Source organism: Chroicocephalus ridibundus, chromosome Z (assembly GCF_963924245.1).
Source record: "Chroicocephalus ridibundus chromosome Z, bChrRid1.1, whole genome shotgun sequence".
NCBI lineage: Eukaryota > Metazoa > Chordata > Aves > Charadriiformes > Laridae > Chroicocephalus > Chroicocephalus ridibundus.
Window position 1 is genome coordinate 43,398,331 of NC_086316.1, and position 288,358 is coordinate 43,686,688.

At 39.5% G+C, this 288,358-nt stretch overlaps 2 protein-coding genes across 2 annotated transcripts; both read left to right on the top strand.

The window, feature by feature from the left end:
* Positions 1 to 15,818: 15,818 nt before the first annotated feature.
* FRMD3 (FERM domain containing 3) lies at positions 15,819 to 157,357 on the top strand. The gene is made up of 14 exons (XM_063320805.1): positions 15,819 to 15,995; positions 77,071 to 77,175; positions 91,206 to 91,248; positions 100,189 to 100,267; positions 111,648 to 111,745; positions 113,001 to 113,124; positions 125,170 to 125,257; positions 127,040 to 127,128; positions 129,251 to 129,314; positions 130,347 to 130,435; positions 133,760 to 133,834; positions 134,415 to 134,483; positions 137,702 to 137,823; positions 153,959 to 157,357. Exons 1-14 carry the CDS (start codon positions 15,897 to 15,899, stop codon positions 154,552 to 154,554), a joined length of 1,740 nt encoding a protein of 579 aa, XP_063176875.1. The 5' UTR covers positions 15,819 to 15,896; the 3' UTR covers positions 154,555 to 157,357.
* A 65,247-nt stretch (positions 157,358 to 222,604) lies between these two features.
* RASEF (RAS and EF-hand domain containing) lies at positions 222,605 to 256,704 on the top strand. Its single transcript, XM_063321022.1, has 17 exons — positions 222,605 to 222,986; positions 234,226 to 234,372; positions 235,163 to 235,253; positions 238,038 to 238,133; positions 239,240 to 239,317; positions 239,777 to 239,892; positions 240,674 to 240,742; positions 241,651 to 241,735; positions 243,114 to 243,205; positions 246,042 to 246,276; positions 247,502 to 247,639; positions 247,736 to 247,883; positions 248,855 to 248,936; positions 250,166 to 250,280; positions 251,134 to 251,253; positions 252,285 to 252,361; positions 254,282 to 256,704. Exons 1-17 carry the CDS (start codon positions 222,622 to 222,624, stop codon positions 254,388 to 254,390), a joined length of 2,163 nt encoding a protein of 720 aa, XP_063177092.1. The 5' UTR covers positions 222,605 to 222,621; the 3' UTR covers positions 254,391 to 256,704.
* Positions 256,705 to 288,358: the final 31,654 nt, after the last annotated feature.

The window sequence follows — 288,358 nt, forward strand, 5'->3', positions numbered from 1 at the left end:
GACAGCAGGTACCCTCGCTGTTAGCGTGTCTGCACCTCCCACCCAGCCGCGCTTCTCCTCCGCGCCGTTCCCACGCGCTGGTGCTGCCGTCCAGCGGCGGCACCGCTCTGCTCACCGTGACGGTGCCGGTGCCGGTGCCGGTGCCGGTGCCGGCGCCGGGGCGAGCGGCTCCCCGCGGTGGCCCCAGGGGAGCGCGCTGGGTGTCCTGCCCGCCCGCCCCCGCCCCGCCGGCGTTAACAGGGGAAAGACGGGGCTGCGGTTCTTAGGCCGCAGTGTTTTGTTCTGAAATACAACCAAGAAAATTCGCGGCGTGCCTGTTGTGTGTTTCGCCTGCTTTCTGCTGCCCCGCTTGGTGAGCTCTGCAGGATCGCATCGTGTGCCGGGTGGAGAGCTGCCGCCTATAGCTAATGCTGCCGAGAGGGCTGCAGCACGGTGGTAGCTGGGAATAACAGAGATCCCGGCGTGTACAAAAGACTCGTGTGACAGCCGCTTCATGGGGGGAAAGGTTGCGGTCTACCTAGAGAATATGGATGACAAAAATGTGCAAGTGGAGCAATGTGGTTTGTTTTTTTTTTTCTTTTTTCCTTTTTGCAAGTGATGGGGTTGGTCTGTGTCTCAGGTGAGGGGAAGAGTACTTCTTGACAGAGACAAGGTAGAGAGAGGCAGGGTAATAGGCACACCTGATGGGTGTGGGATGTCCCAGACCTGCAGCTCAGGCTCCTGACTGATGGCCTGTGCGTGCACAGCAAGTTACGTACTGTAGACACTGTGGTTGTCGCTCTTGCACGGGCCATATATGCCATACATGAGTGGCAAGGTTGCTTTGCCCATGCATAAGTGAGTCCAGAGAAGGGCAACGAAGCTGGTGAGGGGTCTGGAGAACAAGTCTTACGAGCGGCTGAGGGAACTGGGGTCGTTCAGCCTGGAGAAAAGGACGCTGAGGGGAGACATTATCACTCTTTACAACTACCAGAAAGGAGGTTGTGGAGCGGTGGGGGTCAGTCTCTTCTCCCAAGTAACAGGCGGTAGGACAAGAGGAAATGGCCTCAAGTTGTGCCAGGGGAGGTTTAGACTGGATATTAGGAAAAACATCTTCACCAAAAGGGTTATCGAACATTGGAACAGGCTGCCCAGAGAAGTGGTGGAATTGCCATCCCTGGAGATAGATAGTTAAAAGATGGGTAGACATGGTGCCTGGTGACATGGTTTAGTGGTGGTTGTGGCAGTGCTAGTTAATGGTTGGACAAAATGATCTTAAAGGTCCGTTCCAACCTAGACAATTCTGTGATTCTTTGATTCTGTGATGGACATGGCAGGGATTTATGGAGTTTGGGAGATTGGTCTTAACCGGCACTTCAACTAAATAATCAAATGTCTGGAAATCCCAGTCCAATGTCTGTATATTCTACTTACACACAATTAGCAGGCGGAAAAAGAGGTAACGGCTAATTGAGCTCAGACCTCTCATAATCCTACCAGAGGGAATGGCTAGCAGATACCTAGAAGGCCTGACACCAGGGCGTTGAGAAAGGAAGAAGTATCCATGAAAAAATGCCAACGCTGTTTGGACACCAAGGATGATTATATCATATTGAGTGTTCCACTGTAGCTGTGGGAGTCAGCTGCTACTGCCTTGGAGGCTGCAATTACCAACGTGGACTAGTACATACTAATCATGTTCTCACAAGTGCTGAGTTATTCCACAGTACGCAATAATGCTAATTCTAAATATATTGAGGTAATGTTTCTTGTGCAGTCATGATTATTTGACATCGTAAGGTAGATTTATCCGTGTTTAAAAACCCCCAGGTTTTAAAAATCTTGGTGTTTTTATAATATATGCTGTCATATGGATTTTGAAATGGTATACCTTGCTTATTTGACTTCATGCTTCTGCATGAGAAATTGTAGTTTAAAATAAAAGAGGTCTTAAATGAACACGTTATTAACAATACTGATCCATTCAGTTAGTTTTAACTCTTTCCTTCCACAATTCATCTTCTGGTTTCTCTGCTAGCATAGGGATAAACAGAATCACAGAATGGCAGGGGTTGGAAGGGACCTTCAGAGGTCATCTAGTCCAACACACCCCCCCACATCAAAGAGGTTCACTAGAGCAGGTTGGGCAGGAATGCACCCAGGCATGTTTTTAATATCTCCAGAGGTGGAGACTCCACAACCTCTCTGGGCAGCCTGTGCCAGTGCTCTGCCACCCTCAAAGTAAAGACGTTTTTCCTCATATTCAGATGGAATTTCCTGTGTTCCAGTTGGTGCCTGTTGCCCCTTGTCCTGTCGCTGGGCATCACTGAGAAGAGTGTGGCCCCATCCTCTTGACACCTGCCCTTTAGACATTTATCAGCATTGATGAGGTCCCCTCTCAGTCTTCTCTTCTCCAGGCTAAACAGACCCAGGTCTCTCAGCCTTTCCTCATAAGAGAGGTGATCCATTCACTTCATCATCTTTGTAGCCCTCTGCTGGACTCTCTCCAGCAGTTTCCTGTCCTTCTTGAACTGGGGACCCCAGAACTGAACACAATACTCCAGATGTGGCCTCACCGGGGCAGAGTAGAGGAGGACATCCCTTGACCTGCTGGCCACACTCTTTTTAATGCCGGGATACCACTGGCCTTCTTGGCCACAAGGGCACATGGGTGGCTCATGATCAACTTGTTGTCCACCAGGACTCCCAGGTCTCTTTCCACCAAGCTGCCCTCGAGCAGGTCAGCCCCCAACCTGTGCTGGTGCATGGGGTTATTCCTCCCCAGGTGCAGCACCCTACGCTTGCCCTTGTTGAACTTCATTAAGTTCCTCTCTGTCCAACTCTCCAGCCTGTCCAGGTCTTGCTGAATGGCAGCACAGCCTTCCAGTGTGTCAGCCATCCTTCCCAGTTTTGTGCAAATTTGTTGAGGGTATACTCTGTCTCCTCCTCCAGGTAATTTTTTATCTCCCTTAAATTAAAAAAAAAGTTTAATGGGCGCTGCCATGATAAAAGACATGTATTGAAATGTGAAGATTTGATTTTATGGGAAAAGATATTCCTGTTTTCATTATTAACATTGGATTTCCTCTTTTTTTCTTCCCATAAGGAAAGGCTATGTAAGTGACTGCAAAATTAACAAGTCCATTACACTGGACAAAAACAAAAACCCAAAAAACCCAAACACAAAACTTTATTCAGACGAGAGATCTGATAGTGTTGGTGATTCTGAATGAAATACATTAAATTTGTTTCTTCTTTACTAGTATTTTAAATAAATCTCCTCTTTTGAAGGAGTAAACTTATTAAATGTGTATCAGTTAAGTAGATTATATCACTAGTTTCTCAAATGGAACTCCTTCTCCAAAATGAAAAAGATTGAATAAATCCTAGTTTCTGGAGCTAAAAGGGGTAATATGACCTTATATAAATCAAGCCTCGGAAGAAATTATCAGAAAGTACATTAAGTCTCCCAGTCTGCATGAAATTTTATTTCCTTTGCAGAGCACTTCAAATAATGTTATGTATGATGGATGCCTTGTATTTTTTTTACTGTTATCTGTCTCTGACCATTTAATTGAGGTTGGTACTGCCTGTATTTCACATACCTATTAAGAGTTTCTTAACAAAGACCAGAACCTTCCAAGTTATTAGGCTACCACCCCAACAGCCCAGTCCTCAAATTACTAACAGACCATAAAGATTCCTTTAAGGCGCTCAGTGACTGAATACAAATTATGCTGTAATAACAGTATGATTTCACTAAAGTAATTGAATTTGCCTGCATCTTTTCAATTTCTTGGCTGATTAATTGTGAGGCGGGGAAAACGTTTCATTCCGATGAGAGTTCTTGGGAGATCCAAATGAACAAACCCGAAAAAACCTGTGGTCACTTTGACCCTGGGAGCTTTATCACAATTGCTATCCCCATTTCCCAGAACCATCCCCAGACCTTAATTGCTCTGTCACAACAACCCTTGAGATGTTGTTAATGTGAAGAGCAACTGCCCACCCCACCTGCAATGCACACCCAACCGCTTTTGTAAACAGATTATTGCAATTCTATCTGGCTTGATCACTACAAAGTGGAGAAAACATCGGTTTCTCTATTTGACTGCCTTTTTTTTCATAAAGCTTAACTTTGCATTTTATAAAAAGCTCCACCAGACTGGTGTGATGCCACCTAACAGCTATTTCATACCAGTGTGTTCGCAGGAATTCTTGCTGAGAGTCCTCTTTTACTCAAGCCCACGGTAGCAAACCATGAGGACGCGTTGGTGGAGCCATGCAGGCAGCAGCACGCTCTGGAGATGCTGCAGGGAGGGGAAGAGGGGAGGGAGAAAACTAATCGAATTGTGCAAACACAGGAGCCTATAGGCAATGCGAAGAAGGCAGTTATATTCAGACTTCCTGCCGGTGTGGTTCATTTGATTTGTGCAGATATAATTCATATCAGTAGTCAACTGGAGAGAGGACTGGATAAAGCTCAGCCAAATGGCTGACTTAACAGGATCACATTGTGCGCGCTTCAGTATCCACTTAAGGGGTGTTTAATTAAGCTGCAGATCCAATAAGATACGTGTATCCTTTTTGGTTTGAGTTGAACGAGGATTTCCCTTCCAGTCTCCCCTAATCCCAGACAAAATAAATATTTTTTTTCCCATATATTGTTTCTTCAATAACATGGAGGAGTTTCATATTGGTCTTTGTCATTTAATGATATATATACACATCTTAGGAAATTGATTCTGATGCTGTTGTTCCATTGAAGACCATTTGCCATAATTGTCATGGGTGCCTTCTCTCTAATGTTTACATTTCTTGTTATTTCCAATGTTGGCAGAATGTATAACTTGATTTTGAAGCTCTGATGTAGTTACATAAAAAAGCTGTGTGGTTTTATGAATTCCACAGTATATTCACATAGCTGAAATAGGAGACAATGGAATATAAATGTCTTCCCACGTTTTATTTATTGTATTTAATAACAGGTGAAATTAAAATATAATGGTGAAGGATAAACAGTCAAGAATTAGAAGGCAAAACCCCTCAAGAATACCTTCCAGAAAACTCATCATGTGCTTCTAGCCCCTAAAGAATTTTACAGATACTGTATTTTTAAATACTTTTTAAAATGGTATTTAGTCTACTTTTCGGAGTATTTTCAATATCTTTCTGAGCTTCTGTGGTTTGACTAATTGACCGATATTGAATTTGTGGAATTCAGTGAAGCTTTATCATCTACTTAAATTAGCTGGCTAATTTTAGAGAAGAGTAACATAAAATATGAATGAAAGGATTTTTCTTTCCTGGAGTTATTTCTGTTTGCCTCTACTGCATTCTGCCTCCTTTCCCAAAGATACTAGGAAAGGTCTGTTGTATTCAGAATATTGCCAAATTCAAAGCAGAAGAAAGCGTTCCCACCCTAATTACTAATTGAAACTTATCACAGCATACTGGAGAACTACGATAAGAGTGCACAGACCTCTTAAAGCTTGCCAGCAACATCCAGCATCACAGACGCCTGTTTATTATGAAAGCGAGGGCTCAGATACATTGGCTAATCTCAACTTCCTGAATCCTGAGGGAAGAAAGACTGTCTTTCAAGCAGCTAAGGCCCAAAGCTATGTAGAACTTCAGGTGTTATAATTAAATCCTGGATATTTACTGACAGTAAACACAAGTTAGTAAGAGGTGTTCACTGTGAGGAGCGTCGCCAAAGTATCCTATACTGCAGCATGTCTGTTAGACACAGTTAGTCCTCATTATGAAGTAAATCAGCTTCAAAGTACGGCTATGTTAACCAAAACTGTACCAACAATTTTCAGAAAGTGTTCTCTGCAATGCCAAGTCACTCAGTGCACTGAAATCCCTTTCCTTTTGAACATACAGTAGATATCTGGGGAATCGAGGAGAAGTTGGTACAAACTGGCTCTCTGCACCCAACAGGATTTCCCCGTACTGGGAAAAAAATGGTCAGCTTGTTGAATCTGTCAAGCTTTTAGACATATGGGATCAGTAAATCAAACTAAAGCTGTTACAGGTTTTAAAAGTCACATCAAGTATTTATACATGCTACCTCATCCCATATTTTCATGCTGAAGTGCAGGGCTGTAGGGTATGATGTTGCAAATAATTTTTCTAGTTCACAGTACAAAACTGCCCAGGTAAGAGGCAATGGGAGTGACCTCACTTTATTGCTTCTAAGTGACATAAGGACATTCTCAGCTTGATTGTGACGCTGCAGGAGTGACAAAATTAACTGAACCTAGCTGTAGATAAAAGAAGAATGCAATACTTCATACCACATTATAACCTGTGCATGTCCTAGCTCACTAATTTCTGTATAGAGAAGTCTAAGAAAACATCGATCTAAAAGTTAAATACACATAACAGTAAACACAGAAGCTATTGTTAATTCATTTTAATTTTTCTATTTCATTTTTATTTTTCTATTCAAAGGAAGTACTATAATATGCTTATGCAATAGCTAGTTGACTCATTTTCAAGAAAATGAATGTAGATAAGCACTGGAAGATCAGTTGTCTTTTTACATGATTGTTCCTCAGGTTCTGAAAACACATTCATTTTATGGCACATCGGCGTAATCTGGAGTAAATCTTTTGATGCCAACTCCAGGTTTCCACAAGAACCTTACCAAATTGAATTGTGTATAAGAAACCAAATTCTGCTTTCCCACATGAAAATTTCTCCACGGGATATGATCAAAGTCAATGCATTAACATAAAGACTCTTGAGAAATGATCAATAAATCAAAATCTATCTGAAACCTTGAGGCCATAAAATAAGATTTTACTTATCTGCCACATCGAGAGTGTAAAAAAAAATGGGAAAACTACAGTGTTTTCAGTCCAGAGTAACAACCAGAGCTGCAGCACTGTCATTCAAAAGTGACTGTCTGAAAGTCTGACGCTCGGAGCAGAGTCAGGAAAATACATGGATCTTTCTGCCTGGCTGTGGGAGGCTGCCAGCATACATAGCGCCCAGGCGAGTGTACAGCTACTGCTCACAGTCCGCAGTCACATGTGATGTAGGGTAATTTCAGTGTTACTGCAGGGGCAGACCGGACATAAAGAAGACCACAGACTTATGCGAAGATGATTTTCTTTTCTTTATCCTCTTCAAAAAGAAAACAGGCATAGCTAAGGCGGACATCATGAGAGCTCTACTGTTTTTATTCCAGTCTAAGTGAGAGGAAAAGCAGCTTCTCCAGGATTACTTCGTCACTTTGAGAGATTCTGGCCTCCGTTGGCAGTACAGGTTCTGCAACAGATTTATTATTTTATCTTCTCATATTATATTTGTCTCCTAACAGCCGGTGTGTAAAAGCTACGTACTCTATATTTCAACACTGCTTACAAAAGCAGCAGCACACGCCCATGTAGAACCATTAATTGTGAAAGCACTCGAAGTGTTAGCAGGATGTAGCCACCTGCTGGCTTTGGGAAGTAGCAAGGAGAAAATATATGTATCTTAAAATGCTCCTCCTACAAGTAAATCATAAGGTTGCTATTACTGAGCAGTTACTAATGAATGCTTTTGAAGTGTGCCTTGTTAGTGTCTCTGATGTTTTTTGCATTTGGTTAGTCCGCATCTCTTCCCTAGATTGCTGAGCCTTCATTCTGCAATCACTTACCAGCGCACTTAGCTCTCACCCCATTGAGCCTCTCATGTGCAAGGAAGTTCACCAACAAAGGTAATTACAACCTTCAATCCAGTTCTTATTCGCTCTTACACAATTAAAAGAGCCAGATCAATAAAGAGCAATAGTCCTTACAGTAATTTGGAATTAATGACAGAAATCAGAAGCTATAAAGAGAGCTGTATCAGAAACTGAATATTATTGCATGTTATTATTTAAAAATCACAGTGATAATTACTTTAATAACAGACTCTGGATTGAGATTAGATGTTGGCAAGATTAAAAAACTTGAAATACCTGTTGTATGCGATACATGTTTTTCCTGTCCTACCTAATTTGTTCACAAAGTGTACTGGGAACCTGATTTACCTCATGTGCAAAGCAGAAGTTTTATTAGCTGGACTTCACCTTGATTTATGCATCGTGTAAAATCTGATTCCTCATACAGACCTCAGCTTCAAGGATCGTTACTGGTTGGAAAAGAGCTTTAAACACATTGGGAGTTAGACAGCTACCAACGCAGACAAAGGATGTAAAATTCAAATTGTATGACAGGAGTATTAAAAATCAGAATAACCCTAAAAGAAGAAAAGGAACTATAAAACCAGCCCAAACTGGTCTAAGCACTTTCAGCTGTTTGAAAGTGCATGTGCAGCAGCCATGGAAATGGGACATTACTGCAAGCGAGTTCTGCCCATCAGCGTCCAAATTCTACCCAGTAACGAGTAAAAAACCACACCCAAATAAGTGTGTGGTGGGGATTATTTCCCTGTGCACTCAGTAAGCAAGGCTTTTGGGATGCAGAGAGCTCTTCAAAGCCTGCCTCTGAAGAGTTTGCTTGACTGGCCACCTGGCAACTGATGCTAATGTAGTTATTGTATACTTTATGACCACTGTTACAGTAATGATCAACTTTTACTCTTGTTTTTATCCTCTCTGCAATGATTAGCTTGAAAATAAGTGACAACTTGTAACATTGGACTGTATTTTGAATTGGAGCCTTACTAAACATTCATTTAGATAAATACTATTAAAAAGAGGATCTGTTCAAACTGTTGTAGTAAAACTGATACTAACTAGAAAAACGAAATGTAACATGTAACCAAAGCAACCAAGGAATCTCCTGCTGCTGCTAAAAGTCATCTGTACAGACCCAACCATATTTCATTAATTATAGAGAAATAGTAACTAGACATGATTAATCTAAGACTGAACTAAGGAACTAACCACTACACAATGTAGCTTTGTTAATAAGCAGGATATTTCTGTCATGAGAATGATGAACTGTAGGTCTGGTCAGCAAACCGAGAAAACCCCCGGGAACTGCCAAGATTAGAGAAGTAGGTAAAAGGTAATTTCGGCAGGGGGAGATCATGACCACCAACTCATTGACCACCTACCCAAATGATACCACCTACTCAAAAGAGAACAGTGGACAAAGAAGACAAGAGTCTGCGCACTGATTTACATAGAAAGTGAAGAAATCTCGACAAATCATTAAAGAGAATAATAATGAACATGTATTAATTTTTAGAATATGTAACCATCAGTGTATAAAAAGGGAAATTTTTGAAACTGAGGTGTGCTCCCTTGGGACAAGCACCCCATTTCTGTGCATTAATGGAATAAACTTGGAAATACCTTTGCTCTGAATGTTATTGGCTTGCCCACCAGGTAAAGAACCCAGATTTGGGACAACAAAGGCAATACCTCTTTTCTCTGCCTGCCATCACTGTCTCTGCAAATATACCTCTACCTACTTAAAAAGAACTTTTTTGATGGGCAGATGTACATTGCTATATTATTTATCTATGCACAAATACAGCCAGGAGAGCAGACCTCTGATTTTCAGCTTGATCAGGAGATGCAGAGTACCGTTATTTGGACTACTAAGTCACTGGTGCTGGCATGTTTTTTTAATTCATTGTAGACTGGGGAGATAAATGGATGTGGCAGCCACCCTGCACTCAGCAAGAGACAATCAGGTTCCTGTAGGTTCTGAATTAGCTGTAGACATCTGAAACCACCAGTTGTGCTGCATGCAAGACCTGTTAGTCTTTCAGCGGTGTGAGCGGCAGGGTTTCTCCGGGGCTGTTAGCAAGCCTGGAAGCTTCCTGCATGGATTGTGTGAAAGCAGCTAGAGAGAACCAGTAGTCAAAGAAGCATTTAGTAACAAAACTTCGTCCTCAGGGGAGAGAGACTCCTTGGAGAGGCAGCATGGGAAACTCTGAGAGAGTACACTACCTGCTGTAGTTTTCCTGACAATAGTATTAGAAAAACATGACTGCCTATACCTTCCCTGAAAAAAGAAGAGTGTACCAAAGAAATGTTTCAATTCCTACTGGCAAAAACATGTTGGCAAGTCCCATGACTTAGTGAACAGTGATAATCATCTCACTGACTTTGTATGCTCCAAACCAAAGGCTGACAGCTAACATGTGCCTTCACGGTAGTTGTCTTGTGTGGACTAAAATCAATATAAAGTTTGCTCCAGTAAGAAACTTTTAAGGGTGGCATTGCGCAATACGGTTTAACTCAGACAAATGCTGATAGATATTTGCACTTACAGGTGAATATCTGCAGGAAATTTGCTAAGAAGTTTGTACAGTGAATTCAACCCATCATTCCCTGCTGGAAGGGAGTGTCGCAATGTTCTTCCCAGACTTCTGAAAGTTTGCAGAGATTGCTGAACTTCAGCAGTGGAAGAAAATATGTGCTTGACTCGCCCCTGCTCCCCCTGTGAGCCATGGTGGTGACTGAAATCACAACACCACCCAAGGAATTTGGAGGCCAGCAGGACCACCCGTGCCATGCAAGCTGTGAAACACCCCTGCGGATCTCAATAGGACTTCAGGTCTTTTTGCTGGGGTAATTGTGGACAAATATATCACTGCTGTCTCTGCATTTTTTAGTGGATTTGGAGTTGAGGGCATGTTTGGCTCACAATAGAAATTCCCTTTGAAGTACTAACATGAAAATCCTGAGTACTTTGGTACTGCTGTTGAGTAATGTCGTATTTTACAGATCTTGTTGCCTTCTCATTCATGCAACAAATACATGATGTTTTTGTAATGTAAAAGAAAGTAGAAACCTTATGTGAATTAAAGTTTCATCTTCTGGCTCAACCCTGCCCTCATTGCAATCAGTAGAACTTTTGCTATTTAAATATTTTTTCTTTGTAAATGATGTGCCTTTAAATACTCTTAGGGTTTGTTAGTACAGTAATAAGCATTATAGAAATATGCATTAATATTTTATACACAGTTTTCAAATTACTGGTGTAATATTCAGATGTGAGAGACCTTTTATTTCAAGATGTGAAACCCTCAATTTTCTAATTTTTGCTATAAAGTGAAATTGATTCTTTTTCTCTTCCAAAAGTTTACTTAAGATTGAAACAAAAGCATCCCCTAGGGGTGGGATCTCTCCATAAACATAACATTTTATGAACTCGTTTGTCTTCATTTGTTGAGTGCTGCCCGGTATGCCCAGGTCTATTCAATTAGCTCATTGCTAATTTCAGATTGGCTTCTGGATACATTTTACGCAAATATAGCCTGTGTCTCAAAGGCAAGTCCGTTGGAGAAAAAAAAGTATATGCACAAAACTTTGGGGCCTTGGTATGAACTAGTTGTTTGCCTGGTGAACTGAGTCCTTCAGAAGTCATCCAAACCTTCTCCTGTGTGACGGGACCTCTAGGACACCCAGGAAGCTGGCTTTCCTGTGAACCTTGTGACTTTGAAAGCAAAAAATCACACTTCCCTGACTGTAGTAGACTTCTCCCTGAAGTACTGGTTCTTTGCTAGCTCAACCCCCACCCTCCGCTCCTTAGGATATGTTCCGGAGAAGCCTGATGTCCAGATCATCTGTCTTCAGCTGAAGTATTTTAGAGTTGGAGATCATAATCCTATTGTGGAAGGGAACGGATTGAAACCTAAACTGTCCTAGACTTCATTCATTTTAATGAGGTTGCTGTTGCTTGCCTGTGGCAGCGTGGTCTCAGAGTCCCACCCATAGCGAATGGCTATATGTGCTGCATGGCCTGGCTGAGAGCGACAACCTCGCAAGGGGACCAAGCCCAAGGTAGTGGGTAGTTGTGGGCCTGGCAGTAGGTTAGTGGGTCATGCAGGGCACCCCTGTGGGGACAGTGAATTGTGTATCTGCTCTACCTGTGCTGGAGACCAAGGTCTGGCCCAAGGCCAGCGTGTTTACAGCTGTGGCAGTTGCATTTATGGATTAACCTTTGAGTATTTGGAAAAATATATATAAGTATGAGTGTGTATATGCTTGTTTAAATTGTAAACATTAACTTAAAGTACTAAAATTGCTGTGATGACCAGTCACTGAAGGGAAAAGAAGGACATGGACCTGTTGGAACGGGTCCAGCAGAGCACCACGAAGATAATCAAAGGGCTGGAGCACCTTCCTATGAGGACAGGCTGAGAGAATTGGGGTTGTTCAGCTTGGAGAAGAGAAGGCTCGGGCGAGGCCTTATAGCAGCCTTCCAGTACCTGAAGGGGGCCTATAGGAGAGATGGGGAGGGATTCTTTATCAGGGAGTATAGTGATAGAATGAGGGGTAATCATTTCAAACTGAAAGAGGGGAGATTTAGATTAGATATTAGGAAGAAATTCTTTACTGTGAGGGTGGTGAGACACTGTAACAGGTTGCCCAGGGAAGCTGTGTATGCCCCATCCCTGGAAGTGTTCAAGGCCAGGCTGGATGGGGCTTTGAGCAGCCTGGTCTAGTGGGAGGTGTCCCTGCCCACAGCAGGGGTTTGGAACTAGGTGATCTTTAAGGTCCCTTCCAACCCAAACCATTCTGTGATTCTATGATTCTATGATTCTATGACTACTATATTCTCTAATTTTGCCCCATGCAGAATTGTCCAGAAATCAAAGTACTATTCAAGCTCATTAGCGCTTCCTGCTATCCCTGAATGTAACTTCATATCTGTCAGCAATTCCTAGGTGAATAGGAAGTATAGGCTGCTGTCCCTTACACCATCCAGATGTACTTAGCCCAAAGCAAATCCATTCATTGACCAGTGAGATGAACAAAGACTGAGAACGTGGCTGTTGCATTGAGTGGTGACAGTCCTGAGACTGGTGAACCTCAAACACATTTCAAGCATGTGCCTGCCCACCAGCATTTGTTCTTGCAGCCATAATTACCTGGTATTGAGATCGCCCCATCAGATCTCCCAAGCTCTGCAGTATGAAGCCAGGTCAGTGCTTGGACAGACATTTCCACACCATTACTCGGTGTCGGCAGCAATAGCAGTACCCAATAACCTTCCACTGAGACAGTAGACAGGTGTACAAACGGTGTACAAACAGTGTACTTTTTTATATTCCATCAGTTCAGCATCTACTGGTAACTGAACTGAGTTTATGCATTGCTTTGTGTTTTCTAATTTGGCCATACTATTTAATGCTAGTTCCTGAACCTTTCAGGTGATCTTTCCAAATGCTGGCTGCATAAGGACTATTTGACCTCCAAGATATGTCAAAAAGGAGTGCACTTAGTCAGGCTTTTGAAATGGCTTTTGAAATACATTTGTGGGTTTTTCTGTATAATTCATAATTGTATGAGACATTTAAGAGCCTCCTATTTGTAGGGAAAAAAAAGGCCTATAATGCTTTTTGAATAAGGAAGGAATGGCAGTCTTAATATCTCATGCAAAACCCATCTGATGGATTTACATCCTGCTGTTCCAACTGGGAAGAGTGTTTGCTTTCATTGTCTGTTTACTTTTTTTTTCCTATGGGGTGGAGTATTTGCTTTTGATCATTTCATTTATTTTGTGACTTCCTGCTAGGTGTCCGCTGTATTCTGTGCTAGTGATGACTGTATTTCTGTGGTAACTGAAACATAGAAACCTGTTACTTGTCTCACAGAGCTCTCAGGCACCTCCAGCCTAGGTGGTACAGGGTATCACAGAAGCAAATAAAGTGTCAAAAAGACATGAGTGACCTGTCTTTAAAGCAGGCAAGTAAAATTCTGCTGAGGGCTGTGCTCCTGCAGGTGCGCTGCTGTTGGTACACAACGGTTCACGCTTGCTGTGTAACAGTTTGGAGACGCGAATTTCACGCTTCAGTCATCACCCTGAGAACTCCTGGGAAGCTCATCTGTCTCCACGTGGTCCTGAAAGTAAAGCAAAAACCCCTCTGGCAGCAGCTGAGCAGACATTGATCTGCTCCCTAAAGCTCCATCATTGGCTCAGCTCCCTCTTCCAGCTCCTCTCTCGGATGGAGAAAGGCATGCTGCAGAGACTGAAGGCAAAAGTAAGATATCCGGCTTAGGAAAAAAAAAGATTCTTTCTCTACTGTAGGCAGGAAAATCTGTGTCGCCTGAGTCAATCCACACGTGGGCTGAAATCCTGCCTCTACTGAGCTCCCATGCTGCAGGACAAAACCTGTTATTTTACTATTAATGAGTGGGTGTCTACAACTGGTGTCTCTGCTGATAAGGACCTTCTTCCATACTTTGTGGGCTGACTGGCTATTGAGGTGAATAATCTGTTTTAAGTACTTGCTGGTTTGCTTCACTATTCACCATGCAACTGGAAGCATTTATCATTTACAAGAAGCATATACTTATAGTTTTTCTTTTATGTTCCACATTAAAGGGCTTTGTATATTTATTAGCTGACGGCAGTGAGCATTATATACTTCTCATTTGTTTGTGGTTGTCTGTATTTCCTGCTGTTAGCAGCCCAGCAGAAAGCCAAAGGAAGGGTTTCCAGGAGTAGCGGCGCACAGGCTTTTCCATTGCATTTTCAAAAGAACATTGCATTCACACAGAACTATTTTCAAAATATGGGTGTTTTTAGGGGATCAAAGACAACTAGGCAAAATGATTGAAATACACCTTGTGCACGGCTGCCAGTATTTTTTTTTCTCTATGTAGACTTTCGGTCACATCCCATTTTGCGCTGGCTGTTTTTCATTTCACACCGTCAAAGGAAGTGCTCCTTTTTCAACACAGTGCTGATCCCTGTTTCAAGGCTGGCCAACTTTACTGCTTGCTTCCTGGAAGGTTTTGCACAAATGTGTATAGCCTTCTGGGCTGGAGAAAGTAACAGTGAAGCCACTATTTTCTACATTTTCCATACTATTTGCTGTATTTTCTTTCCCACGTGCACAACAAAGGGGTTGAGACTGCTCCTCCGGAATGGACCACTCTTTTTCCCTGAGGAAACAAGTTTCCAAGACTTGCACTCTTACATGAAGTTGCGTTATATTTTCTGCTGTTTCCTTAGAGCGCGCTCATCTTCTTTGGTAATTTTTATTTTTTCTATATATAGATATAAACCCCCACATTTATTTATTTATTTATTTATTTATTTCACAGAGTGTCCCTCCTGCGTCGGGCCGTGTTGGGACACCCCGGAGACCCACGTTTGGGCGGGCAGGCAGCCTGGGGACCTCCCTCCCGCCGGCACCGAGGGGATGTCCGTGTGTCTGTCCCGTCCACCCCATCTCCCCCCCGCCCCACTTTGCGGGACAGCGGGGGCACTCCCACGCGAGTACCAGCGGCTCGGGAGCACCCAACAGCAGCCAGAGCCCGCCTGCGTCGGGGCAGGCAAACAAGGCGCCCTGACCATTTCCCTCGGGGGGCTGCCTTTGCCCCCTCCCCATCCCGGCGCAGCGGAAGGGCGCAGGGAGCGGGCCGGCGGGAGGGGTGGTGGTGCAGGTGGGGGCGGCCATGCCGCGCCGTGCCGGGGGCGGGCGCAGGAGGATGCTGATGCCGGCGAGCGGGGCGCAGCCTGACGCAGCGGCGGCCCCAGCCGCGGAGGGCGGGCGGGCGGGCGGATGGCGGGCGGCGGCGGCAGCGGGGCGCCGCGGGGCTGAGGGGCGGCGCCGCCGCCGTGCCGCGCCGCGCCGTGCCGTGCCGTGCGGCGGTCGGCCGGGCGCCGCTGCAGGCTGGCCCCCTGCGGCTGCCTGCGGGGCGGCGGCGGCGGCGGGCGGGCTGCGGGGATGATCCGGTTCCGGAGCTCCAGCATCAGGTCGCTGAGCCCGGAGATGAAATGCACCGTGCGGCTGCTGGACGACTCCGAGATCTCCTGCCACATCCAGGTGCCGGCGGGGAGAGGGGCGGCGGCGGCAGCGGGGCGCCGCGGGGCTGAGGGGCGGCGCCGCCGCCGTGCCGCGCCGCGCCGTGCCGTGCCGTGCGGCGGTCGGCCGGGCGCCGCTGCAGGCTGGCCCCCTGCGGCTGCCTGCGGGGCGGCGGCGGCGGCGGGCGGGCTGCGGGGATGATCCGGTTCCGGAGCTCCAGCATCAGGTCGCTGAGCCCGGAGATGAAATGCACCGTGCGGCTGCTGGACGACTCCGAGATCTCCTGCCACATCCAGGTGCCGGCGGGGAGAGGGGCGGCGGCGGCGGCGGGGCGGGCAGCGGTACCCCCGCTCCGGGGCTCGGGCGGCGGCGGAGCCGGTGGCAGGGCCCGGGGCGGCGGCGGCGGGTTCCCGCACGCCCCCCCCGCTCCTCTGCGCGGGGCTCCGCGCACCTGCGGCGCGGGCAGCCGCGGCTTCTCCGCCGCCTCCCGGCGCTGCGCCACATCGGCCACGGCCACAGCGCGGCGCGGAGCCCGCCCGGCCGCCGCCGGAGCCGCGGGGTGCGCCGTGCTCCGGCAGCCCCGGCACGGCATCCCTCGCTGCGGCCGGACGCCCCCGGGGAGCGGTGGCCCGACCGGGCGACGGGGGAGACTCCGGCGGCGCCTTCCCCCGTCCCCGCGGGGCGGTAAGGGAGCGCCCCGGTGGGCACTTGGTGCCGGGGAGGGGGCGTCGGGAGGAGACCGGCCGGCTCTGCGGGGCCGGGAAAGCCCTGGCTTGGGAGGCGGGCCCGCGGCGTGCGGTGCCGGGAAGCAGAGCTAGCGGGCAGAGTTCGCAATAAAACGCTGCTCCCCCTTCCTCCTAATTTAAGGCGAGAGATAACTTAACGGAAGGATTTTCAGCAATAGTAGTCGTGCAGTTGGAAAGACTGCAACTTTGCTGTGGTCCCCGTTCCTAATTACATGCAGCCTTTTCATTCCTTCAAGTAATCAAGTAATAGGGATAAGGAGGTAAAGAGTAAGGAATCCGTGAATTTCTGGTGGGAGCAGCAATGTTTGTAGTGGGTGCAAGCAGGGCTATTTTAGGTCCCCTAACAAGACCCAAACTCTGATGCATTATGGAAGTCTTATAGATTCTTAAACTGCAAGCATTACAAATCAAATTACTCTGTTTGAAATTTCCGTGGCACTCATAGAATCACTGAGATGATCTTGGCATCCAGGTCCGAAGATGCGAGTGGTCTTTTAGGAAGTTGTTTGTCACTCACAGTTGGTCTTTCTGTCTCTCTGGCAGTATGAAATATCCACAGCTTTAAATCAAGTCGGTGGTCTTGTACGTACAACTGTGGCTGAAAAAAATCAAGTGCCGTAAGGTGCAAGCTGTGTTTTTGCTTGGACCAAATTCTGTTTTTTATTAGTTCCAAAGGAGCCATTTAATACTAGAATAGAATAGAATAGAATAGAATAGAATAGAATAGAATAGAATAGAATAGTTCAAGTTGGAAGAGAACTACAGCAGTTATCTCATCCAACTGCCTGACCAATCCAGGGCTGACCAAAAGTTAAAGAATATTATGAAGGTCATTGTCCAAATGCCTCTTTTCAAGACAATGGCACGCTTGGGGCATCGACCAACTCTCTGGGAAGCCTATTCCAGTGTTTGACCACTGTCTCAGTAAAGAAATACTTCCTGATGTCTAGTCTAAACCTCCCCTGGTGCAGCCTTGAACCATTCCCATGCATCCTATCACTGGATACTGGGGAGAAAAGATACCTCGCTCTCCATGTCCCCCCCTCAGGAAGCTGTAGAGAGCAAGGAGGTCACCCCTCAGCCTCCTTCTCTCCAAACTAGACAAACCCAGAGTCCACAGCCACTCCTCACAGGACATGCCTTCCAGCCCTTCCACCAGCTTTATTGCCATCCTCTGGACACATTCAAATACCTTCACATCCTTCTTAAATTGTGGGGCCCAGAACTGCACATAGTATTCAACTTGAGGCTGCACCAAGGCTGAATACAGTGGGACAATCCCCTCTTTTGACCTCCTGGTTATGCCGTATTTGATGCTCCCCAGGATGCGGTTGCCCCTCTTGGCTGCCAGGTCACCCTGCTGACTCACATTGAGCCTGATGTCCACCAGCAGCCCCAGATCCCTTTCTGCAGGGCTGCTCTCCAGCCACTCCTCTCCCAGTCTGTATTTATGTACTAGTTACACTCAAACAGCATGTAGCCTGGACGTAATAGGAAATTACTGAAATGCCTTGTACCTATATCATTGTAGTGTTCTTGTTAATGAATAGCGTGGTTATGAGATCATAGCTTTAATAGATAAGCAGCAGAATGGCCTTCAGATTCTTTTCTTGGAGCTGAATGCAAGCTTTGCATAACTTATTTGGCATCCTTCAACATTAGTCTCTTTAAACAATGATGAATTTGAGGTCAGAACCTGAGATGGTGTCATTATAGCTCTGTAGATTTATAGTGCTCAACAGATTTACATGTGCTAAGAGTATGCCCTTTGATGCCCACAGGGTAGAAAAAAACAGTCATTACTTTAGGTGTGACATTGTGCAAGGTGCAGTAATGAGCTCAGAACCAGTTGAATCGTATCGCGTTGTTGTGGCTCATTCCACTTGTAATGCATGCGGGGGAAAAGTGGTTTACACCACAGTTGAAAATTTAACTATTAAAATTTAACTATTACAGTTCTACAGGTAATCCTCAAAAATGGATTCTTTTTTAAACTCATCTAGAACTTGTTTTCCTGAGTCCGCACACTTGACTAAAAATATTTAAAATGTAGGAATAGGTGCTGTTTTTTTTTTTTTCCATAGGGTATTAGGTGCTGAAATTCTAAACATGTAAATGCAGATCCAAGTGTGAGGAACTACTTTGCTCTTGGTCACTTCAGCAGAAACACGCAATTAATGATGACATTTCATGGTTCTGACTTAACCTGTCACTCTTTTCTGTGCCACGTGCTTCGAACTGCTTAATCCTATCTATAGATAGCTACCCTTTACCTATCACTGCATATGCAGAGGAGATATAATTTAGCTGTATAATTTGTTTATCCTCTTGTATGTGCATAGCTGTTAAGACATGAGACTAACAAATCCCAACCCATTTAACTTTTTGCCTTCAGCCTCTCGATCAGATCTGTATTTGAACTTCATAATGTGGACAAAACTTGCAAGGAGCTTTCACAATGCTACAATTTTATTTTTGAATGGGAAAAACCCCCAAGTTGTGAATTAGTTGTATATATGCATATAGATGCGTATTCAGCGGGACAGAACAGCCCAGATGATGTGCTGCTGGGTTAACAGCAGAGATGCCAGGGTTGTGCCAGCTGGAACATGTTGGACAGCTGTGTTTTGGTCATTAAGAGGATAAGAAAGCCTAATTCTACAGCACTGAGAAATGCCAACAGAGTCTCTTAAGGACAAGGGATGCAGCGGAGAACGGTGACGACTGAAATTCTAGCTGTGCATTTTCATGGGGAGAGGAGAGGAGATATGCAGCTAGTCTGCAGGTATTGTATGTGTAGCTGATGATTTGCTGCATTTTGGTGCGCTAAGTTTTGCCAGATCCTACTTTTTCAAGTATATCTTTCTAGCAGTTGGCTTGCCCACATGGGCTAGTATTGGCAGGCCCCAGTACCTCTTCAGTGCAGAGATGTCCGCTAGCTAAAATCTTTGTGGGTGCTCTGTAGATCTTTGGTGCTACAAAATCTGCAACCAGAATTGTGTGTTACTCAGCTAGAACATTGGGAGGTAGTGTTAGGAAAGGTAAGCAGGAGCAGATGTATTTAGATACGTATGTGTAAATTTTTTTTTCCTCCCTGTGTCAATTTTGTAGTGTTTATGTAGGAAAATAAAATAAATTTTTACTGTTAGAGTTCTTTCAAGGCAGTGTTTCAGCAAGCCAACAGGCTAATAGAGCCCGCTTTTGGAAATTACATTTTATAGCAAACAGACTAGTGACAGCATATGGGGTGGTGTGGGGAGAATCAGAGATGAATCATGCATTTGCAGACTCCAGCCAACTAGTTATCGAGCCGTGCAGCTGCCATGTAGGTCACCAAGTCGCTCAAGGCTAGGTTTGCAGCTCAAAGGTCGGGATTCAGCATGTCGTCCTCCTCATCTGAGAGACTTCGTGACTGCAAATTGGCTGAAGTGGTGACAGACAACAGGACAGGGCTGGGGCCCAAGGGATGCGCAACTAATTCTTGTGATGACATTTATTTTCCCATGTTTTTTTTGTTTGTGGAGCCTCTCTGGGACCCGTATGTCGGGCAGTCTTGCAGCCAACAGTAGGGTGAAGTTGTAATGGCACAGCTAAAACGGAGAGGTTACAAAAAACAGCCTGAAGGGCCAGTGGGCACTGTCCGCTCCCACGTGCGCGGCAGAGAGGTGACCTGCTTGTGCACGCTGCCCGACAAAGCACGAAATCAAGGCTTGAAAGAGGGCAGTGGGGGAAGTAGGTCTTCAAAACTATTGGAAATGCGTCTGGAGCAGCAGGAAGACCTCCTTTCTGGAGGTGCTAATGAGATACTTATTTTCTAAGTCATTGACATAACGAGCACTTTACTCCTGTTTCTGCAGGCTTCATGTGAAAACTTCACGCATCTAATTAACCTTTTAGTAACAATAGCCTAAACATCTTAAATAATAAGGATTTTTTTTTCCTGGCTTGTTCTGTAAGATTACTTGTGCTTATTGCAGTTGTGAGCAGAGTTAATCATCAAGGTCTTGTTGTCATAGAGTTTTTGTTATTAAATACGTAAGTACACCTTGGGTTCAGTGGTGCCACTGGCATGCTTTAAATTAGGCATGGGCTTCAGTATACCTTGTTTAACTGAAGTGACTCTTGAGCACGCTACTGTTCCTTTAATTTTTAAAAAATATGAGTAAATATGCGTTAGTAACCATTATAACTCTAGAATTATTTGTCTATATGAGGTTAATACAAAATCAGAAGCTCACTCTCAAAACCGCTACATTTAATGTATTACTTTATTTTCAAATTAATAAAAGTTTTACTTTGCTCTTTGAGCTTGTTCAGGTCCAGCTGTGCAAAACTGGGGGTAAGGTTGGCATGAATGAGGCTTTTCTCTCAGCTGGAGCTTATTGACAGTGGTAGTGAACTTTGCTATCTGTCTGTTTTTCTGTAAAAATATTGTATGACTGGATCTTCTTGTTCCTCAGCCCATATGTACAATTGTGTAGTAACGGGGCCTTTAAAATGACACAGGTTTTGCTTTGTATGAGCTTTCCCAAACAAAAATATGTATAGGTATCCCCCAAAATATCACCTGGCTACGCTACTGATTTTTTTTTTTTGTGTATCTAAGTGATTATTTGATTGTCATTTAAAAGAACAAACTTGAATTTCAGTGTGTGTCCAGCTTTTGAGTAAGGAGAAGACATAATTTCTAAAAACTGGCTTAGGAATCAGGAAGAAAACAAGCAGAGCAAAGCTTTGGTTTACTCGTGATCTGTTCTTAGACTTTTTACCTTCTTTTGCATGAATAAAAATAAGGGTGACAAAATCCAAGAAGTCTCATTTCTTTCTGCTGCTGATTGTCAAATAGTGTAAGAAGGATGCCCTTGTGTCTTTTAAATCTTAATTCAGGAGCAGTTTTTGTGCAGTTTGAGTACTACTATCTGTAGTTTGGCTAATACTTTGCTAGCTTGACTTTTTTTTTTTTCCTTTTAAATGTGACATACACTGTCCTGTCTAGTTGTTTTTGTAGCACATCATTGATGACTGGAAACCTACCTTGTTGCTTAATATTTTCTGCTTGGTCTGTGTCTTGCAGGCAGATGCTAAATTTAATAGAAATCTGTTAACCAAAGAGCTCTCTTTAAAATTCCCATCCCTCACTAAAGTGTAAAAAACAAAACAACATGCTGAAGCAGGCTGTGAGGTAAAAGAGCAGTGTCCGTGAATCTCACTGTGAAGATATGCTGAACATTGGCAATTTGGAGAAAAAATAAGTGGGGAAAGGGAAGGCAGCATGAGAAATGGAAAGAGCAGAGAGGCCAGAGATGAGAAGGCAACGGAGAACCATAGCTGTGGAAAGGGAAAGGTTAAGGGATTATGTAGGCAGCAGGCAGGAGATTTAGTGAATTTATATTTATCCTGTAAGCGATGTCAGAACCATAACCAGCGAGCGCCTTGAGCTGCTGCGATGGTGCTGTAACGGTTCAAAATAGTAAGATGAGATAAGGAAGGGGAGGCAAGTTAGGGTGGGTTCTGTGCCGTGCTCTGTTGACACATTTTAGAAACCGTATATAAGGGCTTGTATTCCTAGCTTTGTGCTTGAGCCTCGAATTGTACAGTTACACCAGGTACTCTTGGCGAGAGATGAGAAGCCTCTCTAATTAAGCTAAGCCTATGGGTTAAAGCTACCTCTGTTGGCATTTCATGTGCTTGATTAAATTCGCAGTAACGTGTTTTCTTTTTCATAGCATTTATGGGTGTGCTCTTAGCTCCTTCCAGGGCTGAAAAGGAAACAAGGAATAGAAAGTGCTACTAGAAAGTTACTAGGGTGTTCTAGGTGTACTAGGGTGTTCTCATTTACAAATTAAGAAATTAATTGTCTTGACAGGTTTTGGTAAGTGTTTGTGAAGCTCAGTGTTTGCTTCACATTGGTTTCTATATCTGCGGTAGGGGAAAGGCATATATCTATATGTAAAACTCATGTGTTGCTACCAATTCACAAATTCTGTTGTTCTTTCTTGTTATTCTTAAGTGCAAATGCTTACAAAGTTGGCTTACGCAGGATTTTATCCAGTATCTACTAAACTGCAGCTGAACTGCTTTTGTGTTGGACAAATCTTATTAATGATGTTGAATTAGTTTTTTCCACACTTGCATGTTGTCCGATTAATGTACAAAATCTGTAAATTCTCTACCGTAAAGACGATGCTCTTGCCTTTCATTTTAACTCTGTATTTCCTGTGTGTTGCAATTGGCATCGTAATTTATGTTTCGATTGTTAGTAAACAAAGGCAAGCGAACTTAGATGTGTGCCTAAGGACTTGCCTGATCCGGGGTTGAAGATGAACATGTATTTGAGTAAATACCGACAGTGTAGATGATAAGTATTTCAATATACTGGTGAGGCCTGGTGCTGCAGTGTAGAGAAAAAAAATATGAAAAATGCAGGTATCCTTAGATAAAGTTAGCTAGTTAATGAGGACAAGCTGAAAGGATAGTTACTGATTTAAAATATGAGTATAATCTTTTCACTTATACCCAGCTTTCATTTTTCTTACAGCTTTGAATAAAATTTTTTACATTCTTTATTGTCGTGCATGTTTGGACACTGGCTGAACAGTAGGGGTGGAGCTGTAGTAACAATAAAAGGCAACTGGAGAATCGATAATACAATGCAGCACAGCTTAGATCTCCAAACTGCAGATCGCCGGTTTGATCCCATGAGGTGGGCGGTGGCTCCTGTGAGATACAGGGTGCTTTCGGCTTGCAGGAACTTCATACACCCTTCCGTTTGGAAAGGGCTTCTGGCACCCCATGAGGATTCGTCTTCTTGCGCTGGAGATGTGGCCCCTGGTCTAGGCATCTTCAGTGCATTGATACAAATCTAATATAGGAGGCAGCTGAGAAGCAATTATTTGGCAGATTTAATTGGGCTAAGATTAGAGCCAAAATGGATCATTGGTGAGGAAGTACTCTTTTTTCACTTTTTGGTTGTATTTGCCTCGATCGACTTTTCTGTATAGGTCAGGAATGATTTAATGATGTATATCAGTGCTCCTGAAATTACCTTTAACAAAAGAAGAGATTAGTGCCTTTTCTATGGGAAGGTGAAATGGGGAGTCTGGATTTTGCCTGTATGGTTGTTGCTGATGCCCTTAAACTGGCAATATATTGAAAACTCAAGATTTAAACACTTCGGTTAAAGAATGGGAGAAATGGCAGCTGATTTTTCTCTTCTCCCTCAAAAAAAGCAGGTGGGTTGGGAGGACTGGAGAGTAATTCTTTCGTTGGTAAAGTGCTTGTTTTCTGTAGCACAGGTCTCTGTCCTTCTGAGTATTTTGGCTCATTAAATCAAACGTCCTGAAAACGGCTTTCTGCGTGTTCTTATTCTTGCCCTCTTCTTGCGCTCTCCCTCCACTGCCCGGTGCGGATAACGTCAACCTGTTGGCAAGGTTCGTAATATCCAGACAATCTTTCTCTCCTTTTCCTGTTACAGTCAAGCTGTCACCAGATGACTTCTGCTGTGTCTTTCCCTGCTGCATGTGGAAAATATCTCCTCATAGCTCTTCCTTCAGCTGAGGCTGCTTGTCTGTTCCTTCGTTCTTTGTTTGTTTAAATACAGCCTCATTTCCCTCCCTAGCCTTCCTGTCTCAGAGACCCTTTCTAGACCTTACAAATCATCTTTTTTTTCCTATCGGATTATCTTGTTCTCACTCTGTTTTAATTCCTTGTCTGACAGTGAAAACACAACTGTAATAATTCAGCAGTAATTAAAGTACTACTAAATCTTTTTCTTTCTGGCATTAAACTAAAAAAAAATAAAGAGAAAGCTCTAACCACTCTTTTTTTTTCCTTCGCTCCTCTGCTGTCAGTTTATTTTATCCTTTCCAGCTACAGGCATACAGTTCATAAAAGCGTTCACGTTTTTCTCCTTTCGGGGTTTAACACAATGCTTTTGATGGAGGTGTGTTGATAATCTGCTCTTGCCATTTGAATATGCTGTCAAGATAGATGCTGTTCTCCAGCTCACGGTTAGTTACGGCAGTAGTAGGCCAAGTGTGAACAGTAACCATCCTATTCGTGGTCACTGTTCATGGAAGTTACTGAGAAACTCGATTAAGGAGGACCCAGGGATGAAGCATGAACATTGATACTCTAGTATACTGTTACATTTAGAGGAAGAATTTTCCCTGACTGAAGGTAATGCTGGAAACTTGAGTTAAAATGGACCATACCAATCTGTGTAAGGTCGAGTATACGTATAACATTTCTCAGCCGAAACGAGAAGCTATGGGCTATATACCGTGAGCCCTTTTTCACCAGAAAGGTTCGCAAACAGAAATAACTCCTGCAATAATTGGAAATCTGGCCATTCCAGATAGTTACAGTAAGAAATGTAGGTATTAAGTGGCTGCAAAATGATTGCTCTTTAAAGGCTTCCTTTGTTAAATGAGTCAACATCTTCATTAAAAACACTTGTTATTTTTCCCTTGTTTGCTTAAACCCCAGGAAGAAGTAAACAATCTGGGTTGAAGACATGCTTTGCTCCCTGCAAACATTATTATCTCAGAATGAAATCTTACCCAAAAGCTACCCTCTTTGGAAGAGAATTGTGCTTTAAAAAAAAAACGAAACAAATCAAGATTTGCACCAGGCCATTTTTTGTCCTGATGTTGTAATACGTAAATTTACCATAATAGGGCACATATTGCAAAGGTAACTTGGGGTATTTCTGAAAACAGTCTGTAAAACTTTCTTCATACAGTCAGTCTGTATGCCCGCTTCTTTTGATCTTGCACGTAACTGCAATAGAAGCAAAAAAAGAAGTGGGATTGCAAAGCGAAAACAAACAAACAATCCCCTCTTCCCCCCAAACCCAAACAGTATCAGGAGAATGTACAACAGGACTTAATAATTTATTAAATATACAGAGACAAAAAATCAGTTTCAAGTTAATGGTGAAATCCTGTGGAAATTGATGCATAAAAGTTCAGACTGTAATGGTGTATTTGTATTGTCTCCGGGCACGGAGGCTAGTGAACCCTTTTTGTCTCCAAAACAGAGTGTCTGCGTGTGAAATGCCTTTTGGGAATGGTTCCTGGACCCCTTCTATCTGCCAGGCGATGCCTGGGAACTGGTCGGCAAGAATGCTAATTGGCACAGACCGGATGTTTGTCAGGCAATGCCCTAACAGTTTGCTAGCATGGGTGGTGGATTTCAACAACCCAAAATACTTGGAGGCTTTTAGTAGTTTTAGTATTTATTATTTAGTTTTAGTATTGATGCAAATAAAAATAAATAAATAAATATGCACGCAATCTATACTAAGGATGTATTTTATAGTTCTGATACCAAAACATGTGAAATGGTAACTGTTCATAACACTGTCCTCCTTAAACGGAAAATCTGAAGTATTGTGTGGAGCATCTTAAACAGTTGGTGGTAGTTAAACTAGGAGTAGCATGGATTTTAGTACGTGCTTACAAAATAGCTGTGTTTAGGATCTGTGGCTGTAATCTTGGATTTGAACCTGTAATCTCTTCTGGGATGACAGAGTCTTCATTTTTTTTTTTTTTTGAATGCTCTTAGCATCAGAGTCTAATGCATAAGTACGCTGCGGCATCAGGACATCAGTTGGTGGTGTGTTTTTGTTTTTATTTTTAGAGACACAAACTCCAAGCCCTGTAGTGGAGTGAGAAATTAGATGTCATTATTTCTTTGAACACTAATTGCAAAAATGTAGGTGAGATGCTCTATGGAGTGCTGTGCACGCCACCAAGATGCTACAGAACATACTTTTAATCCTATTTCTTTAGGGTTTTCAGAGTAAAAGACAACCGATTCTTCACTTTCACTCCCTTACTTTAAAATTGGGTAACAAAGATAATCCTTTACAGTCAGAGTGGTGATTGCTCTTGGTTAGATGGGACAGTTACCCGGGGTGCGAGGTGAACGCTGAAGCTATGCCGTGCCAGCCTGAATTTAGGTGACTTGAAGGATTTATCCTTCAACTGAACTGAGACGTTCAGTGTGCCAATAGGTGGAGTGCAGCAAGCACACGGGCCCCGCTTGCCCCTGCTCTGTGTGAATTTCCTTTAGCTCCATCCTGGGAAAAGGAAGGAAACAGCAGAGGCTTTTACAGACGGTGCCGTGAGTGATTCAGCGTGCAGACTCAGCTGTTCACATGAAAATCGCTCCAGCAGCTTGCGGTGCCCTTGCCAGTTGCTAGGTGCAGATCTAGGGAGGCTTTTTCTGTTTTGACTGGAGAATCCACTCGCGTTGCCAGGATTTCCGGATTAGTTTTCTCGTACAGTCTGGCAGTTGGTACTTTACAGCCACCAGAATGGAGAAGACTTGAGCAGGAATCGTCAGTCCCCAAGCTGCACGATGCTGCTGGCTTGTGGGCATTAAAGCAAAAAGAGCGGCACATCTAAGTGGAAAATGAAAAATACACAGGTTCAGGACAATTTTGGTTATTTTTTTCTGTGTGGGCTACACGCACCAAATGAGTAGCAATTTTCATCCTGACCCTTTCTTTAGCGTCAGAGGCTGGTTTGTAACTTGCACAGAGGAGTTTGTGGTGTAATTTCTGGGAAAACATAGTAAGGGAATGCTTAATTCATGTTGTGATGATGAGACCGCGTGAAGTAATTCGTGTAGTTGGCCTGAGTTTTAATGGAGGTAAAGGGGGGAAAAATACAACTGTAGAAGAAGAAATTCCAGGAGCTAGATGCTGATATGTGTGGGGAAGAGAGCAAGACTCCGGTTGTGTAGAGATTTCAGCAGTTACGTGGTACATTACAGAGAAGATGGCAGCATTGATCACACCCTTCCAGTGTTTGCACCCATTTTTTATTCTGTTTTGTTTTTCTGTTATTTAGAAACTCTTTTCCAGGGAAAGAATTCATAGTTCATAAAACTATGATCCCAACCACTAAGGTAATATTCACTTCTTTAATCTCTTTCCCTCCTTATTTTTCACTTCACATTTGCTTTAAGGTGTCAAGAGGTGAGCTCTGTTGCAGTTTGGTTTGTGTAAATAACTTGTCATCTACATGCTCTATTAGAGGCATGTACCAAGAACCACAAGGGATTGTGTTGGATTGGGTCAGGAGGGGAAATAGAGTTGTAATTCTCTCTGCAGACCCCTTGAGTTTGATTTCTGCTCCTGCTTTTCAGCAGCCCTTAGCTTACTTCCTTCTTCATCGTGGATGAATATTTCAATACCGTACCTAAACTCAGACTCCTACAATACCCTTCTGAGGCCATCGTCTGACTCTCCAGTTGCATCTATTTTTCATTAACCTTTTCTTCACACCTCCAGTTTCTAGTCCTTTTCACAGTGCTTGTATTCCTGGCACCTCTAAGTTAGGATTTCTAAGGGTTTTTTTGGAAGTGGGGCAACACACTGTTGGATACACAACAGAAATCTAGGTCTATTGATAAACATAATTCCCTGGTTTGCTGATTCCTGTAATTATTTCACAGAGAATGTTCAAAGAATTGTTACAGATTCATGCTAATCATTGCTTACTTTTGTCTCATTGGCTTTTTTTCCCACTCAAGGTGCTTTTTTTGATCATGATTTTGATGATGATCTGGAGTTAGTCTTTGGACAGTGATTACTAGAAGTACTGGTTTTTGAAGTTGCATGCTATATTTTTCTTTTTTTTGGTAATCTTTTGCAGTTTACTGGCTCAGCGAAATATCTTGACTCACTTGTTACATTTTTGTTTTTCTTGGTAATATACTGACTGCACAGGGTAATGTGTATATCTGTGTGTTTGTATACAGCCTGTAACTTACCTGTAACGGTCTGTATAGTTGGAAGGCTTTTACAGTATCCGAATTGTTTGTATGTCTTTGTTTTGCTAACTGCAATTTATAGTGATCAGATTTTATAACAACCAGGTTGTACCTTAGTAACTTCAGTTTCTTCACCTTCTTGCTCATTAACTAATTTATTCTTACCAATTTAATTTTCTTTCATCGATTTTAAAATCAGAAAAATCTTTATTTTCATGGTCTGCTAGGCTGACCCCTCTCAACTCATATTACATTTTTTTCTCTCCTTCTCAAAACCTTAATGGAATTTACGTATTTTTAAATTGAGATCCAGCATTTTCAGTCTTTATAGTGTAGACTTTTGCCCATTCTTTACAGTTGCACTGTTATGTGAAATCCTCCATGATACTGGGGTGGTTCAGGAATAATGGAAATGTTTCTGTGTCCTGCAAGGGTTTTCATATAGCATGAGGAAACAAATAATTTTTGAAAACTAAACCTCCCTTCCTCCCTAGTTGAATTTCCTGTTAAACCTCTTAGCACCGCTAACATACTCTTCTGTATGAATATTCACATCTTTTAATTTTTTGTTGTGCTAGAATTTATTTAGACATCCTGTCTTGTTTACAGGACATGATACATAGTTTTTTGTCATGAGGTGATAAATAGTTCAGTGGATATCTTGTGTCCTGGAAAAAAAGACACAAACTGAATGTTTTTGTATTCATAGCGGCAACATCTGTCTTTTTATAGTTCTTTTTGACTCTGTGAATATTTATGCTCTTGTTGCTTTGTGATCAGAGCTATCATTGTAATCCAAAACCAGCAAGAGAGTTGTATTTCTTTTTCAGTTTTTCCATATATAGCTGGTATTCTGAGGATGGAAAAGCTTCCGTTGCATTTAATGCGTTTCCATTAACTTGCTTTTAAGAGCTCTGGCTAGCTGTATCTTTTATTGATTAGGAAATAAAAGGGAAGATGCAGATGTGGATTTAGGTGGCTTCCCTTCTTTCTTCTTCTCCCCACCATCCACAGGTGGAGTTTGGTCATTTTGAGGTCACTGGTTTCTAGTAGTGATTTTGGTGCCCTCCTTTGGCTTTGCCAGGCTGAACTTTGGTGGTACTCCAGGAAGGGTGAAAACTCTGCCAGGTGTTGGCAGGTGTGGCCCAAGAGGTAATATATTTTTTTCTGATGTCCAGGTTGCTAGTTACACCTGTGAAGTCCTCGCTCCTCTCCCACCCCAAACTGACCTCTGTGGTTCTCTTACTTGCTGCCTGTCTCAGTATTACTCGTGTTATTTGTATTACCCTTTTTCTCTATGAAGCAAACCTCTTTGCTTTCAGGCTTGGCCGCACAGGTAATCTCTTGAAGAGGGAACTTCTTTTTTTTCTGTTCCCTGCATCAAAGTGGGTTTCCCCCCAACCCGCCCCGCTCGCCCTCCCCTCTCCCCCCTGCCTCAGGTTCTGTTTTTTTAAAGAACAAGCAGGTAGGCACAGTGACATGTAAATCCTTTTTGAAATTCCTAATTCGCTGGCTTGACAGTACTCAGAGAAGACAAGAAGCGCTATGTTTATGGTGAACCTGCAGAGCTGGTTTGTGCCCTACATAATGTTTGGCACTTCTCTGAGAGATACAGAAAGAATTGCATTTTCCAGCCTTTCTCTGCCTCCTCTCTCTCCAGAGGATTCACTGCTTACGCAGAAACCAAAACGTGTGCTGGAGGAGGATTCTGAGTGTTTTATTCTGCAGGCTGAATGGTGAAGAAAGGTTATGAATCCAGGGGGGAGCCGGTTTAACAAATTCTGTTTTCCTGTTGTGTCGATACAGATTTGATATTGCTTTGTAATTAAAATTGGATCTGCTTCTACAGAATGTTGTTTTTCTCATTTTGAACTATGTAGCCTTTCCCATGCATTCCTGAAATAGAACAGCTAAATGTATGCTTAAAAAAGGAGGGAAATAAAAGGGAAAGCGCTGGCCTCCCAAAGGTGCACTGGGATTCCTGTAGCAGTATTTCTTTGCAGAAATATCATGAGTGGAGTTTTCTTGCCGAGAGGGGGCTTTCTGCTTTATGAACAAGACAATTGTATATTTCTGTTCAAAGTAAACATCATTCTGACACGTTTCATAACCGCGAGATATTTTATGCACTCACTGGAATAAACAGCACACAGGGCTGTCTCAGGCACTTAGTCAGTGGTTAATGTTGTGCCTGCTTTTACACATCTTTCAGCTAAATCAGAGATCAAAACCAAACTCCAGCACTTGAGGGCATGTGGGGAGGATTTTTGACACTCTGGAGGAAAGTGAGTCTGTAAAGCCTTAATGATTACTCCTTCATCTATGCAGATTAGCTTTAACTGGTGCCAGAGCTGCTGTAATATTGATGACATCCCTCACCTTTTTAATGGCCCAAATGTAACAGAGCATATGCTGGTAGTCTAATTTTGTTCTTTATGTAAGGACACCACAAATGGTGAAGACTGCATACAAGGATGTGAACTATGACTACAAATTTGGCATGTAACGTGTTTTCCGTTAAGTGAATGAAACATGTTTAAAAGCCGGATTTTTGTGCACTGGGTACGTCCCAGGGCTTAGCTGGCATGAGAAATTTTATTATGCGAATTCTGGAACACTTCCCTGATCATGAGGCAATTAATAAAATGTTGCAAGATGTAATGATAAAGTCATATGTTGAGCAACTGCCTTTATCCCCAAGAAAGTATGAGGGTGCATGGAGGTAAAAATCGCCTGTCGCTTTCCATCCCTCTTGGTCTGTGTGGTTTGGGTTTTGGGTGAAGTGTTTGGCAGTTAGAGCACAGCAGTAGTTGGTGAAAAATTAAACAGAGGTAATACGAATGTTTTACAGCCAGATTGAGGAGTAGTGGAGTTCAGGTTTACTGGTTTACAGTATGGGATCAAAAATGCCTGAAGTGGGGCTGCGATGACCCACGGTTAGTCGGGGCTGGCTGATGTGGTCCAGTCCCTCAGAGAAGCAGGAGATGCTTTCCATGGCTTTTTGTGGTCGTAGTGGGACCATTCATCCTCAAATGCCTATTTATAGTGTTCCTATGGGGCACACTGAGAGGTGTATATCTGGATTTTAAGGATAAAAGATGCTCTTGGGAGAGAGGCTGTAATGGAAGCTGTTTAATTCGGAGCACTTTATGAGTTCTACAGGAGTGACTGCAAAATTCCCAAATCTGGGATAGAAACAGCAAGGCTTTGCCCTTTGTACGTGTAAATACATTAATGTGGGAATATTTTCCGTGAGATTCATAAGAAGTACTGAGTTCCTCAGGTGACTGCGTGGGATGGAGTGTCTTGCACTGAACTGGAGCCTGCCTGCTGCAGAGCTTGTGAATGAGAATGTGCTCTGCTACATGTAGTGTGGAAAAACGAATTATCATTCATATTCATTTTCTGCTTCCTGAGCCTCTCTCGCTTTAAAGAGAGAGGAGATGGAGCTTGTGTTGATCACGGCGTCGCTGTGACACTCTTCCCAGGTTTGCAGGGTCACGCTGTCCCCCCAAAGTGCTCAGGAGAAAAGAAGCCATCCAGGCTGTCTCTACGCTGTTGCTACGCCAGAGCTGGAGGGGATTAATTGACAAATGTCTCTTTCTGCGAGGTGGGATGGATACTGTGTCCCGGAGGGATGTTAAGCACTAAGCTTTCCCATGCCTTGTGATTCTCATAAGCAGAGCTATGACCCGGTGCACGGCAGGGTTACTGCCAGACCTCAAGTACTCCAGGTCAGCTGAAGCATTATGTTTTTCTGTATTATTTACAAGGTAGCCATTCAGGAGTACAAATAGAGAGCACAGCAGAGGAAGCATTCAGAATTTCCAAAAATTACACCATATGCCTTTCACATGCTTATAATTTGGCGAAGGCAGAATCATGTTCCTTTCAGAGCTCATTGTTCCTCAGTGCAAGTATTGTCACAGTGTGCCCTTTTTTGCTTTCTTGCAAAAGGGACTGATAATAATTTTCTTCTGTGCTAGTAATTTGTTTTTCTCTACCATATTACCATTTTATTTTTGCAGGATTTTCTGTTTTTAAATGATAAATATGTGTCTTACAAGTTTGGGAGACTTTAATGAAGAACGACTGCTATTTAATTTCTGTAGTCTAAAAAAAAAACACGCCAAACAACCAAAACTCAGATGCTTCTGTTGTCACAGTATGTCTAATGAATGCAAAGGAGCTTAAAGCCAACATGCAAATGGTGGCTTGACACAGGGAACGAAGCATGTGGCGTGCATTTCCATGAGCAGCGATAGCAGTGTTTACCACAGTAGCGTCTCAGAGCCTAACGCATGGATAAGGACCCCATTTTACTATGCAAACACAAAGTAAGACACACTTCTAGTCATGACTGAGGACACGGACACCCAGTGGAATAGTATGCTGTCTAAACAAAACAGCTTGCTGCCATTTAGATGAGAAGTCGTACTGGAATCTGCATGTGCTCTTGGTTCGTGGCAACCAGGAGTGAAAACAGTCTGAAGCCTTTTTGCCAATACATTTTAATATATAATCTATAATCAATCATCAATAATCTATTAAAACTTCAAATGCAGCTGAGTTACATTCTGTGCCCACGTTCTTAAAACAAGACTAAGTGGGCAGGGGCAGACAGAGAAACGACACTGGGCAGCGTGATACAGTGGTGTCTGCACTTTGTCATCTTTGCCGAGAAAAGAGGGGTTTGGAATATAAAAATGGAGTGTATTTTGTGGTTCCTCCTTCCTGCCTGAGAGAAGGGCTGACCTGGAAGGGAATGCAGAGTTGCTTGTTTTGGAAGTTTAGGAAGTGGAGCGTGGGAGCTGAGAAGGGTGGGTGAAGGCTCTCCACTCTCACTCAGCAAGAAGGAGACAAGGAGGCATAAAGCGAGAGGGTCCTGATTGATAGACAGAGGGAAATTACAACTGCGAACAGAGGGATAAAGAGTAGCTGGTGGAAATGGCGAAATTGCTGGGGGGATGCACAAAGGGATATGCTGAAACAGCAGACCAGGGAAAAGATCTTTGCACCACTATTTGGGAAGATACCAGTGGAGCAAAATGGCATTTGGCAGGCCAGAGGATATGGTATTGGGACAATCCTGTCACGAAATGATGGTATCGAAATAATGTCTTGTTTTATTATACCTTTGTCTATGTAGGTGTGTCATGGTTTTGGCCAAATTGGCGAATGGCCAGTGACAGATGCTCCCCCCCAGCCTCTCGTGCACAGAGAGGAGGAGGAGAGACAAAGAGATTTACAAGTTTAGAAGGAACTAAACTACTTTAATGAAATATTAATAATAAGATAAAAAGGAAAATAATGAAATAGATACAGTATATACAAAATCGTACTAAGCTCCCAGGATGATGTCACCGGCAGGCACCGGGGAAGTCCCAGAGTGGACTCAGTGATGGGTGGGAACTGGATTCCACAGACAGAGTCAGGAACACATGGATCGGGATCAGAGGCAGATGAACAGGCAGGGTCCTCCTCGGACATCTGCCATTGAAGGAAGAGAGCTGACCCTTTGATCCCTCAGCTTTTATACTGAGCTTGGGGCAGATGGGATGGAATACCCCTGTCGGTCAGTTCTGGGTCCCTTGTCCTGTCCGCTCCTCCCCGCAGGTGGGACCCCTCTGTGCTTTTCCGCTTCCACGGGGGCAAGTGACGAAATTAGCTGCCCTTGGTTGTTATAGCAATAAGTATAAGCAAGAGCCTCTCTGCGTACCATTCCTTGGCACAAACTGTCCTATCACTCCGAACGAACCGTTTTCGACACAACGTGCTGTAAACTTCAGAGAGTTAGAAGAGGCCTAGCTAAGAAACAAAATTACTGAACAGAAAGTTGGTTTTGTTTTACCTCAAACCAGGACAAGGGGTTAGAAGACGTAATGATTATTCGTAGAGAGAATATGATTTTAGGAAACAAAGTAGGTGTGTGTTAGGAGAACATCGGCTTTGTCACACTTCAAAATTAATTGAGCAAGTAACAGCTTTTTAAAAGCCTTCTTTGACAGACCAAGGATGCATTGGCTGTGAAGCTGGTTGTACTGTGTGCTTCCAAGAAGGTAATAAATCTCCAGACACCTAGCAGTAGAACTCCATTTTCAGATAATAAATGATATTTTAATACTTCTTGTTTTGAATTTGGCATGGAGAATCCTGAATGACCTGCTAGTGCCCAGTTCTGTGCTGGCAGGGTCACAGTCTTCTGGATGATTCATCTAGATTTAGACTTGCCCTGTTTTGGGATTGTATGAAATGTTATCTGCAGACCTGAAAGGTGAGTATCAACTCTATTGAGCTCTTCAACTTCTACAAAATTTTTGTACTTTTATCCAGCAATTTATGTGCACTCTGACCTTGAATGGTATGATTTTCGATATGATAAGCAGCTTTTAATGCTTCAAAGAATACTACACTCTTTAGCAATAAAAAATGGCTGGCATCTCTAACATGAAAGTTTTAGTGTAAAAAACTCAGAGGTTTTAACAAGGTTCTACGGAACGTTGGGTAAAAGTGCCGGTGAGATGCTTATTGTCTTCTGTGTAGTTTGCTGCTTTGGAGAAAAAGGTTGAGTCACTAGGGAAAATGAAAATCCATTTAGAAAAAATAATGCAAATGTTTCTGTTGATTTGTATCAGGTATTTGACTAGATTAAGTTGAATTAGGCTAGATTAGTTTACTAAACTAGAACAGTTAAAATTAGACTAGGTAACAGACTTTTGGCGTGAGGCAACCAGCTGAAATGTTACTGCTGGAAGACTGCAATATAGGGGATGTCTGTTAGAAAATTAGTAAGTTAAATTACTTAAATAGTTTTAATGAACATTTCACAGTTGGCTTTTAAAGGATTGTTTAATGTGATTAAGGATTGTGTGGTGAAGAATGCCAACCGACTGTGACTGTTTTCAATTCCTGACCAAAAAATGTGAAGGAAAACCGGTTGCGTGCTTACTCCATTATTCATGAAATACTCGGGGATATTATGTGTAAGGTTTAATATGGCACACCTGAGTTATGAAAGTGTTTTTCTTATTTGCAACAGATTTCCCTGTGCCTTTATTGAATAATCGGTGTATGCAAGCGTACATAGTGCTTTCCTTACTGCTGACACTAGAGGTGTAGGAGTGGGATATGCAAATACACATACCTTTCATTACATATAAATTATAGAGTATTTAAATGTTTTTTTTTCATCAGTTACAACCAGTATAATCTGTATACAACAGATTACATGTTTGTTAACTGCAAAATGTGCATTGAACCAATGCCTTCAAATATGATGGGACAGAAGTTCAGGTACGTTAAAACGCACTGATGCTGGTTACGTTAGCAAGTAACTGACTGTGTGGATCCGTGTTTGTTCAGCTCCTGGCAGAGTGGATTTGGAGTGAAGTTAGAAGTTATGTGTACTGCTTTACAGATAATCTGTGTTACTGTGGGAACAGGGTTATAATTTACATCAGCTTTAGGCAAAACTGTACAATACACAAAGCTTACACTTTTTTTTTTTTTAATTTAGATTAAGATGTGTACAACTCTTATTTGTTTAACCATTTAGTGACATCAGTTAGAAACAAATTTTTAATGCAAAACATCCTGCAGGAAATGGGTCCGTTTTCAGCTGTAAAGCACTTCAAAATCTCAGGGTGGGAAACAAAACCAGCAGTTTATAAACAGCAACTTTAGTTTGGAAAAATGGTTGGCTCTTTCTCAAGAAATCGTCCAAAGTGCATTAAGGGGAGTGGAACCACCTGAAGGGTCCCAGTGCAGTCAGTGGAATCAATATGGTTGCGGATGTAAGTAAGGTACATGGGGTATATGTGAGTCACCTTTATTTCCTGAATCATGCTTGGAGTCTGGAACTGCACGTGCACAGTACATAAAAGCAGTTGCTCTCAAGTGCGTTCTTACAGTGTTATGCTTACACTGATCAGGGCCATTTTCTTGCAGGCATGACTTCATCTTGTTTTTTAAATATACTGTAAGCGGTTTCGTAGCTTGCTCTTTGAAGTTAATAGAGAAGAGGTTTGGAATATTGTATCCGGCTCTGTTGGTGTAGACAGACTGACAGTCTTGGATTTTGGGCAAGAACGGTAGCTTCTGGATTAAACGTTACAGCTATTACCTTCAGTACTGTTTTTCTGAGAGACTAAGCATGCACCACCAAAGTCACATGAGCATCACAATTAGCTTTGAAACTTAATTTTATGTAATGACTCAGGTCTTGTCAGACCAAATAAATAATTTGTATGAGGCTACATAGTTCTCATGAAGACAATCTTTTGCAGCCACTCAGAACGCTGAGGTTGTTTGCTTTACGTACTATAATAAAGCTGATTTTATGCCTGATGCAAACAGATAATGAACTGGAGTTCCCTGTGGTGATGTTGCTAGGTCTATCTGTGATTTTTGAGTTGCAATCAAGGAAAAAGGGAAAGTTACAAACCCATCCCATTGTCATAAGAAGCCACTAATCCATGTTTGACTTTGTTTTATCTGCACAATACATTAAGGATTAGATAAAGCAATACACAGTCGTATCTAAAATTTGACATGTTTAATGGTACCAAATAAAATAAAAATTCCAAAATGACAAACCTTATAAAACTTGACTACTTTTTTATTATTTCCTTATCCATTATTTACAACAATAGCTTTTCCTTGAACAGTCATACGGATTGTTCCCCTCAATGACTTGTACAAACTTCTGAAACTGATAAGGAGGACTGAAGAAAGAAGGCTTTTTTCCTCTTCAGCACTGTGAATGAAATGATAACAAAAAGATACAAGTTCATACAGACGTGAAAGTAGTACCATAAACAGACCATATCTCCAACTGTACGTATTGCTTTCCTTTTTTTGGTAAGTTGTTTTTACATCTAAAACATTTAAGTAACTTGCTGGATTCCCTTCCAGTCCGTAGTTTGGTTTTAATTAGTAACATTTATTTTGCTTATTTTTCAGTTGAATTTGAGTGTCCTTCCCATTAGAACAGAACACAAATGGAAAGGAACTGTTGAACTTAGCTTGGCAATACTTACTTCCTTACAAAATTATATATTATACATACTCAGTACAATGGCATGGTTATGTTAGTTAACTTCTTCAAGGATTGTCAACTAAGGGCAATTAATTGAAAGAAAACAAGTGTAAATAGTAAATGGAATTGTTTATTTTGCATGTCAGTAGTTTCCTGGCTGCTATTGTAAATCCAGCCTGCTAGTGCAGGAGTTTTCAACGCGCATAATGGCTGCAGTGGCAGTTTTGATTTGGGTTTTAAAAAAAACAAAAATAAATAAAGCAAGCAAAAATCCCAGCTAGTTTAGAGCTGAAGATCCTTCCCTGCTACCGTAAAGTGTGTCTGATGAGGGATTTTGGTAAGCATTTCCACCTCTGCCATTTATATTTGTGGGCTAAATCCTGCCTCTCAGTGTGAAGCTGTGCTTGTCACTGGTTGCACAGCCTGGAGTAAATCAGGGATGCCAACTGCTGGGCTGGGCGACTGATACTGACCGTGTGGCTCTATTGCTTTGGTCTGTAAAACACAGCGAATTATCAGTTTAAGGGGAACCTGCAAGGCTGTGTGTTGTTTTTTTAAAATTGTTGTGCTTAGGAGGAGACAAAAATAAAGGTCTCATAGATTCACATTTACTGAAATAGATTTTTCAGCATAGGTAATTTTTCCTTGCAGAAGGGTCATGAAAAGTGTGACAGTCCTGTCTTTGTATTGTTTTGTTTTTATCACAGCAAAGTGATGTTTCAAAGCATTTTGAAGGAAAGAGACAGCATTAGGTTGGAAATTCCTCTTAACAGTAAATAATGTTCTGAGACTGGGACATCAGTGTTTCTGGAAATACAAGTCTTACCCTGCTTATAAACTAGCTGGAAAGAATCAAGCCCATTAAGGATATGAATTTTTGTAATTATTTTAAGAGCAGATACATAGCTTTTGCCATTTTCAGTCACATAAGCCTGATTTATCCTGTGTAAAACAGATACGTAAAGCGTATTATTTAAGTGGGAGACTGTAAACACCCATATTTCAATTGAAGAGAGGGAAATCTGGGGGCACACGATCTGTGATGAAACATTTATAGAAGGGATTATTATGAAGGTTTTTCTGATTCCTGCTGAGTGCTTCACTGAATGCTACATAATGCTACTAAAGATTGAATTACTGGTCACAGAGGATGTCCTTGTGTCAGTAAAGGTTTCTAGGTAAGTGGGAATGAGTGCATTTTATTACTAAGCTGTAAAAACATTTATTTATATATTTGTGTATTTATTTATTTTATTACTATTTATTTATTTATTTTAAAGAAGGCACGTGTGCCTGAGGGGAGAAAAGCAAAAGCAGCATCTGCATCACTTCTTGCGAATTTTTTATTCTTAATGGAACTCACTTTACTTTAGGGAAGAAGTCCATCAGCAAGCAGTTTTACACAGCATTACCCACATCCCAGGTGCATGGCAGTTTTGCGCTGAGGTCTGCCTTGACCATATGTGGGAAGGACCTGTATTTTTTTTAATCTTTAAGATATTTATTTTTTTAAGACCATGCTTTCATTTATTTTTTTTTTAATTTAGAGGAGCTGTATTCAGAGTGTCCTGAAAATCCCTGAAGGCTAGAAGCTGCTGTCATCACCATCAGAAATTTTCAGCTCAATTACTCGACTCCAGAACGAGCTGGTAGCTTAAAAAGAAAACCTTCCCTGCCCATTATTATCTTTTGATGTGTGACTAAAGTCTCAGGCATTTGACATCTCTGGTCTTGAACTGGTGCTCCCTATCTGTGGTATCGTTGGGCAGTGTTTCAGAGGGTATTCTGCTCTGTTTATGCACACCCACTCGTTATATGGAGGTCTTGCCTACTGGGATGGCAGGCAGGACCCAGCTTCTGCCCTGGCTGAAGTTTTCAGCAGTGTAGTGTTAAGACCAGGAGCCTTGGCATTGCTGCAAGTGCTTTGCATGTCCTCTCTTAAGCCAGTCCCTTTGTGCCCCGCTGCAGCGAGGTGTCTCAAAGCTGCCAGTTGGGAGATGCTGCCGTTGGCACAGGCAGCAAGTGGGCAACTAGCAGGGACTCCTCCGCTTGCCCAGCCCTCTGCAAGTGAGCAGGGGGTGAGGAGTTAGCATCTTCTGCTGGAGGGGTGACAGTGGTGGCCTAGCACTGTGCTGCCAGGAGTACTGGCCACCCTTTGGTGGTCTCTGCTGTGGCTGCTTCATTGGCTTGAGGCAGGGGAGTGTGCTGCGTCTGTAGCTCAGCGAACAAGGGGATTGACTGGGAAAGGTGCTGAGGGTTTACATGGGATAGGGATAATTGGCTGCACACCTGTAGTAGGCAATGGGCGGGGAGTCCACGGGGAGAGATTCATGTGTGGCTGGGGCTCCCCTGTCCTGGTGGGTATAGGGCCGTGGGGTGAGCAGCTGGGACCACAAGGACTTGCTTTGTTGCTGCTGCGCGTGGAGGCGACAAGGACAAGGTGATATTCTTTACGTAGAAACCTTTGAGCTGTCGCTGACTCCTTCCTCTTTATGCGTTTCCTTATCAGCTTCATTGTATGGGTATTCATTCTTCGGGACTACAAAATGCCGTGCATGAAGGTTTTAGTCCTATTTATGCTCCTTCTGACATTTCAAGCTAGCAGCAGTCCAGTTACAAATACTTGATGTATTTCCATTCCAATCACAATAGTGTGTCTCAAGCTGTAGCTGTAGCTTGAATACTACGAGCTGTTTACATTTTTATTGTACAGTAGTAAGTTCGGCCAAAAAAATTATCCATAGAACAGTTTTTTCAATGTGAGATTCATATTATTCTTCTTATTTCAGTTAAACAGTGTATCTTGGAAGTTTTTCCATTCCGGTATCGGTACTGTGTCTGGGCGTTATATTTAAACGGGTCTTTAGGAATGGGACAGGCCCATTGGTTTAAACCATACTGAATGCTTGAAAATTGAGTAACATGGTGCAGGTGAAATTCATCAAGTCTGAATTGGGCCTTTGCCTGTTTACTTCATGGATAATTCTTAGTCCAGATCTTACGGACTCATGTTATATTAATCTCAGTTCTCTAATTTATTCCTAACTTGCATCATTTAGTTATCCAGAGGCATTTGCTTCTAGGCTTTTCCATTTTTTGGATGCTCTCAATTATTAGTCTTTTTTTCAATTGTGTACTGAATGTATCTTCACAAAAGGCAAAACACTCCCATTAATATGTAATATTGAAAGATCTGTATTTTCCATTATGGTCAATCTGTGGATAAAGAATCAAATCTTCCAGAATGCTTCCTGGGATGCTTTGGTTTGTGGCTGTTCAAGGCTTCATTTGTTCGTTTGGTTTGGTTTGGTTCTTTTTCTTTTGCCTTTGATTCAGTTTCAGAGTGCCATGGAGACTTTGCATACCTTTGTGGCCTTAAACATAATTGAGCCTAGTAGTCTTAACGTACATGTTTCTGAAAATCAGCAAATAAGTAAGTCAATAGTATTCAACAGTATAATGAAAAGGACTGATAAAATCTGTTGTGGTCTCTTTCCTTAATAGATTTTTACTGTTTGCCATCAGAAATTGAAAGGATCTTGAGTATTCATGGTTATAGTACATTGAGAGACCAGAGGGAAGCTACAGTGGCTTTTTTCTGTCATCCCAGCTGTGGGTGAACGATATATTTAACTACTTCTCTAGAACCAAGCTCAAAAGCTTGTTTCATTATTCTGTGAGAGAATTTTATTTGTAGTATGTGGTATTTGTTAATTAAGATAGAATTTGAATAAATGATCAAAATGCTGATTTTTTTGTGCTTGAAGCTGTGCTATTTTTGAAGGTGAGGGTAATAATCCGCTGTGACTAATGTTTTTGATTTAAAAAAAATCTTTTAAAAATATTTATATATTTGCTTTTATTTAAGATTTAACCAGATCTGCCCTCTTTTCTGTGAGCTTACCAGAGAGGAATGATCAGGACTCCAGGTATACATTTATTATGAGGAGACAGTATGTCTGAGTGGAAGGATGAATGATGGTTTATACTTAACCATCTCTGATGTTAACTTTAGTGGAGTTTATTCTGTAACAGATTTTTTTCACTGATAGCTGACATTCCTCAGCTCTTTCAATTTATAATTATTTCAATTTATATAGGCGCTTACAAAAAGTGTTTGGTCTCTTGAGTTTTGAAGTGTGAAAACTTTGTTTTGAATATATTTTCTTCTATGATCCAGCTATGTCAAAATATTAAGTTGTAACTGCTGCATGATAACAATGACCTTTCTATATTGGATACAATACTATTAATTTATCATTATATGTGTGTGTGTATAGTATTGGTTTATTGTTATGATTATTGATTTATGTATAGGAGGACAGGTTCCAGATAGATGGACCAGGTTGAGTAGAAACGTGGAGCTATTGGGTGCTAACTTTGATGCATACCATGCATTTCGCACCGCTTGTGGAGCTTAGGTCAGAATGTCCACTGGTAACGTTCTTTCTTCCGTCCTTCTTGTTATCTAATTTAAATAATGTGGTCCATGCTTACGTAATCCTAGTTCTATATGAAATGTAAATATATTATTACCTAAAGGACTGAGAATCCCCCATGGACAATTCTGTAACCTGTGCTACTTTATTCCTCCCTTACCACATCTGCGAAATGGTGCCTGCGGTGAGGATTTTCACTTAAATTTGTGTTTCCTGTGTTCTGCATTACCCTTCAGCGCACCCCTCTCCACAGCACCTGCTTTTCAAAGGACTTGCACGGGGTGACATAATACCTGGCTCAGTTCGGGAAACTAATGACATCTCTGGCTCAGTTTCAGAACCTGGTCTGAGCCTGACTTTGCTTTTTGCAATTGCAAATGTGTCTTCTTTCAGTTGCTGCTGCCTCATTCCGCATGTTACGGTGGCTTTTCAAGTTGGAGCTGTCACGAGTTGAGCTTTTTTAACCTGTCCCACTCTTGCTTTTCATCCAGCCCATCTCTCCTCCTCCCCGCATACAAATTTATTTGTAAAGCCTATGTGCACTTCCCTAAAAAAACTGAGACATTTATTTTGACGCAAGTTCTCCCCATAGGCGATGTGTTGAGAGATTACACAGGTTCCTTGCACGAGGACTGGATGCAGCACCTGAACTGCTTGCAAGGACCACCTTCCCGAACAAGCACCATTCACAGGCTTTTGGTGAAAATTCTGTGTCCTTTTGATGATCCGTAATTATTTTTTGAATTACACTCACTTGGTCATTGAGATGTTTACTCCGTGAATATCATAGTTAACGAAGGAGTAAATAATTAATTTGAGTCTGCTGAAAGTAGACCTTGATTAATTCACCGTCGGCGAGGCCAGGCATCAGGGAGCAGTTGCCGTGTGCTGACTCCAGCTCTGCGATGCCAAAAGGCACCGCGCGTTTTCTGAGCAATGGGGAACTGGGGCAGCACGTTGCAGCTACTTCCCAAAGCCCTGGGAGCGCAGGGGAAGGATTCCTGTCAGAACGTAAGAGGCACTGCATATCTGGGCCACTGGTGGAGCTTTGACAAAGTACAGAGCTGGCTGTGGACCAGAATCTGCCATTTAAAATCATTTTATGCCTGGTTTAACATGTTAGAAACCCATAAGCAGTGGCAACTAGTGAGCAAATAGAATTGTCCAACATCAGATGCTGTTTTGAAAACACCGAAGAATTTGTTTGAAAAAAATCTCAAAATATATGTAAGAACTTGTGTGTGTAGCAGGTTTAGATTTGTGTTTGCACTGCTTGGCAGATGCTGCTGTCATTTTACAACATATTACAGCATTCTAGTTAAAAAATAAACTACAGTCTACTCTTACTGATGGTCACGTTCACTTCTCTTTTCTTTCCTTCTGAATTTTTTCTGCTTCCTTTGTAGTACCCCATTTTAGTAATTTGCAATGACGCTTACTGATAAATCTTATTTGGACAAGGGAAGATGAATGAGATAAAGCGAGAAAAGTAAGAAATAAAGGAGAATGGAGAAGAAAATGCTGTGGTCAAAGACTGGATTTAAAAAAAAATGGACTGCTTTTAAAGCTTTAAAGAAGCATGGGAGGTGGTCAGTTGCAACTTTTTATTGTTTTCCTCTCTAACTTCTGCCAGCCTATTCAGGATCTTTTCAAAGGGTCATAATTAAGTCTACTAGATAAAAATAGTTTTACAAATATGTAAATTGTGTGGTAAACCTGAGTGGATTAACAGCTTTTTTTTCTTTGCCCTTTTTTTTTTTTTAAGTTAGTGTGGAGGACAGCATATTTCAGCCTTGGGCTTAATAGCACCAATACGTTTTCCTGATGCTTGGTCTGGGACTGGTTTTGGGGTTAGGTTGAGTTTCTCGCTTGCCAAATGGGACCTCTTCCTATTTTCTAATTAGGAAATATTTGTGATAAATTTGGATATATTGGCATATAAGGATGTATTAATACTGTTGCTTTTGTTATATTTAATTTCTGTCACTTGCACACATTTGTGATAAATTTGGATATATTGGCATATAACGATGTATTAATGCTGTTGCTCTTGTTATATTTAATTTCTGTCAATTGCACACATGCGTGCACACACATGCATGTTCATGTATGTATGAGTTTATTTAAAAAACTAGGTAAAATTTCAGCAGAGGTGAGATAAATCACTTCTTCATAATGAGATGTATCCTAGATGAACAAATAAAGAGAGAATTAGGGTCTTGTTTTCTTGGGAAACAGTCTGATTCAGGTAAATGTGGACTTCCCCTGGGTCTTGTGTGTTCTCAGTGGATGTCCTGATGTGATGAGATGTCAGGATTTGTTCTGTGTTTTTGACACACACCCTGTCACTTCTTAACACTTTCCTCAAAGCTTCATATTTGATGAATTGACATTTTTTGTGAAAACTTGGTCTGTGCAACTTACTTTGTGCAATTAAGAAAGAAATGGACCACCTTTTTTCATTAGAGAACTTTACATTTAACCAGTTTCCATGGCACGTTCGTAAAAGTGCAGATAGATATTACAGAAATTATTTTAGTAATCTTGGAATTTTTTTAAAATAGCTGGACTGTTGAGGTTTTCTGTTACCCTTTTGCATAGTAGGTGCTTTCTATGTTATGAATTTATTGTATGAACAATTATGAGAGGACAGCATTAGTGGCATTTTCTGCATTCAATCATAGACTCATAGAAACATTTGGTCTGGAAAAGACCTTTAAGGTCATTGAGACCAACTGTAAACCTAGCACTGCCACGTCCACCACTAAACTATGTCCCTAAGTGCCACGTCTACATATCTTTTAAATAGCTCCAGTGGTGGCGACTCAACCACTTTCCTGGGCAGCCTGTTCCAATGCTTGATAACACTTTCAGTGAAGATATTTTTCATAATATCCAAGCTAAACTAATGTTTTAGTTTTGGTTAGATGACTTGTAAGAAAGTTTCTTGTTTCCTATTCTTGGTGAGAATATAATTCTGTCTAGTATAATTTCCTATTGCTTCTTTTAATTAGTTGTCTGTTGGCAATGTTTCTCTTTGTGCCACCTCAAGCCATCGAGTGTGGGATTCGAAAGGGACACATTGATGCTCATTTGCTAATTTGCAAGAGCTGCATTCTCCTTGGGATGGATTTTTCTTGCTTCACCTGTTCAGTTTCAGTTAGCTGTTAGTGTAGGTGTCAAAATGTACTACAGGCCAGTTAGCTCTGAAGTATTTTGTTGATGTGCTTCAAAGGCTGTGAGGTCTATGCAAGTTGCAAGACAATGTATACCTGCCTGGGATCATACACAGTTGGGAAACTGCAATTATCTTGCTGCTTCATGAGCAGAGCTAGTAAGTCTTAAAATAGTTCATTTTTTGAATGGGCTGTGGCCTTATAGACAAGTCATCCATCTGAACAAGGAGGGGCTTGAAACTGAAACTACCAGCTCACCCTGATGTGCCTGGTGCATGGCACTTCCACCACCTTTGAGGATGAGTTCTTACAAAATGGTGTGGTGTGCTATCACTTGTTTTCTGTAAGTGGTTTCATGGAAGGGTGGGATACAGTTGCTGCAATTTATTGCAATGTTTTCTTGTGTGGTCCCTTGAGTTGAAATGTATGGTATGAGCATGGGGGGAAGGTCAATGGTTTTGTGATATGCTAGTCCTCAACTTTTTTTTAAGGAGGTAATTCACTTAGCTTCGTTCATACATGTTCCTCTCTGTGTCATCTGATCTACTACAGAGACAGCACATGACTAGAAGTTGCATCTGCAAGCGGGGCGAGCTGTGAAAATGCCTGGCTGCAATTCAGCTCCTACCTTCAGGGCAATTTTCAGAGGCCCGTTTTCCCAGAATCAACTTGACTCCTCTCTCTGATGTGAATGGGATCTCCCTTTGTCACAGTGGGGAGTAAGGGGTGATGGAAAGAGCCATTGGAGGGGTCAGATCTGCTGTCGTGCAGGTCGAGTCTCTGTATTAGTCAGGCTCTCTCTTTAACAAAATCATAAAATAAAATGCAGCATATGGGGAGCCATAGACATGACCAGCTGAACTGTAGCCAAGTTGCAAAAGAGAGCATCTGCTGTGTAATTCTTGTCAAAGAACAACACTAATCTCATTGAGTCATTTTTTCTCATGAAATAATTTTCTCCTTTTGCTTAGCTCAGTCAGCGTGGTTAATACTGTTTGCTAGGCAAGATACGTACTGCTAGGATTGACTGAAAGGCCTTGGTGTGGTGACCAGTTAAATCTGTGCAGAAGATGGTACCAGGTTAACAGTGGAGTCGTAACACAATGATGCATAAACTCACTCTTCAGGGTATTTTAAATGACGTACTGTAGCCCCAAAGAAAATGGAATAAGTTGAGTCACGTAAAATGTGATAAGGGGAAGAAAATAATTTGAATATTGAATGTCAGTTAAGCCTGTGTTATAAAGATGCAGAAATTTGATACAAACTAAAATGACAGAAGTGTGTTTAGCATTTCCAGTTGCAAAGTCCACCTCACACTTTTTTTAAAGTTTTTATACTGCAAAAATGGCACTCTGTTTAGTTCAGTATTTGCTGGTACTTGAATCTTCTTTGACAGATGAGCAGTATAGTTAATTTTAAGCCAGCGGTAGAAACTTGGATTTGATCCAAGCAGTCCTTTGATTTCTGCCAGAAGAGTCCCATTCCGGAGTTGCTGGGATATCTTTACCTGGCACTGCATTGTGCTACTTTAACGTACGCCAAATGTTGAGTCCCGTGCTGTGACTGCTAACGTGGCATGTGCTTTCCTTTCTCTGCATCTAAGAAAAGGAGAAGCTGCAGCTGCTAATAGGAGATGTTAGCAGAAAACAAATTTCATTATCTTCCTTCTTGGCTCCAGTAATTTCCCTTTATACCTCCCCTTGACTGGAGAAACAGGAAACGTTGCTGATAAAGTATCACGGGCTCAAGTAGCTATTGCATGTTTTCTGAGAAATGGCATTGCGTCTGTGACTTACAGCATTCCTAAAAGCAGATGAGAAGATCTTTGAGAAGAATTAAATAATCAAAATATCAGAAAATCAATTATAATCACACTGGAAAATGCTCTTATTTCAAAATTGGTCAGTATGACCACTACCTCATGTTTTCGCCATTGTAATTTGAACATACTTCTATCTGATATTATCATCTGCATCTAGAGTGAGTGGAGATTAACACTGTGTGTCATTTGAAAACTGTGATTATAAGCTTCCAGCTGGAAAGCACATTTGCTTTAGCTCCATCAATTCTGCAAGAACAGCCTCATGAAACTGTGTAAGGGTAGGAGGAAAAGCAAACAGAACTGAAAATAAGAAATCTCCTGTTGTAAACTCAATTGGCTAGCGGATATTGCTAAGACTAATTGTCAACTTAGAATTCCAGGAAACTATTAAAATTTTTACAAATTAGAGAGGTTACAGGTTGGTTTCTGTAGTTAGGATTCTTAAGTCCATGCTGAAGATAAAAATGCTGACACCAAACAGTCCAGCGCCTTTTAAAACAGTGCTGGGTAGGAAGTCTTATACTCTTAGTTTGGATTTTGGCTAGTCAGTTTACAGGCCATGGTCTTGGTAGCTTCAGTTAGAGCTTTACCTCTAACCCTTTCCCTAGAAGCTGTCACTGCACTGGCACTTACCAGGGCTCCGGGCAGCTGAGCAATTTTTAGAGATTATCAGAGAGAGGTATTGAGGAAGGTGGGGTGGCAAGGTAAAACTGACTGTGATGTCTTTACACCAAACTAAGAGCCAAAGAGAGATCTGCTTGGCCGGGAGATCATGATTCCTGAGAGAGAGCATGGCCGGAGGACAGCTAAGATTTCTGAATGCCCTGTATCAGGGTTTCCTCGTCTTGCAGGTCATTGTGAGAATGGTCAATTTGCTGCTTCTCCGTGGAAGAAACACAAGTAAAGATGAATTTGGGTGCTGAGTGGGCTAATTGTCCCAAAAGTACTTTATAAAGTGATGATTTACTCTAGAAGATTGTTGGACTCTAAAATACTGTTGCTGCTAGGGAATTTTTCTCCTTTGTAACTCTGATACATTACATTTAAATTTATGTAATACTGTTAGTCTCATATTTCAAACTGTTGTCCATGCTGAAGATGAACAAGAGAAAGTCGGGGGGAGGGGGTTGGGGGGGACAGACAGAGGCATCTCTGTTGACCTCAAAGAAAGGTCATAGCTACTTGAAGAAGCCATACTAACAACCGAGCCTTGGGAGAAGGCTTATCCTCTGCTAAAGTAAAATTTATAGCATAGCAGCTGGATTGAGCTCCTACTCTGCCTGATTTCTTGGAGATTCTGATGGTTGCGCCCTCTGAGGAGAAGCTGTCCTAAGGCAAGCACCTGTCAGACCATCTTGTTTGAAGCTGTTCAAGGAATCCAGCTGAAGAGCACTCAATGCGTGCACTGGAAGCGTCGGTGGCGCGGTGAAGGCGTGCCTCCTGAGGAGCTGCTTCTACGAGCAGGCTGTCTCCATTTCTGTGAGCAGTTATGATCCGTGCACAACCAGATGACAAGCTGACGTGCAGATCATGCACAAGTAGAAAATCCTGCATGAACATGCAATGTTCTTGTAGCTGCATTTGGACATCACAGCTTGAGGGGTCCCCTGAAGTTCTTCTGCCGTGCGTTCTAACTGGGAATGGGACTTTTGGCCCACTAAGAAAAGCGTTCTCTAGCAAGAAGTAGGCTCTCATTAAACAAACGTGAAAAAAGTATTTTTTGTAGTGGACAATGCTAGGGTGGGGTAAAAATGGAAGGGAGACATAACGACAGTCCAGACCAATGATAGGGTTTTATGATATCAGCATGTTCCTAGACCTAACTATAGATATATAAGGCGACTTTAAAGGTGGACTTCTAAACCAAGTCTATCCAGGATGATAAATTTCAAATAATAAGCATTTGCTGTTAGGATCAGATTTATAAAATTCAGAAGCTCACACTATAATATGAAAATGTGTATGCATTTGTTGCCCTTGTCCTGCCTGAACAGAAGTAAATGGTAGTGGTGGTTTGACCTTGTCTGGATGGCCGGTGCCTACCAAGCAGCTACATCTCTTCTCCTGTTCAGCTGGACAGGGGGAGAAAAAAAATATAAAATGATGAAAGGCTCATGGGTTGAGATAAGGACAGGGAGATTACTCACCACTTACCATCAGGGGCAAAACAGACTCAACTCGGGGAAATTAATTTAATTTATTGCCAATCAAAATCAGAGTAGTGTAATGAGAAATAAAACCAAAATCTTAAAACACCTTTCCCCCACCCCTCCCTTCTTCCTAGGCTCAACATCACTACCAAACACTCGACCTCCACATCGCGAACGGTGCAGGGGGACAGGGAATGGGGGTTGGCATCAGTTCATCACCTGTTGTCTCTGCTGCTCCTTCCTCCTCACGCTCTTCCCCTGCTCCAGCCTGAGGTCCTTCCCATGGGAGACGTGAACTTCTCCAATGTGGGTCCCTTCCACGGGGTACAGTCCATCAGGAACAGAATGCTCCAGCGTAGGTGCCCCATGGGGCCACAAGTCCCGCTGGCAAACCTGTTCCTATGTGGGCTCCTCTCTCCATGGGTCTCCAGGTCCTGCCAGGAGCCTGCTCCAGCGTGAGCTCCCCATGGGGTCACAGCCTCCTTCAGACATCCACCTGCTCCAGCATGTGGTTCTCCATGGACTGCAGGTGGATATGTGCTCCACCGTGGACCTTCATGGGCTGCAGGAGGTGATGGCCTGCCTCAGCATGGTCTTCACCTCGGGTTGCTGGGGAATGTCTGCTTCAGCGCTTGAAGCACCTCCTTCCCCTCCTTCTTCATTGGCCTTGGTGTCTGCAGGGTTGTTTCTCTCACATATTCTCATTCCTCTCTTTCCTCTCCTGTTCTTGCACTGGAATTTTTTCCCCTTCTTAACTATGTTTCGCAGAGGCGTTACCACCTTTGCTGATGGGCTCAGCCTTGGCCAGAGGCAGGTCCGTCTTGGAGCTGGCTGGCATTGGCTTTATTGGATATGGGGGAAGTTTCTAACAGAAGCCACCCCTGTAGCCTCCCCCCCGAACCTTACCATCCAAACCCAATACAACTGTTGAGCTTCTAAGTACCAGGCTCTACTCTTAATAGCCATAGATAAATATCTCTTCCAATGACTTGTGGAAACTTGAATGCATACCTACATGCACTTTTTGTGGATGTCTCTACAATGCTTTTAATCCTGAAAGGTCAGATGAAGGAGATTGTTATGGTTTGAGAAACCCCCAACAATTTATTGTTGTTTAGATAATTATTCTATCACCCGATGACCCCTCTCCACCTGGAAGGGGGAATTGAGAAAAAACAAGGAAACCTGAGGGCTGAAATATAAACAGATCTAATAGAATAAGACTAGATAATTAACATCAATAACACTAAAGAAGCAATATTGATCCCGATACCAATACAAAATATACAAGTATTATACTCAGCCAGTTCTATGAGCGGGAAGCTGTGCAATCCCAGGAGTGGACAGCAAATGTCAGACACTGCGAGCGCTAAGGCTTCGGAAGGAAGGGAAGGGCTCAGGGGCCTGGCACCAGGGCAAGGAGTTCTCAGGATTGCAGCCATCAAGAAAGAGAGAGAACTTCTTGGCAAACTTTCTAATTTATATTGAATTTGACATTCGTGGTATGAAATAATCCTGTTGGCGAGCTTGGGTCAAGTGCCCCGGTCTCGGTCCTCCCCATTCCTGCACCTGGCAAGGCTCGAAAACAGTGAGACCTTGAATCCCACAAAGCCTAGCTGGCTATGAAGTAAATATTTTCCTGAATTCAGACACTAGAGTCTTCTAAAAGTGCAGTTTTGCCAGGCATTAGAAGAGAAATTACTCCTGGTCACTCAAACTAGGGCAGAGATGTACAGAGCCATCCAGCTTCTTGGATGCAGGTTCAGCAAATACGGAGCTGAAGTCCTGTAAAAATACCTTAACAAGGGTAAGGTGCGTTGTGAATTTCTTCTACAAATCTCCACTCTGCAGTGGAGTCATCTAATAATGATGCTTTAACGAAGTGGCTAGGGTTGTCTTAGTGCTATTTCTGTCTGTAGTGTGTATTGTGTCCTTCAGAAGCACCCTCAGAGGAGGTCATTGCATTCCTGTGGTAGACGGCTTTCCAAATAATTGGGGTGTTACAGTAAGAGAGAGTCCTGGATTGCTGAACAGGATCTCCTCAGAGAAGGTCAGGACATTTATGGACTAGGGTAACTTCATGAATGAAAAGGAAATGTCACCTATTTTGTATGTTCAGGCGTTGCCATTATTATCTCATACTTAATTTTAGCCTTCTCCACTTGTTACCTGTCTGTCTGTAATTCTTCTAAGCAGCTTGTTGAGGACAATAACCTGCATAATAGTCTTTGCAGAAGCAATGTAGTGGGTCTCTTCACTATTAGTAAAGAGGAAATCAACGTTTTTTTGAGCTTTTCTGGTCATGCTGCATGCTGAACAAATGAAACGTTCCCCGAATAAAGCTCTGTAGCAAAGGCCCAACTACTTTAAGCTGCTAGGAGGCTTAAACAGTACTAAGAGCAAAGCTCTCTCTGTGGTATTATTTTATTAAAGTAAGAATCTTTACCTGAAGTGGTGATACTTATTTTTCTCAGGTAAATGCTTTTGAGGGCCAAGGAGAGAAAGCTTCCAGAGGCTTTAAATGTAGAAATATAAATGCAACAAAGAATCTGAAGCTAAACTGCAAGCACTTGTATTTCCCTGGTGTTTCAAGTATGTGCTCAGCTATTTGACCTTGGATGATTCCAATTCCTAAGGATCCCAGCTTCCAAGGATGTGATCCCTCTGTTTAATGATTTGAGGACACTGTGGTGTCTGTTAATACTGATACCATGGTGATAACATGTGGAGCTGGTGAGATTTTTCTGTTAGCTTTGTGGTGTATCCAGTAACTGCTGTTCTTAGGAAAGCAAGTGAAATATTTAACTTCTAGTTTCTTCCATTGAGAAGGAAAAAGGGGGAGGAAGAGGGAAGAGGAAAACCAAACATAATTGAGGCTGATTGTGAGAATGGGTGTAGTGATATCGTTATGCACTGCATGTCCTAGAAAATGCAGTACAGAAGGAATATTTAGTGTACTGCATATTCTGTTTTTCTATAATCATTATTAGTGGTGATGTTTAAAAATAATAACTGGAGATGCTGCATACAAACTTCTTTTACTATGGTAGATATCATTCATCCTATAATCAAAATTAGCATGTGTTTTGGATGTATCTTGTGTTAACCAATAAAAGTGTCTCAAAATTTAAGAAGCTGTTCTGCCGGTTTGTTTTTTTTTTTTTCTGGAAATCACCATTGACAGAAGTAAAGTTCTTCTGTCTTTAAATAGGTACTAATTTTTCTCTTTTCATGGCTAGACCTCATCCAGTATTAAGAAAACTATTTTTAGTGTTTGTAGGAGGAGTGTGCTACAACCTTTCATCCTCTTGGCTCTGTCAGTTCTTAAACGTGCAAGTCCAGGGAACCATGCTGCTCAGAGAATTTGTTTATGCCTTAGGGTTTGTATACATGTGGGCTTCATCACATGTTTGCAAGGGATAAATATTTCCTGCATCCATACTTACAAAGAGCTTTTTTGCATATAGAGTCATTTGTGACAGCTCCTGAGAATACAAGTGGGAGGGCGGGGGGAGAAGATGTGCCTCTTCAGCCTAATTATATTTTGAGTTTCTGTTTTGATGTATTTTTAATCTTGTTACTGGTCGATGTAGATTAGTAGTTTTGATGCAGTATCTGTCTTCAAAGATATTTCGCAGGTTAACGCAGAAGCTGAACAGCTGGTTGCAGTGAGTTGCTGCTGGTGGTGCACAGGAATCAGTTCAGATATGTTAAACTTCTACATTAGAATGAGATGCACTGATGGATATAGATAAAATAAGCATCTGAACGTAAAACACTATGTTATAAAATGCAATTGTACCTTAAAGTGAGACTCAGGATTTAGTAGCTTGTTTAAGGATTCTTGTTTGCTAAACATAGTAGTTTGAAAAAGAGCTATAAACTTCTTGCTGTAGAGTCTGGAGTAGCTTGTAAACCAGAAAGCTGCTGAAAGAATACAGTAGAAACTGGAAATTAAATGGAGGGCAACATCTGGGGTCTTATTAGTTTAGTGGTAGTCAGCTACAGACTAGTTAATGGGGATGTATTTAATGTGGAGGATTTACAGACCCTAACAGATATGAATTTTTCTGAGAGAAAGGCAGGTAGTTTAGACCCATTTTACAAGAGGTAAGGATTCCTTGCATGCTCCCAGAGTGCTTCCTCACATGCACACCCTGATTCTACCCTATGCTTCACATTGATGCCCACTGAGGTAATTTTAAAAGTGTGTGCTTTTTCGAAATTTACAGTAATCCTACTTTTGAAAGTAGTCTTTAAATTCCACAGTAGTGTTCACTGAAAAAAGACCTATTTGTGTGGGGTGAAATGATAACACTGAACGTACCCTCATTAGGCACCCATATTTGTTTACTACAGGTTTATGTGAGGTAAATTTTAGGAATGCAACTAGTTTGCCTTTTTATATCAACATTTATACAAGTTTTCTTTGCGCTAAGGTCCAATGTTACAATATTTAGAATATTTACTTAGAGTAAGTTACCATTTATTTTAAAATAACCTGCAAAACTTGAAGCAGTTGTGAAATTTGCCTTTATCTGGAAGAAAGTTGTTTATCTCCACGAATTGAATGGCATCACTGTAGTACAGGGTCGCAGGGGTTAACTTCTTGTGCTTACACATGAAAATTGGTATGCAAGTGGGAAGTTGAATGAGTGGTGGGAGGCTTTTATCCTTTCTCCCCAAAACAGTTTGGCACAGCTTGTATGAGAGCCTCTATCGTTCTGTCAAAGAACAGTGGGCTTCTGTTGCATTCCTGTTAAACGCAACCTCTGTAGTATTTTTAACAGGGAGTAGATTCCTTGTTCATGCATGTTTCTGAAGAAAAATGACATGCAGATGAGTAACAGTCGTAGGCTGATGCTACATCACATATCTGCTGGCCAGGCTGGTGGGGAAACAAGCAGGATTGTTCACTGGAGACACAAACTGGCATTTCTGCAAAATGTTGCTCTGTTGGAGCTTGTTTTAAGTAGCTTGAACAGCCCTGTGGCACTGAGCTGATAGGGGCCAAAACTGGAGAAGGATGAGAATCAGGGAGTGAGCAGCAAACATAAACCTACACTGCCAAGCAGCAGATACCTGTCTGTGTTGGCATCCTGTTGGAAATGTTTGTGTAGCTCACTGAGAACTGGTTTGTAGTGGAGACAGAAGATGAGAAGGAAGGATTTATGAGTAAAGAGAGGATCTCTGCTAATTTGCTTACATTAAGTTTAGGAGAGTGCTTCAGAGGGGGAAAAAAACAAAACTTAAAGTACTGTGGCTGTGATCTTCAAAACTGGAGAGTCACAAATTCTCGGGCTATAAATACACAGGGGTGAGTTGCAGGCAAAGTACTGAACTTGCCTTCCCCAGGAGCAAGTGAAATTCTCAATCTCAGTTTCTCAAACTCCGTTTCTCAAACTGTGTCAGTCTCAGTTTCTCAAACCAGCCTCTAAGTGTTTTGGTTTCCTGGCTGAAATAGGAAGCATGGTGCTAATTTCCATCACAAAGATGCCACAAGAGAGGTGAATCTATCAATATTTATTGGAAGTGTTAATGATGGGGGCTTGTATTATGCTCTAAAATGAAAGACTGCACAGAACTTTCTGCATGCATTTTTGCAATATTGTGATGTATGGCCAATTTGATAATGAAGTGGAGACCTTGGTTAACCTGGCTTCTGCAGTTCTGATGCATATGGATCCTGCAAAGGACCTACTGCAAAGGATACTACGCTGTCACGCAGATTGCTTTTACCTAGGAAGTTCACAGTTCTCAGTCTGCTGAAACTGAAGGCACATGCTGAACTCTTCATCTCTGAGGAAATGACTTTTAGGTTTAAGAGATGAATTTTCAATGGTGTGTATAAGGGCTGTGTCAACTGTATACTCTTCCCACATTCAAATTTTTAGTACTTGCCCATCAGTTTTATATCTCCATTTATTAAGTAATAATTAAAAAAAAAAGGCAAACCCGTTTTCTGGAACGTTTCATTTCTAGTTATGTTTTTACTAGAGACATTCTGTCAGCAGCAATGACTTCACCTTTTTATTTGTAAATCTGTGAGCTGTAAGGGTGTTGGGAATCTAGTGCACGGCTTCTAAGTAGGAAGATTAGAGAACCTTTTATTTTTATTTTTTGTTGCAGAAAATACTAAATAATCTGTTTGGACAGAAAAGCTTAGTATGGTGAATATACAAGTAGAGAGGAGGAGGGAATGTGGGGAGAGAGGAATACTCCTGCTCAGACAACCTTTGAGTTTCTCTGATGAACCAGAAGGGTGTTTAATTCAGGTTTTCTTTTTTTTCTTCCTCTCTCTTGTTCATCTTACTTCTTTAAGGGAACAGGAACTGAGGACTTTTTCCTGCTTTCATTTTGTGTTGTGTTAGGCTTTCACTCCATTGTGACTGCAATTTTTTGAGAACTGGCCCAGAGCACAGTAAGCTATGATGGTATTTTCATCATATTCTGTACCGCAGTACTGCCACTGGTACAGTGCTTGTCACTGGGCTAAAAAGCCTGATGTAGAGACAAACTAACTAGAGAAGAATTACGTGCGTACCCAAGAGACAGTTCTTTTATGGCTAGGTTAGACAAACAAGTCAACTTGGGAATAGGTAGTTCTCCCCTCTTGTGTGAAATATTTGCTTACATGCCCATAACGTTGCACAAGGCTGAGTTTCTAGAAGTCTGTTGCCTTTTTCTAGGCAGTGAAAGAAGCTCGCTTCAGATGAAGTAATGAAGATTTAAGCTGCGATCAAGTCTTCCAGACTGTTTAGAGGTTTAATAGCCTGAATATTTTAAACCTCTGGCTGTTTGTGAGCCTAATTTTTTTAGGTATTTCCAGAAGACAAGAACTTACTTTACAAGAAGATGTAAAATAAATCGAGGATATCAGCTAATGTATAGACTTGTAGCCCTTGTGTCTTAACCAGAACCAAAAGGAAGAGTGTGGTAAGATAGTGTATATGGTTGTAGTACTACAAATAAATCAAAACTCACCAGTGTACGAATGTGCGTACGTGCATCTGCACAAGTAATGGTGTATGGCCAGTAACGGATGTGTCTTGCTTTCGGATAGAGGTAGTTTCGTTAGCGCTGGAGGCAGGTGCCTGTATTTGTGCACTCCAGGTGGCCATTATCCGTGCAGTGCCTGCCATGCTGAATGGCCACGGAGTGCAGAATAGGTGACTGCTTGAAGTCCTGGGCAGAAGGTGATCTACTTATTTATTTTATTTATTTATTTTGCACCTCAGAAGCATGTTTTTGATGTTCATTCTAGTCAGTTGCCCCCACCCAGATCTCAGCGTGGGGCTTTTATGCTGCTAACCCACCAGCGTGGTGCAGGGAGAGGGTGCGTGGGTATCTCCTGGCTGGCTGTAGGGAGCGGTGCCTCATCCTGCACCTGGGATAGGCTCCAGTGGTTCCCAGGAAGAGAGCCTGAAGCACAGTAGCATGTTGTCATAGGTTTTCTTTCGGTCAAGCTTTATCACTCCTGTAGCCAGTAAAGGAGAAATACGGGGTCAGAGGGAGAATGTTTAATCTTTCTCCTGCTTTCCCTCAGGTTTCTTCATCTTGCTGCTTTCCTAGGTGTCAGAGCCCATTTTTTGTTCAGCCTTAGGCATGTGTGGACCAAGAGGAAGCATCAGGATTTAGGCATCACCATGTGAGACACAAAAGCAACCCAGGCTGAAAAGATGAGAGATTTGTTTAGGTAAATATAAACCCAAAATATACAGAATAGCATGGGGCATGAAGTGTGATCACACATGCTGTCAGCACTTTTCAGTGTTAATAATCAGTTTTTTGGCTCTAATCCATTTCTTTCTTACTGAAAGAATTTCCAACTGACTTCAAATGCAATTGGATTGAAGACTTTGAGAAGTCACTCTAAACCTCCCATATGCTTCTAGTGTATTATGTAGAAAAGGTCAGAATTTTGATTTGAAACTGATGATCACTGAAGAACCTATTGCCCGCGGGATTCCCAAGATTCTTCAGGAGTGGAGATTTATATCTTGTGGAGCCCTTCTGGAGCCAGTAGCATCTCTTACTGGCTTCAGCATTTATTCCTCAAGGTAACTTTGGAAATTCAGGACCTAGTGGTGCGCACTGGATTGAATGCCAGGTTTAATTTAACCCAACTCTGGATGGGGGTGGAAGAGATAAGCGTTTAATCAGGAAGGAAGTATTTTTTGTTGCAGTAAAGAAAATTGCTCCTTTCTCTGAGAAAGAAAATTGCCCTTTCTTTGAGAAGGTAAGTGAAAGCCCTTCACTGAAAAGGCTGATCACTGAATAATTTAAGGGACGGGTCACGATGAACTTCCTTTCTGGTAACCCCAATAACGCATTTTGGTTTTTTATGTTCACTTTCAATATGGATTTAATAAAAGGGTTTTAAAATTTGAAAAATACCTATGATTAGTTTTGCTTGTATAGTTTAGCATCATATTCTTCAGACCTTATTTACAAAATTTTCATTGATAGCTTCCCCTCAGTACTGATGTGATCTGTAAAGATGGTCAGAACTGTCAGTACCTATGAAAGGAACAAGAATTTCCCATCTGCTCTTGTAAATATATATTGTAATTAGGTTTTCCTGTGTTTTTGTAAGTGTAAGTGCTGTCAAGTCATCAGTGTTCAGTGCCAGTGTTCAGTAACAACAGAGCATGAAAATGTGGAAAGAGGCCATGCTGGCAGCAGTGCTGTCCATTACAAGTTTTACCTAAAACAGCAGAGAAGAAAATCTTGCTGTTACAGTTCAGTGAATATGGGAAGAACGTGCTTGATGTTAGCAGCAGGCTCGTTTCTCTTGCCTGCCCATAATGGTCACTTGCGCTATAAAAAGAGGTCCTTTAAAGCAGATCATGATCCAAGTAAAATTCTAGTATCCACTGTATACTTGTGTGGGTTTTTTTATTTGATTGGCGATTTGTTTTAGTTTAAATTTTCCTGGCACCTTTTTCATATCAAGATCCAATTTTTGTTGGGTTTTGTTAGGTTTTTTTGTTGTTGTTGTTGCTTGATTTGTAAAGGTATTTTCAAGGGCCAAGTATCCAGTGAAGGAAATGGGGATCTGCTCTTGAGATCCTGGCGAGGTCTGTTAATTGCCATGAGCTGTGGAGCATATGTTGTTCCCCGTTAGCTCTTCGTGCAATGACAACGCAGAGGAGAAGTGAGGAAGAAGCGGTGGTAAGTGGATCACTGAACTGCGTGAAGCCACGGGGCAGTTCCCATTAGGGGCAGTGCACCGAGGCATGGCTGCAGTACTGGCCAGAATGTTACTCTGAGCTGGGAAAGCATTTCATTTCCTTGTTTACTGCATAAATCATACACGTAAAACCCATTTGCGTCATCTTCGTGTACCAGAGGAAAAGATGGCTCTAAATGCTGGATTTTTTGTTTGCACTATTTTATTTAAATGACTTTATTTTTTGGCTTTAAGCAGCAATTTTTCAATAAATACTTGGTGATAAATTAGTTAAATTTATTTAAGTGCTAACTACAAAGAGTTTTTTTCCCTTTTTAAATTTTTAAATAAAGAAAGTCAGTATCAAGTTCCTGTAGGCTGAGTTTTTTTAGAATGTGCACTTTCTCATTTCAAGTGTCTTTTGTAGCATTAGGTGTGCTAAAACGTAAAGGTGAAAGACTGGCTTTTCCTGGAAAGAAAGAACAAAGGCATAAGGATGGTGCAAAATAGAGATCAGTTGTGTTACTCGGTTTCCTAGGGAATTTCAAAGAAAATTTCAAGCCCTGCTACTTCTGAAATATTTAAGATTTACGCAATTTATTGGTCAGCTTACTTTTGAACTAATGAACATAAAAGCAGAACTAAATAATTAGCTTTTTCATCTCTAGAAAACTTTAAACTTAATCATAATTAATGAAATTAATATGCAGATGTCTTTGGTTTACATGAAAGAAGACTGAAGAACCGAGGCTACCACTTTCTGTTTCGTTGCATAATTTACTCAATCCATTTGCCTTGAAGATGTCATTCCTCTTGTTCTTCTGGTTCAAGTTCATACCTTTGCTGAACAACGCTCTGATGTAATTTCCCACGACTGCACCAATTGACACTGGGAACAAACCTACTTTTTCTAGCTTCCCTTTGGGAATACAGTCAACTTTTCAAAGGCTCTTGCTGCAAGTAGGTTGAAGGGATCCAGCAATCTCCGGTCAGTAGCTGTTTCATCCTTGGTAGTTCCCATGTGTATCTTGGGATGCTTTGAGTGCTGCACCTTCACACTCGTGCATTGTAACACTCCTCTTGGCCGCCGGTTAGCTGCTGGTAAGAAGCTATTCGTGTTTCCCCTGTCTCTTTCAAGTGGATGCCTCTGGGGTATTGCTGAGTCTTGTGACTGCTGACAGTTTTTCTGGTTTTCCCTGCCCTGCATTGGGGACATGCAAGTGGACATGCAAGTGGACAGGGTAATCTAGGCCCGTATCTTCCCCTCTGCAAATCTGCGGCTGGCCATCCTTGTGCTTCTCCTGAGAACACATGGCATACGTCTGTGATATGACCATGATGCTTGCGTGTACTTCAGTGCTGCATCTCGCAATGTTAACACATCGGAACCAGAAAAAATTTAAGTCGAGGGTAAAGAAAAATAGGTGTTGCATGTTAATGCAAAGTGAAACACAGGAAAAGGATGACCCTGGCTTGCTCATGTTACATATGTCTTGAATGTTATTGAGACCAAGATGAGAGAACTTAAGCACTGAATTCTTTATTGCACTTCAGGAGTTGTGTACAAGTTTGAGCTCCATAAATTAGCATGAAGAGGTCCTTTTGTGATGTGCGAATAGCAGCTTGCATTGTAGGCTGAGATGCCAGCCTGAGACTACAAACTGCTGTGCGGTGCCTGCTTCTTTTTCTTTCCCCCCACTCCGAGCTGTTAACTTATTCAGTCTCCGTCAAATGTGAAGTTAGTGGGGCGTTTGACCCTTGCAGAATTAAACTCTGAATTTTTAAAAATAAAACAAGTAAGGTTTGCAGAGTGGGGTCCAGGATGTGTAATAAATAACTTAAAAATACATTCTTTTGCAGGAGGGATCCTGTAAAATCAGCCTTCGAGCTGGTACTCTAAAAACGCAATTTGGAAGTATATTGAACTACATTATTTACTCAGTCGGGAGGGCTCAATAAACTTCTGAAAATTCTTCTCAAAATTGTTTTTGAAAGCAATGAAAAATTTGTCCTGGTAGCCTGAAAGTGTGTGTTGCTAGCCCAGAAGCTGGCGTTGCTGAGGCGGTAGCAGTATCTTATTTTATGCTGATTCTGCTGCCGCTCTCACGGTTACGTGCTTTAGGCGTGGGACACCCTGAAGTGAGTTAGTATTGAGAGTTTGAAGGTTATGCTTGCTTTCCACCATCCCACTGGTAAAGCTGGTGTAGAGCCAGCCTCAATAATCTCTCTCAAGACAAAGCTGAGTCCGTTGCTGTGTGCATCCCATAGTGCCCTTGTAGACTTTCCCTCCTCCTTTATCTGGGGTGGTTCTGCGTTCCTCTGCCCTGTATCATAGTGTCCTGGCAGTGGAGTATTGTGCCTGTCCTGGGCTGTAACCCAAATGACTGCCTGGGGGATGCAAATGTTGTCCCTGTTTCCTTTCTGTGATCTTTAGGATACTTTGGACTGTGACTAATGGCCAGTGTAAGACCTTGAATTTTCTGTGATCTTCTCTGAGAAGCCAGTATAGGCAAGAAAGTTTGCAGCTTGCCTTTTTTATTTGCTCTTTGATGCTTTGGGCGGGGGTGGGGTCAGGGTTTTTCTTAACTTGGGATGAATGCAGGAAAGAGCTAGCGTGCTTCCATGGTTGTGTTTCTGAGGGGAGACATGCTCTGGCATTCAGTGCTGCTGCTCTTGTCTGGTTTATGCTCTTTATGACTAAATAAATTTGCTCTTGAAAAGGAAACAAATACGTAACTTTATTACTTAGATGTCCGTGAATGTACTAGGCAACCGTGAGATGTGTTTGTAAGTAGACAAATTTCCTGGTCCATCCTTAATGTGGCTCTTTTCCAGAGGAATTAGGTTGTATAATACCTATGGGGTTTTTTTTGCATCACAAGGAGACAATCATAACATCCCTTATTAAGATGAAATGTTAATAAGTATTTACCCTCTGCAGAGAGGCCTATTCATTGTTCAGGCTAGTCTGGAGCAAGACTGCCTGCTTGACTGGAATACTGGGTAGTGACTGGAATAGTGGATAGAGTGGATGGGTGATTAGATTATCTAACTGCATAACACAGCTAAGCCCCCAGATGTTTTTGTTGCTGTATTTTAGGGTGTTCAGTGCTAGAAAAACTTAACAAATCACTATACCAAAATAGGCATCAAAACATGAGGAAGTGGAATACAGCTTTTTTTGCACATGGTGAAAAAAAAAATGATAGGAAAGCAATTAGTAAGGCAGAAAACCATCAGAACATAATTCGTTAAATCTAGGCAATTTGTCACTACACTTCCATATTACCAAGCACTAAAATTTATAAAATGGAAAAGATTATCAGGTGTTTATCATAGATTATCAGAATAAAGGCTATTTATACACTTGGTGTAGCATTCAGACAGGAAATACTTTTCTGTATTGTCTTGCTGCAGCAGTTGAAAGCAATGTTGATATTCACAGCAAAACATTTTTTTTTGAGTTTATATTTTATTGTTTGAGCCCACTAAGCCATCTCAATAAAATGTGGCATACTTATTCCTAGATCAGATGTAATGCTGTAATAAATGTATTCATTTTTTCATTTAAAAATTGAAATCTGTGATGCAAATGACCTTTAGATGTTTGCTTTTTCACACTCTAGGCAGAAAAGTATTGCATTAGGAAAGCTGAATCTTTGTCCTTGACATGGATTAATATCTCTGTGTTCAGGAGAAAAGCTGAGTTGAGTCTAATTTATGTAGTCGTGGCAGGATGCTGTTGAAGGCTGATTGTTGATACTGTTTTGGTTGCACTAGTACATTTGCTGCGTGTCATACAGCATATTTGCTATTCTTTTCCAACACTGCCAGTAGCAAGGATATGAAAATCATCCCATAAATGGCAAGATTGGCTTGTAAGAAAAGCAAACTGTATTTACACAATGCAGTTTGCCTCTTTTTTCACTTTCTGGTGTTTTGAGGGGAGTGGGTGGGTTTTCCTTAGCTTGGGACACGTTTTCCTTGTTACTTCTTTAAAGTTTAACCAGAGATTCTTGTCCAGTTTTACAGCAGCTGAAGCTTTCAGGAGTAGATCAAATACCACAACAGTTTTAATTCAATAATCATCGTCAGTCCCCAGGTATTGTCGCTAGCACTGGGTCATGCGCAACAGGAGATAGAGAAAGGTAGGATGGCTGCCACCTGATCGTGCAGTTGAGAGGTTGAGACCTCCTCCTGTTGTATCACTTGCTTTGGAATATCGTGATTTTTCTTTCGGTGATCAGAGATAAAAACTGAACAAAGTGTGTGAATATTTAATTTGTCAGAGTCTGTTTTTCATGTGCACAATGTAGTTATCCAATAATATTTTCACAAGTGGAAGAATCTTTATGTGTTAGCCTTCTGGTAATTTCAAAGCTGTCTTTCAGAGTCCATAGTTCAGAGTAGCAGATGAGGAAAGGTGAAGCAAACTTGGAAATGTTCTGATTGGAACAGATGTGAGCCTCATATGGCCACACGGGATCTTAACTGGGTGGAATTGCCACCCAGTGTAGGCAGGATCTGTTTTCTTTGCCTGCTTCCTTCTTATCTGAGCTTTTTTGGGGAACTTGACAAATACAAAATTCAGCTCAAGTGTTCAGTGCGTGGCTCTGAGGATTTCCCTTGTTTCTGCCAAGAGGGAGGGGCCATGCATATTTCCCCCCTTGGTGTAAGGTACCATTAGAAAGTTGTTGTGCCACCGTGGCTTGGGGACCGTCACCGTCACACAGCCAGGGCTGACATCTGGTCCCCTGTGATTTCAGCGCGCAATTTTGTCCCGCGGCAAGCTGCCTGCCTGCCTTCTGTTTCACTAATCTGTTGCGAATTTACAGGAAAATGGGTGTTTCCAGTGCCAGTACAAAAGGGATATCCATACCCCTCATTCTTTTCTTGGTGCTAGCTCTGCATCAGCTGTTGGAGGGCAGGGCAGCAGGCACCAGTGCAGGAAAATCGCTATGTTTTGGGAACTTTTGTGCAAGTGTGCTTTTTGTTGCCTGAGGTCCATGGCGTGTGTGTGGTCTGCACGAGTCAGTGCAGAGGTGCTTCTGGGGATGGGAAGAGTGCACAAAATGCGGGGGGACAAGATCTGTACTTGAGCCAAGGGGCTGAAAACTCACTGGACTCGGGAGAGCTGTTCGTGCATCATATAATGTCTTTGCCCCACAATTACAAGAAACTGCAAGCCTGGATAGGATGTCTAAACTTCACAGTGGTTGGAAATATCAGAAGCTGTTAGGATGGTGAAGTTTTACGTAATTTTGAAGGATGATGCTGAAAAACAAGCCAGATGTTTGATGAAATAGATTCATATGTATGTATATTGTATCAAGACTGTAGTTTGGTTGGTCTGTAAAAAGTTTCACCCAATATGGTGCTTCAAGTTGGCTGCTCATAGCTGTTTTAAGGACTCGATAAAATGAGGATGAGATTGTATTTTAAAATTTTTCGGGAAAAGCTGTGCTTAAAACTTTGGAATGTGTTCTGATTTATAAGAAAGTTGATATTATTGAACATGACAGCATATATGTTTTTAAAAATAACAGTTTTTGAATGCTGTCAGATAAATCACGGTCCTTCATTAAATCCATTTGATCAAAAGAGATTGTTCTAGATAGACAGCTCTGTTTTTTTAGTATTTTTATTTTAGTAACAATGTTCATAGGGAATTATGGTGCTACATGGTGCTATGCTGACAGTTTAACTGAATCATGATTTTTTCCAAGTTGGTTTTGTAAAGCTTGTAATGCAGTAGAATAAACCAGAAACAGAATCTGCAGATTTTCAACCTCTTTTTTTAAAAAAAAAAAATTTTTTTTTTTAAGCTTTAAATCAAGATTGACTGCCTTGGCTGAAGACACGCTGTAGAAAAAAATGCAATTATTGAGCTTGACAAAAGATAAAGCTGGCTAGTATGAGACGTAAATTGGATAAAATTGTATATTCCAAATTATACAGGCAGCCAAATGATCTAATGGCCTTCTCTAATTTTAGAATCCTTTAGTCCTTTTTCTTGACATCTTTCTTGTATATAAAGTGTGTATGTGTGTGTATGCATAAAAAAGTATGGCATGTGTATATGTGAGAGGTATCAAAGATGCATTATAAGCTAGAAAAGGAAGTGCCTTCTATGAGCTGAATACATGATGACGGTCAGCATTGGCCATTGCTATTATAGGATCTTAATATTTCAAGACTAATATCTGCTGCTTTCTGAGATGGCTATGTATGAGTATGTACTGCAGGGACTCAATGGGGTCACTGTTTAAATAGGTAGTCATGTGTAGAAGTAAATATTGCCATTTAATTACTGAAATGCCACTCAACCACACGGTGAAGCTGTGTCCAGCATATTGGCAGTTGGGTACCTCAGTGTGCTCTTCCCAGCTGTGTGGACTGCGGCTGGCTGCCCGCTGTTGCATGGCAAAGAGGAAGATCAGCAGGATTGGGAAGGGCTAGAGAAGACCAGGTGGTGGGACAGGGCAGTACAACAGCAGGGTGTCACTCCTGTACTAAGGTTTAAACGCCTTTGAAAAAACGAGATCTTCCACCTTATCTAGAAGAATACATCATGTTTCACTGAGTCTCCCGTGTCTTTGATACATTTATACTTCACTCTGGTACTTTCTCATCTGATTTGGGAGAGCAGTCCTTTCCCTAAGGGCTCTTTGGAGATCACATGAAGATGGGTGGGTTTGGGTTACTGACAGAAGTGCACTTGGTGATGGTCTTCCCCTGCTTCTCTGCATTCCTTCTGCTTTCTGCTCACCCTTGTGCTTGGGGCACACGGCTAAGGATGTCTCCTGCATCCCACAGGAAGGGTGCAAGGGCACTGAAATGCCTGCTGGAACTCTTACCATTTCCCATGCTGGCTTGTTTCTTGCTTTATTTTCCCAAAGTCCTTTTTGCTTCACTGTGTCAGGCAGAAAGAGAAATCCAAAAAGTTGCCTTGTGCTGTAAGGTAAAGGTACCTTTTCTTCTTTCGTGTCATCTGCTCGTTTATGTAACTTCTCCAGTTTTGAAAAAGAGGATCATTATAAAATAATTGCATCCTGAGGTTTGCAGTCAGTTTTGGCGCAGCAGGTATGAAGCTGTCAGAGCTTTGCTTGTTATAATCTGCATGTCAGCCTTGTGCTGGCTCTAGCTCTTTCTTAAGAGACTTTTTAAGAGATTTTTTTTCACATAAGCCTGTAGCAGCCATAGATGATCTGGGTGAAGAGAGGGGAAAATGTAGCCTTAGTCTACTCCCAAATTACAAGAGGTTCAGCACAGATCTTTCAGCACTTAGAGGGGAGAAACAGAATCCTTACTTAACTTTTTATCTTGAGATAATATTCAAAGCTGTTCACTCCTTTGTCAAGTTGCTCAGTTTTCATCCTGACATTTGCTGTGGCTCGGCTTTTACTCTAAACGTGACAGGAATGTACAGAGAGACCTTTCTGTTGCAACTGGTGACCTAGGAACCAGCTGTACAATATATTTATGAATGTTACTGTATATTACAATTTTTGACAGGTCTCCCTTAACCACCTGTGTGAGAACAGGACTTTATTTCAAAAAAATTGCTTTGGTGCTTAAATACCTGTAAGCAAGGCACCTTTACTTATTTTTTTCCAAGTTTCCCATGTTAGAATTTGACTTCTCAGAAGAGACTTGCTTGGGCGACCTATACATTGCTAAATTGCCTACAGAATGTAGTTTTCACTGCATGGCCTTCTTATCTATCACCGCACATAGTAAAATGAATACAGGTGATCTCATTCAGTATCTTCCTCTGGTCTTTTTTTGTTTTAATGAGTTTTGTGTTCAATTGCCACAGGCAATGTGGATAGCTGAGAGAAACCCGTTGGTGTGGATAAACATCCTCCGCATCATATGCAATAAACTGAGTGACTTTTAAAAGCTTTCCTTAAATGCCAGCTACTGTGGACCATGGCAGACAACTCCCAATGTTTAAACATATATTCTGAAGCATTTTTTTTTCTTTTTTTTCCTTCAATTTCAGCAGAGAGCTAAAATGTTACAAATACCAAAGGTGGCAAATTGTGCCCCGAATAGATCTACACAGTGTTTCTGTGAGGTCAGGGTTTGCACTGGGAAAAGTCAGTTGTCATTTGGTATGTAACTGAAGGCTTTACTTTCCAGTTACTGGGTGTAAAAAATGTTTGCAGTGTCCTAGGATTTATTTCGGAGGTGGGGATCTTAAAAGAGACACAAGAGTAACCACTGCGGAGAAGAATCAAGTGTGATGGGTTCCCAACTTCGTCAAAAAGGATGCATTTTAATAGTGTGTCAATATGTACCATGACTGAAAAGATGTAGAAAACAGACCAATTACTGAAACAGTAAAAAGCTAGGTCAGTTTGCCTTTGATCTCTGCTGAGTGTGTGGGAACAGGGACAGGACAGAAAGATGAAGATGAATCTGACAGAGTAAGGGAGAAAAGTGGAATCTGGTAAGGGAGAAACAATTCATTTGTTATGGGGCCTGTGAAATTTATTGCTTTGTTATCTTCTTTTTTGCAGCCGAGGCTAATGGAACAAGCCTGTAGAACCCTCTGTTTGGATTTTTGCCAGCCATTATTTAAAATGTGTCCTGTCTTCTGTGGTGATATTTAAAAGAAATTAAGAAAGAATTTTTGTTTTAAATCTGGATTATATTTAGTTGTCCTTAAAAGACTAAAACTTACTGTAGTTGTAGTTTTGTAAGGTGATGGTTTCAAATGCAAGGGGAATTCTGGCTGTGCTATCAAATGGAGGTCTTATTTTAGGTAGTGCTAATGAGGCAGTTTGTGTGGGTTTCAAGGACTGAATGACCTCTAGAAAGAGAGAAAGAAAGAAAAAAAATCAATCCAGCTCCCCCTACTACAAAAAAATTGCGAACTGGGAACTTTTTTTTGGCATAGAGACAGAAGCTTGGGTGACACAGGGAGTGAGTTCTTCCTGTGATGCTGATAGCTTTTATTAAATACCATTGGGGTCCATTGGTGTAGGCACTATGTCCAAGAAATGCTTCTGGAGGACTTCTTTCTCCAGTGTTTTCAATCAATCATAAATTTGCTTTTCTGAAGACTGGATGTTTAATCTTACAGATTTAATGTAGTTTGTTTTCCTTTGCCACAAGCGTTTAACAGCTGGCATTATTAAAAGGGGGGGGGAAGTATTGATGAAAAGTTCTTTTCTGTGTAATTATTTCTGCCAGGAAAATATATTTATGCATGTGTGTCTGTAAAGCACTAGTTGAGCAGTTTGAAAATAGTTTTTCGTGGTAAAATTATTCTTTCAGTTTGCCCCAAAAGAGTAAAGGAATAAAACACTTTGGAGAGTGGGAAATGGCCCAACATGACCCTTGAAGTTACAAAATTTGTGCAGTCAAAACACATGGGAAAAGTGGGAGACCATAGTGCAATATTTATTAAATAAAGACCAAAGAGTTTTCTCAGAACGGAGTGAGTTACTTTGGGCAGGTGAGCAAGATGAGTATTTGAAAAGAAAAAGTGTGTTGATGGACTCTAAATCAGTAACAGGTGGGAGAGCTTTTTGTGCATCCTCACCCTGTTGCAATCCATAGAAACCTTTTTGGATATCCTGAGAAGGTAGTATGACAAGTGTCCTCTGAGGCATTAATGATATGATTATACGGTATGACTGTCGGACAGTTCAAGTGCAGAGCATGGTGAGGATTCCTCAGCCAAAAGTTTTTATCTAGGCCCTTATCACATCAGATTAATGTATGAGTTACACTTTCAGCTGGTGCACTGGGAGCTGTTGACTTCATCACCATGGCTGAGGGTCTTGTCTGTCAGGAGACATTACCTGTGATTTGCAGCACTCGTAGAGATTCAGTGTGTTTCAGAGTTGATCTCGCCAGACCACTGGCTAGACGGCTGCGTTGTGATTCTGGAGTAATCCACATAATGATGGATAAAATTCCCTTAATATCTAGTCATATATTCTGTTCTTTATGTAAGCTCTTAGCCTCGCACGTCACTCTAATAGCCTTTCAAATGGGCATTAATTCAGCAGTTAGGAAATCTCTCCCTCTGGGGATTATGTTCCATGATCTTCCTTTTCTTTCTCTTTCCCTCCCACCCAGTGGGTGCACAGCCCATGTCATGCTTGTGAGCTGTATTTCCCCAAGAGAGAAGAGGTAACTCCAAGCTGGGGGGGGGTGAGGGATATCAACCGAGGTGTCATTGCCCGTGCTTACAGGGGCACCAACTGCCCTACGGCAACAGCGGCTCTCCTGCTCTGCTCATCTCTTCTTCCAACTCGTCCTTCTCTGCTGTGGTCGTACTTTCCCACCTGGTGTGGGAAAAACGGTGTGGCTGTTCCTGTGTGACCCTCACCGTGGCTGGGGTTCAGTGCCTTCAGCTGAGCACCTGAAATGTAGCCGCGAAGGGGCATTCTTGCGTCTCACCAGCTGGTTGTTTTTCTGCAAGCAGCTTGACTAAGCTGTGTCACACCATGCTGATCCTCTCTTCTGCCTGTTGCTCAGGGAAGCGTCTTGTTTGGCCAGAAGTATTTTTGGTTGCTTTTCTTTTTTAAAAGCTTGTATAAAAAGGGCACATGGCTCTGTATCGTTTAGAAAAGGTATAGTTAAATAACGATACTTGGAGCAGAATATGGGGGAGGCCTCATTTTCTGGGTCTGCTCAGCCCACCGAGAAGATTCAGTATTGCACGGGGCCCAGGGAGGATTGTTGAACTGTACCGAGGGACATTAGGCAATTTTGTCAAAATCCTGATTTGGCTTTTAGATTGCTTTGTAAGTGGGGGCTGAGAGCTCATTCTTGAAATCTGCTTTGCTGGATGTGGTATGGAGGTGTGTCCTAGCTGTATCTTCCAGGGTAGTTTTGATGACAAGGATGCAAGAGGGAAAGCCGAGTTAGCTTTGCTGAACCATGCTGGATGTTGGGTAAAATGACAGATTTGTTGAAAGAAGCACTCAGTTCCTTTTAAGAAATCAATAGGGTCTCAGATAGCATCACGAATGCTGTGCTAATGGAAGCTGTTACCAGAAGTGAGCAGTTAATGCTCCAAGCCGTCTGTGAGGCCATCACTCCAGGGACATAAAACCTAAATGGCCAAGTGTTGGCCATATGCAGAGGGACAGGAAACGATGATGAGCCCTGTAAATGAATATTGCATTTGTGGTTTCTTCAGTGCCTGCCTGCCTGGCTGGTGGTGACTTTTGAGAACTGCAGTATGTGAACTATAAATATTTCTTTTTGTCATTTATAATTTACTCATGGGTCAGAGTAATTTACTTGCAGAATAGCACTAAGGTTGAGAGCTGATTGCGTGAAGGCTGTTATCTGTGTTTACTCCTGCTATCCAGGTTTTACTGAGTAGTAGAATACAATTTTCGTTTTCTATATGATTTTGTATTTATGATAGTTTCCATTGCATGGAACTGGCACCGTGTAATTTTTCTATGGTGTAATTGTTTCTTTTTCCTCTTCATCTTTTGTTATTTGACCACTATCATCCTACAATAACCTCTGATTCAAGAGAGGCCAAAAATGTTCTGTTGTGTGGACAAAACTGTCCATCTGTTGCAAATGAATAGTGCAAAACTGAAGAAAAATAAGTAACCTTGAATAACCATCTTCATTTCCCTACCGAGGGAGCACACAAGAGGAATCATCTTTGACAAATATATTTCTGACCTCACTACAGAAGATATTTCTGGGTAGATTTTCAATGCTGTGTACATTTAGCCATGCAGCTTCATTTAAGGTTAATAGAGCTTCCACGGCTGCATCTACACATACAGCTTTGAAATCGCTCTCAACTTACTTCTTTTCTTCTTAGCATAGACATTTTTCTCCTTTTTTCTTTGTTTTCTCCTTTATCTTTGAGATGTATTTGTATATTTTTGCACAAATGGAGGAGTAAGAAGAGGCTGATTTGAGGGTTGTGGTGTTGTTTTTTTTTTTTAATTTAGTTCTATTAATTAATATATAGTGCTTGGGGCTCAACTGATAATTAGGGGCTCAGAAATTTGAGTTTAAAGACTGATATCTTTGTAAAAATAATGTTCTTCAAGACCCATTCCATGTTAGCAAATGAGTTCTAAAACCAGAAGGGTACAGGTAGTACGAGTCTCAGGCACGAAGCATTCTTGTGAGCAAAGGTTATCACTACTGACTGCTAATTCCCTATGAAATAAAAGGGGCCTTAATTCTCTAATGCTTTCACTCACGTATTCACATACTTTTCTTTTTTTCCCTGAAAGTCTTTCCCACTTCAAATGAGGGTAAAATAAGATGGTAATTCAAATGTGAAGTATTAGTTCTGTTAGTTTTGAGCGAGTCGATGTTGTTGCATCACTATGCATTTCTACCATATACATGTCTGGGGAGCTCTGTGCTGAAATTATGTTGTGAAAGCATTGCAACTAAAGAGAAACGTATTCTAGTTGCTTGTCTTATTAGGGGGCTTATTAGTAAGAGATGCATCTTCCACGATTTTTATTCAGGAAGCGAGTAGATAAATAAGAGCAAGTATAGTTCTTCCCCCAGTACACTTTTGTACCATAAGGTCTGTTTCTGGTTTGTGCATTACCATGTTGACTTGTCAGTCTCCTCCCTAGAGGAGGATTTTCCTGTACATCCTTCCATTCTTCCCATTTCGTGAGCCTGTGTCTTGTCAGTCTGCTCGACCTGGATGGCATTTGTAAGTGGATAGTTTTGTGGCTGGATTTCCAACAGCGTAGTAGGGTACCACTTTTCCCCTTCAGTTAAACAAAGATAATGAAAGCTTTGCTACGGAGAGCACATTCTTTGATTTATTTCTGCCGGATTGGATGAGTAATGGAGTTGCTTAGAAAGATCTGGACATACGCAGGTAAAACCTTTCTACAAAAGCTAATTTCATAGCATAGTGAAATAAGTGAATTTATACATAACAAAATGCATTAAGAGACACAGATTAAAAATGCCATGCTCACTGACATTCTAGAGTTAGAAAATTATGATACAAATTATGGTTGGGTAATTGACTATACAGAATGAAGTATATCATGTGCAAGAGGTAATTCATATCAAAAAATGTAAATGACAGCTGCTTTATTGCAATGTCATTTTTTGTGTTTTTCATTAAAAATTATTAGCACTGATTTTTTCCCCGTGTTTCAGGTTTGTAGAAATACAATTAATTCCTCATTCTAAAGAAAATAAAACTCTGTGACAAATACTTTGCTTCTAAAATAACACCTGCCAGTTCCAAGTTGGGTTTTTATCAGCAAAACTTTGTTGTATTTTTTTATTTTGAAATTTTAACAACAACAAAAAAAGTAAATTACAGCTGGCTGTTCTTACAATTGAGAAAATTTTCCACTTAAATGCTGTATAATAGAATTCCGTTGTATTTTGAAGTAGTTTAAAATACCAGAGGGTGCTGATTATAAGCAGGAAGGAAATCCATTTGAAGGGTTATGGCGTTATAGTTGAGGAATGAAACAGACATGTTTTTAATTGTTCTTTATATTTTGAAGGCATTATGCAATGTCTAGTTCTTGTGAAATATCTACAAAAGGATATTCCTATCACTGTTTCCAAAAACAGCAAAGAAGGCAGAAAGGTTGTCTGTGTACCTGTCTTGTGAGTAGTTACTGTCATTTGTAATCTCAGTGAGTCCATAAATCCAAAGAGCTGTAAGAAATTTTCTCAGGGTGTTGGAGGTTGTCTGGGTTAGGGCTGGCCCAATATTGCCAGCTTGGAGCTGAACTGATTCCACCTCACTGCCTTCAGTTGCTGCAGAATGAGGATGCTGTTCTTGATGTTGCTATTCAGTTGGGACTTAAAAATTCACCTAGAAGATAGCTGAAATTCAGGCATGCCAAGTTGCTTTCCTTATCTGTGCCCTCATCCCTCCTCCCTGTTCAGCTCCGAAGGGTTGGTATTCAATCAGTCCCGTTCCCATACCACGTGCCCCGGTCCAACAGTGATGCTCAGTGAACTTTTTTTTGCTGTGCCACTGGAAACAAATGCAAATGTGATGACAACTGTCCCAAAACTGACATGAACAGAAAATTACTCCCAAATGTCCTTTTATAGCCACACTTCTATGTATGAGAGCAGGCCCCACTACTGAACTGTAGAATAATTGTTGATGAAATGGAAGATGTGTGCCTGCTGAGAGTTCAGGTATTTCTTCATGAAAAGCCTAGAAGAAGTATGATCTCATCACTGGAGGAGGATGTCCAAAGAGGAGTCAGAAATGAGATGTGGCAGTTGAGGAGGCATTTTAGCTCTGTAAATCTCTTGGTTTTTATCATTTTTGTCAAGTATTGTTAAGCAGAGCTATATTATTTCAGTTTTCAGTGGGCAAAGCTGCTTTTTCATTAATGTTTTTGTCTTAGAGGAACTTCTTGATTTTGTTCATTTTTCTGACCTCGTTAGGTTTCATTCTATGATGGTGTTATGATTATTCTTGAATTAATGTATTTAATTTTTTTACATCCAGAGAACTTAAAAATATGTTACCAACTAAAGAAAACAAGCATACAAAATCAAGCATTATTCTTGCCTCACCTGGGAGTCTGGACTTTCCATTTATTTAGACATAAATACTGGTTAAATCGTGGTTTTAATTTACTTTTTTTCTTTTTTTTTTTTTCTTTTTTTTGCATGGATTTACACTGAAGTAAGCACTTAAGTATGTGAGCAGCTTTACACAGAGGTTCACTGTTGGGAACTGTTTGCACAAGTAAAGACACTAGTGGGATGAGGATTGAAATCGCCGGTACAAATAAACACTGTGTTTATGACTCTGCACTGCTTCTTAGTAATGTCAGTCACTTCCTGACAGAGATAACCACAGCTGGCAGGACTTCAGCAGTTAGATAACAGAGCAGAAGTGCTGTGTTTAATCTGCTTGTGACTCTTGCTCTTCCCTGTGACGACATTCAGATAAATGGACACAGGACTCCACGGTGAAGCAGATGCAAATAGAGAAGACATTTCACTGAGCGCAAGATCTTAAACTGCTGTAAATGGTTTTCCTCTCACTTTCAGAATTGTGAGGCAGTCACAAATGTTTTGTGGTCTCATTTTACGTCATTGGAGAAGGGCTAAATTGTCAGAACAAGATATACTCTGCCTTGCTTTTTAACTTGCACAAAGAAACTAGGAATAAAAAAAGAAAAGAAATCCCCAAAGCAAGCAAGAGATTGAGATATTGTGTTAGACTGAAACAGCTCAAGAGCCATGGAGATCTTGGTTTGGATTAGTTTCTGCATAATAGAGGAGTTACCAAGGAATTGGGTTACTCACTCATAAATTTGCAGAGTTGCAGAAATGGAAGCCATAATAACAGTGCCTGGTAGTGAAAATGAAGCATCTCTGCAGTGTCTTACTCGGCTCCTAGAGCTAAGGAAGAGACTCAGGTTGTCCTGTGAGCCTGTCAGTGGAGGACTGTATGGTCATGTTTTCATGTTTGTTGGGAGTGGAGAATGTCCCTTGCTTTGCTTAGTTCTTTTCCAATAGCTGCTAGTTTAATTTGGTACATTCTTCTTTCAATAGAAAAGAAAACTTCTGATCCATCTTAAAAAACAGAGTTTAACAGTTATTTGCAAGCTGACCTTCTCTGTTCAGGGATTCTGTCATTTACGTGGCATTACATCTTTTGCACGTGTGTTGGGGTTTGTTGTGGGATTTTAGTGGTATTAAGGTCAGATACTCAAATGCAGCCGTAGGAACAGCGTACCCATCTTGTCTGTGACAATTTATTTAAGCAAATCAGAGAGTCATTCCTCAAATTATTTATAGGAATCTCCAAAAACCTATTTTTGAGTGAGTGTGTGAAACGGTTACATTATAGGAGTTTGTTTAAGGCCATTTAAAAACCAATTTTCATAGAGCACAGGTCACAGAAATCTGAAAGAAAATATATCTCAGTAGAGATAGCCAGATGTTGTATTTGAATTAATGGACTCAGAAAAAAATAGCTTGTTGAGCTTGGTAGTCTTTCATTGAAAAAAATGTATTGTTTTCAGCCCAGGACATTTTGGTTCTCTTGCTGACACATTTTGTGACTCTTGTTTCTGGATGGGTTGTTCTTCTTTACTTGAGGGTGGTTGATGGCTTCTGGGTGAACTGTGGTGTAATTATCAAAGCTTTCAGCTGTGAAGCTTTTGGAAATCTGACTTGATTTTTGCCCTCAGATTCCTCTGGTCTGTTGCTGACATATTTCAGTAGTGTTTCAAATAATGGCTTTTTTTACGATGTCATTTTTTTCATGTTCTGACAAACATGCTCAAATGTAGCATTAAAATATTTTTCTGAAAGAAGTATTTTATGGATATAGCAGGGTTTGAAATTTGTTATTGCTTTGAAATTGGTTATTGGCGTTATTTTTTGTGGGTTTTTGTTAAAGGATCGCTTAATTGGAAAGCGGTATGGCAACTGTCTGAAATTTCAGGCAGTGTTTTATATTCATTATTCTGTGACCCAAATCCATTCTTGTGCTCTGTTGTGGATGACTGGCAGTTCCTAATTTAATTTATCTATATTCTTTCACAAATGAGAATAAGTTTTGGATTTAATATATTCTTTTGTACTATAATATGTAATAAGTGCATCAAAGAACACAGGAGATGAGAGAGATCATCAGATTCTAAAGCTCAGGAGAATCTTTTAGAGAAATGTAGAATATGTTTATGGATGCTGTTTGCAGAAAACAAAATGAAAAACTGTTGCCCATCCTTCTTGCCACAGTATCTATCATGCATTCAGACTTGAGGTGCTCTGTGCCACGTCAAGTATTTTCCTCTGTGTATCAATTATGATCTGATTTTTTTCAAATTTCAGGTATTTAAAAAGCATAATAGTGGAACATTTACAACAGTATTTCTTATGAGAACGCTTATTACATTTTGGATGTGCCTATTTAACCACTTTTACTCATCTTCAGTCTTTTTTAATATCTGATAATGAATCATGTGGAACTTGAAGCCTGACTGAGTAGCACTAGTAACTAAAGTGTATACTAAGCAAGGGTGAGATTATTAACCAGTCCCTTTTATTTATCTATGGAGAGCTTAAGGATTCCTAGAGCATGAATTTAGCTCCGAGGCTTTTTGTTTGTTTGCTCTTTTTTGTTTGGTTTGCTTCCATCATCTATCTTTCAAGCAAGAAAACTAGGGCATCAATTCATTTTAGAAAGGGAGCGTTGTTACTGGGTTGAAAAACACCGTACACGCCCTAGCCTTTTATCAGATTCCTCAAGACCTCAAAAAAATTGTGTGATTATTTAGGTGGGTGAAGCAAAGGGCTTTTTAGATGAACAGATGAGAATGTGAACCTATAGAAGTTAGTAGATTTACTGACTGTTCTTCCAGTAACACCCTTTAATGTTGTCAGATGAAAGTGTGACTAGTCTGGTTCCCTCATTTCCAGTGCTTTAAAAATTGTATTGGTTTTGTACATTGTTGTCAGTAAAATCTGTTTTGATGTTTGACTGTTACTTGAGTCACCTAATAGCTGTTATTCCCCAGCTCTATTTAGTTCATTGTAGATTCATCTTAAAGCTGCGTGCAACTTGAATTTCACATCTCTGTTCAAATTTTTATACTGCCTTTGTATTGAAATGTCACTGTGCAAATTTGTCTTAATATTTTGACGGTCGTGCTTATCACATGATCACAAAAGTTTGCAGACACCTCCAAGATGTTAAGCTAGAAAATACTTCATTGAGGTATGACTGTGTAAGTGTAGACCTTTTTTTGTCAGTCACAGGGAGAGTGGCAGTTTTCATTTTGGACTTTTCAATCTTTGATACTGGCTTTGCCTTTTCGAGAAGAGTTTCCTCTATGCTGTCACTAGCATGCTCATACTCGTCACTGGCTACAGTAGAAAAAAATGTCAGTGTACGTGTTAACCACTTTAAACAGCACACAAGTCGGTTTTTAAATGTCCTGAGGCTGGAAAGAAACAATTACAGAAGGAAACCTCTTGCAGCTGTTACAGGGAAAAAGGAAGCAGTGCAGGGCGCAAAGCATGAGGTTGAGTGAGCATGTACAGAAAACAGACAAATCGCGTTAACACCCTTTGACGCTGTCTGTTTAAAAATAGGAAAACAAAGGACAGAAATACCATGGTGCAGACAAGGTAGTGATATCCTCTAGGCAAGTAGCAGCATATGGAAGAATAAAGGACACATAGTGAGGGGTAAATGCGTAGGAGATAGAAGGTGGAGGAAGAAAGGAGTAGTGGAAGTAGATGGCTTACGCAGTAGGAAGAGAAGCAGAGCCCCCCGCATCTAGGAAAAAGATATCTGTGGAGAAGTTAGCTTGTGGCTGGAAGTGAATTTGGGAGGAGAGAAGGTCCATGTGGCAGGGAAGGGGATGGCTGCAGGTGCCCTGGCGCACTGGGAGGGCCCAGTAGATTATGAAGAAATGAAACAAAGTATTGAGACTGAAGAAAGCAGACATAAAGAATGAGATTGTAAACTAAACACTATGTACACAGTAAGTTCCCTTAAGGCTATAGTTACGCAGTGACAATGCAGAGATGAAAATATCGCTTTCAGTCATTTGAGCGTTTCTTCCTTGTACTGTAGTGCTGTCTGGGAATTTATCCTAAAGTCTCCCTTGCTGTGGGTGTTGTGTAAAGATCATGTAAGGTACTTGCTGCCAAAACTGCTTGCAAACTTGAGGGATACAAAAACCACACACACTGATTTGAAATTCCATATGAAACTGCGTATGTTTTGCTATTGTAGCATCAGGTGGAAATACGGTTACTAGTAATATATTAAGTATTACAAATACGCAGCTATTAGCATAGCATGAGTTTTCCTGAGTCAGGAGTAATGATGGTATTTTCATAATGAATCAATTTGTGAATGTGCAGGGAGTATATTGATCACTAATCTACTGCATCTTTTAGAGGAGATGAATCCTCAAATCCTTGTCCTCATCTGAATAATAACAAATTTCGTATGCTATTTTCCTTGACACTTTAAGTTTTTTTAATATTTATAGACAGCAAGTTCAGAATACACAAAATAATATATCAATTCTTTTTCTTTTTGCAGAGGGAAACTAAAGGTCAGTTTCTCATAGATCACATCTGCAACTATTACAGCTTGCTGGAAAAAGACTATTTTGGCATTCGATACGTTGACCCTGAGAAGCAGAGGGTATGTATATGAACTCTGACTACCTTTGCTTTTAAGTAATGCTAAACTGATTTTTTTTTTTTTGATAAGCAGGGAAGTTCTAATGCAAAGTTATGTATCTCTGAGAGTTTATACTCTGGCCATAACCTATGGAGTTTTCTAAAGTGGCATTATTAAATTATTTTTCCCCTCGGTTCATGTATTTAGTTTCAGATAAATTGATACGTCTGATTTGTATAGTTCTCCTAGGCACTGAAGATAGAAAAGATCTATAGGGCTATCTCGGAGGTTGCACAGGGTAGCTCTAGGCTCTGGCAGTGCACAGGAATTTGGGATGTCTATTTTTCTGTAGAGTATGCTTCTTGGGAGATGTAGGCAGGCTGTTAAACGCAGTCATTCTATTCCGCTTTTCACAGGGCACATGGACTGAGATATCTGAGTCCATACACACCATACACAAAATTAGGTATGATTTGTCAGGTTGTGCGGGGTTCTTCAGGTTAGTTCTCCCTATGAGCATCTTTACATCTGTGCAGTAAAATTCACAGGCTCTAGGCGTTTGTGTGGACAGTGATCAGTCATCTCTCTTAGGTGGAGTGGGGTCCTGCAGGCTGTATTCTGTGTGCGATTTGCTACAGCTACTCCCTCTTTGGTTTCAGATGATTGTTACGTTCTGAGAGTGGGAAAAGGTGGTCAACACAGGAAGCAGAATTCGTCAGACAGTGAAATTCAGAACTGCTTCTTCATTGTATGGTCCCGCTGGTCTCAGGATTAAGACTTAGATATGACTTTAAATATACTGGCATTTCTTACCTGGAAATGATTACCAGTTTGGAGCTGGTGTGGTTCAGGAGGAGAAAAACATTTTGCTGGGCATCTCTTGCTACACCCTAATTAGTTTTGTGAAAAATCACTGGCATTAGGGAATTACCCTCTGCTCAACCTTATAGAATTGCAATAGCTTTGCAAAGCTGCAGTGGGTCATTTCCATTGATCTTCCTTTTAAAATTAAAACAATAAGCAGAATAATTAGCAGTGTTCTGACCAGTGTAGTTAATTCTTCACAATCATTAAAATTATAGAGGTGTTCACCTGGTTGGAATTGATAGGAGAAGTAGGTAGAGTGCTGGATTAGACTATAATTAGGTAGGACTTAACGAATGTGTTTGTTGGGCCTTTCTCTGACAGTAACTCAAAAATTGCTACAGAAAAGTTATTTTACTTAACAGCAATCAAGAGGTTTTTCTAGTAATTTTTTTGGCAGAATACTTTAAAATTGTGATGGTTCAGAAAAAACTCTAAAAACCCACTCCCACTGGGATGCCTGTTTTATCATACCTTATGTGGTCCCCATGTGTCAAAGAGCTGTTAACTCTTGAATATTGACAAATTCACTGCAATATCTTATTCTAGTTGGTTCTACAGTTGTTCTTTTACATCTTGTAATACAGCTAATTCTGTGTTAAGTTTATGGAAGATTATACTGAAGGATAAGTTTTCTCTTGGTTAGTAGTAAATCAGTCTGAGAAAACATTTATGTTCTTACCTAAAAAATCTTAAGTCTCCATTTCCCTTTATATCCAACAAGTAAGAATTCTGTGGCCATCCTGTGTAGTAGGATGGCTTGTATCAACTGGACCACTCTTCAGTTGGATTTTGTTAAGCAAACTTCTCAAGCTTACATTTTACATACATGTATTTTTAAATGCTGATTTATAATTACTCTCACATTTTTAAGAGTATGGATAACTTCTCTAATTGGGTATTAGTTCTTGATTTTAAACTCATGAATTAGGATGAATTACGAGGGAGATTTCTTCATATGTCTTAAATGCTCTGGATAATGAGTTGAAAGTAACATACATTTTTCTCTTAGGTTCATTAGAATTCACCAAAATAAGCTATTTTTACATGCGGTATCTTCTGTTGTCCCTTTGTCCTGTTCTGACTTTTGTTTTGGTTTGTTTTGTTTTGGTTTTGTTTTGGGTTTTTTTCTGCTTTCTCTCAGAGTGGCTCTTTCCTCTGCAATGGACCCTCTCCTAAGGACTAAACTGCAGGCAAATATTATAATAAAGGAATACTGGTTTTATACTATCTGTCTGTTTTGAAACTCTGAACTTGTTGAGGTTCACTTACCTGAGTCTTACTTCTGTATCAGATGCGTGAATGCCTCCCAGTCAAATGCAGGAAGACTGTGAAACTATAATTACAATTCTTCTCCCATCATCGGAAGACTTTTCTGATCTTTTTCTGTTCTTAAAGAAAGATACTAGTCAACAATCTCCTAGTAGTATAGCAATGAATGTAAATAATTATGCTGGGGCCCACGGATTGTAGCTAGATAAAGGTCATCAGTAGATAGCTCAGTAGAGAGCTAGAGGACATCTTGATTTTGAAATTATGAGGTAGGTGATGGCTCTTCCCACAGTTTTGTATTTTAGCAGTTGTGAGCTCAGCTGCCTGAAATTTATGTTAACAAAACCCCCTGAGATTACAGAGGAGTGATTGTCCAGGTATGTGGTTACAGAGATAAGCTGTAGCAAGTAAAAGATGTACTGGCGTCACAGGAAGAATGTCACGTCATTGTAGACACCTTACAGGGAAGAGTACTTAGAGCTCTATAGAAGAGATTTCTGAAGCTCCATGTAATTCCTGCAGGTCCCACCAAGGATAAAAGGAGGGACATTTCCTGCAGCACATTTTTATGGGCTCGTTAGATGTATTACAAAACAGAAGCAGAAGCTCAGTAAAGATCCGCAGGTGGAATTCACCAAGAGCTACTTTCTATAGTTAAATCTGCTGATTTGACTGAGAACAATTGCTTTGAAGGCAAGTGATAATTCATCCTAAACCGGTTCAGCGATGTGTGTGACAATGTACTTCAGTGCCCTGTGGGCAAATAAAGATATGTGGGACAATGAATAAAATGAATATTGCCTGGTCTGGTTTTGGCAATAAGCCACTGGCATGATGTGGCTATGATAAAAGACAGCACTTTCTTTGCCCCTCCCTAGGATTGTATTTTCAGGGAAATTTTAATGTCATTACACCCTAATGAGACCTCATCTATTCTGATCTAGATGCCTGCATTTAAGAAAGACCAATTTAACTGAACAGGGAGAAGGAGTATTAGAAATATAAAGAGAACAGAGTGCTTGTTTTTGAGACGATATTAAGAAGAATGTTAACAATTTAGTGCAGTAAAGGATAAGAGGATACGGTTATATGTGCATCAGAGTGTAATGTAGAAAGAAAAAGAAAGTTTAAGCAAGAGAGATGGTTTCTTAATTAAGCCAATGAGAGCCGCAGCATCCGGAATAGCCATGATGCAGGCAATGGGGCAAGAATTTTAAGACATCTCTGTATAATTTTATGGAAAGGGTTTATGTTAAACATTGACAGAGACGAGGCACCGTCTTCTAAAGTTTATTTCAAAGAATATGGAATCAAAGCTGAAACAAGAAAGCATAACTTTTTTTTTTAGGAGGATTTATTATTGATTCTGATGCAGGTAATGTACAATTCATGTTGCTTTGACCATTTTCTTGGAAGTGTTGAATGCCTCTGTTGTAGTTTATATTCCACTGCATACTCTCTGTCTGCACAGAAAGGGCTATATCTGTGGTTCCAAATGAAACTGCCAAAATCATGCATTTAGTTTTGGCCTTTACTGAATTATTCTTGATTGGCTCTTTGAATAGTTAAGCTATATGACATAATAGTATATCATTATATAGTGCACACACAGACACATACATACATACACACATATATATGTATATAAAAATAAATATTATGCAGAATTACTCCTGCTGGCATTTAGTCTACCAGTGATGCTTGCCTTCCTTTTATTTGTATGTAATTTTTTGTGTGAAGGTTGCAGAGTTGCTCCAAAAGCTAATTTGCAGTCCTTTTGTTTTGTAATCTATTAAGGGAGCTCAAGCAGGCAAAAATACCAGCTTTAATTCATCCTAAATGTCTTCTTTCAGAGTATGCTACCAAAATGTAGCATTTTAACTTAGGAGTGTTGAAACATTTGACCGAGTTTGAAAATTTAAAAAATGAACTGTTTCAATATGTCAGATGTTTTAAATGAAATGTTTCAATATTTGCGTTTAGAGCGTTCAGGACTTCTGACTATGTGAAAAATGTAGATAACTGAGCTAATTGACGTAGGTTAGAACAAAATTTTGAAATGTGGGAAAACTGTGGTGGGAAACAGCTGTTGTTTTTATAGGTTATTTTCCAAACAAGTTATAATGTATACTTCTTCCTCCCTCCAGCCTCCCTTTTATAATAATCCTTTCCTTCTGCATAAGTAAACATGTGTGGATATTTTAGGCATACTTAGACTTTGTAAAATTCTCTGTAGTTCCATTTTTCTATTCCAGACCAAAAATGAAACTCTGGAAGAGTTCTGGGCTCTTTACCAGAAAGCAGCTCAGTAGCCTTTTTTTATATCTTTGCATATAGGAGAGTACCAGTGCCAATGACCTCAAAATGAACTAGCAGTTAAAGACTCTAGGTTCTACAACTGTATCTGCTGCTTTATCTTCTGGCATCACATTTGGATGTTCCTTTGGGGAAACTGCGCCTTAGGGTAGCTTCAGAAGAGCCAGGATTGTACTAAAAGTATGCAGCAAATTCCAATATGCTATTTTATCTCTAATGATATCTGTGCTGTGAACAAATGAGTTCCTGGTGTTCATATGTTAACTGCTGAATTTTTTTGCCTGGAATTCAGGGAAAACTGAGTATATGGGATCACATTGCCTTTCTCCCTGACTCTCAACTGCAGTAATTTTTGAAGCCAGTTTTGGTCAAATTTGGCTGGAGATACAGGTCTCAAACATTAAGTTCCTGTAAGGTTTCATGAAGACAAACTGCCGCACCAGTGGGTAAAACCCTATTATTCTTCTTACTGAGGGCTGTAGGGCAAACCCACTCCATAGGGGATCTAGAGAGACCTGAGAGGGAGACACTGGAAGAACCCAGAAACCATCATTTGGAGCTTGCATTTTTTACAAATAAATAGTTTCAAACAGAAGACATACTTGGAGAAGATGTTACTGATTCTTCTACTCAAGGAACTACCTATTGGTACATTTTCATGTACTAGATATTATTTTGAAGCCAATTCTCACACTCTCACCCTTGAGGAAATGCAGCATGGCTGATTCTGTGCCAGATACCCTGGGTTGACTCAGCACCTTTTTTGTGTTTTTTGGGCTGGTGGGAGAGGGCAATAGGATGATATAACGTAGCTACTGTTCAGCATCTCCCACTAGAGAGGATCCCTTGTTGAGAGAGGCCATTTGGTATTAAGGGCAATGGAGGATTGGGCTGAAGGAAGATGGTAGTGGTGTGGTGAAACTTAATTCTTTAATTCCCTTCAGGATGGCATCTGAGTGGTGATTTAAAGTTGCAAATACATAAGTTTCCTCTTTTTTGCCCCCAATGGGTGGATTTGAGCATGTGCTTGTGATTGTTTTTGAATGTGAAAGTATGAGGTGGTAGTTAGGCAGAAATACCGTGGAGCTACCCATAGGGTAGGCTGGAAGCCTTAGGTGTTATGGAAAGGCTTTGTAGGACCCTGAAGCAACTGCGAAGTCTCACCAGTCACTGTAGAAATGTTTGAGATCATAATCGCCCCGAAGCATTAAGATGCTTTGTCATTTGGATGTGCTGCAGGGTTCTATGGGAGCAGCATAGCAGTGCGGTGGTTTTAGCTCTGTGCATGTGTGCCTGTCAGTATGAAAACGCAGCTTTCAAATCAGTGAAACTGCTGTATGAATACACTCCCACTACGCAGCCGATCTTGAATGGTGGCTGTGAGTACTCTGTGATTTTCTGACTTCCCCAGAGCACAGAGCCCGGCCCTGGGCATCATTAGTAGGACAACATTGTGCACTACGGACTTGCTGGTGCTCTGCCAGTCTCCCCCTAGAGAACTGTCGCAAATACAATTCTCGTTTTGCTTTCAAACTTAGACACAGTGAAAACTGTTAGGCAGCTTTACACACAGGCAGTTTTTTGTTGGACTACATGCATATTTCACTAGTCGGGCAGCTGGGGAGTCCCATTTGTATTCCAGAGTACATCACTTCCAAGGGACCTGGGCAGAGTATTTGTTTAATTCTATAACCTAAGTTGTTAGGCATTGTCCCAGTATTTACTGGGGAAGGAAACTGGAGCCTGGTGTCTGTGAGTAATGAATTTCTTTATCATGAGGTAGCAGTTCTGTTTTAATGAGACACCTTCACAAGATGTACAGCAGTGCCTCATCAGGGAGACCTTCTGAAAGGGTCGTCATGTCTTGGGTGCAGTTGATGTCTGCTTTAGCAACAACGGCTACTTAATACGTGTTCTTAAAAATGTGCATGTAGTCCCATGTGAGGGTGGTGAAGGTTGGCAGAAAGAGACGACAGTTAATTTGCAGCCTCCATTTGACAAAGCTGTGTCTTTGTGTAGTGACTCATGAGGCTCCATACAGCTATGTAAAGAGAACTATGTGGGACCTCTTCGGTCTCTTTGAAGGGGTAGAGCAGAAGTATTATAGGCTGAACACCAGAGTGACTGAGCCATAGGTTAATTAAAACTGTAACGTTTGTCTGTGCATATGAAGTGTCTCCTCCTGGACAGAGTTACCACAAAAATTATGTGCTTTTGCACAAAGTCTTGCTGTGACTCTGCTTGGTGTGTGCAGTCCAGGTCGCACTGTTTCAAAAAATATAGTAGAACTAAAAAAGGAACAAAGAAGGCCATGAGAATGATATCAGGGAGGAATGGATTTAATACAAAGAGAAATGGATTAGACTAGAATAATTCCGCTAGGAAAAGAGGTGAGTGAGAGAGAGCAAGCAAGAGAGAATGAGAGAGAAAGATACGATGTAAAATGGCTTGGAGAAGGCGATCAGGGGAAGATTGCCCTGTAATTCTTACAACAGAACTAAAATGCACTTGGGGAAATTATAAAGCAATTGGTATTGAGAAGTAGTTTTTAAAATACCATACCTAGTCATAAAACTCATTGTTGTAGCTGCCAAAATTATTTTAAAAAGTGTGAAAAAATAAGTGTTTAGACAAATTGGTGAAAGTCTACAAAGACTTACAAACGAATTGTCGTGGAGGCTGATGGAAAAAGCCCAGTGAACACAATGGGAGGTGCTACTCTTGTTCTCTGTAAGTGTTTGCTTCAGGCCATTTTCAGGGACAAAGTGCTGAGTTAAATGGGTACTTGCTTTTACCAGTAGAGGTGCATTTATGTACTAATCAAAATCTTGGCATAAGTGAATAGTAGTGTAAGTATACATATACACTTAATTCAGCAGTAATGCTACTAACTGAAATATCTTGTGTGAAGATTGGTAACCTGGTAAACCAAATTATTCTGCAGCCTATTTTAATACAAATAAAGACGGTTTTCCCATCAACTGTGAACCTGTTGTCTGTGGGCGCATCTGTAGCTTTTGCATACGTCAATATATGCAGATTTTTTAGTGGATGTAGAGGTTATGGATTGGTTGAGCTACTCCAACATACAGCATTTGAGTTCCTCTGAGTATTTTAGTGTAATAGGAGTAAGAGTGAGAATTTGGAAATTTGTTTAATAAATTCCAGCTCAGAATCATGTAAGTGGTGATTCAGTTCCAGTGTATGGTATTATTTCTGGAGCAGATTCATTTTTGTGATAGAGATGTACGTTGTTTCTTCCTGCTTAGGATACCACTAACCAAAGCTGATGGGAACACTACAGAGCAACAGCTCCTTTGCTGCCATAGAACAATAACCATACGCTTGGTATAGAGGTTCTTGAAGCCATGAAAAAATGGTGTCAGCCTCAGGGCATGAAGGAGACATGCAGGGTGCCCTGGGTCATTTGGCATCTGTTGTGCTGATACAGAGCAGACACCCAATTAATTCCCCTGTCTAACTTCCATTAGCTTTGGATACTGTTACTATTTTTTCTGAGTGACTCTTGGCAGGCAGTGACCTCTTGCAAGTCACTGCCTTGCGGCTAAAGCAAATTGATTTTGATTTTGCTTTTCATTCAAGGAAAAGGTTAGGTATTCGTTTTCAAGATTAATATAGGATTGAGGTTTAAATGAAATTAATTTTATTACTTTTCTAGCAGTGTTTCAGGGCATATCTCCATTCTCCTGCTTTCTTCCATCCATTAAACAAAGTCTTCATATCCAGTCCTTGCCTGCCTAGAATATTCTTGTGACATCTGCAGGTTCTTCTGATTGTATTTTACTCTATGTGCATCAAACAGTTGCCTGAGTGTTGGTTGCCGAGGGCGATTTAAATATTCACGGCATTTTGCTGCTTTTGGTTGCCCCTTCATTACTGCTCCTCTTGCAAACACAGAGACTAAATCAAAAGCCTTGTGTGTGGGAGGAGCAGAGAGACTTTTCACTGAATTCATTGGACTTCTGGTTGGTCAGGTCCCAAGCATCTACTTTTGGCTTGGTGTTTTTTCAGGAGGTGAGCTTTGGTTTATGCCAGTCTTATGCAGCAGTCCATAGGAAGAGGAGACTGGAGCACACTTCTTTGCATTGTAGAGTGGCTGTTGCAATGTAGAGGAAGAACAGTGTGGTGAATTTAATGACACCTGACCCCTTCCAAGGGCTGTAAGAATAGATATGGGACATTTTGTCCTCTTTCCTCCCCATTTCTTATTCTAAACCCCTTAACACTGTGCTATACTGAGATCAAGCTCAGCCCTGTCTGAGCTTCCCACTGAATGACTGACTTCAAAACAGGCTGCTGGCTGAAGTGCCTTTACTAAAAGCACATCAGTGTTTGTAGAGTTAAATTGACTTGCTAGAATGGTGCTTTTACCCTTGCATGGTGTCCTTGCTCATCCTGAGCTTTTGCTGTGAAAGCTGGTAGTGCATCAGCTGCTCAGCATTTGTGGGTAAGCAAGAACACACCTGGCCTCGCTAATGACTACTCAGTGCCACTTAAAGGCTGATCAGAGGTGAGGGCTGTATTTACAAAGTAAAAATTGCAGTAGTCTGAAACACAGCATGCAGTCGCAATGAAACCTTAGCCAGAAGGCAATTCTCAGCATATTTTAGGATCCCGGGACCAAAAGTGATATCAATAATAGTTTGCTTACTCACCACTGGCACTTGAAGCACCAAGACTCATTAGCTATCCTGTGGACAACCTTCAAGATCTCTAAGTATCCTTCTTTCTGCTTTTTCTCTAAGGACATCTGCCTGACCATCTAGATACTCAGCTGCTACCCAAACCTCTTTCAGCAGAAGAGATTAGAAATTGGCAGTGCTGAACGTGAATGTCTCCACAGGATCCTTGCTAATAGGTGTTAGCTAGATTAGAATAATAGAATCATCATAGAATGGTTTGGGCTGGGAGAGACCTTAAAGATCATCTAGTTCCAACCCCACCTGCCAGTGGCAGGGACACCTTTCACTAGACCAAGTTACTCAAAGCCCCATCCAACCTGGCCCACTTTGAGGGATGGGGCATCCACAGCTTCCCTGGGCAACCTGTGCCAGTGCCTCACCACCCTCACAGTAAAGAATTTCTTCCTAATATCTAATATAAATCTCCCCTCTTTCAGTTTAAAACGGTTACCCCTCATCCTGTCACTATACTCCCTCATAAAGAGTCCCTCCTCATCTCTCCTGTAGGCCCCCTTTAGGTACTGGAATGTCTCCCTGGAGCCTTCTCTTCTCCAGGCTGAATAACACCAACTCTCTCATCCTGTCTTCATAGGAGAGGTGTTCCGGCCCCCTGATCATCTTTGTAGCCCTCTTCTAGACTCACTCCAGCAGGTCCCCTTCTTATGTTGGGGGCCCCGGAGCTGGACACAGTACTCCAGGTGGAGTCTCACCAGAGTAGAGGGGCAGAATCACCTCCCTTAACTGGCTGGCCACGCTTCTTTTGATGAAGCCCAGGATACGGTTGGCTTTCTGGGCTGCAAGCACACATTGCCAACTTACGTTTAGCTTCTCATCAACCAACACCCCAAGTCCTTCTGCTCAAGGCTGCTCTCAAGCCATTGTCCACCCAGCCTGTAGTTGTGCTAGGGATTGCTGTCACCCAGGTGCAGGACCTTGCACTTGGCCTGGTTGAACTTCATAAGGTTTGCATGGGCCCACCTCTCAAGCCTCTTTAGGTCCCTCTGGATGGCATCCCTTTCCTCCAGCATGTCAACCGGTCCACACAGCTTGGTGTTGCTGGCAAACTTGCTGAGGATGCACTTAATCCCACTGCCCATGTCGCTCACAAAGATTTTAAACAGCACCGCTTCCAGGACTGAACCTTGAGGAACATCACTCATCACTGGTAACAACTTGGACATAGAGCCATTGACCTCCATCCAGCCAGTTCCTTATCCACTGAATGGTGCATCTGTCAAATCCATGTCTCTCCAATTTAGAGACAAGGATGTTGTGCAGGAGAGTGTCAGATGCTTTGCAGAAGTCCAGGTGGATGATGTCGGTTCTCTTCCCTTATCCACAAATGCTGTACTTCCATAGTAGAAGGTCACCAAATTTGTCAGACATGATTTGCGCTTAGTGAAGTCATGTTGGCTGTCGCCAATCATCTCCTTATTTTCCATGTGCCTGAGTGTAGTTTCCAGGAGCATCTGCTCCGTGATCTTACCAGGCAGAGAGGTGAGACTGTAGTTCCCCAGGTCTTCCTTTTTTTCGCTTTTTTAAAAATGGGTGTTAGGTTTCCGCCTTTCTAGTCAGTGGGAACTTCACCGGACTGCCACAGCTTCTCAAATACCATCAAAGTCTTTTCTTTTCCATTGGGGAACAATCATGTTCCTAACATGCCATCAATGAAATGAGAGGCTGGAATGACTTCTGATGATCATTAAGTACTATCACATATAAAGCCAAGCTGTTTTGACAGTGTAGGCCATCATCCAATTAAAGCAATCTTTATGGACAACAGTGTGAATATATGAGGCGAAAATGAAGCTGTGTAAGATTGTTGGGTTTCTTTCTCCACCTAGTTTGCCCATTTTGCTACAAGGAGAGAAAGGTTCTTGTCTCTGCTTCCAAGTTTACGTCGTGACTTTTTTGGTTTGTCTGTTTTATTTGTCTTATGAGCCTTACAAGAAAGAACTGGAAACACCTATGGCCCCTTCCCGTGAGGCAGTATGTAATGAAAATTTTTTGCAGTGGAGGATTTAAAATGCTTTTAAAATCTGTCCTGGCAAGCCAACTCAAAATGTTGTATTTTCCTTTCATCTGAGGATTTTTTTCTTTTTCAGCAAAATTGTTGAAAAAAGATTGATACACTGAAAAAGCATTTTACAAAGCCAGGTACTTTTCAATTGAAAATTCCTGCAGAAACCCTTCAATGAATTTATAGGAACCTTAATCTGGTCCTAGATATAACAGCTAATTAATCTCAGAATAAATATAGCATGAGCACTCTATAATAGAGATGAGGCACAGTTATTAATTATTAATAGTCAATGCTGTAAGGCTGGAAGATAAGTACTCAGGGGAAGATCTTTCCTAAAACTCAAATTGAAATATGCAAACAAATATAGGGTTGGCTATTTTCAGAAGTACTAGCAACGACTAGGTGTTTATCTTCCCCTGACACTCAGAGAGCATTAAGCACCTAATTGCTGTGTCTTTGAAAATCTCCAAAAATTATAAAGTAAAACTGCTCAGTTTTCTGGAAGATTCAGCTGAATAGCCTTCGTGTTTGCAATCTTCCACCAACAGAAGGTCACCACAGAAATATGAGCTTCTAAAATCTGCCTGTCAGTTCCTTGACCTCCAAGTGAATGTCTAGATGGCTTAATTGCTCAGTGTCTTTTCAATCTATTTTTAACCCATGAAAGTCAGGTTGTAGGGAAACATATTTGCTTTTGGACGTGCTAGCTAAATGTGCATTTCTGGGGGTTTGATGCACTGCATGAGGAATTGCACCCATGTTTCCCCTTTTTCTTTATTCATATGGTGAATTATGAGGGTTTCATATTTGCAAATTGGCTTCTTTTACCTCTGACTTTTGGTTAGAATAGGTAATTGACTTTTGCAAACAGCTGTAAATGCTGACCTGGCCTGTGCTAATATTTCAGCCTGACCTTTCAAAAAGAATTATCAAACAAATTGTGTTGTGTTCCTGCTAGATGAAAATAGTGAGATGCCTCTTAACTCTCAGTTCCCTGGGAACAGTACAGCATGTCTCACTGTCCAAGTTCCTCTTGAAACTGAATCTTCAGCTAGGATTGCCGAGATCCCGGTGGAGGTGGCGTGGGTGTGTGAAGAGGTTAAGGAAAATAAACTTGCACATCTGCGTGTCTTGACTGGTTTCCTATCTGAGAATTCATTCTGGGTTATGTATATATCAAGTACTGCAGACTGTATCATATTTCTTAAACGGCCTTACCTTTTTATGAACAACCCTCACCCCCCATTATTCGGAGAAAAATGTATAAATAATGTATCTGTGTGATCTAAAAAAGAATGAAATGAGCTAGATATTTCTGATAAGTTGTTGAATCAGTCATTGCTTTCTCAATTCTGTTTTCTTTCTTCCTTTCCCCCAAAAAAGAGAGATAATAGGGAGCAGGAAGAGGTGAAGAAATGGTGCAGGGTTGCTTGTTGTTGTTTGAAGTTTGGGGTGGTTTTTTTGTTTTGTTTTGTTTGTCTTTTGAGTACCAGGGTTCCATATCAGTCTCTCAGTGATAAGTGAGCTTCAAACAGAAATACATAGTAGTGCTTATCTCCAATATTGCAGTAAACTATATGCAGGAGTTTCTGAGCAGCCATAGCGTATAAGCTGCAGATATTTGAAAATGTTCTTTCCAAGTTATTTGTTTTGTGAGTAGTGCTGTTCCAGGAAACTAATTTACAGTTACCCCTGATTTTGACTGAATTCTTGAGACGTCATGATTTTTAAAATAATAGTTTTCTGTCACCTATTAACAGTTCCTACAAAATATCTTCCCCTTGCCTTTCTCTGTAGTAGAATTACTGTAAGTTATGAGGAAAAATAGTATCTGATGTAGGATATTTTAAATAACACATAGGGTTTAAAAAATGCTAGGTTTTCTTTTTGCAGTAGACTGTAGGGTTTTAGAGCTAGAATCAAAAGGGTTAAAAATGAAACCCCTTAGTGCAAGGTCTTCCAGCATTGATTATGCTCATTAAAACTGAATACTTTGCTTTTTGACCAGCTGCATCTGCAGCACAAATCTCATATTAGTGTGGAGATTTTTTGCTTACAGGAAAAATCCTAGTACAAATGCTGCTGGCTGTGGTCAGAAGTGGCACTTGAATATCAGCATGTTCTTTTGTCAATCAAAACATCCTCCTGAACAGTTCAGCTAGTGTTAGCAGGGGATGCGCTAAGGCTCTTAACTAAAATGTGAGCCCAGCTTTTCGTCGCAGAAGCATCTGAGTTTATTTTTCGTAAGTATAAAAAAATTTTCCTGCCATTGCAGACTTTCCCTGGAAAGTTATACACCAGCTAGTAGGCATCCATACCTCTCTCTCTGTTGTGCAATGGCTGTCTGTAGCGTAAACATTTAATGGAAAAGTACATTATTTTCCCTTCAGATTTTTAGTTCTTGCTAGAAGAGAACAATAGCTTGTGTTCTGAGGGTGCTGACTGAGAACAGAGTCACATATTTACACATGCTTTAGTTATAGGAGACTGCATTAATGAACAGACGGTGTTAGCGTTTCCGAACAGTCTGTGCTACTGTCCAATATGATCACTCTTCTGGAAAAAAATAGCTGAAAGTGTAAGACTGAAATGTCTGCTGCAAACTCATCACTAGAACCTGTTTCCTTTGAATTTGTGTTTGAAATATTTGTCTTATTTTTATCTCAGCTACATCTTACAACCAGTTGTAACATCAAGTATCCTTACACAGGGCAATTCCAGTGTTTAAACAGTATGGAGGTGCTTTTTCCAGTTTATGTATGTCTCAGTGAAACAAAAATCCTACTTCCTATTTTTGTACCACATACATCTACAAGGATGTTGTTGTCTGCTGTGATCCGTATTAACCTCCGCTCTCTGCTTTGCCTTTCCAGCACTGGCTTGAGCCCAACAAGTCCATCTTCAAGCAAATGAAATGTAAGTGTTGATAGCGCATGTTTTTAAACTGCTTTTGAAATGTCCAAAGGTTTTCCTGAGCTTCCATGCAGTAATGTAGAATACGCCTCATTTATTTCCTGGTGCAAATAGGCCCTTCGCATCTTATGTGGACTCATAGAAGCTCCATGCTGCCCTCATTTCACTCTCTCACAGTGCTCTTTGCACATCAAGAGCTTTGCCTTACTGCTCAAGGCTGGAGCCAGAGGCCAGCTGATGTGTGTGGGGTGGCGGATCTGGTGGGAAGACCTGTATGTGCTGCCTTTCGTTTTCCATCAGACACTATCAGCCACTGGGAGATGGCAATAGGCTATGGAGTGTGGCAGTCTTAAGTGGTGAGCTCCTGCCAGAGGCAAGTGGAAAATTACAATTGTTATTTTAAAAGGACTCCTCAAAATAGGAATGTGTTATTTTAATTTTCTTTTTGAAATGTTATGGTCTGGCTCGTCCTTTCCATTACATGGGCCAACTGTGAAGACTTCTTCAGGAAGCAGAACTACTTTGGTACTCAGAAGTTTACATCCAGCAGCGGAACAGAGTGTTTATTTTAAGTTCTGGAGACTTGGTTTAGGCCATTGGGAGTTGTGTCTTGTTTAATAAAAGCTGTTGTCTATCTATCTACTTAGTATATGAAATGAAGGAGAATTTTACTGACATACCCTTTGTATGCAGTTGTTTCCTGTTTTAAGGATAAGTACAAGGTGTCTTTTGTGTGGAAGATAATGTATTTTTTTTTTAAATGTGATGAGTCTTAAGAGATTGTCTAATACGTTAAAACAGTTAATTCTGGGTGTTGGCTGGACTTCACGGAATACTTCAAGAAATTCTTCCATTAATGCAACAATAGTATATATTACAACATGTGTGTACATGTGTATATAAGCATGCACACATATACCTAGCATATCCAGTGTGAACTGTTTATAGCTAGTGTTTAGGCAGCTGGAGTGTTTTCCGGTAAAAAATAAGTTCAAGAATGTCTAGCTAAAACTAGGTTGTGCTCCTCTGCAGTGCTAGTGGAGGAAGAAAAGAGGGACTGTAATAATGAGTTATCTTTATCTCTTTCTTCCTTCCAGTGCACCGAAAGTAGAAGAGTTTCCTCAAAGTATCCTCTAATTTGCATTTGTATCACTGCTTGTGCCCAACAAAGTGTAAGGGCTCATGCTTCTTTTTGCACTTTGCATAGCAACATATTCAGGAACCATGCCAACAGATGCACTCACTGAGAGTGTTTTGATTTATTCAAAACAACTCTATCTGCATATAGATGTTGCCTAGATGTGATCGATGGTACTCCATAAATTCCATAGATGTAGCAACGTGATAGTCTCATCAGAGGACTTGTGTGGCTTTTGGGATAGAATCCTAATCAAAACTCTGAAGACTGAAAAATGAATGCATAGGAAAAAAGCAAAATAAAATGCAACTAATATGAGGTTATTTATCACAGTGAAAAGGTCTCAACAACAACAGCAAAAGAGAATGAGATGCAAGCAAAGGCGTTTTGTTATCAGACCTAGATTTAGGACACAGAACTAGAATTAACTATGTGATTGGCTTTTTCTTCAGTTTAATACTAGTGTAACTTAACTTCATCTTTTGTCACAGATGAAGAACTTTAGTTGCTGTGATAACCCTTTAAGGTTACAAAACTTACCCTTTAAGGAAACAAAACAAGGAGCTAGATATACATTTTATATGCATGTGTGTAGAATCCACGTAGATTACGCATAAATATATCTTTTGCTCTCACAGGTTTCAAGGACGTTTTTGTAAGCATTTCACATCAGGAACCTCTTGATTTATTTTTCTAAAAATATGCTACATTGATGTAGAACACTAAACAATTTCTAAAGGGACACAAGTTTAATTTGTATTTTATCTAAAAATATTCAGTTTACTATGAAAAGTTTTAGACTCAGAAGAAGAAATTACCAATGTTCATTTGAAAAGCATTGCAGTCTCAGGTGACACAAGCGAGGACTGAAATTAATAGCAGGTGGAAAGTGTAAAAACTGAAGCAATGAAGTGACTGGTTAATAGAACATACATTATGTATCTGACTTCTGGAAGAAATGGTGGCAGAAAACTATTCACAGTGACTGTATTAGACGGAGGTTTCATTTTTTTTCTTCGCCATTAAGGAACTCAGAAAACAGTGAAATGGTCTGTTTTGTAAGAATGGACTTTCATTTCCTCTGATGCAAGAGGTGGTTGTATTAATACTAGTGATTTGAAGTGTTCTAAATTCAGTTGAATGCTCAGATTTACATAGGATTACGGAGCACTTGCATACATGCAGCAAAATTTGAAAAATGCTGTGTGCTTGATCTCAACTACCATTTGAGGGCAACTTCATTTTCCCCCAGCACAGTAACAAGTTTTTCAGTGTATTTATTCATGCAGCTCATTACTGACAAATATTCAGAGCAGAAAACGAATGACAGGGAGTAGTATTCTAATACAAATTTCAGTAGGTTTTCGTGGACCTCCGTAGTAGATGAATCATTCAGGCATAATCCCTCCATATAGTCAGGTTATACAGAAATCACAATTTGGCAGTTACACGTTTCTGTTGGTTTATGTTTGAAGCTCTGAAGTTTGCATAGGTTCTTGTGTGATGCGCTGCCATTTTAATTTCTTTTGCTTTGGCAAAGATTGCTTTAAGTTTGTATTTAGCAATACTGGGATATGACAGAAGGAATCTTCCAAAATATTTTATATTTTGCCTTATCACATATGAAACCATATTTAAGGTGTCCATTAAATTGCATTTGCAACCATTTAAATGTGTCCTGGTGCAACACAGGAAGAATGAAGGCATGGCATCTTTTTTGTCTCAGCATCTACCTTTGCATTTTCCATCTTCACTAGAATGAAGTTTATAATACGATGTGTAAAGTCTAGGTCTGTGCTTCAGCCATATATGCCACTAATTTTTCTTGAGGGGAAATTTTAGTCTCTAAGAAGTGTCTTGAACCACTGCCAGTCTCGTTTGTACTGGTTGAAGCCAGTTGGTGGCCAGTTATCAGTAGCTGTGAGCACCACGCTTCCAATAGTGTGTCGAAAAACTTTCTGGAAGGTTGCCTGAAGTAGCTGCATCTTTATGGTTCTAGATGAAGACCTTTTTAAACCAGTTTTTATGTTCTTTTGCATATTTTTGGGTCCACTGTTATTCTCTCCCAGATGCTGACAGTAAAGTTCCTTTCCATTTGGCCGTCTTAATATTTTTTTACTTATTTTCTGTCCAGGAATGTCACATCAGCATTGATGTTTAAGTAAAGAACCGAGCTTTCCGATGCACTTTCCCTCTCTCTTTTTTCATTAATTTTAAAGGTTATTCTGTATACTAAGTATGCAGGTATTCTGTAAGCGGCTTTGTAGGAAATATCAAAATATATGGGGTTTGTTCTTGATGACAGTGGAACAGAATCAGTTCTGTTGCTCTGATGTGCAGGAGTTCAAAATTTGCATGTTTTCAAAATTTGCATCATCTCAAATGATCTGAGAGAGTAATTGAAAAAGGATATTTTCCTGTGTCGGGCCACTGGAATTTGTTAATTTTCTTAATCTCTAATGCTGTCATAAAATGTGAAAACAGATAGAATGAAACAGGGGAAACAAGAACCCAGATGCTGAGATGGGTTGTCCAAAACTTTATAAAGATTCTTGAATTTCAACAAACTTGTCATCAGTTTTCGTGTCTCAGTACAAATCTGAAAAAGAGTTTAATCAAATATGAGGTTCACAAATCCATGCACATCGAAACCAGGAAGTTTTGTGTCATTCTTCAGGCACTAATCCAAATGCTGTATATTCTTTACCTATGATCCTCCTGAAGATTTAATAACATGCTTTAACGCGTTACTGTAACTGGTTGATGAAAATCCACGTTGCCTTGTGCTGTCCCATAACTAATTAAGTGCAATGAAGAAGACCCCACAATTTGAGATTTATGGTAGCTCAGGTATATCTTAAGCATAAAATAAAAGCACTGAGTAGTGTTCTCTCTGTCTTAAGCATGCTCAGCAAGCGGTATGGATAAACAGCTGATTTATTTGGTAGGGGAAGAGGTATACGGAAACAACAACATATGTCTTAGGGTTCCCCAGAGATCCTTCTGCAGCGTCAGTGAACATGAAGACTGTTTGAGTGTAATGTTTTTTTGTTTGTTTGTTTGTTTTGTTGTTTTTGGTTTTTTTTTTTCAAATGAGCACTAAGTGTTGGTAGGGTAGTGTAGTTCAGAGAATATGTAACATCAAGGAGAGACGCAGGAAGTTTTCTGCAATGTTGCATTCTCAGGGATATGAAGATAAACATCTGCTTTTGGCTTTCAGTATCCCTCTGTACTCCATGTATAATCAAAAAACCAACACTGCCAGTACAGCTCATTACAGAAGCTAGTATTTGTGCTGGATGAAAAGCAGGTTGTTAAAAACAAACAGGAAAACTTCCAGAGAGATCTTCTGTCCTTCTCCCTCTTTGGTTCGCACTTTTAAAACGTCAATCAAGTTTTTCACCAGCTTTTAAAAACAATTTTTCTCTTGCATAAATATTTTTTTTCTTACTGTTTCAGGTTGTCTTTCTATGAAGAAAATGGTAATATGAGTGTGTAGTTTTTCTCAGGCTTATTTATGCCCTATAAGCTCTTCATGTACACACAAGACGAATGATTCAGTGGGCTTTGCTTAAAAATGAATGCATGTGAGACCCTTACACGTTGGTATCTGTGTCAAGGGGTGCAGTGCCCACATCCCTCTTCGTTCTGGTCGGGGTGTTAGAGGTTTGTTTTTTAGCTAGGAGCTCCTTACTGTTTCATGTACATTGGCCAGTTTGTCTTAGTTAAATGCAACTGAAATAAACCTTAAAAACATACAATCACAGTTGTGTGGAAACCTTCCACACTGTGTGTGTGTCGTTCCTTCATGAGGGTCTAGTTCATAACTGCTTTCAGCATTTGATATAATTTAAATGGTTTTATTTGTTCTTCTGCCTTCATCTCTTATGTGCTGTTACCACATAAACTGGCAAATTAATACCCCCATTGCAATGGAGTTCGCAGACAGTACTATTCTCCATGCTGAAGTCCTTTGAAATTTTTGTAATTGTGAATCTTTTTTAGTGAGAAAGCAAAGCCTGTGATGGTAGGAAATTCTGACAAAGCCTTGGGCATTTCACTGTACCAGCTCCTCCTTATCTGACAGATAAAGGACCACTCTGAAAGAAAAGGCTTATAGCTATTATAAAACTGATTATATTCAGGCTAGTTTTGCGTTGAAGAAATGTTCTTCTGCAAATTGAGTTCTGTTTTGGGAAGGTTTGTTGTTAATGTTTCCCCTTTAATGTGTGAGTAAGTGGCAGAAAGTAATTTTGCTTTCAAGGAATTGAGGAATTGTCTGGCTTGACAGTCTCATGTCTTGAGCTGATACAATTTGCTGTCTGTCTTGCTTTCCACTAAAAGAATATCGTGAATGGGAGAGTATGAGGTTCCTATGTGTGTTTCTCCAGTGTTGTAAAATCTGTAAGATGAAGGCCTTACTAAATGTTTACATATCATCAAATGTGTTTTTGTAGGAACATAAGGCTCATGATCCATTTTAAAATCAAAATGGAGAGGAAAGTGGATAGCTGTGGGGGCCCCTTTCAATTCCACATTGTTTGTGGCTGGTTTTCTAACTGAGAAAGAGGAACAGAAAAAGAGGACCCCGTTTCCTCCTGTAATTGCAATGTACCTTCATATCTCATCTCCGGAGATAGATTGGATGGAGGGGATCATATTCTTTTTAACATTTCAAGTTGCAGGTCAGAACTGTGCCATTCTTGCAGGCGTTGCTGAGGAAGGACCTCTGTGTAGCCGGCTGCAGCAGCCTTGTTTCGTGTTGCTTGCTGCACTGATGAGGAATATTGTTAGAGAAGCTTGAGTCTAGGAAAAAGTTTACCAAGTAGGCCTCAAACGGCCTTGCCAAATCTCCTGTGCATTCTGTGCATTGGTGTATACTTCTGTCACGTACTGGCCTTCTGCTACAAGGAAAACACTTCCTATTACAACCTTTGCTCTTAACTGAATGTGGGCTGTTTTTTAAGTGCAGTGTATGGCCATCCTTTCCTCACTATGACACTCTTTGCATACAGGGCAGCTGTTGCTTTTCGGTGGTTGCCACGTTTCTTTGTTTTTACCACAGCCAGTGTTTCAGTCGTCGACATCCAAAAATTTGCATAAAATTCAATACATTTTTAGGGTCTTGCAGTAGGCTTGTACTAGCTAGGGCCCTGCAGAGTCATGCACTAGCATTTCTTATTTCTGCATCCCTATTTCAAGCACAAACTACTTCTAAATCAGACAGTAAATTTAAAAGTCTTTTTTTTGCTGAGGAAGAGCTCTTGCTCATTTAATACAGGTTGGCTCTTCTAGCATGTTTTTTAGGTGGAACCGTATTCTGAAAGTGCAAGCTTTTCTCCCTTGCATAGTTTTAAGACGGCTATTAAGAAGAGACAGAACCATTTAAGATTACTTATGTTATCTTTTGCTTTGTCGAGGCAATGTGACTCCTTAGTGCGTTACTGGAAGGCTTTTTTCCATTCTGTGACACTGAATTCAGTTTACCTTCCAGTTTGCCATTACAGGGCAGGGAGGATATAGCAGTGTCCTCTGTTTTGCAGCCTATTTCCAGTCACTGTAAGACAACGCTGCGGTCACATCTAAGAAGCTGAAGCCCAGAGAAAGCAGTTTGTATTGCCTCAGAGGGCTTGTCCAGATTTTATTAGATTGAATGTTCAAAGCATCCCTAGAGAACACTTAAGGCTTGTTTTTCTTTCTCCATTTCCTCATGGTTGTTTCTGTTTGTTACTGTTTCCTTGCTTTCTTTGTTTCTGTATTTTTCATCTCACCATCCCCATCTATTCTGACGTTCCTCCTTGCATCTTAAATGAGTAGTTATTTAAACAAGTAAAAAATCGTCAAATCAGGAGTTTTTGTTGAAGCTTAAAAAGTGCGACATGAGGTCTTGAAGGGAAGATATAAGTTCATCTTCAAAAGCAGTTGAACCCTCCAAAGGTACCAACCATAACAAAAGATGTAATGCATTTTTGTTTAATTTTGGTTTTGTACATCACGTGGAACTACGTGATATCCAGAGATGTCTTTCTGGAAAACTGCAGCGTACAGGTAAATACTGCAGTCAAAGTAGCTTAAAGAATATCATGATCGTTGAACTAATTTCCACATGCTGTTTATACAAGCCAGTGAGTTAGTAAGCTTGAGGAGATGGTGCAGTAAAATGTTCTGGTAGCTTAGTGATTATTGTTGCAGGTTATGATAACTAAAATGTAATTCTCTGTTTCACCTGTAAAGTTCTTTGCCCTTTTCTTCTGCCTTCCCTTCTTTTCCTCCTGTAAAAGCACCCCCTCTTCAAGATTTGGGAAGGTTAAATTGACTGTATGCATTGAGTATACATTAAGACTAAGGGACTTTTAAAACTAACTGGAATATTATAGATCTGCCCTTTACTGTGAATTAAAATTGCATGGATACTTTACTTTTAAAATAACAAAACAAACCAAAACCACAAAATCCTGACTTGTTAATTAAGCAACTATAAATGTTGAGTACGAGTGTAAGTGTGTGCAGAAAGTTAATTTCATAGTTAAATATTTTAAAAAAAGGATTGTAAGTGTGCACTTAGGTCTGTAGGACACTCCCAAATGAGCGCAGTGATCACATGTTCCTATTTTTTTTGAAGCCTCAGCTTTTTCTCTGTTTCTGTCCATTGAAAAATAGCTGTGCTGGTAAACATTTTTGTAAAGAGGACCCAAGCACGGCTTACCGTGCCTTGCTGCTTTAGAGCAAGTTCTGCCTTAGCGCTTGCTCCTTCTCCATGCACTCCCTCGGTGTTACCAGCAGGCCTGCCAGTTACCGTGGCCTCCGTAACATAGGTGGGTTTCTTCCCTACAACATTTACCTTTGGAAGATGCAATATTTTTCTTCTCACTTCAAAAAGAAATTTAAAACATGAACATTACCTGTCTACAGATAGCTGTGAGGGCTCTGCCTACCTGTGTATTGTGCCTGATGTGATTGATGTTTTTAAGCCTTCTACGTGGTTTTCACATGTCTTTTATTCTAACATGATTATCACAAGATGCCACTTTGATTAGAATAACAGTGTTTGATTTGCTTTTTGTCCCTCCTGTAATCACTGGAAGATCACTGGCCTAGGATTAGATAATATCTTGAGTGCTATTAAAGATACAACAGTGGGATATAAAGCTGTGTTCATTAATGTAAAACCGAGAGACAGTTTCTGATTGATGACTTGAAATCATTCCTGTTACTGTGATTTTCTTTATTTATTTACCTTTTTTTAATTTTTTTTTTGGTGAGAAGTGACAGTATTGTAGTTAAGGACTGGTTGATACCATAGGTCAGGAGTAGGTAAATACTGGAAACAAGCAGTTCTGTTGTCTCAAGCTTCATTAACCAAGCTTAAAATGGTTTCTTCCATTTTTTAATCAAGGCATTATCATGATCAGGAATAGCAAATATACATAACACCTTTTTATCTCATTGTGACAAGATGCAATTGTTTATCAATTGGCACAAAAGAAGAAAAAAAAAGACCGGCCGAAATGTGTTTTGTACTTCTTGGATCAAGCTATAAGTCTTATGAGGTGCAAAACCATTTATAAATTGACTTGCATAGGTTAGCTGTATTTTGCACATGCTTTGGCCTTCTTTGTCATATGTTCTATTCTTTTCCTGTGTATGTATAATGTTTATTGGTTTTGTTTGAATCCCTGCCTGAAGCTTCAGAGCTAACCATCACACAGGCTACTTCGTAAGACTCATGGAGGCCACTCCTTCAGAGTGGCTGAGGCAATGTTTGTTTGCTACTGTTCTCACGCTTTTTCTTTGTCATGTTTCAGCTCATCCACCATATACCATGTGCTTTAGAGTGAAATTCTACCCACATGAACCCTTGAAGATTAAAGAAGAGCTCACCAGGTATTTTTTTTGTGTGTGTGTGTTTGTTTGTCTGTGCATTTAATGTACATCGTTAACAAGTTCAAAATAAAACACTTTGTTGCGTAGGGTAAAATACTAGAGGAGACAGACATTTGCACTACTGAGAGCTTTTTTATTTATTGTGATACCTACGGATTTTTGGAAACAGTTTAAGGGGACTTTTCTACAACACGTAGGTAGGTAGTGATGCTGTTGAAGAACTTTCAGAAAGCGAGGCAATGGTGAAATGACTGGGCAAGGATGATCCTGGCTCGTCCTTTGGCAAGGACTGTGGTCTTGAGTAAGTTCATTTTGTGTCTTAATTTTTCTTTTTTGTGTGAAATAAGATGTGAAGTTTAATTCGGTAATAGCCCTAACTCTTTCAGCAGGAACATGAGTAGCCTCACTGAATTTTCTCTTGTGTGTGTCTTTAAGACCACAAACAAAATTGTATTTTTAAAGTACTGATAGACCTTTAGCAAACTGGTGCAGAGGTGAAATATATTTATATTTTTAAAGTACAGCTGCTCTGGAGGTTAAGAAGTCTTGTTGTTTACATTGGAATTTTGCAGCCTTTGCTGTGAAAACACACCTGTGCAACAAATGGGAGTTAACGTCCTTCCTACTAGCCATTGTGAATATTCTGTTGCTCTGGGTGTTTGGGGGAAGAGATGTAAGGAAGTAACAGCTCTTCTGACCTCTGCAGCAGCTGTGCAGGACTGTATGTACGCCTTACCGCATTATTAGTCAGCAGGTTGCACCTGCTGACTAAGAGTTGCATGTTGAAGAAGCACGGGGCGCCTGAGCATTTCTTGCCTTGAGTTCTTCACTGATGCTTTCCCCAAGCCCTCCAAATTCTTATGCTCACGAGTCACTTCATGAATGGGAGCAATCCCATTATCCCTGGTCTCATACTGAAAGTTTCAGGAACAGCTTGCATTCTGCTGAATGGTAAGTTTATAGTTTGTATAGAACAGCTGGAAGATGCAGTTCATATTATAACTGTTTATCTTGGGTGAAATACTAAAACTGTTAGCTGAGTGAACAGGTTGTAAACCAGGAAGTCAAGGGATTTTCATTATTTGTTCGTGTTTGTCCTTGGATGAACATTTTATTTTTTTATGAGCCAGAGTATAAACTTCGTATAGACCTTCCTCATTCAAGAGCCTTAATTAATTGACTTTTTTTTTTTCTTTTAACTACTTGGATACCCTCCCAGGAGAATTTTTATCGAAATGCAAAGCATCTAGAATTAGCTCACTGAAGTGTATTGTGCTGTCAGTATGTTTTAGGCCTTGCTGGAACATTTCAAATTAATTTTTAAAGTTAAGCTGCTGTATGAAGAGTGTCTTTTTTAAAACTAATACTATTAAGACCTTAAAAAGGATTAATAATTTCTCTTTCATATGTCTACCTTGTGCACATCATACCCTTTTGTATGTGATTGGCTTTGTATTTTCCCAGTGTTGCTATTTAGGAAGCTTTGCTTTGTCTCTGCCCAGGTCCCTTACACAATATAAGTGTAGGAAATGCTCCTGAAATGAGCAAGTGAAGTGTAGTCATGGAACTCGCCTCTGAGAATTTGCTTCATAGCCTAAAGCAGAGGGTCAGATTCAAGGTGGTGCTGTAAATTGGCTGGAGTTAATTTTTTTCTTGGATTGCAATGATTGGTGAAATTCAAGAAGAAAAAAGTCCGTTAGTATTTGACAGAGAAGAGTCATGAAGCCTTGATAGCTAGTTGGCTTTTTGTTAGATTTTTTATTTTTTTTAGCTCTGCTCTGTTCACTGGACAATCACTTTTGTTGCAGTGTGTGCTTAAGATGATTTGAAAATAAATTAATGATATTGTCACCCTTTGACTTAAAAGCCATCTGTACTTCATAGCTGTATACAGTCAGCTGAGTCAGAGTAATGGTGTTTTGCATTTCTGCTACTCTCCGTGCCTAAGGATGTACAGAGCTGCTGTCTTCTTCAACTGGATAGAAATCTGACGGGTATCCGTAGTTCCCATTTGGGTAATGAAATTAAGATACAGTAAGACTCATCCTGTCACATTGTCACACTGCTCTTTGGTTCAGAATATTAATTAACCCTGTCTAAATCCCCCATGTGGATTATTGTCGATGCAGTCTTTGTAAAAGCCTTATAGGAATAAATCTTTAATGAAATAGCCCATGGCAGGGGGGTTGGAACTAGATGATCTTTAAGGTCCCTTCCAACCCAAACCATTCTATGATTCTATGAAATACCATAGAGACATCAGAGACATAAAGATCTTAAAAAGAGCTGGTTTTCCTGCTTTTCCATGGCAATATCTGATGTTAAAAAATTAACATCCATTCAGTACATGAAACTGTGTGTGTATGGAGTAAGTTGTTTGATTTCTGTGAAAATAGCATAACATGGATAGAAATACTAATCATGATTTAGACATTGCTTACAGGAAGAAAATTGAGTATTTGTCACCTCAGATTACTGCTGCTTCATTTCTGTCCTGCTTTTGGTAGCCTGGGCTGAATTGTAATCCTTGAGTTAGTCTGTGGTTTTACAGGTGGAACTATTTTCAGGAAATTGAGATGGAGAATGAACGAGCTGAAGTCATCCCTCTGTCTGTGATATTATAGAAAAAAACCTATAAGAGCCTGACAGTGCGCACACACTGTGTGTTCAGGGGCCAGGAGTGCCTTGGGCAAAGGATCGAGCCACGTGCTTGCCTGTCACTGCATTTCGTTCCACTGCTAAGGACGTCTGTGAATATCATCAGTCACATCGTACCATTCCACCCGCTTACTTTCATCTTCCCTTGTTTTAATTAACGATCGCTTCCATAGCTATGCTTTTGAAATAAAATCAGTGCCTGCCTCGGGATGTTAAGGCACTTTGAGATATTATTGCTAAATAAGGAATTCCGTGGACTCAGGACAAAATTCCCGCCTCTTGCTGCAGAAGGAGGTTCTGTGTGGTCCATGATCACCTTTTTCTCTAGAGTCGGCTGGCATTAGGATTGCAATTCACAAGTTAACTTCAGTGGCCATGGGGGTTGTCGAGTCAACATGGATTTAGAAGATCTGTCCTTGTTTTTTGGAAATAGTGCTTCCTCAGCAGGGCAGTGAGGCCATACATGTTTGAAACGTGTTTGAGGAAGACTAAACACATACTTTTTATTAGTTAAACTAGTCAGGCATTTTTGCTAATGCCTTTTAAAATATCGAGACGAGAAAGTGGCAAGGATTTAATTTATTTTCCTTAAATGATGGGGCCTCTGAATTTATTTTGGGTGCACTGGAGGCTCAGCAGATTGCAACAGAAAGCAGTGATTATGGATTTTTTTAACAGTTTGTGTAATCTTTTGAAGGGAGAGAGGTGCTCAACCTTAGTAGAAGAATTATGTTCCTCTATGCTGTGGCTATCTCTGAGGGTTTGACTTCTGCTTCATGCACGGTATCTGGAGGACGTCAGGCTCTTCTGAGTGGTACATCTGTGGCTTTCTAGATCTGGTTGTCTAGCACGTCCAGGTGACTTGAAGCCGGAACAAAGTACTTCTGTTTCAGAAAGCAGCATTTAACTGGCTTCACTGAGCATCCCTAATGAGAGTAATAACTACTAGTTTTTAATTAGGCAGTAGCAACATGACAGGCAGGTCCTCACATCTCCCTTGCTCCCTGCCACACATACCTGTAAAACATAATTTTGGTTTCTTTTCTTGTTAAATCAGCATCTGCTCTGCAGCCTGTTTTCTGGCTGACACTACACAGGATTGGGGTAGAGGCCTTGAGTATGTACATTTTCAGTATTGCTGCTAATTTCCTTTTCTCCTCATTTTCTTTTTTTTTTCATATTTTTGGTGCATTCCAGAGAGCATGATAGGCTTCAAGGCGAGAAGGGGTTTTCTTTAGCTATGTGCACGAAATCACGTGCAGAAAAAAGGATATGCCAGAGTTCACTATGATAGTCAAGATTATTCTGCTGGCATGGCGTACAAAGATATAAAATTGTCATGAAGGAAATTGTAACTGCAGAGGTCATTCAATTCACAGTACAAACAGCATCCCACTACACTCTCTGGAAAGCGCAGGCATTTTTGCTTGGTGCCTCTCTTCACTACTCTTTGATCTCAGGTCAGAGCCCTGGAAGGGTCCACAGCTGGGAAAGCCTGGGATGCTGCCTGTGAACAGAATGGGAACAGTCAAGGGTGCGTGTACAGATGGATCCAAAGACCAGTCACACTTGGGCACAGATTTTTACTATGTTATTTCTTTTCAGTGTTCTTGTTTAGGTAATAAATAAATCAGTGTTTGTTCTTTCTTATGTAATAAAGTAGCCCAAGGCCTCATGCCTTCTTATCTCCAAATCCCTACATTATACTATGTATGTATAATTAAAATGAGAGAACATAAAGTCATTTGAGGTCCTGAAGGAACGATCTAAAATGCTACAGATAATACTGTATCAGCAGTAATCCATGATTATTGTAGAAAAAAACAGACCTAGAAAAGGGCATGGGTGAGTAGCTGGCAGAATTAACCGAAGATGGATTATTTCAACTAGCTTTCATCATGCCCTTTTTTCCTAATCCATATTTCCTAATCCAAGAAGCAGTTCTTCAATCACTAGGCTGTCATAAAACGGTGTAATGAGTACTTTGATACAAGAAAAGCATATAAAATGACAAAGACTTGGGGTACGTAAACGTGGCAAATTCAAGAGCCCTGAGGGAGCTAGCTTGGGCGAGGAAGGGCAATTCAGCTGCAGGCATGTAATGCTTGACTAGCCCTGTCTCAAACAGCTGTACTTCATATTGCCTTGTACTAGAGGAGCCTGGTGCTTTTCCCCCCAGAAGTGGGAGGCCAGCTGAGGCTGATAGCGTTCCAGCTGGTTGTTAATGCTTGAATATCATGCCATTTATTTGCAAGTTGAAAAGCCTTGCATTATGTTCATCCTTCCAAGGTGAGGCCTGTGCTGCCGAACCCTGATCTGGGCGTTATTTAGGAATACTTCTGCCTCTTTGGGTACCCTGTCCTGCTTTTCTTAAGATGTGTGGTGGTAGCTATGTTTTGATGCCTCTGCAAGTCCGCCTGTCTGTTTTGGCTTTCTCTCAAGTGAGTTTATAGTTCTAATAGTATTGGACTCACAATTAGATTGAATAGCATAGGTCTTAAAAATGAATGAGTCGTTAGTAAAAGCACTTTGTGCTGGCAGGCTCGCAGATAGCATTTGGGGTGGGGAAAAAAATTATCCAGGAGGGTCCTGGATTTTTTGGTGGAGCTTGTGCCTGTGGGAGAAGGAGACCTTACGCATTCAGAGGTCCTCCATCCCCCATCCTCTGAGGTGATGCATGAGGGCTGAGAAGATGGAGCTCAGTTGTGGAAGCTTCCAGAGGAGAACCTATTCCAGTGCTGTGGTGGGGCTTTTATGTACCCTGTATCCAAAACAAAGCTTGTGCTTTACCACTCCTTTGTCCTCTTTATTCATCATTGAAATGAATTTTTGTGTAGCAATGAAGTTTCCTGCCCCCCGGCCCCCTCCCAGCCCCATTCCCCCAATAGCCAGTGCTGTAAAGCAGCTGGCTGGCATGGTAATTTTTCCCACCTTTCGCCTTTCCCAAAGAAAGACTGTACACTGTAATGCAGGCACTGGCCAGCTCTGAAGCCAGAAGGACAAGCCCACATATTGCTAGAACAAGTGGCAGTCATCATCATGACCACAGAAATGACAGCTTTGAGATTACTGGAAAGCTGTTATTCAAGTGACCTTTCCACCCACACCCCAGGGCAGAAAATGGACTATTTATTTCTGAGGGAATAGGTTTTGTGCTTGGTTTTGTTGGGGTTTTTTTTGGTAATACTATGGATCCAGAGCTTCTCTGGTGACTTTGGCGATCTAGGAGGAACTTAGGTTCAGGGTGGAGTTAAAGGTGCTGCTACTTTCATTTTGTTTGAATCCTTAGCATTAGTATTTCTTTCCAGAAAGCATTGAACAGGGAGGGTGGGTCACTACCTGTTGTGCAAGGTACTTTCCTTCATCTGCCTTAAGCAATTTTCCGAATTTCATTGCTTTCCCCTAGCTCTAGAATTGCAGGATTCAGTGAACAGCAGTACTGCATTTGCCTTTCCCACTACCCTCAAGATTTCGTAAGACTCAGCCTTATTCCTCCTCCGTCACCGTCTCTCCTTGTAAGGGTGGATCTACCCTCTCACTCATTTTAGTTGTTCTCTGTATCAAGCTCAACTATGTCCTACTTTGGATGCAGAGGCTAAAGCTAGGTAAAACACTCAAGATGTGGTTGCACCAAGGGTTTAAATAGTGGCAGAATGCCCCTCTGTCTTGTTCATAGTATCTGTCCTGATGATGCCCAAGATTTTATTGGCTTTTTTGGCTGCTGCTGTGCCCTGAGTTGGTGATTCCAAGATCTATCTGTCAACTCCTTGTTTTATCAATAGCTAATAGTGATGTCTTTTCTTTAGTTTATAAGGTATCGAAATACTTCTCAAATATTAGTAAGTAGACAAGCAATACATTTTTAGATAATATAATTATTGTCTCTATTAGCCTTGTTATCTAGGTGGCACTGTAAAGCATAGAAAAAGTGTTCTCTTAGTTGTGATATTACATACTAATATGTAATAGTGTTTATGTTAGATTCATAGACTTTGGCAGGACTTCTGCAGTGTACTTGATGATATCTGCTGTAGAAGGCAGAATGTGAAATTAGTGTCCAGAATAATATACATAAAGAGCTCATAAATTCTGCTGGGGTGGGGGAGGGCACCTGATCCAGGCATATTGTAAACAGGTGCATTTGTCCTCTGCTACTCTGCACCTGAGTATGCACAGTAGCATGGGAAAGAGCGCTGCAGTCAAAGTTAGACACCATGCTGAGATGACAATTTTTGAAACATTGCTGGACCTCTCGAGGTGACCGAGTCTGTCAGCTGGAAAGTGCTTGTTACTGGCATAAAATGAGTGAAGTGACTTGAGCACAAGAAAACACTACATGGACAAACCACAAAGTTTGGCTGGGCGGAAGCTTTCTTGCCTCATTGAACATCTTAAAATAGGTAAATAAATTGACTATTAAGCAGTTAGCAACATGGTCTCTGGGGGTCGTGAAGCCTGCTTGAAAACAAGAATAGATATTGCTGACCCTTCATCTGCAGTTGCGGTAGGGGCTTGGCGAACCTGGAGTTGAGTCATCTGTATTGCAAACAGATAGTAGATGGAAATGAGGTTATTCCGGTGACAGACATTTGTGAGTGTAAGCTCTGAAGCATACATTTACTAGCTTGCTGGTAAGCCTGAGTACTTAGGGCTGTAAATCAGGCTATAAAGTTGTGCCAGGGCTTTGCAAAACAGCTGTGATGGAAGGACAAGAGAAGCAGCAAAATCAGACCTGATTTTGCAAGTTATTTCTGTAAGTGTAGGCGATTTTAAGTACACGCATAAACCTTACAGAATTCAGGAGTCAGATAAGCATTCATAGGTCTTTGCTGACCTGGGACATAAATTACTTTATCAGGTTTATAGGAAGCGTCTGAGGTTGAGCCAACCTTTGGCAAAGCTTGCAACATTGGCTTTCAGTCCAAAGTTCATGTATCTCCTTCATTGGCAGAACTCCTTAATGTCTTAGTCTTGTGCCAGACTGCCCTTCTTGCTTTGAAGATGAACAGTATCCCGTGCAGCTTGCTGAGTGGGTGGTCTCCGAAAAACACATCCAGACTCTCTGATTCTGGGTATTCCCCTGCCCTTCTTATAAGAGCAAGTGCTTCCCTTGTGTCCCAGCCAACAATTTCTCCAGTCTTCACAGTGAACTGTGCTCTGTGCCTCTTTCCCCCTCTTGAATGCTGCCTTCTGTCTTGGAGATGTTTCTTTTTTTCTTTTTTTTCCTCAGAAATGGAATAGTTCTTTGAGCCATTTGATTAAGGATTTCAGTAGTCAAATGCATGCAGCAACTCAGCAGCACAGAATATTAGTGACAGAAAAAAATAAACTTCAGTATTTTTATTTAAAAAATGACTACTGTAATAGAAAGGTACATCAACAATTTAAGACATGTCCCCTGGGCCCCCCAAACAGCCACTGAAACATTGCAACAAACACCCTTTCATATGAGGGAGGAAAAACAGTGCTTCTTCCTCGGACTAGCAAGTGCTAGGGATTATATATTTTAAAGCAAAGAGAGATTAATAACATCGATGGCCTGTGTTTGTGACGCTAGCTAGCCTACCTGATGGGTTGTGTTCAGCTCTGTCATCCCATGATGATCACTTGGAAGAAATCAGCTCTGAGGCACAGCTGTTCTTTTCCCTAAAATTATATCTTATGTACTGTGTTTGTTAGATATCCTCTGCTTGCTCTTATTTATTTTCTGTTAACATACCTCTCAGCAAAATTGAATATGTGTTTGTGTTTTCCCAATTGTTTCAGGAAGGAAATATTCCCTGGCATGTTAGGGAGACAAGACAATGAAAAATGTGTTATTCTGAAGTTACAGAAAAATTATAATGGGAGTTTTCTGAAATTTTTGAATTCTGTTTTGTTTTTGTTTTTGTTTTTTTATTCTGAACAACTTGCAGAGCCAGTGATACAGCTGGAGGGAATGGATAATAATACATTTTTATTAGCTTAACGTATTGACCATATAGATTGAAAGAGTGTATATTATTTTTTAATGTAAGGAAGCTAACTTTGAGGTGTATTGCTTTTACAAATTTTCATAGTTTCATATTCTTTCATAGCAAGAAACTAGTATGATATATACTTATTCCTGTTTGATTTCTTTCTGTGGAAAACAAAGCCATATATTTCTTGTTTAAGATCGGCTCAGATAACTGAGACTATTACGGATGCAGAAATTTAATAAAAACATAGAGGATCTTTGATCCTGGTCAGCAACAAACGATTTGCTTAGAAATGCCACAAGTATGCACACTCCCACCCAAACCCGCATGTTCATCTGTATAGAATTTTAGTGGAATGCATAGAAATGAGTTTTTGCCCTCATTCTGAGGAGTTTCTGTTGATGCTGCTGTTGTCTTTGATCCTAAGTGCCAGTGTAGTATCTTGGTGACCCAGCACAAACTGTTGTATTTATGGCTGTCTCCCTGCATTAAGAAAGCTGGTTTTGAATTCTGCCAAATTCATGTATGTGTATTTTTGTGTTTATTCTCATAAAATAAGCATATATTGGGAGGGGAGGGGGACTCCCTGCCATCTCACTTCAGGAACCTAACTTGTGATTTATTGAATAGCATTTGAGAGAGAGAGAGAGAGAGGCTGCCTGACTCTCAAACAGGTGCTTTAGTCAATTCTTGAAGATTTTCCATTCTCCTTGGGCTCCCAAGATAATGGCTTGTAATAGGTGGTCAGGGTGGGCAGCATTGGTGCCTAATCCTGTTACAGGGGAAAGAAGTTCCTGCAAAACTCATTCTTATTCCTGTAAATACCAAAATATTAACGGAAAAGTAACTATTCATAGCATTTGCTTCCATCCGTACAGCTGGAGAGTTGGACCTAGCACGGTCCTGAGACTTCGGACTGGTAGTTCTCATCTCAGCCTCATGTCTGCAAACGTAGGTTGGGAGCAGTGGGTTAATACGCTTTTCCAGAAGCATCTTTACTTTCGTGTCTCTTTATAGTAGTTTTCAAACTCAGAAACCACCAACGTGCAGTGTCACTGGAGATCTGTTGACTTTATGTCTCAGCTCACAAGCCATGCTATGAAATCTTGGGACTTCCTTTCATAGGTTGCTTTTTTTGACACTTCTTGAAGGTGGACTCAGTTTGGCCTCAAGCTAATGGTCACTCTGGAGAACAACAACCCAGTTTTTCACCCTGGCAAGACTTAGCAAAAGTTTTAGGATGGGGACTGCTCATTTGCCCAAGTTATGTGTGGTATCTGCATTAATATACTGAGCCTTCTCCGGTAGGCTGTCATTGCAGGTTAAGAATTTTTACTGCATCTCATTGAGGCCTTTGGTTTGTCCTGATGCAGCTCCCCTCTGGGAAATACCTGTACTGTGGCAGTACCAAATTATGGAAGTGAACTGGTGAGCTGTTACTGGACACTGATTACAAGAAAAAAAAGGGGTTGCAAAATAAAAAAAAAGGCTTTAAAGTGCAAAGTTCCTGCAGAAACTTAATACTGTAGAGCAGTGAAGGGATATGTTCACAATGAGGAAAAAATTGCTTTTCTCGGTGATAACTGTCTCGTCTTTAGGTAGCATTTAATAACAATCGAAGGAAAGGAGGACAATCTCTCTTGCCCTTCAGATAATAATTCTAGTCTTGCTCAAATCTAGAACTCACTGTAAACTTCAGATAAGCTACTTGGTGCAGGAGTTGGTACACACAGAACCAAATAACTTGGGCAAAATATGTCTGACATCAATGTTATTCATAAAGCACATTTCCATTGGCTGCACTGTAGCATAAGGTTGGAGAGGACTGGCAGCATCCAGGAATTTTCCTGAAGGTCTGCAGAAGCAGACTGGGTCTGATAGTACCCTCTAGATAGTTGACTTTTATCTGACTAAAGCAATGCTTAAACGGTTTGTTTTCCCAGAGGGGTGAAGCTGCTGAACGGTGCAGCTGTAACCAGCGATGTGGCTGGGAAAGGAGCTGAGAGTGAGTCACTGGGACGTGAGTTGGTCCATCGTCTCTGGGAGGCTGCTCTCTGGGGGAGAAAGCAAAAGAGAAAGTGATGGCCTTGCAGCTGCGCCTCTCTTCTTGCTATTGGAAATAATGCTGCTCCGTGGTTGGAGGCGGAAGGCAGGTGGAAGGAGCCTCTTGTTTTTCCTCCCCAGTTCCTCTGGAGGAAGAACAGCTCTGAGAGGAATGGGAGAGGTTCCCCCCAGGCAGGTTCTCTGTGCCCGCTGCCCCCCTGGCCCTCAGGGAGTTGCTTCTGCCTCAAAACTTCAAAACTTATAAAAAAAAAAGGAAATAAATCCTCTCCACTGTGGTCAATGTGCTATTTTGTCTACAGCGATAAAGAGAGCAATTTCATTGTGTAATGAAATGACATTATTTAATGTTTAATGAGAGGAGGTGTGCTCAAACAAACCTATATTACCATAATTTATTTCACGTTACTAATGAGCATTTTAACAGCTGTACATTTTAAATAGAATACTCTCCATGCTGTCTCTTAGTGTTATGTTTGTGGATTTTTTTTACTTCTGCTGTCATTATTTCATTGTTACTGAGAAAAATCTCTTGTCTTACATCTAGTTTTTCCTGTGGTTGCGCATTGCCTCTTTTTCCTGCCATTTAAGGTAGCAAGAGAGAGATCCAGAATAGTAGTGCAACTGGTTTCACACTGATAAATTAAATCTGTTATAAAAAGATGCCACATCGTTTCCTAATTTTTTAAATTATATTTCAGATACCTCTTATATCTACAAATAAAAAGGGACATTTTCCATGGCCGTTTGCTGTGTTCTTTTTCTGATGCTGCCTACCTGGGTGCCTGCATTGTCCAAGGTAAGGACAAGCAGTAGGCATTTTTAAATACTTAACTCATAGGTGTGTTCAGTAGAAAGAGAAATTCAAAGCTGTTGTGGGAATATCGCTAGCAATAATGTATTTTTTTTTTGTAATGTATATTTTTTTTGTTGTTGTACTGTTTCCCTGCATTGACATGCACTGTAAAGTGTTTTAATTAATTCAGCTACTTACCCAACTAAAACCAAATTGGAATTTTAAAAAGTTAAAAACAATGGGTTGTCTTAGCATTTAAGTGAAAAAGTATTGCATCAGTGTTAGATTCCATTTATAAACAAAACAAAATTATGTTCTCAATCATGAATGTAAATGTAGCCTATTCCTTTTGAACTAAGGAAAAAGGGTCATCCAGTGCCCTTTCTTACGGTAAAGATGATCTATGTGATGACGGAATCTCTGATAAAAACAGAAGATGTAATTCAGGGAGAAATGTCTTCCCTGTACGGCGCCCCCCCCTTTTTTTTCTTCCCCTCTTTCTTCCCATCATTGCCTTAGCACCAAATTCAGGTACGTCTCTTGGTACACAGAGAAATAGTTAGCTAGATGTCCGATTAGGAGCTTTGTGTGTGTGGAAGTCCCCTTCATTCTGCCTTAACATGAATTAAGCTCTTAATGCATTATAAGGCAGCATATCCAAACCAATATTAAGTCTAGGCCTTATTAAAAGAGGCTTATTTAGAAAACTAAAACAACAAATGCCATGTTTGGGTACCTAAGTGACACATCTTTTAGAAGAGGAATCAAATACTGTGGGACATCTTAAGTAATGTCAAGTAATGTCAGAGCCTGTGTTTCTCTGCTAGAACAGAATTAAACCAGTGAATATCAGTGAGGATAAACTGGTGTAAAACAAACTGGAGGAGAATCTGGAGTGCATTGTTTCATTTCTGCCTAGTACCAGAATGACAGGTACTCAAAGGGGGAGCATTACCTATGCCTCTGTTGTACAGAGCATGTTTCCGCCACAGAAGGTAGTTGCTAGTAATTGCTAATTACTGATGCGGTTAATAAACCTTGGACTTCACTTGAAACTCATTGACTGAAGTGGCAGTTATAAGGATTTTGTTGCTTCAGTTACCTATCGATTCTTCAAACTAGCATTTCCTGTGAGATGCTAGATTCTTACCAGTCATGCAAGTGTCTTGAATTATACTGTATTTACTGTCTTGTTTCCTCATTAACTAATGTTGCAATTGAATTTTTCTGTTCTGTTTTGTATTCCGGATCTGTTTAGCTGAGCTTGGTGATTATGATCCTGATGAACACCCAGAGAATTACATCAGTGACTTTAAGATTTTCCCCAAGCAGTCACAGAAGCTTGAGAAGAAAATAGCTGAAATGCATAAAAATGATTTCAGGTAATTTAGAATGCTGTTTGGTAAAGAGACAGATAGGAAATACTTTTATCTGTTTCCAAATAGCGTATGTTAACTTAGGAGGGTTTTTTCCTTGGATTTATAATAGATGCTCTACCAATACACTGTCTAATATGCTGTATTTCAAAATGTGGTTTCAGCTTAGTGGATTTTCTTTTCCTGCTAACCTTCATTAATCCTAGCTGTTACCTGCATGTATTCTGGTAATTTAGACTGCATTTGCTTGAAATGTAGGTCTGGTTGGAGGGAGTGGCTCACATCCTGAGTGCTGCTCTGGTTGATTAGTGGAACAACATCTTTCATTTAGAGATCTCACTTATGTCTTTTGCTGTGAAATTTCTGTATGTAGTGTAATTGTAAATTTTTTGATAGATACTGACCTGACTGAAACTGTAATTAAGTTATTTTGTCAGTATGTTGTTAACATAGTGGTGAATTACATAGAAATGTATTTAAATAACTTCTTTGGAAGCTCACTTTGGGGTGAGCTTCTGCATGCTCTTTCTCTGTCCTAAACTTTTAATAGTGTGACAAAGGGGAATGGAGAAAGATAGATTAATGAATCTTTTGGTTTCAAAGTTGAATGTGTCCCTGAAGTCCCTGAAGGATCGTGTTTCAGGAGAGAAGTAGCAGTGCGTTGTGCAACTGTACCCTCTGCAGGATCGTCAGCGAATGACACAGTAGTCGTGACAGCAGCTTGCGTGATGCCTTCCTCGTTTCGCTTACTTGAGGATAGTCCTCAACTAAGGAGAGGACTATGTTTTGTTTTCATACTGCGATATATGGAAATGCTTTGCTTAAGTATATGAATACCATGTATACAAAAATTAGATTGCGAGACACAAAATTCCGGTGGGGGGGGGGGGGGGAATGAAAAAATTCTTTTCACAGGAGTTAAAGCTTAAAACACTTCTTTTTTTTTAGAAGCCTATCAAATATGTTGTTCAGCCACAGTGCAACATCAGTGACAGTAAGCTTGCCAGTATTAATGTGTTTTCTGTTTTTTCCTTCCTGAAACCTATATACTTTGCTTATATTTCTTTCAGCGAAACAGTGTTTTAAATGGCACATCTACATCTAAAATTTTTAGATCTGTCCAGGCTGCAGGTTACACAGACCCATAGAAACAGCCTTTTAAAAAAGAAATTTCTCTTACTTTCAGTATTGTTCCATACAGTGGCTGCAGGTTTCCAAAGGGTAAATTCAACCTTTAAAAACCAAGTTCTTTCATCAATTAAGTCAAGGTGCAATTGCAAAGATTTTGATCAATTCAGTCTTTCAAGAACAGGCTTGTCCTTTATTTAAAATTAGGAGAAGGGAAGGAAGGGTGGTTGGCCGAAGCTGGTGGTTTTTGTATTTCATAGCCCTGGGAGAGATGTATTTTTCTGAGTTGGTTGGTTTGTTGTTTTTTTTTTTTCCCCTTGTGCATAATTCTGCCCATCTATTTTGAATTTAATCTGCTAGTTCCTCTATTACAAATAACCAGGCATATTTTTTAGCTCATTTTTTAAACCCCCTTTCCTGTTAGTGTAATGTTCCTGACCCTGTGACAGTAAATGTTACAAGCCTTTGCACAGGTCCCTCTGGAGTTCTCCTAGTCATGGATTCCTCCCATCAATGGCTCCTCAGCACGTGAGGATGTCCCCTGAATTTCTTCAGTGGTCTCGGTGAGGGACACTATTCATTATTGCCTTTTGGAAATCAGATGGTATCAACCCGACTTATTTTGCCTGTGGATCTGCTGATTCCTGCAAAGAATTCCAGCACGTGTTTCAGGCATAACTATAATTTATAGCTGAACTCTCCTCATATATCCCACTTAGATGTATATGTTTCTTCATTCTCTTTCTATTCTAGATTTTACTGATTCGTACGTTATGGATGTTAAGCTCAGTGGTTTATAGCTCTTTGCAGCACTCAGGAACTGTTTTCTTTCTTTTCTGTTTTCTTTCACTTACATCAGCATTTGGTGTGCCTTACCTATTTGTCTGGTTACAAAGACAGTTTCAGAGCTGTCTGAATAACTGCTATCTGGCATTTTTCCACTGTAGCTCTGTCTTCCCCAAATTGATCATCCTATTACATTTTTTACATCAGACATTCGTCTGTCACATAGAAGTTTTACCTTTTTCCGGATATTTAATTCCATGGGTCTCTATTCTAGGAGTACAAATTAATAAAACATATCTGTCATATAATGAGCTATATATAGAGAGGTCCAGTGCTAGGACGATCAGATGTCTGTATGTAGCTGGAAAAAGATGATTAGAAAAAGCACTGAGCTTGTAGGCTTCTCCTTGGTATTGATCAGCATATCTGTTTCACTGCATTCAGCAAGTTGAGTTTTCTGATAAGAATTTATATTTTGCTGCTCAATGAGTATTTTTGAAAATGCTGCAAAAGGTTCCCTTAACAAGATATTTGAGTGAGGTGTTAGGTGGGAGCTAACATGTGAGGACAGCAGAAGAGACGAAGAGCCATTTTAATCCAGCTGCCGTTCTGCTACCTTCAGAAATGTTAGTTCTGAGTTTCATCACTGCAAGTGATTCTGTTTCTTTGTTTTCTTCACATGTGTAAATAAACAAAGATCATGGCATCTCTCTCTTGCAGCAGGCTCCCATATAACCAGAGCCCCGTGCCTCAGAAGGGGCCAGTTCTTCACTGAATCCTGTCTCAGCATCCTCAAGGCCTGTTCACTGGGCATATCTTTTCTTCTGTCCTACAGCATGACGGAAGAATTTGCCTTTTGAAAGGTACATGAAAACAGTGAGGGCAATGTCTGGGAAGCCGCGATAGGGTACTCTGTCAGCTACCAGTGAGTTAGTGACTCATCCTGTGTCATGTAAAAGTCTTGTTCTTACTAATTAAAACAGATGTATGACATGGTGCCCCTATTTCTTATCCTTTGTGGCTGTGAGAACATCACTGGATTTTAGCAAAATGTGAACCCAATTGCTAAGATATAAATGTGACAGACAGAAACGCATGTCAGCATTATTGAGCTGTGATTGTCTTGTGCATTTTAATTAATTATTATTTCCTCATTGAGAAGGGGAGAGGTACAGGAGTAACTTCACTGAACCTTGCCAGTGGTGGGGCAAACATCTGCCTTGATTTCATCACAATACGTGTTCTCATTTTCCTGTCATTCCGAGTAAGTCCTCTTTTGAAACATGGTATAGTGCTGGGAGGCGAAGAGATAATGCTCCTATGACTTAAAAACTTGGAATATGTGAGGAACTGATGACACTTGGAGATTTATTCATAAAAGAATTGAACATTGACTTGAATGTTATGGTTTTGGGTATGGTTACAACAGAGCATAGCTACTGAAGTAATAGCTACTTACATTTCTGCTTCCCTGACACTCTTAACAGATTGGAAAAGATTTGGGCCATAAAAATCTCAATATTCTGTGAGTGTATCCTGGTGTACCTTCTTCTTCAAGTGAAGTGGATGCTAAGGTCCCTCTCCAGGTTGTTCATGCGCATGTCCCTTATCCCTTTTAGTTAGATATGAGCAAGTGTTCTTATGGTTGCATTGTAAATCACATCAGTGAAACGATCCAGGTTAAAACCAACTTACTTTCTTTTACTTGACTTCCATGCAAAAGTACGTGGAACCATACACTCAGTTCTCACGTGTTTTGGCAGTATTAAAGAAATTTAATACACTGCACTGTTCTCAGTGTGTAAAGCCGTACTTCACTCTTATTTCTGGTGACCAAAAGCCCCCAGCTTAACAAAAATACAGTGAAGAATTCTGCATATATTTGGGGAAAACCAAACTAAAACTAACCCATCAAATGAGGTTAAGCAGAGTAATGAAATCTTCTAGGTAGAGGAGAGGAAAGTTGAGTGAAAGGTTAATTCTTCAATCATAACAGCAGGGATTACTAGGATTACTGGGTTTTTATGTGAAAGATCACTCAGGTGATTTTAATAATCTCTTTGGGATTTGAGGTTTTGTTTTGTTTTGCTTTTAACACATCAGGAGTTTGCTCCTTCCAGATGTTCCCGAAAGAGTTGTATTTTTTCCATGGCAGAATTAGGACAGTTTATTTGGGCAGCTTGCATTAGGAGCTGCACATTTTTGCTTCTAGCTATTGCTAGAAGCTGGATTTTATGGGCTCCTTTTACAAAAGAATGGACTTTGAATGTACATACGGACTTATGTCAGTACTAGCTCCAAATCAACTTCTATGTTGTTTCAACTGTGGGATTTGCTTCAGATGACCAAATAAACATCAGATGTTTTTAGTGCAGTCACATTCCTTTCTCTCTTTTCCCAGGCAAAAATTCCTTCCTATGAATTTATATCGAATCTTATGTCCTTTAACAGAACATTTGTTACTCTGATAAAATGTCCTGGCTTTTGAAAGATACCTGTTAGCCAGAGCTCCCTGAGGCTAGACACCTGAAAACAGAGAGATTTCCACAGGGAAGATCCACATATATCCCTATCAAGGCAATTTATATTTGTAGGAATCATGGTTTTTTTCCCTTTATTTCTCTTTTGAAAGGACTCAGTGGTTGAAAAAAAAGATTTTTTTTTTTTTGCTGTGTCCCACCTGAAAACTAATGAAAACTAATGATCCATTTTTACTTATTTCTGTTATGAAATATTATGCCATGTAGTTTATATGAAAGTGTTATGTAGACAGCAATTATTTTATCTGAAAGCCCTAGGCAAACATTAACTTTGCCCAGTAAATTAGAGTTACATGACCTGTTCAAATGCCTGCTTTCTAGGCTGACCTCATATAGATAAATGCAAGTTATTTATTGTTGCTTGGGATGGTCAGTGTGGGTACAGGCTTAAGAAGTTTGAGTGCTACTGAATTGGCTGTCGTCTCCATTGTGTGTATCAAATACTGCAGCTTTTGCAAAAGTCATATGTGGGAGAACACCTTTTGGGAGAAAAAGAAGTTTCCTCTGAGGGAGTGAAATCACTGCCGTGTTATGCTATTAACTATCTCAAAGGCAATTTAAACTTTTAAGCTAAAGGGTAGTATTTTCTTGAAAACCAGAGTAGCAAATTAATGCTTGTCTTTGATCCAAGCTGCATCATCTACACTGTAACTACTCGGTGGGGACTTAATCACTTTTAACTTTCCTCTGCAGCTCTAACTCTTACTGTATTCCCTTCACCGTACCACTGGTTACTGTGGGTGCTCAGACTCTGGTGCCAGCGGGAGTACAGGATTTCTCGGTCTCTCCAGCTCTCATGCAGACATAGAGCTGTAGTGGAGCCATTGGCAAACCTAACTACAGATGTTACTATCAGAGTATATTTTGGGAGGCTGTCCTAGAAGACTTGGCAAGAGTTGCTAGAAAATGCTTCTCTTTGTGGGTGTTAATATCATTTGATCCAAGATTAAAGCAGCTTCTTGCATGCTGTTGAATACATTAAAAAGTGCTACAACTAAATTCCCATGTAGCAAGTCCAGAATAAGGTGGATCTTGTATGTGATTTAAAAGCTTCTTGCGAATGAAACTAGGTATTGCCTGCTTTTATGCATTTAATGCTGGCAGCACACTCATCAACACTTTATATTTAGCTTCTTGTACTACCCTAATCACATTGGTATCTAACAACGGCCTTGTATACATGAAGGGAGTCCAATTGGAAGGACATATGCTGTGCTCCAAAATTTGCAAGTCATGTTACAGGAGACGCTTCGCTGGGGACTGAGGTTCTGTTGAGGTTTACGTGGAGGGGAGGGGGGAGTTTGGAAAAGAGCGGCACTTGGGCCACAGCAGGGACAGCTGACTTCCAGGCCTAAGGAGCCAAAGTCTTTGTAGTTCTTAGCTATACAAAGTATATCAAGGACTTTGGAGAGCTGAGGAGGACGATGATGTGTAGTGGTAGTTCACAGGCAGATAGTGGTGACAGCTGCTCGGGGACCCACCTACGTTACAGCCCTGGGCTGCGCTGAATGTCCTCTTCATTCAGCCTTCATAGCCCATGCTGGCTCATTTACAGGTTCCCAGTGTAGGCATTTGGTGTTATCCATCAGGCTGTACGTTTGCACGTGTCACTGCAACTTCAAAATTATCTAATTCTCTCTAATTTGCAATCTTGTATTAAAAGGCCATTGTGTTTGCTGTAATAGGTGAATAATCTGTTTGTTTCCATTCTGCTATGGTTTCCTGGTGTATTATTCACTCCATAATTCTTATCAGTTGTAATTTGACTGAATCAGAGAGATGGCTGGAATGTATACTCATCAAAAGTTTGAAATAACAGTTCTCCTGGTCATCTAGTCCTTTCCCTGAAGAGTGATGTATGTGTTTCTTTCCTTGAAGCTATGGTCTTCTAAACCATTTTTTTCTTACAGAAGTGTGCTTAATAAAAATAAAGGAACCATACTTGTAATTCTGGATGAACTAGAAAATGGTAAGAGTGAGATGCTGCTTTGTTGGATTGGTGTTTGCATGGCACAGAGAGTATTGCCAGAAACTTGATGGTGAAGAGCAGCTTTACCTGAACATGATTTTCATGGAAGATGCAGTTGTAGCAATAACCTGGAGAAAGGAACTTCACAGACAAACATGGTTTCTTTTCCCTCTTCTTTCGCCAGTGGTCTATCTGATACAGTGAAAAACTGAAAAGATATATCAATAATTGTGATTTTTCTTTTTATGAGAATTCCAAGCAGTATTTAGTAGAAAGGATAATCTACTTGACTTGGAAAAGATAGCTGGTTTTATTGTAACATTGACAATTTTTTACCTTTAGGAAAGATTTATTTTGTGTATGTATGTGCATGCACTTCCCACCCCCCAGGGAAGAGTGCTCGTAATCACGATCCACAAATGTGGTTGTTTTCTTTACTGAGCTAGTTGTTGCCTGTCTCGTGGTGAGGTTTGGATTCAGGTTCTGCATACGTAGCATACTGCTGAATTCGGATGTTTGTGTGAATTTCTACAACATAGGTGTTTCTTCATCAGCTGAAAGGACCCATTTCCTCTTCCCCTTTTCTCCCTCCCTCCCTTTTCTTTATCTGGGAGAAGGCTTTAAGGGCCAGGTGTGTCTGGACCAGAAAGATTAACCTACTGGGATATTAAAAACAGATGGCTCAGTAGATGTCTCTGTATCGTGGGAACAGATTTTAAATTAATAATAGGTAAATTAAAACTGCATCTGCTCTGTAAATGTATTCTGCCTGTTGAATAGGCTTAAAGCTGTCTGCGTCACTGCATCAATTTATGAAGTAAAGTTGAAATACAAATACCTGAAGACAGATATCATAGATACCATCTCAGCCTGATCTCTGAAGCACACCAGTAATTTGAAATGTTTTGGTAGAAGGAGTTATGTAAGTCGCACATGTCATTACAGCGTGCGTGGTGTAAAATTCAACCCGTACGAATTTAATGGCCTCAGTAAAAGAGTTTGATTATTGCTTTAAACTGATTATTCAGGTTTTTCTCATCCTAGAATTCTATCTGAGAGAAATGAAAATTTTTCAGTACAAGTTAAGATTGATATTTGAGTGTTTTGCAGTTTTCTAAATTTCATATGTTCCAGAATATTTCAGCAGTTCATCCGCTTGTCAGGTGATAAGGTCTCTAGTCATATGCAGACCCCTTTAAAGCTTTTGCCTTCCCTGCTGCTGGTGGCCCGGGCAGTTCTTAGGGCAGCAGCACTTCTGCCTGAGCAATGTGCAAAGGCTGCTCTCGCTGTTCTGACACACTGAGACACAGCTTACAACAAAATTTCGTTTACCAGTGCCTTCATTTAGTGCTCTTTTTTTTTTTAAATTATCAGCGCCGTTGTGGTATCATCTCCAGTACAACTGAAACACTGGTGATTGTAGCAGATTTGTGTTTCAGTACCACGTAGTCCTCCTTAGCACCTTTATCGTGACTAAAAATACGAGCAGACAGACTGCATTTAAAAACATCTCCACTGTCTGCCAAAATCTTCTGCAATTAAAGGAAAAGTAAAAGTTTCTCAAGACCTTTAGCACTATAATTGTGTAGCAATTGAAGTCTCAACCACCTGTAAAATTATTTGAAGAAACAACAGCAAAATCTCAGCCATGTGTTAAGCGGTCCGGCAGTCAGTATATGGTGTAGCTAAATGGTTTGATGCTTTATGCAGAATTCTGGCTTTTTTTTTAGGTTAAAAGGAAACCCAGGTAACCCTGTTCTGCTAATAATCCTCTTCTTATATCCCAGATCTTATGCCGGACATCAGATCTGGATATCCGAGATCTGATGTCCGGCCTAAGATCTGGGATATACGAAGGAGAATATTTCATAGATGGAGATGCTTCTTGAAACAGTCACTGTGGTCTCTCCTGAGACTGCAGCGAAGTATGTCCACAGTTGCAGGGCAGGGTAAGGGGTGTTTGGTGGAGACTGAGTCTATGTTATTTAAAGCTTTATGGCTGATAATTTTCCCTGATTTACGTGGAGGTGAATACATAAAGTAGAGGCCAGCCATTATGTACATACTTATTTATCCTTTGAATTAATTACATTGAAACACCCTACAGACCATAAATACCGGAAATTAATTGTACATGGGGCATGCTCAAGTACAGTATTGCTGTTGTATTGTGCAGCAAGTAACTTTGACATAGAGATGAAGCAAAAGGGTGGCCAATAATTATGCCTTTTATTATTAGCAGTAGTATGTTAATAGTAGTATCTCACAGCACTTTATTAGTCAGTAAGAGAATCAGAGAACACAGATGAAGTGACTTCACTAGTGTCACTCAGGAAGCAAGAATCTGAGAACAGGACTGAAAATGCTTTTTCTTTGCTGTTATTGCTGCATAGTCTTCCCTGTTTGTTAGAATGAATTAATGCTTACTCCTGAGTTAATCTCATCCTTGGCTTTCACTAGGTTTCACTATTTCAGTTTGTATCATACCTCAAAGGAAAGGTATGAAGGGGAGAAAATTCTAGAGTGAATTCATGTGGGCAGACAGCAAAACAAGTAGATCATTGCTGTGGCACACCCTGGAAGTATTCCCTATTGAGTTTCCTGGCCTTTGAAGTGCTTCAGAGTTGGGGGCCCTGTGGGAAATAAAAAGAGCTTGTACATACTCTAGCGCGTACTTCTTTTGAGCCTAAAGGGAAAAACAGAGCATTTTGAAGACTTCTCAATCTTCTATTAAAGCTTTTATTTCATTAAAATTTTATTAGGAAGTTTTACATTGATTGATTCCTAGATTGAGTCATTAATTCGTAGCTAATAACTGTGGAGCTCTAATTTCACAAGTAATCCACATTTTATTGTTTGTATAGCATACAGAAACTTTTCTGTATAGTGGTTTCTTTTACTGGTCCTGTTCAAAAACCTTTGTCACACTGCACCTGGGTGCTACAGTGGCTGCAACATATAGAAAGGGAATACAACTTCCATTTAATGCTGAACACATACTGAAAAATTTGGGAAGTCATATAAGGTCAAAAGGAGTTGATGCACTGAGAGACACCTGACTTTCCTGAGAGGGCTGAGTTATAAAACAGCAAAAATGCATTGTCTAAATATTACCTGTTTTTCCACTGTAAGAGACATTAGTTAAAACACTTGCATAAGTGAGGAAACTATAAATTTTTCTGTAAGGTTGTTTATTGCACGTGGAAAGCTTAAAGGCTTTTTAACAAAACCAATCAAAGGCGTAGGCATATCTTATGTTAAATCAGTAATTGATAAAATGTGGACTTTTCTTTGCTGATAGGATTTGCTACAGTTACATTTTTATTTAGTAAGGAAAATTTCATTGCTAAGTTACAGATGAACAGCGTATTATCAAGGCTTGAATATTAATCCCTTGATAAGGGATGAATGAGGATTTTTTCATTTGATATTGCCCTTGACTATTCTGCTTTGTGATGTTCTTTTAAGGCTTTGCACAGTAGGCATTTGATTAGCCTGTAATCTGATAAGATCAAACTTGTCCATGTCTTCTGCTTTTTATTCAAGTATCGCAGCTTGTTCCACTTGCTGTGCACAAAGACAGCTTAGTTTCAGAAGGTGAAACTATAGATGAGAAGGGCATGCTAATCTTGTTTAATGTGCCTCTTTACTTTAATAATTGCAATTTAATATTATTTCCCCTTTTGGAAATGCCCAGACCCCCAAATCACATCGTTCCAAATGCTTTGTCGCCTTTCGGTCCCTTCAAGCCAGAAGACTGACTACTTTCCTTTGTACCAGCAGCAACAGGAAGTGGTAAAAGGACGCATTTTATGATCTTATTTTTCTGTAAGGCCCAGTTTCCAATAAGCAATGGAACCATCTGTTTTGGCTTTTCACTATGCAGCGTAAGTGTTCTAAGTAATTTAGGTCAAGTTAGTTAATTACTTCTGTCCTGTGTGGTTGAGTTGGTACATGAAGCAAAGTTTTGGCCTATTTAAGTCTCATTTATGGTCTTACAGTTGTGATTACACTTAAAGCTGTGATTTATTAGTATCGAAAAGGGAGAAAACCAGTTTAGTAAAGCCATCAGGAAGTTGATGGGGCAAAATAAGCATTTTTGGTTTGTTTGCTGCTTTCATGCTGTCTTCCCCTTAAATATTTAGCTGTGTAAATGCACATTTGTAAATTTTGGTGTTCCACTTGGTACATGTTCTCCATTGGAAAGTGGTGAGAAAGAGACCAAAAAAAAGGAGGAGGAATATGGGCCCTTCTTCTCTAATCTTGTGTGGGTTTTATTTTTTGAAAGCTGAACATCAACAAAAATGTGATCTGAAATAAAGTGCAAATAGTGTAGTATCAAGGAGGACCAAAAGGCGTATGGAAGAAGCCAAGGAAGTATCATGGCATTGACTGGGAGACGATGAGCAGTGAAGTACAAACGAGCATGAGTTAAAACCATATAACAGAAAAGGTTGTTGACACTTGCATTGCCCCAGGGCATCAACTTGGTAGGTTCAAAGTAGGATTTGACATCCACAAACATGCTAGACATTGTCTTAATTGTTAAACTGAACTTTGGACTGGATACTGAATCTTGTATGTCAATGCTTGTTGGTTTCTAGCTACTGGGGGATAACAGACTTACAGGGCAATTATTCTACACCGGTGCACAGAGCAGTTTTTAAATGCCAATTCCCAAGTGCCTTTGCTCACAGTGTAAGACTGGACTCCAAAATGCAGGGGTAAGATAAAGTACGACTATTGCTATGTTCTTTGAAGATTTGTCTATGGCTCGTTTTTTGGATAATTTTCATGAGAAGCATTTGTGAGGCCTGGCTTTCTAAGGGTCCCAAGCACTGCTTATTGTCACAAAACCATATTATCTATATCAGAATCACATACTCTAGTCATGCAAATGCATGAATAAAATAATACTTGTAACAGGTCACTGATAAACAGGCATTGTAAATCTGTGTTACAGCTTATTGCAATGGCAGGAGTTAGAAGAGCAAAAGTCAAACAGTAGAACTTACTTTAGAACTCAATTCTTGCATGCCGTGTTTCAGGCTTTAGTGTATATTCATGGTTGATTATAGACACCCTAAAAATAGGAGCATATAATGGAAATGCTGACCGTTCCTGAACTATCATGATGGTAACAGGCACTGCTATAATTAGGCATGCATCTGAGTAGACAGTGTAATATGATTGCTGTGTTTATACCCTGTGCTGGAAGGAATGTTTGTTAACATGCACAATTCTTTTAAATGAGTTGGGCAGCAAGAGTTTGTGGAAAAAAGATGCTGAGGTTTATACCATATTCAGGCGGATGTGCATGTATATCAAAAGACAGCAAATACTTGCAGGATATTAGATAACTCTGGTTAACTGCATAACGTGTTGTTATCTCAGGATTGAGAAAAAAACAGAATTTACCTGAAAACATCTGACACTACAATTCAGCAGGAGAAAACATGCGAAAAGTTTTCTATCTTTATATTATAAACAGAACATGGTTGAGATAGGTTGTATTTCAATAAGAACTTTTCTTTCCTCCTTTTCTAGGCATTTAAACTCTCCAGTCAAAAAGTCTTTTTCTCCTGTTTTCCTTTTACTGGCAAATTACTATTTCTTATGTAATTTCAGAGGTCAGAGCCCAGCGGTTGCTGAATTTAACTTGCTCCTGAAAGCATATTCCTTGGAAACTTATGGTGTTGATCCTCATCCTTGCAAGGTAATAGTTATTTTTGCTATCATTTAATAAAATGTTCTTTTCACTAATATTTAGTAAAAAGCCATTAATTGAATTGATTTAGCTCTGGTTTTTATCCAGGCATAAATAGGCGGTAGTTTATAAAGGAACTTACCCTGGAACTGCATATTACTTTTAAGCCTTGGAGGAACATAGACTGCTTGTCATTTCTGCATCAAAGGAAAGGTCTCTTCAGAGGAAGCAAAGCATCATAGCAGAATGTAGTACAGTATCGTAACAAAAGCTTTGATTATACTTCATAATATCTTTGCATTTAATACAAAGGTTTCTCTAAATACTCCAAGTGTGAAATATTTTGTGTTTGGCAAGGTTTTTAGGATTCAGCATTATTCTTGCCCAGAAGATGCAACAAACTTTTAGTCCTTGGCAGATTAGTTTTTGGAAGACCATCAAAATATGCAAATCTTAGGAAGAACAGCAAACCAATTGTACAGAGGGGAGAACCAGATACACATTTGCATATTCCTCCATTTTGCTGTTTTGTGGTTCTCTATGAGAAAGTGAATTTAGTTACCAATTGTGAAAATCCCTTACACCTGCATTTTTAATTACTTGGTTTTATCTGGAAAATCTGCAGTGCTTGTTTTTAGCGTTACCTATGTATGTTTTAACTGCAGATGTTACTTTGGCTTGTATATCATCTCATTTGGTGGCGGGCGCCCTTAAACAGTCAGCTCTAACACAGAGCTGCGTCGGATTTCATATGTACTTTTCTAGGAGTAGTGGTGCTGTGTGAAACACAGGGACTGGTTCAGAGCTCAGTGAAGTCAGCAACTTGGTAAACTTCAGTTTGAAACTACACTGCAGATTTTCAGAGGGCATCCCAGAGGCTTACGTCGGCATTTAGGACAGAACCAAAACTGGCTCAAAATTTCCTCTTCACCTGTGTGGCGGGGCTTGTAGTGTGGGGGCATTCAGGGGTTCACAGCCCATGCTTAAGGAAAACTATTTGGTCTTCTGTAAGTGAACTGCAAAGCAAAGTCCTTCTCTGGCTCCTTATAACATGCTCCTTCCAGTGCTGTGGCTGCTACCCCAGAAGCATCACTGTGTCTGTTCCCCCGTATTTTATTGGTGGAACATGAGGCACAATAAGGTCGACAAGCTTTAGCAAGGTGAGGGTCTGGAACTTGGGATGGACAGGAAATCCAGTTGATACAAAACTGACCTGAATCGTAGCTCAAAAACTGTGAGCCAGAACTTTTATTGTGGAATTAAAAATTTAAAAAACAGTCATTCCTATTTGAAAGGCAAGTGACACTGTAGGTTGTGGTTTGCACTCAAGTACTTGCTTATTGCAGTAAATGCTGACTGTTAGCAGTACTTCCAACACAACATCTCGCAGAGGAAAATGTATTGTCAAAGCTTAAAAAATACTAGTGTTGAAGGAGATATGAGTCACTGGTTTGTAGTTAGTCAGCACATTAAGAATGGGACATACACAAAAGTATGTTTTCAACAACACTAGTAAGTATACCTAAGGATTTCCTGTTGTCATCAATTACAGTTAGACAGAAACAAAGAACAGGGTGCTGTTACTCAGTTAAATGGCTAGAAATAAATAAGACCTGTGTTGCCAAGAGCAGTCTTTGTTCTTTATAAGTGTACAATTTGAAGGCAAAATTTATTTCGAAAAGGAGAGTAAAATAGAGGTAATCTATAGTGGAGTGACAAACAATTCATGCTATCAGTAAGAAATGTGTCACTGCATGAGGGGGAAATTATATTTCTTTTTTCTCTTTCAAGGACTCAATGGGGACAACGACATTTTTAGGATTCACAGCTGCAGGATTTGTAGTGTTCCAGGGGAATAAAAGAATTCATTTGTTGAAATGGTAAGCAAAGTGTGAAATGTGAAGTAAGGTTAGATTAATATGCAAGAGTCATTTCTCCTGTGTCTTCCCTTCTTCCTACTATCTTCACCTGCATTTGTTGTCTTTAAGGTGAACTACATGAATGTTCCTTCTCTTGCCCCATCATGTTTCTGTTTTAAAGGATCTTAGATGAGAAGTAGAATAATAATAATTGTGTCTCATTCTTCCTCCAGTGAAAATTATTCCACAGGGTACATTAGTGAACATAATGCACAAGTGCTAGAATTGAGTAAGTTGATTTTTCAACTGTGCTGTAAATCACCAGTGAGTCGTATTGGCAGAGACAGCGGGAAGAGTTTCCAAGACTCCACCTGCATCTTTATTTGTAACTCTTGGAAATGTTGCTATTTCCTCACTTAACTAACCTCACTTTGAAAACCATAAAACAATGTGCTTGGTAAGCAGAAGAGGAGGTGAGAATGCCTTTGGATTTTTATTTTTTAGATTCTTTTTTTAAGAAGCGGACACTTACATCAGTGTCCTTGGTTTATCTGGTTTTGCTTTCCTTTTTTGCTTCTGTGAGACATTTGAGTTAATTGAGCAGCCTCAGCCAAATTTGAGAGAGAGGTAAAAGTGATCTCCCGCCGGTGGTGTAAGAGCACCGTGAGGGCCGTGCCCTCAGCAGTGTGGTGCCGAGTGAGCGCAGTCATGCTCAGGCATCGATAAATGGCATTTGAGCCCACCTCAGAGGTGCAAAGCCAGTGTACAATTCAGTTACATGTGGAGCCCTGGGGATGCGTCTGTCAAATACCATCCATTTGTGATCCTGGATTTGTGCTGTAGTTTCCCGAGGGTTAATTTCAGGTATCCCTAGTCACAGCGCTTTGGTGGTTTGTGCTTTTAGCGTAAGGACAGTGTAACTGTAAGAGTAGCACTTGCCAAGCACATATCCACCATGCTGTGGGAAATGAGTTTCACGGCACTTAGTTTCTTGGTGTATTCATTTAGTCTGTTGGCATGTAAACCAGATACAAGATGAAATAGTGATAGAGGAAAAGCCATTAAGCTGTCTCCGTGTTACATTGGCCAGTGGAAGGTCAATCTGCTGAGATTTAACTGAACACCATGTACTGCTCTTTTCATTTCTGAGACCTAGAAGCGAATGCTAGTAGCTTTAACTGATATTGTCTGAAATTCACACTACATAGCAAAAATCCAAATCTCATATTGGAGATTTCCTTTTTAATGGAAAAATTTGCTCAGCTAGAATGATTTTTTGTTGTTTTTTAACGTTAAAGCAAAACTCTTGTTATAAAGTTTCCAGGATGGCATTGTTCTTGCCTCCAGAGTTGTTCCCATTTCAACCATCTAACATCCAAATTTTTAGAGAAGTTTATGAAAAACCACAGTGTCTCTATTTTAGCTGTGGTATTGACAAAATTTCTGTTACAATTTAAGCTGAGGCATCACATTGCCTTTATCTGCTGCACTGCTATTCCATATGTAGGTTGTGCTTTCAAACTTGGTTAAATTAAATTTTGACATTTTTGACATTCATCAAGGTTTGAAACTCAGAAGGCCCCAGTAATAAGTGCTGTCAAACATTTTCTGTTTCTTCCTGTTGTGTTCTGTCTGTATGTAGTCTGTTACTAAGGTCTGTGATATGAAACCACAAATAAATAAGGACGGAGATAAGATACTGCTGGTAAAAAGTGCCTGCATCTAGAAAATTGTATGCCTTCTTATGCAACATATGCAGGCTAAGAGTATTGTCTTTCCCGCAACTTAATTACATTAGATGTTCCAAGATTTTAAGATATAAGAGGAATTACAAACAGTGTAATAAATAGAATGTAAACAAAAGCTGCTGCCTACTTTTAATTTCCTTTTCATTTTCCATCAGCCAAAGTTAATTCTTTGAAGGAGCATAGGGATGTAAAAGAAATACTCTGGGCTTATGTTCTCTGCTTTAAAGAAAGTTAGAATATTACATGCTTTTATGCTAACGGTTTTAAGATTTCTGTTGAAGTCTTACATTTGACAACCTGCTTGACTTTGGGAATCAGGAAAACTTGCATGCAAGTTGCTTTCCTTACCTGTAGATCTATTTTTCCTATACTTAAATGATTTTTTCTCTTTCTAGGTGTGATGTCTATAAATTGAAATTTGAAGGGAAGACTTTTTATGTGTTTGGAGCTCAGAAAGAGGTCAGGTTTAATATTTTTACAGAATTGCTGTGTTTGGTTTAGAGTCAACTGAAATGTAACATCATGTTTTAACTAAACGAACTTCTGAACAATCAATAGTTGTACTTCATATTCTAACTAAAATATAGAATACGAGTGAATGTGAATATTGCTGTTGTCAAAAGAATGTCTAGTTTGCAAAGGGTTGAGACATTTCCCACTTAACATTCATGCAGCACTTTGTTGATAGCTTGTGGTTTTGGTCATCTGTGTAGTCATGTTTTAATGGATTTTAAAGCACTAAAGTTGTACCCACCCACTCTAAATCATGAGCGACTTCTGTATATGAGTGAAAATTCAGATGGGCATTGATACCTGGATCAATGTGAGGTATTTTTGGCTAACTACGATCATCTCCTGAAATGTTGGTCAGCTGAATAGGCTGGAGTCTGTCCTAGGTAGTTAGAAGTCCTATCGTTGGGCTCTTGACATTGAAATGATAGAGATTTTTGTTTGCAGCATGCTATAATCGGTTCTTCCCCTAGCGCAGGTTGGTGTAGCCCAAGATTATGGCTTTGGATGCCATCTAGGTAAGGAATAGAAAATGCAGGGAGGAAATAATGCCAGAGGTATCAGGGGTTGTTTGTGTGGTTGCAAGGAGGATTTGATGGTAGGACACAGGGAACAGGGAGAAGTGGATGCTAAGCAGTGCAGCAGCTGTGCAATGTGGAATATGGAACATAGAGACTTTCCTCCTTGGACTTTGGTGTGAAGACCATTGGTTCAGATTTATTTTACAAGCCACTTGTACATATGATCTTCCCTGCCCCCTCCAAGCATCCCCTTTTATTTCTGAAACAATTGTCCAGGCAATTTAAATATCAGCTACGTATGGGTCATGCTTCTGTGAGCGAACCAAGGATTGAGGCTAGACAGGAAAACTTGGTCTTCAGTGTATACAGTTCATGGTGATGCCATCAGGTACAGCTCCTTCAATCTTTGTGAATTCAACGTTTTCATTACTTCTATTTGCCTTCTTTTCCTTGCACTTAGAAAAAGGCTGTCCTGTCATTCCATACCTCTACACCAGCAGCCTGCAAGCATCTTTGGAAGTGTGGGGTGGAGAACCAGGCTTTTTACAAGTATGTAAACCTGAAGTCATTACGTATACTAAAAGTAAAAAAATGTGCATGTGAGTAGAAGATTGTTCAATGTGACATGTTCCATTTCATTAACAGAATTCAAAGTGCAAACAGAAAATACGCAAGTTAATGGAGAATATTATTTCATTTCAAGACAGTGTTATAAATTGTTTAAAATCTGAGTGAGGCAGGAGGATTTTGGCAGTGAATAATAACACTTTGTTCAGCACACTGCTTTTGCTGCTCTGTAGTGTGAGATGTTGGATGGACACAGTGCTGCACTTGTGTTTGGGAACATAGTTATTAATCTTAGCCCAGCTGTTGAATACCTTGAGAATGGAGGAAACAATCTGTTATGCTTGATTCTCTGGGTTCTTCTGCCGGTAGGTAATGTTCTCCCACTTGAAATCCAAGGTTTAGTAAGAGCTGATTGAAAAAAAAAATAAATCTCTCAATGATTAAAAAAAAAAGAAAATATTCTTAGATACATTTTGAAAGATGCCAGCCATCTTGTTGTTGTTGTTTTGTTTTGTTTTTTTAAAAAAAAGCCTGTAAATTGACAAGGAAAAAGGAGTATCTTCCTCCCTGCTCCCTAAAAGAGAGCCTGAAAGTAATTCCTCGTTAAAATGCCCTTATGTGGTTTTTCTGCCCTCCGTTGACTTTGTTAGATCTGTCTATTGACAGATTGCCCTTCAGGCATGCAGATTTTATTCTTGCTACGTAGTCTCTCCTTACAGCATCTTGCACATTTTATAAAAAATATTGGTTTTGTGTTGGAGCATAACAAAACCAGGGGGCTGCTATAAGGGTAAGTAATGACTAAGGAGGAAGAATGTGTTTTCTAACGTGGATGTTAATGATCTGCTTTATTTTGGAGAAGATTCCTTCTTTCATTTCAACACTGATACAATAATATATCAATATAATCTATTCAATTGATATATTCAATGAAGAAGCAGGAAATATGAGCTAGCAGAATACAGCTGTTAATTCTCTATGTTAATATCGACTGTGCTTGGGACTGAATTAATAAAAATATTATTAGAAAGTGTTTTCCATTGAAAGTACATGTAAGTAGGAAAATAGTGCATGGTGTTTCAGCTGTTTTATTTTATGTTACTAGAAAAAAATTCAGGGAATTGGAAACAATTCCCACCCAAAGGAGAGAAATTAGTGCTTGAAGTAAAGATGTCTGAGGGAGACTCACAGGAGTATCATCTCTCTGCTCTAATTGTAAAATGGTTGCAATATTAACTATTTGGGTTTGGCCTTGATTGGGTGCCAGAAGCCCACCCATCTGCTCTCTCACTTCTTCTTCTCGGCAGGTCAAGAGGAGAAAATAAGACAAAAAACCTCATGGGTTGTGATAAAGATTGCTTATGAATTACTGTCATGGGCAAAACAGACTTGACTTGGGGAAGGTTGATTTAATTTGTTTCTCACCTTCGTACTCTATTTGCAAATGTCAATAGAGACAAAACTAAAAGCACCCCTCCCCTGTTTCTTCCCAGGCTCAACTTCACTCCTTCATTCCTGACTCCTCTATGCTCTCCTTGCCCTGAGCGGGACAGGGAGGTGGTTAATGGGGGTTGCAGTCAGTTCACAGCAGTTTCTCTCTGCTGCTTTTCTTTCCTCCTCATACCTTTCCCCTGCTCCAGTGTCCTTCACAAACAGCTCCAGCATGGGTCCTCCCCATGGGCTGCAGTCCTTCCAGATAAACCAGCTGCAGCATGGGTTCCTCTCCATGGGCCACAATTGCCAGGAGTGAGCTCCTGTGCGGGCTCTCCAAGGGCTGCAGCTTCCCTAAGGACATGTCCACCTGCCATAGTGCAGGGTCCTCCGTTGGCTGCAGCCTGGATATCTGCTCTGGCATGGTGTTCCATGGGCTGCAGGGGGACAGCCTACTCCACCATGGTCTTCTCCACAGGCTGCAGGGTAGTCTCTGCCCTGGCACCTGGAGCACCTCCTCTCCTCCTTCTTCTCTGACTTTGGTATCTGCAAGACTGCTTCTATTTTTATTTTTTTTTTTTTTTTTTTTTTACTTTCCATATGTCTTCAGTGTACTACTGTGTGGTTATTTCCTTAGCATGAGTTCTTGAAATTATACTCACCTGTTTCAATTTTGTTGGGTCCTAAAAGAGGACTATTTTAGTAAAATGAAGATTGGTAGTGATATTCAATACAGAGGAACCCGACTGATAGATTGGAAAATAGTAATGGTTAATATGTGGAGTGCAGAAAAATAATAGCAATCTTCCAAACATGAAACTGAAGCCAAAGCAATCTGTAAATAAAGGCTTACGATAGTAGTTTTGAAACAGTGAAAGTTTTCATACATTTCAGAGAAACTGAGCTGTATAGTGTGGACTGTTAGTTACTTAACAGCATTAGATAAATCCTGTTCATGTTCTCTATGATAACTAAGGTATTCTAATCAGATTAGAACAGATGTTGCCAGGTTGTATAAGTAATTAATGATAATGATACTTTGCCTTAATTAGATTTGGTCCTCTCCTCTGCTCAGAAGAGCTTGAGACTTGGAATTTAAGAAAAGGTCATGATATCTTGGCATTTCTTGAAATAACAGAGCTTTAGTCCTGTCTTGATACAGGCTCAGGGTTGACCGTTGTGATTATTTTCAAGCAGATACAAATCATAGAAGATTGTCTACTAGGGTCTGGGAATGAGAGACTTGATATGAAATCAATTTGCCATTTTGAAGGCAGAGAACATCAAGGAGATGGTGTGTCTCAGGTAGTCTTCCATGTCTTTGTGCTAAAGGACTGTGATAAAAGGATGCTGTGTACTTCATGATTAGAGAGAAGCAGTAGGATATGACATAAGCTACTAAGAAGTTGACAGTATAGAGACATCAGAAATGCAACTACTTTTGGAGACAAGTGTTACCACTTCTGTATTATTTCACTGCTTTGGTAGTGGGAAAGTGGAAATAGCCGTATCGTCCCACAAACAAGGTGGTATTAGGGCAAACATGTCCTAGGGGCTTTTGGTGTACCACAGTTTTCCCATCATCCTGTGAATGAAAGTCCCTAGAGAAGCAGCAAGTGTCAGCGTTTAATTTTCTTGCTTTCCTACACAGGTAATCACTTGTTTTATGTTCAGTCATTCTGTGCTGTCTGAGTTGTTTTATGTATGCTTTATGTTCTAGATTGTATAAAGGCCTTTAAAAAGTTGGAAAGCCCAATTACTGAATATTACTTTGTGGTATAAAAATAACAAAGCTTGTAATTAGCCTTGTTCATTTTTGCTTATCAGGTTCCTTCTGTGCTGAAAATGTGATGGCCTCTGTTCTTTTTCTTAAAGGTATGCAAAATCCAGCCAGATCAAGACCATGTCCAGCAGCAAGATATTTTTTAAAGGCAGTAGATTTCGATATAGGTGGGTGTTTGCTGTTCGTTTTTCATGGTAAACCATTTAAGAAAGTAAGAGAAACCTTCAGTAATTACTTAATGCAAATTGAGGGCTTTTCCTTCTTGAGGATCTGTTCACACCTAATCCACATCAGGATTCAAAAGACTTTCTGTTGTCTCTTCTATAGTGTCACTTACAAAATAAACTGGAGGCTTCATGCAGACTTCTGTCAAAGAGCAGGTTCACCAGAATAGGGCTCCATTTTTGGTGCTGTTTCTGTAAAAACAAGGATGCATTGCAAGTGTAGAGACTGCGTGCCCCCTGTAACTGGGCAACTCTGGACCAGGGGAGCATTATGGGACAGTCCAGTCCCACTCCTAGCATTCTGCTGCAAAAGGTTGCTTTTTCTTCAGCAGCTTTGCAGACAAGCAGTCAGCAGAATTTTTCATCCTTGACATTATATATCCACTACATGAGATTTTTTTTTTTTTTGCCTTCTTATTTTCTTCTTTTGAATGTTACTTCATTGTTCATATATGTATAGTGCCTGGCATGTAATGGCTCATGTTAGTATTTGCTTGAATATTTATTTCATGTTTTAATGCAGTGGAAAAGTAGCCAAAGAGGTTGTGGAGGCAAGCTCTAAAATCCAGAGGGAACCTCCTGAAGTTCACAGGTATGTCTTTACATTCAATATTGAAGTTTAAGGACTAAGGAGGATTATTGTTCTCTACAAAGAAATTACCTTTCGTTTACTGTGAGGTGTGATGGCTGTCATTCTGAGCTTCCACAATGAGGCATGCAAGCCTTGGGAAATATGTGTTGCCAGTGTTACAAAATTCTGACAATAGCATATTGTCTCCCACACAAGGGAACTTAATCTACGCTGCTTGAAAGCTGTATTTAATCAATCTGTCAGATAAGTAGTTTGTATTATTTTCTGCATTATGACATAGACTGTTATTACATGATCCTGACAGAAAAGCACATTCTCATTTCGTTCCTAGTTCTTGCCCAGTTTTGAAAGATTCCAGTTTGTCTATGCATATGGGTATGTTTTAAGGTATACTTGATAGTCAGATTAAAAATCAAGAATTTCATTCAGTAAAGAGAAAAAAGACCAGAGAATCTTTTTTTTTGGGGAAAAAAGATTTGGTTTATTAGAAATAAGCAGCTGGACTTTGCAATCCAATTAATACTTTCTGGTCCTTATCACTCATTGTAGTGACAGTGAAAATTGATAAGAACCTAATTAAAGTCCTTTGGAAGACAAGAAAGTGGCCAGCAGGAAAAAGCTATTTAAAAACTTTTTTAAAGGGTTACTTAACTTTCTGGACATTCTACAGCCATATCCCTATTTTTATTGTGATTTTTTTCAGGGGCAGGGGCTGTGTGTTTCCTCTATTTTTAGTAGAATATGGCTATTCCATCTATATTTGTGAGAAAATTGGATTGTCTTTACTAAAGGGTAGGAATATGTTTGCAGCGAATATTTATAAATATGTTGTCCAGCCGTACTATGAATAGGAATAGTAATAGTAACGCCATGCAGGGATGCTTTTGAACATGCTTTTGCAGATTACATTTAAAAATGGAGTAAGTGACATCCAAGAATGTGTTAACTGAGAACACAGAAAGCAGAATATATGTCCATCATTGAGGTGGGGTAGATTACTTGGGCAGACAAATGCACTTTAAATCAAAATAGTTACTCACATAAGAAAATAGTTTATTGCCTACTTTCCATAGGGTTTCTTTCTTCCACGGGAGAAGAAAAGATTTTAATGTAAACTGATTTTTTATCCTGTATTTTACTTGTCTTTGATTTCAGTATTTAAAGTATTTTTAAAAAATTGTTTAAAACTCTTAATGTATATAAATAAACAGGTCAGAGGGCAAATAAGTTTACAGAGCCATGTCATGTGGATTTAACACCCATAAATAGTAATTTATATTTTTTATAATTAACCTTCTTAAAATGCTTGCACTTACAATGTTATGGTAGCTCCAAGTTCAGTTTCTTAGAAATACTAAGAAAAAGTCTAATGATTTTAAGTGTTTTTGTAATGCAAGTTTTGAAATGTGAGACACCAGTAGATAGTTTGTCCTTCCAATAGCACAAGTAGGAAAAAACATAGGTAATTTTCAGCTCCCAAAAAAAGCGAGCTTTAGGAACAAGTTACTCTGTGAAATAGGATTTAGGGACACGAAATGGTAGCTTTTCAGATGCAAAACATTTAGAGGAAATTATAGGATTGAAGGTAAATATATACATATTTTTTTTATATATATATATATATATGTGTGTGTATATATATAAAGCTTTTTGTCCCTGCGCCCCCTCCCTCAAAGTCAATTCAGTGATACCGTGGCTGCATTGAGAAAGAAACATGCAGTTGAGAGGAGGTTGTTACTGTTCAATATCTTTGCGTTTGCATGTTACACTTAAAGCACTACAGACTGAAAACCTGTTGCATGGTGTAGCATGTAGCATTAATGCAGTGGCAAGTTCTTCTGAAAAATATACAGTGGATGATTTAATATTTTGCTTTCGGGGCATGCCTGAAGGAGGGATCTTTGTAAATAATTACGGAGTAAAAGCCTCATGGGTGCTCCCAGGCACAACTATTTTTGGAGTTGCTTGATAGCTCTTTACAGCAAGCACAAAGATCCAGGGGATGCAAAACAAGTCTGTGGAGGTATTGTTGGCTTGGAGTGATTGTAATTACAGTAATCTGAGTGAAAAATTTCTTTGGATAGTGAAAATTTAAATGAAATAGTTATTAGAGACTGCTCACAGAATGCAAATAGGGACGTAAGTACCTCTGGGCATACTTTAATGAGCAACGAATCATGGCAGTTGAGCAAGAAAGCTTGGTTAACCCCACTGAATATGTAATGAGATGTAATGTGACTTAGAGTAGGACATCTGTGTCCCGAGTTTACCTAAACCCTCAGCAACACACAGTCCCATCTTTTCACTTGCAATAGGCGCTTTGTTCAGTTTGTTTGTCTGTGTGGAATTTTAAGTCGAGTCTTTGTGCAAACTTGAAATTCATTTTGTGAAACTTCAGCACTGTACCTATGTATCATTTGAAGTCACGTAGAGTCCTCTTCCCTTTCATCTTTGCTTTTGTCAAAAGTAAATATTTTATAATATAATGGTTTAGACTTATTGCAGGATTCTTGCTTCAGGACTGTATCATCTAAGTGCTAGGTAACTTATTCTAAAGAGCCATTTTATTTTCAGGTAGTACGATTTTAGGCTAATGAGCCTCATAACTGAAGTGAATCAACAGCATTCCTCAAACTTTCTTGACAAAGTTCAACACCTGCTACCAGGAAAGCCTGTTAGAGCCAAGTAAGACAAGAAAGAAAACCAGCCTGAGCACCTGGAGGCATGGTGTAGAGGCAGTGCCTGGGGTGCGTGAGAATGAGAGCACTGTGTACCTGTTAATGGAAGGGGTATGGTTGCTCCTGCTTTAGTCTTTAGTCTGCAGTGCTCAAACTGTAACAAACCCTTTACCCAGTCCCAGGGGCAATGCAAAAACATCAGGAAAATGATTTGTATTCTCTCTACCTTACCTTTCCTTGAAGCCAAATACTTATGTCTGCTGTGAAGCGTGGAGAGGAGCAACACTTAAAACCCGCTTGAGATGAGAAGGAGTCAGGAAAGTAAACCAGCACAAAACCTTCTCTTACGCTTCAGACCTTGAAAGGTTTATGCCTGCTGAGGGTGCAACATAACACTGCTGAAAGCAGCATTCAGCGTGCAGAGTCTGTTATGATAGCCCAAGGCCTATTGTAATTTATGCAAAACAGTCCTGAGATGAGATATATTGGGCTGTAGTTGTTTCCTTGTGAATAAAATGACTGTTTTCTCCATTCTTTTAGAACCAGCATTACCCAGAGTCGCAGCTCTCCCTCGTTGAACAAGCAACTCATAATCAACATGGAACCTCTGCAGCCCCTCCTTCCTTCTCCCTGCGAGGAGGAGGAGGTTCCTTTAGATGAAGGTGAGTCACTTACCCTATTCCTGACAAACACTACCAATATTTAATACAAAATATATGGAAAAAGGTGTGTTACTGACTCAGGGATATGGAAAAAATCTAATAATTTCCATTAGGAGTACACCATTAAGCCTCTGCATGTCATACTGAGAAATGATCACTACTTCAAGGAACTGTGCACAAGCCTCATGTGAGATACATTGTGAGGAAAGTTACTGCTATTAAGCATTATGTTTCAAAAATCTTTTTTAGGTTGTCAGGTAAAAGGAACTAAACAGGAAATAAAGAATTCAGCATAGCACCGTTTTACTAAACAGTAACTGCAGTTACTCAGGAGTGAAAAATGGCAGTTTACTGCTAGGTGTATTGTTTTTCGTGCTTTCCTTTACCTTTATATTTCTTTCTTTCTGTTCTAATGTTAGGAAAGACTCTCTGCTAATTTAATTCCATTGACAAAAAGTGACGTTATTTGAAGGTCAGCTAGGAAAGAGTCTGCTAATTTAATCCCATTGGCAAAATGAGATGTTATTAGAAGATCAGTTTGAATGCATTTTAGAGAACAAGGTTTTCTGTGTATTTGTTTTTAACTTGATATTTTAAAAATCACATTCAACACCTAGCTTTTTGAGATGCAGTCATTACAAAGCATGGTATGAATATCTTAGCCAGTTTAAATGAGGATAATTCTCCCTAATGAAAAAGGAAGCCAATGAAACAAAACCTAACAGTGATTCTTACTTGAGATTTTGCGAGATAATTGTTTCAGAAGTTGGGAAATATGACCTCTGCTGCTGCTGCTTTGTTGTGGACAAGTAACGGGAAACAGAAAACAGCTGAGCAAGTATGTTCATTTTCATGGGAGTACATCCTAATTTGATTTTATAGGAGTCATATGGACATATTTTGTTCATTCTTACGAGGTTCAACACTGAATGTAGTAAGAACAGGGTGAATTTGATTGTCTGCGTACTTAGCTTATTATAATGAGTAGTAGTAGCTGCATGACATGTAGTTTACTTTAACAATTACTTGTTTACCTCTACTGTGAAATACTTGTATCTGAGAATTCACTTTCTGGCAGCCAAGTACCAAGCACTGTGTTCCTGCTAGGCAGTAGCCACCACTGCAGAGTAACAACAGCTTGCTGCTTGTCAGACTGCTGTGCCACACTAACAACTCTAAGCAATGAAATCCATTTTTGGAAACTGCTGACTTACCATTGCCATATACTCACCAGAGAGTGCTGGTTTCAAATGTATGTATATTACGCAGTTTTGAAAGTCATATTTCCTTTTTCCACAGATTGTTGTTACTACAATTTAATAGAAATATTTGCTGGTGGGTTTCTTCTACAATATGTTATGCACAGTTAAATACAACCAGCTGCCAAGTTAACAGTAGTTAGCTCTTTTACAGTGTTTTCCTGCAGCGAACTTGGCTATCTTGCAGCTTGAACTGATGTCATGGCTCTCTGGCACTGATGCTGGCACTCAGTCCACTTCTGTGGATTACAGTCTTCTCCCTTGCACCAGCTCTGGGTGATGGGAGAGGGAATTAAAAAAAACCCCAAAACAAAAATACATAAAAAACCCAACAACAACACCCCACCCCGCAACCGTACAGTTTCCCACCACTGGGTGGCTCAACCTTTAAGTGGCTCATCAGAGAGGGTTGGGCAAGGTCCTGTGCAAGGCCAAGGGCAGGAGCAGGAGATGGGGAGAGGGAAGGCAGCTAGCCCTGGGACAGACTCAACTGCGTTGGGAAACTGCTTGTCGTGTGCTACACATGTGAAACAGCCTTGCCATCTCTCTAAACGTATGGCCCTGAGGCAGAGGTGGACACTCTGGGGTGCTTTCCAAAAGGCCTGCAGATGCCGTTGTGAGGACAGTGCAGCCCTACCTGGGTCAGATGTCCCACACTTGTATTTCTGCAAGGTGCTGCCGAGTGCATACGGATGTTGCATCTGCTCATGGCCGAGACCTTCACATGGTGCTGCACTGCAATGTGTAGATGGGACCAAGCAACTAGTTAGAAGAGCTGGCTATAATGGTGCTGTCAGCGGCACGTACCCTGGGCAGACTCAGGAGATTGTACAGCTTTGTCTTTTAAGTGAGCAAAACTTACTTGTTCTTATTTTTAAGTTGGCTTTATATATTATGAGCAAAACACATGGCCAAAAATATGGTGGCCTCAGTGTCTGCTTCCTGAAACTTCTGGAGAGATGAACTCTGAGTTGGCTGAGCCTGGGCGAATGAAACTGAGCTAACAGAAACTGCCAGGTGAGAGGGAAGATTTTGTGGCAATTACTTGATAGTTGCTAGGGGACAAAGCCATCAGAAGTGGTGATAACAGAGTCTGCAGGAGATTTTGAGCAGCTTCAGCCTGCCTTGTTGTCCTTAGGCTAATCCTTTCAGATGGAAACTAAACTATACAACCAAATATTGAAAAACAACTAAAGCCCAGCCATTCTCCCATATGAAATTCCATCTCACAAATCTACTCAGGCTATCAAGCTGAAATGAAGCTGTCCTCCAGAAAACCCAAACTGTCCAGTGGTTTTGCAGACATGTAAGAAAGGGTATGCTGACTAAACATGGTCATAAATTACCACTATTTGTGGGAAGAAAGATACCGGATGCCCATGATATCACTGTAATAGTTACCTTAGCAGTTAACACTTATGTAAGAGGATTTGAAAACAAGTAATGGCATTTTATTTTTTATTAGAGTGGCAGGCGAAAGTATCCGAAGTTTGCCTATTGTTGTCTTGTTCTTCAAGAGGCAATTCTTCAGTCTGCACTTTGAGGCCATATACAGATGTCCAATGACTAATTTAAGCACCCAGATTTGAATTGGTATTCTTACTTAAATGTGCTTTTACTCCTGTTTTAAGTTATAGTTATGTAAGTGAATTACCTAAAAGATTGGCCACCAGCCAATACATATTTTATCAAATTAGAAAACTAATCTCAAGTTCTCATGCCTTAGGTTTTGCAGGTCATCTCTGAGTCCTTTGTTGCTAGTGCTTAAGATTCTTCAGGCTTTCATATTCCTTGTTACTGACTCTTGTTTTGCACCGATGTCCTTTCTGTCCCAGAAGGAGGATAAAGGCATGATAGTGTAAAGATGCAACCATAAAATTACTGTCATGCGTAGAAGTTTATCACATGGAATAGATTTTACATGTATGAGTGTCAGATATTCTTGGAGAGATCGTTTCTACCTTTTGAACCTAGAAGACATTCTTCAAAAGGCACCTAGCTACAAATTTTGAAGCATGTCTGGAAGAGTGATTGCAAAATTCATCTTCGTCACAGACGGCCAAATTAAGTCCTTCAGAATGGTCCTGTTAGGTCCTTTCCATGGTCCTTGCTCCACATGCAGTTGAACACATTTCTGTTGGTATTGCTATAGGAATTGTGTGGCTGACTTCTTTCACCATCTGATCTGGTGAGACAGATTATTGCCTGATCTGATCACTTGGCAACTATTTTGCAGGTGGTAAACCATTGTCTTTGGATTTCCCAGAATCAGATGCTGCCAGGGCTTCGCGTATTTGAATAGTCCAATTTAAAAAAAAAAAAAAAAAGGCAAAACCATGCCTCTGAGTTACAAGATATTAATGTGGTTTTGACAAAGTGATGAAAACTTCTTTCAAGTTGCTTGATACTTGCGTGCTCAGGTTTCATGCATGAAGCATTTTCCTGGTGACATTGATTTTTTGCCTTTGGAGCAACCAAAGTGAAAGCTGTGCACTTCAGTCATTCTGTTGATTGATTTACCTTGTACGGTATTTCAGAAAAGAAAGAGTTGATGGTACAGGCTCATTCTAAATTCCTCCTGTTTAAAATCCATGTTCCTCATTTTTTTTCTTCCCCAGAGTTACACACTTTTTAGCTGTCCTCATTGATTTTTTTAAGAATATTTTTTCGTATGAAATTGCATGCCTGTGCATCTGAGTTGTGTACAGAGAGCTCATTTCCTTTAGCAAACTTATTTTTGTGTGTCACTCGAGTATATGAAATGTTGCATTAATGGTAATTAATTGGTATGAATGATATCTTTACTTTATAATGTGGAGTCTTTGTTGCATCGTACAAGCACATATGGGAATGAGCACACACCAGCTACTACCACTCTAATTATCTGCCTGTTTGTGTGAGTTCTTATCTGTGCAAGCTTTGGTTGTGGAGCAGAGGCGTATGGAGCTTTTGTGGGTACAGCTTAGGCAACAACACATGAAAAATTGGCCACTTATGAATAAGAGTATGAATAAATATTAAAAATACGCTAGTAAAATATGAAAGAACGTTAAGTATCTCTTCACATGTTATGTTTGTACAGCAAGGACACTATAACAGGTAATCGAGTCCACTTTTTCCCTTGGGCACAGCTCAGGGTTGCTAGGTTTAATTTTTATTGAAAAAAAAGTTGCTGGTTTAGTGATAACTGTTTCTCTGAGAAGAACTAATACACATCTTGTCAACATTCATATTTTTAAAAGCGTAACTGCTGTAAATGAGACACAATTTATCTTAATACATTGGACAGACAGGATCATGAAACGTCTTGTGTCATGTAGCATCAAAAAGCTTTTCTCCATGAAATTAGCAGAAGCAATACTCCTACTAGCTGATTATACCTGGTGTGTGGGTGTGTATGATAACAAAAATTGTAATATATATGAGTTCATCATGATTTCTTAGTGACTTTTCTAAATAAAATAACAGTTCTATTTCTAAATTCCTGTGGTTTTCAGAGATAATTCATTTATTCTAATAGACTGTTAAATTTAGTAGAGGCCAAAGTGACCATCCTTAGGCCAGGTTATCTACTAGTTTTTTGGTAGTTTTTTAACGTTGAGATAGTTCTTCTCATTCATGTAATAAAGCCTGGTCATCTTAAGTTTCTCTTGCTACTGTGCACTTTGTCTTGCAAGTTTCTGTGAGTCTCCCAAAGAGTGATCTGGGCTCAGGAGATCTTAACATCCCTGCATGCGTCATCATTTTCATGGTCAACAAACTGAGTTGGATTTACAGCCCTCTACCGTGTAATTGAGCCCTACAAGGTCTGAAAACAACTTTTTTACAAGCAAACCTTTTGCTTCAAGGTAACGATACCTATTGCTAACAACAGTTCTCTCTGCCAGATTTCTTCCTTCATAACTTATTTACGAATTCTCAGATTTCCACGTGTTTACTATGCAGTGTGTCTACAAAACAAGGTAACTACTTTTGTTACAAACAAAACAACATTACACTCATCACCATAATAAGGTACCTCCAAAATCTGAAGATAGGTGATATAATTCCTTTTCACAAATACATTAAGATTGTTATGCTTGAATAGAAGTTTCCTGTTCACAATTTTCACTGGCTGGGGAAGGGTACTAGTTTGGAGTGTTTTATTAGTATTGGTTTTCTGGTTTTGGGAGAGGATTGTTTTTTCCTTTTGTGAACGGTACTTTCTGATTTTTAGAGCAGTTATGTAACTGTCTGCTGTTTTCTGCCTCTTCTGTAACAGGGCATGAATGCTAAAGGTCTCTCTGCCACAGCTCCCAGCCTTTCCGCTGTGTGGTATCCAGAGTAGCAATTCAGGAAGGAGGAGAGTGACAAGAGCTGCAAACCCGATTAGTTACTGAGAATGGACCCCTCACCTTGCTGGCTCTCTTCTGCACATAGAGAGTCCCACGTAGCTCTGTAGGAGAGAAGCAGGCTCCTTGTCTGGAAAATCTTTGCTGGAAAACATCTTCCAACAATTATGCAGGTCGCGCTGCCCATGTCAGGTCATGCAAAATCTTCTTTCTCTCAGCATGGAACCTGTTCCTTGCTGAGAGTTCAAGTAGAGACAGCGAGTTGCTGACTCAGCTGCAACATGAATCTCACTTAGGTTTGTGTACATGATTTGCGGGCAGTGACTTGAAATCTCACAGTCATTCCTCTTTCGCATTAACATGGTCACATTAAACATAAATGATACGTGCTTATTCATCGACATGAATGTGCTCCTGTTGGAAATGTTCACAGCCTTGTCCAGGTGACACTTGTGTCCTCGATTAGGTTTGTCTTTGCATATTGAACGTGGTGGTGGTTATTGTAAGAATTGGTGCTTTCTGGTTTTTGTAGCTGTGGACGCAGTGAAGATTCAACCCTTTTCAGTGAGATTTTAACGATCCTCTTTTGGTTGCTATAACAGCTATGAGAAAAGCAGACAGAATCTTACTTTTGAAGTGGTGACAAAATGGAGATAGAAAGTGAAGGGACACTTCATCTTTCCTCAGGCCCACAAGGAAGTCCTCGCAGAGAAGGAAAGGAAGAGAGGAGTGTTTGCCCTGCAGGAGGAAGGAGTAAAAGGGAGGGAGCACTGCTGGGTATTGATACTCTGTGGGCCAGGCAGGGTAAAGGAGCCACTGTAAAAACGCTTTCCAAAAGCTCTATCGAAGCAGGCATCTTTCAAGAGAGAAATAACTTGGTGTAAAATACACATCTGCAGGACTCCCTCCCCTACCCCCTTCTTTCCCATATATTTGCATGCACATCATTGATTTTATGGGCAACAAGGACGTCAGATAACGAAGACTCGGATGGCACAGCATGTTGTAAACGTTAAAGGTAAGTATTCTGGGAAGTGAAAGACTACCTCCCCCCCAGTACACTCCTTCCAGTTCATCTTCTCTGTGTGGTTTCAGTGGACCCAGTAAGAGCTCCTTTCCCACTAGGGATATTTCCCACTAGGAGAGTGAGGTGCTGTGCACGTGGTTGCATTCCAGCTTCCAGCTGGAGCAAGTTATTAGCAGCCAGCATATATGCGTCATGCCTTTTTTAGGAGCCTGCATGTTTCTGCTGGAGGGGACAGGGAAGTGCCGAGCCTTCTTAGGCAACACTTCTTTCTGGTGCATATGAATGTCTACAGTAGTTGTCTGCAAGCAGGAATTGGAGCACGTATGCCAAGAGAGACATTTTTCCCAAACTTAGGAGTTCTCTCTTCTTTATACACAGGCAGGTCACCTTTGATTCTAGGCTTGAAATGGAAGCATTTTAATGTCATTGGTTTGCCTTGTGACTAAGGTTTGTAAGCACAGCATAGGGTTTTTCCTTTTGTATCTATACATTTTCCACAAATACTTTCCGGGCAGCGGTGGGGAACAGACATCAGTGGCCAAATTGAAGCTCTTCAGAAAAATAATGGCCATAGTGTCATTTTGTTCTGTGAAAAACAGACCCTGAGTGCTGGCCTTTTGTTTCACTGTGCTATGGTTTGATGCCTTGGATATTTTTATGCTTGTGTGTGTGTTTCAGCTGTTATGCTAGCAACTGCTAACTGAGATGGATGCTGTGGAAGTTTGTATTGTACGTTATGAGGCATTTGGAAATGTTTAAAAATAACCCCTCGTTCTGTTCCCTGCTGGGATATTTTTGTTGGCCATGTTAGAAGCTTGTCATTTGATTCATTGAGAGTGACTTGTGTTAGTCTCTTAAAACTCAGTGGGAACTCAATAAAAGGTCAAAGCTGGTATGGGTAGAGCCTTTACAAGACTTTGAGAAGAGGAATTAATAGTCAAAATGGTGAAATGTCTTGTAAAAATCCAAACCAAGAGAAGCATTCATTTGCGGATGGTTAACCACTGCAACAAGGAAGTGTGCATTCGATTACTACGGCATGGCTCCAAGATCACAGCCAGAAGGGCTGGTAAATTTACATTTATTTTACTCAAACCTTCCCCCTCACCCCCGATAGTTTATAATGGTAATACTGGTCTCTTGGAAAGGAACTGTACTCTAAATGGCAGCGTTACATCGAGTACAGCAGAGAATAAGGATGAATTACTGACAGGAGCAGAGTTGCAAATGGGGAATGAATGAGACGAAACTTAAATGACATTTGTTGTAATATCTTATGTAAATTGTGGATTTATTTGCAAATTGCTAACGAATGAGTGACTGGAATTTTGCCCTTGTAGTTTTCTTGGATTGAGGGGAAGAAATACCTTGAAACTGTGATAATTTCTGATAATTTCTGAATAGTCCTTAAATTAGCAGGTATGTTGGTAGCAGATTTTGAACATCAGCTGAATACAGTAGTGGATACAGTTTAGTGTTTTACTGCAACTGAGTGCATTGGGTTGGGTTGCCAGATCATAACTTTGTTGTTTTTATTATTCTAGATACTGAATAATTTAATATTCTGAATAATAGTACTGGGGGGAGGGTAGGCGGGGAAAGGAGTCTGATTCGAATCCCTTTTTCACTACACATAACAGGAGTCCAACCAAAGGAAGATAAAGTATTCAATATTGATTGGGATAGCAACCAAAATGGGCTTTTTCTTGTTTTTATACCAAATCCCTTTGCCAAAGATAGATTGGCCTCTCTGTCAATCTATATGTCTCTGTTTCTTTAATGAAGTAAGACGTTTCAAAATATGTTTCTCCATGCTTTCTGTGTTCCTGTTTATTTTTGACATTTTTGCATATATAGGTTGACAGATTTCAGTCTCCATGCACCTATATAAAACTAATGCCTTTGTGTTGAATCCTCATTTCAGAAATGAGTATTTACAGAAGAATTAACTGAGAGTGTTCTGGCAAAGACCAGAATATTCTTACACTTCTGGCATCTGAAAATCAGAAAGCAGTAAGCACAGCAGACATGGGAGAACCTGCCTCTTGCAGTGATTTGTCTCTGACTAGCAACAGCTCCTGGCTGCCTTTGCTTCATGAATTCGCCACTCAGGGGAAACTATAGTGTCTATGAGAATGCACCTAATTCCCTTGATTAAAAAATTAGTAGCAAAATTGAAAAACCATTAGTATTTTGTACTCATGTGTTTTGACATGTATTTTGTATTCTTACATCTCACCTTTTGTATTCTTACACCTCAAGAGGTTAAATGCTAGCTCCAAATAGATACAAGCCATGTTGTTGGTTTAATATGACCAGTCTAGTAACAGATTTGTACATTGGGACTACATTCGTTCTTAAAAACCTTGATTTTGCAGTACTGTTTATAGAATGTTATTCCTTTTGGCGTTCACATGCATAAAACCTGTACATCAGCATATAACACCTGTATATCAGCGTATGAAACCTAAGGACTGGAATTAGCTTATGCAACACTCATGGCGGGGGGCATAACTCCTTGGGAGAACCCTGTTGCTGAGTGGGGATGCTGAAATGTCCCACTCGTCCTTTTCTTGGGTGCTGAACTTCCACATCAGTGTGCAGCTTTTTTCAGCCTTGCTCTCTTTGACTTGGTGCTAGACACTGAGTCGCTGCCGTCCGTTCACCAGCTCCTCCCCGTTCTCTGAGCTGCCGACAGATGCATCTTGTCTTCTCATTCCTGCTCCCATGATACACAGTTCTCTCTCCCTGCTACCCGCCTCAGCCTTTTCCCTGTTTAATCCTGGTTCTGGAAGAAGGTCAGCAGTGCTGGGGTGGGCTCCTTCCAGGCCAGAGGGAGGTTAGGGACAGGCGCCCCAGTGCGACCATGATGCTGCCTCCTCTGCTGTGCTTCTGTCTCTGCACTTTGGGTGCCGGGTCTGACAAGCAGAGCGGCGGTCCCCAGTGGGTGCCATGGCTGTGACGTTGGTTGAACGCCGTGCCACACAGTGCAGTTGGGACACCCGTTGTAACGCCACAGAGTCACAGTGCTTGCAACTGATTTGAGATGGAAACTGTGAGAGGGCCTTGCTCCCTTCTAGAAGTTCCCATAAGACTAAAAGAAATGGGAATGGCCATCAGGAAAGCCAGATCACTGCCTAAAAAGGGGTTACTATAAACTGTCATTGATTTACTCTCCTTGCAAAGTGAGAACAGGTGTCTTCTATGGGCACGGGATGTGGACAAGGTAGGAATCTGTAGCCTCCTACTTCTGAGGGCTGGATATCTGGCCGTGATGTGGATCCTGCTTTGATATAGATCCTGTGTAGGGGAATATTTGAATTTAGTGCGGTTCTAGATTCTGTTTCTCTTTCCTGCATTTTCTTTGTGACTTCCATGCACTTTGCTCAGGTGAGAAAGTCACCTTCTCCTTCCCTCCAAAAGCTCATTCTATTCGTAGCACAAATAAATTTTGTCCACATTGAAAATAAGCAAAGGAATACACAGTATTTCTAGAGGAAGTAGTAAAAGGGATAGGAAGGAACTGTCCTGTTTGCAGCCTAGCTGGTCTTACTTGTTTATATGTCTATATGAAGTATTCCCGGCACTGCTCTTTCTGGACCATATCTAATTTTTGTGTTCTCTGTTTAAAAGAAGGAGATCTTCACATTTGTTCCTTTCTGCACTGTACAAACCCTTACAGATATGTAATTGTGTTTGCATGTCTGGCAAGTAAAGCTGTGTGTAGTACGTCAGGCCACTAGACAATGTCTGAACTGAATTTTTTCATAAGCAGAGGACACATTTTTCTGGGGTGCTGTATTTCCAGCAACTGCAGCGTCTTAAGAATACTAGAGCTGGGGCTACCCTTCATCCTGCTAATCCTCAGCTGCTGGTTTTGGCCCCTTTAGAAACACTAGCAGCTGACAACATTTATGTCAGATCTCTTGCACGTTCCTGTTCGCAGCCGAGGATCGCTGTAAACTCGTGTTTTATTCAGCTGTTCGTGTTCTATCTGCTGCAGCAAGTTAGAGTTTTGGAGCAATCCCAGTGTCTGATGGAAGGGAAGAACTGAGTTTTGGCTAACGTAATTAGATCTCTCTGGCTCTGTAAAATTTGTCCAGTTGCCAGAAAAGTGTAGAAAATTTTTGCTATAGATACAAAATAAAAGAAATAAAATTGAGCTTATTTACTTGATATTCCAGTGATATGTATTAAAAGATTCTGATCTGTGGAATGTAAATTGCTGGTAAAAATGTAAATGAAGACTGGAAGGAAGTTTTCCCAAACGTAATTCAATGCTCAAGTTATAGTCCTTTGAATCAAAACACAATATGAATTTTAACTAAAGAAATAGTACTTTTCAAATCTAGCCCAAAAAATTATACCAGATTATAGCCTTGTAAAGGTATCAGCGAAATAATTTATATATGAATAGGAGCAAAGGATTTGCAGCAATATTTCAGAGTACTTAAAGCTTATTAGCTTTGGGATTGTTTTAGCTTTTGTATTCTCTTTTTCCACCGGGAGACTTTGAGGATTTTTTTTTTCTTTTAACCTAGCTTTATAACTTCAGATAACTGACTCTCTTGAAGGCTATCCAAAAAGTAAATAATCTGAAAAGCTTGCTCCTTTCTTAAATTTGTGTCACTGGAACATTTATTGTACTGTAGAATGATTTTGAATTTCGGTGCTTTCATATGATGTTCTTGTGCCTGCACAAGCATTGCAGGTGGTATGTGCCATAATGAAACTACACTTGTGTCTTTTGACACCATCAAAATCTGAGTGGCCCAGCATACTTATCCGTATATTGCAGCATGACTGGAACTTTGCTGTGGGCTTACACTGACCATAGCTAATAGCTAATTGTTTCCTCAATCCTTGACTTGAGAAATGTTGTGGTGTTATAGGGAGTATGAAGGAAAGAAAAGAACAGCGTTATATGTTTTTCAAATGTCAAATGAATTTGCAACAGCAGCAGTTAATACCCATGCCAAATTTTGATTCTTTTTTATATTAAAATATTATTTATTTATACTTGTATTTGACTCATTTAAAATGCAGTTACTTTGATGTAATATGTTTTAACAACATGTAAAACCAGTTCCTTCCTTTTCTTTTTTTTTTTTGCTTTGATGCTATGGAATAGGATGTAATTTTTTTACTACCATAGTAGGAAAAGAGTATGGGTAGGATGGATTGGCAGTAGTAATTGTTTTCGTTTCATGTGTGCCTTCCTCTGGTAGTGTTGCTTTTAAATTATCCACTCAAACTAAATGGTGGACTGTAACGATGTATGCTTCAGAACTGCAACCCATTCCAATTTTAATACAATCCCTTCAGAAAACACTGATCCGAGGTTCCTCCGCTGCCTTGTGTCTACAGGTTAATCATGAAGTGAGAAGTTTGCCAGTTGTTTGAGAAAAATACAGTTTTAATGAAAATTAATATGATCTTTCTTGTTTATATGCAGCATGTATATTATGCATGCTGGAATTTACTCTGAGGAAAGAGAGAAGGCTCAAGAATCAGACTGGGGTGACCTTTCTTTGCAGTAGCTGCAGCTGTCTTCTCTATGATGAGAAACATGATGAAGATATATTAGTGACCTTGCATCTAAGCAGGTATAGAGAGGCCTATGGCCAGGATTCTCAAATTTGTGAGGTTAAAATTAGGTCCTTTAATCCATATTGAGGTGCCTACGTAAATGGCTCAGTTTACCTCACTCCTTTTTAGAGAAAGTGAAAAGCATATTTGAAAATCAAATTTAGTACTTGTGTATCTAAAGTCATGTTTAGGTGCTTAATGTTGGCCTCCAGAGTTTAAAAAATTTGGCTTTTATATTTTAAGATATCATGAGTGCACTCTTAGATGACTAAGAGTATGGTTTGGTGATCCAGCATTACCTGCTGTTACAGTATGCTTAGGAGAAAGATGCCCCCAATTCTCTTCTCACCCCTTAGTGTTCACATACTGTTGTGTCTAGTTTCAGTCAGTTTGCATCCTTCTCTTGATGACCGTGGCAAGCATATTTGTTAATGCAAAGACTGGGGTAGGCAGTAAGTTCCAGCACAAAACACGTTTCGTGCTGAAATGTGATGAATTTCTAAAATGGCTGTGATAGGAGAGGACAGAGTAGTTGAGGCAAGGAATTATTAGCAAGGCAGTCAAATCAAGCTGATGAGAGACACCTGCATTTTCTTTATTGAGGACAAGGTTTAATTTCAGCTGTGCAGATCTGCTGGCTAGGTGCTGCTGAAAGGAGCACTCCTGCCCTCTCTCTGTCCCCAGTAACGTGCCGTACTCGTGAGAACGTTTGACAAGCCATTTCGGGAAGAAAAACCATCAGAGAACTAACCCGGGAAGAAAAAAATATTTTCCTAGGTTATATTTATGGTCTGGCTCTCTCAGGGATGAAATGAGAGGAAGCAGAAATGGTCTTTTTGATTGATTTAGCCAGACTGTGAAACCTCACCTGGAGGCATGGCCAGCTTATCTCCTAGACAGCAGGAAAAGATCACAAATTACAGGGCAGAGATCTGTCTGGGCCATTTGGAAGACTTAAAAGAGGAAATATATTTTAATAGCTAATGTGCTTTACTGAAGGGGGGGATGCTTTTTGAGGGTGGTGTTCTGTAATGAAGAGGCTTTCTGCAATGAATATAGCAAAGCATATAAAAGCGTGCATTAAGAAGGGGATCCAGAAAGTTGCCATGTCGGGTAAGGAGTGAGCTGGCTTCTTCAAGGAGCGATTTCATGTAAGTAGGTTTAAAGTGCAAGTTTTCTGTCATTTCTTATTCTTTTAGAAATATGTGTAACATGTCATGTATTTTATGTTGCGTTTATTGGCATTTCATCCCAAGTGGTACTAAGTTCGGTATAATTTTAAAGTTACCAGATATTAACAAGCAAACGCTCACCCAGTTTTTGGGAAGTCTATAAACTGGGGTACCTTAGTAAGTACCTTACTTACCCATTTTGGGAGAACATGCTAACAGAGCTGCAGAGGTCACATGGAGGATTTTGTGGTAACTGTCAGGCACTTTGGCATACAGTAGGGAACTATGGCAGATATTTCCATGAGGAAGTGTCTTAGCAAGCTTTAAGATTCCTAGTGCAGCAGCCCCATCTCATGAAGTGATAATTTGCTTGTTTAATTTCATTTACAAAATTTTGGCATTTTAACTTGGTTGTTAAAACAAGTTAACTTAGTTGGCAGATTTTTCTGCAAATACTGAGTATTTCGGGCTCTGTCAGAAATCTGATCATGTGCCTGTGTCTGTCTCAGGGCAGGTCTACTGCTGAGTGACCTGGTAGTGCACAAGTCTGGTATCAGTTATGAAACTGAGATTTTTGTGGATATGTCCTGAGCTGACCATGGCAGTCATGTTAGATATAAAATGGCAAAAAAAACCCAACCCAAAAAAAAAAGTAATTGAAAATAGAGATTGTAAGACCTTGTCATTCAAGAAATGCAAAATTTGTAACACTGAGAAAGTCTAGAAATCAAGTGTCACCAACTTCACTGAAATGTAGTTATGCCTACTGCTAGTTGAATGATCAGTCGCCAATGGCATAAGAATATTCTTTTGCTATCTATTCAGATAGAGGGAAAGTAGGTTTCAGAAACAAAGTTAATAATTTCAGTACAGTGAATGGTATTTGCAGTTCTTAGGACTAATGATGTAAAAAAAAAAAAAATCAGTGAAATTTTCAAGAAAAAATGTGAAAAGGCTTCTGATCTCAAAGTGAGATTCTTTGCAAAATTTTGGTCAATTATAGTTGAGTTACTGTTTAAAATGGTAGCTTAGGATGGTGATCCAAAATGTACCTAAGCTGTGTATCTTCCTATATATTGTAGATGTCTTTATGATTGGGATTTTTGCTTTTCAATTTTTGTTGTGTATCATATATTTACAGAACGCTGATGCATCTATTCCTTATAGCATGTTACAGATCATGCTTTATTTCCCTCATCTGAAAATTACTGTAATGAGCCTTTTGCTTAGTTTATTTTTTTATTTGTTTGCCATCCTTTAATAGAAAACTTTAATAGAGCTTGCTGAGACCTTTTTACTTCACACTGAAAACCATTATATATCTTGTGTAGTTACCACTGGAAATGTACTGCTTTTCAGATTACTTGTTTTTCTGTAATAATACATTTTCTTTCATACCTTGTTGTTTTAAATTCTTCGAACCTTAATCTTTACTGCACTAAAACTGGAATAAATCTTTGATGATGTCAAAGTTTGCTACCTTGTATGGAGATGTTTCACTGAAATCAAAGAATGGGTCTAATTTGAATTATAAGTAGTACTTTTACATGAGTTTCCTGAGTTACTTGTTGGATAAGTCATGTAACCTTGTATTGGCATGTTACATACTATATGTCTATACACCTGTCTATATGTTATATTTGGATTAGTCATTAGTAAAGAATGGAGAGCTACTTAACATCACAAAACGAGAAGTACTAACTGCTGCACATGATACTGTGTGTTGTCGGTTCCTTTTGCACATACATGGCATCTGATGATGGTAATGAGTGTCGGACATGGGACAAATTTAAAACTGTTTTAGCATCACTTTGTCCGAGCTCTGTGCCCGACTCTCCTCCCTTCCACTCCTGCAGCTGAGAACTAACAGCAGTCACTGCAGTGTTGATATAGCTGCAAAACAGCTAGAATTTTTTGGCAGACTTAGTGCTGTTAGTGTTGGACTGGAAAAAGGGTAGTAAATTTTGAGAGGAGAGAGCTTGGGCAGAGAGTATGATCATAAGAAACAACCGTACCAGTAGGGGTAAGAAAGACTCCTCTGTAAGGGGAGAGAGAAATTCAAAGGAGAGGGAGAAAAGAGACTGTAAGTATGAAAAGCAGAAAGATGATTGGAAGAAAAATGAGACATAAGGAGAGGCAGCTTTTTAAAGAGGTGAGGCATTTTTGTCCCATTTCAATGATATCTAATCCTCATACTGTGCATCAGCCTTCCTCTCCTTTTATCCTCTGTACTGTTAATATGAATTTATCATGATAATCTCTTGTCTCTTTTTAATGTCATGGTCTGTTAAAAATTCCCAACCTCACCCATTAGCTTATGACTTTGTCCTCATTCATTGCCAAGAAATAAAGGTGGGTGGTTGTTGTTATTATTATTGTTGTGATTGTTATTATTATTAGATACGAAATAGCACCAATTCACATATGTACTAGGTATTCATTTATATCAAAAGTCTGGTTGCAGGTACAAAATGAGCTATTGTGTTCTGTTTTGCGTTACACCATTATTAGTGGTAGCTGCATCAGACAAAATTTAGCAGATCTGGTGTACTGTTGTAAAAGATGTTGCCCTGCTCTGGAGCTTTTCAGAAAGTTTCTCCAGTTTTTGCTAATTGTGTATGGTGTGGTTTCAATATATAAAATGATTGCAGAATCTTCTTTCCAACCTCTATTAGATGGTATTGGAAGACTGAGTTTTGCCAACAAGAATGCAGAAAGTTAGGATCACTATTTTCGTCTGCTTTTTTTTTTTTACAGGTATTCAACTGCCAAAGGAAGATGAGATTTCAGTACCTGTGACTTCCAGCTCCCCAGTTAAGGACACTGGGGAGAATGTTGATCTTGCCATTGAACAGGAAGAGAAGATGAAAGAGGAACCTTTAACCATCTCAGAACTGGTATACAATCCTAGTGCCAGCTTGCTGCCCACCCCTGTTGATGATGAGATTGACATGCTCTTTGATACCTGCCCAAGAGTAGAGAATGAGAAAGATGATACAGATTCGTTTGAGGAGCTGGAAGCAGATGAAAATGCATTTTTGATTGCAGAGGAGGAAGAACTGAAAGAAGCTCGGAGAGCGCTTAGGTGGAGCTATGACTTTCTAATGGGCAACATAGAGGTGAATGCCTTTGTGAAGAGTTTCTCCAGACTTCTCCTTGTAGGCCTTGGACTGTTGTTGTTTGTGTTCCCTCTTCTCCTTGTTCTCTTGGAGTCGGACCTTCAAATCTCTTTTCTCCATGAGATCCGTCAAACGCCGGAGTTTCAGCAGTTTCATATTGAATATTACTGCCCCCTTAGGCAGTGGGTGGCTTGCAAAATAAACTTCATTCGTAACATGCTGGGCAGCTTTTAAATTTTAAATAAATATGATACAACTAAGGGCTATATTCAAAATTTCAGTTAGGGCCAGCTTTCCATAATGTCCTTGGGGCCATCAGTTGGTAGCTGTCTTCATATCTAGTTCATTACAGGCTCTTCAGGTTTTTAAGTTCCCTTTACATACTTAAATTGCCCCTTTAGTTACAGGCTTATACAGTCGCCTTTCAGTAACCAAAAAGAAGCTTTATTTTAATTGCACTTCAGACTTCCAGCTCATCTATTACATCATGTAGGATGGGGTCACAATAAGTTTCATTATCCTTAACCTTTCAATCCATGACACTAAATCCAATGAAACTGAAAGAAAAACTTTTTTGAATATACTCCTTAGTGCAGCAGTCTCTCCTAACCAATGCCTATACAAGCAATGTTTATGCTGAGGTTTTGTTTTTGTTTTGTTTTCCTGTTTGTTTGGTTTTTTACATTTTTATGTGTTTAAAATATTTTGGTAAATTTTTAGCAAAAGACAACTTCTGATGTTATTTAAACGTACAAATTGGTAAGAATAATGCACAAGGGCATGTAGGGTGTTTTTAGTGTTTTAGCAATGATTTGTTTTTAAACTACTGGATGGAGAATGAATGAGTTTAATGTAGCTCTGTGCAGAGGGACTGTGGTTTGGGAAGTATATGGAAAGTTCACTCAAGTTCAGAAGGGGCTGCCTGGGGGAGGTGAAACGACACCAGAGGAATTTCTGAAAGGCACAGTTGCAAAGCTTGGGGAAGTGAGCAGAACTGAAAAGTAATGATCCTTTCTTTTACCTGTCAGGTTGTCTTACACTTTATCAGTGCTGTAGAAAGTCTCTACAAGATAGTCCAAGTATGTTTTGGAAGACAGGGAGTCTTCAGTCTAAATGTAGATTATTGTACATAACATGGAAGAAGATAATAGTAAGTAGCAAAAAAAAAAAAAAAAAAGCCAAAAAAAAAAAAAAAGCCAAAACCCTAGCTAAATCAGTAGGTGAGTGACCTACTTTTAAAAATGATAGAGAAGAAAAATGTATTCCTTTTTAAAAGCAAAGCATTAGGCTGTACCGCTGACATAAAAGTACTGTACTGACTCACAGTTAAAGGCTTAAACACTTTAAGAGATGCATCTTCATCCTTGATGCCCGTTACTACTAATCTCTAAGACAACGTATTTTCTGTGCATACTAATATGCTTCCTTTCACATATAGCAGCATACTTACCCTCTTTCCCTGTTATTACAAGCCCAGTTACATGATCTAATGCTGTTTCATGTAACATGGATTTGTATATCTAAAGGTATTGCAGTATAGCTTAGAGAATATACTTAAGTAAAATCTTGTCAACGGTGAGAACATTTGAAGGCCCTCAAATGTACCACAGAGGTTGTATTTAAGAGGAGAAGGTTCCCCCCCTATCTTAGTGCAGATGTATTTTGTATTTGAACTAGGGAACTCTGATTTTGCCCTCAGAGTCTTTCTCCTGCTTAGAGATTTGTGAATTGGAGACATATTTAAGGCTGTTTTATCAGATGTGCATTTAACACATTGTAACCACATCTCTAATTCCTACTGAATAAATTCCTTTAGTATCAGTGTCAGAGAATTGGTTTTGCTTGGCTTTCTCATGTAAGCCTTTGCAAATGTCTAGTTTGAAAATGGCAATTTCCTTAGAGGATTTCTCCTTCCCTTCTAATCTTCTCGTTTTTAAAGGACAAAACAGTTACAGGGCTTAGGAGTTCCTTTTCTCAGTTGAAAACTTTTGGATTGCTATTCATTTCCCGACTGACAAAGGCCAAATTAAACAACGGCCTTTTTTCTCTTGTCTTTGTTTGTTCTTGCTAACCTGATCCCCAGAAGAATCACTATTGATTACTTACTTGATGTGTATTTCTTCTTGTGCTACTTGCAGCTAAATGATCCTTTCCCACGAGGTAGTAATCGTTAAGCCTAATAGAAATGGAGAGTGAACTAAAGTAGACATTTGGCCTTAACAGGAAATTATTCACTTGCATTATTTCGGAAAAGGTGTTTCAAGTGGTGAAGGCTGTGAGAACCGGCATCCTGCTGGACTATGGAGACATGGTTCCATACAGACTCCTATATAAGTGAGATAATTGTTTAAAAAAAAAAAAAAAAAAGTGAGATCCTATGCGCAAAAATATAGTCTTGTCCCTGTACATTACAGCACTCCAGAACTGGGAGTATTGTTATGCTTGATTTAACTCTGTCAGAAAATAGCTGAGTTGCATGAGAACATAATCTCAGAAAACGTGCAGTGCAGTGAGGTTTTATGTAGGGTTAAATGCGAGTGTGTGTGTGCACACGTGACTGCCTTCACTAACCATGTGCATACATTCAGGCCTGGCCTTTTAAAATTCTTCCCTTCCTTCCTGATATTCTCTGGTCTATCAAAGTAATTTAACTGAAAGTCATGAGAGTCCTATAACCACACAACACAAACAGAAGTATATGGGGATATTTTGAGAGAGTAGCAGTCTAGTATTTTATTGGTGAGGATGACAGACTTGGATTATGGAGCATCTATAGGTACAGTATTGTGTATTTCTGTCTGTGCTTGGATTATATTGTAATATGTTATGTACTTGAAATCTATTTTGTGGTTTGTCTAACATTTATAAACACAACTCTGGGAAGAATTAAAAATGGTTTTATTTCATGGAGACTAAGGGGAAAATATACCTGTAACTTGAGCCTTATCTTTGTACAGTGAATTTCACATTTCTATATGTCAACATCCTGATTGTTTTGTATGTTGATATGATGGCAGGAATCCCTAATAAAAATACACTAGAGAAAAGCTTTCTGCAGTTATGACCATTCTTGTGGTGACAGATGTTTCGTAAATAATAGTTTTTGTTGAGAATTAGTCAGTACTTGATATAGTACAGATTTCTTAGGACTCTTACAGGATGTTTTTACATTTTTTTTTTTTATTATTCATCAGCTGGAGAGACACTAACAAGGTGCTTTAAAATAAACTGTGGTTGACATGGCTTCAGATGTACTACACAAGGGCCTAATGGTGTGCCCAGATACCACGTAAGAGTTAGTCACAGTCTTGAATTTGTCCCGAAATAAAATTACTACACAGGGAATATAAATCGAGAAGTCTGGTTTTAAAGTCAGGCCCTGGCTGTAGACACACGGCTGCAACCTTTTGGTGGGAAGATCTGGCCTAGACGCAAACAGAGCCGTGCAGCTTTTGGATGGAGCTTGCTTACATTAAGTTGGTTTGGAGCTCAGACAGTGCAAAAGCATCTGGTAAGAAACATACAGTCTGCAAAGAGAAAACTGAACATCCTTTTGGGGAGCTAAGTCAGAGAAACCACGGCTACTTCGTGAGCACATAAAACATTTAGACACAGACGTGTCTCTACTGAGTAGAAAGTGCCAAGATGTAAATGGACTGTCGAAATGAAATGTAAAGGGCGAGGACTATATAGTACAGGTATACCTGTTTATTCAGTTAAAATGGCATAGGTTATAACGCCGCCTTCAAAAGGGGGTTGCATTCCTTCTTTAACGTTAAGAATATAGCATATCCTCTTCAACATGGCTTGCATTCTAAGTACTTGCCACAGTTTATGAAAATAGTTTGTGTGCTTTGGGTAGAAATTCGGCATTTGTCATAAATTCTTTCTGAATAATGACACACGAAATCTCCCTAAAATTACAACTCACTGAAATGTCATGCCAAATGCGCACCTGAAGAAATGAGGTTGCATTAATTGGCGCTAATGGTTGCTGTAGGTAACTGTTAGAACTTGACAACAGCCATGTTGGCCAAACTGGAGATCACAAGCACTGGAATGCAACAAATTTCATCTTGAAGTCAAGGTGCATTTCTCAACTTTTTGGGGTTTTTTTGTTGGTTTTTGTTTTTGTTTAAATCCTAAAGGAAGTAATTGTCTCTTCTGTTTGCATGGGTTTGCTGTAGGTTTTCTTAGACCTGTGTTTTATGGGGGAAGAGGTTTCTGAGACACCTTGTGAAGATCTCTCGTGGCTGTTAAATGTCACGCTACGACATTTTGATCCCATAGTCTTATTCATTCTGTCCCTCTACAAAGGTGATCCTTCCTTAGCCTTATCCTCAGAGATTTGTAGGAGCGTTTTGAAGCTGTCTTGCTTGCAGTTCCTTTCTTTTAAGGCAGGTTGTTGCTGTTCATCTCAACCAGATGAACTCCCTGCAGCAATCCCATCTTATGCTGTTACGGGGATTCACAGTTTGCCCTCTACATCTCTCCTAGTTCCCTCCTAGAAAACATGGGCACTATCTGTTCCTGGTGAAGTGATGCTTAATGATGCAGTGGGAATTTAAACCTGTGGAGTACTGGTTATCAGGAAAGTTTTCCTGATACAACCACCACAGCTCAGTGCTTCTGCATTACAACGAACTATAAGGCATTAATTTCTACTTCACAATCATGTAGAGGGGTGCAAAAATTGTTACAAAAATAAAAATGAAACATGAGCATGAAAAATTACCTTCTTTGTTAATTTAATTCTGAGTTTTTCTATGTTAACTTGCTCTTAATTTCGATCCAGATATGTTTGCTGAGCTCACAAAATGGCAGATAATTCAGAGAAGTGGTGGCTCCTAGGATCTTCATCAGCGTCCTGATGAACAAATACCACCTACTAATTGCTAGTCACTCACACTGCTAGATGAAGAGAACATAATTGGTTTAAATGGACTAGAAATTGAGGTGAAATAGCTTACATTTCTTTGATTAAAGAATAATTAACTACATTGATTGAATAGGGCATATATTACTGGAAAGAGCTGTAGATAGAAGAACATGGAAAGCCTCTCAGTTGCAGTCCTGTATATCCTATTTAGAATCTATAACGAAGGATCTACTAAACGTAATGTCTTGCGAAAAGTCTGTTTTTAAAACCACTTTAAAATATTTTCTGATTTTCAGTATTATGCACAGGAATAGTTTCCTAAAGAGAAGTTTTGAGGGGACTGCAGGTATTTTGAAACTAACAATTTTGAAATTGCAGTGAACCTGGCAATAAAAACTACAATGTCACATAATGTGCCCACTGCTTTCCTCAGATCAAATCTTCAGATTTCTCTTCCCACAGATAGAGCTGGGCAGACATAGTGAGATACACATTAGGTATGGGAAAAAAGAACTTCTGCAAAGCCAAATCCAAAAAGCATCTGAACACAAAGTTTGCTTAAATCTTGTTCTTGGCATCTAAGTCAACAGCTGTAATCCTCACTCAGTAGGTATATAACCACTGGAATGCCAAACTCAGTAGCATAGCATCTCATCATCTCCTTATGATGACCACTATTCCTTTACTGGTTTTGCCTACGTGATGGCATGTGCCATTTCAGCCTGAGATCCACAGGGAGCTAACTTAAGCCAGAATAGCCAAGTTGTATTTTCTTTGGACAGCCCACCAAAGATATTACTAACTCCATTACCTTTGAGACCGTTATTCTATCCCCACAATTTTCTCCATGTCAGATGGATGGGAAGTCCTCTTCCCTTCCCCCCATTACTTCCTCACCCCCCGCTCCCGACACTGCTTTGCCCAAAAGTCATTTTGGCACCTCAGAAATGAGATAAACCCATGTGTCTCTAAGGAACATCATGTGTTATGGATACACAGGGAAAGGACTGATCTATTCTTTTAATGCGTGAGCAGTGCCTTTGTCATTACAATAGGATAGCTGGCATGTTTGTGTGGGAAGGGAGCTCAGAGGCTGGAAACAAGTACTCATGACTTCCTCCTCTATGTATGCTGACCTTCTGATCAAAGTCTCCTTTGCTGTTCTAATTTCAGCAGCCACACTCCCCAAAGCACAAAGCTCCTCCTGTCAAAATCCTCATTTCCTAGATCTCTCGTCATCTTCCAGTTCCTGTGGGCAAATTTAATACAAACCCTGGATCTCCAAACCATTGCACTGAATTCCAGCATATCCCACGGCTCTGTCCGCAGCGCGCTCTCCACCCACAGCTCCCTGCTGCTTCTCTCACCCCTGCGCAGCCCCCTGAGCACACAGCATCACAAGCACTTTGAGACCAGGTGGAGCCTGATCTGCCTCCGCAGCACTGGCCGCGCTTCCTAAAATGCACAGGGCATCAGATCCTTCACACCGATGGACCGGGGAGGCTGCAGAGCTTTTCTGGGGCCAGGCTGGTGGAATCCCTGGCTGCAGCAAGAGTCCATCGGCTGCAGGCATCAGGGACTGCAACGGCCACCTTTAAGCTGCTCATGAGCTGTGGTTTGGCCATCCTGGCTTATGGGAAAAGTGCAGCTGTAGCAGTGTTGGTCAATAACAGGGCAGGCTAAATTTTTGGCAATGCATTAAAAAGGGTATTTCCTCTTCGTTTTTCTGGTTATTTCCAAAAAGTGCAGCTTTTACACTGAAAGGGCTGTTTCTGAAAGCATTCTGATAACATGAAAGTGAGAGACAGTTCCCAGTTTCTCTCTCATCCTTTTTAATTCAGCACTACTTTGACTAATAATTCCCCTGAGCTGTAAAACATGTACAACTGATTCCTGTGTACTGAACAGTTATCTTGCATTGCAGCACTTGCTGTCCTTACGTATTTGCTAAAAATCTACAATTATAGCAAATTATACTATGATCCAGCACTCTCAGAGCCTTTATAAAGTACAATAGCATGTGTTTCAAAGATTTTGGCTCTGTGGGTGTCTCCACTCTCCTGCTCGTGAATAAACACCTCTGAATTCATGGCTGTACTTTGCACATTGACTTCTGGAGTTATCAGGACTTCCTTGGAAGGACACTGAAAAATGCATTTAGCAAAAAGCAGTCAGCAGAACTCTGAAATCACAAGATATGCACCCTCAAAGGCTGGAGCTATTAATCATAAAATAACAACTTAGAAAAAGGAATACAGAAAATTTGAAATTATGTAATCATTACTGAGCATTAATAAAGCAGACCTCACATCTAGCTAAAACATTTTACAACAGTGAATGTACACCAGAAAGCCCTGCTAATTATAGGTTTATGTCTCTCACAAAAGATATACAAAGCAAGGAGTGTAATCCTATTTGCAGCTACATTTGTCTAAGTGTTCAGGTTCCATATAGATTTTAAGAGAAAAGGAAGAAAAGAGAAAAACCACAGCAGTTGATATTATTTTCAGCTACAAACAGGGTACACTTCAGAAGTGTAAGCACCTCTGGTTGTTTTATTATGAGTTTCTTCATGTTTTTTTATTCAAATCCTTCCTGGATCTGGTGACAGTGTGGTAGATTTAGCCCGTTGGAAATGCTGCAGTGTATCAAACAGGAGCTAGGGAAAAGCTGTTTTGGTAGTACTACATCAGACTGAACAAAAATAGGCAAACAGATGTGAAGTAAAACTTAGCAGAACATCCCAGAGCTGGCTGCATTGTCAAGACAATGGTAATCGTGGTCTTCTGCATCCACTTAATCACTGTTATGATGAAAGCCAAAGTTAAAAGTGTGATTTTGAGGCTTTGAATAATGTTTTGATGTTCCGCTCCTACCCCCAAAACAACTAAACATTATAATAAAGGCACTAAAGTCCTACTCAGCTTGTTAACCGTAACATTCAACTTTTAAAAAGTTATGTATGAAACATGTTTATCCCAGCACCACCAGCTATCTTAAGCTCTATTGTTCCTAATCAGTTTATTGTTAAGTTGTATATATAAAGAAACTAATTCATGATTTAACTTTTTTTTTTTTGGTTCTCATTCAGACCACAGAACTAACTGCGAGTCATGTAATAAGCAAAATGGAGGAAGATTCTACGTCTCTTCTTTATAAACACTTGTTCCACCAGAGTTTACTATGAAGAAGCAAGATGTTTTATGTATTTGTGTGCCTTTTGTTGCAAACCGATGATTGGGTTATATCAAGTCAGGTGTTTTAAATGTATTTTACATTACACATATTTTACTTGCTTGGCTCTATCTAGAAAACTTACACCTGGTGTCTCTAAAATAATGATAAGGCAGTGACATTGTAGTTATTTCAATACTTTTAATACTGCTGATAATTTTATGAACCTAGTTTTATGTTTCTAGAAATTTAATTCTTAAGTAATTTTTTTTAAGAAGTATACATGCCTAGTGGCTTTGAGCAATTAAAGACAAGGTACGTCAGCGCTGGTAACACACCTTTACAGATATGGAAATAGCAAGTTTCTAATAACGTTGTAACTAAAGTGTAAAATATACTACATACTTTCGGAGAAAAGGTATAAGAACAGTATTAGAAAAAGCTGTAAGAACAGAAGCTTATGCAAATTGTATAAAGGGCCACAGCTGTCAGTTGAGCTAAAATTTTCAAATCAGATATAATAACAAATTTTGTTAATTGTTTACTACCTGAATTCTGAGCTTAAGCAAGATATGGTGACTATCAAGAAGTGTCCTTATCTTCTGTGTTGCTGGGGAGCAGAAATCTTTATTTACTGCTGAATACAAAATTACTTGTAAATTGCCGGTCCTCATTGAAAAAAAAGCGGTTTAAGAGTGTCCTCTTGTGGCACTATAGAATAATCCATCAGAAGTTGTCACGCACAGAAAAGCTTTTTTAAGAGTTGGATTCTGGTATTGGTTATGGTTTTGTTTGGGGGGTTTTTTTGGTAGTTTTTTGGTTTGTTTTTTTGGGGGGTTCATTTGTTTTTTTAAATGATACGAAAGAAATCTTTCAAACAGCTTTGAATTAGGAGTGTACAGTTCCAGGCATAACTCTTTCAAGTTTTGTTAATCTGGGAATAAGCTTTTACACTGGTTCAGGAAAACACAACGCCAGAGGTCTCCAGTGGCACCTCTTCTCGCCACCCCGAGGGGTCGGGGCTGGGTGGCCCCCGTGTTGGTGGAGTGGTGGGTGCGCAGCCGTCCCACTCAGAGGTCTGCCATTGCCCATGGTACATAAACACATATATCTCCCTATATATGTATCATATAGCGTTTTGTCTGTGGGGGGTGGCGAAAGCAAGCCCCAGTTAAGTCCTGGGCTGTGCTGGTGTGGTTGTAATGACCCTCTCACTGGCACTGCATCCACCTGCACGCCAAGCTCACCTTTGGTCATGCCTCTCAATCCCACTTGGAAATGACAAGCATTTATTATACGGTCATGTGTGGCTGATGGTATCATGGATAAATGATACCATAAATGTCAGGGGGGTTGGAACTAGATGATCTTTAAGGTCTCTTCTAACTGGAACTGTTCTATCATTCTATAAATGCAGCTAACCAGATTACATGTTTCCAGTCTAGTTCAACAGGGGATCTTTAGTCACTTTCTCCCCTGCCTGTCCTGTGCTTTTGAACTTTGAGCCAAACATGAAGTGATCCCAGATGATTTTTAATTTATTGCAGCCCTGCTGTAGCGCAGGTGTCCCAGAAGTTAATGGAGACGTTGGTGATGTTGTACAGCAACACAGAAGGGAAATCTGTTCATCCAGGATCGACGGCCTCTGCTGTGCATTCGCCTCCTTGATTCCTCTAAAAGGTCCTAATGACACACAGTGTTGCACTTTTCAGAAGGCAGCTGCTTCTGAGCAGCGCGTAGTAGGAAGGGAGACCTCGTGTTTGATACTGAGTTGGAAAATTTGGCTGTAGGTTAAGATGGTGCCAGAGACTATACATGTAAAAAGAGGGAAGAGAAATGAAGTCAATACAGTTATGTACTGTATGAGGGCTATAATACCAAGCTGAAATATATATTTTCCTGATCAATTACTTAAAAAAGAACAAGGTCGTGCAGTACTCTGGTGGAGCAGTGTTTTCCATGGACAAGTTTGGTATGGAAAGTTCCTGTCAGCCCTACTGACCTTCATATGGATAGCGCTTTTTCTCAAACATATGAGACTCCGTGTTGCATTTCTTGCTGTGCCAGTTAAGATTTTGAGTCGTCTGCTTAGTTGTTGTTTTTCCTACATCTGGCAACTGCGAAAATGTTTGTCAGCCCCAAAGGCAATGTTTAAAAGGTAGAAATGCACAAAGTTGTTATTACTCTTCTGGTCTAAATTAGAAGTGGAGAATAGAAAGCAGTTGAAGAATTTAGAAATAAAAATAGTTAGAAAAAAGCCCCTGATACGTAGAGGGAATATCAAGTCTTTGGGCCTAAAAAGAACTATGTGGGAAGGAAACTTAGGCTGTGGAATAATGAAAAGGTATTTTCTTGCAAGGAACTTCAAGTAAGTTTTTGAACAAGAAGATGTGTTTTTTGGTACTGTCTTCCCTGTCTTCCATCTCTTATTTCCTGCTGTATCTTACTTACATATCTTACTTACGGCTGTGGGTATCAATCGTCATCTCTGCTGTACTTTACAAAAATCATTTTATAAAATTTAATTTATTAAGCATTTCATTTGGTGCCTATTCTGTTACAGATGTCGTTCACTCCCTATAAATATTAGAGGTTTTTTTCCATATTAACTGATGGGTGCCATTTTGATTTGACTCTCCTTCTGACAGTCTTGTAGGGCCTCACGCTTCCTGCTCTGCTGGAACTGGATGGGCTGTGCAGACTGCTTCGATTCACTCCGGCTGCTTTGCTGATGTGGACATTGTTCCTGAGGCCAGCAGGTGTGCAAGAACCCTTTGTTAGAGCAGAGACTGGATAGAATAATACTTTTTTCTTGATTGCTTTGATACCTGAGCCCATGTGTCCTCTGTACCATGCGCAGGGTAGCCAATGGGGGAGGGAAGACAAAGATCTGTGTCAGTAGTAAGGTCCGTCTAACCTCCCTTGGACCTGAGAAATGATATCATATGACTTGTGGGTTCTGACTTATTTGTTATTTGCTTAATATGAGTCAGCCTGCTTAGGTGAGTTACTTGGGCAAGGGACAAAGATCAGGGTGGGAACAGAAGTCCAAGAATATGCAGTATTTCACCCAAATTCTTAATCATCTCTATCGGTTCACCTTAGTGGATTTCAGCCTAGTGGAAGCTTCAGATTTTAAGAAGTCTGGCTTGCCTTGACAGTATCTGCTGTCAGTTTTGCCTTGGGAGAATTTGTCCTAAGCGCAGACTCTGAATGAATTTGTTTTATTGATTATATTAACTTGGAGAATTGATCTTTGGAAACACAAAACCAGTCTTAGCTGTGCTGTCAATTCAATTGCTTCACTGCTCCCTTTTTACTTATCATTAAAATTGTGATTGATTCGCTTGTAATGTAATTTATTGACTTGTTTCTTCAAATAAAAAAAGTAGCTTTATGAATCTGAGGGCTAAAATACTCAAGGAAGATACTTAAAAATAATCAGCGTCTACTTTCAAATGAGTACTTCAGCCTGAAAGAGACATTGCTAAAGTTCGGTCATATTAAAGGAAATTCATGATTACAGAGTTGGCCCCTGAAAAATGCTGTTGAGAATAAGCCTTACCCACATCTTTATTAATATACTCAGTCACATGCAGGATCATGTTGCCAACATTTCCTTGTTTGACAGCACGGTCAGTCTGGAAGACAAATGTTAGCGTTAAGTTGTAAGGCAGAGAAGAGACACCTTGCTATGTAACCTAGGATACCTTTATGCCTGAAGTTACATATGTAAAAGGTTTCTTTTAAGATTAAGGTTTCTATCTGTAGACAAGTGAAAATGGATAGAGCAGATTTCCTGTTATTTGCATTACTGCTTCTTTTCCTCCAGTAAGATCCTTACAGACCTAGACTTGGGGGGGGGGGGGGGGGAGGGGGGGGAGTAATATGAACCATATTGTGGCTTTTGAGTTTAAAAGCAAAAATCAGGTTCAAATATATGGTCATCCTTTTTGACTAACATCTTGATTGCTAAATTTAATCCTAAACGGAATTGTGTATTTCACATGAATTGAGGATATCTTGCAGCACTTCAGTGTTCATTCAGGGGAATTTGAGTGTGTTCCCCAAATCTAAGCTATTTTAATTTTCCTGAGCCTTCAAGACTCACCCAGACCTTGGAAACAAACAAAACTATGGTCTTCAGGTTAATATCACTGGAAATATCTTCACTGATCTCAAAGATGTCAGGATTTCACCTTCAAGGTTGTTGGGGTTTCATGTGGCTTAGCAGATAACACATTAAAAAGATTTTTGCAGAGGCATGTATGCGTATATCTATGAGTTTGTTGACTCTCTGACAGTATAAAAAAACTTCTTTACTATAATTCTTGGTGATAGAGAACTTCACTTGTCCTACCCTTGGAATAGTGAGCTGTGATTTAGGATTTTATTTTAAAATTAGGTTTTAATGTTTTTTATTAAGCTTTACCATTGCTTTGCTGGCTATATATCAGTTTAATTTAATACCCTATGTTATGCTTCTACTTCAGAATGCTATTTTGGAAATAGTGGGTTTCATCATTTTGCTTCTGTTGTGCCATTTAAATTTCTGATTGATTTTCAAATCAACCAATATAATCCTGTTTGCCAAGTGGAAAACGTATGGATTTGATAGCAAACTGGAGTTTTGACAACAAACTAGAATTAGCAGTTTCAAGGGGAAAAATTTTGCATTCCACAGTGAAGGCGGAAGAGGATGGAAATAAATTTTCTGTGTCAAACAGCACTCAGCCATCCAATGAGACAGTGAGAAATGACCTGGAATATCCCGTTCAGGAAAAGAACAGGTAACAATTTTAGGTTCAGAAGTATCTGGAAAATGTACAGGACAGACCCATAGTAAAAGCAGTAAAATTACCTATAAAGAAATTCAGAGTTGTTCCAGGAATGTATCTTTTATCAAGAGGATGAAAGTGAGAACGCGCGCCATTTAGCAAGATGGAGAAAATTGAAAGTTTAGGCAGCTTTTGCTCTTTGTGGGCAGACAGCCTCAGTTTACACGCTGGTATGTGCAAGAGCTCTAGATTTTGTACCATTTCATCTCTCAGCGTGGAGTGCCCAAAAGAAACCATTCCTTTTAATTTTTTAAGAGACAATTCATCATCTTGTCCAAACAATTGTTTCTGTAAGATTCCATCTGATACTTATCAACAAAAAGCAGTAATTATGGATAAATGGGAAAGAAAGGATCCTGAGATCTTCAAAGTTACTTTGGGCCAACCTCCAACTGCTGACCAACCACAAAACCTCAAGGAACAATATTTTGTAAGCTTGGATGAGGGAGAAACAAGGGCAGACACATGTCAAGACCAACCTCATCTTTCTATGTGTAACGAGGATGATTATTCAAATATGGTTACAAAGATGCTGCATGGAAATACTGATACCTATTTCTAGGCTCCTCTAATTGATAATTCTGACGAGAACTGTGCAGGAAGAATTGCTTTGATGGAGATTAAAATCATATCTGACAGAGAGACCATACTAAAAAAGTCTCCGAAGAAGATCTCTTTATTAAAAAAAAAAAAACCAAAACCAAAATATTTTTGTCTTACTTGATTGGAAGGCAATGTTTTCTTCAGAAAAAAAAAAAAAAAGAGTAACAGCAGTGGAACATGCAGCATGTGAGAAAAGCATATACTAGATGATGAAGATGATGAGAGAAAAAAATCCACTTTTCCCATAAAGACTGACATTTCCCATGCTTGCATAAATATTACAGTTAGCATCAAGGGGCAAGCTTTCTCTCCTGAGGCAAAGGAAAAAGTGGATGATTTGGAGGATTTGATCTTAAATTTTGAAGTTTTCAAAGTACAGACAGGTCAGAAAAACAAAGAAAGATTTGGAGATACGTAAGAGGAAGACAAAATGTCAGAAATGAGAAAGCAGATTAGAACAAAGCAAATGGCTAGCGCCCTTACTGAATCAAGTATTGACAAAATTTTTGGTAGTAAAAAAGTGCTACAGTCACCTGCAGAAGGTTCTGCTGTGGAAAGAAATGGTTCAATGCAGAGCTGAGGAGACAGTCCTTCAGGAATCTGCCTGTCCTTTAACAGTTTTTACAAGTATAAAAGCCTCAACTCTCCCAACACAAATTCATGCAATGAGTGTGGCTATACTCTGTTCAGCGTATCAATAAACTCTGGGAAATATGACGTGGAACTGCACACTGATGAGCAGAGAGTGCATCAAATCAGATAAGCACATCTATGTAAGTTTTGAAAAGCAACTTAGACAAGGCTCCCAAAGTAAGAAAAGTGTTGTGTTGGAAGGATGAACCATTAAGCATAGATCACAAAATGAGTGTTTGGGGTCAATATTATTTCTGTTTGAGGATGCTAAGTATGATGAGAAGTCTTAAGCCCAAAGAATGAAAATGAGACACCTTTTCTCCAAACAGAAGAGAATACATTTGCCAGACATCTTCAAAATGAAGTGGTTGAACAAGATAAGATGGAATAAACTGGCAATGATTATAGATTATCCAGAGTAAGTTTTCTTAGTAACTGAAAGACTGGTGATGTGGAACAAAAGACCTTACCTCTTGAAGATGTGTGTTCGTAAGCAGAATCTGCTGTAGAATGTGTTGTTTTCAAAGCCTTTGGATAGTTCTGAGTAAAGTGAAATACAGCAGAACAAATGTCAAGCTCAGATAGGTAAAGAATTTCTATAGCTTTCTTTCAGTTGCTTAGCTATTGATTTTAATTGTGTAAATAATCATTGTTAATGACTCTGCTAAATACAAGTCACACTTTTTGATATAACTGATTAATTTTGTTATAAACACTGTCTTTAATGTAGAACGAGGAATAATTGCACTACCCTGAAAAGCAGTACCCTGACTCATTGAAACACGTAATAGGTTGATCTATTCCAACATGGTCAATTTATGCACTAGAAAAATGTTTTTATTTTTTCATAACATAACAAGCATAAAAGTTGCTTGTATAACTAACTGCTAATGTTAGGGCTTTTCTATAGCCTGATTCTACACAAAACATCACAAATAAAGCTGTTATTGGGTGTTGTTCACAACAGATGACACCAAAAGCGTAATAGAGAACCATGAAACTGTGCTTAAACAACACAGTTGTCTTACGGTGGAGAAGTTTTGCTCTCTCCTTATTAAAAGGAACACCCATCATGTTTTGCATTAAATAAATGCGTTTGGTAATTTTTAGTGTTGTCAAAAATTTAGATAGGAACCTCTCTGGAACAGAAATCCTTAGAACAAAAGTGACGGGGCCAAGGAGGTGCTGGGAGAAGTCCAGCCTTTCATAGTCGTCTTACATACATGGGCAGCTGAAACCAAGGTTTGCTTACTTTTTTAGTTTATATTTCTTATAAGGCATTTCTTATCTTTACTGAATATTACAGTGAGGGCTTTAATACTGATTTTTAAGAGTACAGTGTCCTTAATCCTTATCTTCATTTTTTTTTTCCCCTCAATTTTTAGTGTATCGCCTTAAGGTTATAATTCTCCTGAGACTGATTTAATTTAACTCAAAGAAATCAAGTTACAGTTGTCAGAGCTGTGTTTTAATACGCTCTCCATTGAGGCGGTAGACTATAATGAATATATTCTTTTAATCAATGTTTCTATCTGTTTGAAGCACATCCATAAATGAGACAAGATAAATCCTGTATTGTTAATATCCTGTAAAGGCCTCCATAATGTCTGTGGTAAATTTTTATTCAAAGGCCTCAGAACTTCATTACTTTTGTTTAGTAGACAGATGAATATTTAAGACAGGGAATAGAAAAATACACCTATTAGAAATAGAAAGCTTGTATACTTAAATAGAAGAGATTGTTTAGCATAGATCAGATTAGCATTTACACTAGATGTAAATCTAATATAAAATGAGTTTAAAATGAGAAAAAAATTGAAGTAGCTGACGGAGTGCTGAATGAAAATCAAGCCCACTGGAGGAAAACAGCGTGAGAAAAAAAGTATTTGGAGAACAGGTGAGGAAAAGGGCACTGAAAAATCATTTACGTAACAAGTACATATTTTTCTATTTCTGCCTTCATTGTACACCTTCTCTTAAGGTCACTTACAGCACCAGGGAACTGAGCGCAAGTAAGCTGGCTGAGCCCTTCTGGGCTGCTGTATTTTGAATGATTCTGTTTTCAGAATGCACAGGAATTTTCTGAGTAGTTCTTTTCCACTAGGTCCAAAAAATACCTTCCAGGTAAATTCAAGACTGATTGAAGAGGTCTGATGTGAAGACTGAATCGTTATGGTTCAGGACCACAGAACTGCCGGATTACTACAGATGGGTTATGCATAAAGACCGAGTTGAGTTGTGGCATGGATTCTTTCCAACATTCCATTACTTATCACATCCTGAGAAACTGAGAATACTGAACAATCATGCATTTGCTGATTAAGTAATTAACTTCTTTTATTATGTAATGAAAACATTTTTTCCCTAGGTTGGGTCAATTCCAGATAGGGGAAAACCCTTCCTGGAAATTTACCATGTCTGAGAAAGTACAAGAGAAACTGCCTGCTGGGGACAGAGTACTAGCTCTTCAGAAGACTGTAAATGCAAATAAATAAAAATCTCTCTATAAGCGCCTAATTTCTGTGCTTGCTACATCCATGGCATTCCCTTGCTTGTTTTAACTTTTGCTCAGATCTGGTGTCATAAATTCATTCAGTGATCTGCTGAGCAGCTGAACATTGAGCAGTTGAAGCTGCTCCATCTCTTATGGTGACGTTTAAGAAGCTTACAGGAGGTGGCATAAAAGCATAATCAAATAATCTCTCTTTAAAACGGTTTCAAGCTATTCTTGGATTAGGGGCTGCAGTGGTATTAACAGGACTATAAGATATGAGTGGGGTACTACTGATGTGCCCACTTCTTTGAAGAGATGATCAAGTTACCTCTAGCTTTTGTGTTTTAAGATCTTATATGAAGTAGTGCAGACAATAAGCAGTGTATTAAGTTTTAGAATCTGTAAATTACATGAACATGATATATATCTATATAGTGTGGACATAAATATATATATAACTATTATTGTATTGGTTGATTGTATATAATTATACAGCTTGTGTCTATAATTGGAAATAGTGTAGACACTTGGACTTTTACTATTGTTTCGCAATGAATACTAGCCATTATGGTCCATCTGAGTTTATGACCCTATTTTCTTCCATCCACAAAGATAGTCAGTGACTCTACTTCAGTGGTCACATGATAACGTTAGCATGGGTGCCTCAACATACTAACTATTTTGTTTTCCACAAAAGACTTTGTGAATGCCCAAGGGATCACATGTAGCTTTGCATCATTGCAAAAGGTGTCTGGATAAAATACGCTTGCCCTATAACCATAGGTGCTTTAGACTCAGTGTGTTAAATAGAATTTAATTTCTTCTTTTTTTTGAAGTTTATGAATCCTTCAGTTTTGGTTGGAAATGCATTTCTGGTATTATGCAAAGAATCATGTCAACAGAAATAGCAGGATGATTTTCATGCATAATAATCTTTTTAGCACATCAGCTGTCAACAGAAGCACTGAAGTTGAAGTGAAGGGCAGATAGCGTGGCACTTTGTGTTCTCACTTGCTGTGTTCATGGCCTTTTGAGCACCAGTTTACTATGCCCAAAATTACCGGACCCTCATTTCTTTACTCTGCCAGCTATTTAACTTCATATATAAGTGGAGCAATGGAATGGAACTTGTCAGGCCAATTCTAAGCCAGCGGTCTTCTCCAATCCACCATGCTGCTGAACTTGAGCAGTGTTGAATTCAGTCTAGAAAGCAGTGTCAGTATTTCACAATGATGTGTAAAAGCCTAATTTGCTTCATGCTAGAATAATTCATCGGCTATTAATTGTTGACCATGTAGCAATTGCAGTGACAGAAATTAACGTGTAATCACATAATACTAGTGACTGGGATAAAATACTAATTGAATGAAAGACTGGCAAATATGTGGTTCATTTGGTGAGGTCCGATTTCTTAGAAACGGGAAAGACATATTAAAATCATGTAAGCTGTCTGCCTCCTCCTCTAGGATGATACCCTACAATGTAAGGTCTTAATAGTTGTTGAAGCTGGTTTTGTAGAAAATGTTCCTCTGCATGCTCAGACATCTGTAAGACAGCAATTGTGCCAAGTAAGTACAAACATAAATGATCCTGGCATAAAATTTTGCCTCCAGTTGCCTTTGAAAGTAATTTGGAGACCCAATAGACCTTTGAAAGTCTGAACTAAAATGTAGAATAGATCCTCTAACATCCAAAGGCTTTTTAACCTTTTGCATTGGAAGTTCTTAGAAATTACAGTCTGGCCAGTTGTATAGTGGTTAAAATGGAAATGCTGAATTCCTGATGGAAAATTTAGAAATTCGATATTGATCCTGTTTGCCCTGCGGTGATGATGTACTTACTTAAAATGCATCTTGGCCACTGCTTATGTATTTATTACTTTGGCTTTTTCTTGTATCTTTCCTTACTAAAAAATCAACAAAAAAATTTTCCTGACTGGGATTTCAAACTAATGTCTCTTCCTTCTAGGGTCCAACTCCAAGTACAGTCCAACTTCCAAAAATACTGTTAAGACTATTGAGAGAACAATGTGTTGGGTAAATATGTACATCTATGCTTAGCTATAGGTTCAAAATACTACGTTTGACCACAAATGTAGCAAAGCCACAAATAAGTCTTTAGATTTATTTTTTTTTGGGGGGGGGAATAACTATCCTAAAAATTATTACTTTGGGATAACCGAGATGTGAGTATCAAAGTGGACTTGAAAATGAAAACAGCATGGTCTTTATTTGCAAAGCTGTTCTCTAGCTTATTTTTACAAAAAAGTTGTCTTCCAGGGTGTGGTAATCAGTTTTTAAAGTAGGACTAGTGATCTTACTTCCAAAAGTGTCTGGTTCACGCTTTAGACCATGTTTCTTATTCACGAAAGTCAGATGGCATTAAAAGAGATCTGAAGACCAAAAGAAAATGTTCCCCTCTTCAGTATCTGACTTTGCGTACTTACTTGCTTGGACAAGAATTGACTGTCAGAGACTATACTGTGATTGTTATCCCTTGCAATTACATGTAGTTTTAATCTACTTTAAGTGCAATAAAGGCAATAAAGTGCAACAAGTGTCTTCTCAGTGTGTCTTATTCTGCCTGATGAGGTGTGGCTGTGCATCTTCTCACTGCTGTCCTGTAAGGAACTTTCTCAGGTTGCTCTAGTCTGCCACTGATTCCACTGGCTTGCAAAGGATGAATTGTTTTTTGAATACATTACAATATCCGGATTGAGATCAGTAAGAAAAAGGGGAAGAAGTCCACTTTGATGGGACATAACAAATGAAAACTCTAAGAAACACCCTAGTAGCCACTCTTAGATATGAAAATATCACAAAGGGCGACGAAGATGATCCAAGGGCTGGAGAACCTCTCCTATGAAGACAGGCTGAGAGCTGGGGTTGTTCAGCCTGGAGAAGAGAAGGCTCTGGGGAGACATTATAGCGTCTTTCCAGTACCTGAAGGGGGCCTACAGGAAAGCTGGGGAGGGGCTGTTTGCAAGGGCCTGTAGCAATAGGACGAGGGGCAATGGTTTTAAACTAGAGCAGGGCAGGTTTAGATTAGACATTAGGAAGAAGTTCTTTACAAGGAGGGTGGTGAGACACTGGCACACGCTGCCCAGGGAGGTGGTGGAGGCCCCATCCCTGGAGACATTCAAAGCCAGGCTGGATGAGGCTCTGAGCAACCTGATCTCGTTAAAGGTGTCCCTGCTTACTGCAGGGGAGTTGGACTAGAAGACCTTTAAAGGCCCCTTCCAACCCAATACATTCTGTGATTCTATGAAAAACTTCTAATAACATTTTAATGTTTCAATCAAGTAATTATATAGAGATCTAAATAACTTAGTGTTCACAACTGTTCAGACCTAAATTCTAATTTGTCAATGCAGGCCCAATTCTAAATGAGTTAAAAACTTTTGTAGAATAAATGTCTGTGATTATTTTATTTGCTCAAACAATTACTCCTGTTAATGTCATACAGCCATTGTTTTAAATAACTGGTTACCATTGAGAACTGTTGTGAATATTTTCATTTTTAGGAAATTTTTGAAGATGAAGAATCTGATCAGTTTTGAAGCAAATAAATGTAATGTTTTATAAGATATTAAACCCATTTCTGAAATCATAAATTGTAAAGATTTGTTTTGTCCCTAATGAGTTATGTGGTGGAAAGATGATGTTTGGAATAAATTTCTCTGTGTTGATAATCTATGCAGACCATGGTGACGAAGAAATGTATGTCTGTACGTAGGGGAGATGGAAAAGAACTTAATTTTCATGTTCTTACTAGAAATTTGTCATGTACTATGATATATATTGTATCCCTTTTTATTTCAGTATGTTATTTAAGTCTTTTTAGATATGCTGTCCTTTAGTTATGCCCTGGGTTTCTTTATATGAGAATCTAAATATTATTGGAAATTAAATTCATTCTAGGCTTGTCCATGTGTTCAGCTTCTGCATTAAGGAGTGTTCCATTTTTCCTGGAACACAGAAAGACTGTTCTAATTTACTAAAACACTTTCACTAAAAAAGGGCCTTGCGAAGTGTTTTATTTTTGTCATATGTTATAAATCAAGACAATAACAGTTAACGAATAAGTAACTGCATTATATGAAAAAACAACAGATATTACTATATTTGTATTATTCCATGCAATGTATTTAAAAAAAAAAAAAAAGAAAAATCTCCTGAACATATTTATATTTAAGTTCTTTAAATATTCTTACACAAAATCATAGCCCTTATAACTTTGGGACTATTGCAAATTCTAGTTAATACTCCTTGGTAAAATGTGACTTATAAACTACTTTAATTGGATTTTTTCAGTAAATGAAGCACTTCCATTAAGTAAAATTCTGGCATACTTGCCTCTTGTGATTTCCTCTCAGGGTGCTCTCTCCCTATCGTAATTTTGTTTTCATTTTTAAGTCACCTTGACATGGTAGATGCGGATTTTCTCCAGGTACTCTTAAGTACTCCTACACTCAGTACCCAGCTAAATGTATACATGAGTGTAAACCAAGAATGAAAAAAAAAAATTGCTTTTATTGTTACAAAAGAACACATAAATATGTGCCATCTCACATCTCACTAGGTGTGACCCACAGACTAAATCTGACAGATTTTACTTGAACAAGTTTTCTGTCATGAAAATGTCTCCCTGCTCTCCACCTTCAGCAGAGATTTTGACCACCTGGGCTCACACGCAAATATATGTAGGGAAATTGTAGGTTTGTGATCAGGGCATCTGGATTCAGATCTTTGACAAAAATTTTCGTCCATGACTGGGATAAGCCACCAGACCCAAATTTCTTTCGTTTGTTTGTACAGTTTTCCAGAATCTTTCACCCATGGGAAAATTTAACTTATTGCAGAGAAATAAAAAGGAAGTTGAAGATTTTCCATTGCCAAACAGTGTTTCCATGTCATTGTTCTCAAGAATTTAAGTCAAAATATAATCAAATAAAAGTACCAGCAAACTTTTATCCAAAGGCCGAAGAGGAAGAGTTCAGAAATAACGCAAAAGGAAACGAACATGCACTGAATGACCTGAATGGTCAATAGGGGAGGTGGCTTCTAAAAAAAGAAGAAACTCAAGGCTGTGACTAAGGAAGCAAACAAAACTGTAGGTCACCTGCTGTGGGTAGCTCTGTCATGGCTTATGCCACGTTCTCACAGTGAATTCCTGAGCAAATACTTACACCTTGTCCAAACAAACGTCAGGTGTTGCATTTCAGTGGTGCTGAACAAATGTTCTAGCAACCAAGCGTGCTGTTCCTTCGGAGAGGCGGCAGCAGCAGCAGCAGGAGGATCCCTGCAGACAGGCAAGAGAGTCATGGCCCAACCCAGGTGTATCGTGTGAGGAGCTTGCGACAGAGGAAGCCAGCAAAGGATCTTTGCACTGTGACGTAGACTATCATATATGACATAAACCAAAGTCATCAGGCAGGCTTGGAAAAACCCAAGTCACAGTCTGGGATTTTTCCTTTGGTGCTTTCATTTTAATCTGCTTTGGTTGTTGCTCATGTTGGGAAGAACCAAAGCTTCAAAACTCAGGGAAGTTTTTTCAGTTGTACATGGTCAGTTAAATAATAAAAAGGCTGTCAACTTCTGCATAGTGAGGACAGGTACTTCCAAAGGCAGCATATGTGTTCATTTTCCAAGGTAGATTAAGGCATACTATTATAATTGACAGTAGATACTTCTGTACATATATTCTATGCTACCAGTATTCTGCTACTAATAATAGACAAATAACAGACAAAGTTTGCCTTAACATCTCAGACTAACATAATATCGTGTTCAACCCGTGATGTCGGTACAATTATGTACTTAATATGTGTATTTTTAGAGTTTTCATAAATACCTGTATTCATATGTTCTAATACTTTAAGGGTTCCAGTTTCTTAACTGGTATAATTAAGAGTAAGAAAATGAAGGGGTGAAGCCAATCCAAAGGCAGCTTTTTAAAAATCTGCCTGCTAGTGCCCAGCTGGTATTGACAGAAAGATTCATAGTAGTATAAACAGGGATCTTAACAAAACTCCCCTCCAGCTGGTGGAACAGAAAGTACAGCAGGATGGGAGAGCTAGTATTCTGAATACACTAAGGTATGAAGATGCTGGGCTTCTCCTGTAATCAGCTGCTGTAGGTTATTCCAGCCATTAGGGTTACTAGCATGTATTTTATATTTAAGAATATATTATTTTAAAGAAAAAAATACTTGTCTGTATCAGCTTATCATATGTATTCCATAAGCAGACAAACATGCTTTCTCACCAGGCTCAATTATAAATAGTTAAATCATTTAGCTCCACTGTAGTCGTATGGGCAGATAGCTGCTTTGGGTTCATTGACAGTCTCTCAGCTGCTTGTCACACTGGCAGGCATCACTCTCGATAATTTCTGCTCTTTTGTGTTTCGAGTTCATGTCTTTTTCTGCTTCTAGTGTTTAGTTCATACTCTTAATTTCTGTTTTCAACCAGCTACTTAGATTTATTTTTTTATTAGTCTCTAGTAACAATGAATGTTATTTTCCAAAGTGGTTGTCAGGGAAGGACTGGGGACTGGGCACAGGGCAATCTTGTATAATCAGGCAGTTCTCTTTGGGAAAGGATGTTACTCTGAGCAATTAAATTATTTTTGACTGTTTAAAACAGCAGATTTGTTTAGCTCATCTATATTGTTCCCTGTCTCATCTTTGAGGAAACAGCTGAAAGTGGTTCTTAACCAAAGTTATGGATATTTTCTTAAGTTGTATGCGAAGCTCTCCTAAAAAAAACCCATAGAGGGATATTACATGTATACTTATATTTATACGTATACATGTAACTGCCATAGAGGCAGTGATTTTAACAGAAACAAATCTGAGTTCCATGCTCTGGAAAACAAAGTGCTTTTTAATATATACACTATTTACATAAAAGGGGCTGTGTGTTTCCTAAGCTTATTAAGTTGTAGTTAATTAAGTTGAAAGACTAGATGTTAGCATGTCTACCACAGCAAATTATACACACCACAACCTTAGAAAGCACAATCCTTATTTTTCTGTCTGTAAAGCTATCTTGTACCATTAATATCACATTTGTAAAATATTTAATTATTATTTGACTTGCCTCTTGCATTTTGAGGTGCTCTGGGCCAAGTCGTGGAACACCAACAGTTTCCGTGGACATGAATGCACCCTGGGAGAGTTTACCATCATCTCCAAACACAGCCCCAGCTTGACAATATACTACATATGACTAGGTCATGTATATGTACAGTTTGAATTTATGTACATTGTGTATAAAAGAGAAAAAAGAGATTAAATCAGTGTATTGAAACCAAGTTCAGTTAACATCGAATCTGTTTTGTGCTTTCGTCTTTTTGGAACTGCAATATAAGTTATTGGAGGTACGTACTGTGATTGCTTTAAGTTTTATTGGCAAATCCCACAGTGACTTTTGGCACACAGAAAAAGACACTAAGTTGATTAACTTAAAGTAAAATAGCACATGTGGTGAGAAATAGCAGATTATAGATCTTTTGTGAATTAAATTTGTTATTGCTGTTGTGATCATAGCTATTTATACAGCATCTGATGTGCGCATGGTACCCTTTGGGCAAGCAAGCAAAGTGTTTTAGCTTTGCTGTATATTAAACTTAATGGTAACTGAAGCAAAGGACAGTGAATAAATGGGAATAACAGATAATAGGATCCTAATATAGTTTTGTGACATCATGAAAACCTGAGCTGCAAGTTCGTAAAAAAGGGAAAACAGAGGACTCATAAATGGCTGCAACCAGCTGTTTGAACAGTGCCCTCAAACATTTCTGATTAGTAGAACAGATTGTAGAACACTTTTGAAAGAGTATAAACTCAGGCTGCTGTACGTTGAAGATCTATGCAATAACGAGGATATGAAAAGCCCTATGTAATACCGTAACAAGCTATTATCCTTAGCTTCAGTTTGGATGCAGAATATAGGCTGGTGTACATTAGCAGAGTAGTCCTTCCAGCTGAAGCCATTGTATGTTGAAGATTTAAGTAATCTCTTTAAAATAATTTTGACAACTGTTAGGGAATTTTTATAGTACCCCTTGAGGTGAATTAAACACACATTTGTGCCTAAAATATAAAGGAAAAAGTCAATGAACAATGCATTGGGCAGAGTCCCACTGCAAGACATGGTTCTACATGGAGTCTGCAAAGATGCTTCACAAGCAGATTCTCCATATACACTTCCACCAGCACCAGTCCCTTGGGCGGTTGCATGGGGCACCTCAGCCTGGCCATGGGTCCATCCCCCAGCGCAGCTCTGCTGCCCAAAGGTGTCACCTGAGCTTGGGCCACCGAGCACTCCTGTTGCAGGTTCCAGGATGGTCTGCAAGACGATGCTGAGGCTGTTTCTTATCACATCACCAAGGGAAACTTCTCTCCCTTGCAAGGTGTAGTTCTGTCTCTGGCATTCCTGCTTCTAGCCAGTTTAACACCTTCTTGCAGTTGGGCCTCCTTGCCCTCCATGCCAATTCATTCATCACAAATTACCACTGCTGAGGAGTTACAATTAGAATTTCCTTTTCACAACTGAAATATGATGATTTCTTGGCATCCTAGATCTGTTTTCTTCTGCATCCCTTTGTGCACTGAGCCTAGCAAAGTGCAATCATTTAATCCTTCATTTATCTGTCCGGGAGATTTGGGGTTCTTTTTTTTCTTGCTATGCGTTGTATATATCTCATGATATCAAGCAGCTAATCCAAAAGCTGTTTCAGGTATTTAAATAGAGGACTTCCTGCAGCTGGATCATCAGCCAAACATTTAAAACAGAGAAGAGGAGGTAATTGGGGTGACCTTTATTAGTGTTGTGCCACACCCACTGCTTTGGGGAGGGCAGTGTTAAAGTTTGCCCTGGAGCAGCGTTTCATTACAAGGTTGCTACGGGCACTGGTACACACTGTGCTGCAAACACAGAATAGGACTGAATTTACCAGGGGGGCCTTTTCTAGAGATTAAGTTTCAGTTACTTGGGAAATGTTGAACCTCAAGGTTAATTTTTCCAGTGGTAACAGTCAAACTAACCTTTGACTAGCAAATCATTTGAGCATTTATTACAAGTCTTCCGGTTACTAGAAGTAACTCACGTTCCTTTCTGCTCGGATTTTGCCCTGGTGATGTCCCATGAGTTCGTCAGTAAGTCAGCTGCAGAGTCGGCTGGGGTAGTGCACTTTCACGCAGCCGAGCAGCTCGAAGTAAAGAGTCACAGCTGGAAAGAAATAAAGTAAAACCCCGGGAGTTAAGATCCTTTCAACACCAAGATTAAAAAAAGATTTTTCAGGCTAAGAACGGCCCTGCCTAGATGAAAACCTTTGGCAGATCAAGACCATGTTGAGGGGTTAATTCAGAATATAGATTTGGAATTTGGTATCCGTTTTCAAGTATGACCTGAGAAGTGTCCTTTAGATCATGAGTTTACTTGAAAGGATTTATAATGCTTCTTGCGTTAGCCCGGATATTCAGAGCCTTGTTGAACAGGCTCAAGCAGTGCAGAACTAATTAGCTGACATCAAAGACATTGCTTATTTGGAAGTGGATGAAGTCGACATGAACTACCTGAACAACACAACCGTTTTCTGGGAAGTAAGCAGAGCATGACTGAGGTTGAGCTGTTCTTTATGCAAAGCCTGACATATATCCTAGGGGAAATTGCTAATGTACCTTCAGTTTTTAGCAAGCACAAGGTAGTCTGAACTTTGTCATAACATTTTGAAACAAATAAAGAAGTTTACCAAACACCAGAAAGTAATATTTTTTTTTCACATGCAGCTAAAAATTAGGAGTACCACTATTAAGAAAGTGATAGTACAAAACCAGATGAGCAAGAAAAGTGTCTGGTAGTTTTATTCCAATAGTGTTAAAGGAAACAGAGCTTTGTGAACACCCTATGTGCAGAAACAAAATTGCATCAGTGAAATTACTGCCTTTTCATAGGTTCTCCTTCTAAGAGAAAAAACTCGACAAGAGTCCAAGAGATGTTAAAATCTGATGTAGCAGCTAATAACCTTGAAGAATAACCAGTATTCAACAGAAGAATGTTTTTTAAATCCTTTAAATATTTTTTGTAATAGCCTCAAATGTGCCTCATACTAAAAATGTCTGTTTTGAAAAGCAGGAAAATATGTTTTTCTAGAAGTTTTATGCATACTTGAGGAATGGACACAATTACAGGAGTTTTCACCATGCTCAAATCGTACCTCTTGTTTGGTGTACGCTGTGTAGTGTAGTGCTGTGATCAGTAGTTCAGGAGCTAGAATCAGTATAGCCACATCAGCATGGCTCTGCCCTGTGCTAATTTGGCTGATTGGCAGAGCTAATTAACCTGGATGCAGCATTGTGCTGATGCAATTATACAGCTTTTTGGAACCTAAGCTAATATTGTTGCATGGTAATGTGGCGTTCCAGTTCATTAATAGTTAGATCAGCTGTTTCCCTAGTATGGTATTGCATTCCCTGGTGTAGGTGTGCTCACAAGGACTTTGCACAAGGAACAATTCCTGAAAATTTTCCAGAACCATTAACATAACTTTAACATGAAGCTGGAAACACTTGGAGACCTTAAGTAAACAGGTTACCTTTGCTGCAGCTGTTCTTCAATCCTACATTAGTAAGATTTGCACTAAGCAGGTAGATTTGTAAAAGACTTTAGTCATATTCATTGAGAGTAAACTTCAAATGAAATGAGGAGAGAGTTTTTAGAATGTGATACCATTATAGACATAGCCTATCAACAGCTTTGTGTTTCTTTGTTTCAGAGTCACAGAATGGCTGAGGTAGGAGGGACCTCTGGAAATCAGCTAGTCCAATGCCCTATCTCAAAGTGGGTCAGCTAGAGCAGGTTGCTTAGGGCCGTCTCCAGATGGATGTTGAGTATCTCCAAGGTTGGAGACTCCACAGCCTATGTGGGCAGCGTGTTCCAACGTTCAATAATCCTTAGAGTCAAGAAGTTTTTCTTATGTTTAAAGGTAATTTATTGCATTTCAATTTGTGCCTATTGCCTCTTGTCCTGTCACTGGATACCACTGAGAGAAGTCTGGCTCTGCCTTCTTTACACCCTCCCATCCGGTAATTATACACTTATAAGATCTCCCTGAACCTTCTCTTTTCCCAGCTCTCTCGGCCTTTCCTTCAGTGACAGATGCTCAAGTTCCTTAATCATAGACATGGGTCTCCTTCATGGCTAGAGTAGGTCCAGTATGACCATGTCTCTCTTGTACTGGGGAGCCCAGAGCTGGACTCTGCTCTCTAGGTGTGTCTCACCAGTGCTGAATAGAGAGGAAGGATCACGTCCCTCAACTTGCTGCTGATGCTTTTCCTAATGCAGCCCAGGCAGCTGTTGGCCGCCTTCTGTGGGTGAGCTGCTGGCTCATGTTCCCTTTGTCCACAGGGCAGACTCCCAGGTCTTTTTATGCCAAGGTGATTGGCCCTCAGCCTCTTATGGTTATCTGGTATCCCACACCAGATGCAGGACTTTGCCTTTCCATGAGATTCCTGTTTGGTCATTTCTCCATCCTGCTGAGGTTCCTCTGGACGGCAGCACAACCATCTGGTGTATGACCCACGCCTCCTAGTTTTGTATCATCTGCAAACTTGCTAAGGATTCACTCTGTCTCATCATCTAGATTGTTAATGAAGATGTTAAACTATATTTGTCCCTGGATTGGCCCCTCATACTCTACTCCACCACTGACTAGTGTCCAGCTGAACTTCATGCTGCTGATCCATAGCCCTCTGAGACCAGCATTTCGGCCTGATCCTCTTCCACCAATGGTAAGCCTTCTATGCTCCAGACTTTCCCCCAGGTCTCAGGGGACTGAGATTCATGGAGGCAGATCATACCAGTAAAGACTTAGGTGAAGAAGGCCTTGAGCACCTCAGCCTTTGCCATGTCTGTTGCCACTAGGTCCCCTGCCCCATTCATCAGCCTGCCTATATTTTTGCTGCTGATGTACCTGTGGAAATTCTTCTTGCCCTTCATATCCCTCAGCACATTCAACTCCACATGGGCTTTGGCATTACTAACCCCATCCCTGTTTGCTTGGACAGAGTCTCTCTATTCCTGCTGGGTTACCTGACCCTTCAGCTCTTGAATGCTTGCTTTTTGTGCCTGAATTTGGTCATGAGTGTTTTGTTCATCCATGCAGGCCTCCTGTGGCCTTTACTTGATTTCCTGCTTGTTGGGATGGACCATTCTTGAGTTTTGAGGATGTGAGCCTTGAAAATCAACCAGCTTTTCCTGACTCTGCTCTCTCCAGGGCTGTATCCCACAGGATTCTTCTAAGCCGGTCCCTGAGGAGGCCAGTCTGCTTTCCTGAAGTCCAGCATTGTGATCCTGCCTTTTCCCATGTTTCTCCCTTTTGGGATCCTGAATGCCTCCATCTCATGGCCATTGCAGCCAAGGCTGCCCCTGACCTGTAGGGCCCTGATAAGTCCTTCCTTGCTTGTAACTGTTAAGCCCAGCAGAGCATTGCCTCTCGTCAGTTCCTCAATTGCCTGCCAGAAGGTTGTCTGAAGAACAGACAACTGTTCGATGTAACTTGTTCCATCGTTTAAGTTTTAAGCTTAAGTTTTAAGCTTACTTGACTTATGGGTGCTAACAATAGTTATAGATGCTAATACAATGCTGGCTGGCTTTTGTTTTGTTTTTTGTAATGAATATTTTTCTCCCACTTTCCTTCTCGAGACTTTGTTATGATTCATTAGCTGTGATGATATTTTCCCTGTGATTTGGTAAATTAACATAATTATGGCACATTAACTGTAAATTTATGCTGCACTTCCTGGAGTCCCCCTGAAGTCTCAGTGTCGGTTGCAGATTCTGCTGTTGTTAACTGTCTTCTGTACATTGTTCTGTGGGCGGCAGAAATAGCAGTACGTTGGCCTTGAAATCCTAGTGCTAGTGTTTCAGGATTTTTACACTCTATAATAAAAGCAAGACCTGAAGGGATTTTCCCTGCAATTTCTCCTTTATGATAGAGAATTTTCAGTTCAACTTAAAACAGGGGGAAGAGGAGTAAACGGAAATGGAGAAACAGATTTTGTCTTGGTACAGGCCTGTAGAAGACACAGAAAACGGCAGTGATTCAATAGTTTGCTAGTTTTCCCTTGATGATTGTAGATTATTTCATTATTTCCTCTCATTTGTTTGCTGCCCTGGCAGGCCAGTGACAGCTGCCCTTGTTTTCAGCCGTTTTCTGTCTGGTGGAACAAGTGTCCTTCATTTCTGTGTATATCTTACCTTCACCTTCCCTTGCTGTCTCTCTTGTATAGATCCATCAGAGCATGCTGCTTCCCAGTTTTGTGTTTGTAAATAAGGAATTATGTGGCAAAACCCAAGATGGAATCCAGAGTACGTCCTACAAAGTATATTGATTTGGTTTCAAGTTTTGTAGCTTTTATTAACTTAATAACATAGTACTTTTGCCTTTATTTTGACTAGGACTGATATCTGGCTACCTGTGGTACCATTACCTGGTCTACCCGTATGCTCTTTCTTACAACATTTTCTAAACAATTCAAGGTTTTTAAAAATTGGTTGTCTTCTGCAGTATGATTTATGTAGCCAACTCTTTTAGGATGGAAGCCTCAGGTCTGATGACTTTAAAAGGGTTGTATCTGGTGAACGTTTTCAAATGTAATCCTCAATTCTTAATGACCTGGAAATCTTCTGTACAAGTAAACCATCTGGATTATTTTCAAATACAGAACAGAAATATGCATTGAAAAATTTTGCTTTTCATGCAATGTTAATAATTTGCCATTTCTGCCTGGAATTGGGATTATACCATTGGCATTATTTCTTTTATTGCTAATTTGTCATGTCAAACATGTTTGTCTTGCTGACCTATGCCTGACAATACAAATTTATTTCAGCAGCCTTCAGCTTCCCTAATCCTTTTCCTGCACTTTATAGTTTCAGTTTTATTACTATTTCCTCCTTTTAACATTAATTAAATCCTTTTCATTATTTCTAATTGTTGCTTCTAAATGCAGTTCTCCATTTTTTCAAGAAAGATGACCAGAATTAAGGAGGTCTGCCAAATGTGACGCTTGTTACAACTTATGATTTTAGTGATACAGTTTTCGGTGAATATTTTTCTTCCAAGTAATTTTTCTTATGACTTTTTGCAATGGGAAATTTAGCCCTTTTAAATAAAAAATTATGTATAATTACTTGTTGGGACTGTGTTCTGTATTCTTATATTGAATACAAGTGTGTCACAATAACTGGTCTTCAAGCAACTACTAGTTTCCTGTCTAGTAATTAGTTAATTTTTATGCACTGTAGTGAGATAAAAAGTGGAGGTATTTACTGTCTTGTGCAATGCCTTTGCCTTAGTCAATGAACTTCTATAAGATTAACAAATGTGATGATTTGGTGCTCATTGCATGAAAGGTCCCGTATGTCACCTAATTAAGAGTCTACTCAAAGTCCTGAATTTTAATTTTTGCCCATTACAGACAAAGTTTTTGAAGAACGAATTATTTCGTTGTCCAGTTTGATCTGGAGCTAACATGTGGGTTTCCCCACACAATGCATGTTGTTGCGTTCTGTAAAGGAGAATGTGGAGAATTCTGCACATTTAATACTGAATTTGAATAGGAATGGCATTGTTTGCTGGTATTAATATCCTGTGTTCTTAGTTTTGGGATATCAGAAATTCTTCAATTCTAAGTGGAGTGTAATAAAGACTGAGAACCTACACTAAATTAAACCAATTTGTTGTACTTACTTGTTGTCTCACATCTCAGTATTTAAATTTATCCTGTTTGTGGCAGGCATGTTCTTTTGTATTTTGTACGTTGTCTGAAAACCTGGTGATTAAATCCTGGTAATTAGTGATATAATTTGCAGTGCAGTAAAATGCTTGATGATAGTTATAAATACTAGTGGGATACAAAAGGGATGTATTTTATTTTAAGTATGTTGTATAGTGATAATGAACGACTGTATAGAGGTTTACCTTTTCGAAGTAGTGTCCTAATGGCAACCAATACCCCTATTTTACAGAAAATGAGAAAACTGAAGTAAAGAAGCTCTAAGTTTGTCAGGCATATGTGAGTAAAAGTAAGGACTTATATTACACATTTGTTCTATTAATTTCATGTACTTCACATATAATTATTTTGCTGATATATGATGCGTTTTAACTTACATTGTCAAAAATGGCATATTAAAATATACACACTTTCTAATTGCATTTTCGTTCTGTCTGTAACTATGCTTCTGAATTTATGGATGTCTAAGGAGTGAATTTACTATGGTCCTTCATATAAACATGTGAAGATCCACATATGTTTTAAAAGAAATAACATTTTTAAAACATTGAACATCTATGGCAAGAAGAGTTTTTATTAGACAAGTTCCTCAAACCAGCCTTTCTTAGTGATAAAAAAATGTCAGAAAGGAACTCTTGGTTTACTAAAGGTCTGGTTTACTGAACTGAAATAGTGACATTTCCTTATGTTTGTATCATAAATTAGGCTTTCAGAGAAAAATGTAGACATTGATTAACTAACTTTGCAGCACTCCTGTTAAGGTACATAATTCTTATCTCAGTTTTACAGATGAGAGAAAGAACAATTAACTTGGATGCAATGAGACTAACCACTGGGACAGCTCTTTCTCTTACTTGCACCTTTTATATAGCAAAGTAACTGAAAGAGTTCCTGGTCCGTACCATTATAAATATGAGGAGATTCAGTTCCAAATAATTAATGGTAACACAGCAACTTTGATGCTAATAAAACCTATCTCATTTGAAGAACATTCGAAAAGCCCAGAGTCAGGGAGTGGGACTGATAAATCTTTCTTGCTAATGGAAGGGAAAGTGCGCTGAAGAACCTGTAATAAATCTTTAAGGTGTGGTTTTAAAAACCCATTATCCCTCCAGCAAATGTAACCAGTGTAAGTGCAATTAACTTTGGGTGCCTTCAACAGGATGCAGATGTCTAGCTACGTGATCTGTCAGTTTGCTCAATTAACTATATATCCTAAAAATAAGTCCATGTAAGTCTCTGTCAGTGCGGTAAGATGCACTCCTCTAAACTCCATTTTACCACAGCTCTGTATGCATATGTCCGTGAGCTCTTTTGAATCTCAGAGTTATTTGCATATTATAATACTGTGGTTTCAGTGTACAACATGTATTTGTGATTGATTATGCTCATAAAGTGAGAGACAGTATTAATGTTTCTTTCAAATTTGTAAATTTGGTTTTACAAGTTTGGTTAAGAAATATTGCCTACGTTGCTTTCCAACTGTCTGCTTGGCCATATGTTGAAAAGACACATCTCTACTGAAGTGCCACTACTGTGAACAGTTTGCACTACAATTAAAAAAATAAAAATCCCCACATCCTGGAGCTAAGGTTGGTAAGATAAACAGTAAGCAAAGTCCTGATTTACTCTGTGTTTTACTAGAATGATTGCATTTCGCAGTGAGATAGAGCTTACGGAGTTTCTGTTTGCTTTTGTTGGTCACCGCTTATTTGTATTAGAACTTCCTTTTCTTTTTTTTTTTCTGTAAAATTAAGTTTACTGATTTATATTTCATTCCCATTCACTTTGTAAATAAATTTGGACAATTCTGACAGTTTTGTCTGTGCTTTTCTTTTACAGACAATCAGGATTAAAAATCTAGGCTGTGCAAAAGCATGTCTATCTATATATGATGTTGCACTATGGAAGAAATCCTTAAGTTTGAACTAGGTACTGGCCTCTGGAATGACTAATGCTTGCCGTTACAGGCAGGAAGATGCAGATGACAGCCCCGATTGTTCCAACAGAAGGTTCAAACTGTGTGGTATGTGGGTGCATCTAAATTACCAACCTGCGCAGTGCATCAAGGGAAAGGCTGGGCATTGATTTGACATGAGCTGTTATGCCTCTAGGATTGCATGTCCATATGACACATGTACCAGCAATAAAGCTCATATTATTTGTCAGTCCTAGGCAAGTGCTGTACATCTGTACAGATGATGCAGTACAGATTACTGTCCAGAGGATGCTGCTGTTATTAACAGAATACTGGACATGGAGAGTGAACTGCAGGAGACCTTGCACCTGCATTGTGAGTTAAGTGCCTCGACTGGTGCCCTTGCCCCTGATTTCAGCCTTGGTTGCGCTACCTTGAACATAGCTGTAGTGTGCTTGAGTGTATACTGCAGAGCTCTAATATAGAGACAAGGAAATTTTGCACCTACAAGGAACCTCTCCAGTGCACTAGATTGCTAAAGTATGTTCATTCAGTGAGTCACTCGATACTGTGACACTGTAATTGCAGACTGTAAATTCTTACCCTCCCTGTACCTCCATTTCTCATATATAAAAAGGGAATAATATCAGCTGTTACCTGTCCTGTATGTTGAGGACAATTTCGCTTTGTGAGACATTCGGTTGCTGTAGCGAAGGTCTGGTGTTAGACCTGGCTTTGAATAGTGGGCAGTGCGTGTTATGTGGAACTAGGCGCTAGACAGTTAAGATAAACCAAACTGTTCAGCAGCTGCCCATGAGGTAAACACTGCCTTGTCAAGCAAAGCAATTCCTATTGAACAAGTTAGTACGTGATGATGTAAGTTAAAGCACTTGAATGAGATTTCCACAAACACACATTTATGACATCTTATCAGAAAATCTCTTGCCATAACAGCAGTTAAAACTATACCCATTCCTTTCCAAAGCAGTCTTCGCCTTTTATTTAGCGCACACAAATTATATTAGTATAAAATTTATACATGGAATCACTTGATTCTGGGTTGCTTTTGATCGATATTAAGTGATGATTTAAGAACTCTTTGATTTTGATCTTTTACAAATGACTGAGGAAAAACGTTTTTACAAAGAAAACATTTCATTTCGAACCATTCCCTTGCTTGGATTTCTATCTGCTCTTAGTCCTAGAAAATGTAAGGGTTTTGTGTGAAAAATCAAAATACTTCGTAAAAAATAACCACGAGAGGGAGCCCATGTCACCACAGTGGTTTTTTTTTGTTGTTTTGTTGTTTGGGGTTTTTTTGTTGTTTTTTTTTTAATATACTCGGTGATCCTGTGTTGTTTAAAGAGTTACACATGAACATTTTTCTTTAGTAGTTAAAAGCGTTCGGACTTCAACAGGACCTAGTGAAAAGTTATCTGACGCAATATATTTCTGAATGTTACCTCGATATTGGGGAAGGATTAAATAGGTAAGATTCTTACTTTGAATAAAAACAGGACCAAAGAAGGTACCGAAACTCATTTGACTCTGTTGGTCTCTACTGAATTCAGAAGTTTTCCTATCAGCTTTACTGAGATCAGAGTTTCATCCTCACCCTCTTAAGGAGAAAACACACAAACCTACACAATCATTAGTTTCTGTTAATTGTTTTTTATTTGTTTAAGAATTTTCAAGGATTAACATAGATTAACATGGTGGTCATAGCTACTATACAGCTTTCGTCAACCATCGATTACAAAAACTCTTTGAAGCCCATTGTACAGTGAAGGAATACATGCAGTGCTCATGAGTATGTCAAGATTTTTCAACAGAAAAATATAAAAAACGGTAAAAGAAAACAATTGCCAGGGTTTCATATTACTAAGAAAACACAGTTCAGTGTCTGCTTTATTGAAATAAATTAATTAAACATGAGCATAACGTAAAAGTGGGGGGCTTAGGTCTATAATGTCTTCCCAGAGAACTGTCTCAGAACTAGAAGTTGATATAGAGAATTTGGTGTTTTGAAACGTATATTATTAGGAGCTATTTTGTGCAATTTGAGTATATTTATTAACAAGATAGCCATACGTTTCCAGAAGAGAAGTAGCTAGAGAGTTTTATCAAAAGTTACAAGAAGTCATTCTACATAAGCAGTAAAAAGAGGAAGATTAAGGAAAAATTATGTTGTATTAGGTGGACCAGGAATGATTGACAAATAATGTGGGAGCAATATTTGCATCAACTTTTGCATAAAGTAACTACAGTCAATTGGATAAAATAACTGATAACAGAGATAAATGGGTAAGTGCTTAGCATCTTGTAGGGAAGAAACAGGTTAGTTTATACTTGGATAACTTGGATATTTGCAATTGATCAACCTTTTTGTGCTTCCTCCTAGGCTACTGCTTTTAAGGAGCAGTCAGATGAAACCTCAGCCGTAAGCTTAAGCATTTGTTATTGTGGTGGAAGAGGTACTGGAAGACTCTAAAAGCCCTTAAGTAGTGCTTGTCTTTGAAAGAAGGAAAAAGAAGGAAGTCAGGAATCATAGTGTGCTAAGAATAACTTCCATTCCTGGAGAAATTTGCAGATAAATAATTAAATTTCACTATAATGGTGAAGAGTAAAAAGTAAAAAGTAATAGCTACCCTTTCCCAATCAATAGAACCCCTTTCTGCAACATGCTAACAGGCCCTACAGGGAGAGAGAGAACAGTAGGTATCAAAGAGGCCTTTGGCACTTTTCTCAGGGTTGTTCTCACAACCAATCAAAGGAAACATGCCAGATGTATATATCTGCAAGTGAATGAAAAAAATGTTTGGAATCTGTTTCAGGAGTAGATGGAAGTGATTTGTTTTTAGTACAGAGAGAATGTTTTGAGCTTCTTACAGCCTTTGGTTGTGGTCCTCTGCTGCTGAGAGTGTTCAGCGATGATCCTTGTGCTGCGGTAGGCAGTTCGCTCCTTACATTTGCAGTTGGCACCAAACTGAGGGGCTGTGGCAGGGCTTTGCCAGTCAGGATTAGACAACAAATTTGAGCATGTATCAGCAATGACATGCTGCTGCACAAAAGGACAAGAGCGAAGAAACCAGATAGCTTCTGACACCTTGACTGTTGAAATCTCAGAGCTGCTACTGCTTATTGCTGTGGTGGAAGATGTACCAAAACCCAAAATAGTGTTATAGACTGACATATGCAAATATTTAAATATGCAGTTGCACACACAGAGGTATGGATAAATGATTTAACATGCTTCATATATGTATTATACCCAACATAGGTAGTCTGTTCTATGTACCAGCCAAGTAAAGTGAACAAATCCTTTAGCAGCAAACACAAAGTGTTGGATAAAAGCAAGTACCTTGCAAATAGATTGTCAGTTATATAAATTAACTACTTTTCTTCAGAACATTAGCTGTAGCTGAATACTCCCTAATGAGAGCATTGGGTTGAACAGTAAAACTCTTTTAAGACATAGAGGACTACTAGAAATAATTCAATTAATCTCTGCGGCAGTTCATCTTTTGCGCAATAACCATTTCATTATATGCCCTTTTCTGTAAGTTTCAGATCAGTGAATTGCAAAAAATCTGCTCTGCTAAAGCAGTTACGGGATATATTTACTAGTATTTAAATTCTTAGCTCTGGTGCTGAAAAATTGCTGTTTTATGAAATTTGGACTACATACTCTTTAGGGGTTTTCTACTCATTGCTCATTTACTATTCAGACCAAACACAGCTTCCGTTACTGGCATTAGAAAGGATCCTAGTGGCTTCTATGGGATGCGCGCTCTTCCTTTCCTCTTCATTCATAGACTTCGAGGTTCATCTTAAATTTATACGTGGTCTTCTTCCCAGTGTTTTACAGCAAACCTGAAAAAATCTGACTGGTTGTGCATCTGTGTAGTGACTTTTTCCTGCATGTGTAGCAGAAACGGAACCCTGCCTGTAAGGCTTCTTTAGAACTGACTCCAGGCCCGAGCTATTTGGATCTCTTTCTTTCAACATTGCTCTTTCAACTTTGTATGGTCAAAGGCTTCTAATTTTCTTAGAGGGCAGTAATAAGAAGGCAGAACAAGAATATATGTGGAAGAATAAGGAAAGTATTTATCATCAACACTCAATTCATTCTGCACGTCTTCAGTTTATTTTCAGTGGCAAAAGCTACCAAGGGAGGAGAGAACCTGCAGCTACAACTAGCCAGGAGATGACAGGAAATGCTGAAAGGCAGGAATTTTCATTAAAGGCACTGCAACTGTGATAGGAGAACTCCTGCATCTGTCACAGACCCCTTTGTGCTATCTTCATGAAACTTCCCAATGAGAAGTGAAGACTCAGGAATTCCCATAATCATCTCTTTGGTTCTGATTTTATTTATTAGCTGGTAATGGGGCTGATAACGACACTTTTGCCCTCAAAGGTCACTTGACTTACCTGTCAACCGTTATGATAACAGGGTCATAGAAAATACAAAGGGTCTTGGTACATGGGTAGAGGAAGAATGTTAGTTAAAAATTACATATAATTTTAGATCTTGTTGATATATCAATCATGTGAAATGTGAAAGCAAGAGAAAGAAAGGTGCCTAAAATATATTCCTGGGGTCCAAGAAGCCAATTCAATAGAAACATTTCAACTGTAGTACCTAGTGATTTTAAGATTGCATACGTGAACCATTAATTGGTAATTGATTTTAAAATTATACAAAATGTGATAGAAATCTGTTTCAGTGCTTTCTTCCACAGGAGAATAACAATAAATCTTTTATTGATTAGCACAATGTGAGTTTCCTGTCAAAATAAAAGTTTTCTTCTTCTCTGGAAATTCACGTTCGTATCCTGTCTTATAGAGAAATGATTTATGGCACCATGGTAAAATTCTTGGCATTTACAACTGCTTTCATGCTACGGGAGTGAATAGGTTCCAGAGTGGGGGTAGAGATAAATCAGTTGCCAAGGGGACAGAATGTCAAGTAGAGAAAAACCACAGGGGATATCTGAATGGAGCAGCCACATAATACCTGGCTGCAGTTCTCAGACGCTGGCATTCAGTGGGCTGTAACCAGGCAAAAAAAAAAGACTTACAAAGGACTTCAGATTGCTTTGTGAGGAGTGATTAGGGGCGGCCTCATAAGATGATTATCAGCTGCAAACCTGCCTTCTGTTCATAGCACACAGCAGAGCTCAGGTCCCAAAGGCTTCACGGTACCAAAGGCAGTTGGGATAGGCGGTTTAACTGGCTGAACTGGAGATGAAAACCCAGGCACTGGCTACCTTCACACATGCTGTGAATGCATGCTGGCTGTCCATAGCAGTGACTGTGGCAAGGGCTGTCACAGTGAGAACTAACTGAAGATAAACTGACAGTGGACTGAGAGAGTAATTGGCCACTGCTGTTAGCCCACTGCTCACGCCTGATAACTCCTGGGTACCAGGAGATAGCTGTGTGGAAGCTGCACAGTTTAATTTACGGTCTGTAAACTGACATCTGTAGCTACCATAATACTTACCCTTCACCCCTTAGAACAGCAATTCTGCAGGCTCAGGAGAGACAAACAAAAGGAATATATAGTTAATTACAATTAATTGATTTTAAGTTTAAATAAAACTGCTTTAAACTTATCTCCAGATTTTTGAACTCTTAAAATTGATAGAACCAAACATGAAGCCACAAGCTTCACAAATATGAACTTTACTGTCTGTTGTTTTCTTACCAACAACAGTGACTTTAATTAGTGAACAAGCTATTCTGTCCTTGAATGTAGAGGACAAGGGCACTGCTATAATATTACACTGAGGTATAACAACTTTGACTTATACTGAAGTGAAGCTCCGCTGCAGTTAAGTACATCAACAAGCAGCTAGCTAAAGTTTTGCTAAGGTGCACCCTATTCACACCTGCAAAAATGCTTAGTTTTGCACCATATAAAAACATGTATCTAAACACACATAAAGTAGTGCAAACAGAGATATTTTTTCACATCTAAGTGTAGGCTTTATATATGGAAAATACATAGTACACCAAGTACATTGGCTTATCTGTATATACCTATATATATTGTAAATATGCTGCCCATATCCCATTAAAAAGAACAATCTTGTGTGTCATAAAATCATTTTTTAATTGTGTGGATATAAAAATGAGGATGAAGACCTGTACTTAGAGAATAGCAGCAGGATAAAAATTGCATTTTGAGAATTCTTCCAAGTTCATGTTTAGTGAAGTAAACTTCGCCAGGGCCTTCCTCTAGAATCATACAGCACTGCTCAGCAGCAAGGCTTCTTGTTGTTTTTATGTAACAAGCTGCAGTAGTCCTGTGCTGAGAAGTGACACAATCCTCCTGCGTGCAAGCGTCTTTTGTAAATGGCTTACCTCTGTGGATAAGTAGCTGGGAATGATTTAGGAATCATTTCTTTAGCAGAAGCTTCTTTAAGGTCAAATGTTTTAGGAAAAAGTGAAAATCTAGTCACACCATCATGCACTATTGCAGTCCACACGTACATCTTAGTTGTTTTGTTCACTGACATAAGTTTTCAAAAGTTTGCTGTATTCATTTAGTTCCTGGTTCTCAGATGTACCAGAGCTCTGCTCATTCTGCACAGAAGGAGAGTTTGGTGGCAAAGAACAAATCATCACTCTTAATTTTCTAGCTCTAAATTCCATGAATACCCTTGGGAACAGGAGCTTTCTGTGAGTAGCACTCACTTCAGGCATGCAGCTCCCTTCTGTACGTCCTCTTTGCATAGTGCCTCTACAGGCTTCCTGCTTAGAGGACTGAAGCAAGAGGCACAAATGTTTACTCCAGTCAAAAGTTTTCAATGCCTTTGCTGGTTCATTGTGTCCAGTTCCCATGCCCCGTATGCCTCCTATGTAGTGGGAAGGCATTAGAGTAAAGTAATCCTGTCCTCTGAAGCCAGTGAAATTGTCAGGTTTGGGTTTTGTCGTCTTTTTTTGTTTTTCATTTTTTCCTTCCAAGACTGGAGAAATAACCATTTCTTTTTGCATTTCAGTTTGCGAGGCATTTCTGCTGATGGATACCACATTACTGATAATGCTTTAAATATCCTGGTTGAAAAACATGGTAATATATAACTGCCGTTCAAATGACCTTGTGCAGTGATATTATCAGTTTATTGTGACAATGCAGTTCTTTGGGCATAATGGCATCTAACTTTTATCATCCGTGTGGACTATCTCAATAAAGGTGTGCACGTAGACTGTGTTTACATTGGAAGGTGGGTATTAATATAACTTATAAGGAAAAGTTTTCATAACTCTTCCCCAAATGGGAATGTAGCTTCTGCAACACTGTGCTTGCTTAGCAGAACAATAAAGCAGTATCCTACGCAGAATAACACCTGGCGATAAGCTAGTGGTTTTGACAGCAGGGTTGTGTCTACCTGAAGGCATTAATCATTGCAGCTGGCTGGAGGTGTGTTTTTCACACGCCAGAGACACACAGCTATGCCAGAACTTGTAAGTGTAGATCAAGCCTTGAGATTACAAGTAAGTGACTTGGCCTAGGGTTTGAGATAAGTCAAGAGATAAGGCAAAAACCCATTAATTTTCCTACTCTCTGGTTTCTCTGGTAGCCCATTTACCTCCCTTGCACTGTCCTTACATCCACTTCTGAGAAACCAGGTTTCATTTCAGCCCTGTTTATGAGTTGTATGTTCAAACTACACAAACGTAGTCATAACATGAGTCAGTTCTGCTTGGGTCTGTCACCACCAAGCTGTACAGATTTAAGACTGCACGCATTTTTCTCTAAGAGGATGTAGAGGATGTGCTGTAACAGAGCTAGTAAAAACTGGAAGAGTAGAACTGAATGTATGAACAGCTTATTTCCCGGCTTTATACAGTTTCAATTGGTTGATATGCTGTGTAACCACCTCAGGATCAACCTAACTGAATTTTGTGTTTGGGAGTACATAACAGGCATTAGATTAAAATGATTAGCTAGGAAAAAAGTGAAACCCTGTGGAACATAAAGAGTTTGCTAACAGTAAGAGCTATGTTAGCATGATGCTTATTTTTTATAATACACAAATCTAGGAAGTGGGAGGAGTATACTGTGAATCTCTGTGTTACATATCTATGGCTAATTAAAAAACAAAATATATTTTTTACATAAGGTATTTTGGCACTAAGGTATAAGAATGCATGTGTCACCCTGTGATAAAAGGAAATTTTGGCTGTGTGGTAACAACAAATAGAAAAATCAATGGCATGAACTGATACATTCTTTTAACCACCCAGAGAAAGGACTACTCTGAAGAGGTCTCGCTGGCATGTCATTGAACTTCCTTCTAACACACAGAATCAGAAAACGTGTAAATCTGCTGGAGGCTTTTTTTTTGTGTGTGTGTTTCTGACACTCCATTTGTTATTGCTAACAGGTGTGATGAAGAGGATGGAGAAGCTCAGCCAGACAAGACCTAATTTTCTGTTGTTTATAATTGATGTCCAGTTCTTTTGTACAGATGTTTGCTTGTGGTTGGGTGTGGAAAAAAAAAATAGTTGTAAATGAAGTTAAGGGTTATGTAGATGTCAATGTAGGTTTCTTCTGAAATGTAGTGTAACTGAGTTTTAGACAGAAACCTTGTTTGACTGGAGAGGAGGCAGATGATCAGGTAGTCACTTAATCATTTTTGTCCAGCAGCAAATTTCTTACTGTGATTTGTTAGCAGGAATACCAAAATGCTGCTCTCTGACCTTCTTCCTAATATGGAGTTTGTTCAACTACCTCAGAAGGTCCTCAGTGTATATGTGTGCATAGACACTCCATAGCGGTCACCACATGTGTAGTAAGTGCAAAATGGCTTGGACCTACTGTGTTTGCTGTACCAATCAAGTACGACATGTGCAAAGGGTTAAGTACGACATATGCATGAGAGATGTCTGGATGTTTGGTAGCCATGCAGAGCACTAGTTTTGATCAGGCTGCCAGGAATATGGCCATCCTGTACAGATATTGTAGTAATATCATTCAACGAAAACTATTACTACTTGTCCTGCTTTTCCCAGCGAATGATTTTTTTTTTCCAGAATTCAAGAATTTTGTTGTATGCTGCATTCATTCAAATAAATTACACTAGTAAGAAGAAAGGAAAGTAATAGTAGTCAGCTGCACAGCCTTCAAAGCAGTTTAACATTCTGTGCAAAGAATGTGTGTTATGAATTAGGATGAAGGAAACGAAACCTTGCCCATCTATCTGATTTTCTTAAGCAAACAAATCATCTATGTTTCAAAACTCTGAGGATGTTTAAATGTTTTCTGTTAGTTTAGCATGTCTGAATTTTTTTATTTAGAATACATAAAAATGTCTTTATATGATGAACTGCTGACCCTTCATCTAGCCTTCCTATTTCATACCATGCAGTGCCATGTGCTATCGTAAATTAATGTATATCAAATCTCAGGGCAGGACTCTGCTCCTCACAGTGAATTGGAATTGTATGCGATGGGCTAGATCCCTGGATAGTGTAAAGGGAACTCAATAGGATACTAACTGGTGTTACAGGAGCATCTAACTCTCCAGACCACCTCTCAGGAGTTGATCTGGTTTGTTCATGTGTATGGTTTTGCATTTCTTCTGTGGCAGGTGGGGAGGAAGGATGTTCTTATTTGTTATAAAAGTCAGAGCAAAATGCAATCCAGGAGCAAAAGAAAACTCTTCAGTATAGCTTCAAAACTAGGAAACACAGTTATTGGTGAAATAATACTGTTTTAATAGGACCTTTTTAACTCAGTGGCAACAAAATGGCAACAGTATCTTCTTTAGTAGTCTTGGCACAATCTTTATCTGTAGCCGGTGTTTCCACTTTTCAAGGTTAGACATCTAAAATTAGGTATTTACAGAACCACCTTAAGACTGGCCTGATTTTCACAGCTGGTGAACACAATCAGTGTAGCGGCCGTACTTCTCACAGGGCAAACTGGATTTCATGGTTTAAAAAAAAGAAAAGCACTTGAATGATTTGGGAGACGTCTGCACTGATGTTGGCAGGTGCATGTAGAAGCCCTACAGGTAGCTCCAAGTGTGAGAGCATGGCCCCTCGGGCTGCCCTGCAGAGCAGAGCTCTGCCTGCCTGGTGGCAGCTCAGCGCAGGGGAAGCTCTTGTGCTTCTCCTGGTCTGGATAATTCAGTCACAATTATCCCAGGAATCTCTTCGCCACGATTGGTGGTATGTCCTTTGTGTGTATCTGTACTGGCTTTAAAGTAGCTTGGCGAACTGCACAAATATATATTGAGCTGCTTTGGGTGCTTGTGGTGGCCGCAGTTACGCTCCATGCTGCTGCAGCGATGCACTGGGGTTCATTCGTGGTGCGGACTGCGATCACAGACATATGCCGAGTACTTGACTGTCGAATTCCGCTTCCATTTCCTATATGCCTACGTATGGCTGCAAGACAAAGTGAGAGCAGGTGGTTGCCAAGTGCAACAAAACATGTCGTTACAAACAAGCCGGCCAGGATCCATATCCTGTAATTAAAGTTTCACTGCCGTTGCTGACAGTTCTTCTCTGACTTCTCTTTTACCATTTTCAAAAGAACACCTGTTCCTCTGCTTACATGTACATCTCGTATTTAATATTAATCCCCTCTTACCTCTGTCGCTCCCATTTTGTAAGATAGAAGTGACCATAATGATCTGCAAAATGGGAAAACAGATGGAACAGGTTATGCAGGACACAGAACGAGGAATTCCTCTCATGCTTGGAAATAGTAGAAATGGCATCAGAGGCAGAGAATACAAAGTGATTTTGTCTCTTTTCGTCCTAAGATGGAATGAAAAGATTTGGAAGAGGCAAAAAAGAACAAACATGATCATATGGCACAAATGGGTTTCTAAAAATAAATTTTGAAGTATCAGAGAGAAGGAAAGATGTCCAAGGGAAAAATAAGAACAAAGAACAACATCTGAAATACTACAAGATGAATAAGTAAGATATAGTTCTGCTCAGGAGGAATGTTCTTCTCTTTTGTATCCTACTAGATTCAGGAAATGAGAGCATCGTAAAGTTTCCAGCACACGGTAGACTCAAACTTATGATGAGAAATTTAAACAGGGACTTTCTTATCTGACTGTATATTTGCCATGTGAAAGCAGCCATAAAACCTACCACCTTGTCCTGCGGGACTCCTTTGGGATGAATGAAGAACAGTTTTAAGGAACAGTCTGGTTTGTTGCAGAATAAAGAAGGTGTCTAGTTAGTCACTAACTGTACTCTATATTTTCAAGGCAGTTTGATCCCCAAGGGACTTGAGTTTCAAGTTCAGCTGCAAGTGAGGTCTTTGGTGGCTGCTGTTGCTCAGCAATAGCTTTAATAGTAAAACACTAGGGAAGCAAGAAAAGGAGACTGAAGCAATGTGTTTTGACATCTGTTTTGTTATAGATACTTTGCCTTTTGGCAAGTCACCTTTTCTTAAGTAAAAGTAAACTCATATAAAGTGTCATTATTTACTTATGTCTCAGAGGAATTATAAAAAGAGTTTAAGTTGCATTTCAAAGGATTCACATATGTGATCCTCCAAAGCGTCTGAGGGGGAGAATAAAAAAGGTGCCCAGTTCAATGCTATTTTATAACAGTATAGAGAACAGCAGGAACAGAGGAGGAAGTTTTCCTCATTCTCTGACTCTGGGCTGTGTTGGATGCTGATTAATATCTATATTATACTACTAAAGGCACCTTATAAGGCATTGACGAAAGATGGTGAACCAAAATTACATATCTGCTCGAGTCTAAAATTTAAAAACTTCTCTAAGTTTAATTTTGGAAACAGAATAGATTTTATTAAACAGGTTTATGTTTACATGTTATTAGCATCCTAACTGACTAAGGGGAAGTCCTTAAATGACCGTATATGTCAACAACTGTTACTGCTTTCAAGGTTAACCATGTAACTTCCTTGTTTAATATATTTTTCATTTCTCCTGCTTCATTCATCTTTCGTAATGGTTTGTGTGTTGCTGTAATGTAAGTCCTGGGAGAGGGGCTGAGTCCTTCCAAGTTCTGAGTTTTGCTGTATGGGACGCTGTGGCTAACGACCCTGTTCAGGAGAGAGAGGGGGAGCGTTGATATGTAAGAAATTAGGTGCCACCCTGAGAGATTTACATGCACATTTTCATCCACCAAAATCTTCAGTTTAAGCGTCCATGATTATGGTTTACCAGGATGAAAATTTTATACAAGTAGATATCCTGAAGAGGTTTCCATCGCTCTGATCACCGGAGAAGGAGATTCAGATACAGGGACTAATATTTGACTACCTGCTTCTGTCCCTGGGGTTGTTTTAGAATTTCTATTTTGCTTGTTTCTTCCCACATTACACCAGAACTGGATGATAAGAAGTCATCATTTCTTCTCTATCAGTGTTTGCAACCTTTTTAATGTGTTGAGTCCCGTCTATTTAGAAAATTGAAAACAATTTAAAATAAGTTTTGGATTTTTTTTTGCTTTTTGCATTAAAGATCTTGGATTTGGTGTTTCTGTAATTTCATCCTTTTCTCCTCAGACTCGGTAAACTAGAAGTATTTGGCTGTCATTCTCTAACTGCCAAGTGCATAAGCTCCATGGCTAGTTGTTGTCCACACCTGCAGATACTGAACTATGACAGAGTCCTGAGCATTACTCGTGCACGTTCATCACACACTGTGAAATATCTGAGAAAACTAACTGCACTCAATGTAACTGGGCTTAATGTGTTGAGGAAGTTTTGATTTCTTGCCCTTGTCTCAATTAGTTTTATAACAACTAGGTGCAGTTTGATTTATATCTATATTATTTGCATTATCCGCACATGCTGATATTTGTGATATTATGTGTTGGTATTCGGTATGCACTTGCAGCATTCCATGTAATCCATAAGATTCATAGTAGTGCCTGGACTTCTTGTTTCTCTATAGGCCTGTGGGCATGGTATTATGCAAATGGCATAATACAGGACATGAGAACATCTCTGACATATTTTGCAGCACAGAGAACCCTAAAAATATTGTGATGGTGTCCTCCATTTGTGTGCTAAAAACCACATGTTTTTGCAGGGTGTTTTCTGCAGAGTGAATTTTATATATAGAAAAGACGGGAAGTTACCAGGTCTCACTGAATATCGGTGGAGTCATTACATACAGCTTTAAAAAGCCCGCACAATTGGGGTAGAAAGTGGGAAGTTTCCTCAAAGAGAGGATGTGAATGCTCCTTGTGGTAATGAACAAAACACAGACACTAAGAAAACAAAGTAAATTATAATTGGAAGAACTTTTGCTATTAAGAAAACAACCTCTTGCTATGAGGTCTCTTGTTGCACATAATTGTCAGTTCCTTTATTCATTTTGGCAGCTTCAATCAATGTATAGTGTTGCGTTTTGCCTAAATGGTGAGGAAATAATGATGACACTAGATTTAGCAACAGTGAATGTGTTGTCAGGGGGTCTTTGGTCAGCGATGATGTCGTGGTTTGGGAAGATCTGTCCCCCGTGTCAGGACAGTTACCGTGCTGTAGCAGGCAAAGCTTGTGAGGGGAGAATTCAGCCACGTTATACATGTGTGTTAATGAAATCAATACCTGTTGTAAACTTCAATCCTAACTGTTACTACTAAGTATTTTACTTTGTTATCATAGCATTTGTTTTTTGAAAAAATGCAGATTTTTCAAGGAGCAAGGACCATGTAACTCTAAGGGGCTGCTGCACCAAGCATGTTTTGAAGATAAAGTCGGGTGTAATGGTAACTGTCTACTGTTTATCTACAGACAAGTTGTGCAAGCATGAATGGACATTGGGTTTTATTGTTTTTATTCAATATTCTGTCAGGGACCTTTTAAGCAGATATGTTAGGGCACATGCTTAAAAAATATGTTTGCATTTCCTTTTGCCCTTTTGTGCTGCATTTTAGGCGAGAGATGTTGTTGTCGACTTTATTGCGACTCAGTGTTCTAAACTGGGGTATTTAGTTTTCAGCTCCTCTCCACAAGTGACAGATAAAGGCCTATTGGACTTCAGCACCTATTCACAAGTGTTCAGGTACGAATTTGAGTGCTGAAAGGAAAAAGATTGTCCATATGCGACTCTTGGAAATTTGAATATTTCCGCAATTCAAAAAATCATGCGGGTCTTGCTGGTATTCCAAAAGCAAAGACTGTGGTTTTTTTTACTGGAGATGTCACTGTAGTGGTATGCGAGTCCTGAATCAATAGTTTGTCTTCCTCTTTCTAGTGACTGAAAGCATGGATCTTTTCAATTATGTCCTATTTGTCAGAAGCCAGTCGCATCTCCATTTGCGACTTAAAAAAAATGTCCATTTTTTTAAGCAATTTTGGTTTAGAGAAAGATAGACACATCAATTTTCCTTCAGAGTGTATCTCAGTAGCTAAGATAGTGATCCTCTGTAGAAATATTTATCTTGCTATGAAAAATCAAATTGGTATGTTATTACTCTGTAAAGATATTTCCATTGTGAAATCATGATACTTTACGTAAGACTGCAACATTTTGAATTACTAGATCTCTGGAGAAGTAATTATTTTCAATATAGATACTGACAAGCAGTTCACTGTTTATAACAAAATGTTATTTTTTTCTCACCTTTTAAACATACATCAATGAAAAACCAGTTACAGTATTTATTTAAGACTGAGATACTGTGACAGCATCTACTTAAGTTAAGCCTTCTTTCCTTTTCTGCTACAAAATCCTGAGTTCACTGAAGCTGTGAACTTTTCATAATTCCTTCTAACTTTCTTCGTAGTTCTACTTAATTGGAACTACAGAAAATGATGAGGTAGCAGAGACTGCTTCTGTCCATCTGTCTTGGGTATTTTGATGGTGCCTGATGATAATAATTGAAGTGCTCCTTCCTCATGCTCATTAACCACATCGCTGAATGTTTTAGCTGAGCCTGCTAGTTACTCATCAAAATTGGTATCAAAGCGAGAATACAGCATTACTTTCCAGCAGCCCTAGCATGCTTACGCTCATGAAATTCTTGGGTAAACAAATGCTGCTCAGGTTTATAGCCTCCAATTGAGAACATGATAGTAGATTCCAGCAGAAAGAAAATGTTCTTGCAGTCTCTTTAGCATAATAGGATTTCATGGTGTTATTTGATACTGTGATTTGGCATAATTTTTATTCTAGCATATGTTATATATATTCTGATGCAAGACATGCCTTAGTAACTTTTCTGCCATTTTAGCTCTTAATTGGTCAATTAGTGCTCTAAAATCCCATACTGTTATGACACAGTTGTAAGCTTCCCAAGTTTCTTATCCGTCTTTGGTTAGATAATTCATGAATGAACACGCATCACTGGGTTTTTGTCTTGTGACATAAGATTGACATTCATGAGATGTTTAGGCATGAGAATTGCAAGCAAAGCTACTCGATCTCACAGTTAGAATTCAAATGAAGCAACTTGTTTATAGAACATTAACTGTAACTCTTGGTTGCATATAATTCATTTATATTCTGGGAATCATTACATTTTCCTTGTCAAGAGCAAGCGTGCATATATACAAGCCTGAGGACAAGGTGGAGGAGGCATCTTAGTATAATAAAATTTCTTTTCTACGGAGATTATCTTTTGATCTAGGGAGAATACTTCTCATTAACAGTTTTTGTACAAATTTCTTTTAAACTGAAACCATAATATAAGCAGAAGAAGTGAGAATGAATATATATTAGTATAGAATGTACACATTTTAGAGTAATAAACTGCTTCTGTCATGGTCTTACTAATATACTTATTTAAAACATACAGTAAATCAACGTAGATCACCCTGAAAACATGACTCAATTTCATGATGTTGTGCACGTAACAGGCATACTTTGGAAGTAATCAGTTGTTTTGATATCTACAGGTATCTTGATATTTGTGGCGGTAAAAGGTGACTGAGACAGGAATTCAGGCAGCTGTTGCCAGCTTCATTATCTTGCTCCGAGCTCTACAGCAACAAGCAAAAGAGGGTAAGGCACTTGCATGATGTTTAATATGTTGAAAGTAGCTAGTATTCTTTTTCACTTTCTATCTTTTTTGCTGTAAGAAATATTTTACAACTTTGTTTCTTTCGGAGAATTTTCCTTGCTAATTATGGGCATTCAAACATGGCCTACATGGCAAAACCTTTTGTGTAAAGAATATACAGTGGACTTCACTAAAGAATAGAAATATACTAATCACACACTGTGACTGGCACCCTTTTCCAAGTAAGAATTATACCAGAAATCCTTGGTTAAGACAAATATTATATCACAGCGGTGGAAATATGACAGTTGAAATGGCACTTGCTGTGCAGAGATCTGCAGATATTTGAATGGTTCATTCTCCTTATTACATTTCTTTTGAACAAGCAATTGGCATAGCAAAACTCTGCACATGCATATGGGGCGCTGCCTTAGAAATTAGACTTCTTGTTCCTCACATTCACTGAAATGCAAATGAATGAAAAGAATCATTCTTTGAGTGAAAAATTGTCAGTGAGTCATATTTTCTCTGTGGTCTTCCTCCTATCTTCCCCTGCATATGCAGTCCCCAGCTGGCACACCCTTACACCATCCTCGGACATAATGTAGGGGTCCGCATTGTGCTGTCCTAGGGGTAACCATTAACTTCTTCCCTAAACATGCCCTAGATTCTTCTCAATGTGAAAGTCCTGCATGCACACCCCTGATAAAAATCTTCTCACTTCTAGTAAAGCTTTACAGCTGAAGAAGAAACATTTAAAGTGTTTTATGGACTGAAGTTTATTGCAATTGCTATCCTTACAGTTATTACTGCATTAATTTATTTCCTATATAAAAATAAAAATTAAAGCTCCACCTGCCATATATTGTCTTGGTAAAATCTTCATATATATGAAATACTTCTTAGTTTGTAATTTATGGAGTTGAATCAAAATACATTATTATTCATCAGTATGTTTTATGCTTTTTCATAAGACAGATGAACTCTTGTATGTAGCCATTTAACACAAATGTAATTTTGGAACATTTCTCTAGATATGCAATCCCTCTTAGATTTTTTCCCTCTTAGAACAAATGATTCAATAATGATGTATGTGTGTTAGAGAATAGAGAATAGGAAAAATGTCAATAATAATTTCTAGTTACATATTTATACATATATATATCTCTATAAAAAAGTTTTCTATATTTGTAAAGATTGTTAGCGAATGTCTGTGACTTTTGTTTTTGATAGCCTGTGATAAAATGCAAATATCTCATCCCAGAAATGAAAGCAGAGGCTATTAAACTCTTCTTAAAAGGGAGAGAAATAGTTCTCACAGTTTAAACAAACTGTTACTCTTGGCTAAAATGACTGATAGTAATTTCTTATTAAGAATATAGATGATTACAGAGGAAAGGTTTTGTCCTTGCCAATCATTTGCTCAGAGGAAAGGATGAACCCTGGCTGGTCACTGGATTCCCTGGAGGACTTGGGCAGAGCACATAGCAGTCTCTGGACATTGATTCAGTAGACTTACTTCTTTAAGTATGAACGAGTAACAAACTTTTTACACATGCATTGACCATCTCATTCCTTTTCCAATGGTTATAGGCAGTGATTCCAATATTCTTAATGCTCTGATCTATATGTATACTAACAGAAAACTAGATGTTTTGTCTATCTGAAATATTTTCTTCCTGGAAAACTTAGAAGTATTTTGTCCTTTTTTTTTGGTTTGTTTTCACATTAAAACTATGAAGAATTTAATTGTGGGTGGGATTCTTTTTCTTTTTAACAGTGACATTCTAAATCAAATTTTTATTTCAGAGAAGTATTCAAACATGCTGAAAAAGCAAACCCCACATAATTTTCTTCTTGAACAAAATGACAAATCTGAATTATCTAGTGAACATGGAACCAAAGACAGTAGCCAGTGTATGACCCACATTATACATATGATACTTTCCTTTAAAAATTGTCTTTCAGAGAATGGTCTATGGACATGTTGGTTGTGTTACCTAAATGTAGGTGACATTTCAAATAGTCAGATATGTGAGCATAATCTGCATTCTCATTCAGGCATAACATTCACAGATTTCATTCAGAATTTATTATCTACGTGTACCTGTGATGACTGGAACAGCATTAGTTCAAATTTCAATGAAAATTAAGATAGTGTTGTATGGAAAGCATATAGGCATGTGTTTTCTCATTCTGATCTCATCTGAGCCAATCTGTATGTTTATGTATGTGTATATGCATGTGCATTTATGTGGGTATGTATGTGTACATGGGTGCCACATACACACAAAGTTTGCCATAAAAATGAATGAAAATACATGGTTCCAATATAGATGAGTTTATGGAATCCCTTCAGATTAACAGCACTGTTTAATTTTTAGCTCAGCCTGTGGTGATAAGACACGCAAGCAAAATTCTGTGACATGCCCCAGAATAGATACTGGTGTTGCAACACAGCTCTATTTAAGCATAATTTAAAGCCTGATTATAATTGCCACTTTTGAGAGCTGGGGTCCGACGGGCATACTTTGGTTTGGTCTCACAATGATGGAGGAACCTGTAAGCATGACAGGTATTTCCTTCATTTTTTCCGGAGGCACTTAGAGAGAGGGCTCTATCCTGAAATGCTGAGTTCAAGGTTCTTCCACTTCAGGTATTCTTATTCCACTTATTCCCCACTCTCTATGATTCCCCTGTCATGTTGCTGGTGCTTTTCTTTTTCCCTTTTGTAGAATCACAGAAAATAGGTATCGAAGGGGCCTCTGCCCCAGACAGAATATCATATCTAGATTATTCCTTAGGGGTGAGTCTTTTAATCCCTTCTTAAAACTCTTCAGTGGTGGAGTCTAAGCATGCTTAGGTCTTGAAATGCTTGCTGACTTGGGAGAGTATTAAGGGGGAAACATAGTCTGTATATGACCTGCTCTGTATCTTTCCTGCTCATCCGCTCTTGGCCAGTCAGAGGTAGGATACTGGTGTAGATGGTTCTGATGTAGCCCTTCTAAATTACTTGTGTTATGTTCTAATATTGAGTGCCAATTTATTCCTTACTGCTAGCAAGATTTTTCTTGTGATCAACATATTATTCCCTACTTCTTTACAATAGCCTCTTATACCGAATACCTTTGCTCAGTGTTCGTTCTCCTCAATAACCTTAGTTTTTTCAGACCTTTGGAACAGGGTCATATTTCCTAGGCTATGATCCTTGTTATTCTCCTTAGAATTTCTCAAACTAACCCACGTAGCAAAAACTGGGCATCATTCTTCCATTGAGACCTTAGTGATGAACACAGTGGAAGTTTATGTCAGGTGTCTCTGAGGCTGTGCTCTCTGTATAGATACCAGTGTGGTGTCTGTTTTTTTGACAATTGATGTCCAAATGATAATTCACACACCTCCAGATTCTTTCCTGAAAAATTACTATCTAGCCAGTTATTTCTCAGTGAGTTGGTGCCGTTAATCATATCTGCCTAAACATGGTATCTAATTAATGAAGAGTTTGCCCTGGCTAATTTGTATGCTGTTTTTTTTCCTGCTATTTGCCCAAGCATTTTTTAACTCTAAGCCTGCGGTTTCACTAGTGTGTGAAACACTAGGAGAAGATCAGGTTTGGGACCATCTGAGGAACCTGAAGGTGCGTAAGTCCATGGGACCAGATGAAATCCATCCATGGGTCCTGAGGGAGCTGGCAGATGAAGTAGCCAAGCTGCTTTCCATTATATTTGAAAAGTCATGGCAGTCTGGTGAAGCTCCCGCTGATTGGAAAAGGGGAAATATAACCCCCATTTTCAAAAAGGGAAAAAAGGAAGATGCAGGGAACTACAGACCGGTCAGTCTCACCTCTGTGCCTGGCAAGATCATGGAGCAGATCCTCCTGGAAACTCTGCTAAGGCACATGGAAAATAAGGAGGTGATTGACGACAGCCAACACAGCTTCACCAAAGGCAAATCGTGCCTGACAAATTTGGTGGCCTTCTATGATGTTGCCACAGCATTGGTAGATAAGTGGAGAGCAACCAACCCCCCCTACCTGGACTTATGCAAAGTGTTTGACACTGTCCTGCACAGCATCTTGGTCTCTAAATTGGAAAAGCATGGATTTGATGGATGGACCACTCGGTGGATAAGGAACTGTCTAGATGACCGTACTCAAAGGGTTGCAGTCAGTGGCTCAATGTCCACATGGAAACCAGTGATGAATGGCATTCCTCAGGGGTCAGTACTGGGACCAGTGCTGTTTAACATCTTTGTCAGTGACACGGGCAGTGGGATTGAGTGCATCCTCAGCGAGTTTGCTGACACCAAGCTGTGTGGCACAGTTGACACGCTGAAGGGAAGGGATGCCATCCAGAAGGACTTTGACAGGTTTTAGAGGTGGGCCTGTGCGAACCTCATGAAGTTCAACCAGGCCAAGTGCAAGGTCCTGCATCTGGGTCATGGCAATCCCAGGCACAAATACAGGCTGGGTGCAGAATGGTTTGAGAGCAGCCCTGAGGAGAAGGACTTGGGAGTGCTGGTGGATGAGAAGCTCAACATGAGCAGGCAATGCGCACTCGCAGCCCAGAAAGCCAACCACATCCTGGGCTGCATCAAAAGAATTGTGGCCAGCACGTCGAGGGAGGTGATTCTGCTCCTCTGCTCTGCTCTCGTGAGACCCCACCCGGAGTACTGCATCCAGCTCTGGAGCCCTCAACATAAGAAGGACATGGACCTGTTGGAACGGATCCAACGGAGGCCCACAAAGATGATCAAAGGGCTGTAGCATCTATGTTATGAGGACAGGCTGAGAGAGTTGGGGTTGTTCAGCCTGGAGAAGAGAAGGCTCCAGGAAGACTTTATAGCGGCCTTCCAGTACCCGAAGCGGGCCTACAGGAAGGATGGGGAGGGACTCTTGATCAGGGAGTGTAATGATAGGACACAGGGTAACGGCCTGAAACTGAAGGAGGGGAGATTTATATTGGGTATCAGGAAGGAATTCTTTACTGTGAGGGTGGTGCGGCATGGGAACAGGTTGCCCAGGGAAGTTGCCGATGCGCCATCCCTGGAAGTGTTCAAGGCCAGGCTGGATGAGGCTTTGAGCAGCCTGGTCTAGTGGGAGGTGTCCCTGCCCTCGGCAGGGGGGTTGGAACTAGGTGATCTTTAAGGTCCCTTCCAACCTAAACCATTCTGTGATTCTGTGATTCTGTGTGATCTCTTTTCAGCCAAGTTTCAGCAACAAGTTTAATAAGAATATTCCTAACTCCAGCAGAGTTATCAATGAAAATCTGAATAGTTATGTGCCTATGACAGATCGTGAGTTTGACTTCAAACCCTAGGAAAATACTTTCCAGGTATGGCTTTTCAAAGGATTTTTTCACCTACAAAACAATAGTTTCATGTTATCTATTATTTCATCACAAGCTGGTCCACAGCTAGTTCCCTCAGTCATTATAAGGCAAACGTCTTCCCCTACATGACTTTGGATTAAATTTCTTGCAAGTGTATTCTGATTTAGAAAGTCTAGAAGAATTGTTTGCATATAATTATTTATGCCATCAAGGCAGTTTCATTTTTTTAACAATTGAAAACAGGTATCTCATATTGGACTTTAGATTACTATTTTTCAGTGGTAAAAAACTGTTTATAGACGTGAAGAGAAAAAGTGAGTGCCATACGCTTAGTATCAATCCAGTTGTTTACAATTGTGGATCTTAGTATTCTGATTATAACAAATTGAATCTATTTTTGATGAGAAAATTATTTACATTTTAAAAGATCATGCTCTCTGATGAAGCTGGTGTGCGTCACAGGTTTCAGAGCTTCGTGTTGAGACAATATAGTTACTAGCAGGTATAATGAATATACTCTCTTTTCATCATTATTCCATCTTTTAAGAGGTTAAGTGCCTGCTAATTAAAATATAGAGCGCAAAATAGGTAAAAGAACAAAAGGGCTTTTCAGTACATTTTCAATTTCCTATCCTCAATCACAATGTATTAAGATTCCAGACTGTGTTTCATAGGTAGCTATAGTAACATATATTTTTGTTACCTTTTATGTTTCTTTAATAGAGTTCAGTCCTGTAAGAGTAACCATTTTATTTCTGTTCGTTGTTGCCCGGCTATACCTTACTTTATGTGAACCTTGCAGTTGATCCTGACCTTAGGATTTTTTTGTTTGTGATGAAAATGAAATAAAGTGCATTTGTGTTAACCACATGGTTGTGGGGTCTTTTTTTTTTGGGTGTGAGTTTTTCTTTTTTTAATGATACTTATCCTGCTGTGTGTAATACATTATTGGGATCATTCTAAGGGACCTTCATACCTGTGAGTGCCTTCTACTTTGCTGACTCCAAGGAAGGTTCTCTGTATTTGAAAGAATCAGAACAAACGTGTTTCCACTTATGCTGTATCATTTATAAATTAGTTAGATTGCATGAATGCTTTAGCGCTAAAATAATTGCACCAATTTGTTTTGCAAGGCTAGACTGCTCTAGTTTGACATTTAAAGAGAAGGAAAGAAAATTTCATTATTTATTTTAAATATAGCAGAAAACTGATTTCCCTATGTTTTATCTAACCATCCAAGAGATTTCGACCATCCAAGAGATTTAAAAAAAAAGAGATGCTTAGCTGTGATCCTCATCAGCAGATAGTGTGTAGTAGTGGGAGCTGGATTTTGATAGGAGCACATGGTTAGAATGGAAGGTGGAATCTACCTGTGTTGCATTTGACAAGGGCTCAAATACTGGAAAGCTGTTTCTTCTTGCGTTTCTCTCTGCTCCAGCTTTCTGTGCCATCAGGTACTGGAGAAAGCCAACTATCTTCTTTCCTTAGCCAGAATGACTGTGGTGTTACCCTAGCAGAAGTGGTAGCCCCACAGACTTGAAAATATGTAGCTTTTTGACCATAAAGGACTGCCTTATGCTTTTGCATGCTTATTCTTTCATTTTAGATTGTTAGGCATAAAGAACAAACACATTTTCTGCCCTTTTTTTATTAAACAGTAGGGCATAGAAAGTGCCTCAGTTCTCTGCAGCCTAACCAATCCAGTCAAAGGTTTACGTCCCTCAAGACAATAATGCACAGGGTCTCTTTCAAAAATATATACTTTTAAACCTTCCTATTTCCCTCAAATGAAAGAAGAAAAAGGAACATGTAGCCTTGAGCTATCTATCAGCAACTAACATTTAGCCAGACCCAAATGTTACCCCTGCTGCTTCCTTCGGCAGCCTATCAAACCACCTTGTTTGGATTTGTCACCTATGCAAGACTTGTGGATTTTAAAAATTTAACTTATAGATGTCCTTATTGATCTGGAAAACACTTTTTCCCCCCCCCCCATCAAATGCTGCTGCTGTCAGTAAGCATCTTTCAGAGATAATTTAATCACAAGAATATTTACATCAGAGTTCATCCAATCAATAGTCACATTCTGTCAATTGAAAGAATTCAAATTAATGCCGTCACCAGAATTGATTTCAGTTTCTCAGTTTTTATTAGTTACAATTTTACATTTATGGAATTCTTTACAGAAGTACTTTCCAACCCATTTTTATTGAAAAACAGATGAGTTTTCTTTTAATTGTGTTATTAATTGACATATTGTCACTTTTTAATCTTATTCCTTGAGTTGGGATAAGTGACTTAGACATAATTATCTATTTTCAAAATGAGCACTAATATAAAAATCTTCATTGAAAATAAGCTCTTACAGCTTACTGCATGATGCATAGGCTTTGTAGTATAGCATGCATTAATGCCAAAATAACAGTTACACTACCCCCACCCCCTCCCACATAATAGAATAACTGTATTCCCAGTTGCAGGATACACCTGAGACAGACTAGCAAATTCCTCATTGCCAGTTATGTTTCCTAAGTTCTTAGGTGCTGTATTTACAGAATTACAGTAATTTCTCTTTTTAAATTATTGTATAAAACTTTTTTTTTTTTTTTTTCAAAAACCTACATCATGTTACAGTTCTGTTTGTGTCTTTATTTAAATATAATGGAACAAATTTAATTTTAAAATTTACCAGATAGATACAGCTGGTTCAAATTGGTTTTAATTAGTTTGAAGTAAGATCTGGAAGAATAGCTGGTCCAATGAATTGTCACATATGGCTCTTTCTATCAGCTAGTTTTGGTCTGTGCTTTGTTTCCTTGCTGTTTAAGTTGTCTGGACAAAAATCTGACCCTGCTGAAGTAGTGGCAAGATTCTTGATGGACCTGTGAATCATCTTGCATTTAAATGAGCTGATTCAAGTTCAGTTACTGAACCCATAAAGTTGTTGTTAGAAACTCCACTTCTTGCCATTATAAGACACAGGAACTGTAAAGAAAAAGGGACTTCCTTTTCTTTATCTTAGCCATTGAATCATTGATATATTTATATATTTTTAGATCACTTTCCAGAAATGTGCCACTTTGGAACCCCAGTGTCCTGTAAGAAAAGCAGTAGCTCTTATGTCTTAGTAAATAAATGATTGTTCCTGGGAGTATTGCTGGGTAGTGAAACCAACCCACATGGCACGGCATGCACCTGTGCAGTCTGACTGCACACACATCCCGTTTTCGGAACAGTCTCTGAACCCTTCTAGCTGCCTGGGAATTGTTCAGAGAGTGCTAGTTAGAACAGGCCAAATGTGTGCCAAGAAATGGTCTAATAACTTACTAGTAGAGGCAATTGAATTATAGTGTCTAGGAAATAGCAGTGACACAGCGAAGAAGAGGAAAACTAACTATTTAAGTTTGACATGTGGACAAAGTGCGTCTTCCCAAGCTTGAAAATTACACATTAAAATTAACTTTCCTTTCTTTCCTTTGACTTTTCTAAAGCATGGAAAATGAAGTTCAAACTTCATCAATGTTACTAGAATTCTGCATTTAATATTTATTTATGGTTTTCCAAAAGTAAAGCTGACTCAGCCCTTACAATGATGTGATGTGTAGGTCTCTGTGCCTATAGAACCCATGAAGGTATTAAAGATATCTGGAAGAATGTAGGGTTAACTTGTCTTTTGTTCGGGGGTCTCAGGATGCACGTGTTGGCCAGCCTCTGTTGGGTCAGTCTGGAATGTGTGCAAAATCTTTGGATGCAATTGAAAAACTCTTCATGAAGAGTAGATTTGTTTACAAAAGACTGTATTTTATTTAAACGCTATGTTTTTAAAAAGCTTATCATGAAAGTAAGAATGATTATACACATCTTTGACACTGTTGCAATGAATAATTTAAAAAATAGTTTGTTAATTAAGAGCAAAACTTCTTCTGTTGCTTTGGATTGCCTGTGAACAGTTTATCTTTTCTTTTTTTTTTTTTTTTCCCCCTCAAATCCGTTTGTTCAAAATTATGCCCTGGCTCATCCTTAATCTTAGCTTGAAAATTACCAGTTCATGACAACTATTTGAAACCAGAGTTGCCCTCATTTCTGCTGAAGACAAAGTCACATGATATGCTTTTCCTCCCTGATCAAATGGGTGAAGGTGACGGCCCATTTGTGCTAAAAAACCCCACACCAGCAGTCAGCAGAGCACATTATGTTAGCTGTCACATAGCTATAAAGTGGTATGAAATACAATATGAATATGCCCAGCAGCTTTTAGCCCTGTAGTGTAGTCAACTAAAGCACTTAAACCTTATCACAGCTAAAGCCTAACAACGTACCCACATGAGTGGCAGTTGTTATCTTTGGGTTTCACAAGTCAGGATCAGCCTGTTACCATAAGCACTTATTTTACATACACAGAATTAAGTTTCCATAGATGTTCTTGAGTATTCACTTCAAGTTTACTAATACATGAACACCAGTATACTCACTTTGTAAAAGATTTGTGAGCAAAGGTTGATACAATGCAATTTGTGGAGGAAGTTTCACCTGCAGAATAAGCCACATTGGAAATAGTTATTTTTCTGGTTTTCTCCAGCTGTGTAAATCTTGAAGATCTGCAAGATAATAAACATATCCAATGGGTATATTAAATCTCCTAATGGATTTAGGGTCATCAGAACACCATTTTTTTTCTTTATGCTTTGGAGGCAGATGAGAAGGAACCTAGTTTTAGTGACCTTTCAGAGGAGGAAACATCCAATAGAATTTTCCTTTCTGATTTTATACTATGCTGCTGAGATGCATTGTCTTTTCTGTAATTTATACAATGAGAAAAAAGGATTTCTTAAATTGTTAGAAACTACAGCAGATATTTTTTTAAAGTCTTTTGTTTAAGGCCGTCACAAAATCTCACTCCTCTTCAAGATTAACAAACACAGTATTTTCTCTTACATTCCAGAAGAATAAGTGTGGCTTTAAAACTTTGTGATTATTTTATTGTGTGTTTTACTTTCCAGCTTTGAGTCATGTGACCTTTAAAGTCCTTTTGTTTAAAACCCCCACGAGTATCCTTTAACACTTTCCTATTTAGAAGACCCTTGAGGGATGCTTTACTCCACCTTTCTTCTGTCCAGCTCTCCATTCTTTCATTGCAATATTGTTTGGTTGTACATTGTAGTAAATAATTGTTTAATGTTTTTGAATGCACTTATTTCTCACATGATACAGACTAAACCTTGCTTAGGTGGAGAAAAGTCAAATTAGTTGTGTCCACATTTATCCAGCGCTCAAATTTGAACTATTTTCAAAGTACTATATATTCAGGAAGTAAATTCTGATAAGATTATAATCTCAAATGTTATTCTGACCTTTTATAAATAAAAAGGCCTACACAAGCTATTTTTCTACCCTAGTAAATTAAAAATATCAGAACTGTTTTTTGGCACTGAAATGCCCAGTGGGCGTGGCATTGCCCACTTCATTATCATCAAACCAGACTCACCTTCCAAAACAGGATGGCCACATTAAAACTATCTTATCCTATCTCCCAAACAGTTTTCATTACGACAAAGAAATGATTTGGGAGATGCTAGCTGTCCTACATCCAGTACTGGAGGATTGTTCTGAACAATTTAACAGGTAAGTGGTTGAGTTTCATTGCCTTTACCTGAGATCTGGCACTTTTGAAATTATTAGTTGCAGTCCAGGAGACTGAGACAGCATCCAAAACTGCTTTCAATGGGGCAATGACTAGTTCTATTTTCCCCAGGAATATTGCCCACAAGCCTGAAGTTGTGGGCATGTCCAATAGCCCTGTGGGCACTGAGCCGATCAATGGCTAAAATCTTCTTGGGATCCAGAAATGGGACATTATTCCCTCATTCTTTAAGGGTCTGCTCTGATATGTGTACACGGAGTTTGCCCAATATGAACAGGAGAAAGTTTCACACAATGAAACAGTGGCAGCCACTCTTATCAAGATAAGGTATAAAGAGGTACTGGTTGTGTGTGTCTTCTTTATAGAGCAGCCTGAAGGTAAGAACATTACACACAAAATCAGGAGGTGGATTCAGTCTTCCCCTCTGTCTGAACAGATTCAGGTATTTCATGCTCCGTGTAAGGAACCCTGTCCTTTAGCCTGTCTTAATAGTTGCTCAAGTGATTGAATGTATACCGTTTATCCAGAATCTGTGAAAATAATGTAAAATTTTTTGGACATTATAGAGAGAAATGAAGGATGGATATCAATGATCCTTGGAACAGGGAAAACTGGCATCCAGCATCTGCTCCAAAGAGCTTTTTATCTAGTTACAATGCACTGTAAAACACAGATACTTGGAGCAGTGGCTCTGAGCAGATGGATGCTTCACAACTCCATCACTGTCCCCCGTAGCTCTGTGGTTAGGACACTTGACTGAGGAAAAAGAAAGGTAACTTTAATTTGCTTCAGGCAGGGCAGTGAATTAAACTTGGTTCTCCTCCTTCTGGGGAAATGCTCCAACACATTGAGCAAGAAAGGGAGGTAGTAAGAGGATGAAACAGTGACCCTACTGTTTACAAGGAAAACCTGGACCTTGCTGTGTTTTTGAAAGAACTTTGGCACCATTCTGCATAAAAAGGTCACAGCTAATCCTAACCGTAAGGAGATCTGCCCATTTGACCTAACATTGTTCATCTCTGTCCTGAAAATGACATATCTATCCTCCATCTTCAGCATTGCTCACCATTAACTAAATTTGCACATGGGGAATTGCATTTTGAGATGCCTATTTCTTCAAGAACAGAGAAGGTTCATCAGTAAATGTAATTTGGTTTTGACTATTAGAATTAGAAAAAGTATGTAGACTTTCAAACACAGGGAAGGCTTATGTACCTGATAGCTTATACATCTTTCAGTTAATAAAAGATACTTTCTTAGCATAGAAAGCTTATTTTGCTTATGTCTTTAGCCTAACTGTTCATTACAGTGCTACCAGCGGCTCTCTTCATGGCTTCTGTACGAAACTTAGGAGCCTGATCAATATGGATTTCACCATCTGTGACCATGCACGAACAAAAATTTGGTCCATGGTGAAATTTGAATTCTAAATAATGAGTAGCATGCAATAATCTAATGTAATAAATTACTTTTCCGTTTATAATATTTCTTTGTGCACAGAATAACTGTTTTTCTTTTCAGTTCTTTTAATGAATGGACTCAGAGAATTTTGGTTTAGGTTAACTTCTTTTACAGCTCTGGAGAAAAAAATAGTAAGAAAATAGGCAGTGGTCAGGTTTTCTCTCCACAGGGCAACGTAGTTACTGCTTGTTGTAGCAATCCAGCCTTACTACAAGAAAATAATGACAGAACAAACCTAGCAGCTTTGATTTCTTTGAGTGTAGTGGGACTAAAAAGACAAGGGAAGAAAAGCCTCAATTTTCCAAGGATGCTTGTGGATCTTTCCACGTCAAACAGTCTCATTTGCCCCTGAGGAAGTGTTACTTCCATACCTGAAGGTGAAACTTAAGATTCAGTGACTACTTTTGCACTTCATTAAGCCAATTTCGCATTTCTATTCTTATTCAATAAAATGCAAGGTACTTGTCAGGATTCCTAACACCTTAAAAATAGGACAGAATAAAAAAAAACACAACAGGATATCATGAAAACCATCATGAAAGCTGTCCTGTAAAAGATGAAATTCATAAGCATTTATTGATAGCTGCTTATGTTATTCAAAATCACTACAGGTTTTGAGAACTGGCAAAATGGCAGCATGTCTTTAGAAATGTCTTTTTCTGTTATTTCTCTGTTTGGAGTACTCTTGTTTAACAGCATGAGGATGACTGCTAACACCTCCAAACCAGTCATTATTGGTCATTTCAGCATCTTCCCAGCTATTCAGTTGATTGTACAGCAAGCTTTTAAAAAGGCTGTCAGGTGTTCATACCTCCTCTGCTGCCAATACTTAACAATTTCTGCAAAAGCATCTTGGGTACCTCACCATTCTTTTATTAATGGTCTATTTTCACTCTTGCAGGCTGAAGATGCTTCATCTGTATGGCTACTGCTTCAGTCATGGTTTGGAGTCCATTAAGAAATCAACATTGCTAAAGTCTTTCATAACCTTACTGTCCCTGCTGCTAACAATTCAGTTGAATGAAAAATTATGTGTATCCTGAGAGACATTTTTGGCTTTTAAATGTACAACTGCTTTGATGAAGAGCTTTTGTATCACTTTGTGTCTCATTTTTTTGATAAAGTTGAAGCATACAGTCGTGGGCTTTTTGCAATCTTATGCAAGTTACTCTCTGCTCTGGACTAAGTTTTTAAAGATATAGATGATACCTTTTCACCTTCAGAGTTTATAATGATGCACCCCTGCCTGCGCACACCGCGCTTCACTTCCTGATGGTAGGGAGAGGGCAAGGTTCATGAAGAGGTATGGGCACAAAAGAAAGAGATCATAGAATCATAGAATCATAGAATGCGTTGGGTTGGAAGGGACCTTTAAAGGTCATCTAGTCCAACCCCCCTGCAGTAAGCAGGGACACCTTTAACGAGATCAGGTTGCTCAGAGCCTCACCCAGCCTGGCCTTGAATGTCTCCAGGGATGGGGCCTCCACCACCTCCCTGGGCAGCGTGTGCCAGTGTCTCACCACCCTCCTTGTAAAGAACTTCATCCTAATGTCTAATCTAAACCTACCCTGCTCTAGTTTAAAACCATTTCCCCTCGTCCTATTGCTACGTGTCCTTGCAAACAGCCCCTCCCCAGCTTTCTTGTAGGCTCACTTCAGGTACTGGAAGGCCACTATAAGGTCTCCCTGGAGCCTTCTCTTCTCCAGGTTGAATAACCCCAGCTCTCAGCCTGTCTTCATAGGAGAGGTTCTCCAGCCCTCAGATCATCCTCGTGGCTCTCCTCTGGACCCGCTCCAACAGGTCCATGTCCTTCTTGGGCTGAGGGTTCCAGAGCTGGACACAGGACTCCAGGTGGGGTCTCACAAGAGCAGAGTAGAGGGGGAGAATCACCTCTCTGGATCTGCTGGCCATAGTTCTTTTGATGCAGCCCAGGATGCTATTAGCTCATTCCAGCTTTTCATCCATCAATACCCCCAGGTCCTTTTCCTCAGGGCTGCTCTCTATCACATCATCCTCCAGCCTGTATTGATAACGAGGATTGTCCCGACCCAAGTGTAGGACCTTGCACTTGGCCTTGTTGATCTTCACAAGATTTGCTCAGGCCCACGTCTCTAGCTCATCCAGGTCCCTCTGGATGACATCCCATCCCTCTGGCCTGTCAGCTGCACCACTCAGCTTGGTGTCATTGGCAAACTTGCTGAGGGTGCACTTGATCCCACTGTCTAAATCATTGATGAAGATGTTGTACAGCACCACAGATGGAGTGCCAAATTTGGTTTCTGATGCTTTGAGGTATATGGTAGCTTGCAGAGGTGGTAAAGTTTGTGTCAGCAAGTGAAGAAAATGGAGTATGTTTAATTAATTACTTTTCATGGTGCTGCGGTTGGTATGATACCTGCGTGTAATAAGAACTGTTTTCAATTAGTTGTTTCTATGTTAGCGGTCGATTCTATTTTACTTATGCTCTACTTTCCAAGTAAAAAGCACAGTTTGTGCTAAATTGCTGAAACTGTGCAAATGTAAAACAGACAAAGGTGAATAAGAGAGTTATTGCAACCACAGAGGGATCCATCCACTCCTTTAACCGTGCATAATATTGGGAAAATTATTTTGTATATGTAAGGACTCTAGAAAAGAAATACTGTGTCTTCAGAGCAAGGTCTAAGTAGTCTGCATAAAATTGCCACATAGAATATTGAGGAGAAACAAATTACTGAATGATTGTTCCGGTTTATGTTCTATTTTCTAACTTTTAAATGCTTCATATTCCTAGCAGAAATCTTCCTTTAGTATTGTTGTGGCCAAATTGGCCAATGGCTGGTGATAGATGCTCCCCCCCAGCCTGTCGTGCACGGAAAGGAGGAGGAGAGACAAAGAGATTTACGAGCTTAGAAGGAACTAAACTACTTTAGTGAAATATTAATAATAAGATAAAAAGGAAAATAATGAAATAGATACAGTATATACAAAACCGCACTAAACTCCCAGGATGATGTCACCGGCAGGCACCAGGGAAGTCCCAGAGTGGACTCAGTGATGGGTGGGAACTGGATTCCACAGACAGAGTCAGGAACACACGGATTGGGATCAGAGGCAGATGAACAGGCAGGGTCCTCCTCGGACATCTGCCATTGAAGAAAGAGAGCTGACCCTTTGATCCCTCAGCTTTTATACTGAGCTTGGGGCAGATGGGATGGAATACCCCTGTCGGTCAGTTCTGGGTCCCTTGTCCTGTCCGCTCCTCCCCGCAGGTGGGACCCCTCTGTGCTTTTCCGCTTCCACGGGGGCAAGTGACGAAATTAGCTGCCCTTGGTTGTTATAGCAATAAGTATAAGCAAGAGCCTCTCTGCGTACCATTCCTTGGCACAAACTGTCCTATCACTCCGAACGAACCGTTTTCGACACAACGTGCTGTAAACTTCAGAGAGTTAGAAGAGGCCTAGCTAAGAAACAAAATTACTGAACAGGAAGTGGGTTCTGTTTTACCTCAAACCAGGACAAGTATGTATGTAAGATTCCTAAAACAATATACATAGAGGGATGGGAAGAGGGATGCTATTTCAGATATGGGATCTGCCTAGAGGACAGCACTCCAGCTTTTCTCGGCTTCTGCACAGTTCTGCAGTTACTTTCAGAGATCACATGTATTCAAATAGCATTTAACAGTTCTGTCAGCTTCTCTGCTCTTTTGCTTCCTGGGGCAATGATAGGTCTTGATGCCCTGTGGTGCCAGACCTCTCGTTTCTGGTTTCCCTGTCTCGTCTAACCTGCTCCATTTAACCTCCGTGTCTGTAGCAGCGTCAAAACCTACCTTTTTTCACTCAGTACAATAGAACACTTTACTAGAGATACAATGAATCTCTTCTTGTTCGTGTGTTATTTAAGGCCTCCCTGAAGTTCCTGAGCATGATTCCATGTTCCGTTCTGCCTCTTCAGCCAAACAGATGCTCTAGCTAGCTTGTGCATTTCGTGACACAGTGAAGTAAAACAGATCGACTGAAAATGGCACTTGGGATATTTCTGTATCTATAGCTTCAATATTTTATTTATGAATTTAAAATTCCTCCTGTACTATATCCATATTGCTAGACCACAGAAACAGTGCTTTGCTTTTGCATATTTATGCAAATTTAGAATTTATTAATTTAGAGAGATATTTGCATATTAATTTAATTTAGAGAGATAAATTAGAGAAGGGACAGATACTTCTAGGAATAGGAACACAATTGCAGAACAAAGCACCGTTTTGCGACTGCCTGCTGGGTATCCTGTCCTCACCACTCCCTCTTAGGTCTCATCAAATAAACCATCTTTTATTTATCTCTGTGCTGTTGAGTTAGGACAGTTTGACTGAACCATGGCCTGCCGAGCAAGCACTGGTTGCGTGGCACTGTATAATATCACAGGCACTATCTGTTTTGCAGGATATACCTATGTCATGGCAGTGCTAAATGACACATTATACTTCATGTCAGCACCTGAGATTTGACTGACAAAACTTCTGTAACAGTGGAAAAAAGGGAGATGCCAAAGACAAATTTCTCTTTCATGACATCCACTGAATACACAAGGGATTACCTGCACATGAAAGCAGAAGTCTGGTCCATGTAGGCATCGCACTGGCAAATACCGCAAGATTTTTGTATGGCTTGATTCAAACCTGAATGTTAATGTGAAGATTTCAAATTGTTTTCGATGTTGCTTATTATTTACTTGCATCACATAGGTAGAAACACAAAGCTTTCAAAGAAAACAAAGGTGCAGACCTTTGCAGTAGGAGGGGCAAATCCCAAGTCATATAAAAACAGGTTTACATGCAAAAGTTTGGGAAAATTTTGTTAAATCTCAGAGAAAAAAAAAGATGGGGGGCTATATGTCCAAAGCCTATAACCTCTCTTGGCAGTCCAAGCTAGTCACTACCACAAGAAACACAGAGAACAGAGGGGCAGGATAAGGATTACTGACAAACACCAACTCATAAACCTGCAGCCACAAAAGCAAAAAAGAAAGCGAGCACATTGGTCTGAGCAGGAACTCCCTGTCTAGTGGGACACATCCAGTCCCGCATGAGGCCATTCCCATTCAGGTCAGGAGCTGAAAGCCAAATGTCCCAACTCCTATGAGCAGAGAGCTGGTGTGCGTAAGCAAAATAAGTTTGTCTCTCTTGACAGCTGAACAACACTTCATTAGCCCCATAAGGGCTTCCGGAAACTCTTTGGGCACAAGAATTTGATGGGCAGATGAGAAACCACACAACAGAAAGAACACTTGTTAGAATTAACTCTGCTTTACTAAAACACTAGATTTTGCTACACGCAGAGTCTGAAGGTGATACTGCTTTGCTACTCTTAGCAGTTTTACAGTTGTGCAATGGAAATGTAGCAACAAAAATGTATAAAATCATAAATTGAAGCCCTTCAGTTACCTGGTATTTTTAAACTAAAATTTACATTCCAAATTACTTAACAGCTGTATTTCTTTAGAGTGCAGCAAACATTCCACAAAGTACTTTATTGACTAGAGATAGATCGCTGGCATGATTTTAGGCTCAGTCTGTCTAAGCATGACAAAACAGTAATCAAAACTGTAACATAATAATAATTCCCTTTGAGGGCATTCCACACCTTTTAGGCAGAGGAGCACTTTGTAGTTCCCATTCACAGTACGTGATTTATTCTAATGTGAGGTCAGCAGCACTATTTGTGCTTTGCTGGATGACGTACTTAGCCTCTGGCTGTGTTTCGGTCAGTAAGGAAATGCTGTTTTGGTAGTTGTATTTGCATGCTGTTTGACCCTATCACAACTTTGGTATAAGCAATTTACATTTGTGGATATATATAAACAAGACTAAGTGTAGGGATATAAATTAAAAAAACCCCTCAGTTAAAATATAGCTGTTTCCAACGAAATCCGAGTTTTAAGCCTGGCTTCAAGAAGGTGAGAAGTCTTGACTTCCGTCAAGAAAGACAGATGCTGGTTCTTCTATACAGAGCCCTGCAAATCTGGCTCCTTTGGTGTACCGATTTGAATCTAGCTTTTGCCTTTTCAGTTTAAGCTGGCATTTTAACACCGTATGTTTCTCAGTTACTAGTGATGGGATAGTGAAACTTTGGGTCATCGTGTCGTCCGTGAACATAAGGGATATTTTCATTCTGCTGGAAAACGGCAATGAGATTTAAACCTTACGGCGACCGCGTGGCCTTGGGACTCTTATCTGACTGCTGTAGGGGGGTGGGACGTGTTTTTAAGGCGCAGTAGTGCTCGTACGCCCCTACCTGCGCGCCGACGGAGCGCTCTGCCCTCGCACCTGCAGGGGGAAGCGGGGGCCGGCACCCGCGGCCCTCCTGCTTTCTCCCGGGGCCCCCTCGCCACGGCCGGGCGCCCGCCGGGGCCGAGAGCCGCCACCTGCGGCCCGCCCCGGCTCCCGGCTGCGCCCGGCCCCGCGGGGCGCCGGGGCGGAGCAGGGCCCGGCCCGCCCCGACCAGCCCACCGCCAACTTTGTGCCGCCAGGTCGGGCCGCTGCAGGCTGTCGCTACGTCTTGTCCCGTCCCGTCCCGGGATGGATGCCGAGGCGGCGGTGGACGAGCTGTCCCGCCTGCGCGCCCTCTTCCTGGCCTGCGACGCCAGCGGCTCGGGCCGCATCGAGCGGGAGGACTTCGCCGCGCTCTGCGCCGAGCTGCGGGTGCGGCCGGCCGAGGCCGAGGCCATTTTCCAGCGCCTCGACAGCGACCGCGACGGGGCCATCACCTTTCCGGAGTTCGCCCGCGGCTTCCGCGGCGCCACCTGTCCGCGGCACGGCGGCGGCGAGCCGGAGGGGGAAGAGGAGGAGGAGGAGGCGGCGGCGACGTGGGCCGCCGCGGGGCTGGAGCAGCCCTGGCGGGACTTCGAGGTGCGGCTTGGGGACGAGGCGAGGTACATCCCCAGGTAAGGCCCGGGCCCGCCGCCCCCCGCACTGTTTCCCCCAGACCCCGGGGGCAGCGGGAGGGGCGGCCGCCCCGGTAGGCGCGGGGCCGCGGTCGGGGGGTGCCGCGGCTGGGCCCGGCCGCGGGGAGCCCTGCGGCGGCGACCCGCCCCTGCCGCCCTCCCGAGGGGGAACGGCCCTTCTCGCTGATGCAATACCCTGCCGGCGAACGGCCCCGCCGCCGGCGCTCGGCCTGACCCCTCGCCCTGCAGGTGTGTAGAGCTCTCCCTGCCTCTGCTTCCCGGTTTTGAGAGTTTCCAGCTGAGTTCTTTCCAGCCGCTTGCTTGGCCGCCTCTCCGCTGCTCTGCCGGGCACCCACGTGGGAAAGTCGGGCCGGCGAAATGCGGGGGATGCCAGGCGCTGCCCGCTCCGCACATGGAACTTTTCTTCCCCCACCGCTATCCCTCGGCCAGCCCCCAGCATCTTTCCTGCGCCCCCGTCTTCGTTTCCGTGGTAAAGGCAAACCAGCAGCACTTCTGCCTCCAGGTTAACGCTGTTCTTAAGCTCAGCTCTGAGGCGGAGGAGCTCACTGAAGTAAATCCGTGAGAGCCCTCGATGTCAGTGAAACAAAGACAACTGATGGTAGCTTGGTCTGGGATTGCACCCGATTACCACAGGGCTGTCACTCCAGAGCTGGTTCCAGTTCTTGGTGATGCGCAGTGATCTGCATGAATCCTGAGGTGCTCACACTTAGTGTGAAAATGTTTGCCATAAAAAGTACAGAGCGATTCTGCTTCATTTAGAAATTGTAATTTAAGCTGGAAAGCAAGCAATCCAAGTTTAAGGGCTTGGCAGCTAGTTAAGAGGCAGTTAAAAAAACATACGGACGTGAATATATCCAGAGAGACAGTGTCAAGTTGCAGTGGGTCCTGGCTGTGAAGAACAAATGATAATAAAAAATTTCTGTGTAACTTTTTTAACAATCGAGTTGAATGTGCAGTTTGTTTTACTGGAGCATGTATCAAATCATTAGCAAATTCTTATCATACCAGTCTCTATATAATGCACCTTAAATTCTTCTCTACTGCCAATAATTTGGTTCTAGCCACTTTTAAAGGTGTGTTCAGGTTGTGAGGTGAAAAGTTTCTTCAGAGAAGTTTTCAGTTACTAACCTGCTATTTGTGCACAGCTGGAGTTGCTTGGTCTTTTCTTTTTGGACTGGAAGGGTAAATAACATGAGTTAGTCTTACTGGACTGCTCCATTCCAGACAGATCAGTAACTTCATACAGGTCTTTCTTACATGGTTCATGATGCCTTCCTTGCTTGCTTTCTACATGATGCCTTCCATACTTGCTTTCTACAGAGAGAGAATAAAAAAAAAGGCTGTTTGAAAATTTGCAGAAGCAACTCATAACTTAATGTAAAGCCAGACAGAAACTCCATAGGAGATTGAAAAAATCTGACTCACGAACCGTGGTGGCTTGTGAAAGCATCTGTCTCCTTTTGATAATAAGCCTATCTGAGTATCTTGGTTACTATGTTTGCAGCAGCAGTTTGAATGTAGTCCAGTTGTTTGTCAAAGAGGATAGTAGGAGGCAAGGGGAATGGGAATAGCTTCTGTTGGCTTGACTGTGCAGACACATCCTTTAGTTTTGTTAAATTCATCATGACACAATTAATGTCATTTGTGTTATGAGTCTTATACATCCAAATTGCAAACAGAACTACATTTTGATAGTTAAATACATGTGTATCAGATGTGCAGTAATTTGATGTAAATGCTTCCTATTCATGTTCAGCTTCATAAATAGCTTTGAACATCCTTTGTAGTTGGCTGTATTTATTAGGTGTGTGCCAACGTCAGCTGAAGAACAGTGTGCCCTTTGTTTTCTTGTTCTTTCGCTTTCCTGTCCTGAAGAGCTAGAAGCAGGTCTGTGTTACAGCTCAACTTTTTTCCATTTGTGTCCCATGCCCTTTTTGGTTGAAACATACGTGTAAGTTTTTTTTCATGTGAGTAGTCCCACTAAAATCATTAGGACCACTTGTGTAGGTAATGAATATATTGAAATTGTTTGAGCAGTCTGGGCATAGGAGAGATATTAAGGAAAAGACTATAACAAAAACACACAAGTACAAGCTGGTGCTTCAAAAAAGTTATTTATCTTTTTATTTGAATTACTTTTTTTTTCATTTTTATCAGGTTTTTTTTTTTTTTTTTTAGAGAAAGGCAGTACTTTGAAAAACAGTCCTAGCTTGGAACACACCTGCATCTTCAATACTATAAAACAGTTGGTGTCCTCACATTGTGGTTTATTGCTCTTTATATGTTTGCTTTAAGATTGACTTTGAAAACAGTGAGAAAAGTAATTACAAAGCAGAAACTCCTCAAACCCAGATAACTGGACTTAGTTGTCTGTATTTTTTGTCTTGATCATGTGTGTTTTTTATCCTGATGATTTTGCGTGTCAGTCCCTCAAAATGCTGTGCTCTCTGTCCTCAGTTTAGCAAAGCACTGGCACAGGTGCTTTCATGCTATTGTGCTTTATGTAGAGAGAAACAAGGAAGTAGTGAGATGGAAGATATGAGATAAAGCAGATGGAAGTGATGAGCTAAAACCAGGGCTGAAGTCGGGAGAAAATTACGCAGTAAACACCTGTGGTCTCTGTCATTCCTGAGCTTGATTGAGTGCCTGTGGAAATCAAGGAGAAATTTTTCACCAAATCGGTACACATAGTTCAGCCTCTGTTTCTGTGACTGGGCTTTTAAAAGCCATAAATAAGCTTCCATAATGAGGTGTGAAACCCAGTAACAGATCAATATCCTGACCCAGTCCTCAGTGTAGTAGCAGACATTAGATGCAATGTTGTTTACTGCCAGGTACTGCCTCATTTGAGGTACTAAAATAAGCATATACAACAATAACTGTATTTTCAATTTAGTTAATTTTGGAAAAGATAGTTTTACAGTGGGATGGATCATGCCTTTTTGTAGTTGAGTGTATCAGTTGCACGGTTCTGTTAGCTTATACTTTAAAACATCCAAGTCTGTTCTGGAGCTGTGGTTGTATTGGTTGCAGTTAAACAGGAAGAGTAACACCACTGAGTTTCTTTTCACCTTGCTCCTTCTCTCCCCGTCTGAACAGATTTTTGGGACTAAATTCAGTTAGATTTCTCGGTAAGGCGGTCACTGTGAGTCAAAGTATTGTTTGCCTTAGTCTTTACACATGCTCAGTGGGCAATTGTGACTGTAGCACAAAAAAAAGTGGAAAGTCTTTCCAGGCTGATGACCTAATATAATGTGTGAGGTCAGATTCGAGTGGAATTGTGTAGAGGGCTGGGTTGGGTTTTTTTTGGCATTCATTTCATTTGAAATGCAGCTACCCTTCTGTGTTGTTATATTCAATCAGGTATAATGAGTAAACACAAAAGATTGCAGTGCCTTTGGTTTATATGTAGCGAACTGCCAGCTGGAGTATGTATGTGTGAGCCACAGGAGATCTGTTTTATTGAGAACCCAGGCATGTCTGTTAGTTTCATCCTTTAAGAAGTATTTGCAATAGTACAGGAGTGGACAAAAAAAGTTAAGCAACTTAACTTTTTTGGTGCTTGAGGCAATGAGTGCTCCAGTGTACTGCTGGCTCTGTGAGAGTTTAGCCCTTGACCGTGTTATTGGGTGTTTTGTTCTTTTTTAATATGTGGCCAACCTCAGAGCTGTTTGGATTTCAGTGGTAAGACTGAAAGGTTCCTGCCACACTCCTAATAGGCATGTTCTCCTTTAAGCGTGTAGGAAGGTCTTCTAATGGCAGTGCTTTTCCATTCCTCATCTTGAGCAAAGAATGATCCAACATCCACTGACACTTGAAGAGAAAACCTGTACTTATGAATGCTCTGACAGTTATTTATGTCTGTAAATTACAGGAAAAAAAATATTCCTAGAAAACAGATTTTGAAATTTTAGCGTCAAAGACCTTCAATCAGAAAGAACAAGTAATTAGGACTATGTCTGCTATGTGCGTTCTTGTGTATTGTGGGATCACTCTGGCATAAACTATACCTCCTTAAGCGCTACCAGGCAACTTTTGTGTGATACTTCGCAAATTGGGTGATCTGATTGGAAAACGAACATAAATTGAGCATAAATGGATGGATGAATCTGGAAAAGAGAGTTTGTATCCCTGTTTCAAGTTAAATTCTGCTTCTGAGAATCCTCTTCCTTCATTGCTTTGCTTTTTAGTCTTGGGGTCTGTTTTACTTGTGTGTCTTGTACTTTGGACCAAGCTGACTGTTCATCAGACTCTGATTTCAGTGTTTCCAGACTGAGATTCTATGCATTGTACACTTCCAAAGTTTCATAATGTGATTATGATAACAGTTCGTCCCTAATCGTGTAATCTGGAGCTGTATAGAAAATGTAGATCTGGTGGAAGTGATAAAGTGAGAAGAGTGTGCTGGTTTTAACATGAGCTGTTTTAAACTGTGGAGACAGGCCGTGCTCATGGGATACACTGCTGTGCTACAGCAAAGGAGAGGGGCTCTGCTGCATAAAAAATGTCCAAAACCTGTCATGCTCTTGCCATCATGAGCCAGGATGGATTTTTGCCACCATCGACTCTTGTCAGCAATTTGTGTTTCCTTCCAAGAGATGATGAGCCATGATAGCAGTAATGGAGAGATTTCCTTGGAAGTCAAAGTGTGTTCCCCCGGGAAGGGGATAAAGGCAAATCCTGAGGAAAAACGAATGGTGGGTCACCCGTTGTCACAGTGCTGGAGAGGGGATCTCTGCTGTAAGAATGGTGTCTTGTCTTTTAATACATCTCACAAGAGGGGTTTAACAAATGTGCTCTTCTGGAAGTGTGATGGATGCCTTTCTGTGAGCTAGAAAACTTTCTGAGCCACTTTACGTTTTACTGCTCTTCTGTTGTTTGCCAAATAACTTAAGCACTGTAGCATTCATTCTCCTGGTATTTTCATGTCACATGATCATTTGTCATAACCATATCCTTTGGAGAGTTCTCCTTTTCCACAGACTTTGTCTTTCCCTCCCTGTCCCATAGTCTTTTCCACTCCTGCTCCACTGGCTACAAATCACACCTCTGTCTTTAGGAAGTGAACAGTATTTATTCCTTGGAAACACTGAAAATCCCTTCTGTGGCAATCAGCCCCTGGTCACACTCTCTCATCTGGGGGCTGCAGATTTGTTCATCTTCTTTTGATATGGCCTTTTTCTGAAGGGGCAAATACAGATAAAGAAAAGGTGGTATTAAAAAACCCCATAGTTTGAGGTTGAGTTCTTCAGGTTGAGAAATACCTTGAATTTTACACCATGTCAATGTTTCATGCAATCTGTTTTTCCTTAAGGCATTTGATCTAGTAGAAAGTGTTAGGCACTCAGCTGTGACAGAAGTAGATCCTTTCCAGTTTGAAATGGATTTGGTCGATCTTTTCTGATGGCTGACATGATCACATATTGAATGTGTTTGCTTTTCAGAAAAAGGTATTTATCTCTTGGTGGCACACACCGGCTATTGGCCTCCAGTGTAAGGACAATCAGTAGGTGCTTGGTGCTTGATCTTTCTCTTGCTCCGACCACCCAGTTCAGACCTTCCTGGCTCAGACCACCTTGTATTCATCCCTTCATGCCCATAACAGATCAGAGCTGCTATGAGTGATGAGAATAGTTTTACAAGCTCACCTACGCTGCGAAGAGGCAACTAGAATAGTTTTCTAAAACTTAAGAACGGGAGCATATTATGAGCATGAAAACAAGTTTAAGTGTAGTGGTGATTATCTTTGCTTTTACCTGCACCGACAAAAATAGAAACTATATTTTTCCAGTGCTTGAAAGATGTCTGGGTCAAGGAAACAAAGAGAAAGTGCTTTGCGGCCTTAAGTCTGCAGGTAAGAACGCGGATAAGAAAGAAGATAGAAGTGAAGACAGAGGTCAGTGATTGGCAAAGGATGGTGTTGAGAAAGATACGGATGTACGCAAGAAGGACCTACGAAAACAGTCTTGCCTGGGAATGCTTTGGTCTAGTTTTCTTGCCTCTCAACACAACCCTTGCCCAGCTAAGCCTGCCACAGCCCTCGTGCTGCTCCTGCCTAAGTGAGCTTTTACCTTGCTCTGCTGCTTTGTGCTCCCCAGAGTGCTCTGCACGGTGGGCCCTGAAATTGTGCTGGTCGCCTTGTTGGTCTCCACCTTTCTAAAGCAGACCCAGGTAAACATGCGCCAAATAGCAACAGCAGAAGTGCTGAATCTTTACCACGTGAATGAGGGAAGGTGGTATTATAGCATCACTGGCACACCTTTGACTTCCTTCAGTTTTCCATTAGCTTATTGCACTTGGTACACCTTTGGTGGAGAACTATACTGAAAATACCACCCTTGGGGTCACACTAAGGGGCCCATGTCACAGAGCATCCTCTCTCTGGTAACTACTCTCCCTGCTTACTGCACGGGGGTTGGACTAGATAACCTTTAAAGGTCCCTTCCAACCCAACAGATTCAATGATTCTATGATTCTGTGAACACATGTAAGATACTGAGCGACTGTAGAGTTACTTGTCTTTGATGAATTCCATGAGCTCCCTCTGAGCTGCATTCAGAGTGTGGATCCCTGGGCAAGTAGTCACTGTACATCCAGCAAACGAAAATAATACTGTGAGTTGATCTGAATTAGCATAGCTTTGTGGGTTAAATGAAATTAAGCCACTTAACAAAATCTAAATATCTGATATCTCTAATACCAGTGTTGTTTTTATTATTTTTATATTTTTTTTTCCTCTCTTCTGTTCCACCTGTATTCTACCATGGTATTTTAAATCTATCGTAATACAAATTGCAAAAGGATAGACTATTCAGAGTTCAGGAGTCAGCTTGGCAAAATCCATTTGTGAAATCTTCCTTGATAAATAATTTTGAATAACTAACGAATTTGCAGAAAAAAATAGCATGTATTGAAGAGGAACTGGAGACAAAAAAACAAATCGGGCAATATTCATTGCGACTGATCTGTCCTGCCGCAGCAGTGTCACTGATATTTAGCAGAGCATGTGAAAACAGAGGAGTGGTTGAAAATGTGGAAAGAGACAATTCAGAACAATTCCTCTCATAATCATCAAATACTTACTGCATGTTGATATAGAGTGTATGCTCCTAAAATCCTGTGTATCTAAAATATTATCACAGCGTTCTTGCTGCTAGTTCATCAAGGATACTTGGAATGCTTAAATCAATAGCAGTCATCCCACTTCATGAAAGTTTTTTAGTTCTTGGTGAACGCATGAGTGATTAAGCAGAGTTCCATCAATTTTTTTGCATTACTTTAGTTTCTTCTCTGTTCCCTTGTTGTTGCAGTAGTTGTTGAGTCATATTTTTAATTAAGACTTCCTGTAAAGTTCCTATAGAAGCACTTAGATCAGTGTCACTGAGCACTTCAGTGGTCAATTTTAATCTAAAAAAGCCTTCCATGCCCTTTCCAGGATCCTGCACCGTTGTGATTGTTGTGTGTCTTGCTTTGCTTCTTAAGCCTAAGTACTGCTTCATGAAATGGGGTCCCTGAGATATTTTGAATCCATCTGGATGGTAGCTAAGGAGGACTAATAAATATAAAGAGGTTTTTGTTTCACAAAGGGAGAATAAAGTCTCACAGTAACTACTTCGTGCGTCTGGCTACTACTGCATATTAAAGCAGACTTAGCTGTATGTCAGAGGCTCAGCAGCATGGAGATACTGATTTCTCTCTTTGGTTCTGGTATGTGTATTTGCATACGCTTTGAAAAGAAGCTGTGAGAAGGACTGTCTGTGGTATTCTTGTGAAGCAAAGAAAAGTTGCAGAAATACATTACAATATTCCACTACAAACGTCTTCTGCTCCTGGCACAAAATACAGTCAGCAAAGGCCAGACTAATTGTTTGATTATCAGCTCCCGTCAGCGTAAGACGCTATACCGTCAATTTTGTACTCCATGAATAATCTGTATGGTAGGAGGCCTCTGGTATTAACATTATGTGTATGTTATTTCTGAACACCGGATTTGTAGTACAGTTTGAGGTACAGTGTAATTTTATGGATGTAGCTTGATTTGATTTAAAGGCAGCAGTTGATTAATCCTGGACAAGGCGGAGTGAGAAAGATACGAGTACCAACATAACCCTATAATCTTGTGAAAAAAGTTGTGTAGGTCCTTAAAGATCCAACCCTAATTCAGTGACCTGTGATCCTAAAAACTTTTGCTTAAGTAATGAATATTTTGTGTTAGCATGAAGTAACAAGTAATTTTCCTACTGTTTGCTTGCTTTCTAGGAAACGAGGTCCTTAGTAACCATCTTGTTGGTGAAATTTAAACGAAATTTAAAGGAAATCAGATGTCAGAACACAGATTTCATGTGTGTATTTCATATTTCTAAAAAATTATAGGTGTTGACCTAAATCATGCTGAATTTGTCTACCTTGGAAGATTGATTAACTCTGTCCATCTCGGAGTGGCTTGTGACATTTCTGTTTTATGTGCAACTCATTTAAAGGACTGTGTGTATATTCCCACTGTTTGAAGAACTGACATTCTTCAGCAGCTAATTCGGCATATGCTCAATATCTGCTTCTATCTAAAATCTGAAACTCTTCTGGAATAGTTTATTGGCTGTTTTGGTGAGCAGTTTGCAGCTCTGAAGGACAACCGCTGAAGCGCTAGGAATTTATGAAATGCGGCATACGTTACCAGCTCTCAGTCCAACTATCAAAACTAAACTGAATTTCAAACAGAGAGACTAAGGAGAATCTACATTTTGTAATGTTTGAAGTACAGTCAGGCTCCAGCTTCAAGCCTACCCGATGGTAATGCAAGTGTAGTAGGAATTCTGTCAATGCTAACACTGAACTTACTGTTTGTGCAGCTGTGTGTCCTTAGAAATCAGTGTCTAAATGCTACAAATCTGCTGTATGCTTGAAATTTAACTGAGATCTGATGAACCTGAACCTCAGGGTTATTTTGTGATACACAGTATCATCGGAACTGTTCCAAAAGTCTGTAAACCCTTTAGTGCAGAAATCTTCTATTTGTCTGTATGTTGTAATAGTACAGAATGAAAAGAGGGCAGATTTTAAGTCTACAATTTTTTTTTATTTTGTTTTTTTTTTTTACTAGTTTTAATTATTTCTGGTGGTGCTGATAATGTCAGTGTTGTTTTAGCACAAAGCTGTTGCTAAGGAAAATGTCCTTAATTTTTTTTTAATGCAAATTATTAATTGAGTAAACATACATTTAGGGAGTTCTTTAATGATAGATTATTTATACATAGTATGTAGCATCTGATCATTAGATAAATTTGCACATTATTGTGACTATTTGTGACATTTTGAATTTGACATTACTCTGTTTAAAATACGTTTTGAAAAAGAAATTGTGTGTGTACATTGGAAGACATTCAGAGCACTACATTAAGTTCAACTTCTGGAAATACTGAATACAGCTCAAGCGTTGGCCTTTGTAAAGAAAACCCTTTGTGAGGCAGAAACATGTATGTACACAGAAATGCCCTGGCATCAGTAAATCTGTATTTCTTTGTGTTGCTGCCATGTTTCTCTGTATTGAAATGAATGTCAGCATTTCAGCTGCACACAGATTTTATTATGTCCTGAAATACTTCAGTTGTTTTAAATGGGAATCTGAGCTATAGTAACAATTATGGTACTGTTGTAATAAAATAAGTTATACCTTCAGTGGGGAAGTCACATAGCAGACTCAGAGTGCTGCAATGTTGATAGTCTGAGCTGTGGAATTGCCTCAACTGGGGGAAAAAATGCATGGAATATACACTGATTGTTGATGTCATGAATATGGTGAAGGTATTAAATAGTACTACCTCCATAAACAATAGGGAAACATCAGCTGTCTAACGAGGAGGATCATTAAATCAGAGTTTAAGTTTTCCTTTAACAACAAAAAGAGGTCATGTATTAGTGATATGTTAGATATGGTATTAGACTAGAACTTGCAAAACATTAATTTTGTTTGTGTTTCTGCTACTGATACGCTGTATTTCCTCACTCCTGGCCTGCTTCCTCCACCTTTCTAGACTTGATCTTCCTTTTTGCTTTTTTTTTTTTCTGTTTATGTTCTTGAATACCTGTTCATGTTCTGGCATATAGTCTATGTGGCAATCAGCTTCAATTTTCCTTGGGACTGATAAATCTGTTACAGAATTTTTTCTGGTATATTGCCTTCTGGTAATCCAGATATGGGAACCTAGCTGGCATGTAACACAAAGGGTTACATGGCGTTACTAGTGGTATGACCAGAAATCAGTGCTTTTTATGTAGTCACCTGTGTAATAGTGTTTTGGTGCTTATGCTATACTTTGTTTTTATATCTTGTCAAGATTCTTTGCTTTGACAATCAAAACTGTATACAACCTATGTAGATGAGTCCAGATGAAATGTAAATCAGAATATACTATTCCTGCATTGGGGCAGCTTTTAAGAAGCAGTATAAATTTCAAGAGTGCTTTTAATAAATAAAGGATCTACAGAAACTTTTTTCTTTCTTCTAGATGAGATATATCTGTTATCTTTCACATGAGAATAATATACAGAATTAACTTCTTATAACAAAGATTTTTTTTTTTTGGGGGGGGGTATAAAACAGGGATAGGGTTATGAGGAGTGCAGTTGGCTGGACCAGAATAATTTGTTTTAAAACAAAGAGCTGTATTCTCATTTTCCCTACAGCTCTCCCGTTGGCACACACTGATACAAGAGATGTAAATACTAGAAGTCCAATACCTGAGGGAACATTAATTTTTTCTTTTTCTTGAAAGAGATATGATCACCTCCGTCTCCCCCCCTTAAACATCCATTTGGCATTCACACCCATTTTATTTCTTACCAGCCTCCTGAAGTCGTAAACTTCTTCATGGATTATGATTAAGATTAGAGCTGCCAACAAACTTGAGATACGTTGTGGGTTACTCCAGTGGCATGCTCTTCAATACACCATGAATAGAAAAACAAAAAATTTATTTAAGCTAAAAAGTTTTTTTTCTACACTAACTATATTAAAGTAGAGAAGCAGGAAAAGTAAACAGTATTTAGAAGAATTCAGGTCTACTATGCTGAATGTTCAAAGTCCGTATCTAACTTCCTAAATTTAAAAAAAAAAGTGTGTAAAAAGGGAAATACCTTAATTTGTAATACACTTTTCAGACCTGTTATAGAACATTGTTCCAAATAAGTGCATTAAAAATAGCATCTCTGTTTTTTTTAGACAGGAGCAGGTAAGCGTTCTGTATCAGAACATACACATAGCGGAACCAAGATTAATCCAGCCCTACGAACATGTCATTAAGAACTTCATCCGAGAGATCAAGCTTCAAAGCACAGAGATGGAAACTTTGGCCATCGCGGTAAAAAGGTACAGTGAGTTATGTTTATAGTTCAGTTACGCAGTTACTTTTTTCTCTTATTGCACTTCGTTGGGTTAAACTACTGAGAGTTAATCCGAAATCTCTCATGTGGAGTATTTCCATAAACTGAGTTCAAAGGTTAGTTTATATGCACACACATGTGCACACAGAGCAGCTTGCAAATTATTCCATGTTCATATTTTGGATAAGTCCTGGACTAAATTTTTGCAGGCTGTATTCTTATTTTTAATATCATAAACCATTTTGACTCCTCTGCCTTGGCTGTAACTTTGAGTTTTAGCATACACGCCCATTTACTTTCATTGCAGAAAACATATTTTTGCTTTTTCAACTTCACGGGGTGTATTTGCCTATTGTAATTACTCGCCATTTGCAGTCTCGCATCATTAATGCCAAAGCCAAACAATTTAGCTCAGGACAGAGATCTTTTATGTGTGGATGATGCAAGTTGCTGTAGTTATCCTTTTGAAGTCTCTTCATAGGATAACCAGAAGGGCCTTTTATCTCTGTAACTTAATTTTCAAAATGCAGATGTGATGTATTTCATACTAATCATCAGCTGTCAGCTACTATTTAAAATATAATTTGCCTGTATCTTCAAATTAATTTGTGATTTTGGTTCCCAACCATACCAGTTTCAAGGTCTGGGCAATGTTAAACTCTTTCCATGTCTGTCTGTCTAATTTCCTTCAGCTGAGGTAAGCAGATGTGTTTCACACAACATTTCTGTCAAGCCAGACGGCAATTCCTAAGAGAGTATTTACTTTTAAATTTTAGAGCTCAGGATAAAGCGGCAGTTCAGCTCAGTGAGTTGGAGGAAGAGATGGAACAACGGATCCAGGCTGCAGAACACAAAGTTAAAAAGGAAGTGAGTATTTTATATTTACAAAATTTCATAATTGCCAAACTATCAGTGGTTTTAAGCAGGACTGATGGCCAGGTGTTTTTGATCCTAATGGACTGACTCAAAGCTGCCGAAGGTGGGGCCTGGATGAAAAGAAGCTATCTGTGAGATTGAAAATGTACTCTCTCAATGCTTTCCTCTAGAGGAATGGCTGCTCAGATGTAATAAACTAAGAAAAAAAGTCTTTCTTTTTTTGTGAGAACATGCTGTCCTAGAGGAATTTATTTTTGAGACCAGTATTGGAAACAGATTGGAGAAAAGGACCTTTCACCATAAAAGAATGGAATCTAGTTCTCCTAGTAGATGAATTTATGTAGAAATTAATGCTTAGGTCATTTGTTCCTAATTTGTATATCTGCCTGGAGCAGTGATCATTCTTTCCTCCATTCTCATCCTGCAGCTATATTTTAAAGAGTTGCAGACATAAGAGAGGGTAATTATGATGGCAATGTGTGAGGGCCTGGACCTCCCAAAGTTGATGGGAAATTCTGTTTCAATGTGCTCAAGTTCTGGACGTTGTTTCAACTGGTTTGCAGTCTTGGTGGAGAAGTACAATAATCTTCTTCCCCTTACCCATTGAGAGATACATTAGAGCCACATGTAGCTGTGTAATTCTGAGCAGAAAGTAGTACAGTAAAACCACCCTACCTATGTTGTCTGCTATATGTTGAACTGTTTCTAAATTCACATAAGATAAACATAACTTTATAATATGCATAAGATTAACAGTTTGTGAAAGTGTTCTAATGCAGACATAAGAAATGCATTAACTAAAATGTATACTACTGGCATAATTAATGCTTTGTAGGACACACAATATACTGAACATCTGTATATTTGGTATGGGTTCTTTCACCAAAGTATTTGCAGAATCAGAAGACACAAAGTGCAGAATGCCAACTTGCTGCTTTTAAGTAGTTCATGGTAATTATCTGTGAATGTAAACTATATTCTGATAGATCTGCTTCAAACAGCATCTTTTTCTGTGCAAGAGGAAACACTCCTACCAAACCATAAAAGTCAGTTGTTTTCTTTGAACCAAAATATGACAACGTAAAAATGCTAAAGATGTCACCCCAGCAAAAAAAAGCGTACCATAGTATGTTTAACTAGTGGTAATGCAATTCTCAGTAGAGATAAACTTTCATTTTCCAGAGAAACTAAGCACTGATGTTTAGAAAAAAAATACATGTGCTCTGCAGAATTTCCCTTCTGCAAAAAGTGCTAGATCACTGAAAAAAGCCCTGAAGACTCTTTATCACTGCTGTAAAAAGATGGCTGGGATATGTGTGTTTGCTTACTCTGAGAGCATCTACAGTTATGTACTAGCATTACGTAAAAACACATCCTGTAAAAAAAAAAACAAACACATGTAAAAAAACAAACCCCACATATTATCCACAACTAGTCTGTGTTTCTCATTCTAAAAAGTCCTTAAACTGTCACCGAGTTGCGTGGATTGTGATTTCACTGTTCACACCTAGCAATAGATACGGGCTGTAACTTGTTTCTCACAGTATTCCCTTCGTTTTCAGTCCTAAATGTTCCCTTTAGCTTGTGGCTCTACATACTCCACATACTAAAACACCCTGAGAGTAAATGTAAGATATTTACTTTGTGGGATTGTACTAAGGCATTAATCTTAATGCCTGTACTCAAGGCTATTGTTTGCCAGAGTGATCTCACTCATGCCACAGTGACACTTACCTCTGCGTGATAGTATCTGCAGGTTGAGCCTAACCTATATTTAGTTTCTTCAAGGGAAGCAAATAGTTACCAAACAATACTTAGGAGTCCTATATAGGTGCCAACAGTAAGACAATCCATTTTAAGCTGATTACTTTGGTTATTGTTTTTACACACGGGTTATCATTTAACACAGGGATGTCAGCATCACCTACAGGAAAGCACTGAATTCTGAGCAAAGTCCACATGTGTTTTTTCTGTGTGAAAACTCAAGCTGTCTCATTAGCACCACGAATCACTGCTGCATTCTGGTTTCTTGTGTTGTGAAACTGTGCACTGAAGTCCCTTCGGAGTGACTGGAGTGAGTTAAACACATACTCATCTGTAGCATGCAGAACGTATCATTCTTCTCATTGCACTTGATGTAACTTCCTTTCAACATCTGTTTTCATTAAAATAAAACTCAGAATAGTGTACTTGGCTTGATATTCAGACCACGTGCCATATGAAACTAAAGGTGCTCTCATCAGCATACCTTTTACTGAACCAGGACTTGTAAAATTCCAGCACTTGCAAGTGAAAAAATTTAAAAGCAAACCAGAAATAAATAACTGATGGTGGCACAGTAGTGCTATTGCTAGCATATTGATGGCTGGTTTGAAAAAAAGGATGTAATGCCCCGGTTTGTGTGTAGGTGTGTTACACACATCTGTATATGCAATACACACCTACATTTATGTACAAATAAGATTTGAACACTTCTTTTTCGTTTTTTTGTTCAAGACATCAGGGATGTTTAGCACAGGAGACTATGACATGAAAAACACACAATGAGTTGACCCATATCTTTGCATTTTATTTCTATTAATGTTTTCTAAGTGGACTGCAATTACAGAATCAGAATCTGTGGATCTTAAGGAAAGGGCAGGTTGATGTAATGGAAAGACAGAATTAAACACATTAGCCTGAGGGGCAATTGTGTAGTTTCCAAACTGATGAATGCATTTTTTAATAAACGTTTGAAACCTCTCTCAACTTTTAATGAGATTAAAAATATTGCAGGAGAAGCGAAAAGCTGAAGAAGCACTAAATGAGCTGAAGCGCCAGTATGATACTGAAGTTGGGGATCTTCAAGTGACAATAAAAAAACTTAAAAAGGTAAGTGATTTGTAGTCATGGCAAGAGTTTTTAAAGTGTTTTAAGAGATGCTGACCTTATGAAATGCTTTTCCCAAAATGGATAATCATAATTGTAGCTTTTTAATTTGATGTGTATTAGTAAATGGCAACTGCAAATAACTTTTTAGGTTATGTTGTCATTCTGTGCTGTTGTATTCATTCTGTGTTATTTACTGAAATACTTAGGAAAGGCCCCAACTGGTAGCCAGATTCTGCTGCTGAATAATTTTCTAAGTTCCTCAAGTTGTTTACACTGCAGTTACCTAGTCTTGTATGTAATACATTAGGAATAGTGTAATATATTGCCTTTAAGCATTTGTAATATGTAGACTTAGATGAAATTGGCAACCCAAATACAATATTTTACAGTAATATAGTGTCTTTTAGCTGCTAGTGCATTTCTCTAATGGTAGAGGTGGGTTTAAGCTGTAATTTTAAACTGAAATTACTAGCAGAAGTATTTGTTGCCAGTCTGAACCTAACACCAGCCTGATCTTTTCATTTGATACCTAAGCGTAAGGTAAACTGAAATTTCAGATATGAATATTGGTTTGGGTTATTTTGTAACTTGGTTTAATTTTTACATTAGTTTTTTCTGTAAGTTTTAACAGAATTATAGAAATCAATGAAGATGTATTTTTTTGTTTCTTCATATTGAATTGAACTTAAAAGAGCATTGATAGAAATAGACATTTCTCACAAGAAACATGACAGCTTGTAGTACAAATACTACACAGATGAGGTAGAATATAATTATATTTTTTTTACGTTAGTGGGGATACACCTGTTTATATCTTCTCAATAGCTGGCATCTTTGTCAGTAGTTACATATATTCAACACTTACAGAGTGCAAAATGCTCATTAAACATTTTTTAAAGTATTGATTGAAAAATTGTGTAGAAAGCCAGTGATTTTTAGAGTAATGCTGCCTACTCACACAGTTGCAAAAACTCTGGATGTCAAAAACTTTAATAGCCGTAAAACATTTTAGGAGTTATGTAATATGATTTCCATTACTTTTTATGTACTTTGAGTTGGAACAATCAATAACGTATGTTAATTGTGCATTTTTTTTATCCTTGTAGCTGGAGGAGCAATCCAAAAATGTAAATCACCGGGAAGATGTGATAGAATTGAAAAAAAGAATGCATGATGTGTTGCTGGTAAGAGATTATGATTATTGACATATTAATTTAGTCTCAATTTTAGCCTCTGCGATGTGGATTTTTATTTTTATTTTTTTTACATTTAGTACTAATAAGCTAAGAAATAAAGTTTTAAAGTTGTTGATAAGTGTATGAGGATCTTTAATTTGGAAAAAACCCTGTTCTGTGTAAATGCATGCATATTCTACGTATAACATTTAGAAATGGCTTGAAATGATATAGTCCCCTTTTTGTGTAACTGAAATGGAAAAATAAAAATTCAGTGGTTCTTGCATGCTAATTTACTGACTTCTGCCTTGATACAGAGTTCTTTAATTTTCTTTTCCCCTTTATGCTCAGATTTTCTAGTGTTTTATTTTTATTTAATTTTGATTTTTTTATCTTACTGTTATAATATATCAACATTTTATGCAGGTGATTATGACAGCTAATATCTAATATCTTCCTTTTTTTAAGGAAAATCAGAAACTTAAGAAAGATCTTTTAGAAGCACAAACAAATATAGCTTTTCTACAGAGTGAATTAGATAGCTTGAAAAGCGAGTATGCAGATCGGACTTTGAACTCTGAGAGGTAAGGTACTTCTATGTGATAATATTTTCACGGGGGAAAAAAAAAATCTTTGTCTGGTGTAGTTATGTATGCAGTTGGTAACTGTTATTTTATAAATTTGCCATAAATGGCAGGTATGCGTCTGACACCATGCGAAGGATGCCATGGCTACTGTTCACTGTCAGGTTTCTGAACGAGTGAGTTCTGGATATGATGTGAACTCTCATAATCTTGCAAGGAAGACCATTATTGGGACTTTAGTTAGGAGTAAAAGTTACAACATCAGGCAGTTTTTTCCTCCATGACTTGCACTCAGATGAATATCTGTAGGAATGTTAGTGAGGATAGTTCTGGAAGCCTTCCACATCGGTCTTGACCAGTTTTTTCTAAAGTGGATGAAAGCTGCTTCTAGATGCTCATTTAAAGGTGTAAATGACAGTTTCATTATGTTGTTATCTTCAGATAACACAGTGATATTTCAAGGGGGAAGGAGGCAGTCCGTATGGTTATTTTGTAGATCTTTTATTTTTCATTCACAGTCTTTGTTGAAATATAATGTCAGAGATCAACGAAGTTACCAAGTGATTTTACTTTGCATAAAACTGCTTTTAACATATTTCAGCAAAAATGTAAACGTAGGAAAAATGTATTCAGAAATATTTAAATGGTATCTTTTCCCCACCGTGTATTTATCACCTCTTATAAACGTTGCCTGTTACATTTTGCCCTCTGCCAAAAAGGGTATCCTGTAAAGTATAACTTTTTGTTGTTTTTTTGTTTGTTTTTTTTTTTTTTTTTGCAGAGACCTAGAAATGATCCGAGAGTATACTGAAGACAGAGATAATTTGGAAAGACAAATTGAAATACTTCAGTAAGTTCTTAGTAATTCAGATTTTTATAAACAAATATTGTCCCAGCGTATTAGGGGGTAAATGTTCTTGTATGCAAAAGACTGGGATGAGATTTGGGAAAACATACCAAGTGAAAATACTGAAATGACATCAATTGTCATAGAAGGTCCTGTGCTCAACTCTCATAGAAGATCCTGTGCTACTAACTCTACTGTGTTACTGAGCCACTAACTCTTCGTTGTTTTTTCTTTTTTTTTTTTTCTTAGCCTCACTGTCTTGACTTTATGATAAGATGAACAAGATTTCAGTCTGTCCCTGCTATTATAAAAATTATTACTTGGCTCCTTTTTTTTTATTGACTTCGCTTTTCTAATATCTTCCTGTCTTATTGTTATCTGGAAAGCACTAAGTGCATACAGTATTATACAAGGGGTGCACAAATTTTTACTTTCAGGAAGAGTCACAGTGAATAAGTTTTTTTTAATATCTTCAGTTAATGTCTTTATCCTAAATGTATTCTTTCTTTCAAGGAGCTGAACCACATCAGTCCTTAGAGTCATCTCGGCAATACTTAATGTAGTGACTTTGTATTGCAGAAATGGTTGTACCAGTTGACTACTCCATAGCTTGTTTTTTGTGGCTGTTCCTACAGTGTCTCTTTTCCCATCAGCTGACCCACGCTACAGAAGTGAAACAGGGTTTCCTAGGCTGCTACTGGAGGCTAAACTTTACAATGATTTTCTCATGTGCAATCATTTGTTCGAGTATTCAACAACAAATTTGTAGTTCCACATCACTCTTTAGTGTTTATCTAAAGAAAAAATGAAAGTTTTTTTGATACATATTTTTTCAATTTCAATTTGTGATAAGTTACGTAATTTTTAATGTTTTCTTTACTCCTGCAAGTTAAACTATATTTCTTTGTTAGATCAGCTAATAGGAAGCTACATGACAGCAATGATGGTTTAAGGAGTGCGCTTGAAAACAGTTTGAGCAAGTACAACAGATCATTGGTATGTATTTGTAATTTTGTTATGTTGTACTAGAAGGTTTAAGAATTAACACATCAAATGCAAATTAGTTTGTACTTCAGTGGGTACTCAGAAAATTGAATTTTATTAAGTGGACTCACTCTGGGAATGTGCTTGTGTAGTTGAATTTTGTTAGATTTTACTTACGTTTTGTGTCATAATGGAAGTTTGTTAGAGCACAACTACTTTGTGAGGTGCTTTGGAAAGTAATTATTTTTTTAATATGGCCAAATGTATCTGATGAGGTGAATAAATCAGCAGTTTCTCTTGCACTAAAAGAAATATGTTTGTATTGTGTATATGGGAGTGCCCTACCACTGAAAACACACTTTTTAGGAAACTGCTTTCTTTTAGTAGCAGGGTCTTAACCTAATTCCAACTTTTTTCCAGGCAAATCAATGCAAAAATGAATAGCAGGCACTGCTGATAGTAGGGAGCTCAGTCAGACGCTTTTGGGCTATCACAGCTGTACAGGGATCTGTTGTAACAGATGTAACCCAGCATCCTCCAAACCAGAGAGCGGAAGGCTTGAAAGTTACAAAAGATGTATTCTACACTGCCATTTTGCAATGTTGGGAAACCCGTTAAACTCAAAAACTAATGAGTGGGCAAGGCCTTACATCATCAGGAAAGCAACTAACTGTTTTAGAAGGATAGAGCCAGAATAATAGGCCCACAGAGAATTCTGGCCAGGAAGAAGGAAAACAGGGGTCATTGCCTGTTTCCAGCAGACTATAGCAATGAATGCGAGTGCATTTTGCTGATACAGCCTATCCGAGATTCACTGCAGATACAACAAGAGATACCATTTCCTTCTGCCAGGCCCTGAAACATAACAGAAGCAGATTAGAGGAAACTGTTCCCAGTGAATAAACATATAGAGGGACAGCAGAATGAATGAAATACTGTCACATGGTGTCAGTTGGGATCTCTCCTTTACTATATTACTGAAGAATTGGGTGGTATCAGTACTGAAACTAGCTCAGCCAGTGACATTCCCCTTTTCATTTTAGTAGCCAACATACCATTTTTCTAAATATTATTTTTCGAAGTTTAGCATTTCGAAGTCTTCAGGTGTAGTCAATGAAATCATCCTCTTGGAATATCCGTTGTCTTTTGTGGTTGAGTGTGGTTAGCAGGTTCAGTATTAAGGCAACAGTGGAGGGTAAATACTCTATGTAATGGCCCTCTTGACATGCAGTTCTGTATAAAGCATGAGGTTTAGTTAAAAATAAGTAGTTGCACATATATGAAAATACATGGTAGTAATTTTGATGATGCACACTTTTTTCATTATAAATCTAGATGCTTACACAGCGTTCATCAAACTTATTATGCATTTGTTATGTATCTGTTTCAGAGATTAGCAAACACCTCACCAGGAAGTACCATTTCTAGAAACAGTCCTAAATTTAATGGTGGACAGTCTCCTCTAAACCCACGGTATGATAGGTAAGCCAGGTTTGCTTTTATTGAATTTAAAAAGACTAGGACATCACGCTTATCTTAGGAGAGCAAATGTTGTCAAATAACAGAGAGAATAGTTCTGTCTGATTCAGAAGGAATGTGTGACCATAGCATATGATCCAAAGTATACTGAAGTCAACAGAAATCTTTTTGATGACTTCAGAAAACTCAGGAAAACTGTTTTCAGTGCAAATCATGAACTTATGGAGAGTTCAGACAGCCTCTTGTTTGGTCTTGGACTGTTTTGATTCTAGTTTGATTCTCAGTCTCCCCTCCTTGTCTCCAAGAAACTACAAAAATCTACCAAGGACCTCTGTTAGCTAGCTTACTCGGTACTTGGGAAATAAAACATTTTTGGTCATATCTCCACCCTGTATGTCTGGTTTTCCCATGTAATAATTATTAACGAAGATATGTGGTCCTAATTCTTCAAAAGAATAAACATCCTCATCTCACACTGACGTGGAAGTGTAGTGAATGCACTTGGATATTAATGGGGTAAGAGCCACAGAGAACAGTAAGTTATCTAAATGCAAATATGAAATGATCAGAGCTACTTTGGTGTTGTACTTACTGGATGCAGGTCATTGATTAGAGCTTCCTCAGATCATTGCAGAGACTCTCACTGAAGTCACTGGGCATTGGATTCAACCTCAGGTGCTGTAGATAATGTTACTTTTTCACACTTTTTTTTTTAAACAGCGGGAACTGCCAGCAAAAATGCGTGTCCTAACTCAATTGCTAGATTGTCTTATTTTTCATTCAGTGGTACTTCAAACTGGAGAGAGATCTCTGTTAGAGTTCTTAGTAGTCCGTTTTATGTTTTGCCAGAGAGATTAATATCTCTGGTAGGGATTAAATTGGCTTCTGCTTCACACTAATAATATCCCCATTCATTCAGTAATGTTACTTTTACTCTGCTGTCTCCGTGTGAGATCTGTTTTCTGGCTGTAAAGTTTTGCTTGTTGCAAACTGATTCCTTCTCCTGAATGCAGGGAAAACCAGTTCCCCGCTGTTGGACCCTCTGCAAGTTTTGAGAGGCATCCACTGCTAAGTTGCATATTAGATTGAATAATTTTCTGAAGCGAAAGCCTCTCTGGAGGCTTAGTGGTTTCCTTCTCTGTGAATATTCATTAGTACCTGCCACATGGTGCAATCCTTGCATTTCCACAAAAGTGAGAAATGCAAGAAGAAACTTTGGGTGGTAGGAGTAAAAACTTACTCTTAGCAGGCGTGACTTATTAGGATCGAAAGACAGAAAGAGAGATGAATGTCTAAAACCCTGTTCATTTTCAGTACTTGTTCTGTCTCCTCACATCAGATCAGCATTAAGAGATACAGATTTGCATTCTAACATGTTTTGAGCAATTTACATTAGTTAGGTATACCTTTCCTTTTTAGCTACATCTTGGTCTAACTTGCTTCAAGCACATATGAAATTCCCAGCATTGAATTCATGCTTCAGTGAAGTTGAAAATTAACTACTAAAGACCTTTATTTCAGGGAATGCCTGACAAGCTTGACTTTATTATAGCATGCACCCTTCCTCTGTATTTCAGTGATTTGGTATAGGCTCGTAGGTGCGTGAATACAAATAGCATGGATGCTGTGATGTTTCACAGGAAGGATCACGCTCGTTCATGTGATTATACATTAGCCTGAAAAGATATAAATGAGATGGTTCTGGATGTTGTTGCATGGGACAACGATGCCTCTGTCACCCCTGTTTGGCCACTTGCAAGGAGGAATTATATTCAACTCAGTAACAGCTTCATAATTTGGCGATTCTCCCCAGAGTACTCTTCTGTGATGTGCCATTGCACTGGGAGCTCCCAGCCTCTCTGGCAGCAAACTCTTTACAAGGATTGATGCTGACCTTGTCTGTTCTAGCAGTTTAGTGCTTCACATCCATGTCTCAGTAGGACAGACCCAAACTGGTTCTTTCTTCTCTGATGTGATTTAGAGACCTTTTCTATCTTACTTGTTTTGTGCTTGTCTCCGTCTTGCTGCAGGAGCAGGATAATGATTGGAACGGTAGTCAATCTTTTTAAAAGATTGTTTCTTTTAAGATGCACTCTATTAATTTTTCTTTTCTGTAGTTTCATTTACATAAATAAAAACTAAATTGTTTTCTGTAATCCATACTATCATTGCTGCATCCATTTAAGTATTTTTATATATTACAGAATCCGAATGGAAAAAAAAAAAAGGCTTTTGAAGGAAGGGTGAGGGGAAAGAAAGGACTCTTGTCCTTACACAAGCCTTAAGTTTTGTGTACCCTACCAACCTGTAAGAAAACCTGTTTCAGTGACTTTTTTCCACCATTACTGATCTCCTGAACATGGCTACCCTTTTTTCTATATTTATAGCTGTTACTTATTGGCTGTTGTGCCTCTGTGAGCAAATGCATTCATTGACATTAGATACAGTATTTCAAGAGCATTTTATGTGTCTTAGAATAGGGCAAAATCAGCTAAACCATGAGTTATCATTTTCTGCCTTTGATGTCTTCATAATACATCTTTTTCTGAATCTTTTTTAAGTAATTATTTTTTCTGTATATGAATAAATACACATTCTTACTGAGACTTGGGAAGTCATCATCAATTACATAATTATATAACTTAATATGAGCATCCTAAGAGATATAATTGAAAAATAAATTTAGAAAGGGAAAGTGGGCATTGACATATAGTATAGTTATAGTTATGCTGTATAGTTAGCATTTCTAAGTATTGACTGTTCCAGGATGGCTCGGATTTTGTTGAGAAAAACAATTGTGGAATAACTTGTTTTTCCCCCTTTAATATTTTCTTACTAGGTCATCTCATTCTTCTTGTGTCGATGAAGATTATGATTCTTTAGCCCTTTGTGATCCTATGCAAAGGACAAACTGTGAAGTTGACAGCTTACCTGAGAGCTGTTTTGACAGTGGTTTGTCTACCCTGAGAGATTCAAATGAGTATGATTCAGAAGTGGAATACAGGCATCAAAGGATTTTTCAAAGGTCACAGTGTATGCAGGAAAGCTTTGGTGGTGATGCTTCTGATACAGATGTAAGTGCCCGACTTAGTACTTCTCTGATTTGGTTGGAGATAAAATTAGTTTCCTGTTTTTAAAATTAAATGGATCTTTGCCCATAGGCCAGTTAAAACTAAGTATTTGGGTTATATGCATTTAAATAAGATTAGTGGCAGTTTTTTGTAGAATGCATAAATAGCTGCTCCTCTTCAAAATAAAATGTTTGTTTTGACATTTTTGAAAGATTTTGAGGTAATAACTTTATTTTTGATGTACACCTGGTTTTTGAAGTTTGTTAAACAGCATGCAGATAGGAGCCTGTTTTCTAATGATTAAAAAGAAGATACTATAGAAGTAAAGCTGTGGATGCCCCATCCCTGGAAGTGTTCAAGGCCAGGCTGGATGGGGCTTTAGGCAGCCTGGTCCAGTGGGAGGTGTCCCTGCCCATGGCAGGGGGGTTGGAACTAGGTGATCTTTAAGGTCCCTTCAAACCCAAACCATTCTGTGATTCTAGAAAAGAGGTTTCCATTCACTTTTTCTTACTATGCTGTGGCAGTGAATGAAAAAATCAAATTATGAGAAAAAGAATACTGTTAGTGCATGCATTCACTTACATAGTAGATCTCGGGCAATTTAGACATGAGGAAGGTGTTATTGTGTCCGTTTTATTGTTAGTAAAATGGACAGCTTTACTGATGACTATGTAGCAAGACTAGTAGCAAACACAGCATAATGCAGTTCGTTGGGTTTTGTGGGGTTTTTTTTGGAGCAGATCCTTTACAGTGCATTTAGTAGAGACATTTAGTCTCTGTAGTTGAAAATACTATGAATACTGCAGACTACAGTTGTGTGCTATTTAATTTAGCTTGAGTAGTAATAACATAAAGAGTAATGTCTTGTAGGGAAATTCTTAATTTTTGTAAAATGAGCTTTGATAAAAGGTATTTGTTTATTGTAATTATTTTTTAAGTTGAAATTTTCCACATGGAAATTGATTTGCTTTATCTGGAAACTGTACTCAAAGCACATATGCCAAACAGCAAACGCATTTAAGGAACAAATGTAGGCTGTAGTAAACAGCAAATGTGAATAAGAACAGAGTAATCACAGTATTTTGACTAGAATTGCACAGCTCTATTTGGTCACTTATCTCTGTTTAATCCAAACTGTTAAAACAAATTTTTTAATCAGTCTTAGCTGTGCCTTTCCAAAAAAGCATACTGTTCTCACCTGAGCTAACACACTAGCTTGTACTTTCAGGTTCCGGAGATCAGGGATGAAGAAGCATACAGTCCTGATAACAGCAGTACAGTATTAGACTGGAAGCCCTCACGACCAGTAAGTCGAAGCAGCTCAATTGCTTCAACAAGGAAATACATATCTGCTCTCACACCTCAGGTAACCAGTTCTTTAGGGGGGAAAAAAAAGAAAAGTGTTTGATATAAAGAGTATTTTTTGTATGAATTGAAACAGAGGGGTTCTTTTTGTTTTCAGTCAGATGCAACTGAATGTACTCCGAAATACCCCAGTTCAGAGAAGGCTTACAAGATTGTTCTCGCTGGAGACGCAGCAGTGGGAAAATCCAGTTTCCTTATGAGACTTTGCAAGAATGAATTTCGAGGCAATACCAGTGCAACTCTGGGTATAGTTGTTCTCAAAATGTTAAAGTGAATTTTATCACTGTTCTGCACAAGTGGGTGGAAAGATTGCTGTCAGTGATTGCTTGCCAGGTTTTCCTGAATACACACATGCAGTTTCTTAGGCTGTGAGATCTAATTGAGTACTAAAGCTTAGAAGTGCCTAGCTGCTGTTTGGAGTGGGTAATAGTGTACTCCTCCAATTTAGTTCCTCTTTGCAAAACACAAAGCTTACTCCTGAGCAACATAAAGCACCAGAAAAGGGAGTTTGAGTTTAATGAACTTAGAATTTGTGCGTGATCCTTTTCGCGTTTTTCATTGCTTTCTTGTCTTCTTAGCTCTTCCCTTAGCATTTCATACTATCCTTTAATGTCTTTCATACTATTTTTTGTCTCCATTTCTTCAAAGTGTTATTGAAGCTTTGGTTTAAAATGCAGCTGGAGGGATTTCTGGCTGACTTGTTGTGTATATTACTATTATAGGTGTCAGCTAGCAAACTTGTTTTACTGATTCCAAAGACTGAATTTTTGTCTTCTAATCCAATCATAGTTACATATTTGTTTTATTTCCTCCGAGTCAGGATTTTTGTTCTAATTTATCTTTTTCATCCTTGGCATTGGAAATATTCTCTTCCATAAAATTTTAGCAAAATAGTTTATAAATAATAGTTTATAAATGTTTAGCAAAATAAAACAGAGAGAGTTCTTGTTTGCTGGTCATAATGCTAAATTTCTGTCAATGCTTGGGTAAAAAAAGCGTAGGTAAAATATTTCTTTAAATATTTTTCTAAAGACAAATTAAATATGTTCAGGGGATCAGTGCCGTTCAAGGCTATGTGGATGACTGAAATCCCGTAATCTATTAAAAGAGCCGAATTTTGAAATAACTTATATTTGGCACATAACTTTTCATTTTCTATGGATTTTTTTAAGGTTATTGATATTTTTTGTTAGACTATACACATTATTCTTTACAGGTGTGGATTTTCAAATGAAAAGACTAATTGTTGATGGAGAACCTACAGTGCTACAATTGTGGGACACAGCTGGGCAGGAGAGGTTAGTGATTCTCTGTTTGTTTTGTTTGTTTTTTTTTATCTAAGAGAAAAAAATTCCACTCTAATGTTATATGGCTCTGTAGTAAGTCAGTATCGGCATATATAAATGTCTATAAACAGATGTGATTTTACTCTGCTGAGGACCCAAGACAAGTGGAATTTGTGAGCTTTGGTGACGCTGGAGGTAATCTTTTATCTCTGCAGGGGGAAATAGTTGGGGTTCATCACAGCATTTATTAATTAAATCTGTATGTCCCTCTCTTGCAATACAAAAAGATGGAGTACATTGTTTCTTACATTTTTTAGTCTTTAGCTTTCTTTGTCCTTACAGACATACATTTCTGAGCAGGCTTTAATCTCAGAGATTCTCTTCCCTTCACCCTACTTTTCTCTTCTTTCCTTGAAAGTCTTGATCCTGATTTGGATTGTGTTTAGTGTATGAAAACTTCTTCCCAAAGATTTTTGAATTGCTGAATGTATATCCAAGGTTCTTCAATTTATTATGTAGAGTTTCCTTAAAATCCTATTGCACCCATACTTGAGAGCCATTACTTCTTTACTGACAGCTTTGGGGGCTTATTTAGAGGTTAATCTAACACTTTAGAAGACAGTTTAATCTGCTCATTGACCAAGATTTGCGTTGGGCTGTTATGTGTTTACTTTTGCCTGAATGGGTGATTATGTGAAGTAGGTAGTCAGAGGCCGAATCGTTTGCCTCCCACATAATAAATTTGTGAAGAATATTTTAATATATAATGTAAATACCTAGTTGTTCTACTTGGTTGTCAAATAGATTCTGTTATGTTAATGGTAAAGATGACTGTAACTGATGAATTCATTCCTCGAATAAGTTTACTGGTTTCATATTTTTTCAAGTGTAGCAGAATAACCCACTCAATTTGTGAAGTTATATGTAAGTGAAAAAACCTTGCCACGTAATCAAAAGTCCAGTGCAAAGCAGATTATTTGAAATAGATACACTGTAGATTGTTTTGATACAAGAAATTTTGATTGCTATTTAGGAGAGTATCCTATGGATCCTCATGGAGCATTTGTAGACCTGCGTCAGCGGTTTTGAAGAATTACTTACGAAAGAAGCAATGAGAAAAGTCATCTTGTAATGTGGAGTCTTACTCAATAGCGCAATAAAGTAATGCTGTGTTATTAAAGATGTTAAGTTGAATTCTCTTCTGGTAATGTGGCCTGATGCAAATCTCTTTTTCCTGAAAGATTCCGAAGTATTGCTAAATCATACTTCAGGAGAGCAGATGGTGTCTTACTGCTGTATGATGTAACATGTGAAAAAAGCTTTCTTAATGTGAGAGAATGGGTGGATATGATTGAGGTAAGAACCTTAAATATATATGACTTACAAACTATGTTTCAATGCATTGTTAACCTCATTATTTAGAAAATTTGAATATCTGTATATTGGAATTACCTAGACTGCAGTCTCTCATAGAAGTAAAAGCTACATGGAAATCATAAATGTGTCCTGACGTATTCAGTTGGTATTAAAACTGATACATCTTTTTGTATAAAAAGGTATCATGTAATCGCACTCTTCCCATTAACTTCTTCTTGAAGTGAACATGAGAGCCCATTTCAGATACCCACTTCTGGATGGCTTGAGTTTTCCATGGAGTCTGCATTTTAAACTAATATGCTAGATTCTGTAAATTAGTTCAAGTGAAATTTTCAGTATTTCTTTCTACTACTACTTGTTTGTTTATTTGAATACAAATTTGCATTTAATGAAAAGGTATTTTCTCTCGTACCAGAGATGTTTAATAGGAGGGAAAGTGATAAGCAAAATCTTTAATTCATTTTCTGAAAGCCATTTCTTTTAATCACGGAATAGGAGTTGGTCACTTTTCCCATAGTAATTTTGTTATATAGCATTTGGATACAGTAACCATTTCCATTAGATTAATTTAACACATGAAATTCCCTGTTGGGAAATAGGGTTTATGGGAATGCACGCATTTTTGCAGGCTGGTATTTAAGATAGCTGCATAAATATCAACTAGCTAATGAAAAATTCTCAGTGTGACTTTCATAATTTGTCAGTTTTTGTGATAGTGTGCAAGTCTTTTTTTTTTTTTTGTGGGAAGGAAATCAGGTTGATGTGATGATGCTAGTTACTTTTTTTGTATTCTGAGTGTTCTAGCAATAAGGGAATAAAATCTTCTTTATAGGATGCAACTCATGAGAATATTCCAATTATGATGGTGGGAAACAAAGCAGATCTCCGTCAAGCTGTTACGGAACAAGGGCAAAAATGTGTGCCTATAAACTATGGAGAAAAGCTGGCTATGGTAAGGTCACAGTATACCTCTTTAGTATAAAATGATTTTAGAACTGTAATCTGTGGTTTTAAGGACTTTAATCTGAAAACCATGTGAGAAACTAGTAAACAAAAGTAATTTTCTGGTCATTTGTTCAAATCTAGTGATCAGGATTCGTGGATATTTTTCATTAAAACTATCCTGTGTTGATGATATTTGCTGGGTTAAATCACATCTCACTGTCCACTGAGCTGAACTTCATTACTGGCTGGGATAGTCTTCTCAGTCTTTACAGGGAAAAAGTGGATGTACTACAAGACTTAAGTTTTCTTGCTGCCAAAGAGAAATTGCTGGTGCAAATATGAAGCACGGTAGTTGAGCGTGGGAGGCTTTTTGCCTGGCCTGTGTATGTCCAGCTTTTGAGTGGAATATTTCGATCGTCGACAGACTGTCTTGTATTCCTGCCACGTCTGTGGAAAGTAAAAAGGAACTCTCTGGTATAAATAGAAGTGTGGACAAGTGTTTTGCATGTATTTGTATGAGGGGATAAAGGATGCACATATCCCCTATTTTGCAGAATAAAATGTAGAACCTTTTAGAGTCTTAAGTTGCTGAGTGCTTTCACAATTGATTGATTATATGGGGGCAGGTATCATGTCTGTTATTTATGGAATGATATTTCTGGTTAAGCTAGAATACCAGATGCGGTAGTTTATGCATAGCTAACAAGCTGGATTCAGTAACCTGTACTAGCAACTGTCTTCCTATTTTGTAGTCTTGTGGACAAGAAGATTGGACATTAAGCCTACGATGTGTTTTTTATTCAGTTTATTAATTCAGAATACACTGAATATAAAAAAGCTACAATTATAAAGCTATTACTGGCGTTTTCACAGTACTAAAGTGAATATATTGGAGCACGAAGAGTACCAGAAGAAATCCTGTTCATTGAAATGTGTGTCATCTTTGTGTTATTGAGAAGACCATTTGTAACTGAATATACATATTCATATGGAAACTATTTCAGATTAGTTGGCTTAACATTTTATTTTTACTCACAGACTTACAATGCGCTATTCTGTGAAACAAGTGCTAAAGACGGATCTAATATTGTAGAAGCAGTTCTTCATCTTGCTCGGTACGTAGGCATGTTTCTATTTTTGAGTAAACACGTCTGAGTATATTTTATAAAAAGGACATTATATGTGAACATACATACAAAGACACACATGTACATTTAACATTGTACCAAAATTAAATTCAACAAACAAAATTTCAAAAAGTATACCCTGTTAAATCTTTATAGATAAATGCAAGACAGGATTTATTCTCGGGTCAATCAAGTAACATTTTTGCTTGCAAATGTTACAAAGCTGTCTCAATAATTAATATTTAAATTAGAGCTCAGTTATGGAGCTCACAATTTTAAAACCTGTTTGGTGAATGGATTACATTTTTTAATAGTACATGGATTTACTTAATTCTTTCTTAAATTAATTTAAAATGCTTATAATTCTACGTATAATTAATTCTTAATTCTTTCACATATATTAATATATATTCAGTTTTATTACTGGCCATTCTAATTCCACGTATTTTCTCTGATGTCTCTTTCTCTAAATTATTTAAAACATAGAAAATCTGTTTATATCCATTTAGCAACCTGGTATTTCTGTGATACACTTCTACCTTTCCAAACCATTCTTGGATGCAATTTAATTTTGAAGGGCTGGAGGTATGTAACGAATCCTCAGCCTCTGATTTTTCAGTTTAATACATAGAGCTCCAGGCCAGAATTACAAACGCTATTCATGTGATTTTTGTAGCAGCCTAATGCAGCAATCAGACTTTTTGACATTCGGTCAGTATTTGGTTATTCATTGTTAAAATATTGATAATAATGATTAATATGGCTTGAATACAAAATACTGGCTTTCTAGAGAGCATCATTGCTTCTTCATATGGGACATTCAAGAGCACCTGTATTTCCAGGAAAATGCATCCATCAGAGATGCAGCAAAAATGTAGGCATTTATTTGTCTGTCAGCATGGATGTGAAGTTAATTGCTGAATTGATAAATGACTCCTTTCAAGAACGTGGCCATGAAGGCAGCAGTGGATTATGAAATTAGAGAACATACATAGCACAGTTACATAACATTAATTACTGTTGTAAAATTATCTCTAATGTTTAAACATGGTAACTTTGTTTAACTTTTTCAAGGATAAAAAAAAAAAAGTATTGGCAGTTGGAGACTCCTCTTTCAGAATCTCAAAAAAAACCCCTCCAAAATGGTATTTTTCTTCACAAGGGTCATTGATCCTCAGATGGTATAGACATTACCCAGAACCTTGGTCTGGAATTTCTTTACTCAAGTCTTAGTTGCATTTCACTTTGAAATAAAAATTTCTAAATGAACATTTCATTACTGTTTTGTTGAATGATACAGTGTTCTGAGAGGAACTTCATGAATGCATTCCACTAATAGGAGGAGGACTTCAATTGTTTTCTGTGTTTGTATATATATCCATCTCTATATCGGTAAAAGCAAGAAATTTTAGAGCTGACTTTTGACATTCTGGGGGGCCCATCGTAGGAATACAGATCAATAATTACTCATACATACGCAACTTTTAAGTTTGCATTTATAATAAAATATCCAACAACGTGCGTTTTTTCTCTGAGGGTAAATTTATACTTCAAATTGGAGTTATTTAGTTTTACAAATGTATTCTGTTTCTATGGTAATACACCGAAGCAAAAAAAAATAAAGAGAAATGATCAAAAGAAAAAGGAAAACAGAACATTATGGAGTTACAACATATCAGAAATTATTATATTTTTATCACTAACTGTGATTTGTATGTTGTGATATGATATTGTTATGATTCCCAAATTGGAAACTCAGGACACATGTTGATTTTGTGCACTAAAAACCATAGTTTTAACCATACAATACGTGATGGTGAGGTCTGTAAGATATACCGTGAGAAATGGAACTGTGAACACAAATAAACTAATTTAGTGCATTTTTTTGTTTGGTTGGTGTTTTTACAGTGAAGTGCGAAAAAGAAGTGATAATCAAGATGATACAAGGTCAGTAACCAGCCTGGCTGGGACACCTGTCAAAAAATCGGCACTCATGAAAAACTGTTGCAATGTTTAAGTGACAGATACTTCTCCTGACCTAAATAACTTGTAGATTAAAAAAAAAAATAATGAAGGATTTCAATAATGTATTCTCTTTATTGTGGATTTATACACTTGTGTATTCAGAAATTGCGCATCGTGTTTAAAAATCCAGACTCTACTTTCTGCTTATTCATATTTGTGCACTTGTTTTGCTCCATAGGCTTCACTTTTTTCTTAAGTAGTACAAGTCAATGAAGTGAGCTCAGAATCAATGCTACAGTAGTTACTACATACAATATTATAATATATTTTATCTTTTTTACCTGCTTATTTCTTTATGGCCTCAATATTTCTTACATACAGAACATGATAATGTCAAATACCACTCATAGGAAAAGAAAAAATTAGAGCTTCAATTAGTTTAATCTCTTTTTGCTCATGTCTGCTTGTCTAGTTTTTTGAAGGCCTTAAGTTATATGCTGATGAAACATTTCCCAAGAAAACACCAAACCATGAAAAGGTTGCCTAGATCCAGGTAAACCCTAAGTTCAGGGCATGAAGGAGAATGGTCTTTGTCAGGAGAAGACAGTGGCACGTGTGGGGGCTGCTGGTGTAATTTTGTAAAAGTTGGTGAGCTAGAATTTATTTAATTTTGGGAGTTGGGATTTGATTCAGAACTGAGAAGTAGACTTTTCAGCTGATCCTACACAGCTCAGAAGTGAAAGGAAGATTTGCATGGACCATTACTGTTCAAAATTCTAGAGAGAGTATAATACCTGTGATATGTGCTGAGATGAATTAATGATTCCATGCCTGCCTGTTTGTTTTAACTATATCATTATTAGTATTACAGAGAGATAAGAGTTGTAATTTTTTTTCTTGTTTTTCAAATGTCTTCCATTCAGACATTAATTGAGGGATTGTAGTAGCACAGAGGAGTCTGTTTCAACAGATATTGTTTATGCATTTTTGAAGCTTTAAACCTGCAGGTGAAAGAACTGCTGCACATGCACAAGCGTCTGTATAAACTGTTCGTTAAAAGAAGTCCCTGAAATGAACAGCAACCACTTCCGTTAATGAGAATTCCTTTGGCTGATTTTAGGAAAATTCTGAGAAACTCGCCAGTAGGTGGTACCTTTAGGTGTCAGCATCTCTAAAGACTCAGTTATTACTGCTTTTAGTAATCCCCTGCAGTCCTACAGTGTAGCAAAAATTCTAGGTATTTCTGCAGTTAACAATCATGATCCAGTTCATCTCAGATTTCACTAATTTTTATGGGAATGGGATAGGGCTCCTTCAGAGCCAGCAAAAACCATTTCAGTCTTTTCTTTGTACATTAATAAAACATCTCCAGGCTGAAACCTATCTCAGTAAATCAACCTTGGATAAAGTTTTATGGACAGATTTGAAACCCATACGACTAGCAGCTGTTACTACATTTTATCAGAACTGTATTTGAACACTGTATAGCCTGTGCAGTGTTATCAGTTTTATGAAATGTGGCATTCTCAGAAACCAGATGGTTCACCATTTTTAAAAAAACACACGGTTTTAAAGTAGTAAGAGTAGTGTTTTTAGGTATCCTTTCAAACCTCTACATCAGAGCAGCTAATCTTCAGGTAACTATCTGAAAGCTTGTTGTGAACAAGACAGAGAAATCTAAGGCCAGAAGGATTAAGACATTTTATTTCACTGTATTGTACTTCAGCCCTAGAAGAGAAAACAGGAATGGTGTCCTTTTTGAAGTACTAAGGGAAATTTCACTCAGTACCTTATTCCATGCAGAGGCTTTAGTATTGTAGCATCTTCCCACCCAGCAGCACAAGAAGCCTCACTGTAGTCCTGAGACTTATCTGGAGCAGGTGGCAGAGAATGAAGGAGGTGCAGGGTGTACCAGGAATATGCCTGGTCACATACGTATTGTTTACTATTAACCCCGTATTATTTAAACAAGAAAATTACAGCTGTAATGAGCTTCACTGAGGAGAAAACCATGTTTAACTGAGCCCATTGATGAGGGCCTTTTCTGTGTTCTTTGCGTGTAAAAACTTCTCCCTATCCAAAGGGGTGAAATGGGTTGTACTTGCAGATAGTTCTTCATGCAGGAAGTAGGGAGGAGAGATGGAGATGACCCAGCACTTGGTTTCTGAAGTGCAAGCTTACAAAATGTAGGCATTTGTGTTTTCTCAGGATCAGAAGATCTGATTGTAAGCTGTTACTTACATTTCAAAATATTGCACCTTCAGTGTTATTAACTTCTGTTAACTTGTAGGGTTTAGACTGAGGCTCAGTTTTCTGTGTGTGCCTCCTGAACCACAGTGTTTGACCAGCTCTGTGGTCTTGGCCTGCAGTAAATGAAGTGAAATATGTTTGCGTAAACCTTGTTGACATACCTGCATGAGCAAAACACTTTGACTGGATATGGGCAATCACATAAAGTTGTTTGCACAAAGGATTTCTGGAAGTGGTTTTGTCCGACCTCCCAAGCACCCAAGCAGAGATGGACTGTCTCCAGCCCTGCACCAGCTTAGGTGTGGGTTTGGTTGGCCAGGCTGTGAAAATCCCCAAAGACAAGAGATGCCACCACCATTCTGGTCAGCCTGTTCCCATGCTTGCACTCCCCTTCTGTATAAAATTTTCTCTCCATGTCCAACCTCAGTTTCCCAAGTGGCTGCAAATCTGTGGCCGTTCCCCCTTGTTATATCATCTCCTGCTACCAAGAATAGTTTGGCTGTGATCTTGGTAACTCCCCTTTCAGTATTTGTAGGATATTAGATCACCTTTGGCCTTCTCTTCACCAGTATAACAACATCATGAGGGACCTCTAGCAAATTTGCATTCAGCATCCCAGTGTTGGCAGCGTGCGTGCATGTGCAGTAATTGCTTTCATATCTAAGATTATCATACGGAGAGTGCCTTGTGAATATCCATGCCTGTAGAGAGCCTGGTTGAAGGATGTGAGTTCAGGTACCTATCTTCACACCTATTTTTTTTCTATGTGAAGGATATTTTGGGTACTTTTTTCCTGTTTATTTTAACGACCAAAATATTTCATGTTATTTGGCCAAATTATATGAACTGAATCCCTTTTTTTAAACTCTGTAGTTTTTATGTGTTGGGTAAAGCAACTTTAATTTTAAACAGTGTTCTTTTTTAAATAAGATTCAGGGTTGGAAACTTAACGAAGTTTTGCCTTGGAGTAGTTTTATGGTCAATGTCTTAAGTTGGTAAAAAAGCACAACCAAATGGGGATATAGCTATAGTTCAGTTAGAACTGGTTTTAGAAATCCTGTGATGATCAGTTCCATCAAGTGAATGTGCATATAATACCATATAGAATTCATGTTAAAGCAAAATAACTTGGAAAAAAATATTTAAATTTAGAAATTAAAGCATGTATTTATATATGGAAATAATGGGTATATAAAGTTTTCTGTTATTTTGCTTGGAAAGGTTGCCTTGCCTTCAACCTAAAATGTAAAATGGCAAACATCAGCTTTATGCTCTGGCACGGTTGCACTATTGTACTTAGAATGTTTTTATGGCTGTGTTTAGTACGTAAGAACTATTCATTTAATCGCACAAACTTATTTTTTTAGTTAGTGGATGTTTTCCCTTAGTACATGTATTTATTTGAAAAGGAAAGGCCTTTTGTGTTTTTCCTCATGATCTGTATATAAACTATTTTTATTCACTTGACATGGAAGTATTATTTTATCCTGTATTGTTTTTGACCCTTTTTAATTGTGACGTAGTACAGATTTCTGAGGCAATAATTTCTGAGACACTCTGAAAATGTTTTGGTCACCTAAGTTCTTGTAACCACTTTGTGCCTGTTTAGCATACGTTAGTGGCTTAATAAGACAAGCTGTAGCTTTTCCTAATTCTTCTTAGAACTGCAATTATGGCCTAACATGGTTTAAGTATTGTTCTGTGTAACTATTTTTGTATTGACTATAAAATCCTCTATTATTTTAGGAAAAACAAATTACAGTTTTAAATCTGTATAGCCTGTTTAAAATGTATTCCAATGAAAATATCTGCGGGACACTTCTGCAAGTAGCATTGTGTGGATGTGCACCCATGCAGATCCCCAGTTAAGCCAATAGGTTCTGTGCTAGTGCAGGCAATCTGTTCATATATAGATCCCTTTATAGAGGTTTTCTTTTTTCTACAGTCCACTGCTGTACAAAAATATCAGGTGACTCATTGGGGATAAAGATTTCAGGGAAAGATGCCTAATTCATAAACGAAAGGGAGATATTTATTCGTATAGTCAAGGCACTTTATTATATTACAAAGAAACCTATTTCCAAGATGTTTCTGACTTCTTTTGGTAATTAACAAAATGGACCAGTATCTCATGTACAGTTCAAATGCCCACTACCTCTGCCAGATTTGATATAGCATGTAATGCTGTCCCTCTGACCTTGTCCAGGCTGCTTACGGATTGGAGAAGATTTTTACAGCATCAGTTATTTTAGTATTTCTCTCCCACTGTATTACAATCAGGCATAATCCTTTTTTATTGGTATCCTTAGGACTGGTAACATCAATATTCATCAATATTTTTTTTCACTTATCTTGTTTTATAAGAAAACTCTTCTTATGGTAAAATAAACTTTGACTCAGATGCGTGGAATGTAGGTTCAAATGTGTTACTCATTTTGTCCTTTTTCTGCAATTTCTGCTCTTTGAGTTATGCCTATAGATAATTGGGTTTAAGAGGAAATTAGTTGTTAGGTGGCTGAGTAACAAATAAACTCAAGCTTTAAAGGTTTCCTACTCAATGTAAAGTGAAGTATTTAAAATAGAAGTGTATTTTCATACTAGTATGAGGAAGAAACTCAGTGCTAATTGCATGTGCCAACTTTTAATAGAAGTCTGTATATTATATAAATAAGGCTCTAAATTGTGAAAACTTTTGAAACTTTAATTTATACTGTTTACAAGTGAAACTGTGGTGTTCATGCAGTTTGTTCCTCCTCAAAACAACAGATCACTGCATTCACTGTAATTTTGTACATGTATATGTTTAAAAATACGTACACATTTTCTGTATTACACTTTGCTGTATAATAAAATATGCTTCAAAAGACATTTTTTTCAGTGTATTTTCTTTTTGTCAGTGCTCATGAGCAGCAGTCCATCATAGCATCTGCGACCTGCCAGCTTAATGTCGTTAGGGTTCACCAGTTTCTGTGGACAACAGAATTAGCTGCCTCCCACTTCTTAGCCTCAGCGAACAGTCATCAACTTACATCTGAGCTAGAGATGTCCCTCACTGTGAGTCCTGAATAAGTCTTGAAATTATGCTGCTGCATCTTTTTACAGAGATGCTTTAGCCACTCTGTCTCTAATATGTGTACCCACTTCCCTGGGCAGCCTCTTTCAGTGCTTAATAACCAATGTCTTCTGTAAAGAAATTTTTCCTAATATCCAATCTAAACTTCCGCTGGTGCAACTTGAGTCCATTTCCTCTTGTCCTATTGCTTGTTACTTGGGAGAAGAGACTGACCCCCACCTCGCTACAACCTCCTTTCAGGTGGTTGTAGAGAGCGATAAAGTCCTCCCCCAGCTTCCTTTTCTCCAGGATAAACAATCCCTGTTCCCTCAGCTGCTCCTTGTAAGATTTGTGCTCTAGACCTCTCACCAGCTTCGTTGCCCTTCTCTGGATGCGTTCCAGCACCTCAGTGTCCCTCCTGTAGTGAGGGGCCTAAAACTGAACACAGTACTTGAGATGCAGCCTCACCAGGGCCGAGTACAGGGGGACAGTCACTTCCCTAGTCCTGCTGGCCACACTATTTCTGATCTAAGCCAGGATGCTGTTGGCCTTCTTGGCCACCTGAGCACACTGCTGGCTCACATTCAGGTGGCTGTTGACCAACACCCCCAGGTCCTTTTCCTCCAGGCAGCTCTCCAGCCACTCTGCCCCAAGCCTGTGGCGCTGCATGGGGTTGTTGTGACCCAAGCGCAGGACCCGGCACTTGGCCTTGTTGAATCTCATACCATTGGCCTCAGCCCATTGTTCCAGCCTGTCCAGATCCCTCTGTAGAGCCTTCTGACCCTCAAGCAGACCCACACTCCCACCCAACTTGGCATTGCCTGGAAACTTACTGGGGGTGCACTCGATCCCCTTGTCCAGAGCATTGATACTGGGGGAACACCTGAGGAACACCACATGTGACTGGCTGCCAACTGAGTTTAACTCCATTCACAGCAACTCTTTGAGCTGGGCCATCCATCTTGATCAATAGAAACTTAAAAGCACTTTGTGGTCTGGTATCTTACAAATATATTCTTAATAAGTACAATACTCAAAATACTAAATATACTTCGTTTTACTAAGAAGGAAAGTAGGTGACAAAAGCCTGAAAGAGACATCATACATTTTTAAGTTAGCCTTAGATTTACTGGCAGAACTGCTGTGGCAGGTGTTCCTAGGCTTCACCACAGCTGCTGCTTTCCTGAGAGCTGCTGACATCTGCCCTTGCAAAGTTTTGACACCTTGAGCTCCTTGATGAGGTGAGTTTAGAGTGACATTGGCTAGCAGTACACTGTGTATCTTTTTTTGTTTCTAGGCTTGTAGTGAAAATTTGCCCTTCTCTTTGGTATTTCTCAAGGAATTTTGGATTTGCTTGAGCTGCTTGTTGTAGCTACTCTGAAGTCCATAAAGACATTATGTTCTCATGCATATAAACCTCCAATTTAATTGGAGTTAGAGCAACAGAAAAAGCGTGGCTTGGGACAGCGCGCATGGTGTGACAGCAAGTCCTATTCCTCTAAGCTCATGTGCAGCTTCACTAGTCATTTGATCTGGAGCTAAAGCATGAATGTGTGCTCCTTTCTGCCACAGAGTAATAACCCCTGGAAGGACGGGATGGGGTGTGTGTCACTATCAAAACGCTCTTTTCAAAGCCTGAATTCCCTTCTTTTAGTACATAAAGCTAAGAAGAAAGACATCAAATTTAATTTTCCTATTAATTTTCCTCTTCAGGTATTTTCCTCCCTTATTTCTCTAACCTATTTTTCCTATGGCCATAAAAGTAATAAGAATTAAAATGTAATTTTGCCTCACTTATAATTTGCACAAATTAAAAATTATTGTTGAAACTGAAACATTTAACAATATTTAATACCTGATACTATCAGCATATAATCAGAAACAATTTTTATAGTCCTACATTAAGGGGCTATGTCTTCTTAATGATATTATGGTCAGTGGAGAATTCTAGTTCATAAGCTAGTGTTGTAATCCAAGGCAAATGAGATGTGCAGCAATGAAAGTTGATCTCACTGCAACTAAAAATACTGACCTTGTAGTTTTATGTTTACATTTTTTTGTTACTTTGTGAAAATAATCACTGACTTTGCTAAGAACTTACTATTGTTTTTCTTATGCAAAAGGTCTTTTTTTAATCTTATTTAAAAACAGGGAAAAAAATCAAAGACAGAATCAAGGATAGAATCCTTAAAAGTATGGAGAAAATCCTCATAGTGAGTTGCTTGTTTTTTCCACTCGCCAGCTCCAACTGTGAATTTCCATGAGGAGAAATGTTAAAGGGTTTGCACCAGAATTAAAGAGCAGTGGAAACATTTAAGATACAGGATAAGAGGAAAAAAGGCCAAAGCTACTATATTTAGAACAGAATACCGATTGCCTCATGTTGTGGTTTTTTTTTTTTTTTTTTTTTTTTTTTCTGAAAGGAGCTTTCTGCTGTCTGTATCCATTCCTGTGGAGTGTTTCCTTTCGTAGTTCTTGGGAATTGTTTTGTTCGTATCACAAACATATCTTTACAGAGGTAACTGTTGTTGGAGTTGTCAGAGAAAATGTCCAGGTATTTAGCAGTAAATTTATGAGAAAAGTTCCCTTTATCAATTAAGTCAAAGTGCCTGAGATTTGGATTGATTCCACTAAATAAACTCAACCTCTCTATATAGATGTTCATTGTAAGATAAAATAACGGAGCAAATGAACTGTGTGAAAGATGCCAAAACCAGGGCTGTGAGAGCAGATGGTGCTGTATTTAAACTATGCAATAAGTGATGCAAATAAAAATAGAAGTTATCAATTCAGTGAAATATTTTAGATAAATGTAATCTAAAACCCAAACTGTGAATTATAGTAACAGTTTTTGAAGTAGTTGGTACTTTCTAAAATATTTCTGCTAGTCTTTATTTTACCCAAAACTGAAGACGTTGTTCTGGCACTATCAGAGTTCTAACATTAAACTTGCTTGTAACCAGAGTTGTGGGCCACAAGAATCCTAACTGAACCATACACAACCCTTGCCAACTCTGTAACTCTTCCCATTCCTAACCGTTATCCTCTGTCAAACTGGTGGAAATCTGTACAAAGCTCTGTAGATGAAGTAAATTCTACTCTTAAGAGACTTCAGCAAATACACAAAAATACATATACTTTTTCCATATTTATTTTCAAGTCATCTGAGTGACCAAAATTGAGTGATAGCGTAAAGCTAAGCAGTCGCTAGTAACCCACTTTTGCACAGCAATATTCCAATTCTGGAAAATCAGGTTTAGGGGGGTGTATGGCTACACATACATACACATGCACTTTAAAGTATATATACTCTTTTTTTCTTTTATATACACACATGCATATATATATATGTATTATCCATCTACACACATACATATATATATATATATGTGAAACAATGACTATTGTCTTTCCCTTAAAAAACTAAAATCTTAGGTCACAGGAGCTTTTCCATAGTGGTTTTCATAAAAGGTACAGTGACATCAGCGTTCTTGTCATCTTTTCCTCTTAGTGTAAGTCTGCTCCGAATCCAAGGTTTTATCTTGCTGAGCAGATACTGGCAACTCCTTTTGCTTTTGAAACCCACAGAGTATTTTTAGTGTTTTATTGCACAGTGCTTTGGGCTACCTTGTACACAGAATCACGGAACCATTTAGGTTGGAGAAGACCTTTACGATTATCAAGTCTAGTTGTAAACCTAACACTGCCAAGTCCACCACTAAACCAAGTGCTTAAGCACCATGTCTACACTTCAACTACTTCCAGACATGGTGACGCAACCGCTTTCCTGGGCAAAGGTACTGTGACATTTTTTTGCATTCTGTTCTGTAATTACTTGGAATGCGCATCAACATTTGAGTATAGAAGTGCTTCAGAGTGATCCCCTTTCAAGATTTGCATGAATGATTTAGGTTGCTAGGTCATCCCAAGGAATAAATAGTGACTTTCCTAAAGACTTCATGGACCATTTGAGCAGTACCATTCTCACAGAATAGCTGAGCTTTTTGAAGGGGAACATGAATAATTGGAGCAGTGAAGTGCTGTGATGGGCATAAAATCTGTCCTTCTTAAATGGGGAACATACACGGATCATTTTGTATGTGTAATGGAGAGATAGTTTTTTCTGGCTGTTAAAGAAGACTTGTCTTTTTTTTTTTTTTTTTCTTTTTAAGTGCATTTACAAGTATTGAAGTACTGGGGAGGATAGAAGTCATGCAGCCTGTGTGTAGTGGGTTTCGCAGACAGCATGATGTCAAATCGAGCTTTTAAGTGAGTTCAAAGTAGAATACAACACTTCGGTGAATGGAACAAATAGGTGACGTGGAGTGTGAAATATCTGTGGTGATTAGCTACTGATAGGATTTTGTTGAATAAAAGTGGTAAAATTATACTTCCAAAGAATACATTTGAAGCTAGATGGGGACTTTTGAAATTCCAACCAGTGAAGCACGTAAGGGCTTATATAGCTCTGACTGAACGAGGTATAAGCAGGTTTAACCTGGGTCTTTTTCTTTAAAGACAATTTCTGTAAACATTTTGTTAAGTCATAATGTTTTATTAAATTCCATCTTTTTTGTACTTTTATTTTAAATTTGAGATTTAGGATTTGGGCAACTGAGTACTTTATATATCAAGACATTTAAAATGTTTTCTTCTTGAAGGAAAGTTATATATCCAAAAAAGGTAACCGAATATTTGAAAGCCAAAAGTCGACCTGCACAGCACACCCAGAAAGTCTTACTGTTCTGGTCCCAAGGCCTGGAGTTTTCTAATGACTATTTTAGTCTTTCTATTTTTAACTGCATCCTGTGTCTCTACCAGTCTATCCATACCATACTTTCACTATCCTCCTTCCACGCTTTTCCACACCCCTCTCATTCATCTACTTCCAATTATTCATGTCTTTTCTATTTTATGTGCTCTGTCTTCTGAGACTACTGGGCCTGTTTCTGCTCTGCCTCAGGGACGACTTTCTCAGATAATCATGTGATAGTTTCTTTGCCAATTTACTAAAGAAGAGCCCAGGTGGTAGGCACTGTCTCTGTGAGTGGTTAGCATTGGTCTGCTTTCAGATAGGAAAATGTGGGTAGCTGTTTTTATTACTGATTCCTTTCAGATAAGAGTTTATGGGTGGAGTAGGAAAGTGCAGTGCAGGAATGTGGAAGAGAGCACTGTGTGTGTGCCAGGGACTGATTGTTAGTTAGATAGCTGTTTAGTATTTAGCGCCCTCCATTCTGCCAGGTTCATTACAGACATAAAAGGTTGCTAATGACAGATGAAATAGTTTTGCTGCATTCATCTGAAGCATTGTAGTCCTGGCTTAACCAGAAACTGTGTGCATGAGAAACCAAAAGGCACTGGCAATCTGAAAGTCTGTAAAGGTGGCATGAACAAGTTGGGCTATTTTTTCAGTATTAATCTGATTCAAATGGTAATTTTACTGAAGCTAGCTACAGAAGACAAGTTTGCATTATTGAAAAAAAAACATGGACTCAGGACTGACTTTGATCTGTTAGGCCTGGGTATGTGCTCTGATTGTGTTCACAACATGTTTGTTTGCTTTCCTCCTTGCTTTGCACATTCATCTTGTTTTTTAGCAGAAAGGAAATGGGAGTGAGGTGCCAAAGAAGCTTTGGTGGAGCCTCCAGGGAGCATCTGTAGTGCATGCTGTTTAGATATAACCTGAGAACTTGGAAAAGGAAATAGTTTGGGTTACATAAATGCACCATCTACATAGTTTATAATCTCATTGGGTCAGAGACTGACTTTTGGTGTCCTGATAGGCACATAGGTAATGCCTTAATACAGACAACGATACTGTAACTGGGAATTTTTGGACAGACTATGCCTTTTCCTAGTTTGTAACAGTACTTGATGGCAATAGCTTTCTTTAGTGGGAGGAAATACCAGTTTAAGGAAGTGAAATTCGAGAAATCAGCTGTAATTTAATAAGGCGACCGTATTATACTCCAGAACTCGCTTATGAAAAACAATGGTTAAGTTTCTCAGGAATGATTACACTAGGAAACATTAAGTGTGCATTAACCCCTCCCAAACCCCTTTTCCACCAATAAATCTACACTAGTTATGTGATTATGTGGCTATCTGCGGTAATTTGATTATATTGTTACAAATGACTGTGAAGTCTAACTGGAGGTTTCTGTCGGTAGGATTCAGACATTATCCACCAGCTTGCTGCATACAAAGATGAAAACCAGGGTTTTTCACTGAAGTGGTTTGCTATGATGTTTCAATTTGTTATAATTTAGGCCAGTTAACTGGTGTTCATGCTGGTGAAACAAACAGGTTTAAGATTTTGCATCAAGAAACTGCATCAAAGGTCAAGATATTCAACATTGTAATACGGGCAGGGTCCCATTAGAATGAACATCTATAAGCTAAACAAAAAAACATGGTCGCAAAATATTGGGAATTTGAAATGACAGTATTAAGGACTGTCAAACAACGTGTCTACCATAAAATACAGAATTTTTATAAAATAACTTTGAATTTTTAACAAACATGGTATTCATCTATTGAAATGATGGGCAATTCTGCACATGGGTAGTTTATGGAATGAAGGCAATGATGCACATTTATGATTTATGCTGTTTTTTGTTGAAATGTCTGACACTGTTTATTGTGAAAATCCCCAGTAGTGTAAACACTGTCACATGCGTAAAATGTTTCCTAGATAAATTAGACCGATTTGTTCATTGAACTGGTTGTCACGTAATATAGGTTTCTTGTTTGCAGCTGTAACTTTTCTGAATTACTTGTCATGCAGTATTTTAATGCAACACAAAAGTATCGCTGATTGTAATCTGTGATCATTTGTTGCGGTACGTATTCCATTTGCGGAAATGTTTGTTTATTTATTTACATTCAAGTACTTTGTTTATTCAAATGATATTTTAAGGATAAGATTAACTAAGATTCCACTCTCATAAAATTCTATCATAGTTCAGTAATACCCAGCTGATCACTTTTATCTGGAAAGCAAAGAAACCCCTCGCAGCGAATTCTCTCTTCCAATTGTTTGGTCTGCGTATTCACTAGAGGGCACCAATGTCCAATATAACACTCTGACACTTCATCCCTCGAGTTAGTCTCCTGTTGCAAAAACAAACACACACGCTGAACCAACCCCCCCCCATTAGAAATATATACAGCCAAAAAGTAGGTTAGTATAGCAGACCATTCGCACTATGTTAATTAGTTAAATTCAGTACCATTTTCGGTAAAACAACCCTTCTAAGTGGTTTATTACTTGCTAGTGAAAATTACCCCAAGGCTAAGCTTCACATTCAAAAATCTTATTGCCCCCCACCCTGTCCTGTAGCACATTTTTTTTTGCGGTACCTTGATTTGGCTCTTCTCATGTGGCAGGTAGTGGCGCAGCTGATATGTGTGTGGCTATAGGTGCCAGCTGCTGTCTTGCAAAAATGCTTGGATTAGTTTCATTGTTTGATTGCTTTCGTTTGTCTTTTAGATTATTATTGTGAAAACAAATTGCTTAGGGTAGTTTTCTCCAGTGAAAAGTATTTCATTATGGTCTTTGAATGGGGGGAAAAAAACCCCCATTCTAGCTCCTCTGACTGACAATGTTGCACAGAATGAGGAATGTGTGCCACATTTTGTGTCCTGGGGTACCTCGTCAGTTGAAGAGATTACTTCTTTTAAGGGTGGTTTTACACGTGTATATTGATAGTCTGAATTTGTTAATTTTGAGTAAGTAAACAATTAAAATATAAGAAATAGAAAGCCTTCACTTTGCGGCTACCCTGATTAGAATTTTTGGTAGTGTAGTGGCATGCCTTAATTGGCAATTAACTCAAGTTAACTAAAACAACTGTAAATGTTAAGACTGGCTAGTCCCAAGGTACTTATTCATTGCCCCATTTCATCAATGCAGCAAATGTTTGTTCTTTACCCTGCTGATCAGCCTAGGGTAATGAACAAATGTTTGCAGTTGGAAACAAATGAGCTCCATGCTAGCCTCACTGTGTGCCATGGAAAACACTTGTGAATGTGGAAAAAGCTGCTCATTAGGTGGCGAGCCTCTGCCCTGGATCAAAGACGCCGTCTTGGTGCTACATTGCCTTTGCCTTCACTGTGGAGGCTGTGGGCTGAAGTGGGAGCTGGCCCGCCATCGCTCCCCTCTCGCTGAGACCTGGGCTTGCTGCCTGTGGCTGTGGAGTTTGCTGCCCCCCAGGGTCATGGGAGGCTTGAATTAAAAATTTCCAGGTCTTACACAAACACAGGAGTAAAGGCACCTGCCCCAACCCATTCCTCTGAGGTCCCAACCCTGCAAGGCGCCAGCCAGTGCTCGTGGGGGGATCGCCAAGGAGGCTGAGGCACCCTGGGAGCTGGTGAGCGAGGGTGAAGCGGGACCCCAGCCCCCAGGGGTTGACCGCCGTAGTTCCCCCCAGAGGTTCCCCCCGTAGCAGTGGGGCTGCTGCATGAGGCTGGGAGGGTGTGAGGCTGGAGCTGCGGGGCTGTCCCCTCCTCCAGAGGTGGTGGCATAAAATGGCGTCCCCCGGGGTGAATGGCGTGGTGAGGTGGTGGGTGCTGTTGGGGGATATGCCCCAGGGTGGATTTTTTGAGCCAAACCTCTCCCATATTGTGTGTGGAGGGCCTGTGCACGGGAGGAGAGAGAGCAAACGTTGCCCTGCGTCAGACTAGCAAGGCTGTGGTGAGAGTGGTCGAGGAAATTAATGTTTATGAAGGGGAATGGGCTCAGAGGGCTGGGGAGAGAGGGGGACAGAGAGCACAAAGTAGGTAAATGGAGGCCTTGAGAGAGTGCTATTTGTATGGGCAGCCTGTCACAACACCAATTTTTGAGAGGATGTCAGGGCTGCAGGCTGCTAAGCGTGCTCTTCCGCATCGCCGGCTGAATTGCATAAAAAAGAGTAAAATTTCGTGCTCAGCCAGCTTCTCTGCTCTGCAGTGCTTGGCCTTGCCCTGCTCAGGGTGTTGGTGCTGCCTCACTCTCCCTCACGCTGTGTGGGGAGCGGGGCAGAGCCCTCTGTGGGGCTCGGCTGTACTGCATTGTATAAACTCACATTGTTTTACATAAGCTTTTTTCCTTTTTGATTGTTTTAAACAGATGATTTCAAGATCAGTCAGTCACGTCCACTGTCTGGAAGAGCCCCAGCCCTGGCATCATCCACCTTCCTGATGGATGTGTTGGTGGCTGTGGCTGCTGAGGAGCCGGGGCATTGGGGCCTACGTACCCAATAGATCTCTCCAGGCACCCAGGGCAGCAAATGCCCCAATGCCCTACGTATATGGGCATAAATTTGTCTGTCTAAATAGTAGGCCGGGAGGTAAGGTCTAGTCCCAAATGGCAACCGAGTATGAGTTGTGTTAGAGCCCAAGCAGAGCCCCCTTGGAGCCCCAGAGGAGTTTGTAAGACAGTGGGTGCTGAAGCTACTGTGAGGTGATGGTGTTTCCAGAGACAAATGGGTTGCGAATTGTTATTTCTCCTTTATCTGAACATGGGAAAAATAACAATAAACCATAAGGAAATAAAGATTTATTTTATTTTATTTTATTTTATTTTATTTTATTTTATTTTATTTTATTTTATTTTATTTTATTTTATTTTATTTTATTTTATTTTAAAGTCTCATAGATGGATAGCTTTGATTTCTGGCTTGTTTTCTGTTGTTTTTGGGAGGAGGTGAATGGGAAATAATAACATTTTATTTTAATCAAAGCTATGGGTGTCTTCTGCAACATTGATGTCAAAGATGTGTGCATATTTATGTGTGCGTATGTATATTCTCATATATATATATACACACACACACATGGACACAGACACAAACTTTTTTTACAAAGTGAGTTGCTTATGAGGTTTCAAAAGCCATGTTTCTGTGATTGTTTTTGTGTTGCTTCAGTAACTCTGGAGCATTTATCCATGTAATAGCATAGTCTTCTGCTTCACTGGTTATATAGACCTCATGCTTCAATAACTTTGTTTGATAGGATTCAGATGAAATACTGCTTAGTATATTTTGTGTTTGAAAGCTTACTTATAGCAAATAAGAAAAGCAGACATTTAAAAAGACATCATTGGGCTGACTTTAGAGGCTAATTAGGTTTCAACATATATATTAAAATATATGACCGAACAACTTGTTTATAATTAATGTAAATGTAGCTGTGTGTTGTGGTAGAACTGAAATGGGAATTATTGTCAAATACAGGTTTTGTAAATGAAGAGATCTTAATTCCTTGTGTAAATAGAAAACCCTAATTGGCATTGTATCTTAGAGATTGATTATGAAAGTTGTTTCGGGTAGGCAAATGTCTATGTGACCTTAACATAGTCTTCACAAGACAACAGTGGAACAATCATTACAGGGCACACATAATGTGGATCTAGATTAGCGGACAAGAGCAGGCTTAACCATTATATTACCAGTACTCAAAAATAATTAATCTCTCTGAGTGGGATTGGCTGTCCTAGCAGATGAGTGAAACTCAGTCAGCTAAAAGTTAATCCAGGACTGGTAGATATAGAAGGTTAGTCTTCACATCTCAACTAACTCAGCAGTCATATGCATCTCCAGCCATTTTCTTGCAGCTCCAGTTCCACAGTTACGTTCAATGCGCCCCAGAGACAGGTAAGGGTTGTTTTGGAACAAGTAAGAAAATAGATTTTTGAAGCTGAAAGTCTTAGCAGCTGTGCCTTCTCATATGTCGCTGAAGTTCCAGCTCAGATGCTGGTATTACTAATTCTACAAGTATGGCAAAAGAGAAGGGTTGCCTTTCAAATGGGTTCCATACATATGAAGCCTAGTAGCTTAAACCCCAACCTGGAATTCAATCCAGGCTCGAAAGCAACTGATTGCACATAGGGAAGGAGTGGCCTGACAGGTATTTGGGCAACTCTCTTCTCATGGACTATTTGTGACTGTAGTCAGTAGGATCTATTAAATGATGTCTACAGGCTTGTTATATTCACTCAGTTTATCCCCTCAAAATTTAGCAAATAAGAGACTAGTAGTGCTTAGGAAGGTTTCTCCCTAGCAAGGAAATAACTATCAGTTAGAGAAGCTATCAGGAGAAACATGACAAATCGAGGTTATTATACTGTCTCCAGAGTACTCTCCAGAGTCCAGCCTATAAGATATAGCTGTCTGCCAAAAATGGCTGGAAATCTAGATTGAAAATTTGCTTCATCCTGTTTCAAGTAGCAGGAAATGTTGACATCAGATGCTTGCTATTCCTTTTTTAGTGGTTACCTTGGGACCACAGTTTCAAGGACTCTTCTGTTTGTGGTTCAGGAACTTCTCCACAACAAGTACATGCAGAATCTACTTGAGCTATGGATATGAATCTGTTGCCTATTTACCATGAGAAGATAAACCACCTCTGACCTCAGAGCAAGAACTTTAACCACTCGTAAAAAAGAGCTTTCTGTTGTGTCACAGCTTTGGAGACAAATGATTTTTCCTCATTTGGTCCTGTGGATTTTCTTTTTAAGTATGTGCAACAATGTAAAGCTACTCTAGCCCTTTGGAAGCTGCTGCAAGAAATCTTTAACTGGAATGTTGAAAGTATTAGTACCATGTATAATTTATTACTATCTGAGGATTTTTTTTCAATTTTTTTCGCCCTGTCCTTTACAGATTCAGTATAAAACTACAGTGCTGAGTGCAGGATAGAGTGTGACCACTGTCTCTATTGTAAAAATCAAGTTTATTCTGAGAAAACCCTAGGCTGTGCACTTGTGGTAAGCATTGTCCAGTCTGTTTTTCCTGTTGTCTGCGTAAGTCAGGTGTTGACAAGGCTGAGTCCACCACAACCAAGCTCGTCAAACAGCTGCTCAAGCTAAGGGTTTCTTAATTACAGCATGATTACCTTCTGTGAGAGAGAGATGAATCTCCAGCAGTCAGGAGGGAGAGCATGTGGGTTGTGGAACTGGTCTTTGCTATGTACTGGAAATATGAAAAATGTAAAATGGTAGACTGTGAGGTCTAAAATAGATTGCCTAAAATAAATTATTCTGAATAGTAACCCCTCCTCAATGGTGAACACCATCTGTATGGGAAAAAAACCCCATTTAAATCTTGTCAGAGTGCAAGTGTATGTTGTGAGCCATTTAGACTACCAGAGCAATGGTCTAGGTTTCGTAGTTTCAATGATTTGGCTAATCATTTCTCTCCCTTTGTTTCAGGGGATCAAGGGAACCCAAAAGGGACAAAAGGGATATAATACTCATTATTTGCATATCAGCCTTGGATTTGTCTTATGCAAGAAGATAGTCTTACCTTTCATTGCTTGTGTTCTTAACATAAACAACTAGAGGTATGGTGTTAGTTGAATTACTAGCATGTGTAAGCTGGAAACTAGGGGCAGGCTGATACCTGAACTTCCTGTGATTGACCCTTGACTCTGGCATAAGAGTATAATATTTCTGTGAAAACTTATAGAAGATAGAACAATCAAGCATAGACTTGGTCTGCTCATCCTAGATGGTGTAGCTCTATGTGGTAGAAGATTTAGTTATGTTTTGGTTGTACCAGAAGATATTGTCAAATGGATAGTATTATCCCTGGTAAATAGAAGTGTATTTTTCATAAGACTCCCATGCCAATAATTAACAGATTGACAAGGTGCCTGGTTGAAGTGATTTAGGAATGTTGAGGAAAGCTAGACCTTTCAAAGAATTAAGATACAAATCTCACTTAAAGCTTGGACAAAATAAGATTTCTCTGTTTTCCAAAAGCTTTTTCAAATCTGTGTATTTTTATCAAGGTAGCAAATATAACTTTTTGATTGATTGCTCACCCTCTGCAGAATGCAAGTCATGAAATGGCTAGTAGTGTTAAACAAACCACTTGACATAAATAGGTATTTTCACCAATTTTCATTTTTTTCTGCTGACCTCTTTCTGGGAAATGCTTGAGCTGTTTTTGCTGATACATTTAAATAAATTTAGTATAGCCTTAAGCAGAGAGAAGCATGAAAATTTCACTCTTAACTAGTAAAATTTGCTGGAGTTATAAGCGAGGGATAGAATTATAACAAGTGTAATGCAACCTTCATTTTTCCTGCAACACAAATGAAAATAAATGTCAGTAGAATTGAAGTGCAAGTTGTTGTAGAGGGGGAGAAGGAGAATATATATCAAAATCATTGCTTCTATAAATGGTGAAAAATATGTAAAAATGTGTGATAGGTTACTGCACCCATATCCAACATGGAATATACAAAATGGCTTTTACAGAACTATTTGGTAGTTTTCTGTGAACTTTTCCATTCAGATTGCTGTGAATACAGATCTTATAATGTGATGGGTGGGGATTGATCTGTGTATTGATTTTTTTGAGGGGTATCTAAAGTCATGTAGGCACTGATGATTTGAATGTGTTGCTTTCATGCTGAGTGTGCAAGAAACAGGGTACACAGGCTTTGCTAAACTGGTAGGATGTGTGAGGACAGATAAACCAGTGAGAAATATGGTAGAAGAAATCAATGTAGAAAAGACGAGCTTCCCGGAATATGGTAAAAGATCAAAGGGAAAAGAAATAACTATTTGTGCAAGTATTCAGTGGGGAGATGCAATCATGTGGCCAGAAAAGACCTAAGAACAGTGGTTCTGATTGCTGTGTATTTGGGAAAATCGGGATGCTTGGACAGGTTTATGGGGTTTATTTAATTTTTTTTTAAGTCTTCCTTGAACTCTTTTGTGTGGAATATGATGATTCCAACCACTCCTCCAAGATTTCCAAAGGTCTGATAATGTCTTAAAACCCTGGGGCATGATGACCTCCTTTGATGACCTGACCTAGTGGCCTGCATGCAGACTGTCAGTGCAGCACAAATAAAATATTTTTTTTTGGTTATCTTTTTTCCTGGACATGCACTATGTGGCACAAAATCTTATTTTCATGTGTAATTGCCTTGACAGAACCATTCCAATAGAAAGGAAACATGTTTTTCACTTGTGAATTGAAGTTACAGTAACACTATCTGTCATACAGAATGTGTCTGCCAGTACTCTACATATATTCAAAAGAGATTACTAAGTTTTTATTTGGTGAATTGTCTAAGTTCTAGCTAAAAATCTAGTAATAGCTTAAGCTATCCAATCAAATGTTTAATGCCACCAGCTCAGGAAGTCCCTAGGCCGCAGACTACTGAAAGTTAAGAAAGTTCACCGGAGAAGTACCACTATCTTTTTTCTTTTTTTTCTTCCCTACTGTACTCTGTCCATTTGCAATGGAGTTAATTTTTTTTTTAATAGCAGTCTGTATGGTGGTGTGTTTTGAATTTGTAACTGAAAGAGTGTTGACAACACACCAATGTTTTGGCTATTGTTGAGTAGTGCTTGCCCAGCGTTGACGCTTTCTCTTTTTCTCACTCTCCTCCCTCCCCTTCCCCGCTCAGGAGCTCAGCTGGGGATGGGCAGGTAGCTGGGAGGGGACACAGACAGCACAAATGGCCCAAACTGTCCAAAGGGATACTGTATGCCATATACCATCATGGTCAGCAATGAAAGCTGAAGGACAGCAATGAAAGCTGAAGGACAGCAATAAAAGCTGAAGGAAAGGAGGAGGGAGTAGGAACACTTTCAGTTATGGTTTGTGTCTTCCCAAGTAACCATTATGCGTGCTAAAGCCCTGCTTTGCAGGAAGTGGCTAAACATTTGCTGGCCCATGGTAAATACTGAATAAATTCCGCCTTTGTTTTGCTTGCACGTGCAGCTTTTGCTTCACCTATTAAACTGTCTGTCTCAATCCACGAGTCCTCTTGTCTCCCTTCTGTTTTCTCCCCTTCCCAAGAGATAGAGTAGTGACTGAGTAGCTGTGTAGGTAGGTCAGCCCACCACAGGCTTTTTTGTTGCACAACACGGGGCTTAAGGGGTTTGACATAAAGTCAGATTTGATTGTAGCGTGCTAGAATGAATTTATAGCTGTTATAACTGCTTAGTTGTTAATTGGCAGGCTCTAGTGTTTGCCACAGGGCTCATTTACTTTCTTGTATATTAGAGCCTATGGTTTGTTAGTGTCTGTTTTGGGTTTTTTTTTGATGTTTGATATACTGCTTATCATCTTACTTTGCTGTGCCTGGTAACATTTTGAAAACAGTATGTGCCCATGTGCCTGGGCTGGTATATTAGTCTGGCATTGCTGCCATTCTTGTACTGCTGTACTGGACATGTGCAAAGCCAAATATGAACTGGAGCAGGAACCCACCCCTGAAAGGACTGTGGCCTGTGAATAAGCCCGTATTGGAGCAGGTACACCCTCAGAGGGACTGTAGCCCATGGAGAATCCATGCGGATACAGGTACAATGGGTGGATGTTGTTGCAGTAGTAAGCCTTAGCCTGATGCAAAGGGACAAGGGGTGGAGGTTGTAATGGATATACATTTAACCTGTCGTCCATGGTTTGAGTTGTATGTTTTAGAAAGTGCTATAGCAGGAACCACTCAAACGAATGGAGGATGAACCTCACAAGAAACTGGGCAAGTGCGGTGGTACTGGCTGGCTTTGCTTCTTGACAACACAACAATCCATGTCTTCTGTTCTGAGCAACCACTGTAACAGATGGAGCCCAGGCCATGGGCTGAACAAACTCGATGGACTTTTATGGTCTTCTCACCTTTATCCTATTTTCTCCTAATCCTCCGGGAGAGGTGAGTGAGCAAGCAGCTGTCTGGGTGTTTGGCTGTTGGCTGAGTTTGACCCACCACACCTACTCATCCATTACAAGATACATTCAATAAAACATTCTTCTCCTTGGATATGGGTGTCACCTCTCCCTTTTAAAACCTTAGAATTCTCCCTGATCAGCAGGGACTAAAGAAAAGGAAGCTGGGAAGAAACTAACTACTATATGTTATTTGAGACAGAAACATAGCCTAGAGGGACCTTTCAGATGATTCAGTAGAGTTTTTTCTGTTATTGTTAGAGAAATGGTCCTACCCAATGACCCTTATATTTTGATTCAGTAATGTTACTTGGTTTTGGTATCTTCTTAGCAGAAAGACAAGTTGAGCTAAAACTTAAGACTTGAGTATGTGAGGAATTACTTAAACTTATCAATGGGTAGTGTATGCATATGTGAAGACTGCAATTTTCACTTGAGATGCATTAATTTGCAATTAATCAAAACGTAAAAACACTGTCAAAGAGAAATTGCTTATGTTTGCAAATGGGCCTTATTATGATTGTGGAATATGAATTTGAAAAGATTTGTTGAGAACACTGCAGTCAGAGTTGTATAATTTTATGGAACATCTGATTAAAACTACACCTCCTTTTCTATCCTATAGATTAAAAAGGACTGACACTGAACAAGATAATTAGCACATTTAAAACTAAGCTAGGTATAGTACTAAGGAATGTACAGAAAGGGTTGAGAAGTCAATGAAAGTTTAATCAGCTTATCTTTCTTTTCCACTTGTTTTGGTTCTGAGTAAATAATTCTTCAATTTACTGTACATATGGTAAGGACCTTAGCCACTCTTGAAGTATGCTCATAACTGACACATGCAGAGTATCCCTCAGAGCAGAGACGACATGATGCATATGGTGGTAAATGCTATTTAATCCCAGTGTCTGATTCTACTTATGACCCTTATTTTTTCCCCAAAAAGAGATATAGAAGGGTCTAGCCAAACAATTATGCAACTACTGACTTGCCATCAAATTTTGTTTAATTTTTCTGCCTTTTTTTGGTCTATTTTCATCAAGAAGAAAAAATTATTTTGGAGATTATTTTGTGGCATAGGTTGAAATGTGTCTGGCATCCAAGTTCTTTGACAGACAAAGCTTACACTGATGTCTGCAATTATTTTCTACAAAGGTGTGGAAGTTGTGGGTCTGAGTTGATTTTTTCAGGTGTTTTTATATTTTTTTTTTTGGAAGGAGGTAGCTAACAGACAGGGCTTTTAAGTAGTTGTGTTCTACTACAGCACCTAAAGAATAACCTTTATATACTCTTGCCAAGATAATCCCTCTTGTGGCTTTTTTCCTCAAGTCTGTTGGTTGAAGAGAGGGGATTTAGCCTTTTGGATCAAGTGTAAGCATGTCTGTTGACCTGACTTGATTTACAAGTATCTGATAACTAAGGCCTAGCATATCATACCTTAAACTCACACAATCAATGGTGTCAGTATTGAGCAGTTCAGATTTGTAGTAAAAGACAAAACCCAATAAATAAATAAATGAATGAAAGAGAAAAGGTCCTGTAATACTGCTAGGCATGAGGTAAATCTTTTGATTCATGTTTTAGCAAATAGGGCAGTGTTGCTATCAGTGGCAGCATAACATATGCTGGGGCAAGTCACTGGAGCAGAAATTCCATGTCGGTGGATTATCTCCTGCAAATGTGAAAGAAGGAATTAAGTAGTGTTTGAAAATAGTAATTTTTGCTTGTTGAAAAACTGATGACATGTCAAAGCATTGATTCACTTACAACTATGAACTATATTTGGTGTGCTAAATAATGCTAGACTGTAGCTTCCATTGCATAGATCCACATTTAATTGAGACCAGCTCATTACTGTGTCTCTCATTACTGTCATTTCTTTCATTACAAAGAAAAGTAATCTTTCAGAGAATGTATGATGTGGTGATAGCTGATGACAACTGCAGGAAAATAACAGAATATGTAACCAGTCAGGTCTTAACAGATCAGCAAATGATCTGTGATCATAATTTGAGAAAGATGGATTGTTTGCAACACCATCCTCCTTGTCAGATTGTAAATCTATGTACAAATGCTCGCATGGTCAAAACCTTGACTGCTGCCTTTCCATAGCCTCTATGTCTTTTTCTATTTAACACAACAATAGAGACCAGTAATTTTCTTCTGTTTGATCCAGCATTTAGACTTATACTGGTACACTTGGAGACTCCTTTGTATAGGATTTTTGTGTGCATGTAGGCACAAGTGTGCGCAAAATCCGTTCATTTTTCACTAGACTGTCTTCTTTTTCATAATGGCATTGCTGTGGCCTTCTTGTTTGAACGTAAGAGCTATTACAGAGCTTCTGCATTTGAACTTCATGTCCCTAATAGTCAATAAGTTTACAAGCCGTTCAGCTCAAAGAGATGTCGAAGGTATTACATCCTTCCACAACATGTAGGGCAATCTTTCAGTATAACAGGCTGTTTGAAAAAAGAAAACAAACTTAAATTGATTAATGATGGCACTTACTGATTATAAAGTAGTTTTCCTCTTCAAGATGCTTCAATCATTAATTAATTTTTCAACACCTTGCTGTCCTCCCCATCTGCTCCACCATTCGCCGCTCCACCCGTTACTGTTATTTTCTACCATCCTCTAATTTTTCGCTTTAGGTAATACAGCCTCACTGTCTTTTCACACTTTCATTTGGTGGTTATCCATAAGCATCATGTGGTTCTTCAGTATATGTTTTAATGCACACTCACATAAACCGTGAATTTATAGAACATTTGATTTACTACATTTGACTGTGCATCAGATTCTAGCAAACTGACCATAAATTTATCTAAAACATTTTCAGTGGGTACTAGATTTAGCACTGCTGATTCATTGAGAGGTTGTCATATATAAAAATTAGTACTAAATAAACAAATAGATGATGACAGCTTCAGCAATGTAAATAAATACATACAGTTAATTCCCCCTTCAACTTTACAGCTTCATATTGTGGCAATATTAATAAAAGTATTATGAAGCTTACGGATTGCATCAAAAATATGACTTTTAATTACCTAGAATGTTAGAGAGAAATAAAAGTAATTTGTTTTAAAATTCAGTAAGTCAAGTGTCATACATCTGTTGCAGGCCCAAATGATGGGACATGGGAAGATCATGTTTTTGCTTGGGATTTTGTGGATGGCTCCAAAGAAGGGCGTTGCTTGCACTGTCCGTCTCACAAAATGGGTGGAGCTGAAATGCAGATATACATGCCCTCCACCTGGATTTCTTGGGGACCCACAAAGTACAGCGATGGGCTTTTTCCCCTTATCTGTAGGGACTGTTTAGTGCCCTTTAGGACAAGAATTCCTTTCTTATGATTGACAGCTGTCACAACTTGCAAACTTTTATTAGTGTTTTAAATCTACATGTGAATCACTGTCTCTGGTCAGTTATAATATTATGAATACTGTTAAAAGTGAACAAGCGCTTTTCATTCTCCAATGACTTCACTTCTTATAGAAGCTGTGTTATTTCCAAGATTAGAAGTAGTCTGGTTGCTGTTTGTCTTCACTTCAATTAGTTTATACTAGAAAGACAAATCTGTGCATGGTGTGTTCTTCGTATTCAGGCACATTCTTGTTTTATAGGCACATTCTTGTTTTACGGGCACATTTGTTATCCACTGCATATAGAGAACTCGTGTTGCTTTAAGTTTTCTAATGCTGTTCCACATGGGTATTTTGGCACTGAATTCTCAAAGACTATGCAAGTTGATTACTTAACTTTGGTCTTGAGTTCAAAGAGTTTTGCAATTCCTATCTAGCTGTATTTACCTAATCTAGATTAAGTTAGATCTATTATCTTTCATCTGCTTTGCAAGGTGTTGGTCTATAAAATATTGTTTACATTCATGATGAGAAATGATAATTGAATGGTCTTTGGGTTTTTTTCTTTCTTCCCCAGCAGCATGGGCAGAGTTGATTATTATTTTTTTTTCTTTTTATTTTCTTTCATACATTTCATTACTTTGTAGCAGCTAGTTTGCTTTAATGAACTTGAAGTCTATAAAGATAAGGGACCTGCCCTTTTGCATTTTTAAAAAACATAAGTACTTTTGTTTAATGGTTACATATAACTGAGAGGTTTTTTTAAAGTGAAAACTAGTGCTTTATAGCTCTACTACATCATTAGAACTGAAACACTTGTTACTTATCATGGAGATTTCCGTAACCAAAACTTTTAATTGTGCTATCAAAAACCAAAACACCTATAAGCTCTTTCCTTAGATTGCAATAGGAAGCTAAACCAAATCTTCTGAAGTAAAAGGTTATCTTTTATTTCAGCTACAAAAGTGTCAGTTGTTGAAGTTCTATTACAGTATCAATACCAATTATTCTACTGGATATTTAGCCTAATGAGCTGAATGAGCAACTTTCTTTTACCTGAGGCCTTTATACTAAGGACCAATTGTCCTGGGTCACCAACTAGCTGTTGTCTTAAATGCTTGCTACTACCTTGTTTTATGCTTCACATTGTCTTTTCTGTGAAAATAAATATTCCTCTTGCAAATTCTGGTATTACTGATCACCATGTCCAGCTTTGTGTTAATATTAAAAACTTCAGCGGTTTCTGAATTTATGTACTCAGAAGTTCTTAGCCTACAAAGAAAGCTTACTATAGGGGTGGTAGGCATGTTGTTGGAGAATTCTTGGCATGGTCTAAATAGGTCAATCTTTTTAACAACAAAGTGTGAGGAATGGATGTTCCTCATACATTCCTAGTGTGAATAGTCAAGGCCGTTCTTTGTTGCTCTTTCAATAAAAAAACCCAAAAGGTAGTGCTCTACCATTTTATTTCCTGGGCCCTGGAATGCTGTCCAATGTGCATCACAATTGTTTTTTAATTGTTCTACCTGAAGAGAATTATGATTAAGCTATAATTAAGAATCTCTTAATTATAAAACTTTCTGGGAAAATTATGTGAGAAGGTAATAGACTGAATAATGCTGATCTGAAGTTAAGTGATGAATGAGATGGGATATGACATACATGGAAACCGGAAAAGATGATTATAGCAGAATCTTTGTCCCAGAATTGATGGGGTAAAATACAGATAAGACGATTTTCTTCCTGAATGCTGTTTAACTGGGGAGAACAGACTGAAAGGAACGGAGGGATGCAATTTTAGTAAACAGATAAGGCAATTACCCACAGGGCTGTGCTGTTCTGATAGACTTAGTGATAACCAATATTCTTATGAAATTAAGTGTAAGGAAGGACTGCTTTGGGCTTTATATTTATAAAGAAATTGCTAATTAACATAAAACATTTTGCTTTTAATGTACAAGTTTAGGACTGAATAACTTAAGGGCTAATTAGCCTATTTATATTCTATGGCGTTTTTAAGAAAGACACACCATGCCTGAATTCTTGCTTATGTTGTGTAATTAAGTGAAGTTTCTGTTTGGGACAGTGACTATAGATTCCTTAGTGACATAATTTCATTGTTTTGTAGCTCTGTCAAGCCCATGGGCAATTTCTGAATGGGCAGGTTTCACTGAGCTGCTTTGTAGGAAAGTGGCTAAAATGGAAGGAGAAAATTAATCCCAGCAAAACAGGCAACAGCTTGGCTGGTTAGGTGGTAGGGTAGAGCTCCCACAAATCTCAATTTTTAGAACAATTTGTGAAGGAGGGAAATAGGAAGCATGGTGTTTGGCAAGGCAGAAGCAGTTGTTTAGCTGTGGGACCACTTCCATTTCAGAGTTAACTGGCCTAGAGCAAAATAAGAGTGGAAGAGAGAAACATCCACATTTCAAAAGGAATCCAAGAAGCTCTCTACTGTCTTTAACCTTTTTGACCTTCTGGGAAGGAACGGTTACAGTTACCAGCTGAAGGCAATAAATACTATCATATTTAGTGTCACTGGGTAAAAAACTGCTCAACTCATGTTGTTTAAATCAGCTTAATTGTTTATTGATTTATTAACGACATGTAATTGTCTGGTAATCTGTGAACTACGTATTCAAGGTCAGTATCAGCAATACAGCAGAAACCACAACACTAGACCCTTACAAAATATCTAAACATGCTTCTTTCTTTAATCCTCAAAAACAGTAATTCTCCAAAGCCCTAATCCCATTATCACAGGCCCTGCGGATCACAAACTCACCCCTACTCCTGGCTGGGCAGGTTCCCTAATTTCCCCACCCCTTCTGGGAGAGGTGCAGGTGCTCCAGCTCTGTCTGCATCCATGTAACCTTCCACAACTTTCTGACCACATGCTGGTGAGGACCACTCCCTACAAGGTCATACAGACCTATTTGAGGTGGAGGGGCCCTTCTTTCTGCACCCTGCACCATCACCCCACTAAGTTGTGCAGGCTACATCTCTGACAGGGAGGCTGTTTCATCAGGTCTAGGCAGAAGTCACAACACCAGTGAGGCAACTTCTGTGTCAAACCAATTTTGACTGCTGCTCTCTTACCAAGGTCTTTCCCTCAATCACAATTAAAAAAAAAATAATTATCCAAGCTGATTCCTCTGTCTTAAAAGTCTTTTGGTAATATCTTGGTTAGTGTTTGATCTGGCTGATCGTAGTCTCATGCAATCTGTGTTATCAGGTTTTTGGCAAATGCTTTGTGACGGTTTTGGGTAGGCTATTTGTATGCACTCTTCATGCTCACATATCATGTCAGCTGTTACTGTCAAGATCATATCATCAGGAAGGACCTTGTGAATTCCCCACTCTTAGTGTCCAAATTCTTGCATGAAATGAGAAGATGACCCACTATATACAAATTGTCCTATTTTTTGACAAGAGATTGTAGTTAGAAATAATACTTCAGACCAAATGATACATCTGGTATCACATTATCAATCAGACATTGTTTTGGAACCATTATCCTTCCTGTTTTTTGCTGATTTTCCTTTTTCTTTAACATGATTCTGCATCATATAAGGACTCTTTTTCTGTGTGTTGTATGCATGGCCTAAAAAGTGCACCAGACTGTTTAGTTTAAAACCAGGACACAGATAAATGGGATATGTAGGGAAGGGTTTTTTTTCAAGTTCTGTGCATGTGTGGGATTGGTTGGAATTGACACCTATTGTGTCTGGCTGAAAGGTTTCATCTTCACAAAAGTATAATGAACGCAGAGTTTTGCCTCAGAAGCCAAGGGAAGAACAGTGCTGCAGCCTGCTTAAACTGAAGTAGAGTTCGAAGTAGATGGGCTAACAAAACAGATTTTCCAGAAGCCTAGGTAGCTTCATTGAGACCATGGCATTTTTTTCATATATGTAAGGACAGTTAATGTTAACAAATCTAATCTAAGTCTTTCCATGTGCTACCATGTTCTTGCAATTTAATCTTCCCTTCAGTAATGCATATGCATTCTGTAACAAAGTACCTCTAACACCTTAAAGTGCACATGAGGAACCAATGAATGTAATCTTAAATATTTCTCTTGTGCTGTTGCTTTTTTGCTGAAGATCACTATAACTATTCAAACAAATTCATTTCCGAGTAAGGATAGACATGTGGATGTTACAGATTTTGTTTTCCATTGTCCATGGAAATGTTACTGCTGATATCTTAGATTATAAACATTCAATGTTCCAGTCCTTATAACTGAATTTTAGGTTTGGTGATACTATTAAATATTACCATGATGAAGCAAAAATAATAAGGTCAGCTGGTCTCTGATTTAACATCCACAAAAAGATTTCATTGATATATTCCTGAACAGATTAAAACACTCTTGAAAGTTATTTTCTGAAGTTAGTTTCAGTAGTGCAAAGTGCTTTAAATTTCTAATTATATCAGAGAACTAATGTAGAATTTATGTATGATTTGTGACGTGACATCTATGAAGGTTTTTAATGTATTTTGGCTATTAAATTATTAATTTTGTTTTCTTGCATTAATAATATTAGATTGGATAGGGAAATTGCTGTGAAATGTCTACCAACATTCAGAAAACATGGAGCTCTTTAGATAATGCCCTACAATCGATACTTATTCCTGAAAAGATTCAAGTAACTTCCTTAATTAGAAGTATTGTGTAAATCTGATTCTTGTCCTTGAAAATAGTAAGGTCTATTTTCATATGCATCAGCATCCTTGCCTATGCAGTATTTGATGTCATCCACAAATTCTGCTGGTAGAGACACTAGAGACTTAAAGCAAAGTGTACTAACACTGTATAGACTTAGCCTGTGTGCTTAGCAATAAATTTCTATAGTATTCCCATGTATTTTGAAGAGTTGAAATTGGAGACATAATGAAAAAGCGTAAAGAACTCTGAAATGATATGGATAGTCCAATTTGAAAAGAAAAATCATCACCATCCAATGGTTAAAAAGTTCAATGACCTCACTCTGGGATAAAACCATAAGCTAGATCATATCATCTGTGACTTGCTTTCTGTTGGGTTTCTGTGCTACATCGCAGAAGTCCTGTCACCCTGGCACGTTTTTGGCAATGCTACCTGGATTAGGGATGGGAGAGAAGCAGCAGAGTATGAGGTACTATGACAGCATGGGTCTTGCTTAGAGATTCATAGGAAAAGTAACCCTATTTGCTGCACATGGTTGCTCTGAGATCTCCATCTGCTGTCCTCCCTTGCCATCACCATTCGCTGTCTGTACTACTTTCTATTTCCATCTCTGTCTTTCCCAGCAGAATTACTCAGTGAAAATTAAGTCTAAATTAAGTCTTGCCATTCACTACATTTTATTATATCAGATGAATACAAGCCAGACTCGGAGGTATCTGGTCACCACTAGTTACACACATGTAGGTTTTTCCCTCTCTTGCTGGTGACTGTTTACATTGTGACATTAAGACTGAACTTGCTGACAATACATAAAATGAGCCTGCAAACATGGCCTGGAGTATACCCAGAGGGCATTCTATAAAGTGCATGAAGCTGTGTGTGCCTGTTTGGTGGTGTAGTGTACAGGGAGTCACTTCAGAGGAGGCTGCCACATGGACGGGGGGCACGCTGTGATCACAGCTGCTCTGAGGACTGCTCACTAGAAGAAATACAGGCATGGTCACTAAGAGTTGGCATTGCTTTGCTCTGTAGCAAAATTTTTTTCTACCTATCGGCTAGGTTTCCCTCCCCTGTCTTCTCCCATTACCTATAGCTGTGAAGAACTTCCAGCATCTGCAAACATTTAAAAGTTTGATCTTAAGATATCGAGAAGGCGGGCGGGGGGGGGGGAGGGCAGGGAGGGGCAAGGAGTTCAAAACAATGCACAGTCCCAGCTGGACACCTGAACACCTCTAAAAATCTGACCCTTGGGCACTTTCAATAGAAAGTTGGCTACTTTTCTGCAGATATATAGGTATATATATTGTGTGTATATATATGTATACACACACATATATATATATTTCTTGGGTAATAATCCATAATGCTCACTGACAAAAAGTAGTTTCCTGAATTAATGTAGCATACCTGGGCATTGTTCCAATGAGAATGTTGGCTAGATGCTACTCTGGCTAAAGATACAGTGAATGAATAGCTTCAGGCAGGCAGCACCAACTGGGTAGAGCTTCTCCTCAGCCTGAGGAGATGCTTTGTGCGTGCCTTGATGGGAAAGGTAGGAGTAAAAGCAGCAACTACTCCCAAATTGTGGAAAAAAACCCACTAAACAAAGAGAAAAGATAGCTGTTAATTAAACAAATTTTAGGTTTAGTTCCACATATGCATGATAGTGTTGTCCAGGTTTTATACCTTGCATTAGATGTTTCGATCAAAGTGGAGCTGACAAAATGTGTATAAAGGCAAACAAATTAATTAATGCAGCAGCAACTCCAATCAAGTCACATTTTTACCAAAACTGGAGTTAATTTGCAATTTCTTAAGACAGTTGAACATATATTTTTTAAAAATTGTTTTTGAAATCCACCTCCATAAACTGAGGGGTGTGCCTCTGCAAGATCTTCCTCATTATTGGTCAGGCAAACCCTGTTACTGCTCTTGGGACTCTTTCCCTGGGCAAGAGGAGCTGTAAAGAATCTATAGTAATAACACAGATTAAGATAAATAACTTGTCAGTGCTCAGCTTTTCAACGAGTTTCTTTCCATATCCATTAGAGGATGGGATAACTTTAATCTACATGTGTGTTGGGAATGCTCAGTCCTGGGTTGCACACCAAACTGAAGTAGCACCCTGTTCTGTTGCATTCTGTGTAGATGTGTAGATGAAGGGGCCTTAGCACCTCTTCCTTAAATGTACAGATCCATTCTAAATGCATTGAATTACTTGTTAATGTAGACATAGGTAGGTACTTTCTCCTCCATTTGGTATGCCAAGTAGCACACTAATATCTGAACATACTATAAAGTTTCATGTATTTATTCTCCTGTACCCAAATGTGCAGTGATTAAATAGGAAACCTGTAACAACTTAATGTGGAAATTTATATGTGTGTGTATATGTATCATTACATATATATACACGCATGTATACCTGGAGTGATATTAAAGGCTGTAATCTACCCTAGTAGGCCAATTAAGGTTAGAACCTTTCTGATACTGCAACCACCTGGCAGAGAGCAGCCTGTTTCTGAAATCTTTTAAACTGCTGACATCTGAAATGCAAAGTTTGCCCCTCAACTGGCAATTAGCATGGGCAAGAGGCCTTTTCCAACTCCTGAGCTATGCTGAAAGTCGTTTAGGACAGTGATAGGGGCCATTATGAGAACTTAGTACTAGAAATGACTGGATCTCAGTGTCTAGGAACATTCCCTGGCACTTTAATTTACTGCTGCACATGTTGCCAAAGAAATGGCTGAGTTGCTCAATTTGAGTGTACTCATAACCTTGTGGGAAGCATGTAACCATGTATTTAACGCTATGCTGCATGGCATCTACAAATAGCAGGCAATTCATCCTTTCCATTAATTAACAATCAACATTTCTGGTGCTAGAACCCACCTCTCTTCTGTGTATATGTGAATACACATTGAAAAAAGGAGGGAGAAGTCATTAAGAAATCCTTGCTGGCTGTGGTGCATGCCTTATTTTAGCTTGTTCAGCAGCAAATGGGATAAAAATTCTTCAGTCCTGCATAAGCCTTCCCATTAGCAAATTAAGAGGAAGAAATGGGTAGGTAATGAAAAATGCTTGGTTGGAAATGTTCAGAAATGAAGTTCAGTAGCACATGTAATAGCATTAGGTGGTCATAGGTTTATGGGACATATTGATTAGCTAATGGCAATAAAAAGAAAAGATCAGGATGTTGCAGACAGTCTGTGATATCTGAAACAGAGACACTGTGGTCCATCACTGATTTGTGAGATCCTGAGAGGGAGAACATGGTACAGTAATAAATCTACACGGAGGAAAAAGCTCTCATGTGCTGATACTGATTTTACCACTCTTTCTCTATGGAAATATGCGCTGTAGAAACCAAAATGTTTTGCACAAGAAGACTGGCTGTACGAACAGGGGGATGATATGGTTCTGCATTGTAAATACTAGAAATTCTGTAATAAGGTTTTCACTTGTCTAAATTTTAGAAACAAGAAACAGCAACTATTCGTGGATACCCTGGGCAGAGTGAAATATTTCATGGCAATCCGCTTCATCCTAGAGAAGACAGCTGCGCATTCATGGCACTGGAAGTTCCTGATTTCCTGGGCTAGTTTGTTAATTTTGATTACAAGACTCATTCTCCCCATTTATGTTTTTTTTTTCTGTGGGATTTATTTGGCACAATATGCAGAATGTATATGGGACTTACACTATATCATTGTGAAGGCATTCAGGGCCTTGTCTTCAGCGGTTAATAGGCAATAAACTGAAATAGGGGTGTCTGACCTTCCTGACCTTGCAGGCTGCTCATCAGAACCTTCCTATGCTTGAGAGCACTGAGTTTCATACCATGTCTTGGACTGATGAGGAAAAATGGGGCTTTCAGGGTAGTTTACAGGAGGGGTGTGCTAGCAGCTCCTTGGACTGTCATAGCTCCTAGAATAAGCCAGAAATGGCCTTTCCAGGAGTTGCTGACTTGTTTTGTCTATAGCTAGGGAACTCTATTCTCTGTTCATGACATGGCCTCACTGATAGCTGGCCCATAGGCACCATACAGGAGTGTCACTGCTTGAGAGTAAACTGAGAGTCAAAGGATGACTGTAGTATAAGAGAACTTCCTGATTTCATACCTGAAACACTAAGTGAAATTCCGGTATTTTGCTGTATTTTTCCTGTTCAGAACTTTATACTGTAATATGTATTTTGCACCATGAAAAATTCAAAGTTATAAGCTACTCTGAACTCTGATTTTAAAGGCTAACCTTACAGTGGACAACTTCATCCATGGTCTTTGTGAAATAAAAACTTCAAATGGCACAGAGGCTCAGAGGCTGATTCCTGTAGTGGATGCGAAGGCAGGGAAAAGCTTGATTTGTATTGTCCTTTGACCTGTAGAAAAGGTAATGACATTATTCGTGATGTGAAAAAGCTGCTACCCTATTTCTTCTGCCAAAGCGCTCTTGCAATCACAGCCCAACAGAAGACAAGCATCCTTATTTAGCTAAGCTGTATGTAAAAGCTGCATAACTTGCTGTGGCCATTTCACAACTCCTCTGGAAATAACTCTTAAAGATACAGAAAAGCGATTTTAAATATGGTTTGTGTAAGAAATCTGTATTGCCTCTTATATTTAACATCTCTATCAGGAAACCAGACTATTTGTGTTTCTATCCTCTAGAAAACCAATCCTGTCTTCATTATCCAAGCCATCCGTCCACAGACAAAGGGGAGAAACAAGAAACAAATGACTACATTGACACCCAGATCTTTCCTATTTTATCTTGACAGGGTTTCATTTATACGATAGTGTATTTTTCCCTTGCAGCTATTGCCTCCTGTTACTCTTTATGGTAATTGAAGCTGGGCTCAAAAGACCTTAGAGGCTTGTATCTTCTCCTCACATGAGTGACACTTCAGTGATAAACTTGAACTTAAAGTTACTGAGGCGTAACTGAGGGTTCATTTGATAGCTAGTGGTTTTCAGCAGCACTGCAGGGCTTCAGGGGCTCAGCATGAGCG

Excerpts from the sequence above, each read along its gene's own strand:
- FRMD3 (XM_063320805.1), top strand. The coding sequence starts at position 15,897 with ATGATCCGGTTCCGGAGCTCCAGCATCAGGTCGCTGAGCCCGGAGATG. Across the intron at positions 100,268-111,647 it reads ATTAAAGAAGAGCTCACCAG|ATACCTCTTATATCTACAAA; the intron begins GTATTTTTTTTG and ends ATTATATTTCAG. Across the intron at positions 113,125-125,169 it reads ATGCATAAAAATGATTTCAG|AGGTCAGAGCCCAGCGGTTG; the intron begins GTAATTTAGAAT and ends ATGTAATTTCAG.
- RASEF (XM_063321022.1), top strand. The coding sequence starts at position 222,622 with ATGGATGCCGAGGCGGCGGTGGACGAGCTGTCCCGCCTGCGCGCCCTC. Across the intron at positions 241,736-243,113 it reads GCAAGTACAACAGATCATTG|AGATTAGCAAACACCTCACC; the intron begins GTATGTATTTGT and ends TATCTGTTTCAG. Across the intron at positions 248,937-250,165 it reads GACACAGCTGGGCAGGAGAG|ATTCCGAAGTATTGCTAAAT; the intron begins GTTAGTGATTCT and ends TTTTCCTGAAAG.